General features: G+C 42.0%; 6 protein-coding genes and 2 long non-coding RNA genes across 17 annotated transcripts; 3 read left to right on the top strand and 5 right to left on the bottom strand.

Annotated features, from left to right (window-relative positions):
• Nucleotides 1-60,479: 60,479 nt before the first annotated feature.
• On the bottom strand, nucleotides 60,480-62,059 carry LOC308178458. The gene is made up of 3 exons (XR_013939777.1): nucleotides 61,649-62,059; nucleotides 60,952-61,034; nucleotides 60,480-60,730 (listed from the first exon to the last, which is right to left on the bottom strand). It is a non-coding gene; the product is annotated as an uncharacterized lncRNA (long non-coding RNA).
• A 52,323-nt stretch (nucleotides 62,060-114,382) lies between these two features.
• LOC308178434 (galanin receptor 2b-like) lies at nucleotides 114,383-129,747 on the top strand. Of its 2 annotated transcripts, none has more exons than XM_080557094.1 (3): nucleotides 114,383-114,390; nucleotides 117,252-117,651; nucleotides 119,293-129,747. In XM_080557094.1, the coding sequence occupies exons 2-3, from the start codon at nucleotides 117,278-117,280 to the stop codon at nucleotides 120,029-120,031; spliced, it is 1,113 nt and encodes a 370-aa protein (XP_080413220.1). In that variant the 5' UTR covers nucleotides 114,383-114,390; nucleotides 117,252-117,277; the 3' UTR covers nucleotides 120,032-129,747. The 2 variants fall into 2 exon arrangements, with proteins under 2 accessions (XP_080413220.1, XP_080413219.1); XM_080557093.1 differs by lacking the exon at nucleotides 114,383-114,390 and adding an exon at nucleotides 114,425-114,588.
• On the bottom strand, nucleotides 129,467-144,596 carry ROGDI (rogdi atypical leucine zipper). Its single transcript, XM_080557107.1, has 11 exons — nucleotides 144,490-144,596; nucleotides 142,209-142,280; nucleotides 141,005-141,087; nucleotides 139,646-139,700; nucleotides 138,692-138,772; nucleotides 136,217-136,312; nucleotides 133,000-133,098; nucleotides 132,408-132,521; nucleotides 131,606-131,655; nucleotides 130,939-131,065; nucleotides 129,467-130,397 (listed from the first exon to the last, which is right to left on the bottom strand). The coding sequence occupies exons 1-11, from the start codon at nucleotides 144,529-144,531 to the stop codon at nucleotides 130,356-130,358; spliced, it is 861 nt and encodes a 286-aa protein (XP_080413233.1). The 5' UTR covers nucleotides 144,532-144,596; the 3' UTR covers nucleotides 129,467-130,355.
• Nucleotides 144,597-145,421: 825 nt separating this feature from the next.
• GLYR1 (glyoxylate reductase 1 homolog) lies at nucleotides 145,422-173,698 on the bottom strand. 9 transcript variants are annotated; one of them, XM_080557036.1, is made up of 17 exons: nucleotides 173,577-173,694; nucleotides 172,832-172,961; nucleotides 171,381-171,417; nucleotides 169,933-170,012; nucleotides 161,746-161,884; nucleotides 160,910-161,152; nucleotides 157,926-158,012; nucleotides 156,412-156,468; nucleotides 155,292-155,342; nucleotides 155,129-155,202; nucleotides 153,231-153,330; nucleotides 152,008-152,118; nucleotides 151,605-151,706; nucleotides 150,373-150,535; nucleotides 149,716-149,895; nucleotides 149,130-149,254; nucleotides 145,422-148,762 (listed from the first exon to the last, which is right to left on the bottom strand). In XM_080557036.1, exons 5-17 carry the CDS (start codon nucleotides 161,830-161,832, stop codon nucleotides 148,688-148,690), a joined length of 1,455 nt encoding a protein of 484 aa, XP_080413162.1. In that variant the 5' UTR covers nucleotides 161,833-161,884; nucleotides 169,933-170,012; nucleotides 171,381-171,417; nucleotides 172,832-172,961; nucleotides 173,577-173,694; the 3' UTR covers nucleotides 145,422-148,687. The 9 variants fall into 9 exon arrangements, with proteins under 9 accessions (XP_080413162.1, XP_080413158.1, XP_080413159.1 ...); XM_080557032.1 differs by lacking the exon at nucleotides 172,832-172,961 and having other exon boundaries at nucleotides 173,577-173,698; XM_080557033.1 differs by lacking the exon at nucleotides 172,832-172,961 and having other exon boundaries at nucleotides 151,605-151,703; nucleotides 173,577-173,698.
• A 1,600-nt stretch (nucleotides 173,699-175,298) lies between these two features.
• On the top strand, nucleotides 175,299-177,462 carry MRPS34 (mitochondrial ribosomal protein S34). The gene is made up of 3 exons (XM_080557119.1): nucleotides 175,299-175,704; nucleotides 175,830-175,872; nucleotides 176,738-177,462. Exons 1-3 carry the CDS (start codon nucleotides 175,387-175,389, stop codon nucleotides 177,013-177,015), a joined length of 639 nt encoding a protein of 212 aa, XP_080413245.1. The 5' UTR covers nucleotides 175,299-175,386; the 3' UTR covers nucleotides 177,016-177,462.
• Nucleotides 177,463-180,094: 2,632 nt separating this feature from the next.
• Nucleotides 180,095-251,244, bottom strand: MAPK8IP3 (mitogen-activated protein kinase 8 interacting protein 3). Its single transcript, XM_080557129.1, has 32 exons — nucleotides 250,785-251,244; nucleotides 237,715-237,835; nucleotides 236,753-236,823; nucleotides 235,887-235,978; nucleotides 226,332-226,476; nucleotides 221,353-221,599; nucleotides 218,437-218,539; nucleotides 215,644-215,762; nucleotides 210,992-211,003; nucleotides 209,441-209,458; nucleotides 207,046-207,103; nucleotides 205,938-206,090; nucleotides 204,270-204,351; nucleotides 202,365-202,495; nucleotides 201,512-201,568; nucleotides 200,887-201,057; nucleotides 199,027-199,153; nucleotides 198,069-198,164; nucleotides 196,300-196,461; nucleotides 195,177-195,342; nucleotides 194,524-194,709; nucleotides 193,701-193,887; nucleotides 192,734-192,856; nucleotides 192,414-192,494; nucleotides 191,808-191,875; nucleotides 190,192-190,340; nucleotides 189,160-189,331; nucleotides 188,912-189,025; nucleotides 187,476-187,514; nucleotides 183,971-184,150; nucleotides 183,553-183,696; nucleotides 180,095-182,990 (listed from the first exon to the last, which is right to left on the bottom strand). The coding sequence occupies exons 1-32, from the start codon at nucleotides 251,100-251,102 to the stop codon at nucleotides 182,869-182,871; spliced, it is 4,014 nt and encodes a 1,337-aa protein (XP_080413255.1). The 5' UTR covers nucleotides 251,103-251,244; the 3' UTR covers nucleotides 180,095-182,868.
• Nucleotides 251,245-256,053: 4,809 nt separating this feature from the next.
• On the bottom strand, nucleotides 256,054-260,277 carry LOC308178461. Its single transcript, XR_013939781.1, has 3 exons — nucleotides 259,990-260,277; nucleotides 258,879-258,929; nucleotides 256,054-256,175 (listed from the first exon to the last, which is right to left on the bottom strand). It is a non-coding gene; the product is annotated as an uncharacterized lncRNA (long non-coding RNA).
• Nucleotides 260,278-260,285: 8 nt separating this feature from the next.
• Nucleotides 260,286-271,088, top strand: LOC308178136 (uncharacterized protein; the record flags this gene model as incomplete). Its single annotated transcript, XM_080556236.1, has 9 exons — nucleotides 260,286-260,612; nucleotides 262,215-262,324; nucleotides 262,420-262,475; nucleotides 263,001-263,099; nucleotides 263,574-263,726; nucleotides 265,309-265,421; nucleotides 267,350-267,456; nucleotides 267,935-269,669; nucleotides 270,972-271,088. Coding segments are annotated over 7 exons (930 nt in total), but the record flags the coding sequence as incomplete, so codon positions are not given.
• Nucleotides 271,089-288,358: the final 17,270 nt, after the last annotated feature.

The following is a 288,358-nucleotide window of genomic DNA, read 5'->3' as shown; positions in this document are numbered from 1 at the left end:
CCTTTCCCCTCAGTTTTCTACAGCCATACCATTTTTTTATATTATCAGACCTTGCAAGTGAAGCAGGGTAAGACAAGACAGTATTCATGTTAGACTTTCCCATTCTCCAGAGAATCCCAGTTTGCCATGGAAAAATGGTGTCTATATTCGGTGTTAGGATAATGGACCTCCATACCTAGCAGGCCTTTCTGGGAAATGATATTGAACAAAAGTTCCAAACCCTGTTAGGAGTACCACACATTTTTTGGTGATTTAATCAACCTGCCAGCATTTCAGAAGCGGATCTCTTTTCTTTTCAGAGTGAGCTAAACCTTGTGCACATCTTCATTTACAGACCTGTTTCTACCACTGATAAAGATGACAATGTTCACGTGGCAGCCAGCATGTTACCACTGTTAAGCCTTCTTCAGAGGTCTGTCTACTATTTCCCAATTCTAGTTTACTTATCCTTATAAAAGATAACTCCCTTCCAACTAATTCAACATCAGGTTAATGTCTGCTTACTTGAGCTTTTTCTTTTCATTTTTACTAATCACAGTAATAGCAGAAACAACAGCATATGATGTCTCATGTTGGTAAACCCCCCAAGCCAGTCATTCAGCCATGAAAACAGTATTGCCATCATTTATAGTTTTACTTTATTATTGAATTTCTCCTGAAGGCTAGACTCCTTCTATAATTTTTATGAAGAGTTTCCAAAACTCATTTTTGTGGGTTCCTTCCAAATTTGAGCCCTAGAAGTTCAACTAGCAGAAAGCAAGCTCAGAGAACACAAACCCCACTATTTTTAAAGTCTCCTATTCTTCATCTGTTTGCGCTATATTACAGACCCTGTGTTATCAACTTTAAATGCAGTTTCTAGCTGTGCATTTGTGCTATGTGGAAGCATTTCTGACCCTCCCTTTGGTCCTTCTCATTGTGATTTCATTAAAAGGAGGTTTCTTTATTGACATCTACTGCCATATTGACTGGATGCTTTTTTAAGTCATATTATATTCACATACTTTTGAGCTGAAATTTGGAACAATATAAATCAAAAGAAATTTATGAGGTTAGGGAAGAAATAGTATGTTTTACACAAAAAGATCTACTTTTTCTTTTTAAAAAGTTCACAAACGCATTTTTTCTGATTACTGTACGACTGGAGATAAATTCTCCTAAGATACTCTCCTAAGATAATTCTCTAAGTTTCTGATGTAAGCTAAAGGGACTACATATTTAAAGTTTGCTGAAGAATTTTTAATTTCATCCATATTTTAAACCTTTTTTTTTTTGCTACTTTGGTCCAAAACAAGAATTTGTATTTCTGGAGTTTTTGTCCCTTACTCATTACAAGAAGCCCCTCTCTCACTTTCTGCTTCTTTTCACTGAGCTGCATTCTGAGTGAATATTTTATGCTTTAGTTTCTGGAAGAAGCCAATGCTCATAGTATGGAGAGAAAAAATTCACATCAGAACCAGACAGGGTTTCCACATGGAATACAACGCTTTTCATTTGCACTGGCCATCTCTGTAGACAGCACTCACTGCTTCTCATTCTTCAGTACTATTGTATTCATAAAAAAAATACTACGCACATGATTCCACTGAACTGCTTTTCAAAACGTTATGGAAATCATTTGCACGCTGCTTTTAAAATACCCTCTATACATCATCAAAACAGGTATCACTTTCACCTTCTTTAATTACCTACAGTTTAAATCAGGTTTATGAATATTTTTGGCAGAAGAGACTTAAATTCTTAAATTCTGACCTGCAGCTAAGTAAAGATTGTGGTTTTTTTCTGAAACATCTTCAAAATCAAAGACAAAACTAAATATACAACTCAAGGTAATTCACACGATCTAAAACTCTCCAGTAAGTATGTTTGTGAAAGCTTCTGTAGCAACTGCAAATCTTTTTAGCTCTAGTTTTAAATAAAATGTATATTAGATTCATATGATCTGCTAAGTGTGCTTTAAACTAAGTGGAAAACCATCCAGAGAAAATAACCAAAAACTTTTAAACAGATTCTTAACCTTTAATATAATCCATACCCCATAAATAAATGACATCTGTCTTTCTTTTATCAAACAACCCCCACCAGAACTTACAAAACTTCTTAGAGTTTATGTTGCTGAAATAGTTTAAAAGAGTCTCAGTTATGGTAAAAGTTACTTTTGTGGCCAATCATTAATATTAACTCAGGAAGGCAGTAAGGTTCTACAAACTTAATTATCGTAATACTGAGAGCATATCATTAGAAAACATTACAAAATCACATTCTTCTATAGCAGGAGAAATAACTTTTCGTTCTTATACCTTATGCTATCAGCAAAAAGGACAACAGAAAAAAAAAGTGTAATAATTTACCACAGGCCTCTGGGAGAATCTTTAAAAGCATATATGCTCTTTGTGTGTTTTAATCTAGGACTCACATGTATTAAGGTAAAAAAACTCTCAAACTATACAAATTAAACCACTTCTTAATTAGAAATTCAATCACTTCCTAATCTTACAATCTATTAACTACTGACATCTCCTGATATATTGGTATTGGTTACTTTTTCATTTTTAAACAGTAGAAGTATTTCATATTTTGTGTCTCGAAGTATTTATTTATTTTTATTATTATTTCTGGAAGTTACAACAAACTGAAATGCAAAGCGTGAACTGTTCATTGCTCTGGCCTAGCTCTTGCTTTTTGTACTTCTTCGTCACAGGAGGATAAAGGATAACTTTTCTACCAAGACTAAACTGACTACAGCGTTCACTGTTCTGCTTAATTTCATAATTCTTCTTTCCATATAATTCAGCTGTCTGTGCTGCTTCCCATCAGAAATACCACAGTATTAAAAAACATAATTTTGCTGAAAAATTTTAGGTTCAACTTTCCAGTGGGTATGTTGGATACTGGATATAGCCATGTCCATGAAAGGAAGCCAAAAAATTATGCTCAATAACAACTTGATTCAGAGTATTTAATTTTGAGTAATGAAAGCATACGGTAGCGTAGCTAAACTAGAACACTAAATTATTATATACCTTTACAGGAAAGCAGATGTATATAGTAACTGATGCCATTTGATTCTTTTCAAGAATATATATTTTTCATTTACTTGCTGTCAAACCACAGCCATAGGGTCTTTGGGGGTAACTTCAGATTGTTCTATCTGCAACCTCTATTATTCCTACTAGTATTAGTAAACAAGATTCATAAAATTTTAATTACTTTCCTTGGAACAGAGAAGGAAACCACTGCAAGAAAGATAATTTCAATGTATTATTTATATACAACAAAAAGAATTTGCAATATATCACTTCTTCCTGATTCCAGACCTCTGTAGAAATGACTTTCCAGCTCCTGCAATGCATTCATCCCTCAGAGGATGATTCTTGGCCTAGAAATTGTTTGACTTAAGTATTGTAGCATTACCTGGAGACTAAGTGATTTCCATAAATGGTCTGCTGTTCATTGAAAACATGATATAACTGAGCTCAGGCTTTCTAAACCACTGGAGAAAGCTCATCTCATTTCTCAGACATCTGAGAAAGAAGGGATGTGAGAATTACAGGTTGATTTTGGCAAGTTACTTCAGAGTGAGCTCCAAACGCTATTGGAATGTGGATTGATTGTAATTCATTTTCTTATACAAAGAAAGAGTGATATAATTCCTAGACACATACTAGTAAGTCATTGCTAATTACATACAATAAATCAGTGATGAAGCCTTGCTAATATATTAATAGAAGGAGACACATTGCAAATACTGGGCTGATGTGCTCCTGACAAGAGATGTATTACTTCTGTGTGTAACATGTAATAACATAAGCTTAATTTTCAAAGTGACTTTTGCTTTTGATGACAATTGACAATTATAAAGAGTGAGATTTGTTTGCAGGTAATTCAAAAACAAAAGGAGGTCAAATTGTTAAACTAACAGCAGCAACTGCAAATGGTGTTTTCAAAGAAGAAACACAAATGTGCACACACGGAGGCTGTATTTGTAGAAACTGTCACAAAGATCATTTTCCCCTTTTAATCTCATCACAATATTAGAATACTATTACTAAAATGTGAATGGACTTTAAATCTAAGTAAATAGCTGGAAAACCTGAGAAGAAATTATTCTCCCTTTTGTATATCTTAGCACCTTAAACAAACCTTGAGTTGTCTGTTAGGCAATTCCATGTGGACTTTAGTCTTTTCTGTCACTGTTTTACCATTAATGTCTTGTTGTAAAGTACTAGAGACTTCAGAGACTTAGACCAATATAAAAATCTCTGCAGTATGAAGTAATTTTATGTCACTACTCTGGTTATTTCAGAATTGGCTGCAAATAAGAGGCTGAGGGTGATTTAATGTGTCCTCGACCCATCACGGCCATGGTTAAACAAAATAAACACATCAGCCTTTAGCAGTTATTTATAACTGGAAGAAAAAGCAATAAACAGCCATGATAAACACAGTTCTAAAAACATTCTGAAGGGAAATAACTAAAAGTATCTGAAAATGTCTTTCTTTACATGTTGCATTATTCCATTTCTCAGTAAAATAAAATCCCAATGAATATCCACAGGAGGAGTTATTAGAACTAAAATCACTTCTTCCAAATAAGGTCCCAAGATACCACTGCTGAAATGGAAATTTCAGAATTCATATCTGATTACACACGAACAACTGGTAGTTCTGCATTTTAAAATTAGATTAACAGGCCTTCAGTGCTCACAGAAAAGCATCACTTCTTTAAGATGGAAAAATATAAACTCATTTGTGATAATTTGGCTCCTGCAGTGGTAACTGCATCAGTGACCCAATATATAGCACTGATACCATTTCTTTTTAAATCCTCCCAAAGGAATGATGTTACATATCTTGCTGACTAAACCCAACTCCTTCAGCAGACTACAGGTCTTTACCCCTGTACTAAGGACTTTCTCTATATTCAAGAACAAGGACTTGCTCTCAATGAGACGTGTAACTCTGGCATGCAGATATTCAAGAAGGTTGGCTTTGTTTTTGCATCAATAAGCCATTTGTTCACAATGAGGCCAAACTTAAAACACCTGTTTATACAGCTGCAAGGATACATTAATTTAGAAGTCATCCTAACACAGGACTTGGTGGCAGTTTGATAAACTGGATTGATATCAATGTCTTTCACATTCTTTTCATTGATCTGTCTTTGCAGTAAGAGGAAGAAAAGACTGGTATAAATGAAAATGGTGTATGTGTACCTTCAACCACCATGTTAGAAATTGTTTGAAAAGTGATGAAATCTCACAACAGGCTAGGAGATATAACTCCAATTATGTTTTCTTTAATACAGAACTGGAAATTTCAAAGTAGAAGTTTGTGATTTCCCTTCTTCTCTTGCATGTCATGCAAGAGAAGTAACTTAGAGATCAGAACAACTTTATTCTTCTTCGTATAGCCCTTGCATACTGTGACTAGGGTAGGGATTCTGGGAGAACCCTGCTTTGTGGAAAGAGTAGACAAAATTCTCTTTCGAGTGGTATTATTGCATGTTTAGAATGGCCAAGACTTACAATAAGAAAGTCACAACAAGCTAAAAAATCTGATTATTCCCAGGTATGAAAAACAAGACACTGGAAACAAGTACAGCTTTTCCTGTGTTAGCTTTATGATTGCTATACTCAATATGGAAAGTCAACATGGAGGTCTTACTTTTGTTTTAATGATGCAGATTGTAAGTACTGGAAACCATGCCAATGGCAACACAACATATGTTTAAAGCTTAACTTACATCTCTCTTGTTATCTGCACTGTGCAGCCTCAAATCATAAATATATACTTAATTTAAAAAATTTACACAATAAACATATTCCTTCTGTAATACTAGCTTTGCTGTTTCCTCTCTGTTTCCCTCTCTTAACTATATAATACTTTCTGGGGCAGAAGATGCCTGTTATTTTCATCAGTGAGAGATAAGAGATGTCAGCATAGAATTGAGCTTGAGCTATTCTTAATCATAGTCCTCATATCACTTTAAAAAAGCAACTGGGGATTTCTTTCAGTAAAGCTATCGACTGGGATTGAAACAGAAATACAGTTTAGGCACATAAGCTTAACTGACTTTCAAAAAGAGATGAGCATTTAGGCTTTTCTGATAGTACCACCCTTAGTAGCTCAGGTTTATGTATACAATGTGTAGCTTTCTTAAGGAAAAAAATAACATAAAATTAGCAATGTATAAAAATCACTATCTTATTCCTGTCTCTTATGAGACAGTTTAAAAATATGTTGATACATTATTCTTGTAAAATTATGTTAAATTTAATAATTCTCACAACTTGAATTCTATATGCTGTTATTTTTGTACCATTTCTTTTTTTTTTCACAGTATCACACTGAAATGCTGAACAAACAAAATTGCAATTACATTTCATACGAACTCTTAATGTGAGTTATGTACTAACCTTTATAACTTTTTCTCTTTTTTTTTTAGCTCATACTTTTTTATTTGATCTTTCTTCTCAGAGCGCCATTGTATCTGTTCTTCCTTTCTTATAATTCAAGTCATACAAGGTCATAAAAATGACTCCCATTTTGAATGAGACACTGAGAACAGGCAACACAGTACAATTGATCCCTGAAAAGAAGGGGGATTCCATCTAGCCTAGCATAGACTGAGCTTCGTGCTTCCCATTAGGGTTACTATGGGTTGTATAGCTCAGTCCTGGTGTATACCAACCAATGCTTGCTTCCTTAGCTAATACGCTCCCATCTTTTAGTTTTCATAGAGGAAAAATTATTTTCAGAGAAAAAAAATGATCATGATTTAGAAGCAAAATTCAGAGTTGGTCCATATTTATTCGATAGCTTCAATAGTGTTAAAGCAGCACATTTCCACTTCATCTGTGGAAGTACTCAAGCTAGTCATAGTTCTATGAGAGAAGCCATTAAAAATCCGTCAGAGAAGTGCTGGTAATGGCAGAAACATTTTTCAGAAGCTGTCAATCGCCCCAAATATCCATCAGTGCTACCAGGCACAACAAGGGATTCCTCATTTAGAATGTGTCAATTCTTATTATTAATGTCACGATGAAAACACCTGCTAAGTGTATGTTTCTGGCAAAGTGAGACTCAGTCACAGAAATGAGGGGGTGAATACCACTCAGATTAGTGAGCAAAGAAGAGCTGAAGATATTTTTTCCCCTTACCTAAGGACAAACACTCTGTTCTCAAGCAGGATCTGGTAAAGGTAAATTTAAGAAATGCACTGAGGTATAATTGATAAAAGGTAATGTGAATCTAATTTATTAGATGAAGATAATCATAGCTGCTTGTAAAATTATGTGTTTGGAGAGATTAGACTCTTGGTCATTTATCTGGTTTGCAAGCTCCAGGCATAACGTGTATCGGAAGCATTATACAGTCTGTGTTATGCTGCGGATGTTGGCTGTTGTCAAAAGTACGACTGCAGCTCCTAAAGACATACCAAATCTTGATTTAAGCTAGTTAGTCTGGCTACTGATACCAGGAGCACCCCCATAACCATCACAGACACACACACCTTTCAAGAAAGGTCTTTCTACCTAAACTCAATCTCAGGACGTTGTGCTTGGCTGCTACTGCCAGACTCATAGAGCTCTGCATGCTGTGCTCTGCTTTTAATAACACAAAGAGAACAAATTTATTGTACGTCTCACTGCAATGTATATACTTGTATATGTACAGTTACTGACAAAATGAAGATGGTGACTGCTGTCATCCATATATATATATATATAATCACTATACCCATGGGATTATGTGAGCCACCAAGATTATATCATTTGTAAAAGATCTTACTGGGTTTCAATGGCAGGACTTGGAAGAGAATTTCAGAGTTCTGCTTTGAATTAAGACAAACCCAACTCAGTAAGAGAGGTTACCATTAAAGAAAACATTCAGTGAGTTCTCTCCTTATTTCTACATCCATGGCACAAGTTAAGAAATATTTTGGGACAGAGGAAAATACTGGAAACAACAGTTAATTCAGCTGGCTATGTGACGGCTGACAGGAAAGTTGCTCACTGCAAATTTGCAAGTCCTTTACAAAAAAATTGTTGTAACTTCTTAGCTGGTACCAGGCAGCACTGCATTCTGAGGCTGATACCACAGGGCACTTAAATACCAATTTAACATTAGGCTCATGGCTTTAAGTACATGGCATTAACTTTAATGAGCACTCTTGTATATAATCACATACCTGGATTCACTGATAGAGCAGGCATGAAGAAATAATGGGCCATAGCTTCAGTTTGTGTAAATGATGTGACCTAATTGAAATTAATAGAGTTATGCCAATTTCTACTAGCCCATAACCAGGTCCCAAGGGTTCAAAATCTAGCGAAGTGTAAGTCAACTTACAATGCAGCTATTACTGCAGAGTTGTCTTTCTCAGACAAACTACCAAAATCCTCTCTGCCTTTCAACCAAGCAAGAGTTAATGATCTTTTGGAAAAACTGATAAGGATAACCACAGTGCCTCAGCCAACCCTGATTCTCTCAGTACAAGATATTATGAAGGCCATGTGTGAGTTATTACCAAGAGCACTTTGGCTGTCACATTTCTCTGCAGAGCTCCTGCAGAGATTGCAAAGTATATATCTTACTGTTTTACTTGGTGCTTCATAAGCTTTTGTATATGCCACTTCAGATTGAAAACAGAAAAATCTGCTTTTAAATAGACTTAATTTAGATTATATTTAAATTTCATTTTCTCTTCTTCTTAGCAAATACAACAGTCTGTCCACTGGGATCAATGTCTCCCCTCCATCCTTCTTGCACAGTGGCCTGTAGTTCTGGAAGAAAAGTAGGATTTCGAAGTTTTGCAGATTTAAGTTAGGTGATTTCCGCTGCTCAGCAGTGTGGAGATACTTTATCCATAACATCAACATTGAATAAAATGTCTGAAGTCAAACAGTGCAACTCTACCATCATAAACTACTTACTTGACTTCAAAATATCTATTATATATTGAGTAAATGAGATATATATGTTGCTATAGCAAGGGTTCAGAAGCTTAGAGTTTTAGTGACAGAAGTTGCTCTTGGAAATCAGAATTACTCTTGGCAATCATCCATGGTTCTCACAGAAACAGAGAAAAGTAGATCACATCCCATTAAAAGGGAGGGGTTACAATAATTGATCAATCACTGTTTTATGCCTTCCCATTCCTTTTAATTCTCAGTCTCTTGTAAATCTAACAAAAAAACCAAAGGGCCATCACAGTGCTTCCTGTAATACCACCCTTTAGATTTTTAAAAAAATAATCAACAATAATGAAGAGCAAAACATTTTTCTACTTCCACGTCCTGTGTATTAGAACCAAACTGAGAAAATACAGACAAAACAAACAAAACAAAACAAAAGCAGAAAAATAGTTAAGTTCTTAATGCAGGATATGGACATGAAAGGAACGCTGCATTCATTCGCTTACTCTAAGGCAGTAACCTATGCAGATTTTAGTTTTAATTCCTCTCCTCTGTACTACTTTTTTATATTACTTCTTCAGGCAAGGGATACAATAGGACAAAAAAAGAGGCACATTTGTTTCCTTTTTTTAGCAAAAAACGGGTGAATTTTCATTAAAATTCACATTTACTAAAAAATATTTTTTTTTTTTCCAGAAAGGTTTTAGGGATAAACAACATGAACTAAAATATCTGGATAGCTCTACGTATTTTCACTTTAAGGCTTTTCCATCTCACTTTGGTACTTAGTGTTAGCCTCCATTTCTGGAATCCGTCTAGCATTAGATCATCCCCCTTCAGGGTAAGGATTGTCTTTTTATGTTCTCTGCACCTCGCCTACCACCATTTAGATGCTTGACGAACTATCAACAATAATACTGAAATATTATTATTTCCTATTTTTTTTATCCAAAATCTTTTCATAGTATTACCAAAATAACATAGATGTTGAACACAGCATGTTATAGTAACAACATTTTTTTGCCTGCATGATTTGCACTCTGCTTTTGCTGTTTCTTGATTGTTCATAAATCTCTGCTATTCTTGACCATCATATCAGTATTTCTTGCCTAGTTAGCCTCTGAACCCCATTCCCATAAGACAAAATTAAGAAACACACACCCACTACACTAACCACCACCGCATCCAATCCACATATGGGTTTTATTGTATGAATCACTACTCTAATGATAGTTAAGCATATTACTGCCTAGAAAATTAACTCACGCTGTGAACAAAATAAAATAAATTTGTTTTGCTACAAGGTTGTTTTCCAGCTGTTTTAATGCAGACAATCTCTTCCTGAAATGCAAATTGGAAAAGAAAGAAAGAGAGAAAGAGAGAAAGACAGACTTTGAAAATCTGCATAATTTGAAAGTGTTTAATGTAAATTGGATAGATCAGCCTAATTTTATTTCAGTACTTTTTAATTGCATTTATAATTAATAAAATACATTAATGTGCTACAGAGAGGGTCAGGAGTTCTGGTAAAAGAATCTAATTTAAATGCTCTACTGCATTTATGTCACACATATGTTTTGTAACCTTGAGGCCTTCCTTTAGCAGCAGTTTTTTATACATCTGTTATTTATAAATTTTGTCTTAAAAACAATAGGCATGTTTGTCTGGGAGTAGCACGTGTAATGTAAGTATTCCAATATCTCACCCTACATGCCCAACATGCTGATTATGATGGTTTGGTTCATTTCATAGCATACTTTTTGATGACAAACAAATAAACAACAACACGTTAATTCTCTTTATAATGAGGACTCTTAGATGCCCATGTGCTGCCCAATCTTTTCCTCTTAGCTGTCCTGAATCAAGCTGTGCAACATAACATTGGCAGACAGAGAAAGAACTGAAGTTACTAGCAGCCAGAAATGTGAGTAAACGTGATGTCAGGTATTTATCCTACCACTGGAATCTGCTAGATATTTGTATTTTAAAAGGTAAAAATAAACTTAAAGAGAAGCTTACAGCAATAATCAGCAAGCAATAATTAGTGGTGCTAATTTTTCTACTTAGAACTCATATTGTGATTTTATTACATTTAAATTACACATGCTCACATGTTTAAATGCTTTCTTTTCATCACCCTCTTAGGTGGTAAAACATCATTAACATTCTTCTTGGACTGGAATGATTGCTCAGTAGGATTAGAGATCGCTGCCTCACTGAGTTTTATACATACTTCTGCCATAGACCTGAGCAAAGCCTTAGGGAAAGAAGCAAACAACAACAAAAAAACACACTTTATTGTGTGTCCTTCCAGCTTTTCTCTCTGTACTAGTAACATAACTTAAAAATTTTGGAATAATCACTGGAATTATAAATTCCTGAAATATCAGCTCTGTCTGCTGCAGAAGAAAAGATATCTCAGCCTTCAATAGGAAGGAAAAACATGAGAGAATGATCATTCCTCCTCAGGATAATACACTGAAGCTTTCAAAGATTTGTTGCTTCTCTCCAGCTGTAAAGCCTGGGCAGTGTCTGTGATCACTGTTTACTAGCCTGAACATCATAGAAAGAAAACAAGCTCTGAGGTATATAGAATAGGTAGGCTAAAACTTATGCAAAAATGAATGACATCCATTCCTTTCTTTTATAACTTCTCCCACCAGTTACAAAGCAGCCACCAACTCCTGTGGAAATATCCATAATACCTGGAAATAGAACAACTCAGTTCAGTCATTCACTGTCTGCTTATACCTACTGGAACTGAAGGGAGCGAAGTCTTTTCTGAAATAAAAGAATGTCAAAACCACTTGGGCTGTAGGCTCGCTTAGCCTGGTAGGACTGAGCTATTAAAACCTTTGCCTGCCTATGGGACAGAGTTGGCTCAGATAACAAGCTAGATGGACACAAACTTTGAAGAACTGGCAGCCACAAATACAGAACATGAATTGGCAACAATGAATGAATGTGTGAACCGAATATAGTATTAGAACAGTGTTTGCAGAGCAGCAAGACAGAAAAATAAGAAACTTTGGAAGCTGTGGACAAGGGAGAGAAGTGATATTGACTCACTTAAGTTTTGCTTTGCCACTCTAATGTAAATAAATATTGGCAGGTAAATACTACTGTGTTTTGAATGGCTGGCAATACTGTCAACCGTATCACTTTTGGTGTCCAGCATCTACCAGGGGACCAAGCTCATTTAGGTTCCACAAAGAAATGAAGGGATATGAAAGCCAGGTGGCCCAGACTCAAAATAGTTCAGCTTCATGGCTTGCAATTGCAGAGATGTGGAGAGCCCAGAACTAGTGTGGAGGAGGGAACACTCCCGGGAGATCCTGGTAATTCCTGAGAGATTTCTGGTAGCAAAGCTTGCTACCCTAAACTGCGAAAAACGTCTACTTCATTAACCTCACCCCAGGACCAGTCTTCCTTTCCCTTTAGAACCATGGCCGTAGATACAAAGAGTTGCCACCATCACTGTATGATGCATGATCCACCTTTAAAAAAATTTCCCCTATTCCACCTAAAACTTTAAAAATCAAAATATAAGGCATATTATTCTGTCATATAGCCATAATGGTGCTAAAATCCATTAACAACATCCTGAAATTTTGCGAGGATGTATCTTCATGAGAATCTAACTCAGAAAGTCTGATATATTTAGGAAAAAATACAATTAGCTCCTCTAATCTGAGTGATTGCTTTCCAGATATGCTATGTAAGAGTAAATAAAATTCACTCTAATAGCAAAAGTACAGACTCTTGCAGAACAGAGATGGAAACAAAAATCCTGGATTTGGCAAACAAAAAACCCCATACCTTTACTTCACAGTCCATAAAATTCATGGAGAGATTAATATGAAAAATAAAATATGGCAAATAGATAATATGTCTTTTTCTTCCTAATGATTCAGACTTGTACTATTAGCACTATTGTCTCAGTTTGAATCTAGGTGTCAATTACTCATTACACATGCAGGCTCTAGGTCAATGTAATGAATATATGCTGGTGTAAATGCTTATTATATCTTAGCCTAATTCTAGTAAAATTTAAATGGTCTATTATTTTTTTTAATAAATTTAGATATGGTTCCTGACCACAGTCTGTCTTTGATTAGCTAACAAAAGAGTATGAAAATCCTGCCAAACTGATGATTCAGAGTATTTCAGGCAAATCATCATTGGCATAATAAATATTAAAAAAAAAAAAAAAACTATTAATTTCTCTTTAGTACAGGCTTTTAAAATGGTGCAATCCCCGTGTTTAGACTACACAGACCTTCTCAGTCCTTTTTCATCTGGAATTGTTAAAACTAAATCTTAACTATTGGTAGAAAGTCTCAAATGAGAATGTGCATTCTGGAGTAGGACCCCAATGCAGTAGTTCACCTGGGCATATGGATAAGATAATTTCAGTAAGTTTTTTTCATCTTTTGATCTCGTGAGATTTAATAAGGACATTTAAAGAACAATTCTTCTGTCTCTTTTAGATATCTACCTCAAGGATAACTACACTCATGGAAAAGTCTTTTGTTGACTGACTATGGAAAAAGTGTACGTAGTAAGCTCAGATGTAGACGTATGGAGGTGTAGGTATCCACACAGATGAATCTTTGTCAACTTACATAGCACAGGAGCACAGGACAGAAGAGATGACTGCATCCATGCAAAGCGATTGCAAATATAGGTTGTTGTATACCAAACTCCAGGGTTTTGCGCTATTTCCAAGTGGTAATACAGAAATTATCACAATAATAATAAAAATGTAGAAATGAGCAATGGGGTTTATCCCATCAACAAACTTCTCCATACATTTGTAGCAAGAACTTCCCAAAACTGTTAGGTAGTTAATCCTCACCCAAAAACCTGCTTTTCACAGCAAGGAAAGCCCTTGCACTAGCCAATTACACACATTCAGTCTGTTCTATCTCCCTACAGGTTCAAAACCTCCAGAAGCGATCTGATGACACGCTCACACACAGCGCAGAGCATGTTTTGCACACACTGATGACACATGCCCTTTCTCCCTTCCCAGTCCCATGAGCAGGTATTAAAGAATGGACTAGTGGACTTAGCGAATACTTCCACGTATACAGTTGACCAAAAATAGCAAGATGTTTCCCTCCAAGGAAAAAAGTTCTATGAACAACTTCAACCTTAATCTAACTGAAAACCCCACAAACAAAATAATTATTATTCATTTCTACCTCCAACCAGAAACAACATGAATTTCTGCTTTATGCTGGAAGCTAGTCTGACTATTACTGTGTTATACTGCAACACTGAAAAAATCCCATAATTACCAATACAAATTATTCAAATTTTATCTGTACTATTCATTGTGAAAAATCCGTAGTAAGACAGAAATGATGATCTAACCACAGATCTAAACAACTCAAGGAAGTGGATATTTACAGAGAGAGAATATTCAGCTTTTCTCAGCACAGTAGTATGAAAGGTCACAGGAATATAAATGTTTCTCAGCTTTAATTATCTCTGAACTGTTTTTTTTCCCTTTTTTTTCCTTTTTTTTTCTTTTTTTCTTTTTTCTTTTCTTACATTTTAATTACCGTTGGCAACCCTAAGTCTCCTGCTGGTAGATTTAATAAAAACTGAAAACTGAAAAATGATATAATCTATGCCACTGGATAGCATTATTGCATCCCAGAGCAAAAAACAATAAACCAGTACATTTTTTTTTAAATATACAAATGATATTGCAGCTCTCTTTACAGTAAATAGTTCAGGACATTTGAACCAGATCTCAGTACCTTCCCAATCATTTATGAATACACCATCATACCACATCAGTCTTCTCTTATTTCCATCAGTTGTTCCCATTCTATGTGAATATTTCTACCCGTCAGAAGTCATGAAGACTCTTGTCTGGTATGAGCTGCAAAACAGCACTGTGAAGCATCAAGCTGCACTGGTCAGAGAAAGCCCCAGATGTAACAACATTATAGATTCCTGAGTGCCATCTACTGGAACTTTACCTGTTAACTAAACCTCACAGAAAATTGTAAGTTCCATATCAAAATTTCTTATACAGGTGTATTTATTTTCATTCCACTTTGGGATGAATTTCTTCCTCATTGATACTTATTGCATAATATTAAGTTCAGGGGAATTTTAACATATACTTTTTTTTTCATTCCAGTGTATTCACTTGAAATGTTGTGATGTTATCTGTTCAGTCATATTTTTCTATGTCAAAATGAACTAAAACGTTTCACTTAGTTCAAGAGTGACATGTGTCTGGCTGAACTCATGTGGTGCCTTATGGAAATGATGCATATGCACGTTCTCTTATATAAGCAATGGTTCTTCATAGGAACCATGTATACCGTGTCATTACAACATTTTCAGGACATAGTTTGACGGGGATTTTTTTGAAAAGCACCGTCCCAGAAAGGAGCCTGAAGGTTGAATGGAGGTATGAACAGTAGAAATTACAACTCAGTGGATGAATATTAAGGTAAACAGCATCAGGGAATTGGTAGGGAGGATCTCAGGCATTTCTGAAGGGCAAAGAAGCTCAAAGCAACTGGCAGGTCTTTAAGGATAAAACACTCCAAGTACAAGAACAGTTCATTCTATAGTCAGGAAAAGGAATAGATGTATCAAGACACTGACTTGGCTAATCAGGGAAGTCATGACTGATCTCTAACAAAATAGGATGCATGTGGGGAGTAAAAAAAAGTGAGGCCAAGCTACAAGGGAAAAAGACAGAAACATTGTTTAAGTATGCACGGAAGGTGGTAAGAAATTCAAAATGAGGACCAGTCATCACAGATTTACAACAAGAAGTCATACCTGACCATATTGACTGCCTTCTGGGTTGAGTTAACTAAGAAGTTGGACTAGGGGCTTCCTAAAGTTCCTTCCAGTCTGAGTGATTCTGTGACACTATGACTTTTAATTTTCAGAAAGGCAAAATATAAGCAAATAAAAAGAATAATCCCCCTAACCGTATCCAGTGTTTTTAGACATTAAAATAAAAAAAATCAAAGCCCACCAATAAATAAATAAATTCTGACTAGCAATAGCAAGAGAATGCAGTGGAGAATCTCTCGACAAGCATTTCTCAGGATTGCACCAAGCTATTCCTTTGCCCACCGCAATGTCTTATTTGCTGAAAGTCTGTATTGTGTAAAGTGATCCAAGACCAGCAGTCTTTTACACAATTTCTTAAATAAATTGGCAGATTAACAGATAGATGATAAAGGAAAAAATAGTAAAACCCTTCAAGAGAGAAATCACAGTTTAGTTCAAAGATATTCAGTGGTTCCTACTTCATTCAAGCATACCATCGAATGAGTGCCTTTCTCAATGAAATTGTATTTCTTATTCAAATAGAATTTAATAAATTTGATGTCTTCTTAATCCTGAGAAATATCTGGCATCTTTCTCCTCTTTTTTTTTTTTTTTCCATACAGAGTACATCTAGTAACTGGGCAAAAAACATCTGACACTTGAATTTCAGTACCTGTACTTTTATGCTGGCTCCCTGAATACCAACAGTAAACAGCTGCTAGTTCATGAACAATGTCAATTAAAAATTTTGGTGAATAAATAAAACACACAGGTTTTAAATTTAATTGCACTACATCTTAATCAAGAATCGATTAAATCAATAGATTGATAAGGATAAATTGTAAAGAAAACAATTTGTGTTGCATGTTGGAAATCATAAAAAAAAAAGCGTGAAAGACAACCACTGAAATGCTTGTAAGACATACCATAGAAATTCAATTTTGTTCAAAATATATGGGAATAAAAATCTAATAATACTTGCTTCGTTTTTTATTTTTTGAATATATTGTAATTAGAAGACTCTAAGTGAGAAAGCCTCAGAAGAAAAACCCTAAAGTACTGACAGGAAAAAATCAAAATGATAGCTATGAATACCAACCACTATGGCTACTTTTAAGTTTTTCCTTAGAAATATCTTTCTCACATCTAGATTACTGATAGAGCAACTATTTGGAACATTTAGTCTTTGGTTGTCTCTGGAATGTTTCAACTTAACAATATTCTACATTGCCTAAACATTGAAGCTTGAAAACTCCTACTTTGGTTATGATCCTGTTCTCTGAAAATAACATATTTTTGCTGTTCACAACATTAGATTTGCTGTTCATCAGCAAATCTAAACAAATTTACAGCATGTGAGGATCTGCACAAACTTGTATCTGAACTTTCATTTCTTGAAAACGAAAGGACTCCTCTAAAACTGTGATTTTTGTTTATATATGTCTTTAAAAGACTGAGTTTTGGTGGTGGTGTTTTTTTTTTTTATGCTAGCAGTTAGGAATTAAGATTTAACACAGAGCTTCTATCAAAAATGCTTTTCAAAACATTATTTTAAGAACAAGCAGTTTCTTTAACCTAGTCTTGTAATACAAGCATTTTCTAAATCAAAGTTTCTCCAGAGTAAAGTCTAGTAATCTGGAAATAATTCAGTCTTAGTTATTCATTATTAGTAGCTACCTACTTTCTCAGAGGCCTTTTAGGTTTGCTTTTGATTATTTTCCCCATCTAGTTGGGTGTCAGGTTACTTATAAGCATAATTAATTCATGCTTTGGACTCTCAGGATTATGAAGTATTTTAGGATGGCAGTGCTAAGACAAAATGCTTTAATTCACCACCTGTCATGTATTTAATTAGAGATTTTGAAGAATCTTTCCTACTTATGTGAACCTTCATACTCTGTGTTCAGGAAAAAAAAAAAAAGGAAAGAAAAGAAAAGAGAAAAAAAAGATTCCTTTGTAAAAAGACTCTAGGACTCTGATAAACTGTTTCCTAGCACGACAGACTTTAATTAATGTTAGACCTGGAGTTGTACAACTCGTCATCTGCCAGCACTGACATTTTCAGAGAAGCTGGACTGTGGGTGCAGGCGCAAAAAATGAAGCTTCTATTACGCAGAGAGACAGAAGGAGCATGGCCAGTGTTGCTTTAAAAAGCACACAAGCTTCAGGAATTTCCACTCTCTTGTGAAATAAAAGGCAGCTAGACGTGTTTTGTGTCATTCAGATGTTCACAAAGGTTAAACCAACAAAATTCTTCCACCCAAAAAATCTAAACCAACCTTCAAGACCTCAAGATTTATATTTTATATATTCTATATAAAGTAAGAACATTCTAAAAGTATTAAAACTGGAATATTTTTAAATGGATCTAAGAGTTACATGCAATCTTTATGAGCATCATATTAGCTATTTGTACTGGCTCTGGCTGGGATGGAGTTGACTTTCCCTGCAGCAGCCCACACAGTGCGGTGCTCTGCACTTGTACCTAGAGCAGCACTGGTATCACACCAGTGTTGTGTCTGCTGCTGAGCAATGCTGGCACCGCATCACGACTCCCTCCAAGCCCCCAAGAGCCAGCAGCCTGGGGGTGGGCAAGTGATGGGGAGGGGACATCACCAGGGCAGCTGACCTAAACCGACCAAAGGGATATTCCATGCAAGATGATGTCACACTCAGCAATAAGAGGTGGAAAAAGGAAGAAGAGGAGAGGGATGGGCTCTCGTGAAAATGTCTGTCCTCCCAAACAATGGTTATGTGCGTTGAGGCGCTTCTTGAAGGACATGGTCAAGCATCGCTTGTTAGTGGGAAGTAGAGAGTAATTTCTTTCCTCTGTACTTCCACACGGCATTTGCCTTTTTTATTTTTTTTTTCTCTTTCCCTTTTTCCTTTAGTTAAATTATTTAATTAATAATAATTTTCCCTTAATGATTATTTTTCCTTTGATTAAATTATCCTTATCTCAACCCATGAGTTGTTTTTTTCCTTCAATTCTTCCCCTCCTCTTCTGAGGAGGGAGAGTGAGAGAGCAGTTGTGGTGGAGTTCAGCTGCCTAGTGAGGTAAAACCACCATATATTGTATATAGAACAAAAAGTGTAGAAGAAGAGGTCATAAAATTGTGATTCTTATTTATGCTATCCTGACCTATGCTTTAAATTACTTTTGCATTAAAAATTCTCTTGTTATAATGATAGTATGTAATGCATAGGCTACACTGTAGTATTTTCAATATCAATGCCTACACTAATAAATGAAATACCCCTCTGACTCTGCATTGTGGTTAGAACTGTGTTTTAAATTTTAGATTTTTTTAGATGGATTCATATAGCATCTAAAGTATATAATAAACCCTTGCAATAGAAACACATCCTGCTATAATTTTATCTTGAATCTTATTTCTTTTTCTCAGCATGCTTATTAATGAACTGATTTAAAGATTTGCCTTTCTAAAAAGCTTCCCTTTTATTTAGGTTTGGCAAGCCTGACTATCCCATGAAAAATATAAGCAAAGTTCTTGATAACCATTTCAGTTAGGTGGCCTAATGACAAATCGGAAACACTGATGGAAGGAAAACTGTTACAGAGTGCAGAAAGACTATAGCAATAATTTTAGAGATAAATTTAAATGTACTCATTTTATTTTTCCTTTTTTTAAATAGCTCTACCAACATAAGGTCGTTCTTGATGGACTGTATGTATCATATCTAAGGCTAGGAATTATTTAGTTTTAATTACTAGTTAATTAGTATTATCCACCTCTGTTCCCATTAAAGTCAATGTATGATTCAACATTTAAATGGAAAAAAAATCAAACCTGGAGTATTTCCTTCTTAAGGGACTGTGAGGAAAAAGACTAACAAAAAGGTGCAAGAATTGTTCCTTAACATGTCCCTCTGCAGTAAAAGTATAATGACTGTGGAGCTCCAAGTGCAAATAGGTACTATTTTTCTGGTTGCTGCCTAAAATAAGATGTCTTATGGGAGTGGGTAAAAGGAGCTAAAAGAAGATCTTAACCTTATGATCCTTATAAAACAATCTCCCTGGAAAAATTACTCACCCAATTACCAAGTGTTTGTAAATAAAATCAGTAGCAAACTAGAGGCTGTGTAGAAATTGGAAGTTTTCATTTTGGGAATCCTGTTGCTGCAGACATGAACACGGTTCTTAGGCGCTTCTTTTTCTCATGCTCTCCCCACTCCTCAAAGGGCTCTGCACCATGGAAGAGCTGAAGAAGATGGCAGCCTGGCAGTTATCCACATGGCAGCCAAGCAGACAAACCACAGTACTTTCTGGCAACTTGGTGCCCTAAGCTGCTTGTTGTGTAGGTATTGGGCGACTAATCATTAACACTAAATTAGTAATCCCTGGAGCCAGCCAGCAGGGAATCCCATGAAGTCTAACTCTTAGAAGGTGGTGGCTTGCTGGTCTTTGCAGACGCACCAGCTAGGGAGGAGAATATATGCTTAGCTAGGGACACAAGCAGCCTGGAGCCCATCATGTGGGATGCAGGACTGAAATACCTCAAGGACCCCAAAATCTTCTTTATTTCAATTGGCTAATTCAGGAGGAGGTTGGGACTGGAGAGAGCAAGAGAAATAGTAAAGAAGCAAACTATTTCTCTGTCTGGTTTCTCTCAAATGTTTTAGTGAAATCACCTTCTCAGCTCGTGTCAGATTAATAGCACTACTAATCATCACCGAACCTCATATCTGATGGCCTCTAAGACATAGAGCAGAATGCTTAAAGAGTGACTTTAAAAAGCAACACACTTTCCTAAAAGTCGCTCAGAATAGTTTTGCCTGTACAACACACTACATGCTATAATGTAACCTGCTGTTTACCACACACCAGAGGTGTGAAAGGGCCAGGGCACCACAACTAAAAGAGCAGTGGCACAGAAAATGGCTTCCTGAAGCAGCAACCTGAGCATGGGGGTGCAGGTTGTTGGAATCCCTTTATTACACACTTGCGTGATTGCTGGAACAAGATTTTGATTGGGGCCAAACCAAACTATTTTCACACCAGGGACAGAGGTGATGGCCAAGAAGAGCCTTTGGCATAAAAGGGATGTTAAGCTCTACTGAAGAAAGCATCTTACCATTGCTGTTGACTACTGAGAGAGAAATTTCTGTATTTGGCTGTATTTCAGGAGAACGGTTTTATCAAGACCAGATTCTGGTTACGTACACTGACTTGGAATCATTTGCCGTATTTAGGAGGATGCAGAAAGATTTTCAGAAATCTGCTTTTGTTTTACAAAAAAAAAAAAAAAAAAGACTATTTGTTATGTTCTAGAATTAATAGAGGAAAACCAAAAGCCACACAACAAGATTATTGGCTGGCTTGGGACTTTCTGAGAAAGGTATATCCTCCTCTTCCAGAAAAACTTTTTGTGTCTTATTCTGTTCTTGGCACTGTATCTGAAAATGTTATTTCTAAAGAAAATGCAGATTTGTTCTATGTCTATTGAAGAAGCCTGGAATTTTGGATCATGTTCAAAACAATAAAAGAGCTGGAAGCTGAAATGGTTCTTCAGCCCATGATATATACCTGTAAAGGAAATCTTACCTAATGTGTAAAACATTTTCACTTGCAATTCAAAATGTTTTCTGCTGACTGAAAATAACAAAGAACTACATACACATATAATGGCATATCCAGACTATATTTCAGAGACACAGAAAAATATAATGATGTCACTGAATGTCACAGATTGCTCCATCTCAAATATTAACACATGAATTCATTTGCTTTATGAAAACTTAAATTGCCCTTTTGTTCCCATGGATACAGGAGATGACTAAATCAATGGCAAAGTGTAGCCCAACTACCCCCAGGTCCTGAATTTCCAGTTTCAGTGAGAGAACCAACTGCAGGACGAGGTTTCAGAGGCAATATTACAGACAGAAAAAATGTTATTGAATAATACTCCACAGAGTTTGCAACAGTTTTCTACCACTAATGGAGTCTGATTATTACTGCTACAGTTTCTCTGCAGTAATACCACACACAATAATCTTCACATCACAATAGGATCGCGTTTCATCATATATTCAAATATTGTCCTGAACTACTTGTTCTTGAAATATAATTCACTTCACTTTCCCTTCATCATCTCTCCCTGCTCTTGTCCATGTATGTAAACCAGCAGCGGTGGAACAAGATACTTTATTATACTTTAAAATGAACAAATGTGTAATTTGTTTTCATGATGCAGTTGGTAATTTGCATCACAAAAGTACTTGATCTGTCAAAAAATTTTCAAAAAATCTAGCACTAAAAATTCTCTTTGTCATTATATCTGAAGACTAATATCGCTGACAATGCCTTTGAAAGAAATTGTGGCCTCCTGTTAGTTCTCACATAGTAGACAGGTATATTAGAAACAATGAATAAATTAAATTTTAACTATCTCTTTCCATGGGATATTTGAAATGCATGATTTTGGTAGAATTATGCCTATTAAATGAAAAATAATATGACATTTTGCAATTGTTTTATTATCTGTATGAGCTATAGGCACCTATCAAAGTAGAAAGTCCTGCAGTGGAATTTATCTCCATAGGACAAACAAAACACAGTTAAGCATTTTCTTGACTTAAGATCATGATCTTGTGAGAAGCTGAAGGTCAGAACTGCTACTGAAATATTTTTCTGACAGTACATTCCAGCAAAAAAACACATAACAAGCCTGCAAGCATCCCCCATTTCTTTATAAGTAGATAGATATACAAGAAGATGTAAGATCAAGATGATCCCTACTAGATCTAGAATAGTCATTATATTATATATATATATTTGTTTCTTTTTTAAAGGTAAAATTTTCTACAGCATGGCTGTGCTTGAACAAGGATGCTACTGGGGAATACCATAGTTTTCTTGAAAAGCATATGCTTTGTTTTGGTGAATAAACATAGGTGAAAACTGCCTCTTTGTAACTCTTTCGTATTTTATCGAAGAATGCTTTTAATTGATTAATATTTTTCTCTGAAGTACAGTAAACAAACTCAGGTAGAGGAAAACTTTTCGCTTTGCTTTTGCATTCCCAAAATGATAATATTCCATGAGAATACCTGTCTGTACCCGATGTGTTTACAGGTGACTGGATGTTCCAGAAGAAAAAGGAAAATCTTTACTCTGTGAATAATTAGTTTATGTATAAATCATATTCAGAAATATTTATGATGAAAGTTCCATTCAAAATAAAACAGACAAATGTCTTCAACCTAATGAAACTGCACAGTAAATTATTTCCAAGAACATTCCAATGTCAAGGTAACTCTCTTAATTATCCATTATCATAGAAATGTAGACATAGTGTTAATTAAAATGAAGGGGCAAAACCATTTACATTTTTTATTAAGATCCATTGGCCTCTTGAACAGCTATTAGCCTTGCTGCCAGGGTTAGGTGGAGGACAAAATTTACCCTGGTAGGTAGAGCATTGCAAGCTGATTTAAACAGCTTAGGAACTGCAATGTCATAATGAGAGGCAATTGAAAAACTATCTGCAAGCCATTTGTATTGACAGCACACGGGAAGCTTTTATACAACGACCATTATTTCTGCAGTGTACTTTGCAGCTGCAGTGCACAGACACCTCAAACAATGAAAAGAATTATCCATGCTTGCAGTTGAGAATACAAATATACCTGTGCAGTGTCGGCAATTGTGACAGTCTACAAACAAAATCTTCCAACAATATACATATCTCAGAACTTTGTCAGATTAATTAGAGTGCTTGCACATGCAGATGTTTGTTTTAGGAGTGGATTATCATATGGTGTAAGAAATTTTACCTTCAGGGGTGCAGAGTGTAGATGAAGGAGAATGAAAGGTCTTTATGCCTTAGAATGTGCCTTATATGTTCTGGTTAGAGTCATCCACTTGGAGAAAATTAGTTGTAGAAATAAAATGGCAATTTCAGGAAACTTTTATATTCCCTTGTGTCTGTACATTTAATTACAATTCCAAAGGAGATGTTTTCTACATGTGCCTAATACCGCTATTATAAATCAGCAAGCGGTCTATTGCAAATTAGCTGCAGATTCATAGAACATAAAATGCTGCTCTTCCCACAATAATAGCCCTACACCAACATGGCAAGCAATCACTAAAACGACAAAACAGTGCTACCACTTTGACCCTGCTGTCATTATGCTGAAGTTTATTATTTTAAAATATATTTTTATCTAAACAAGTTGCTGAAGTTAGACATTTCGGAAAACATATGTTTGGGACACAGATGCCTGTACAATTCTGTTTTATAGTCCTTTCCTTTCTTTATGCCATTCAAACATTTGTATAAAGCTCAAAAAAAAAAAAAAGGCTTCTTATGTTTTACTTTTCTTATTCTTTTTAAGTAAAACATTTACTTAAGTGTTTTGAATGATTGGATAAATAGCATTAAGCCTCTTGCAAAACTGATCTACTGCAAAGAATGAAATTAAGCAATTTTGCTTTGTTCCACATTTAGCTCCATACCATTTTATCCTTGATTCATCTTTATTAGGCCAGAATTAAATTCAAATTGCCATATTTATTTTAAAATTATTTATTTATTTAAAAATATTTATTGCCATATTTATTTTTCTGATTTCTATTTTTCAAGGTATATATTGTACATTGAAATAAAAGGAAACAATGGTGGTCATGTGGTTAACAGGAAGCATCAGGAACCATTGTCAGTGCTCACCCCTACATACTGAGTTAGCTTATTTTAATTTAAAAGTTCAAAGTTATGTAGGTTCCATTATGATCTTTACTTTAAAACTTAATGTCTGAAATATATGCATGAATAAGTGCTATAAGTGCTATGATACAATATTATATATATAATATAATATATAATTATTATAAAATATTATTTTACAGTAAGTATTGTATTATACCTAAAAGTGTACAGATTCAAAATTTTATTCATAAAGCACATTTTCACTCTATCATATTTAGATAGATTAGATAAAATGCACATTATGCACATAAAATGTACATATGCATATTAATACCATTCTTAACATCACTGCAGATTTTCATGGGTACAGTGTTTCATGAAATTTAAATTATACATTACCTACTTCCATTCTTTGAATGGTGAATTATAATTGCTTTAATAATGTAGAATGACTTAACTTTGAATTTAAGGTAATAACTGGCTTGCATATTACCTAACATATATAACACTTTAAAAGTAATTGGGGACATATTAATTAACCAAACCTTTTCTGACCAAAAAAAAAAAATCACAGACACAATCACTCACTACAAAAAGTTTCACTAAAGAGTGCTAATGTTTCTAAATTGTTTTTAATTTGCCATTTCTCTGCAATTTCCCCAACAAACCAGCCACACTCCAAGAAATTCAGTGTATCATTGTTACTTTCTAAATGCCTAAACCTTTTAATATTTAAATCAGAATTACTCTTGACTATTATCTTTAAAAGTGTGTTTGTTTAAATCAATGAAACTAGCTTTCTGCTTACTCCAGAGTAAGCTTATGTTTTGTTTTGTTTTCCAGTTTCACAGTTAACAAATTGCTTGGATATAAATTGGAATCCTGCTATAGTAGGAAAAACAAACAAAGAAAACAACAAGAAAACATTTTGTAGCACAGCACTAACTGCACTGTTAAAAAAAAACACTCATGAAATAGAGTTCTCTAAGGATTTGGGTGCTACTGTGCTGCTAAGTATAATTCAAAAATGGCCAGCAATTACAGAACTATACAAAGTACTAAGAATTCTCAAATTTTTAAAATGCAAGCACACACACATAGTTTTAGTGTGTGAACCACCTTGGAAAGCGCAGGAAACCACATCCATGAAACTGGAAAAGGAAGCCAGAATAGCAAAAAAGAATTGATGCTGTGTGGGTTCTTTTCAGCTCTCCCAATCTGTTCACAACCTTCTTTACGCTAACAGTGGGACTGGGTTTTGGAGGGAGATGTCATCTCTTCCGTCCAATAATCCTTTGAGGTCTGAGGATGTAAAGTAACAGGTACCTTCTAAAGTTCTGGGGTTGCTTTCCCGTGGTTGGAATGACCTCCACAGCACCTCAGGGACTTCCTCATGGCCACATCACAAGGCACCTGGGTTGTGCGTCTCGGTAGCTGCAAGGCAGCCTCGCTATCTGTCCAGAAAGCTCGGGGTCTGGGGAATCATGCTGAAACACAAGTTTTCCCCTACCCTGCATGAGAGATTTGTGTGACATTTTATCTCTAATAATCAACTTAATCACATCTGAAGAATTCTTAAAATACTCTGTGTTTAGGTCCTCATTTTGTAGAGTTCCTGTTTCTATGGTTACCCGTACAGTCCACATTTCAGAACTGCCACGGTAAGACAATAATAAAAATGAGCCAACTTAACATAATACGAGTCACTGCACATCTAACAAGTTTTCCTCCTTTCACCCCTCCCCCCTCCACTTTATAAAGCTCTCTCAGATCTCTTGCTCTACACAGCCTCTCAAGGAAGGCAAATGCCTTTTTTACTGAAAACACCCAATTATTGGACAAATTTCTTGCCTCCCCCCGAGTAACTTTACAACTCCTGTATATATCTAACAATAAGGTGCAAAGGTTACCATAGCAACATCCCTCTAGTTATAAATAACACTACTTTGCTTCTGATTCCTTTCAACAAATAAAACAAACAAAAAAAATGAGCACTCTCTGGATTAATGGCATAATTTATTTAGAAGCCTTCAAAGATCATTATTTATATTCAAAATCACTAGCTAGTTTTCATTCAGCATATTCTCCGAATAATCAGGACTACATCGAATAAACAAAATATGCTAGTTGCACTAGTACTGTCATCTCATTTGTCAGAAGGCCACAACTGACAGTGCTGAATTTATGCAAAATCACATTACATGCCTCAAGGTCATCAGCAGGCTTGACTGGCTCTGAGAAACCCAGCCTGGGCCTAATACCCAGATGCCCAGGAGCTACCATTAAACTCAGGCCCTTGGCCTTGCCTCTTGCCTTGCAGGTACAACCGCAAGAAGTTGCAAAGTACCTTGGTATTCTTCTGGTTTCAACAAAAATGATCCTTAGCTAGGATTGAATTCTCTGAAGGGAAGTTCTGATTTAAACTCAACTGCATAATTTGTTTCTGTTGCACAGACTCAGACTGATTAAAAAATTAGTAATAATAATAGCCAAAAAAAAATGGTCATTGATTGTTCTGTATAGAGCCGAGCTTGCAAGGAGAATCAAACCTCTTCAGCAGGCTCACTGGTGTCTGGCCACATCATGAAAGGAGTCTCTGGTGTGAGCATGCTTGCAATGACATTTTCAGGTGGATCAGGCGAGAATTCTTACATGCTGCAGGGTCTGTGGCCTGATGTGAACACCCCAGCAAATGCATGATACGTTTCTGACCTTGCAATACTTACAAAACATCCAACAATCCTAATTATCCACAAAAGACTGCCCTATGTCACCACCCCTGCATCCTGCAGGGTCAGTTTCTAGTGACTGCTTACAGCCTGGAGGTATGCTCGGTCGTGTCTGCAGCAGAACTGCCTAGGAAGGCCTTCTAGGAAGAATCTTGGACTGCCTGATTTGCCACCCAGGGGTCTGAACAACACACTGAAGGATGCGAATTGGTGCATGCACAGCTGGCAATGCCTAGGGGAATCCAAAACTGTCCTAAAATTCCCAACATGACAGCTGCAGCAGCAGTTAGTCATTTGCTTTACTGTGAAGGCCCCAGGCAGTTCAGTCAATCAAGACAGCACAACTTCCAAAACTGCTAGTGACCAGGTGGGGAGGTCCTGGACTACACAAAGAAGTGAGGACTTAAGTGCTCTGAGTGTGCACACAGTGATAGTCCTGATACCCAGCTACCCTGTAATTGTCCCTGTGGGACCAACCTGAATTTTGACATTGCATTTCACACAGTATAAATAGCGCGCCTCTTGACACGCTTCCTAATACAGCAAAATTTAAATAGAACTGACAGAGTGGAGAAAAAACATACCATTACGGTAGTGTTTAACTGAAGTTTAGTTTAGAAGAAATTTACTGAAGAAGGATCTCAAAGTAGTATTAAGTGGAGATTTTATCAGAAATCAGTGAAAAGCAGTAAGGAATTATCCATGGAAGAATCATCAATTATTATGCAATCAAGATTATTCTCAATGTACTAGTGGTACAAAAGAGATGAGATGGCCACTGTTCACATTCTAGTCTTGCAGTAATTCTGATTATTATGTTTTTTGTTTGTTTTGTTTTGTTTGCATTTGTCTTGTCAGGTTCAACCACTCTTAACCCTGTGACAAGAGATGAGTTTTACCCTAAGGCAAACTCAAGGCTCATTGAAAAGATGTTACTCTTTTTCCAAGAGAGAGTACATTAACAGACATACATCAGATTCACTGTGGTCAAACAACTACTGCACTTTCCAAATATACTTTTCCACACAAATAAGCGAAGAGTAATTAGCTAATTTCATACACAACTTTTCAGAAGACCAGTTACAAAGGTCTGTTTGCATAGCTTTCTGCAACAAATCCTCTCTGTCTGTATGTGCAGAAATAGACTGAAAAATCACACTAGGACATTGCAGACAGCCGTGTTAAAATCACTGAGGATTCAGCAATGAGTGATTAATGATCTTGTGATTAATGATCACAGACTGAATGTGATCACATAGTGAATGTAACACATTGGACTTAAATGCCCAGCACTACATTGGAATGCAGGAGTGGCAAAGGGTCACATCAAGTCTCCTGCTCATAATAATGCAAAAGACAGCAGGAAAGTTCTGGAAGGCATACAAAACACCCTTCCCACATATTGATGCTTAACATAGGACAAAATTTCTTCTCTGAAAGCTTACAACGCCCTGAAAGTTTGCCTGTAAAATGAAAATGACAATTGCAATACAGTCCAGGAAGAAAGCAAGTTGTAAAGTTGAATGAGAGACAGTTCAAACTGAAACTCATGGGAAAACAGCTCACCCTCAGCTCACCCAGATGGGAGCAGTTACAGGGATAACCTGGCTATACCGAGAAAACACTGACATAAAATGGCTGCCAAACACTGACAGGAGAAAATGTCTGTTGGCCTGGAACTTACCTAGCAGACATTTTCACCTGTTGGTGTTTAGGAACTTGGCCTGGGAACTAGGGGTGGCCTTGAGGGGTGCAGGTGGCACCCTGAGAACTGGAGACGTCCTGAAGGTATCATCAATGAGGGCAAAACAAGAAATGAGAAACAACTTACCATCTCAGAAAGCAGGAAAGAATTTGGGAAAATAAAACTGTGTTTAAGAAAATAACAGAAAATTAAAAAATCATCATCTATTGACTGTCACAGGAGAAAGACAGAAATTAACGGCATCTCTTGGTTACTTGATATGGTGGTGTCCTATGCCCTCTTATGTGTCTATAAGATAAAAATGTTCTGATTTCTACACAAAAACGGAGCCTTTTGTTGTCCAAGAAACTTCCCATACTGCATGTACTTCTCTTTCTATCGTTCTAAACAGGCTGAGGTGCCACTGGAGCATGGGGTTTACTCCTAACTGTCGGATTGTTTCTGCAGTGCTCCCCACCCTGTGATGCAGACCAGATTCAACATGAGACTGTTACTCTGGGCCCTTTCTGGGCCCACTTCTGAGAGGTTCAGTCTCTTCTGAGATCGGTTTTCTTAATTAGAACCTTTGAGGTCAGTAGGACCTTGACACCCCCCCCCCAACTCCCCCAACCACCTTCTGGGACTGGCTGGCTGGACAGCAGAGCTCAGAGGGTTGTGCTTAGTGGTGCAGAATCAAGTTGGAGGCCTGTAGCTAGCAGTGTCCCCCAGGGGTCAGTACTGGGTCCAGTGTTGTTCAACTTACTCATCACTAACCTGGAGGATGGAATGGAATGCACCCTCAGCAAGTTTGCTGATGCAAAGCTGGGAAGCATGGCTGATACCCCAGGGGGCTGTGCTGCCATTCAGAAGGACCTCGACAGGCTGGAGGGTTGGGCCAAGAGGAACCTCATGACGTTCAACAAGGGCAAGTGCAGGGTCCTGCACCTAGGGAGGAATAACCCCAAGCACCAGTACAGGCTAGGGGGTGTCCTGCTGGAGTGCAGCTCTGCAGAGAGGGAGCTGGGAGTCCTGGGGGGCAGCAGGCTGACCGGGAGGCAGCAATGTGCTCCTGTGGCCAAGAAGGCCAACGGGATCCTGGGGGGCATTCGGAAGAGTCAAGGTCAAGTCAATTCGGAAGAGTTTGGGAGAGGTCAAGGAAGGTGATCCTCCCCTTCTGCTCAGCCCTGGTGAGGACAGGCTGAGAGAACTGGGCCTCTTTAGCCTGGAAAAGAGAAGACTGAGGAGAGACCTCATCAATGTGTATAAATATCTGAGGGGAGGGTGTCAAGGGGATGGAGCCAGTCTCTTCAGTTGTGCCCAGCAACAGTTCAACAGGCAACAGGCACAGACTGAAGCCCGGGAGGTTCCAGCTCAATATGAGGGGGCACTTCTTTACTGGGAAGGTGACAGAGCACTGGGACAGGCTGCCCAGAGAGGTTGTGCAGTCTCCTCTGGAGATATTCAAAACCCACGTGGATTCCATCCTGCGCAAGGTGCTCTAGGGGATCCTGTTTGGTATAGGGGGATTGGACTAGATGATTTTCAGAGGACCCTTCCAACCTCGGCCATTCTGTGATTCTGTGATTTGGTACAGGTTATTTTATGAATATATATACATATACATAATCTGTCAAAGTATAGGCATGATAACTATAACCTATCATAACTATACTCACTGCTATAGTATCGATGTTTGTAATCTAAAATAAGTATATTCACTGCCATAGTATTATCGGTAAGTTTGTTGAACCTACAATACCATTGTTGCTATAACACTGATTTTACTACCTCTGTTTGCTGCTGCTATTAATTAGTGCTGTACTCTTAATAATGCAATAATACCTTGTTATCTGGCTATATTGAAGACGCATATATATTCAAGAAGAAAACTCTTGAAGGGAAGTATATTGGTTTGCTTGCAGTGAAAGAAAAGTCTGATCAAAATCACCACAAATAAAAATACCAATGAACAGTTTCAGTCCTTCCTAAGACACTCCGATGTCTGGAATTCCAAGTTGATGCTCTTTTACAGAAGACAAAAGAAAAGTGCTGAGTTTTGGAGTATTAAAGCAACTCTCCTTTTTTTTTTAATTGCAAAAACACTAATAACCAGAGGCTTTTCTCAGTTTTTACACTCTTAGCTGGGAACTAGTTAAACATATGTCCTAAAGCTGAGACAAACAGAAGTAGCTCGTGGAAAAAACAAGCTACAAAAAAATAGCATTTTTGGATTATTAAAGAAATGAAATAATCACATTAGCTTTCATGTCTAATTCCAAAACTCCTCCTACTTATGCTCATGGAGAAGATAAATAAGCAGATAGCTGCTGGAAGAGTCTAAGATAACTTCAGTATTGCTGCAGATCAGACACTAACACTTTGTTATATAAGGAACTTCAGATAGATTTCTAGCTAATGGCTATTTTCTACTTTGTACACAAGAACTCTGGACTTACTTTTGACATACACGAAGTTCTTATCTTGTGCTATTATGATGGAAATACATCTAAAAATGCATTGAAAGTTTTACTGCGAAGTATGCAAGTGTTGTATACTATGAACAGTGTAAAATGCATGTGGTCATTTTTCATGCAAGTCTTTTAGACAATTGTAAAATACACAGTAAAAGTCCAAAAACCTGCTTCATTATGCTTGTTAAAATACTCTGATATATGAAATGACCTCTGTTAATTCAGTTATTACTGAAAAACAGGACTACTCAGAGAATTATTTCATGTGCATCCTCTGTAGTATGAATTTCGGTGCATCTGTACAGTTCTATTCCTGAATATTCTAAATCATGTTTTATTATTTTCAGCATTATCTTGTTTCAGTTATAATTATGGAAACTTCCACAAAACATTGTGCCTAAATATTTTTCTGCAGTTCAGAATTTTCCACTAATTGTGTGCTAAAAGTATAGCAAAGCATAAAATGTTTATGCTATTAAATTGGGATGTTCTTCAACAGCACATAACAGTTCTCTTTTAGACTATGAATAGTAGAAATTATCCGTTTATTGGGCAAAAATATAATTCCTAGTGCAAATGCTGACAGCAAATATGTTTATGTTCATTATGTAGAACAGCTAAAAACAGTTATGATCATTTTCATATTAGCTGTGAAAATAAACAGTTTGGTATTAATGAAATCTGAAAACAGAATTGTGTAATTGCAATTAGTATGCAAAAAGCAATTTCCATTTGTTTACGTAAACATGATTCCCGACCCTCCTTTTCAGCTAATCCTTAAATCCAACTTTAAATGATAAAAAAAATAAAAAAATAAAATTAAAAATAAAAATAAATTGCAACTCCTATGAGTGTGTGCTGTAGGAATCTTCATTTAAATTCTGTCTAAGCTTCAATAACTGTTCCCAAAGCACCACTGCATTTTCCATGAAGACCTCTTCAGTTAAAACAATTCCACTTCTAGAAGCATTCAGTCAGAAGAAAGAACAACAATCTACTTAAGTCTCTACCCAGCATAAAGCAACCTTAGCAAAACCTATCCCGGTCACTTCTGAGGACTATGTTTCACTGACAGCTGCAGGTTTTTTTTCCCTTTTCCTGAGCAATAACCATAGCATAAGGCCAGGCAGCCATGGCAGGGTGTTGCTGCAAGGACACGGAACTGCTTGGCACTTAGTCATACGGAATGCCACCGCAAAGGGCAAGAACTCATCCATCCCCAACTTTGTGAGGAAAGATGAGATCACAGAATAACATAACAATAACACATTGAGGGAAGGAGGGAAGATAACCCACTGCCAAAATGCCAGGGAGCTGATCACAAAAAAAGTCAGAGGAACAATTTGCCTATGGCGCCTCTCCCTAATAGATAATGAAGGGGAATTTTCGTTTGATTAAATTTACCATGTCTGTTCGTGCCAAAGACAAAGAAAGGTTTGTTCTCAGTTTATATAGCATGTTTCCCTAAAAGACAGAGATTGGATCTGGTGAAAACTGTGAACGTGTGAATGCTGTGAATACTCCTTTTCTCAGTAAACAACGGAATGTGCCTGGGAGAAAGCGCTAGAAGCTGCAGGGCTTGGCAAAATAGTCATAGCAAGGGGCTGGTGGTTCAAGGAGAGAGAGACACACAATATATTATGTGAGCAGATAATCAGGCCTCGGGACGATGTAAGATAATAAAAACCAAAAAACAACATTATGAGCTAGGAGATGCTGCCGTTTGCTGATACAAAGTTAGTTCTCACTAGAAGCAAGGACAGCATGCAGACAGGAATTGCTTATGAAGTTTCCTATCTCAGTTCTGTTTTACCTAGTCTTTTGGATTCTTTCCTGTTGAAAAGCTTGAATAATCAAGTATAACTTGGCTTTTCTGACTGTGAAAGCCATTTGCTCTTCTTTGAGTAGCTCACTGGAAGAAACAGATCTAGGCAGATATGTTTCCATATTTGTTAAGTGGGGATTCCCATCGCAGTCGCAGACATTGAACCCCAGATGTAGGTGTAAAGCTCAGAAGCAACAGGGATCATTACTGGCAGTGCTTATCACAAGCAAGGTTGTGGGAAAGGCAAATTAAAAGCAATCAAAGAACACACTGCAAACGATACTTGCTTCTCTCCCTTTCATTCAAGTCAAATCTACTGTTTCTCCAACTTTGATATGTTTCCAAAGCCTTTTAGACCCAGAAGCACCAGTCTATTTTCTGCCAAATCAGCCTCATTATTGCAGAAATGGTTTAAGTCTTTATGCAATAATAATCACTCAAACTTTATTGTTCAAACTTATTGTTCAAACCATTAAGAAGAGGAATAAATGTACATAAAAGAGGCATGATGACCATTCACAAGACATGGATTTTTCTCTCTTGAATGAAGTGAACAGTTTATAATTCAAGCAAGGTGAAGACTAATAAATTTTAAAGGCCTCTCCTTATGAGTGCGATAAATCTTACATACCATAAATAGCGATTAGATATTCCATATGCATTGTGGAGAAAAATAATATTTTCATTTTAATATTGTGAATTATGTTCAAACTGATTTGAAGTCATGTGATATAAAATACGTAAGACATGATGAGAAAGAATTTCTAAACCAGATACACATCATGGTTACAGTAGAAAGCAACAGAGGCTGTTGACAAACCTACACCTACTTCTAATGAAGAAAGAAACGTTTCACTGCTGTACTGGTAGCCTGCCAATAGCAGCGGTGAATGAGTTCCTTGATTCGAGTTTTGTCACTTTTTACCTTCTCATTGTCTCCCTCATCCCCCTGGAGGTGAGTGAGCAAGCAGCTGGGTGATTTTTGGGTACCTACTGGGGTTAACCCACAACAGTCCTTTTTTTGTCCCCTTGTACTCTGCTCTGATGAGGCCGCGCCTCAAGTACTGTGTTCAGTTCTGTGCCCCTCACTACAAGAAGAACATTGAGGCCCTGGAACGTGTCCAGAGAAGGGCAACAAAACTGGTGAAGGGCCTGGAACACAAGTCCTGTGAGGGAACTGGGGGTGTTTAGTCTGGAAAAAAGGAGGCTCAGGGGAGACCTTATTGCTCTCTACAGTTACCTAAAAGGAAGGTGTGGGCAGCTGGAGGTCAGCCTCTTCGTGCAGGTAACTAGTGATAGGACTGGAGGGAATGGCCTCAAGTTGTGCCAGGGGAGGTTTAGGTTGGAAATGAGGAGACATTTCTTCTCAGAAAGAGCAGTCAGGCATTGGAACAGGTTGCCCAGGGAGGTGGTGGAGTCACTGTCCCTGCGGGTGTTCAAGGAAAGGTTGGACGTGGTGCTTAGGGACATGGTTTAGCGGGTGACATTGGTAGTAGGGTGATGGTTGGACCAGATGATCTTGAAGGTCTTTTCCAACCTTAATGATTCTATGATTCTATATTTACAATCGGATAACTTACACCTTTTTTCCTAACGTAAATCCCTCTTGTTTTGACTTCCTGTCAGCAGCATTTGCGATTTTTTTTTATTTTTTTATTTTTTTTCTGTTTGACTGTAAAACTTCCATTAGCAAAGTTTTGTTCCTGATTTAGGTACTCTCCATTTGTGATTCCATAACCTCCTCCTGGTTAACCTCATCAGATTTTGCTCCCAGAATCTCTCACTACAATTGAAACTGAAGGGTAATTTAAGTTGGCTGAAAGTAATTACATGAGTTAGTCAGAACCTAGTGCTAACAAGCCACTTTGTACAGAAAGTCCTGTGACATCATTAATGACCACAAGCCCTCCAGGTCTCTCAATTTTTACTTTAAAGAGAGCTTTGAGTAGAGCAGCATCTCTGTGAACTATGCTGAAAAACAGGTGATGAAAATACTCTCTAATTTTGTGATTAAAATCATCTTTCTTTGAATCCTTCTTTACTGTTAATTTTTCCAGGAGCACTTGGCTGATCTTACTTTCTCTTTAGCTTGTGAAGCTTCTAGTTGTGTACCTGGGTGCATGTTAAAAAATACAGTTGAACTAAATGATGACAAACTCAATACTATATTCCTAACATTGAAAGTAATATGAAATTAATATTGCATTTATAGCTTTGCACTATGCTTTATCACAGCACTGCAATCAGATCGGCTCCTTGCACTAACTGAGGTATGAAATAAAGATGTTAAAATCTGTTTTTGACTGTATTAGTGAACATTTTACTTTTTCAATCTTTTGCTTTGTTTCAGTTTTGCAGCTCTTTCATCTTCCTCTTACTGACTATGAGATGTGTGTACAGCTATATAACCCACACTAATTACTTAACGCTGCATAGGAAATATAGTAATTCATTCAGCTTTTGTTAGATGTTACTAGTGGGGTGCTTGAAAATATGCAGATATGATCTACTGACTCTTTCACACTCCTTACGCATTCTGTGTTAAATGAATTGTATGTGTTGCCTATATATATAAATGTATTTTGCATTTGGTTATGTCTGCCATTTAAGTAGTAATAGACCGCAGGTAAGAGTATCTCCGGAATTTCCCATCAGCTATCATAACAGTTCATGACTGCCAGCAATTCCTTGATAAATCTCTTGATCAACAGCTGTAATCCCTGTGGGATTATTATTCTCCTCAGCTACAGTCATGCTTAGTCACTCCCCATTTTGACCCCATTAAGTCTGTGTTAATGCTGGATTCTATAGGTAGATGTAAACATAAGCTTAGAAGTCCTGGTGAAGTGAAACTGCCACAAGTGTGTGCCATGGAGAAGAACGAGCTGCAAATTTCTGTTATCTGTCTCTCTCATTCACTCCCCATCCCACCCTCCACAAGAAAAAGTTTGTTTAAAATCGAAACCTCAAATGCAGAACAGCACAGGCCAGAAGGAAACACTTTGAAGGTGAACTGAATAGCAGCCAGTAGTGGCAGATGTTTCATAAAGTTTTAGACATCTTAAACTATAGTCCTTCCCCTTGCTGAAAAACCTTGAGTGACAGTTTTGATGGTATTCACACCTACCTTCTTTTGAAGGGGCTGGGATTTCCAAGAAGGCACCTCGTATGTATTTTCTTTGCAATTTGTCCCACGCTGCTACTCTGCTGCTCCCTTTCATGTCAAAATGAGTTACCTATGTGTGATGCAAAGTAAAAGTTAATGGTAATTTTGATCATTATCACACATACTTTAAAATCTCAAAATGTATTTTCATTTTTGAATTTATCTAAAAAGCATTTAAAAAATAACTTTCTTTTCAGTTGTACATTGCATTCACCTCTATGCTGATGCCTCCTCTGCAGTCTATTTTTCCAGTGAATAAAGAAACTAATATGAGATTCTTGCCTGACCGTCTTGTGCTAGAGGAGAGTAAGCACTTTTGCTTCAGTTGTGATTTTCTGTTGTTTTATTTTAGAGCTAAAGTGGGCTTTAGTATCCTCAGAACTAATGGTGAAAGGTTTGGGGGGGAAGTACAAAGCTGAAGTCTTTACTAAGCATTCTGTGTGAGAAACACCTTCAAGAAGATATGTAATATATGTAATGTGCTTTTTGACTTTGCAAAACATGTAATAGACTACTACCCTATGGATGAGATCCTGTTCTGATTCTGGTCGGAGAGGAATGTAACTTGGCTTGTGTTTACTGCCTGTGATGAAGCAGTGCAGAAGACAGAAACTTAAGGTTCCCAATTTAGAAGGGAGAGATAATCTATCACAATAAATTAGGTTACGTGGGTGTATTCCCCATTTAGAGGGTCTGTGGGGGACTTTTCCTGAATGCCTGTTTCTGTGCAACTTGATCAAAATTCAAAGAAAATCTAGATCAAATCCTTAATTTCCAAGAACTAGTTTAGGTAAGTTATAATAAATAATAGATGCACTGGCTTTAAAAATTTCTGTGCACTTATAGCAAGAGATATTTTGTCACTGTACTGTGATAGATTTTCTGGGTGAAAACTGCAGGATATGTTCTATTTTACAAACCAGTTACTTAAGACAATGTCTATTCAATAGGTGACAGCTGCCATTTAAAATTAACTGGCAAAATAAAGACTAAATAATCTTTAAATAAACATTCAGAAGGATTCAGAATTGTCTCCTTTTTTTAACTTGTCTAGTTAAATCATATACTCTCACTCCACAAAATATAATATTAAGACACTTAAAAATGTAGAATAAAAGCCATCAGCTGTAACCCTTTCTCTGTAATCTGTGCTGTAAGCTTCCTCCTACCACAGGCTGTTTAGCAGCCAGCATATCATGAATCCATAGCTCAGGATAGGGCCAACCCTGCACAGCTGTCTAACTTCTACTCAGACTGCTGAGAAAGAGCTGTGAGAAAGTCTGTAAAGAGATCAGAAAGGTAAAAATTACTGGCAGAGATGGGACTGTTGAGACAGAATCAAGGATTCAAGGGAGAAAACATCAGCATACAAAGGAAGACTCGAATGGGGTAAAAATAAAAAAAAAAAAAAAAAAATGAAGACCAGTCAGTTGAGTTAGAATAGTCAGGAAGAGCTGACCAGATAATCAGGTTGAACCATCAGTGCCATCAGTATCAATTGACCTTGTGGAAGGCAACTTGGCAGCACTGGCTGCTTGTCGCAGAGGGCTGTGTGGGGAGGCCGGCATTTCCTCTCCTGACTGATGGGACAGCCTGTTGGGGCAGCAAAGACCCTTCAGGTGCCTTAGGAAGAATTACGATGCTAATTCTTATTCTAATAGCTCGTTATATACTGTCTAGATTTTGTGTGTCTGCCAGTAAATAATTGCTTTTTTATTACTATTTTATATTGTGTTTCACTTTGAGCCTGTTTGAAGCAGCCTGAACAAATGAAGCCCAGAAGTGAGGAGCAACAGAATGTTTCATCCAAGTTACCTAATTTATTGAAAGCAGAGGAAAGACATTTTTTTCTTTGCCTACATCTTAAATTTTAAAGAAGTTTCTAGTCCAAGTTTCACTTTCAGTGTAAAATACGCCCTTGTGGAAGCTGTTACAAATGTCAACCCTTTAAGGAGCATGAATTTATGGTAGCATTGAATTTTAATGGCACTATAAATGTCTATAGTAATGGTGATATATCTATAGCAATAAATTGCTAGGGAGAAATATAAAAATAAATGTAAGATAAAATATTGTGTATAAAATATGTTTTTACATACTCTTTAATGATTAAAAATCATAGAAAAGTAGAGGTTATAAATCACTGAAAACTGCTGTTATATTTTACATGCTGTTTTCCTCATATAACATACAGATATGATTCCTTGGTCAGAAATTGCATTAACTTTAATGAGGACAATCCAGGTGATTTTTTTTTGTTGACTTGAAAAAAACTAATTGACATTAAGGACACCATGGAAATACTGATATGAATGACCCTCATCACTGAAACTATGCCTGCTGTGAAAGAAACATTTATAAATGGTTAGTATCCCATCCCCCAGCCAGTTCCCCGTTATTCACTGTATCTCATCTCATTTTGGCTGAAAAGACATGTTCACAGGGTAAAGGTATTTTCAGAACATGGTAAAAGGAAAACTTAAAAAACAAGGAATTCATAGAAATACAGAAGAATATACAGCATTTTCTCTGTGTACATCAAAAGTAGTGCTTGATATAATGAATGATCAGTCTACGCTTCCGTTAATTCATTGTCTTAAAAACCTTTATGTCCTTCATTTATTTTCTTAAAATGGAGGCAGCTGAAAATTATGAGATGGTTCCTTGACAGTTACTGATGTTGACATCAATAAAACATACCAGTCCACGACTATTAATGGAAAAATAAGAAACAAATAGAACTTGTTCAGAGATGAATATTAGTTAGGCAAAGCAAACAACAAGAATCCCAATAAACACGTTAGGCTGGGACACGGGGGTGGACAGTATAAGACTGTCCTAAGAATTCAAAGAAGCCCCTGAGATACGGAAACTGACCTGGAAGATTAAACAATGACGCTGTAATTTATGTGCATGCAGAATTTTGATGACTGGATGAAACTGAGTCCATGTATTACATTCCTCTCAGACAAGTGGAGATGAAGTAGGAAGAAGCTATAGATATTGGGGTATCAGAATAGTTCCAACAGGGCAAACTGTAAACCATCATGTTTATACACAGTCAGCGTGTATACACAAGACAGTGGCTGATATAAGCAGCAAAGACAAAAAGATTATGCATACATCTGATGGAACAAAAGATGCTATAAGGGACTTTCTGAAAACCTACTTGCAAGCTGTTGGTCTAATGTTGGTCTGATCCTCTGCTTCTGGGTATCCCAGCTGTAGCTCCAACCATGCAGCTGTGAATGCATATCTGCATGTGGTCTGTCTGCAGGAATAGGTAAAGTATCGTGTGAGCTGATATCTGCTATTAATAATTAGAGCTTAAAGCCATTAACAGTCTAATCAATAAAAGGTGTCTAAAAACCTCAGATATGACTTGGGTCTCCTCCTGACTCAATCCACTGTCAGGAAAAAAGGAAGTTGCAACAACACAGCACGGCAAGGTGTCTGCCTAGTCTCAGTGAGTGGGCACAGGGCCCTGAAAAATATTTTCAGAACTGCCAGCTCACTTTCATGGAGCAAATCATTATTCAAAAGTGTTGAGAACTGATTTAATTTCATTCTTAAAGAAATAAGGACAGCAGAATTTAAGCAATGCTAAGTGGGTGGGGATTTTTTGTTTGTTTTGTTGTTCTTTTTTGTTTGTTTGTTGTTTAAATCCAGCTTTCTTGATTCTCCCTCTACAAAAAGGGCTCATTGAGACACAGACTTTCAAACAGATTATTAGACGGACAGTCTCACCTAGGAGATCCTGGCTGACCTAAGATGCATAAAGGTACCAATTACACATGCCTGAAGAAAGTAAAAATGAGGTTCAAAGAAAAAGTGTAGCAATGAGCAGGCTTAAGCTTTCTAACAAATCAAGATTTTCTAATTGTCCAGTAAAAGCAAGTTGGGGGCTTATTGAAAAATGTCTGCAACATCGAGTACAAATTACTGTTATTTACACTGCATATTCTTAATTCCTACATTGACATTTGGTATCACATTCTTTCTGAAACCTGATTACATTAGAAAGCATACAGTACATGTAAAACTACATACTCATTTTCCACATCAACCATAATCCCTTTGCCTCTTCTGCCTCTTATTTCTTTTCCATTCTCTGCTAGAAAAGGAACGCAATTGTATCACTTCAAAACTCATGCAACAAAGGCGTGTATTTGGTAAACTTTTTGCACTGTGCATTCCATTGTCTTGCACATTATCACTGATGCTCAGGCATACAATGAATATCTACATTACACACAGTCTCTGGGGAAGAGGTGAAGTGAAAAATAAGCAAGAAAGGTCACCACTTGCCTGCTTTGCTTTTTGCTACTCAGCTTTCAGCAGACTGGTGTGGCTTCCCTGCTTCCATGAGACACCTTTAAACTCATCATGGGATGTATTCATTATGTAAGAATAGAGCTTACAGAGTCATTTATTTACAATATGGTGCAAAACACCTCTTTTTTTTTTTTTTCCTCACCTTATTTATTTCTAGCTTTGACCATTACTTAAATGTTTTATTTAGTTTCCACTGCATGGGGTCTCTTGTCTTTAAAAAATGTGAACAATGAAAGACGTATTTTCCTAACAGATACTGAAGTTTTAACACTTACACCCCAGTAAGAAGCAATTTTAACTGTTTGCTACAATTTAAAAAAAAAAATCAAATATTTCTGTCCATCCTGCTCTTTATTGTACTTTACTTTTACATGATAAGGATACAACTTATTAATAACTTAGACTTCATTTTATCAGTATTAGATCAATACATATTCTTATTAAAGAGAAACAAATATCTGGGCATATAGAATATTCCATTAACACACTGCAGATAAGATATATAAATTCCGCTGCTAAAATTGCATCATTTCCATGCTGAGACATGAACTTTCTAACAAAGTTATCACACAAGTGTTTCAAATGTAATAGCTTCTCCTTAAAGTTGATTCTTCCTTCATACATAAGAATCCCACACCAAGACTGCAAGCACTTTCAAAAGTCTCTCTCTGTGCTTGAAGAAAGCTCATGCAAATATAAAATAGTGTTACACTACTGTCATGCTCTTCCTGTTCTTTCCACAAGAAGCAGATGAAAGAGGGAACATGATGATAATATGGAATTATTATTTTTTTTGAGTTCTCTTCCTGACTGTGCTAGGTCTGGACTCTCAGAAGTTTTTAGCCAACCTAATCCCTTGCATTTAGTGTCAACCACACTTTCATTGGATTTCCTTTTCTTTGACATATTGGTATTTCCAAACATACGTACTTCACATAGAGACAAAAAGGGGTTAGCCAAGGAAGATGAAATGATCCAAGGGAGGAAAGTAGAAATGATCTATATGAATGAAATGGACAAGGCATAAGCTGCTATCTTTACATGCTCAAAACAAGTTTAGTATAACATGAAAAACTGAAATTAAAAAAAAAAAACTTTCTACCAGATGCAGTCACTTGGGAGTGCTGAAAATCTTTCTATCCATGATAGCAAAATGAACAAACAAGAACAACAAACAGATAAAAAAAAAAAAGAAAAAAGGAGAGAAATGGAGAGAAGTGAAAATCTATCCAAAGTACTATTAATTTTTGCCATAAATAACAACAGATGGAACCTGTGGCTTCACCCAAAATAAATGAGATCACAGGCAAAAGAATATCAACGCTATTGTCAAATGAGTAAGCACGGAGTTTTCCTGAAATTCTAAGTCCTGAAACTGATGCCATCTATGCCTGTGTGTGTCACATGGAAGCAGTCAGTTTAGGCATTTACAGTGATGTACGTGAACCACGATGTAAAACATGTCAATGTAAAACAATGTGCTAAAGTTTCTGACAGACTTTATAGATAAATGGGATAGTCAAATAGTGGGACATGGCCTCTATTAAGTAACTAACTTTATTCTCCTTAGAAAACTACTCTCAGAAAAAGGGAAAAAGGATTTTAGACATGTTTTATGGTTAAGATCTCAATTGCTTAGACCATCATCACAGAGTATTTGGAGCTATACATTCTAGACAGAGAATGTATAGGGGACATTTTTGATTTTTTGGTTTATCTGTTGTTACATGTCATTATGATTTTACTGTTGGCTGTGTTGTTATGGCTGAACACAGACTTACAGCCACGTACAGAGACTGATTGAAGAGGTATCCATAAAAAAGAGTTCACCTACAAGAATCCACAAGGTTTTCATTTTGGGAAACACTTCCAGATAAAAGTTTCCCTTTCACTCTGAATAATGAAAGGAAATGTCTTTCTCATCACTTATGCTACAGACTGAAAATTGATTATCCATAAAGTGACCCATCTGATGGCAGCTATTATAATGTCTCTGGTACTCACATAGCAGAAGATTTCTACAGATGCTTTCCCTAAGATCTGCGTTTATAGAACACCATCTGGTGCTTCGCACAGATCAAGTTTTGCTATTACCAACATTCCACAAGCCCTTGTTTCTCTAAATATAGAAATGTTAGAATTACCCACAGTTATTCATCTATTACACTGAGCTAAATAGTGCTCCCACTGATTTGTGATTTTTTGTTATTGTTTTCTTAAAATGTATTCACAGTATAAATTTCACCATTTCAAGAGACTGTTTGATGATAGCTATACATAGATACTTTTGGACTGCTGCTTTCAGCAGTCTCCGAAATAGAAATTCCTAAGTGGCAGTTTGAGAATCAAATTTTTGGAAGAGCACATGACCAAAGCACATGACCGTAATGAATACTATTTGCAGTTTTGTCACAAACTAGAATGCCCTCTTGGTCAGAAGAAGTCACAGAGACACCAAAACATCAAACTGGAGATGATTTGCCGTGCTCCTTTCTGCACTGTAAACATAGATGAAGCATCTTGGGCCCAGTGCTCTCAGTTCTGCACTTTTCCTCAGAAAATAATTAAAGAGCAAAGATACACAAAACCTAAACCTCTCATTAATATCCCTCAGACATTCTGTGCCACGTAGTGCAGCAGTCAGAAGCACTGTATTATCAAAGCTGATGCAGGCTGGAGAAGATAACACACTCTGCTGATACAAGCCATGGGATTTCTGTCAGCCTGGGGATAGGTAGTGTAGTCAGGGTATTTAGTTGCAGCTAATCCAGATACAGAAGAAATGAATGAAGAGAGAAACTTGGAGAAACTGTAAGACAAGCTGTAAGAGGTACAACTAAAGTAAAAATAGCACAGAAGAAAATGAACAAGTGCTCCACTTTCTAAAGAGAAACCACTATTACCATCACTCCGAGTCCTGACAGTCACCACACGTACTCGAGCACTGACACGCCACATGCTAACTCCCTGAGGAGGCGACAGGAGTGGAAGTACAATTTAGCACTGAAATGCAAATGCCCAAGGGAAAACCCAGACACATTCATGTGGGGATAATCTACAAAATGGAAAATCTGGAAAGGACAGAGGGCTGCAGCTATCAAAATGCAATCCGGAGGCTTGTAAAAGAGAGCAAGGGCAACAAAATACCTCCTCACCCTTAAGCAGCACTGGCACAGAGGCTGCAACACTGCTAGGCCAGAGGGCATGGCTTTCAGTCGCAAAGACCCCTCTCCACTTTTATGAGAGGATTAAGGGTAAAGGGTAAAAGCTTCAGACTCAGTTTATGGCTTTGTTTTGGATGCTGTTGGAGATGCATGCCACAAATACACTTGTCAGCCTCAGTGTACTGACATGAAATACGGGTTACCACTTTACAGTGAGTCAGATAACCTTTTTATTATGCCCAAGATACTCTAAATGATTTTCTTTACCACCATGAGACTTTTTGCAATGTTCTTCCTGGTTGAAAGCAGCTAAGATCAAAGAGCTTCCAACAGGCAGGTTTCTCAAGTTGTTCTTTTCTCCTTTGTGTCATGATCAAAACCCGGGAGTTGGCTAACTATATACCTATGAGGAAAGTCAATGCTTAATAATAGTGTTATTATCACAGTGTACAAACCACCCGGGATTATTTGTGATGGCAGTTCAGTGAATTTTAGTCTGATTAGTGATTCAATTACAGCGAAGAAATGTTTTTTGAAATTACTCATAGCTGAATACTATTATTCCCATTTTATTCTTTAAAAGTATTCTAAGTGAATTTAGTCTGATGTACTAAAGAATACATTACTGCCACAGTACAATGATCTGCTTTAGATTTTTTTCAACATTGATTTTAAAAAGTCAATTTATGTATTCTCTTTAGGCTGGTAAAGACTTCTCTTCAGCTCTAAAATAACAATCTGCAGCTACATGGTAAATAAGATTCAAATCTTATCTGGCATTTTAGCGCTAGGACTAACATAGCATGAATGTTACCACCAGGATGTGACTGGGGGTGGAATGATGGACGCAGGCCATGTGCCCATGAAGCTCAGGGAATGACGCAGGGTGCGACTGACTGCAGCCGTTGCAAAAAATCTTTGCCTCTACACAAAGGTGGCAAGAGGGTGGCCTTTGTTTTACGCAAGCGTGTATGTCAGTTGAGTGAGTCAGCAGAGTAAATTAACTGGTGGTGTAAATGTTTTGACCTGAGTTCATTACGAGTGTGAATGTCTTCCAGAGTTAACCAGACCCGCATGCAAGAGCAAATACATGCCTCAGCCCAACACAGACTATAAAAACTGAACAACTAGCAACAGAATTTTGAAGAGAGCAACAGGATTGAACAGGCTTAACCATCTGTTCCTCCCTGGCAATCTGGCTTGTCCGTGATCGTGATGGTGAGCAAACAGAACAGGAATGGGAATCACATTCACTTTTCTAAATCAAAAAGCTGCATAGTATAAAATATCTTCCAAAAAGTAAATCTGGTATTAAACATGACACCCTCCACACGGAATATCTAAAAGAACCCGCTCTGAATGCATAGGATGCTGTCCCAGGGTACCACAATTTCCTTGTTAACCTTTACCTGCAAGAACAACCTGAGTAGTCACTCAAGAAGAAACAGCTAAGGGACTAACAGCTTCAAAATCACACAAGTAAGGAAAGGTTATATTGTACCAGCCTCTGGCCAACCTAGATACAAGACTCACAAGGGCCTACCATGGCATTTTGCCTGAACAACAAACTAATTTCAGCTATGTTTTGAGATGGTTAAAGGCCTTATTACAGTGGAAAAGGAGATTAATTACAGCTCCGTGACTTCTAATAAGCACTCAGTTCTAGCAGTATTAGCTCTCCCACTCCCTCAGTATTCCTCAGAAGTTACCATAAAGCCCTATATCTATTTTGGGGGGTTTCCACCTTGAAAAAAAAAAAAAAAAAAAGAATAATTTAAGAAAGTTCTCACTTCGGATTAGTGAAAATCATGGTAGTTTAATCTATAACTACAAGCATTACTGAGTAAATTGAATCACGGTCTTCTCAGTCCTGCTCTGTGTGTGTATGTGTGTGTGTGTGTAAAGACAATTTGAAAAGAAAACCTTTAATACAGGGTATATGAAAAAAGTAAAAAACAGAGTCATAGTACTTATATTAATGAAAAAAAGGTTACACGTGGGTTCCTTTTTTATTTTAATAAACATCCTGCAGTAGGTCCTTATATTTCAGCTGAAATTGCAGCCCACCTGTGTCTGGCACTGCATGTTTTATGGGATCCAGATAGACATGAATGAGAATAGATTTTCAGATTCCTAAACAAGTTATCTGCTTTCTGGACAATGGCATTTGCTGGAGTTTCTAGTACCATCACCTAACAATTGTTACTGCACGAAAGTTAAGAATCACGCAAGCCACAAAAGAGGAAGCAGTAAATAGAAATATACAATCAAAATCAAAACACCTGAATGAGGGAATGTGCTAATATGTTTTAAAGGAAGACAAGGAAGTAGAAATATCCAGTGATTAAAAAGAACAGTGTGAGAGGTATGATTGGAAAAAACACACTGGTATTACTTAAAACATTTACAGCTGCCTGGAGGAATCAAAAAGTTAGAGATGACCCCAGTGGGACATAGATAATGAAATATTTTTTTTTAATTTTTTGAAATCTGGAGACGCTTGTGGCAGGTCTGCAACACTGCACTCCTACTCATTGAACTATATATACTATATAGTAAAACTGATAAAATAAATAAATAAATAAATAAAGGAAATTAAAATGCAATTAAAAAACTAAGATCTACAGGTTTTAGTTATCATTTCACACCAATTTACCAGTATACTAAAATGCCTGTAATTATTATATGCATGCATCTCAAATTTCCCCACTGCAATACATACAGCAGGGTGTTACACAGCCCAGTCTTAATTTAACTTGAAGAGTCTGCAAACCTACTCAGGTGTTTATATACCATATGTCCAGGAGTGATGTGAATGAGGGGACACAGAGCCCCTCTCCTAAACATCCATTTCCAAAAGAACAATCCATCCAACCCCGTGTCCCACCTCTGACGGTTTCTGGTAACTAGTTCCAAAGTCAAACGCTTCAGTAGGCTTTTACTGGTTAAGCCTAATTAAAGTAAATGTTTCCTTTTTCCCGTTATCAGGGATTAGTTAATAACTTGATTCTTAAGAGTTATTAAAATTTTTGAAGGTCTCGGTCATTCACATGTTGACATTAAAATCTGGTAATTCTGGCAGCTGTATGAAGCCGGACAAACAGCACTCCCTCAAGCAAAGCCTACAAGGAAGAGCTGTCAGTCCTTTGCTGACGTTATCAACCTCAAGAGCTGACCTAGCACCTGCTGGTACATTTATCACAACATCCTTTCCACTTTTCTGGTGATTCCCTGAGTTACCCAGTGTCTGTGCAAAGCCTGTTGTCATAATGAACTGCAAGACTGATGCATTCCTTTCTGTAAGAACAAGGAGATAATTTATAAGCTACTGACTCATTTCAGTTATCTAAAAATTCCTTCTAGCAGTGTGATTGAATTATATATTCTAAAACCTCGAATCTCAGAGTAAATTCAGCTTTGTTTGGAATACGTTCCCTTCAAAATGATTTCCCAGATGAGACAACAGCAGATCCAAAATGTCTTTTTAAAGCACCTTTTCACTTTTACAAAAACAAGACACCAAGAAACCCACTAAACGAACAAAAGAAACAATTAGTGGATTCTACCAAAATGTATTTGCTGAGTATCCAGTCCTGAATAGTATTTGCACTGCTTGTGGGTGGTTTTGTTTTTGTTTTTTAAATATTGTTACAAATGCTTCAGCAGGAATAAAGACTATGATTATCAAAATACAAAACCAAAAACTTAAGTGTATGTCAGCTGGAAAACACTGAAGTTTGTAATACAATTTAGATTAGAATCTTCATTTAATCGTGTTTAATCATGTGACTGTTTATCTGAAAATTAGTGGGATATTGCTAGTATGATTAATTATCATAAAATCCATCAGCCCTGGAATGTTTCATTTTAAAGTGTGAGCATTTAAAGTTTTTCATTTCCTGCCACAAATAATAGCTTGGTATTCAATAGTGAACTATGTATGACCCTGAACAGCTTCAAAGTCAAGCTACAGATGGTGCCCCTTGACTTGCTTACACAAGAGACAAAGTCTGAGGTTGGCTTGCATAAATTAGCAGCACATTTAGGATCCCTCCCAGCCAGGCTCCAATTTGTTTCCTGCAAATGTACCTGAATGATTTAAGTTACTGTAAAATGGTATCCTTAAATACCAAGACACCAGTTTGCAGGCTTGTCTTTACAGACAGCGGTGTACTTTTCTCAGTTTACAGAGTGCTACCGAAAAATAATCTATCCGAAATTAGGCACCTTCACCCAGATTCCTAAACTGAAACTGAGTGAGCCACACTTTCTATTCTTTAAATTTACAGGTTTGTTTTTATAATCTATTATTTAAAAAAAAAAAAAAAAAAGTAACTTTTAAAATTTTCCTTAAAATAAAATACTAGAATTTAAATTTTATGTATGCATCTTTCTCATTCTTGGCAGACTAGGCTGTCCCTACACACCTCTCTTCACTCACAGAATCTCTTCACAAAATAAATGGTTGCTCTTTAAATAACAGTGATGATGAGAATAAAATAGCATTTTTTAGCCAGTCCTCAGCAGTCAGAGCTGGCTTTGATCCTTTGCACATTTAACTATCTTTGATTTTTTTGTCTCTAACTGACAGATTCTAAATTTAAGCACGGCAACAAAACAGAATAGTTAAGATTTCCATCTAACAAAGCAATGGATTCTTCTGATTTTTCTGGTAATACTCTTCTTTATTCAGACAGAAAGTAAAATTCATATCCATACAGCTTCTCTCAATGCTAGTCCTGTCCCTACTGACACCTGAGCCTTTGAAAAGGCCTCCTTGGGTACTGCCCAGACAAAAAAATGATCACAGCCAAGTCCTCCGGACAGCCTGCACTTTCCATCAGTAGACCCTAACATCACCTTACCTAATGTAACTCCTGGGTACAAAGGTTTGGTTGTATCCAATAGGTGACAATGGAACAAAATAATCCATCATGGATATTGATCAGTTCTATTCTTACTCCAGCTATTGCACTTTCCTTTCCAGAGATGGATTTCCAGAGAAACGTGATATCAAAAATTCAGAGGAACACTTCGATCTGACATAAAGGAGATGATAGACAGGAATGAAAACACAAATGGAAGGATAAAGTAGAAGGAAAAAAGAAAATAAAAAGTAGGAAGACAAGATACCAAAGCCCATCAGTCTTCCTACAAACAGCCTCATCTTGAGTAATAATTATGACTAAGACTTTTGCAAGGTCATATCTTTGCCTAACATACTACCAAGAAAGCATTAAGGAACAGTCAATTTCCAATAATCCTGCACTTTCCTTGATTGTTTCATCTTATTTACCCACTTTGAAAGATAATATCCAGATGAGACTAAAGCACAGATGTGTCCTAACAGCCATGAGAAAACGGGAACATGGAAAGTGTGTGTCCGAAAGAAAACAAAATGTGTCATTGTAGCAGCCCTCTGATATAACAGGATTTCTAGATTCCAGATAGAAAACCAATACACCAAAACCACAAACTCTACTAGGATTTAAGAAATGGGAATAAGACTTAAATGGAATTTGCATACTTAAACCTCGAGATGCAGACTTTTAACTTAAAAGTCCTACCTAAAGAGAAAACCAGCCAACTAAACAAGCACACAAACAACAACAACAAAAATCAACTAATCAATTAATGAACAAAGGAAAAAAAACGTTATTATCTATTTTTTTCTACGATTCTCCATGCCTGGAGAACAGTTCTGCTTTGTTTTTTGCTTCTTAGTGCTAAAAAGATTGTGGTCTATCCCAAACCTAACTTATCGTGATCCGCAATCTGTGTTTCCTATGTTGTTATCTGCTTTCTCAAAAGAATGTTCACAGGGATTTTCCAGCTTGCCATGGCCTAATCCTGGCAACTGTGATACCTGTTCTCAGTTTGAGCATCTCAACTAGACCACGCCACCTTATTATGCCAGGCCATTAAGTTGTCTGGAACCCAATCAAGACATAAGGTGCTATAAAAGACAGAGTCAAAAGAGATTTTCAGTCTTCCCTGGAAGCTGAAGGCATTCCTGGTGCTTCCACAGTCTCTCTTACAGCCCGTCATCCATGCATGCAGTCCTTCTCAGTAAGAACATAAATACCGAGCCTCATTATTCACATTATCAGAACTGTTACTAAACTACAGAATAAAATTGATAATCCCCGGTTTTGATGCCTAGTTCCAGAAGACATGATCCCCACAGCTTTGGAAAGAGGAATGTGCCTCCTGTTAACTAGATACTAAAATCAGTTCAGCAAAAAAGGGCTGTGATTCACAGCCAGGTAAAATGCCAGGACCTATCTCTCACATTGCAGTGCTAACTTTTCTAAATAGGAACTGAATGCCCTGTACTTCATAAAACGATGGTTTGAGTCTCTCCTTTAGGCAGCAGATGCATAAAAACACCTTCACTGGCTAATTTATTTTGCTCAAGCTTAGCCTCTTTGAGGCTTTTAGTCTACATGACCTTGCCCCGGTCACACACTACTTTTGCTCACAGCAAGAACTAAAGGCTGACACCATAGAAACCCAAATCTCAGGCTGAAACCATGGCAACGGGAGCATCTTCCTTCAGGCATACGCGAGGTATGGAACACAATTTCAAAATATTCAAATTGAAATAAATCGCTCTCAAGCATTTCAATTTTCTAACACTGATTCCTTCAAATTATTACAACCTAGATTCTCAAGATGGCCTCTGGTTCATGTGAGAACTTCTCAGGGTAAACTCCTAAAAATAGGTGACCAGTTACCTTGATGCATCAAAGAAGAATGGGTAGTTCGAGAACTGTCTCCAAATTCCTTTGAAACAGCAGTACACAAGGGTTTCCTTCAGTCCAGCTGTTCTTAAAAGCCTTTTCTGTGAGTTTCTCCCCTAATGCAGAAAGAATACAGAAAGTACTACCAGTCACACAGCCTAACCAAAATGAAGAAAACATCAGAAGAAAAAGCCTTTTTCCACTGACCAGCTCCTTTCAGTTTCTTTAATCTTCAGGTTATTTTGTAGCAATAACAAGTGCAAAATTATCGGACAGAAATGTGATGTTTTTCCTTTAAGTGACCAGTAATGCAGGAAAAAAAAAAAAAAGAAAATGTAGCCTTACTCTTCAAGCTTTTCTACAGGCTGTATGGCAATTCGAATACACAGACCATTTATATGAATTTAAGTGGTTCGTTAAATATTACGGAAGAAACTTTTTTAATCAGTAGTTTCTTTATATAGAATGCAATAAGAGTTTTCCGTAACTTAATGCCAGATTGATTTAAAAGGTTTTTAATTGCCTGAGTTGCACTGAATATTACAGAACAGCTTGCCAGTAGGAAATGTCTTTTCCTAATGATAGCTGGTATACACTTTTAAGTAAGAGAGTTTCTTAAAAATCTCTAATGTAACTGTCAATATTTTATTATTCACATAGATGTCCATTTTTTTTTGTGAATCATTAATTTATTAACATCAAACTTCTGAGAAGTAGCAACACGTTAATTACGCATTGCATAGCATTGCTCTTAATCAGTCACGGCCTTTCATCTGATGAATGTCCTTGACTTCTTATATTGTTAGAAAGGGGAAACAGAAGCACAACACTTAATTTTATGCCATTCATTTAAAAAGTACTTCTCCATTCTTTCTCTTAACTGTTTGGTACTAAATAAGGAATTAAGGTATCTCTAGTTCAGCTGCCCTCGTCCTTATGGGTGACTTCAGCTCCCCAGATACCAGCTGGGAATACCACGCAGCCAGCACAAACAGGTCCAGGGAATTCCTCAGGCACATTGAAGTGAACTTCTTGGTACAGGTACTAAGGGAGCTGACTAAGAAAGGTGCCCTCCTAGACCAGAGAGCGTCTCATGGGTGATCGGTGGCTGCCTTGGCCATGGTGACCATGAAGCAGTTGAGTTTAAAATCTATGGTGATGGGAGAAAAGCTGCCAGCAAATCTTCAGCAAATCTTCAACCGTGGATATGGGGAGATAAGATATATATACATGCTCTAAAAACATTAATAAAATATACCTAGACTGTGACCTAGAGCTTCAGCAGTACATATCCAAACGACAGGTCAAGCTGCAGAAAAGCTCTTATGCAGAGGAACTCATTGTTATGGATATCACAAAGGATTCTTCTCAGTTGAAATATGATTTTCAAAAATGTTTCTTCTGAGCTTTACACGATTATCCCTACTCCAAAGAACTCCTGCAATTTGACCACATTTAACAGACCTGCCAGCACTACTCTAGTCAACAACAGGAAATTACTGGAACTGCTTTATTCACCTTGCACCACACACTCCTGTCTACACTGCAGTCTGACTCCATCGACAGCGTGTCCTGGGAAGCTCGTAACATTAGCCAGCATTCATGATGCCTTCTGCTGGGATCAAGATGCTGAAACAGTATACAAATACATTGTGACCTATATATACAGACCTATTAGTGGATAAAAACCTTCCCTCCCTCCAGTTTTGGAATGACATTGTTATATGCATTTGAGCTCTTTTAAGATCAAATTCACCTGCTGGTGAACACGAAACAAACCTGATGAATCTCTGGCAAATAAGGTGTTTCAAGTAAAAATGAAAAGAAGTTGCAATTCTGACAGATAAGCTCTTTTGCTCAAGCTTTGAAGCTGCTATTATGGTTGGAAAAGCAGTTATACAAACAGCTCAGAAATTCACCTTGCTCTACTGCCCATCCAATATCTTATTTCTCTGATGGTTTCGCATTTCAATGTAATCATATTCCCAGTAAAAATGGAACAGTGCAGGAATGGAAGACTTGACACAAGTTATTCAGTTCAAAATATATGAAACAGTATTAAACCTGGCCATATGGTTTTTCAGGAGGGGGAAGGGAATGTCTACTTGACTAAATTTAAAATATATTTCATGTGAAATTTTGATTTTATAGAACATATCCTTGCTGATCCCTTTGCTACTTCCTTCTGTAGTAAACATGAACTGGTGGAAACATAAGGCTTATTTGAAATCCTAAAAAGTAATTAAAGCTGAGACAGCCCAGAAAAAAAGTTCAGAAGTAAAAGTGGTTCACTAGTGGTTCCTCTGTGCCTAAGGGAAGTTTTAATGAAAAGTCACAAGAGAATAATCCGCAAGAAACAAAAATGAGATGGCTGCTGTTCATTTGCCTAGGTCTCAAACAGATAAACAGTAAATATTCAACAACACAAATTGCTGTGATTTTGTTCATTTTAACACTTACTGGAAAATCTGTTCCCTTGCCTTCTTCCTCCTGAGTGTTCCTTGGCAATACAACAGCATTGTTTGCCCAAATATGGGGCTGATCTTTGTTTGTTTTCTATAGCATACACCGAGCATTGAGTCCAGTATTACATATTTTCACCAGACTGTCTGTTCCTTTGGAGCAAGGAAGGATTCCAAAGTTCACAGACCACAAGAATCTGTGGAAGAGCTCTGAAGTAATGCAGGTAAGGAAATCCCTTTTCCTAAGGCAGGCGAGGATTCCCACTTTTTGCTCTCTCCACATTCTACAATTGTCTTCATGAGCCAACTGAAAGGGACCCCCTACGTGGGATGACCAAGTTTTCTTGTCTGTTGGATAAAATGGACAGGCTTACACTGTCCGTGCTCCTGATCTAAGCCCTAAGCTTGCAGTGATAATACAGAATACAGGTTTAACAGTGAACATCCCTCTGCCCACCACAGATGTCAGTCTCAAGTGCAGAAATAAGTGTTATCTCTTCTGCTCTTAGCCTGCTAGAGCCCTGCTAGATGTTAGATCAAGGAACCTGGGATATAGCTTTCATTTTAAGAACATGTGGATACAGAATTACCAAAGCTACATTAATTTGCTGACCAGATGAGTGACTGACATGTATTTCATTTCTTTCATGCCAAGGGCAGATTTCATCATAGGTGAAGAGTGACCAGTTACATTTGTTCCAAAGTCATCTTACCCCAAAGTCATCCCAACCACACTGCCATCACAGAGAAAAATCGAGTAAAACCACCCCTTTTTCTTTTCAGATCAGTTTTTAGTGCCTTTTCTGCATTCATGACAAAGAAAATCATGCCTATTTTGGGTTTTCTTCTCATCATACAAGTAAAAAAAATTATACTCCCATTTATCTACATCCACAGTCATTTTGAATTTTAACAGGAGGGCAACTACACTTATAATTAAGACATTTCCAGACAAAATGAGCAGAAAATCAGTTCCTCCTACAGTGAATGTTGAATTGTGCTATTATCCTACACTCAGCAGGTGCCAATTTTCTACAAAATCATGAAGTGTCATAATTATAAGCAGAATTACTTGTTAAAGTTTAAGAATCAGACAAATAGCAAATGGGAATGTTGATTATCCAACAAATGTAGGGAAAAAAAGTAAAAATATCTGTGTCTGATGAAACTAGTATATTATTTATGTTCTAAGGGGCAAGATGTATTTCTTTAAAATGTAGTGGTTGCTTTAGAATTTCTAAAGACTATTATTTCAAGTGTTTCTTGAGTTACCTATTTAAGCGCTTTTCCCCTGAAATGTTTACAGATACTGTCATTAAATCTTGTGGCATTGAAAAACAAAGAGATGCTACATCCACTTACGCTGCGTGATAGCTATGATTTGAAAAACCTGAGAGAAAAGTGAAGAGGCAGTGTCCAAACTTTTCTATTTATCTTGTAAGGTTTTTTTCTTACCACAGTACAATAAGACATCTTTCATTTGGAAGCCCTGATTCCAAAACTACCTGTATGGGTGAAACTGGTATACTCAGCTGAAAATATTGAAAATAAGGTGAGTATGACTGAGCTAAAGCCTTGCTCCTGCTTCTTTCGCGTTGTAAACATTGTCTGTCTCATGATTCTCCCACTATATTTAGCATTGTATGTGCAGTCCCAGGCTCCACAATATAAAATTTATTTACCATGAGTGTGTCAGACACTGGAACGGGCTTCCTAGTGAGGCATTTGATGCCCCAATCCTGTTGGTGCTCAAGAGGCATTTGGATAATGCCCTCAGTAACGTACTTTAACTCTTGGTTAGCCCTGAAGTGGTCAGGCAGTTGGACTCAATCTTTGTAGGCCCCTTCCAACTGAACAGTTCTATCCTGTCCTGTCCTGTCCTGTCCTATCCTATCCTACCCTATCCTATCCTACCCTATCCTATCCTACCCTATTCTATCCTACCCTATTCTATTCTATTCTATTCTATTCTATTCTATTCTATTCTATTCTATTCTATTCTATTCTATTCTATTCTATTCTATTCTATTCTATTCTATTCTATTCTATTCTATTCTATTCTATTCTATTCTATTCTATTCTATTCTATTCTATTCTATTCTAAACTACAAGCTTCCTGAGACATGAGGGAGTAAATGTGAAGATAATCAGAAATGGAAATATTTTTTTCTTTCCTAATGACGTTAGTAATCGTTTTATTACTATTCATTCAACACCCAAAAGAAACAAATAAATACAAATTAGAAGTGGTATCGTCTGAGTCACCACTCCATGGACACAGAAAAATGCCACAGGCCTACAGCAGTTGAAGCTTGCAAGAATGCTCTACTGCCTAACTCATTACAATGCCCTACTCTGCACCTTTACCTTCCACAGCCAGGTCCAGTGGAGCTCCATTTTACCATTTGTTTTGGTTGTTCTCACTATTCCTACCAGAAAGAAAAAAAAGTTCCCCATATATTTCCAGTCTCAGCTGACTTCTGTCCAGACCATACTGTGTTACATACTCACAGACAGTGAAGACAGGCAAGATCCTAGTTTCTACTTGATTTTTTTGTTATCCGCAAATTCCATTGCATTTAGTCCTACTAAGTTTCATTTCTTTTGTACTGTTTATAGGTGATATTAATGTAGTCTATGTCCCTTCTTCTGAAAAAAAAATGCATTTCCCTAGCATTAACTAAAAAAAAAATCAGGTCCTAGAAAACAACACTCTTGCAAAAATCACACTGCATATAACACTCTAATCCACTACTCTGCTTTGTGAAGCCAATGATCATTAGGCACTGACAACCTTTACACTGCTTAGCCCTGGTAATTATTTATCACCATCAGTTTAATGCAGGACGTAGCATGTTGTCACAGACCAAAATCTTACCCATGAAATGAAGATTTTGACAGAATGACATTTTGGACATTTTTTCTTCTACAGAGAAAATCTGTATAAAGACCGCAAGTGTTGGAAGTTGCAAAAGAAGAAAAAAATGCAAATCATCTACAGGATTTTAACCACCCTCTGTCAAAGTAAACATAAAGATAGTTACAGAAATAAGTTTTAAGCCATATCGAAGCCTAATGCTATTTACACGCACAAAAAAATGTCATAGTGGAGCAGATCAGCAGTTCACTCACCCACTTCTGCTGCAGACTGTCAGATGCTCTCAGAGAACTCTGCAAGAACAGCTTTTTGGATGGATACCCCCCTGTGTGCTTAATTACGGACTATCATGCCCACTGAGGAAGTCTTATTTCTAAACTCTAAAAGAAAGAAACTGTTTAATCCTCTAGCATGTTGCAAAAGAACTCAAAAGGACAAACATCATCATGAGCTGGAAAAACTTAGGTTAAAAGTCTTTTTGAAATAACATTTTAGCTCATTTCGTAGTCAAGCTCAGCAAAAATATCTGCAAGATTCAAGTGGAGCAAGAGACTCTGTAATCAGAATATTTGTCAACATTTTAAATGGCTGACCATGCATTTAACATATGAAACCTCTAAAATCTACATTTCCCGGTATGAGTGTACCTGTAAACAAGCCTTTGAGACAGTTCCCCTTTTAACCACAAATAAATACCTAAACGTTGGATAAGCGACCACATCACAAAGCTGAACTGCTTGGGTATAAAAAAATAAAAACTGGAAACACAGCAGATAAAAAAAGTTTCTGGCAATTACAGCCCATGGCAGGGGGGGTTGAACGAGATGTCCTTTAAGGTCCCTTTCAACCCAAACCATTCTACAATTCTATAACTATTAAACAACTAAGACTGTTGTAACTATTAAACATCGACAAAGCTGCAGGTGAATTACAACCAAGAAATCTGTAGAAGAGTGGTATGTGGAAAAGGAAAGCCCTTGGCAGGGTTTCTGGTAACTTACTAAGTATGGAAGGGAGTATAAGAGAACTGGAGTAGCAGTTAATGTAATTGTACAGAGGACAGAAAATTATTAAACCAAATTTAGAAATGCATGGTTCAAAAGACCATGATAACAGGCTGAATACATAGGAAAATGAGTTGATGATAGAAAACTTGAAATTTTTGAATGTTACCTTCCTTGAAAACATAATACCCACCTGTAGTTTGTGCCTGGAGGAGAAGGAAGCTAGGTTTTATGATCCGCTGCTCTGGGGAAAAACCACATACGTTGATGAAGTTATAGACTCCTCTTGCCCTATAAAGATATTACTGTATGTTTCTATCCTTTATGTGGCAAGACAACAAGATTTCCTGCTGAAGTACCACAGAAAACAGACTGCTGATTTTAATGGCTTGAGGCACACCCTCTGACTGTGAAATGAGGAATTCAATAACTGCCAGTAAAAGGTTTCAGTCAAAAACATTTTAGGAGAGATTTTGGATTACTGGATTTGTAACTTAACACATGCAATTATACCCTTCATGTTAATGAAATCCTTATGCCATTCAACTTTGATTCATTTCATAACCATCATGTATCAGAGTGGACAATCAGAAGAAAAGGCATAACCTCCAGCAGATGCCATTAACATCCAAGAGATGGCAGATGTTAACTTTTGCTTTCGTGTGCATATGTGATCTGCTGTTGCACTGCTTCTGTCCTTACCTTCACTAGCAAAGCTTACAGTGATCGCTTTGGCCGAGCTGTTACCTAATGACTTTCAAGTAAAACGAAAAACATATTTTGATGTAAATTGTAATGCCAAAGTCAAATATATACCAGCTAAGTGAAATTAACCTTCAAGTGATACTTGAATAATGGTAAACCAGAAGGGTATGTGAGAGATTAGATATGTTGCAGCTTAATGATGTTACAATAATTCACCTCATTAATTTCCTAAGAAACAATAACCACAACAGTTAAATACGGTAATTAAAAAACACTATTTCAAACCTAATTTTAATTTTATGTGACTTTGCAATATTACCCAGTGCAAATATATAAAAGAAAAACAAAAGATAGAGCAAATATCAAGTTCTCTGAAGAAGCCATAAAAAACATCCTCATCCCTTTAACACATGACAGTAGAGAAACAAGGTGAGCACTACTTCGATTTATTTCTGTCTCAGTCTGTGCCACAATGACCCCACTTCTTCTGCAAATAACAACAGCAGGTAGCAGTTCACAGCTTCTGCTAGGTCACAAGTACTCTGGGGACAATTTTGGTTCTCTCCACTGCCGATATGCATGGTTAAAATAACACCCCCCTGGGAGGACCATCAGTTTGGACAACACTGTAGCTTAAGCATGGCAAAATGACATGCAATTGTTCTTTTACCCTTATGTTGGACTACACAAACCTTTTAAAATTACATGCAAACGTACATCTATATCTGTGTGTGCATTTGCCAAAGACCTAAAATTCCAGGAGGCTTCTTCTGCTACTCATAGTGTTAGAATTGCTGTTGTAGGCAGCAGAAGATATTCAATTCGGAAGATCCCACCATACATGTGGAGAACATTTCTCCATGCCGGCAATGCTGCTGCCTTGGTCAGACATAGTAAATACAAATTTATGTAGAACAAGAATTTGATATAAATTGAGCACCTCAAAATGGCAAGTAAGCCCAACACCTTCAGCACTAAAGCTCAGATGGTGTCAATATCAGAGGTGAGTTCGGCATTAAATCCCAGGAAAGCAGCTCTCTGCTGCATTGATACACGCTGAAGCATCAGTTTCAGGGGGCTCTCTATCTGTTTGTGAGCTAAAGAGAATTAGCCTTTTTATTTAACAAACTCATAGTCTACATTGATAACACCTGCAGGTATTCTCCACATGGATTAAGGCAGGTAACAGTTAACAGCTATAAAGAAAAACCTCATGTTAAAAAAATTCTATATAGATTATATCCTTCATTCAATTACGGTGCCAAATCTAGAGTAAAAGGTTTGTTTTGATTACTTTGATTCTAGATTTTTTATTTATTATGTGTGAGGTTTATTCCACAACATTGTGCAACTACACTCTGATTACTTAGCTGTGTTTTTTTGGTTGGTTGGTTGGTTGGTTTGGTTGATTTTGTAGGGTTTTTTTTCTTTATGGCTCTCAAAGGAAAAAATGAAATATCTTTTTTTAAATGGTAATAAATGAGAAGTTTGTGTTCTCATAGAACAAAACAACAGAATTGAGAAAGCTATGTTCAAATATATAAATATTGCAGCAAGAATAAAACTCATTCATTTGTAACATTTTTCCATTAAAACAAAATAATAAGTACTGAAGTTCAAATGATATATGACTATCTCCTTGAAGAAGATATTCTTTACATCCGATAAACCATAAATATTACAAAAGGTACCTCAGGCAGAACACGCACATTTGAGTGATCTTGGAAATATACAGTCTATATGAGGATGAGTTATGAAGGTGAACAAATTTAATATATCTGGTTGCCTGGTGGACACCCACAATTTGCAATTTAATCATCCACAAGTCATGGCGTGTTCATAATTGTATTAGACTTTGAAATAAGGCAATACTGGTTATGCTGAGACAAAACAAAACAGCCCACCTTTTCATGTTTATGGTAATTCATCAAGGAAATGGTAGTTATGCACAAGGTGAATTAAAGCATTAGAGCTGCACTGCACGAAGAGAAAATATATTGCAGACAGGTTTTTGAATCTACAACATACAGCAGCGTTTGTATCATTATTGTCCCTTCAGATTTACACAAGGAAAATAACACCTGTACTTCCATTCTATGTGACTAGCAAGGTTTTTTTTTTTTTTCTGTAAGATATTCTTAAGAATAACAACACTTCCAGAGTCAAAAAAAATGAACCTCTACTTAAAAAACAGAGGCACAGGCATTAACCCTGTAATCCCAGACCCTCGCAAAATAAGACTCATCAGAATTGTTGATATACATTAAATATTTTTTTAGAAACACTGAACTAGGTAGGCAAGTTTATTTTCATATTTTCATGGCTCAGACACTCAACTGGAATAAAGCACAAGGATTTTCTTTCAGTAAACATTTAGTTACTTAGAGAAAAGAAACCGATGTCTCCTGGAAATATTGAGGGAGATCATACTACAATAATCCAGGCTAGTGCGCATTTTTTGGAAGTAACAGACCCAGGTCCAAATCTCTGCTTTGAATGAAGAAGACATGTAGACATGATCGGTCATCCTATTTCACATTAAGTAAAACAGTACTAGCAACAGGGACTGAAGGAGACCTTCCCTTCACACTACGGCTGATCACTCTGTGAACAGGATGCTCTGCTGTGAGTTGGGAGACATACGACCCCTCAGGTACAAGAAAGTATTGAAACTCTTGCACATCTCCAGATTTGACCAGAGAGCAGAATACCTTTCGAGCTTTTTGTTTTGTCAAGAAAATCTAGGAAGAAAATCTTATTTTGGGCTGATTTGAGCAAATTCTTTTTCAGTTTTTCAGTGTTACCACAGATTCAAAAGGAAAAAGAAAGCAAACAAACAAAACAAAAACCAGAGCAATACATGAACTCATATAACTCATGTCCATGTACGTTCACGGGGGAGGAAAAAGGGAAGAGAGAAACTGGAAAAGGAGCAAAGGAAGAACCTGCAGGACTGCAAGACATTGGCCTCATCATAAAAAAATTCAAGCAAGGCACTGCGGTCTGGTTTTATTAGTAGAGGAAAGCTCTCTGACCTTCTCAGCTCGCAGTGCCCCCTTCCTGGTGCAGAACCAGGTCCTCACCAGCCCTGAAACCCCTGGGTGACAAAGGCTGGATGGTGCTGAACAACAGGCTGGGTTGCTCTCAGCAAGACACTGGAGGGAAAGAAAAGAGAGATCTCAGTTGATCGAATTCTCTCAGCAGAGGGGGACAGGTTGACACTGGGTCTGAATTTCTGGTTTCTTTTGCAAGAGAGACAGGGGGTTCATACACATAAATGAATCTGAGCAAGGGATATCTAGTAACTACCACTCTTAATGGTGTTTAGAAATATTTTCAAGTATGGATCAGTATGCACTGATCAAAGAAGACAAACCTGTAGCTGTGCAGCTCCTGAAGAGCAAGCAAATCTCCTTTACTTGGAAGCTAGTCAATGTATGGACTACAGTATTTCAGATGCTGCAATAGAAAGAAAAAAAAAAAGACGTGGTTAACACTGCTATTAGCCCTGAAGTCTTCTTGCTCTGAGTATTATCACTGAAAGCTTTAGAAACACCGCTGTATCATAAAGTCGTCTCATTCCTTCCCAAAAGACAATCACATAGCAAGATCTCTAATAATAAAAGAAAAGATTAATTGGAGAGCTGTCTTCAGAGACCAAATGTTCCAGACCTGACAGTTTTATAATGTTAGTAATTAGGGCAACATTATGAGTTATGTTATCAGAGCAAGCACCATGATCAGCAGTTGTTTATATTTCAGGGTCTATTCACGAATACAGTATACAGAAAGTAGAGCACTAAAGACAGAAGAAACAGATGTTGCCAGAATAGAGCTGAGTTCTCAGCTGATTGTCATTCTCTCCGTAACAATGCCTTCAATGAATGCATCTTCATTAAAATAAATTTAATCTTCAGTAAAAGCAAGTAAACTGTTGCCTGTCAATGCAACCCGTAGAAGTAGCAAATAATGCACTTCTGCAGATGGCACATCAAGTCAACTTCTTTTGTAAAGTGAAGATTAAAGGTGAGCATAGCAGTTCAGGGGAAAAAAGTACAACCATTTGCACTAACCTCTGCTCATTTCTTCAGTTGCATATGACCTATATTTCTGCTAATGTTCTTAAGTGCTCGTGATCACTGTTGGGGGAATACTTGTGGCTCCTCCTCTAGGCACATGGCTGGCTACCAATAGCTGGAAAGAAACAAGGGCCTAAATAACCAAAACTGAGGCATCATTTGCCCCCAAACTGGTAATGCTAAAGTCAATGACCATTTGCCAGATAAAACAATAAGCAGGGAATTATTAAGAGGAAAAAAGGAGTCTGCTTGAAAAAAGGTATACAAGAGACATGGAGATCTGCAACAAAGAGAAGAAAGACGAGGGTGCCACATTAGCAGTCAGAGATGAGTTTGATATTTGCCAGCAGCCACTCCAACAGCATCACAACCTTTGCCTGGCCAGAGGATGGGGTGTTGTACCCCATAACAAAGACTTCATGCAAAACAGGGCAAGTCTGTGAAATGGACTAGGAACTTTTGGGGATTAGTTATAGAACAGTACAGCATAGAACAGTAATTTGTAGGTACTTCTCCACATTTTGCGAGTGTCAGGTATTGTGGTTTATAGTATTCTATATAGTACCAAGCAGGTATTACTGCTTGGGTTTGAGTGCACAGTTCAGTGACTGCCTGTTAATTACATGTCATTAATAAATCAATAAATTGTTTTGATCATGATTGATTTAAAGAATTTGAACTGGTTTTTCTCTGACAGTTTTTCATTAGATCTCAGTGTCACTTACTTAGCTTTCTTTTTTCTTATGTCTGCACTTGTTTGAGACCTTAAGTGGTACCATATGCTCAGAAAGTAATTTCAGCTGAATTTAAACCTGATTTGAAATCAATTCTGCTTTTAGCTTTGTCAAATGAAAACTTGATAAACATCTAAAGGATGACAGATAATAACACATGGGATGTTTATCAGAAACAAAATTATAAATGGTAACACAGTTTGTCTCCCAACTCAAAAGCAGTGTCTTATGTCTGATCGCACATCAGACACAAAATCCTGCAAGCACATGCAGTGCTTTCCTACAGCAAGAGTAAGCACACGATCACAGATGAAAAGTAACAGTAAAAGTAAAGTTAACGAATGCAGTGTGTCCAACCTTCATGCCCCTGCAGCGAGGGGCAGTGGTACTTCCATAGAGGCACTAAGAAATTACCATTCCCTCTGTAGCTGCTTAGTGCATATGGTGGGAAAGGCAAGAAGCTGAACTTTCCTTTAACTTTGTCATTGCTCTCTCTCTAAAATCTCGTTATGTATCTGCTTTTACTCCTGATGTCCTATTGGCTTGATGGATTTTTATCTATTTACACTTCCGATAAAATGTAAGAATCAAGAATCTAGAATGCAAGATTAGTATTTTAAAGAGAACATCCCCAAGCCTCTTGAAAATTATGTTTTATATCTGATTCTCTTATTTCCATGACATAAAACAATGGTGAGAAATTACATTCAGAATGCTTCAACAGTAACACAGTAGTCTCATACAGAAGAGTGCAAAACATTTTTACTACATTCTCACTTCCTGTGGGTGAAGAAACAGTTCCTAATATCACAGACAGTATCAAATATGTAGTTTTCTATTCAGAATATCAGCTTTGGCCTCATTATTTCTCATATCTCAAAATATAACTGAAGAGTTATACGGGTAAAACCAAAAACCACAAAAAGAATCCCTTATGGGAAAAACACAACTACCTGAAAAGTAGCTAGTTTAAGTTGTTTTGGCAATTAACGCTCCAAAATGAAAACAGTATTGAACTTAGAAGTGAACTTTACACTTGATGAAAACTCCAGAGACAACTAAAACAACGCAAGTTTCGGTTATTAAAAGTTGTTCATTCTTGTAGAATATTCTAGTCAAAATGATGATATAAACTCCTTGGGAAAATACATCTTTAATGAAGAAATTCTATGAAAACTACATTTTAAATCATCCTTCTGATATATGAATCTTTCTTTATGATCTTACGAACATCCTCAGGAAGACACCGGGGAAATAAAAGGATATGATTTGTGTTGCAGGAGTGAAATGGGAGCCAGCAGCTTCATGCTGAGCAGACAGGAGATACAGAAATAGTTTGTAAACACATGCATCGACAGTTTGGGTAAAGAGACAACGTTCAGCTTAAAGACAAGACTGGAATAGTTATTTCAGACAAAAATCTGGATTAATTAAAACTTTTACTGACAACTTATATGGAAAAAAGCCATGACTACATTTTGAACTTCTGTTGTTCCCTGGGCTGTCCCACAGACATGAGTACAATGGTATGAGTTCATGTGAACATGCACACCACGAATTGCATGTGTTGGTGGTACATACAGTGCTAAACAGGTCGGAAAGCACTGCACCAGCTTGCGCTGGGATACTTTGTGTCAGGCAGCACACAGCTTCCAAATGGCAGCAAACAACAAGCTTTCCCTTAACAGCATGGGGAAAAGGAGCAGCGCTGGCACTGCACAATCTTACCTTACTCACATCAGTGCAGCTGGGACTACTGCTCATGCGGGTCCCTGCCCACAACTGCTGCTCACTCTGAACCACATGGAGCTAGAGGCTAATATCCACGTGTCTACAACATGATCAGCTTCCTGTTAGCCCACTGTATGAGCTTGGAACACAGAATATCTTGAACTGGATGAAAAGGTATGGGTTTGGGTAGGGCAGACTTCATCTCAGCTTTCCGCCTGATGAGAACATCTAAAGTCTATAACAACTTACATGTTCTTGTGGTAACTTCTAAGAAATGTTAACGGTCTGGTCTATGTCTACTGTAAGAGACTGATCTTTGACTAAAGCCACTGAGGAGGATACCCAAGTAGATAAATTTTTTCTTCTTTTTTAATATTATCGATGTAAATTTTCTTTGCAAAATAGTGTAAAGTGACTTTGGTTCCTGAGCACCAGATCCTAAAAAGCTGATTCAATCCTTGCAATACAGATGGAAAAATATAAAGGTAATATGCATCATACCAACAAGCCAAGAAATACAGCCATTTTTCGTAACTGAACTAAATGTTTAAAATAATTTAAACAAAGAAAAGTAAATAAAGTAGCAATGATTTATCTCAAAGGAATATTGCTGTAACCGCAGGTTAATTACAAGCACCAGCATTTATTAGCATGCAGAGGAGCTAGATCTGGTTTACTTCCAAAGCAACTCAAAGTATAATAAGACAAGGAAATGGTACACATGATAATAAATCATACACACAATTCTCTGTTTGTTTCAGTAAACATCTTTACTCTGGAGGCACTGCATGCAGAGCTTCTTCCTGACAATAAAAGAACTCTGTGTAACTTACAGTTCCAGGGATGCATTGTGCCCCCAGAACTCATTCAGCTGAAAAAGTAGAAAGAATTTCAGTTTACAGAAGTTTTCTCAAAATGATTACAGAACATGTCATATAACAATCTCCAAAACAAACTGCTATTTTCCTTTTATGTTCCCCTTGACATTTTTAGTCCTTTAGCTGTTTCTAAGTTTCGATTTTCACAAGAGTGGCAATGTTTTCTCTGATAAATAACAGAAGTTTTAAAAAAATCGCAGGCATCTGTGAACATATTAAAGGCCAATGTCATTAATTACTTTGTGCTTATATGTATAGAAGAAAAATGAAATAACGGAAGAAAACAATTTGAGGTGTTTTAAACATATTGCTTCTTATGTAAGAGATAACTAACAAACTCATTTTTACCTCTGTGCTGGCTCTGGCTGGGATGGAGTTGACTTTCCCTGCAGCAGCCCACACAGTGCGGTGCTCTGCACTTGTAGCTAGAGCAGCACTGGTATCACACCAGTGTTGTGTCTGCTGCTGAGCAATGCTGGCACCGCATCACGACTCCCTCCAAGCCCCCAAGAGCCAGCAGGCTGGGGGTGGGCAAGTGATGGGGAGGGGACATCACCAGGGCAGATGACCTAAACCGACCAAAGGGATGTTCCATGCCATGTGGGGTCACACTCAGCAATAAAAAGTGGAAAAGGAGAAGGAGGGGGGGGGGGCTCTCATCATGGAAGCGTCGGTCCTACTGAACAACCGTTACACGTATTGAGGCCCTGCCTCCCAGGACGTCGCCGAACATGGCTCATTGATGGGAAGCAGAAAGTAATTGCTTTTTTTTTTTTCTCTCTCTGTGCTTCTGCACGGCCTTTGCTTTTTTTTTCTTTTCCTTTTTTTTCCCCCTCTCCCTTTTCCCTTTAATTATATCATCCTTATCTCAAACCTTGAGCTGTTTTTGTCATGTTTTCTCATGCTTCCTATTTGAGGAGGGGGAGTGAGAGAGAGGCCGTGGTGGAACTCAGCTGCCTTGTATTCTCAAGGCTTCCTCGACCCCATGGATGGGGTTTCCGTGGCGAGGTTTAGGTAGCGGGCTGGGGGGATGCAGAGGCAGGCTCTGTCAGAAGAGACCGGGGGCTGCCTCTTCTCACGGCAAGCCCCCATCAGCTGCCTGGGCCTCCTACTGCAGACCCCTGAGCCCGAGGCCTCAGCTGTCGTGTGATGGGCTGGTGCAACAGCCCCGAGGCAGCCGGGCTCTCTCCGCTCCTCTCCCTGAGGGCGGCGTGCAGCAGAGATGCCCCCTGCGCAGTCTCCAGGACTGCATGGGGGTGCAGTGAGGGACGGGGAAGGAGGACTCAAACACCACTTCAAAGTTCACTGTTCTTTATTGGCGGCCGGGAGACGAACGCAGGCCGGCTGCGCTACGCCGTCTCCACTTCTTCCACCTGCGGGACACCCATCTTGGCGGCTCCGGCGTCTGCCTGCTGTCGGGGTGCTGAGCCATGGGCAAGGAGCTGGGCCCAGCCTGAGGCTCCGTGTCATGCCAGGGCCTCCAGGAACGGCGTGAGCGGTGATTCCTTGCACGCTTCCCAGGCCTGGCATCGTAGTGAGGCCTTGCCAGCCTTTCTGGAGGTGGCCCCACCTGCCTTACCTGGATCTCACCTTCTGGAGAGTCCACGCCCATGGTCAGGACATCATCCTCTGTGGGTGGCACCTGCACAGGCTGCACCCGCTGTTTCAGCCAGTCCCTGTTTGTGGCCTGGCTGTTGTCCTTCGAGGATGGCACGTTGCCTGTCCTCCCCCGTTTTTTCTCAGGGTCCCTGTGTGTGGGTTGGACATGGTCTTGCCTGTCAGGTACCACTGTGATGGTCCTCACCCATTTTTTTGATGGATCCCATTTTGTGGGCTGGACGTTGTCTTGCGCTAGTGGCACTGTGATGGTCATCACTGTTTTTCTTTTAGGGTCCCCATTTACGACCTGGATGTTTTGCTCTGATGGTGGCACCTTGCTGGTGTGCACCCATTTTTGTGGTTGGCTGCTGTTCCTGGGCTGGCCATGTTCTCCTGCAGGTGGCACGGTGGTCTGCAGCCTTTCATTTGGCCGGCTGCCGTGCCTTGGCTGTCTCAGGGACTGGGGGTTGTCTTCCGCAGGCGTCCCCTTGACAGCTCGCACCCATTGAGTTGGTGGGCCCCCGTGCCTTCTGTGGAAGTTGTCTTCCAGAGCCGGTACCCTGCTGGTCTGCCCCCATTCTTTGGGTGGGTACCTGCTCGCGGGCCACGTGTTCTCTTGCGCAGGAGGCACCTTGATGTTCCGCAGCCACTTGTTGGGTCGGCCTCCATGCCTTGGATGGAAGTTGTTCCTCTTGGGGCGCACCTGATGGTTTCGCGCCCATTTATTCAGTGTGCTCCCCTCCACCGCTGGGTGTTCATCCATCCTTGGACGTTTAGCGGGGGGTTGCCACTGGAGGTCCTCCCTGTCTTGGCTGCACTTTCTCTTCCTCCCCAGCTGCATGCCTTCCTCCATTCTGGGACGTTTAGCAGGGGGTTGCCATCGGAGGTCCTTCCTTTCTACGCTGTGTCGCCTCTTGTTTGCGTGACGCACAACTCCTCTCATCCTTCAGGCTGAGCAGGACAGCACCCAAAGGCTGGCGAGCCCTGCCTGAAGATTCCCGGCACCTGGGCTGCTCCAACTCTCCTCGGCGCTCCAGGAGCGAGTGGTGGCCAGCCGCAGGGCTGCCCTTTTTATGGGGCCGGGGAAATGGGCACCAAGGGCAACGGTGACATCAGGAGGCCGCTGTGGTGGCAGCCCAGGCACCATCACAGTGGCCTTCTGTGCTGGCTCTGGCTGGGATGGAGTTAACTTTCCCTGCAGCAGCCCACACAGTGCGGTGCTCTGCACTTGTAGCTAGAGCAGCACTGGTATCACACCAGTGTTGTGTCTGCTGCTGAGCAATGCTGGCACCGCATCACGACTCCCTCCAAGCCCCCAAGAGCCAGCAGCCTGGGGGTGGGCAAGTGATGGGGAGGGGACATCACCAGGGCAGATGACCTAAACTGACCAAAGGGATGTTCCATGCCATGTGGGATCACACTCAGCAATAAAAAGTGGAAAAGGAGAAGGAGGGGATGGAGGCTCTCATGAAAACTTCTGTCCTCCCAAACAAGCGTCTCTCACATTGCATTGAGGCCCTGCTTCGTAGGATGTGGCCGAACATCATTCATTGATGGGAAGTAGGCAGTAACTACAAGGTTAAAATATAAATGATTATCCTCAAACATGCAAATCACTCACACAAATATATTGCAATGCCAGAAGTATAACAATGTGTAGAAATTGAATTGTCTTTGCATAAAGATTATGGCACGTGTGTCAACAGAATGAGCACATTAATACCTTGAATATTTCCCTTTGTGTTTTCTAGTCACAGAAAGCTATTTTGCCTTTCCTCACTTTTGTGGAGGTTATTTACCCTTTCCTGTAATCGTAAAACTTCTCAGTATGTGCAGTGAATTCCTCTCTTACGATTATTTTTAACTAGTTTTTCATGTCCTGTTGAATCTAACTGCCTAATAGCTTCAACTGCACTTTTTGAACTTCCTTTCCTTATAAATACTGACACTTTTTATTAATAGGATTTCCTATTTGATATGCCCTGAGTTGCAATGCCAGAAGGATTACTTCAATTGTTGAAATTTATTTCTAAGTCTTTGTGGATTTGATCACGTAACTGAAGAGGCTTTACTCAGGATTCAAAAAGGACATGCCACACAGAAAGTTTAGAAAAACAGCAGTTGCAGGGCAGGTTGATTATGCTTTAGGTTTTTGGACTATAGGTCTAAGTGCCATGGTTTCTAATATCACAGTTTCATATATTTCTATTTAATTAGATATTCTAAGGGTCAAGGTCAAGCCATTCCTAGGTCTCTAAATCTCAAAGTAAGAATGCGGATGAATGACGAAACAGTTTATCAGATTTATCATGTTGCTGGCACCTATGCCACCAGGTAATCAGATCCTCTGTCGTGAATATTTTTGATTTTGGAGGAGGACTTTGCTCCTTTTGCAATAGGCACAGGAGGGGAAAAAAAAAATGAGCATCAGGAGTGGAGGTCCCTCAAATACAAGAAGGAAAAGCATGAGGAACATATGATGCATGAAGAATAAATGATGCAGACATTCAGTAGCTGACAGGAAAAAAATTCAGACAGCCGACACCATCAGAAAGTCCAAGGGAACTGAGTGTTCAAGTCTTTTAGAAAAGTTCATTTATAAGCCAATACATACTAATGTCTCTCTAAGAACGTACTTGTGTGTTGTCAGCAGGTAGTCAAAAAGCTGCCAAAAAGTCTCACCACATCGAAAGTTTATTTAAGGACAGGCCTTGTGTTTCAGGCAAGCTCACATCACTTGAACTCCCTGCACTGTCACGTCAGCTGCAGCTTTTGTGTAGAAAATAAGATTTTACGCTAAACAGCTTTTCATGTAAAAAGCTAATTTGTGTAGATACTTTTCAACAAAACTTTATCAGACCTAAGATGTGAATCTGATGTCTTCAACATCAGATCTGCTTATGCTCTTTAAATTTGGTGCTTAAATACACGCATCTTATCTTGCACAAGATTCACAAAGTTCATTTCCAGTCTTAAAGGTCCCAATGTGGCCTGTATTGAACATAGCATGCAGAACATTTTATGTTCCGTTTAATCTGTGTTCACTAAAACTGTGTCTCACACTTTATTACTGTGAGAAGAATCCTTGTAAATCACATCACATCAGGACTTATATATAACCAATACAAAAGTAAATGAATCTTCAACGTATATGAATATCTTAATTAGATAAACTAATGCTAATCAATGGAATGAAATCAACTGTGATGAATAACAAGTTGATTCTTAACCATGCCGATTCTAAAAGATATACCAAAATCCTCTCAAAAATCTGCTCGTAAATGCAAGATGTCAAAAGGCATTGATACCACAATCAACATGGGATTCACACACAGGATGCTGCACATATTGAATATGTGATTAGTTCTTCTTTGACTGCAGCTACTAGTTCTCCCATTTTCTCCCCAGTATTTTCTATATTCAGATGATCACCAAAGTTTGCTATTTGTTTTAGTAAGAGCAATGAATAAATTATGTCAGCTCACATAAATCTATGAGGAATTATTTTCTCCCTGGATATGCACACATATCAAAAGCTCAACCTCATCCCTCACCTTCCCACAAAGTATCAGCATCTTCACTAAAACACTGTCACTGAGCTATCCAGGGTAACCCTGGTTACTCAGGTGAATAAGACATGACTGTTTTTAATAAAAGACATTAACTTTTTTAGACCAATTTCCCTATCTAAAACTGTTTATTGATAATTCCATCTTTATTTCCAATAATTATGTTTCTACTATAAGTTATATTCCTATTAGCTGGGAGAAAGAATTCACATCCTCCGCTGTTGTCTCCCCTTCAAATTGTAACTAGGATCTACACAACCAGCAATACTGCACAATGTTACATTACACTGTAGTTATGCAACAGTCTTTCCCTCTGTGAAGTTCTCTTACGATCAACTAGCATGTCTACATTATTGTCTGCAGACAACACACTTCTTAAATTATTTATTTCTTGAGTTATAACTGGGATTATACACACACAAACATGTAGGACACTCTGGGGCACCAAGTCATTTGCTACCTTTTAAATCACTGTAATATATTCATCTGTTTTCATTATATATACAATATTTATAGACATATTTGCAAGCTTCGGTTTTAAAATCATATATTTTGTAAGAAATGGAAACCCAGTGATTAATATACAATAAACCATTAATTACTTTTAAAGGCTATTAAATCTGCAGGGTGTTTCTTCAAGGATGGCTGCCCATACCTGACAATTTCAAATTTCTCTGAATATGCCTATCCATTAAGTGAAAAAAATGTCAAACCAGCTATCTCTCACTTAATGCATCATTCTGTAAGACAAGTTTTCCCTATCCCATGTGATGTCTCTTGATAAAGGTAGTAATATTTACAAACAGCAATCAGACACCCATTTTTTCAAAAGGAGTTTATGAGCCTACTTGGCAAAACTGAAGTTTAATTTCACATTTATTTATTTTTTTTGCAGTTACGATAACCAGTTGTGGTATTTCTTAAAACCAATAATGGATCAATCATTCTTCTACTTTATGATAATTCAACATATTAAGCCCAGAAGGAAACGATCTCAATGAATAATATGTCAAAATAATGCAATGCACTTTAGCTTATATTCTGCTGATGGATTTTAAACCAGTCTTTAGGAAATGGTAATGTTCTTTTGAAGATGAATCTACTCATAACTGACACACTATGACAAACAATTTATTTTCAAAGTAGCAATTTATGAGAACCAGGTGAAACATGATAAAAAACTTAATGAAAGTTTGAAAACATTACAGGACTGAAGGCAGTGCATCAATATCTGAATCCCCAATCAAGAAAGTACCATCCTCAATGTTTTTTTTAGAGCTCTGCCTCTCAGAGCTATAATGTTAAGTTATCCAGGTCATGAAGCTCCAATCTTCCCAGTCTGTTTTCCCCTCGGTGTGAGATTATGAAATCCATTTATCTTAACCCAATAGAACGCTCTTATCTGCAGATACAACACATGCTGCTATCAAAGAAGCAAACAGCATTGGAAAGCCTTCTGATATATTTATTAACTGCTTAGTGTTATTTTATTAGAGTAATATAAACTCATATGTAATATATTATTAATTATTAATTAATTATATTAATTATATTATTAATTATATTATCAATATAATAATATAAACTCATGCACAAACTCCTTGAAGCAATGGGACGGAAATCTGAGAAGACTTGCTACTGCAAGTGGTGCTATTGCAACGCCCCTATCTCAAACTGACAGTGAACTTTTCATTAATATTACACTCTTAAGTAAAAGTAGGTATGCTGCTTCCTGCCTCTCAAGCTTCATTTAGTTGCACAACAAGAACAAATAAAGTTCAACTGGTAACAAGTAGGTAGAATAAACAGAGAACAAGGAACATGCATAAGCACCATGATATGAAGCAAATGATGACATTTTATTGAGTAATCTAAGCAACTTTTTCCAAAGTAATTACCAAGCAGAATGAAATAGCTGAATTCAATGAACACATGTATACCTATACACAATACATCTACCCTACTGAGAACTACTGCTAGCTTCCAAGAATCAAATTTTTAAAACCCAGAGGACCAAAATTGTTCAGACATGTGGCTGTCAGTTATGTTTTTGTGAAAAATGCAGTCTTTCCCAGAATCTAGTATCAGTTTCATGTCATTTTTTACTCTCAATTTTTATTGTCACTTTTTCAATTTAGCAGCTAACACAAACAAACCCCCCTGAATTTCATATTCTGGTTCCATTTAATTAATGGCAGACTAAAACTGAGTTACTTTAGACTTTATTTTTGAGGATCTTTATATATAGTCTTAATATTTATTTGCACAGCTTTAGCCTAAAATGCCTTTGTCCTACCACCTGTGGACCCCAATCACTGTTTACTAACATTCCAAAGGAAAAGACAAAAGATAGAAGATATAAAGACCAGACCTGAGAAAGAAACAAATGCTAACAACAGTATTTGCAGTCTCTGTTGTCAATATTTTGAGAGGCTATCTCAGCATAGGAGAGGAATGCTGAAAAAATAATCCGATGGCTTTGCAGATGTAAACTGTCAGAATTTCAGTACTGACTTACTGAATGAGAGGTGATGGGCAAGACCATGCCCACCTATCAGTATTAAAAGTCATTGATGCAGATTGCTGGACAAGAGTCCAGAACAGGATAGATGGGAAGTTCAAGGAGAAGGGTTACTTTTTTTCCCCGTCACTTTGTCGCTTCTTCACCTCTCTCTCAAGGTTCTTTGGATGAGAAATAAAAGACAGAGGTAGAGAAAAAAGACAGGAAAAGAGTAAGCCTGAGGATGAGAAGAAATTACAAAGGCAAATCCATTGGACTAGATGACTTTTAAGGGTCCTTTCCAACCCAAATCATTCTATGACTCTACAAACTTTCTGCAGATTAACACCAGTAGATCTATATTCCTACATTTTTCTATGTTGCCACAGTTATCTGCTTTCTGTGAAGCTATTTGAACTGGATTCTTTTTTAAAAAAAAAAACTCTCAACCAGGAAAATACATATTCTGTTGCATCCTATAATTCCATTCTTCACAGTAGCTTCACAGTATCAATGTAAAAGGGCAGATGATTCAAATGCCCTGGACAATGTCAGGGATAACACATTATCAAAAGGATCTATAATCAAAATGAACTACTCTGTTATATTTTAGAGCTATGTGGACAGTGATGAGCACTTACCAGTTGAAATGGCTCAGCAATGTTTTTTTTAATTCTTGGACCCGTAATAGAAGCCAATAATGCACATGCAATGGTAAGGTTTTTAATGCATGCAAATTTGCAAAGCACAATGCATTTAATAATCCCTCATCTAAGTAAGCTGTAAAGAAGCCAGCAGGAGAAATAATTAATTTACATTAATAGCTGTCAGTGTGGTTTACTGCGGTGCCTGAGTCAAAAAAAAAAAAAAATTAACCTGAAGAGCTAGAAGTAATAGTTCACTCTGCAACAACTATTTGCATTTTGATTCTCTAAAAAACCTATAAGTGCATAATTAGATGTTAAACACCTGGTTCATTTAATAGAGAGTAAGGTTTGCCAACAGCAAACTATAGCAACACAGCAATTTGCCAAAAATTAACAAAACCAGCTTTTCATAGGCATTCAGTTTACAACTGGGGAATCATTTCAGAGAAAGTCCTCATTTATCCATCAGTTGCCATCATGGAAGATATTCCCATATAGAGCCTTTCGAAGTAAAAATAGTGATGGAAAAATTGTATCACAGTAATCAACATTAAACTGAATATAGTATTGCTAAGTGGCGTTAGCCTCATGAACTTCATACTGTTCTAAAATCACTTCGAAAAATACAATAATATGAAGAAATCTTGCATGAAAACATGGTTAAGATCTACAACAGCTATTACCTTTGAGTTTCAACTCTTCAATCTCTAAGTTTTATTTTATTCACATTTAGTTTCACCCCAACATTTTTTCTGCTTTGTCTAGTTAAGCCATTGGAGATCTTTCTGTACACTGAAGCTGTTCTAATATAGCCATTTATATGTCAGCTTCTAGCTCTGTTATGAAGAGAGTGACTGAGAAGGAGCGGCGGCGAAGAAGTGCTACAGACTGACCACAACCCCCATTCCCCCATTCCCCTGCGCTGCTGGGGGGAGGAGGTGGAAGAGGGCGGATGAGGGGGGCAGGTGTTTTTGGTTGCTTTCCTTTGTTTCTCACTTCTCTAGCTTGTTAGTAATAATTTTTTTACCTCCCTCCTCTGAGTCTGTTTTGTCTGTCACGATACTTGTTGAGCGATCTCCCCGTCCTTATCTCAACCCTTGAGCCCCCTGCATCATATTTTCTTCCCCTTTCCCTTTGAGGAGGCGGAGTGAGAGAGCGGCTGAGGTGGAGCTCGGCCGCCCACTCGAGTAAAACCACCACAATTACATGACTTGCTTGGAATCTTCCTTGCAACCTACCTTCCCCAAAACGTTGATGTTCAAAACCCCCAAGCTTTGGTCAATCAAGCAATCAGTTGCAAGCATTTCTAAAGTATAACTTTACCTTTGGCCAGTACATAATTGAACATCAGTTCGTATTCATGGTTAAATAATCACGAGCAGCAACACTCCTAAACACAAGTGTATATCTTGTCTAGTAAGCAATTGAGCAATGTTGTATTTGTGAGAAATAAAATTGTGTTTCTGCAGTGGAAAATTCCACTAACCTTACATATTAAAAAGTGATTGTGCAGGCGTAACAGTGAGGAGTATGTTAAGCAGATAAGGGGAAGGTCCCACTGTCCCAAAATAAGGAGGATCGCTAAGAAAAACAAGACAAGAAGTGCAAAATTAGTAAAAACAAAAAATCATGGACCCTCTAGTCACAAGAGAAGAAGGGAAAAAAAAAAAAGGAAAAAGAGAAATTAACGGTTGGTCAAATAAAATTGTACATACATGGTACAGTAATAAGCATTGAGTAGTTTGTGAACCTGCAGTACTCAGCCAACGAGGAAACAGGAGGAATCAAGTGTCAGGTAATACGCAATATAAGGTTATGATAGACTTCTGCTGTGTGTTCCTGCTTGCAGGATGCCCGCCACTGCAATAGCAAATAAAAATGCTACTTCACTGAGATCCTTGCCTGAGCCTGTTATTGGCTACAGAGTGTTTCTCACATATTGAAATACCAAATAGTGAAATCAAAAGAAAGCTTAAATATATTTTCTAGAGAAGTGATAAACTGTTCTTATAATCTTAAAAGAAGTTTGGCATGTCTGAAATGGGATCTTTATATGACACTTCACAGATGTACCATTCAGGTGACCTTTTTAAATAAAGTGACTATATTCTCTCTAGTGTTTCAATTGAAATTGTAATTATTGAAAAATACATTTTTGATAATTTGGTATTGGATTTAAACCATCATCAAAACAAGACAGCATTTAATAAAACTATTTTTCCCCAAAGATATATTGGTTTTTTTCAATGGAAATATTTTTCACCAGTATTATTTGTCTGAAATGCTCTTTCAAATCAACATTTCAAAGTTAAATTAAAATAATCACTCATAATTTAAAAGAGATTAAAAAACATTCTGCAAGAAATCTGCATTTGTAACCAGGACATATATTTTCTTCTGACAAGTGATAATTGCAATAAAGCAGAATGCATCCATAGATAAAAGTTGCACAGAAGCCATCTTAAATAATTTTGTTTATCACATTGCCTAATTTTGAGCCATGTTAGTGGGGATTTACCTTAGAAATTCTCAACATTTTAATATTAATAGAATAACATGAATCAAGATACGACTCAGTGTAACTATATGCTGCATTTAGTACAGATAACACAGTTTTAAGCACCATGAGAACACGTTTCCTAATTTTCATTCTCCATATGGTAGGGTTTGTTTTGCTTTTCCACCATCCAATGCTATATAGAATGCTATATAGAAGTCATTGTAGGAGACACTATTTTCAGAATGCGAATATTTGGTATCATCTGCTGAACAACCTTGGTAGTCAGTGAGATAAATGGGTACATTTAGTAGTTTCTTTTCTAAGGAAAACAATATGCTTACAAACTTGGTTGTGTTATGCTTACAACGATGTTGTGAAGCGTCCACACTAGAAGAAAAAGTAATGGTTTGTAAACGTTTCCTGGCTTGTCTTTCACTTCCTTCATCTCATGTAGAGAACAATGAGGTGAGGAAACTGGTATCAGGAATCCTAACAGTCTTTCCAAATTGGGATGAATGTAACTGTATGGGATGATATGGAGTTGTAGCACGCCTTTTTGCTTACATAGTAAGAATCATCTGAACAGCTGCAATCAGATATATACACGCATGCACACCCAAAGAAATATAGAGATTTTTTTTAACATAGGGATTTAATTTATTATACTCCCCTTCTCTTGCAACCAGAGTGCTAGTATGCTTTTCCTGTTCCTGAAGTTTTGACCAGGAGAAAGGATGTTCAAGGGACAATGAACCAAGCTAATTAATGACCTCGGGGAAAGACAAACTAAATCATTCTGGGCAGAGGAGTTTCCATTCAGTCATGTTTTCTCATCTATTCTTATAACGTGGGGCTTCTTTTTCACTCCCCATGTGTTTTGGGGGGTTTTGATTTCATTAAGAGTCTGTCACCCCTCCATCTTCCAGACACCTACCACTGCACACGACCTTTTGCAGAAAGGAAGGAGAGCAATTCTCATACATCACCATGCTGCATCTCACAGTGCAGAAAGATCTCATTAGCTGTTCCACACCAGTTTATAAACTCTGATTATTCAAACAATGATGTGAGTGGAGCTCCACAAATATGAGAGATCATGTTACAGAGCGTATACTCATTGTTTCATTTTATTGTAGTATTCATCTAATTCGCTTTTGTTTTGTTGTGCTGCTTTTTTTTTCTTTTACTTTCCCAAACTAGTGCTTCGTGTGCTTTATCTTATATGATACTACCATATCACTTCGAGTCGAATATCACATATATGCTAAGCTACAGAATCTACAGATTCTTTCAAAAAACAAAGGCCTAAGAAATATGAGAAAAGTGATCAATTTTTTTGTACTGAAACTTATGCTTTTTTTTTTCTTTTTCCCCTGAAAGAAACATACCACATTCAAGTAACTAGTAATTTTAAGGATTACTATTGCATTCATACAATACTTACGTGGATTAATTGATAAACATTTATTTTAGGCCTTCCAATATGGAGCAATATATCATATATCAAAACTGCAGTTTGTAGTAAACTACAGATTTTGATACAGGATCTACAAGAACACATTTCCTTCTAACTTTTTATTGCCAAAAGTTAGTGGCTGGTAATGTTTATAAGCATCCAGATGGTTCAGGGTAAAAATTTCTTCCACATTTGAGTGGCTAAGACTTTCTTTTTACAATATTAAAAAAAAAAAAAAAAGATCTGAAGCACTATCCTTGTGTCGGTGTCAGTGGAGCCATTTTTAGCAAAGATAAACCAGAGAATGAAAGCAACAGCATGAAGTTTCTTTACAAATCTCTCCCATTACTCTCACTCATAATACGTACATCTTTTTTATTGTTTGAAGTTACTTTTACTCAGGGATCTTGTTGCTCCTTTTTCTTCTGGATTAGAAGCATCTTTTACAGTTATACTATAAGACCACAATCAGTTCATCTCAGGCAGTCACAGAAACTAATTTAAGTTCCTTACTTCTCCCCATGTTTTTGCAGGCATTGACCAATTCTTTTGGCACTTACCTGCATAGATTTCAGCATGATCACATTTTTCTTAAAATGGATGTGCCATTATAGCAAGTCTCTCTAAAGCAAGATACATATACAGTTTTTCTGAATTGAAATTTACTTTTCTTGCAGATTGATAGATTATAGTATATGACTACAAATGCTTTATAAGTATTCATTGAGGTATACAATGCAAAATTGACTTAAGAGAATTTGATTCAAAAACCTTGAGAGAACACAAAAAAAAAATCAAGATTTAAAAAATTCATATTGCAACACATCCAAAGTATAGAACAGAACCATATGCCAGAACATACTGGCATTTTACAGTGAAATAACTGTTTATAAGGAGACACTGTACAAACCAAAAAAAAAAAAAAATGCATTTTCATAGTCCATGGCAGTCAAGAGACTGTAATTATTCTGTAGTACTCAGCTCAACATTAAATATTAAATGCAGACATGAGAACATGAACTAAATTTGTAGCAAGAGACTAAGCAAAAAGTATTCCAGATATTTCCTAATTATCTGTTTTTTCTTTACCATAAAAACTACTAAAATTGTAACTAATTCTATAAGTATTACTAGCATATTTACATGCTAGCATATTTGCAGCACCGTATTTCCTCTCATTACCTCTAAAGGAACTTTTTTTCTTAGTCAAGATTAAGAAAGTTAAGATTATATAAATAACATCAGCAAAATCATACATTTTACTGTGCGAGAGCTGGAGGCACAGTATTCTCAGAGGGAGGTCACAGATCACTGAGTTTGTTCCCTGCCTCACTGGTTACAGCTTGGAATATTCACCTGAAGGCTTAATCTAAACTACAAAAACAATTATTGTCAAAGACTAATCCTTAATCCTTGAGGTTTATTCACATCACAGAACATTGTTGCTCCCCAAGGTTTCTTCACCAGGAGACAAACTGCAGAGAGAAAGGTTCGCAGATGGTTTGGGAAGAAATGGTGGAAGTCTTCCTGCTTTCTTGTATTCAGTTGGGGAATAAAGTAACATTTGCAGATGAGCTCAAAGCATGCATCTATACCAATTAACCAGCATTAGGGGAAATGGAGATTATACCGTTGGGATAGACTAGCAAATTGGGAAGCAGCTGACAGAACAAAAATGGCTTTGTTAATTTACATTAAAAACTATAATCCCATGTATACCAAGTACTACAACTTTAAAGAGAATTTAACAAAAAGTCAGTGTAGATAAGTTATAAAACTTTCAGGTGAATTTTATACATCACATTGGAAACCAAACTCTGAAACCTGGTTTGACTTCCAAAGCAGGCAAGTACAATCTAGATGAAAATGACACAACCTCAAATCCTCTGACCCCCCACATTTGCAAGTAAATTGCACCAAATGCATTTTAGTAACTTTGAAATGCCTGGAAAAAAATGCTGCTCCTCCTTATAGTGACTCTTAGCAGTTCAAACAATAAGTCAACTCATCTCCAAGAGCTGTCTATTTCAATTTATATCTCTGTAGGAGTGCCATCAAATTTCTGGCAAAATTCTACTGCAAGTTCAACCATGGTAGAGTGCCATTAGTCAGACAGCTGCCAGGGACACCTCAGGAGCTGTCCCAGAGCTCACTAAAGGCAGTCACTGATTCAAAGGCCTTGGATGTAACTCACAAAGAAACTAATGTGCATACAGTATTAAGTTAGGCAATCTGAAGGAAAGGTTAGAGAAAGATAAATTCCTCTCTAATGATGAATAAAATAAATCAGGGCTAAAAAATGTATCAGAAGAAGCAACTTCAGTAGACTCTTTCTGTCATTATCTTAACTGAAGTAAATTGCAAAGGCAATTATTTTCATATATGTATTCCTAATCCTATTTACAGGATATTATTTCCTGGTTTTGTGCTTTTCTAAAATATGTTAGACTTTTAGTCTTAAATTTGAATTTGTATTTTCATTATGATTTGGCAAATAGTTTATTACTTTGCCATAAAACTATATTTCTTCTCCAAAATAAGTAGTAAAAATATTACTAAGAATCATCATGATGTTCTGCTTCTAGGAAAAATACTCTTTTTCAACATTGTGAATAAAACAGCAGTTTCATGAGAGATTTTGGAACAAATTTCATTACCAGTTTATATCAACCAAAAACTTTGGCCTCCTTTGGCTATAGCACATTAGCTCACAACTTTGGTTTCACTTGGGAATTCTTTTTGAGAAAAATAATGGGTCCTTCCTCAGAAAACCACGATAGAATCAACTAAGCTTAAAAACTGAAATAGAAGATATATCCTTCCGTCTTTTGAAGTGTTCTCAAAACCTTTCCTGTCACATTGATGATCCACTTAAACTTTTTCATCTTAATCTGATTATTTTGTTCACACTGCTTCAGAAATTACCCTGGAAAAGATGTCGCAGTCAAATGCCAAGAGCTCATCTTCATAACATCAGTGCTATGTGATCGCTTCCTTACATCGTATTTCCACAAGTAAAGAACTGTATAACCTACTGTAAAATCCACTTAATTCATTATTACCAAAGGGAATTTTACTGTCAGAAAGATCTACATACATTTTTATCAGTTGAGTTTACTAAAAAGCAGTTGGAAAGAAAAAAGTTCCATACTCCATTATCACAGCAGATGTAATTAATCATAAATCTCATGGCAGATGGAACTGTTGTACAGCCTTGGAAATCTCTGCAATACTTCCTAAACTGCTGCATTTGCTGCTTTGGGATACTGTAAAGCAAACAAAAATTCCTTGACATTCAAGTACGATTTTCATGTTTATACATCTACTCTGCCCTCGATGTTTCCTGTTTTCTTATTCTTTGGCTTAAAGGATAGGTTCAACTAGAATTAAGACAGCTGTGTTTTGAGCATTGCTAATTGTCTTCAGTTTAAAGTACTTAGACTTGATCCACTATTGTATTACGAATCCACCATGAATACTGTAATAGCTGATTGGCACCATTCCTCTTGTTACAATTCTAATTCAAATATTTTCAACCTGTATTTCTCTTTGTATGCACCTGCACATCCCAAAAGAGCATTTACTTCTAGTTTAAATGCTGTGATGCCTAGTCTTATTCCTGTTGGTCTTGCAAACCGAATTGCTGATGTTTGGATAGGGGAACAAGGATGGAATAAATAATGCCCTGGATGTAATCCCATTTTGAAAAGAGCTGTATCTTTCATAAATTTTATGTTGCACTGTTATGATTCTAAAATTAAAAAAAAAAAAAAAAAAAAACCTTGTGCTGTCAAATATGCTCATATAAACTGTCTTTTTTTTTTTTTTTTTTTCCCTTTTCACTCCATCTCATTCACAAGTCTCATAAGTCTCATCCACCGTCAGGTGCAGATCACGATACTTTTAAAAATACATAAAACTGCGTCACTATTACAAAATTCGCATTGATCAAACCAAAAGATATTTTTCATCATTTTTCAGGACTTGTCTGGCAGTTTTGATTTTGCGAAGTTCTTAGGCAGTGGAAAGAGACTGCACGAGCCTAGAAGAGATGCAAGTGTAATGAGAACTTCAGAGTCCCAACTTGTCTAATAAGTCCTCCAGCATTTATCACACCCACCAGGAAACACTATATACCATTCCTCATTGGACACCTTACCAGTAAGGGATTTCTAGCTATGTATCGCATCGAAATTCAGGCTGTTTGCTTGAATGAAGTGAATGGACTGATGATTTAGTGTAGAGTACCAGCTTTCATTTTTTTTTTTTATATTGTCTGCAACACCTCTGAAGGTGATTCTTATTTCAAAAGCATGATAGTATCAATGCAGAGTTTAATTATTATTTCCTCCCCCTCCAATGATTTTACTTTAAAGAGTATTCAGGGCATTTCTATCCACATACAATTTGTTTTTATTTGATTCAAAGATAAAATTAAATTAAAATTAAAAAAACACCAAAATGTAAAACCAACCAGGACCTCAAAACCTGCCAGTTTCATTTTCAATCTATCAGTAAGGCATTCATTAATTAAAGTATTTCATACATGATTCTGTGCAATTACCAGAATTGCCATTCCTCATAGCAACATTCCTTCTGAATCACGACAAACTAAGACTATGAAAAGGTTAAAATTGTATATTTTTTTATTCTTTAATACTAAAATCAACATTTCAGCAAAGTGGCATGGCAATTTTTCCCATAATCTTCAGAAAAGTAAGTGCTCATGAACTTATTTCAAGGCTTTATCCATGTATTAGAAGAGTGAGAATTGCAGAAAAGTCTGTTCGTCTATTGGTATATTAAGACTGACAGACATGGCAATTATACCCAATGCTTAAGTCTGTCAATTTCCTGCCAATGATAGATGTCAGCACTTTCAACTTTTCGTTAGTGAATTTATAAAGCTCTAAAAAAGATCTCGAAGTTCTAAGTTCTATCCTTTTTTTTTTCTCTCCCTGCCAATAAGAAAATTTTCCAAGTTAATTGAGTGAGGCTTTGTAACTTCTATATTAAAACATTTTTTAAAGCAGAGTACTTAATCCCTTGACATTTGTGCTGGGTCTGGCTGCGATGGAGTTAACTTTCCCTGCAGCAGCCCACACAGTGCGGTGCTCTGCACTTGTAGCTAGAGCAGCACTGGTATCACACCAGTGTTGTGTCTGCTGCTGAGCACTGCTGGCACAGCATCAGGACTCCCTCCAAGCCCCCAAGAGCCAGCAGGCTGGGGGTGGGCAAGTGATGGGGAGGGGACATCACCAGGGCAGATGACCTAAACCAACCAAAGGGATGTTCCATGCCATGTGGGGTCACACTCAGCAATAAAAAGTGGAAAAGGGGAAGAGGGTTGAATTTCAGTGTGTCAGAACGACAGTATTTTGTTGCATCTGGTTGGTAAGCCAGTACCTGCATTCATTTAACAAGTTGTTCATGCAAATTGAGATTTGGGAGACTGCAGTATTCCTTGCTCCTCCTCCTCCTGCGATCCTTTGTTTTTCTTAAGAGGAAGTTTTGAAGAGATTCAAGGAGAAATCTAAAAATTGTGCCTTTTTTTTTCCTTTTTTTTTTTTTTTTGAGTGAACAGGTCTGTGGGAGGTTAAAACTGATAGGATAAAACAAAAATTCAGCTCTCCATTTCCCATATGACCTGCAAATCCTTATCTGAAACTTTTTAGCTTTGCTAAGCTATTTAATTCACTACGCTGCTGCAATATTTACAACTTCTATCATGTGCACTGTTGTAGGTGTCCCAGTCCATGTCACATAGCCATGGAGTTTCAAGAAAGTGGAATTTTTACTGTTCATATCTAAAGTGCTAGAACTATACTTCTACATGAGAAGTTCAAAGGGCAGTGAAGCTCTATAAACACAGTAAGAATCTTTGTTCTTTCTATTTCACTCACATGGAAACCGAGAAAAGAATACTCTCTTATAATAGAATCATTCTCTAGATTATTTTCCAAATGTTCTCAGAATTCAATTCTAGATTCTAGTATAACCATACAATTTCTACTCCCAACAACTCTTAAATAAAATGTTTACCAACTGGAGTGCCGACATTATTTCTAGATATTTTACAGTTACCTAATTTGAAGTTAATTACATCCTCAGTCAGGACAACTCTGTTTGATACCACTAATTCAGCTCAATTATCCAAATGGAATATAATTGTTTTTTAGTTCATTACTCAAATGCAAACATAGCTCAAGCTGGTTGGTTTCCTTTCGCACGAGAAACCCTTACTGGTTTTGATTTGCATAACTTTGTGAAGACTTTCTTCATTATAAGTACTGACAACAAATTTTAAATGTACTTTCTATTAATAAAATGTCTTTTCTTTCTTTAAAAAAAAAAAAATCCAGGCTCAAAGCCCAATCTTGCAAATGGCTGAGTACTTTCTGCAAAACTTCCTAACCCTGTCAGACTATCATCTTTCCTCCCTAGTGGTTTTCAACCTTTTCAATTTGTTGCACTATAATACATTAGATGGAAGCCAACCCCAATGTCTAGCTCTGTTGATGACCTGGGTAAATCCCATTAAATTAATTTTGCTTTATTATGCTAAAATCATCATTTGTGAAATGAGGGTTATGAAACAGATCCTGTGGTGAATAGCACTGAAGAGGAGGTAGGTGCTACTATTGATGAATTAGCTGTGGCAACAGATCCTTGAGAACAACATTTAAAAAAATCCAAAACTTTCTCTAGAAACAGTATCCCATTCACTGAGATTTGCATTAGCACTTTGATAACAAGCCCAAACTGTGCAGTTCTTTAGCGGGAGCAAAGAACAGCTTGTCTCCACAGTCTATTTTAATTACCACCAAACTGCACTGGAAACTTGGCAATTTTGAATTTCAAAACACCCATGACTGACATCCCTAATTAATACTATTGTTTTTCTCCTCTGGCTGAATTTCCTGAGTGCCAGCATGCATAGCATACACAATAAACAGACATTAAAGAAAATAACATCAATGTTAATCTCTAGCACAAATATATCAAATGCCTCAGTGAAGTGTACAGAAAAGGAGAGCATTCCTATAAATAATGGATCATTGTAGGCTGATGATCTTTACCATCTTATTAGTGTAGGAGGGTAATCTTTCCCCTCCTGTGTCCTTGCCTTTGAATTTTGGTGCTGCACTGGCTAAAAGCGTATTACCAGCTCTTCTTGTCATTTGGCTTTGAAGTTTGAAAGTGAATGAACCTTCCAAAAGAGGGAAGCAAAAAGGGTCCAATGATGATATAATGCAAAATGCTCTGCTGTGTGTTAGTCCCTGACTAGTTCTGACACCAGATTTTTCTTTTCATTTCTGTAGTTTTCATGTAGACCTAAGGCCAGGAAAATTCACGACGTTATGTATTTTGTTCATGTTAGTTCACTCTGGGCACATCTCTGATGTGCAGTAAAGCTCAGATCTCCAGGGAATTACAAACTAACTCCAGAAGAAGAATTAGCATATTTGAAAGCATCATCCACACCCAGCTGACAACTGTCCACATTTCATTTATGAACAGATTCTAACTACAGTGAACTGGAAAGAACTTTTACGTATTTAAATATAGACTTAGAGACTTCTTATTTTAAATGCTGGATGATGGAAGGGCGTATGGAAATCTTACTGTGTCTTCTGTTTCTAACTCTGTAGACTGCTTTCAGATTTCTCACTCCCATGAGAACCAGCAAAAACAGAAAATAAATAGCATGTTGGAAACTGTATTCAGAAATGGGTGCAACTGCAACTGTTGGAGTCTGTTCTGCATCACTGTTCAGCAAAACTAAAGGATGTATGACTGATTGCAAAATCTGTTCTTTTGGAGATTGGGCAGGAAATGTTTTTTACTAGCCCATGAAAATGTTAAAAATATCAGAATCTCAGTAAAATGTCAAAATTTTCAATTCACTTAATTTAATAGTTTTGACATACTTTCGAATTAAATTTCACTTTTTCTTTCTTTCAAATATCCCTCTAAGTTTAACTGAAATTTCAAAATAGGATAATTAAATCGAGCTGGAGGAAAAAGTGACATTTGAAAATAATTTGCAAATATAGTGGATGCTTCCACAACTTCAAACTTTACTTTAAAATGTTCTGAGTTAAGCTTGAACAAGCTCTCTATTGTCAATGTTCATTAACAATGTTCTCTACTGTCAATACGTTCTGCAACTTATTTTTGGTTAACACGACTTTACAAAATTTCAAAATGCATATTTTTGCTTCACTTTCAAATCACGAGAAAGCAAAATTGTCATATATACTTTATCCTAGTAATTGATTTAGCCATAACCTTGCTAATATCAAGCAGAGTGTCCATCTACAGGGTTTGCTTTGAACACTTTTATCACAAGGTCATTCAGTCAGTAATTCATTCTTTGAACACAATATTCAAAGTCCAAAAGCCTGTGCATGTCATATGTCTTTTTTTCATCTCTAATGTCATCTTCAAAGTCTGCGAAGAGCTTGGAAGAGGCTACAGTCCCCTGGTAGCCTTGTGTTTCATGTTGTGTGGTTTAGAAGAAATGCTTTTATCAAGAAAAGTGTCACAAAAATTTCTTTATGAACCCCTTTAAGTTCTGTGCTTTGGTATCAGTACATTCCTAGAATCATTGGCACTGCCTGAATATTTCTCTTAAAACTTTGACAGGCTTAAACATATGGAAATTCTAATGATCTTTGTCTTATCCTTTTCACCTCATGACACTTTCTACCCTTTTATTTCTCTCTTGATAATGCCACTTCCACAGCCCCTTTTTAAGCAAATTCCTCTGAAAAACTCAGTGCAGTTGACAGCAGCCTCTCTTTTCATATTTCTTTGGAAGTGCTTTGGGAGATGTACTTCTAGTAGGCAGCGACAGATTGTCCCTTATGCCATCTTTGGTGATAGATCACAAGAAGAATGACAGATGTGACACTATGGACAAGAACGAATATTTTCATAGGGTTCTGGAGAAAATATTTGTAATTCAAAAGCATTCTTGTTTGATTAGACAGAAACCCAGACTCTGCACCCCACAATTTGTTGACTAAATGTCTTCAAGACATAGAAATTCTAAAATCAAAAATGTGAACTTAAAGCATAATATTAGCAACAACAACAACAAATAACAATAATAACAATAATAAACCACCACTGTATTAGCATTTGTTCTATCTGCCCCTTCTACTCTTCTCCAGTCTTCCCTCACAGATTTCTTTTTTCCTTGCCTCTAATGGCTCTTCCATCCTACTTATAAGCTAAAAATGTACCGTCTACACTTTTTACGGATGCTAACATTTAAAATGCTACTACAAACTAAATGCAGAGAGAATGTACTCCTACCGCACAACGGCATCCCAGATATGCAGGGAAGTTACAGTTCTTGTGGTATATATGTATTGAACCCGATATACTTGTTAAAACTGTTCTCCATTGCTCGTTATCCAAACCATTATCTGTTCCATTTGCCAGTGCTACAGGTGCAGCAGAATGTATGATCAACTTGGTATCTCTTCTGCTGTATATTGTAAGGCTGTATCATCATCTCTCTAGATATACCCTGTTCATTTCAGCCTCATTCACCCTCACTGGCACTGTTTAAAACAACTTGTGACAACTGGCAGATGCATGCCTTACCAGTTCAGCTTCAAGTAGTTATTGTGAGCATATTTTCTCGATTGTGTATGTAAAAAAAAATAATAATAATAATGAACCATAGTAAATAATTGTTGTTTCTGAATACAGCTGATTCCACACCCTCATGGTAAGAAAAAAAAAAAAACATCAAAATACTAGGAAACTGATTTAATGAGGAAAAAAAAATCTAAAAACCTAAACAATACCTACAAATGTGTGTAAGTACGAATTACTGCACCCTTCAGGATAAATGTGCCTCTTAGACACGGGAGCCATTACTTCATTTTTATTTTAGATCCAACGTTACATGAGTGTCAGTTATGATAATACAGGCTGATGGTCAGGTCTGAGCTGTCATCGCTTTCAACACTGTTTGCCTCAGAAGGTTGCACTGTGTGGTGTGACAGTTAAACACTGTCTGCTCTCGTAATAATGACACTTGGGGGAAGGAATGGGCTTTTAGGAATTATCCATTTAATATATCCCTTTGAAAGTAACTGTTTCTACAAAACCTAGAGAGAAGCAATTGTGTTGATAGGGATCATTTCTTCTGTGTTCAACACTATTGAAATCTGTGCTGTCATAGGAATTACAGTTCTTCATGGCTAACCACAAGAGGAGTAATAGCACAGGTCTCTCTGTTCATGACAAGGGACTGTTAGACCCAAAGCATTCGATGGCTTGACTACCTTGAGAGGCAGAAAAAATGCCTTCAGAATTCAGCACCACAAACAGAGATCAATCAGCTATGGCCCCTAAATTCCCCTCGGAAAAAGTAAAACCATGGGAACCCCCTAATTAAGATGCATCTCTTAATTGGATAAGTTCATATGAAATCAGAAGAATCGCAACCATTAGGATGTACAGATCACAACCTCTGCCATCTGTTTGTGAGTGGCTCATTTCAACATGTCCCATTCCACAAAGACTACACAGAGACTTCACTCAGCTAACCGCCAGAGCTGACGCTTTGCTGTTATCTAGCACTTCAAAAAAAGCACCATATTTAATTTTCACCTACAGACATTAAAACGAGCTTTTAAAATGGGATTTGTGGTACTCAGTCCTGGAAAGTAGGACAGTTATATTAAGATACATAAATGCACATCCATTGCCTCGCCGGAGCCAGATTTGAAAATTTTACCATTTGCTTTTCTCAATGTCTTTCACAGAATATCTTAAAAATATATCATAATACAGTAGAAATGCTTTAAAGGTAAAGACCAAAATTTCTCCTCTTGCTCATGCATTGCCCAGTAAATAATCACAAGTTATTGTTAATCTATTCAGTTTGTTAATGGGATCATGCCAAATTCAAGAAAACATTGCAAACAATTATAACTCACAATTCATCACCACACCCATCCTCATCTTTTCTCAGCCTTTTTTATTCCTTTTCTTTTTCCTCACTGACTGCCAGCTGCTGGTACAGATGTCATTTCCTGCCAGATGTTTTCATAAAAAACTCAATTATTATCTATCCACAGATGAGACAGCCATGCTATGGAGTTGTACAGACTTCTAAAGTCTGCACAAATCCAGACTTTGGAAGTATAAGAAAATTAATGAGATTGTATTGCTCCTCAGACATTGGTTTACTCAATGATTATTCCTTGCAGGTGAAGGTTTCATCTGTGTGATTCTTTCTAAATGAAAGAATAAGCCAAAGATCTAGTTGTTTTTTTTTTAAAAAAAAAAGGCGTAAAAACATATTAAAGAGGAACTCAGAGCTCAAACTCACAAAAAAGAAAAATATGCTAGGAGCGTGGGGGTTGCAGTCAGTCCGTAATTGTTCCTTTCTGCTGCTTCTCCCTCCTCGCACTTCTCTCTGCTCTGGCCTCGGTTCTTCCCATGGGCTGCTCAGGATTAACCTCTTTCAGCATGGGCTTCTCTCCTGCCAGCTGTTCCTGCCAGCAGAACCTGCACTAGCATGGAGGCTGCAGGTTCCTTCAGGGAATATCCACCTGCTACACTGTGGGATCCTCCATGGGCTGCAGCACGGATATTGGCTCCCATGGGGTCTCTCCAGAGGCTGCAGAGAAATACCTGTTCCACCCTCATCTCTCCAGGGGCTGCAGGGGAATCTCTGCTCCCCTGTCCGCAGCATCTCCTCCCCTCCTCCTTCTGATTGCAACTTGCAGGGCTGTTCCTCACACCTTTTTGTTTCCCCGCTCCTCGCACTGTGTGCACTCTCTTAAATCTTATTTTCCTGAGGTGCCCGCTGAAGGGCCCAGCTGTGCACCGTGGTGGGGTGGCACAGCTCGATCCTGCTGTGTGCTGCGTGGGGCACCCCAGGGCCTCCACTCAGTGGCCCCCCCTTGGGCACCCCTACCAGAACCTTACCAGGGTACCCACTGCAGAGTCCATTCACCCTCTCAGGCTTTTTCTTCGGATTGTATGACAGATGGCGTGGATGTGGGAAGCATCAGAGCATCCGGATGGACAGAAAGGCCAAAGATTTCAGTGCAGGCAACCAACAGCATGCTCAAGAGAGTCAGCAGAACTGCTTAAGTACCAGACCTAGCTCTGCCTTAATAATAAGTCACGATAAAGATATAAAACATTCCAGGAATAAAAGCTTTTGTGTTAAGATTTTAGGAAAATTAATATAAATGGAATTAAACAAGAGATGATGTGAATACAAACATCTATGATATTGCACAATAATATATCGTGCTTAGGTTTTGATCTTGCTCCATTTTAAGCTGCCATCACTCCTTTAACCTCTCCATTAGTGTAAAGTACAGCTGCACAAGATACTGCCTGACCAGCAAGCCTTGCATCATTACGATAACAGCTATAATAAAGGAATGAAGTTTAAAGCATTACCTTTTTCAGCATCTGAAAATACAGAGATTAAGCCTGATTTTCTTCAAAGCATTCTACCCTTCTAATGAGGTCTAATGAATTCAGCACTGAAGGCTTACCTACAGGTGCCTGTGCATTAAGAGTACAGGCAGTGCACAGACACAAACAGCACCTGCAGCCCTCTTCCTCATGAATGCTAAAAAAGGTTTCCAAACTTCTCTCTTCAGCAACAGCTGCCTTGCTAAACAAACAAATCCACACATACAAGTATTGCCTAAAATTCCTAAAGGAAATTGCCCAGGAACAGGTCGCAGCCCCAGCACCCAGATGTCTATGTGTATCACAAGCATTGATGCACTCTCACAACACACACATTGCTTCCCAATTCTTGGTCTCAGCTTGGACTGCTTGATGCAGGTTGGCAGGATTGGTTTTATCCTTTGACCTGAGTCCGCGAGAAAAACAGGAGAATCCTCAGCAGCTCCCATCTGCTATTTACGGAGAAACACCACGCTCTTCCCAGATCCCAACAATGAGCTCACGGCCTGAGAGGTCTCATAACGTCCTCAACAGCACAAAGGAAGCCTGAGAAAGATTCAGAAACCATATTGCCTCTCAGGCCAGGCCTTAATCCAGAGACCACACTACTTTTTCCAAGTGAATATATATGAGCTACTTTTTATGCAGCATAAGACACTAGTTTTCATGCCCGTGCTAGCTCTTTGAGCCAACAGATGTTCCTTGATATGACTCAGATTCAGCTCACAGAATGGAGTGGGTTCAGAGGAGATAAATATGCTCGGAGTGAAATCCCCTCAATACAGGGGAAGAGATAAGAACAGAAACTGCCAAGGTGGTTTCACAGGCATACAGTGGCAGCTAGATGCTCAGAACATAGCTTCTGCGAGTGAGCCGGTGCCTGTTGGTGCTCACACCTATTTTGCCCAAGTCCAAGGCATTTCCTTTTCTGCCCAGATGATCCTCAGCATGCAAGGACTCTTGTTCTCCTGTGTCTTCCTGTTTTAAGGCAGTTTCTCAGCATTCATTTCTTCCTCTTAGCAAACAAGCCATCTAGTGAGAATTCACAGAGAAACAGCTTTAAGAAATGGTGCTGACACTGATTATTTTGTTACCCGTGACAGCAACTGAAGGGAGATTTTTCTTAATATATCTCGAGGAACCTCCAGAAAAAAAAAAGAAAGGAAAAAAAAAAAGCAACCGAACAAGAAAATACACACAAATACAGCACATCTCACTTACTCTATTTAGGAGAATTCTTCTCCTGCCCTATTTCTGGGCATAAGATCCCTAAAGCTACAACCTTCTCAAAAGAAAGCAACTAAAGACACTCTTAACCACATACACAAAGCAAGTAAAAAGGTCTTTTTCACTACTTAACTTACCTGAGAATCTCCCCATTTCCAACTCACTACCTTTCGTATTCTGTTTGCCTCCATAAGAGCTATCTGCTCTCCTGCTTCGAGCTCATGATGCAAAGAGAACTCCTGGCAGAAAGCTGTTCCCCAGGCTCCTGGGCCTTTCAAGCTGCTCTTTGAGATTTATGCTTATCCCTGAGGATTCTAGCTATTTACCTACCCTGTGACCACATGAGCATTGTACTCAGATCTCCAGCTGTGCCTCAAACTAAAAGTTTCTAATTCTATTCTTTAGAGCACCCAACACATCTCCTGCCCACCCACGTCTTACCTCTTGTCTTGATCTGCACAGAGGTAAAGGCAGATTTATCTAAGGTGTTCGGAGCCAAGGAGATGAGATTTAACAGACAGAATCCCAGTTTGCTGATTTTGTGTGTTATCACTAAACATCATTGTCTGGTTTTGCATGTTGAAAGAGGAAACATCTACGTGACAAACTACATGATCCTGAGACTATGAGCTAATAAGCTGTATTAGGTTTAATAAGCTACAATACATAAAATATGTTTTCTGATTTAATAAATATGCTGCAAATAACAGATAACACTCGTGAGTCCTTTCATTAAATTTTGAATGTTTTCATCATAGATGACACCCACACACAAAAAATAAGACATGAAATATAACAAATTTTCCTACTGAGAAACACATCTATAGGATCCAAATCACAGCCACTCCTAACTGGCCTGTGGGAACACCGCGAGCAGCATTAGCATTACGGTCACTGTTCACTGCTGGGGCACACTCCACTTGCAGCTTCAGTTTTGGAAGGTACGATGGCTGAGTATGATTAATCAGAGTCTATTTGTTGCAGAAGCTAATGGAAGAAACAGTGCTAAGCATTTTTCAAAAATGAATAATAACCTAGGTACCTGGCACCTGCAGGTGAAGTGAAGCATTACAAACAAATGAGGAATAATAGAGCTTACTGGGCATATAATGTTATTGTTTTATTCTAAAAGTGCAGAATAAGCAAACTAGAAGTAATCAACCTGAACACTTTCACCAAGTAAATAACCTTTAAACTTTCTGATGTCCTATAAAATAACATGATTGATTAGCATCTGCATGAGTCTATCAAGGGGAATGGGACATACATGTCGTGAAACGATATTAGAATTTTACTCCTACCTTCTCTCCATAAAAGGGTAGAGTCTACTGTTCAAATAGTAAAACACTGAGTTAATTATTTTAATGGCCCAGATCTTACTATTGTGTTTCCTGGGCTTATAACGTGCTCATAGAATTATTACTCAGGTCTTCAGAATTTCCAAATTAATGTCTGGAGACTGCCAGCAATTTTAAAAAGAAATTCCAAATAATTGTTTCCCTATGTTGCACTTTTTTTTTTTAATATGCATTGGTAGAGATCCATCTCACTAACAGACTCAGGATCATAAAGTTTCCCTGCTTGGAACTTTAAATGAAGAAATGAAGAATTAAAAAAAGAAATCTTAAAGGAAACAAGGGCTGATGCATATACAGGTAGTAGCTTTACATCGGGACAATACACGGTTTAGACAGGTTAGCAGTCACTGCTTTTGCTGGGTAAAACATTGCACATTTGGTGACAGCTCATTTCTATGGGGTTAGAAATTTTATTTTGCCAATTGTAAAAATCCTACCCTAGAAATCAAAACCGAACCTGGCTTCATCATTGCCAATTTATCAGTTTTAGCAGACAACTACTGCTGGTTTCATAATTTCCAATCAGTTTTTTCTTCTCCCATAGCTTCTCGCTAAAGAAGATTACTTCTATCTATTCTGTCTATCCATAAACCTCCTGAGCTCAAAATCTTCCTCCTGATATGTCCTAATATATGGAAGGTCTTCAAGGAGTCTGCAGTGGAAATACTCTTGATTAACACCAGAGAAAGAACAGGAAATTTATTGGCCACTAATTCTAGTTACTATATAGTAAGTCCCATTTAAAAGAAGAATTCATTCACAGTATACATGTATGAACATCTAAAAAAAGGATCACACGGTATTTATATTTCTGAACTATAGGGAGAGTATTGAGACTTGAGAGACTATTTGCTGATTTTTTAGAATGCTGAGAAGTTCAGAAAGTTGAGAAAAATAAAACTTTTGGGTGACACCTACTGCCAAATCCTTTTGCTTTTATAAATCACACATCAGAAAAAGAAACAAAACACACTTTTTTTTTTTGCTATGAGAAAGTTGGGGAACAGAAATTTTAATATACTTAGAGCAATCCCTATTAAATCTGAGGAATGCAAGGTGAATAAACTGAGAACGTGTTAGATGTTTGTGATGTGAAACCGGCTAATATAAAATTCTTAGCTGTCTTATTTCTCCTGAAATTATATTTCTATGAGCTTTTTAGAAAACAATACAGTACCATTCTGCTCCGAAAGAAGTTAGATATTTATCAGGCAGGCTGACATTTGGGGTTGAATTTGCATTCAGAATACTTTAAATGTTCAAACTGAAAGGAGTGAAAGCTTTTGTTTTGAAAAACAAAAATATCACACTGGAAAAAGAGAAAAAGAGACAGTGAAAACAACTGAATGATTGATTGAGAGATAAACACTGCACATTATTGTTTATTCAAGCAGCTAGGAGCGCTAAATAAGGTTTTCCTAATATCATTACTATGGTGATTAACATCCTTTTTCACACTTAAAAATCATTCCTGAAATTCAAGAATGAATTGATTTCTTCCCACTATAATTAATTACTCCACATCTAATTGCAGGAAGCTACTTATTTTTCCAACTCTGCACTTGCAGAATAGTGGCTTAATTCTACCCCCTTTCATCTCCTGTTCTACACAGGATTAGTAAACACTGGTGGTGTCAGGACGATAAGGTGTCTGCTCCTAGCCTTTTCTCTTTATAAAGAAAGCAACGTCTACCATCCTGTATCTCTACCTCAGGAGAAGGAAAGTGGCTGGGTTTGAGTTTTAAAGAAGGAACTCAAGAAACATCATGATAAAAAATATTCAGTATGGTTTAAAAAGCACAGCCAGTGTTCTGGTGTTTGCAATAAAAATGCTGTCTTGAGAGTTTGTGTGGTTATAAGATACCAGGGGTCACCTGGGCTGCAGTTCATCAAATAAGTGTTTGAGAGAAAATCCCTACAAAAAGCAAAAGAGTAAAAATTGCTGAGGAGATATCAAGAATACCGTATTTTGTTTTCAGAAATTTTTTGGTTTTTGTTAAGCTTCTTCTTGACAGAGAGGACAGAGAAATGGTGCTAATGTTTCCTGTTCACCAGCTATGAGCATTTCTTGGTGTGAGTTTGCAAATAACATAATAGTGATTTCTGCCGTTGCATAAACACGTTTTTCTTTTATTTTTGATAGATTTCACTTTAGCATCAGCAACGCTGGAACATTCTGTGGCACCACTTACATACCATATATCTAAACAACAGTGATAATCTACATGTAGTGCAATGAAAAAATGTGTGAAGTAGTTCTTTGCTCCCACATTTGCAACGAGAAAATTTTGGCAATAGTTTTTCAGCATTGAAGCAGTTTGGAAGAGTTCTGTATTTCCTATGGAAACCTGGCATGTAACGAAGTCTATAATAATATAATTTGGATTTTTTTTCTTGATGTAGTAGGTACTCATTTAACACAAATTCATCAAAAAGAATTAAACGCAGAATACCATCATCGTATCAAATCAAATCAACGTTTTCAATCTCTGCCTAAGGATGACTTCTCTTCAGTAGCTCTCAGTACCTTTATTCTTTTACCGAAAAAAAAATAGTATATTAAGCCTTTATTAATACATTGCTGAAACATATTATATGTCACCAGTACAACCTTTGAAAAATACAGAACTGGCTTTGAGACTCTTACCAACATCCAATTCCCAATGCACAAAATAAGCTAAGAAACGAGTTTCCTACACATACGTGCCCATATACTCCTGTTCTATGGCTGTATTCACGAATGATGGGTCAGAATGACTCTTAGCAAGTTTGCAGACAATTTTAAACATGAGAGAGCGATCAACATGCAGGACTGTCTCTCAAGGGGACCTAGCTGAGATGGGAGATATGAGCTGACAGGGACAACTTCAGGGTCAGCAAAGGCAATAGCAGCTCCTGCACCTGAGAGGGAAGAAAACCATGCAAGAGTGGGCTGAGCACAGAAAGAAAGCAGATTTGCAAAAAAGGGCATAGGTGTCTTTGTGTGCAACAAGCTGGTGAGGAGCTAAAAAAGACCGCCAATGAGCATTCTAAGGTGTGTTAGCAGGACTGTTGTCTGCAGAACAAGGGAAGCAACCCTTCTCCTACCTTCAGCACATGTGAAACCATACCTGTGTCCAGTTTGAGGCTTCACACTACAGGAAAGACACCCACATCGAAGAACAAGAACAGCAGAGGCCATGAAGATGGCTACAATGACAAGACAAGAGACAACAGATACCCTGGAATACAGGAAATTCCAACCACATATAAGGAAAATGAATTTCATCAGAAAGATGGTCAAACACTAGAAAAGAGTATCTAGGATACCCGTCCTTGGAGCTGTTCCAAACTCAACTGGACACAAGCCTCAGCGACCTGATCTACTTGCACAGCACGGGGGGTGGGATGGGAGATTTGGGATGTTCCTTCCGGCTTACATGACTGCATGAATGCATGAAATGTTTCACCTATGGAACTTAACAAGTAAAAAGAAGAATGAATAATCAAGTATAAAGAAAATCCTTAAAATGAACATGTGTACCCTGATAGTTTGATTTTTTTTAGTGTCTTATTGCAGTCAAGAATCAAAACCCAATTGTGACAGACTCCAAAACCAAGCCATTTCAGCACCCTGGGGTGTTTTAAAAGTGAAGTTACAAAGGTACTGATAAAGTGACTGATAAAACACGCAGAGGAAAAACACAGATTCACAACAAAATGGCTCTGAACAGAGAATCAAGCAGCAGTAACATCACAGAAGTAACAATATAATATCAGTAACATATCCTACACCTCATAATTAATTTCTTGTGTTAGCCAAAAATTCAATAATCATTTCAATATGTTAAAATATCTTCCACAAATAAAGTCTTTGTGGAAGAAAAACATGTTTTCAGAAAGACTTGGGTGATGACTGGAGAGAAAAAGCTAAACGTGCACTGGCTGAAGAACTCATAATAAGAAAGGTGTAAATGGCTGTAAATTAAAGGCGTAACTGTCCTCACTGAAAACTGTTTCATTTGTGCAGACTGGGATTGTCTTTCCTCAGCAGGTATTAAAAAACAAACATCTGTAATTATAAATGCTCTTACTCACACGAATTCTTTCTTCTACTATGGAGCTGCATATTTTAATATTGCAGTGGATTAGAAATCATAGCTTTCTAAAAGGCAAAAAGAGTGTCCTAAGAACTATTTCCTCTTCTAAAATGCTAATTAACTTTAGATAAACAGCATTCCTGTGTCACATGTCAATTTATTCTAAAGGGAAAAAAAAGAAATGAAAGAAAACAAACTATGCACATACTTAGACTACAATAATACAAAATTGCACCTTTTGAAAAGCTTTGATTGTTTCCTTACCATGACCTTTTGCCTCTTTGAATTGCTAATTCAGTTAATGTGTTCATTTTGCTCTGAAATTTGCATTATGAAAATTACCAGCCTCACAAGGTCCTCTATGTAGGACACAGTTTGCATATTTTGTTACAAAGGTTGCGTTTTACGCTGGAAAACAGCAGGATGTCTTGAAAAGGTAGAAATGTAAGAAGTTACATTAGAGTCAATGGTATAACATAGTCCTTGTTAACACTTTTTAAAAGACAACATGAAGATATGCATTTATTTTTATTCAATTTGTTTATTAATGGAGAATCTAAAATAATTCTGTGATCATTGCTTAGTCTTTAAGACTAGCTAAGGACCAGCCAATTTGACTTGCAGAGACGGCTCTTTAACAGCCATTTATGGTATTTGGTAACTTGGCACTGGGTAACTCTTGCATTGGGTAACTAAACGCAACTGGTAATAGGGTTTTACTGCATCAGAGTTTGAACAAAACGTTCACAAAGATTTTATTGTTTCCTCTGATGGGCCTTACTGGGTAACAGGGCTGGGGAAATGGCTCCGTGCTGCCGTGTGTCCAGAGAGAACCCCTTCGGGCAGCTGCAAACAGCAGGCAGAGACGAAACACTTAGGACCTAGCAGTTCACCAGTGGTTTATGGACCATCGTTCTAGAAGTCCTGAAGTGATTTATGTGCAAGCAGCTCTCAGGACAATCGGGATGTCACGTGTCCAAATAAACTACAAAGATTCTACAACACGTACTTTATGAAGCAAGTAAGTCATAACTTCTTTAAAGCCCTTAACAGTTCCAGTAACACAATAGCTTTTGAAAAGGAAATCTTAATACCAATAACTAATGGCTTGTACATTTCAGCGTGAAATATTTTCGAAGTACAGAAATTCTGAGAGCAATTGTTTGCACTGTTGGTGGGAGTGTCGAAGATAATGCATATGAATGAAGAATTACATGGCACTGGAAGAGTACACTGACCTGAGTTACCTCAACTTCACAGATACGTTTATAAAAGAGCAACTTTAGAAAAAATAACCTGCAATTCTTGCCATGAAATGGTACTTTATGAAAGCAAAAAATGTAAGACTGGTCCAACTAGACTACTTTATATTTAACCGCCAAATCTAAAGTCTAAATTCATCTGCTTGTCCACTTCCAGCCCCTGCAGGTGCAAGCAAGACTCCTGCTGGGGACCCATTCACACACACATCTCCAGTCTCAGAAGTGCATGATGATGAATTTTTGCATCAAGGTTTTCATTTCAGTATCACATGTGATACTATTCCATGGTATTCCTCATGCCCCCTTTTAAAATGAATCAACCTTAATCTTTGGATTCAATGTTACTGTTTACTTCAGATAGAAAGCCAGAAAACACCACAAAACTAAAATGCCCCAAACTGCTCACATACTATGGTTCTAAAATTCCAATCACTCTTTAGCATTCTGCTTTAACACTGGTTCAGCTATCATTACTCCATTTCATTGTTTTCAGGCTTTCCTAGCATTACCAGTGCATTCGTGTTCCAGAGTAATATCAATGAGCCAACGCACATCAGAAGTAGCAAACAGCACGGACTCAAATTCCAAAGTTTTTATATAAGCAGGTTAGAGCTAAGCAACGAACCCTGCACAAGTCATCAAGAAACTAAATCTTTTTAATACATGATAGCTTGGACTTTAGCAAACAGAGGTCCTTTAACTATGCTGAGAGCATCTAAAGCAGTTCTCTTAAAAAGAAGCTAGAAAGGCATCCTTAGAAATTCAGCGCCTACAGAAATTCTGTGATTTAAGTGCTACATTAGCATGTTTTGAATGTTTATGCCATCTGTCGTTCACTGAAGGTTCAGAGCGCAATCTCTGAAAGCTAAAATATCTTGCCAAGCTGAAAACCCACCTTTAACTTTAAAATTGCACTCAACCAATGAACCAATAGCTAAGATTACTTACAGTATATGGTTCTAACTGAACTTCAATACAATGTTTATTTTTATTAACATTTACTATTTATCCCAGTATTCTGTAGGAATTCATTTAATGATTAAACAGACATTATGACTGTTAGAACAGATTTTTAATGAAGTAGGTCTAACAGAAGCTATCAGAAGCTCCTTAATTGAGAGGCAAATGTTTGACACTTTTCCCCTAAGTATTTCTCTTCTATGCTAGTACATTTTATCTCAAAACATCCATCTTACTGATTCAGACCTAAAACACTGCTCACTTTGTGGGCTGGATTCGATGTAAGCCTGTCTTACCAAGACACATTCCTTTGTTGAGTGGCTATTTCAGTCTCATTTCACTGGTGTAAAACACCTTTCTTTTTTTTTTTTCTTTTTTTTTTCTTTCTTTTCTTTTTTTTTTCAGTCCTGTGTTAATAACTTTTGTTCCACTGGTTGATTTTTAAATTTTTCATTTTGGTTTTAGATCTATTGCCTAGTCGTAGGCAATGAATTTTTCAGCAATGTTAGATTTGTGGTTTAATTTAACAAAAAATGTTGGTATTTTAAGCTTTCTCAGAGATAATGAAATAGAACTACACCATTATTTGCTACTATTAGCATATTAATGGATCAGACACTGTTCTCTTTTTAAGTCCTAGTTCCTTGCTTTCATTCCAGTAACACATTTTATTGCTGCACACATGAAGTGTTTTATTCATTGACACTGGGTAACAAACACACACTCTGGCACATCCATTTTGGGCCTCACAGGTTTACTTTCTTCTTTACCTCTACTTTTGCACATTTTTACCGTATTTCAGATGCAGGAGGCCGTGATAACAGTATAATAGAAATACTTAATCAAACTCAGTTTACTTCAACAATATTTGGCATCAGTAACGGCTATAATTCACTACAAGCATTAAGCTGGCAAGCTTACTCATATGAGATCTTTGGTAGCTTTTAAATTGAAAATCGTGTGGCATAAAACATATTTAGATAAATACTGTAATTCTGAATTATGGGGTCACAAGTTTTTGTATATGTGCATGTATACAAATATAAATTATCAGCGGATTGTTCCACTGCTATATATAAGTTGTAAATAAAACAGTAGCAACATAGAAACCTTGTATATTCCCAAATTAAGCATGAGCCTACACTGAATGAGCTTCTATTAATTTTCACCAGGAACAGTGTTTCTATGCAAAGCAATTCTGAAAAAGTAAATAATAATATTGTATCACTATGGAGCATTAGAAAATATCACCCGATATATCAGATTTTTTCCCTTATATGCTACCAACAATGTGTAGATTTGGGAGTCACTACTGTAGTATGTTTCCGAAATAAAACTTAATGACACCACTATTAAATAAATGACTAAAGTTGAGGGTGGAGACCAGGTATATTATTATAATCCATTGTTTTGCAACAAATATTTCTAGGAAAATATATACCTATACACCTTAAAAGGAGGTGTTTGAAATTTTCAACCTGATATTAAAGCATTCAACTTTCAAGGTCACCTTATTTCTAATTGGATGCGTTGGCTCAACTGGGATCACCACACGGCTGACATGAGCAGGTCCAGGAGGCTCCTAACGCACCTCGATGATAACTTCTTGGTGCAGGTGCTACGGGAGCCTACTAGGAAAGGCGCCCTCCTAGATCTGTTGCTGGAGAACAGAGAGGGTCTTGTGGGGGATGTGGTAATCGGTGGACATCTTGGTTATAGTGACCATGAAGCAGTTGAGTTTAAAATTTTTGGTGACAGGAGGAAAACTGCCACCAAAACTTCAGCCCTGGATATGGGGAGAACAGACTTCAGGCTGCTCAGGGAACTAGTTAGCAAGGTCCCCTGGGAAACTGCTTTTTTTCTTTCCAAATTATCAGTACAGCCGATTAAACACTTCCAGACAGCAGTCAAGCAGATAGTTAAAACTTTTTTCTTTTAGGGTAGTGCAGAAACAATGAGGTTGGTGCCATTATCGACAGATTTTTTTTCCTCCAAAGCAAGTATTGGTATCCAATTTTAAAAACATGGATTTTTTAAAACTCCTTGCAAAATAGAGCAATGCAGAATTAAATTTTAAAGTAAGGACTTTCCCTCTCAATCCAGAAGCCTAAAATTATCAAGCTGAACATTTTACATACTTCCAGTTTTACACTACTGTCATTCTAAACAAGGATTGAGCCTTAAAGCACAAAGTTCGTGACTCAAAACACTAGAGGCACCACATTCCTACTGGAAATCACAATACAACTGTGGATTCTGTATCACTCAAGGAGATGTTATTTCCCAGAATAAAACTGAATCTTTCTCATTATGCAATTTCAGTATAGACTGATACATTCTTTGTTTCAAGAGCATGCCAATACAGGGAATGGGACAGGGTATCTAGGTCCGAAAGGAACAGATCTGAAACATGCACTGTGAGCACTGCTTCCAGTGCAACCCTGGGCACTGAAGCAAAAACAACATCAAACTCAGCAAGTATGTTGGAGCTTCCTCATTTCTCATCTATACTATGAAGCTTAAGACAAAAAGATCAGTAACAAGTCTCATGATGATCTTTTAATTTTGGATCACTATCTCACCAGAAATTCCACGTTCAGCAAGTTTTCCTGAACAGAGTTACAGAACTATCTATCCAACTTGACATTTTTATTTCTTTCAGAAGTAATTTAAACCACTGCCCATAATACAAGAAGTAGTGGATAGCACCCATGAAAACTAATTTCTCCCTTTACTAATGAGAGGCTGGACATCCACATTTTCCTTTGTGCATATCAAGTGCTTGCAAATGATATATGATATTCAATCTTCATATGATATATATGACAATCTTTAATCAAACTGTACTGATAAAGTTTTTCTAGCAAGGGTTGCAGCAAGAAATACATATTCTCTTAAATTATGCAGGAAATACGATCACTAACACAATCAAGAATGTCTTGCACATGTAGGTTCCTTTGCTTTGTCTTCATGACACTGATCATGGAACAGTTGTTAGGAAAAGAATAATAACAAATACTAAAAATTCATCATGATATTGCAAAAATCTATTTGGCAAACAAATTTTCAGTATCACTCAGACTTCTCCCACCCACCTCAAAAGGGCTAGAGAAGAGCTAGGTATAGGGAACAGCACAGAATGAAGGAACATATTTGTTTTCTAAACAACCTAAAAACAGATGATGGAGCGGGACTATGACAGACGAGTCAGGGAGAGAACATGGATAAGCAGCAGTTGCTCGTTACTTCTTCCTTTCAAATTAAATTAAAACCATCAGAAGGAATCTCTGACTGCACCAACTGAATAATCCATATGTAAAATTAAAGATATTGCAGCTGCCAAAAAGATGGGCATTTTCAAAAATTGATTATACAGAAGCATAAGAAAAAAGTTTATTATGAGCTATTAAGATAAAATAGATATATTTGCTTATTAAGGAAGTCTTTATGTCATAGGATGGTGGAATTTAGGAACATGTTAAATGTTATTGTGCATCTGTTTTTTCTCTGTAATACCCATTATTTGCCATTATTAGAATAAAATATAATACAGGAATTTTCCTGGGTGCAGTAAGACAGCACTGTTCCAATACAGACTGGATTATGTCCAGGGAAAACAGATGTCAATTACCAGCAAAGCATACATACCATTCGTCATCTATACTACTTAAATACTACATATGTAATTTCAATTTATGTCAAGTTGGTGCTTTTACAGTAAGAAATAAAGGTCTTATCAAACAATAAAAAAGACATTTTATGTACCTAGTATTTCTAAGCAGAAAGAGTGAAATTATCTCCCAATAAAGAACTGGGAAAAAAAAAACAAATGCTGACAAGTTTAATTATTAAAAAAAAAACTAATTTCAAAATAGCTTATTTCGTTATTACCGATACCTTCTGCCAGGTAAGAGTAGAAATGCAGAAAATAACCTTTACCAAATTCACTGAGAAACACCTTTTATGCATAGCAAATAGACTAGCTGATTTGGAAAAGGCAGCAGTGGCAGATTTATAACACGGTATTTGCCTTGCAAAGCAAAACCAGAGGTAAATATATCGGACTACCGCTGCCTGCAAATGTCCCTCATTTAATACAGCAGAAGCTGAATCTAATGCAAAAAAATGTCCAGAAAAACAACTCTTAATGAGCAACACCGTGACAGTTGAATTTCTACTCAGAGGTGAAATCTTTGAATCCTCAATATGAGAAGAAAATGTTTCTCTAGATTGTGAACTACTATTTCCTAAAAAACGTCACTAGATGGCACCTTGTCATCACGCTTTAAACTCAGAGCTCCTCATGACTGTCATTCCCTTATGACAGAAAACACTAAACAGAAAACGTTCTGGAGGCATTTCAATTTTCTGTAATTACTAAAACACTGTTTTTACCACTATGCAATGCATACTGTCCTACCGCAAGTCCCCTAAAAACTGTAGAAAATTCTGTATTCATAGGTTGCTTGTCAATACACATTGCAATGCACATTTAAAAGTGGTATCAAAACTATGACTGAGTTGATAGGAGTCTTTTTTATTATTGTTTTTTTACTCATAACTTAGGACTCTGAGCATACTGAAAAATTCCCTCCTGTAAGTTTTCCAAATTCCAGCATGTAGAACTACCCCAAATTGAATAATACTAGTAAGAGTAAAGGTATTTGGTTTTCTCCCTTGCTTTTTCTGCAGCTCCCATGGGGCGGCTTCGTTCATCTTCCAAGTAGAAGACGAGGCCTGAAATCAAGCTTCATTGCAAGCCTATAACTATGCGCAAACGCTATAACCATGACTGTTCAAAAACATGCAATGATCTCCTATCAAACTTTAGCTGACATTTCATCAGCTCTCTACATTTTCATGCCTGCTAGCATTTGAATTTCTAGCTAGTAATTAGCTTTCTTATTTTTACTTTATTTAGACTGACATTTAACTACATGACTAAAGCACAGAGGAAATTCTGATAGTGAAAGGAAGGTTGTTAAGAGAACAATGCGTAGCTTAATATCTCTACTGCCAGCCAAAACCACCACCAACATTTATCTTAATACAATGAAAAATTAAAATGTCAACCTCTGTCAACTTATCACTGAGATCTGCTTTTCTAAGAATAAAACAGCTATAACTTGCTGCTATAGGCAAAGCTGAACAGTGATAACAAAAATCATCATTCAGCAAGGTATGCACCTAAATTAATAACAATGCACCAGAAAGAAGAGAAAACATGTATCAAAACACAAAGCTGGGAGGAGCGGCTGATACCCCAGGGGGCTGTGCTGCCATTCAGAAAGACCTCGACAGGCTGGAGGGTTGGGCCGAGAGGAACCTCATGAAGTTCAACAAGGGCAAGTGCAGGGTCCTGCACCTAGGGAGGAATAACCCCAAGCACCAGTACAGGCTAGGGGGTGTCCTGCTGGGGTGCAGCTCTGCAGAGAGGGAGCTGGGAGTCCTGGTGGGCAGCAGGCTGACCGGGAGGCAGCAATGTGCTCCTGTGGCCAACAAGGCCAACGGGATCCTGGGGGGCATTCGGAAGAGTCAAGGTCAAGTCAATTCGGAAGAGTTTGGGAGAGGTCAAGGAAGGTGATCCTCCCCTTCTGCTCAGCCCTGGTGAGGACAGGCTGAGAGAACTGGGCCTCTTTAGCCTGGAAAAGAGAAGACTGAGGAGAGACCTCATCAGTGTGTATAAATATCTGAGGGGAGGGTGTTGAGGGGATGGAGCCGGTCTCTTCAGTTGTGCCCAGCAACAGGAGGAGAGGCAACGGGCACAAACTGAAGCACGGGAGGTTCCAGCCCAATATGAGGGGGCACTTCTTTACTGGGAACGTGACAGAGCACTGGGACAGGCTGCCCAGAGAGGTTGTGCAGTCTCCTTCTCTGGACATATTTAAAACCCATGTGGATGCCAGCCTGCACAACGTGCTCTAGGTGATCCTGCTCGGCAGGGTGATCGGAATGGATGATCTTCAGAGGTCCCTTCCCACCTCAGCCATTCTGTGATTCTGTGACTATATTTTGTTTATCATTAAACGGACGGTGGGGATGACAAACTCCCAACCGACCCTGAACGTGTGCGGGATTTGCTACTCCACCTGGATCCCTACAAGTCCATGGGTCCGGATGGGATTCATCCCCGGGTGCTGAAAGAGCTGGCGGACGTCATCGCGGAACCTCTCTCAATTATTTTTCAACGATCCTGGGAATTTGGAGAGGTCCCGGTAGACTGGAAGCTGGCAAATGTTGTGCCGATTTACAAGAAGGGTCAGAAAGAAGACCCTAGCAATTACAGGCCTGTCAGTCTCACGTCAGTGCCTGGTAAAATCATGGAGAAGATGGTTCTCGAACTTATTGAGGCTCACCTGGGGGACAAAGCAGTCATTGGTCCCAGCCAGCATAGGTTTGTGAAGGGTAGGTCCTGCCTAACTAACCTGATTTCCTTTTATGATAAGATCACCCGTATGATGGACCAAGGGAAACCAGCTGATGTGATTTTTTTGGACTTCAGCAAGGCTTTTGACACGGTTTCCCATAGGATCCTACTGGACAAAATGTCCACCATACAGCTAAATAAAAACATCATACGATGGGTGAGCAATTGGCTAACGGGCAGGGCCCAAAGGGTTATGGTAAATGGGGCTGCGTCAGGCTGGCGGGCGGTCACCAGTGGGGTCCCTCAAGGCTCCATTTTAGGGCCGGTACTTTTCAATATTTTTATAAACGATCTGGATGTAGGAATAGAAGGTATTTTGAGCAAGTTTGCTGATGACACCAAACTTGGAGGAGTTGTGGACTCGAATGAGGGTGGAAAGGCCTTGCAGAGGGATCTGGATAGGTTGGAGAGCTGGGCGATCATCAACCGCATGAAGTTCAATAAGAGCAAGTGCCGGGTCCTGCACCTGGGACGGGGAAACCCTGGCTGCACGTACAGACTGGGCGATGAGACGCTAGAGAGCAGCCTAGAAGAGAGGGATCTGGGGGTCGTGGTAGACAGCAAGTTGAATATGAGCCAGCAGTGTGCCCTGGCAGCCAGGAGGGCCAACCGTGTCCTGGGGTGCATCAAGCACGGCATCGCTAGTAGGTCAAGGGAGGTGATTGTCCCGCTCTACTCTGCGCTGGTGCGGCCTCACCTCAAGTACTGTGTGCAGTTCTGGGCACCACAGTACAAAAAGGACATGAAACTGTTGGAGAGTGTACAGAGGAGGGCGACGAAGATGGTGAAAGGCCTGGAGGGGAAGACGTACGAGGAACGGCTGAGGTCACTGGGCCTGTTCAGCCTGGAGAAGAGGAGGCTGAGGGGAGACCTCATCACAGTCTACAACTTCCTCGTAAGGGGGTGTCGAGAGGCGGGAGACCTTTTCTCCATTAACACCAGTGACAGGACCCGCGGGAACGGGGTTAAGCTGAGGCAGGGGAAATTTAGGCTCGACATCAGGAGGGGGTTCTTCACAGAGAGGGTGGTTGCACACTGGAACAGGCTCCCCAGGGAAGTGGTCACTGCACCGAGCCTGTCTGAATTTAAGAAGAGATTGGACTGTGCACTTAGTCACATGGTCTGAACTTTTGGGTAGACCTGTGCGGTATCAAGAGTTGGACTTGATGATCCTTAAGGGTCCCTTCCAACTCAGGATATTCTATGATTCTATGATTCTATGATTAAATTCCATTTATAGTTTACTTGAGGTTTTTCCTCTATTCAACCTGCAATAGTAACACTATCACAACAACTAAATGATATCAGAATATTTTCAAGGATACTATTTCCTGTTAACAAGGCCTGTACCTCCAGCCATTGGGCCACCTCATCTAATGAGATTTAAAAATAAAGTGGTGTGTGATAGCCATAAGCAGTAAACACAGTAAACAAATGAAGATGTACTGAAAAGAAGTCAAGGTTCTCTACCTGCTTCTAACCGCTTCTATCTATTGCGCATTAACACAGCAATAACTTTTGTGTGCCAGGGTACCCCAAAGATGTAAAATATGATAAAATCTTCCCACTTTAGTCATCTCAGGTAAAATTTTGATCTTATTCTGAACACAATTCACATTTAGTGAAACTAAAAAAATACCCTTAGAAGAAAATGATAGAGCTGTAAAGAAATAAATGTGTATTTTGCAGCAGTTAATTAGGTTGAGAATTTAAAAAAAAAAAAAGTCAAGATTTTCATCAGATTTTTTTTTAAGTTAGATTAGTTCTACAATATCACGGGATAAACGCGCAATGTACTTGCCGAGGCGATCGGCGCCGGGGCGGCCGCGTGCTGCAGCGGAGCGGGGGACCCGAGGCGGGCAGGGCTCTTTTCCGGCATCGAGGCCACCCCGAGCAGCCGAGGGAGCCGCCAGGGCCCGGCAGCCCTCGCGAGGGAAGCTGACGAGGCGCGGCCGGAGCCAGCAGCGCCCCCTCCTCGGCCGTACGAAGGCTGCCCCTGGGGGGCGCGGCGCCTCAGCGAGGGCGTGAGGCGGCAGCTCGCGCGGCGCTGTGAGCGGGCGGGGCGCCCTCACCGCGCTTTTCCAACAGTCTTTCCCAACGGTGGTTGTAACCTGCTCGTGAAGAGCCCGGCCATGGTACCCACCAGGCAGAAAACTGGGGATGCCAAGAGATGCCTCCACATCTCTTGTGGCCTCTCCGGCCACAATCACCGATGTGGCTACTCAGACGGAGGGCTCCGGGAAACGCGGCCATCCAGGTCTTGGGCTACAGGGTGTGCCCGAGTCTTCTGACAGCAGCAGCGAGGGGTATGCCTGTGGGAGGTGTGCCCAGGTTGAAGAGCTGCTCAGCCTGGTGGCAGAGCTTTGGGAGGAGAGGAGTAGGCTGAGGAGCATCAGGGAGTCAGAGAGGGAAATTGGTGGAGGTGTACTCTACCCTCTCTGAGACAGACTCATGAGCCTGCCACAACACAAGTGTCTCCTGCTACACAGAAAGACAAAAGTTCCCCCATCCCGCCAGGCAGTAGGAGGGGACCTAGGCCAAGGGGGGGAATGGAGGCAGGTTCCTGCTCGAGGTGGTAGGCGAGCCCTGTCCCTGCCCACCTCACCTTCCCATCTACTCTTATATAACAGGTATGAGGCTCTAGAACATGACAACCAAAACAACAATGTAGATGAAAGCCCATCCCAGCTGGAAGGGGTGCCTAAGGCAAGGCAACCTACCCCCCGCATCAGGAAAGGAGCCCTCTTAGGAAAGGAGCCCTCCTAGATCTGTTGCTGGAGAACAAAGAGGGTCTTGTGGGGGATGTGGTAATTGACAGCCATCTTGATTATAGTGACCATGAAGCAGTTGAGTTTAAAATTTTTGGTGACAGAAGGAAAACTGCCACCAAAACTTCAGCCCTGGATATGGGGAGAGCAGACTTCAGGCTGCTCAGGGAACTAGTTAGCAAGGTCTCCTGGGAAATTGCTTTTGAAGGTGTTAATGTCCATCAGTGCTGGTCAGTCTTTAAGCACTAACTCCTAAAAGCACAGGATCAGGCAATTCCAAAATATCAGAAGTCAAGCAGGTGGGGCAGAAAGCCAACCTGGCTGACCAGGGATCTTCTGCTGGAGCTTGGGCAGAAAAAGAAAGTGTATGGCTGCTGGAAGCAGGGTCAGGCAACGTGGAAGGAATACAGGGACACTGTTTGCATTTGTTCATGTTTGTTTGTTTGCTATTTTATTCCCCGTACCTTTTCTCATCTCTTCATTAAAAACAATATATGATATTTGTTATTGATGTATAGGCATGAATTTTAAGAAATGGAGACTGAGGATAAAGCAAAGCCATTTTAGTAAAAGGCAAACCTTTAAATAAGCAGGAAAGAGATTTTATAATAGCCTAGCCTAGGGGAAGGTTACAAAACCAAATAAATAGTACAGCACTTAGACAGGGCTCATACGAAAAGGGACAAAAAGAGCAGAATCCTATCCCATGTATCCCTCTAGAATCCAGTTAGCAGTCTGATGACCTCCTAAAGCTTCCCAACAGTCATTTGTTCAGTTATGTTTACTTAGCTTCACAGTCATAACTGATTGCTTGATGACATTTAAGAACAAAAGTCACAATCATTCAGCTTAATGAAAATATCTTGAATTATTTAACTAGCTATTAAGCAGCTATACCTGTCAAGAGAGATGAAATTGGACAGATCTGATTCACCACTGAGTTACCACTTTAGTTTTATACCATTGTAGCTCCAGCCATTTCAATGAAGTCTCAATTATATAACACAGAAGTGAATTTAGTCTATGATTTTCAGCTGCATTAGATTCTCATATAGGATCTGTCATTGGGAGCAGGAAAAGCAGTCAGTAATTATAAAAAGAAGTCTGGAAATAAGTCTTTCAACCTCTGGAAGTGGGGCATTATTCAATAATTCGTTCACAGATCCATTTGAATTTTCATCTGTCAACTCTCCTTTTATTACCAGATTGTTCTGTAAGTAATGAGCTGGCAACACATTTGAAAAATCTTTGTATTCCTTCTCATCCATCACAACAAATAATTTTCCAAGGAAAAAGACAAACAGTGTAATTTCAAGAGAAATGAGCTCAACACTTAACTCATTGTTTTTTATGCCATGGTTGTGCAGCATCAGAAGTATCATCAAAAATATGAAAACCCTTTCTCTTCCCATCACTACCCTTATCATCAGGTCAAAATGTGCTGCAGTACTTGCCTTTATAACTCTACCCCAACCCAAAAAGTAGCACAGAAGCAGTAATTATAGGTCTGTAAGTTACAGTGGCTCAAGTAAGACAACTGAAGTTGTGTTTTTAAGGTAGTACTTTGAAGTTTGAGGACACTTTCTTAGAGGCAACAACAACCAAAGGATACAAAGTTAAAAAAAAAAAAAAATGAACTTCCAAGTTTGGCCAACAAATTCTGTAAAGCCCCCCTGCACACACACCTTTTCTCTTCCCTGTCCCTCTTTTTTTAAAGGGGAGAGGGAGCTTTTCTCTAAGAGAAAGACTGTCACTTTTCGGTGGCTACTAAACCTTTCGTAAGCAGTTCTAGCAGGAGGAAGTATCAGATCGGAGAGGCTTACTGCAAGAGGATATTGTTGCGATATATTGGAGTTAGCAGTTCTGTCCGGAGACGCTTGAAGGCCTCCGGGGCCGGCGCTGGGTCGGCCGAGGTGCCTGTCGCAGTGCTGCGCGTTGGTCACCGGGCGGCAGCAGAGGCAGCGGCAGCGCTGCGGCCGTGCGCGGCTCCGCTCGGGCGGCGGGGGAACAACGTGGCCGCCCTGCGGCGGGGGCTGCCCGCCCCGCTGTGCCGCGGGGTTCAGGGCGCTCTGCGGGGGCACCGCGCTCCCCACTCCCCCAGCGTGCCATCGCAGGGCCCAGAGCACCGCGCTGCACCATAGCTTCCCCCCCAAATGCCCACCAGGGGCTTTCCCTGCCCCAGGCACCAGGCTCGCAGTCCGCCCAGCCGCACCGGCTGTCCCGGCAGCCACCACCCCCGCAGGACGCCCCGTCCTGCTCACCTTCTGCCTTGCTTTGGCCACAGTCCCGGCACCAGGCCGACAGACCTGCCCCAGCTATACGGAACCTGCTCCCCTGGACACGGCGACGGCCACTGACACAGTGCAAAGGGACTGCAAGCACAGGCAGGAGTGCAAGCAAGAGAGCAACTCGTACGTCAGCTCCCAGGTGGGAAGTTGCTGCAGGGCTCGGTGCCCGCACACTCCATGTTGGCCTGGGGCACCTCAGTGGTCAGGCATCCATTAGTCTGTCCCGTGGGGAATGGTCACCTCCCTTAGCCATGGCCTGCAGGTCAGAGCTAGAGAAACTAAAACTGAGGAAAGGGCAGAAGGGGACAAGCAGAGAGAGAAAATGGACCACCACTAGGGCGGTGAGACAGGGAACAAGAGAGGAATTGTTAGAGAGCAGGACAGGGAGCAGAGAACAGCACTGGGGGGGGGGGGGGTGGAAATGATGGGCAAGGCAGAGAAAAGAAATCAAGAGAGTTAAAATACTGAAGAAGAAAGGACAGGAAAGACAGAAGAAAGGATACTGAAAGAAAGGACAGCCCAGGTGGATAGAGCAAGACAGGATGAGACAGGGAATCAGACAGGGAGAGAAAGACTGCAAAAATAGGTAGGGGAAACATAGCAGATGGATAGCTAGAAGAAAAATAGGGACAGGGAGCAAAGCAGAGGGATATCGTGAGAAACAACAGAACAGGGGCAGCAGGGCAAAGTTCAACAAAGGAAAAGTGTTAGGCTTAAAGGCAAAGAGAGACAAGGAAAGAGACAAGAAGCATGACCAGGGGATGGAGAAGGGCAAAACAGCGATAGGCAGAAAGACAGAGAAAGAGAAAAGAGCAAAATGACAGAGGGACAGAGAAAGATTGGCATGGAGGGAGGGCAGGGAACACAACAGATGGATTGAAAGAAGAAGGGGTGAAGAAAAGGAAGTGTGATAAGGGAGTGGAGTGGGACACAAAAATAGAGAAAAGCAGAGGTAGATGAAGTGGGGAAAAATGCTAGAAGGAGAAAGAAAGGGACGTAGGGGAGGGAAGAAAGCTTGAGAAATAAATTAGTGATGGGCAGCAGAAGTGAGCGATGGGGAATTGAAAAGCACTTGGGAATGGGACAGAGTGGGAGAGTAACAGAGGACAGGACACTGGGATAGAGAGAGAAAGGGAGGGGCACAGAGCAGGAGAGAGATGGAGGGAAAGCTGTAGTGTGGAGCGGGACTGAGACCAGGAAAGAGAAAAAACAGAAGGGCAGTGACACAGACAAATGGAAGAAGGGTGAGCCACCTGCACAGGGGGGAGAGAACAGGAAGTGGTGGGGCAGGCTGTCCCACTGACAGAAAGATGAAGGCAGAAAGGACAGGGAGTGGAAGGAGGGCAGAGAAGCAGCAACAGGGAAAAAGGACAGGGTGCAGGACAGGGGAGAATAAAAAGTCCTAGGATAGCTAGCAAGGTAGGGGAAGGGAAGGTGGGAGTGGATGGTCAGGGATAGGAAGCAGGGCCCAGCTGTAAGAAAATATACTGGTGGGGAGCAGGACAGAGAAAGAGTGAGAGAATGAGATGAATGGGAAGTAGGGCAGTGGGATGCAGAAAGAAAAAAAAAAGTGACAGTGAGCAGGATAGATGAATTGACAGAAAACAGAAGTACAGGAAGATTTCTTTCTTTCTTTTTACACGGAAAGCCAGGAACAAAGGAGCAGGACAGACTGGCCAAGAATAAAGGCAGAGAAAGAACAGACAGAGAGGCAGAGTAAAAAGGGAATGGGGGAAGGGCAGAGGGATGGAGAACAGAACAGAAGGAGAGGGAGAAAGAGTAGATGAAGATGGGTGGGAGAGAAGAACATACAAAGAGAGAGGAAGACAAGGAGGAGGACACAGGCATTGTGTAGGGGCAAGGTGCAGGGAAGGGTTGCAGATCAGGACAAAAAGGGAAGGAAAAGGATAAAACAGTGATGAGTTGCGGGTTGGAGACAGAGGAAGAGCAAAAAGGAACAGGTGTCAGGATAGCGGCACAGAGGGGAAAAAACGACAGACAGCTGGATGAGGAGATACAGTGAGAAATGAAGGAAAGGGCAGTGGAACAGAGAGAAAGACAAATTAGAGAGCAGAAGTATGACATGGGAACAGGCAGAGAAGGACGCTGAAGAGAGCAGAGATAGATGAAGAAGCATCAGGGGCAGAGGGGGAAAGAAAGAAATACACAAGGAAATGTGAGAGGGACAGAGAGGGGAAAAGAAGGACAGGGAGCAGAACACCAGGATTGTCAGAGAACAGCAGGGACAGGGAGCAGCACGGATATGAAGATATATTGTTAGGGACAGAGGGACAATGCAAATTTAAGAAAATAGAAGAAGCAGGGCAGAGAAGCAGAGAGAGGAAAGGAAGCCCATGAGGCAGAGTAGAATCACAGAATCATCTGGGTTGGAAGAGACCTCCAAGATCACCTAGACCAACCTCTGACCTAACACTAACAAGTCCTCCACTAAACCATATCACTAAGGGCTACATCTAAATGTCTCTTAAAGACCTCCAGGGATGGTGACTCAACCACCTCCCTGGGCAGCCCATTCCAATGCCTAACAACCCTTTCAGTAAAGAAGTTCTTCCTAATATCCAACCTAAACCTCCCCTGGCACAACTTTAGCCCATTCCCCCTCGTCCTGTCACCAGGCACGTAGGAGAACAGACCAACCCCAACCTCACTACAGCCTCCTTTGAGGTACCTGTAGAGAGCGATAAGGTCTCCCCTGAGCCTCCTCTTCTCCAGGCTAAACAACCCCAGCTCCCTCAGCTGCTCCTCGTAAGACTTGTTCTCCAGACCCCTCACCAGCTTGGTCGCCCTTCTCTGGACTCTCTCGAGCACCTCCACGTCTTTCTTGTAGCGAGGGGCCCAAAACTGAACACAGTACTCGAGGTGCGGCCTCACCAGAGCCGAGTACAGGGGGACAATCACCTCCCTAGCCCTGCTGGCCACACTGCTTCTTATGCAAGCCAGGATGCTGTTGGCCTTCTTGGCCACCTGGGCACACTGCTGGCTCATATTCAGCTGACTATCAACCAATACTCCCAGGTCCTTCTCTGCCAGGCAGCTTTCCAGCCACTCATCTCCCAGCCTGTAGTGCTGCTTGGGGTTGTTACGCCCCAGATGCAGGACCCGGCACTTGGCCTTGTTGAACTTCATGCAGTTGACCTCAGCCCATCGGTCCAGCCTATCCAGATCCTCCTGCAGAGCCTTCCTACCCTCGAGCAGATCGACACACGCACCTAGCTTGGTGTCATCTGCAAGCTTACTGAGGGTGCACTCGATCCCCTCATCCAGATCATCAATAAAGATATTAAAGAGGACCGGCCCCAGTACTGAGCCCTGGGGGACTCCACTAGTGACCGGCCTCCAACTGGATTTGGCTCCATTCACCACAACTCTTTGGGCCCAGCTATCCAGCCAGTTTTTAACCCAATGAAATGTTGGGGTTTAAGCGAAGCAAAGAGACAAGGATTGGGAACCCCCAGATACCCCCAAATCCCCATAACCACCCCATACCTGTCTCCAGAGATCCTGCCAGTGTGCCCTGGGTGCAGGACACAGTGGGACTGACACATGGGAGTTTCACCATGTGTGCACAAAGCATGGACTCACACAGGAGAAGAGCGCCAGGGAGGTGGCTATGGATGGGTACAGGTGTGTAAGGGCTGGGTGTGCTCAGGTTATGCTCAGTGTCAGCAGAGTGGCTTGTGCTTGCTGTCGGGTTTTGTAGGCACGTGCTGTGGGAATAAAAATGTTGCTTTTGCAGAGTTACATTGTTTAAAGGTAAGGAATGGGGTATTGGGAATGGGGTATAAGGAATTGGGGTATAAGGAATGAGATATGCTTGCAGTGATAAGAAAACTTAGCAGGCGACCTTGTAAAATGCAGACAACCAGGCTCCTTAAAACAATTAGGTGAAAATCACGGTGTTAAGTCAAGTCAGATAAGTGAGGAAACATTACCACTTCAAACAGTAAAAAAGTCAAAAGAAATTTGAAATTTAACAGGCCGGCAACTGAAGGCCATGCACTGTCTGTGAAGCATCAGATAGATTGTGAACCTGGATTACCCACTCAGTGGGGAAACAGGGGAGGGTCCTGTCATCAAAAAGTATATAAACTGTGTTTTGGGACCAGTAGGCGCGCTCCTGCTTGTGGATCGCGAATAAATTACTGCTTCACTGAGATCCTCGCCTGAGCCTAAGTTATCGGCTGCGGAGTGTTTCTCACAGTGCTGTGGGGCGTGCACAAGGGCGGAGCAAACCCTCCGCGTTCTTTTCCCGAGGGACACACGCGCGGTGCGTGCGTTCACACGTGTGCGCGGGCGGGCGTGCCCGGGAGCGGGGGCACTCGGCCCCGTGTGCGTGTGCCCGGGGGTGCTGGAGCAGGGGCGGAGCGAGCGGCGGGGCGGCGGCGGTGCCGGGCCGTGCCCGAGCAGCACCGGCGGCAGCAGCCGCACCGGGCGGCGGGGCGGAGCGGAGCGGCGGGCAGGGCAGGTAGGACCCCGCCGGCGGGGACCGGGCGCTGCCCCCCCCCCCCCCCCCCCCGCAGCTGCCACCGGGGCAGGCCCCCGGGCAAAGCGGGCGGGAGCGGGGCAGGGAGCGGGGCAGGGCGCTGGGGCGGGCGGTGCGGGCACCTGGCCGCTGCCTTCTGCAGGCAGGGCAGCGAAAGGAGAGGCTCCCGGGGACAGGCAGCCCCAGCCGTGGCCGTGCCTGCCGCGGGAGGCGGGGAGGACCGAGGCTGCCCGAGCCGGGCTGGGCAGAGGAAGGGTGCCGGGGTGCTGGAGGGCTGCTGTGCTCCCGGGCTGAGCCCCTGAGGTCGCCAAGCAAAGGGGCTCTGCCTTGTCCCCAAGCGGAGCAGATGAGGCACCTTCTCGTAGAGCTGCTGCACAAATGGGGAAATAGAGGCACTCTGTGCTGGGGATGGCAATGCCAACCACGGACCGAGCCCAGAAACGCTGGCTCCTGAGCCCACTGGAAGAGGAAGCTCTAACTGCCTGCTCCTCCTCTCCTCCCTTCGCTGCTCTCTGTCCAGACCATCAGGGGCCTGTACCTCCCTCTTCCCATAGCTCCTGTATCTGTGCCCTTGCCCTGCCTACCCCTGCCCTTCTTGGCCTTTTCCCTGGATGTAAGAGCTGCCTGTGCTGGTTCCCAGGCAGCCCTGGTTTGACCTGCTGCCTGCCCCCACCTGTGTTGGTGTTTTTTGTCTGTGTTGTTTGTTACCCCCAACAGTCAGGCACTGAGAACCATTCTCCCTACAGATCCTTTACTGAACCCTTTTTGGAAAAGCCAGGTCTCTTTGGTTCCATTCCCAACTTTGCCACTGATTCAGTTCTCATCCCTTGCAATTTTACCTCCCCTGACACACCACCTTTGCCCCTCCTAACCCTGAACAGCAGATATGGAAGAGGAAATTCATTGCCCATGGTCTCCTTTTTTCTCCTTGTTCAGCACCTGTCCCTCTCTCAGTCACTGCTAGTCAAGGCTGTTCAGAACCAACCGAGGAGCATCGCCATAAACCCATTCACAAAATGCTAGGGAGTGAGATGTTTGCAAAATGCTTCCAAGGGACAACAGAGCGGTGGGAGTTACTGACAGCCTCCTGAGCAGGGAGGGAACTGGGAGCTGGGACTGCACACAGGTCCCACTCTACGAGAGATGCTCTGAATGACTCCTTGAGAGTCACTCAAAATCTTGGAGCCACGGCAATATCACAGTTGGTATATATCACTTCTGAGATCAGAAAGCGTACCACTGCTTTTACTCTGTGCCTGTTCCTGTCACTCTCCTGTCTCTGGAGGCAGGACTGTGCACAGAGGTGGGAATCAGAAATAACAGAAATATTCATTTTTCTGCTACATTAGTGACAGTCCTGATCCAACCAGCCACCTCTTTACACTCACCACATCTCAATTCCCATCTGTAAAGGGGAATTGAAGCACTGCTTGGCCTTCATGTAGACAGGCCATGAGCAACCAAGAAAAACCTCAAAGCTGTGGCAAGGCTACATAGTCAGGCACTGACTGATACCAGGAACGCCTGCGGCAGGGGACCCATGCTCACAGGCCCCTTGCAGTGCTTCTGCTTCAGGCACTCGCCCTGCCGGTGCTCCCAGGGAGCCCTTGCCCCATCCCCTACCTGAAGACGAAGGCACCAGCTAGAGCTCCATTTCTTGCAGAGATGCTGCAGTCTCCATAGTCATGGTGAGCCAGTGTTGGGCCACGCTCTTTTAACCACAGCACATCCATACAAACACTGAAGAGGAGAAGGAACCCAAATCATCTTTTTTTCAAGGGGATCTGTGCCTATGGGTACATTTGATAATCCACCTGCTCCAGAAGTTAAATACATGCATGCAGATTTCTGTGCATGTGACAGAGAAACTCATGTTTCCCCACACAAACTCACCTGCTTTCAGTCCAAATGTTTATTTTTGGGGCAAGAGAATGATACAGGAAGCCCAAATCCTGAGGAGAGCTGCCCTAAGAAACAGAGAGAGATCTGGGTCACTGAGTCCGGATCACAGGTGGTCCCATCAGAGCTGTCCTCCCCAGAAAATCCTCACTTGGGCACAACACAGAACTGTGTAGGAGCTGTCACTGCCAAAAGCTTTTCCAGCCTGTCTAGCGTGCGATGTTTATTGTAGAACAGGTACCAAAAAGGCTGGGAACGGGGGTAATATCAAACCGCACATCAGTACAGGAGGAGCAGCCACCTCAGCTCCTCCAGCTGGTTGGTTCAGGGCTGAAGCCCCACTGCTGAGAAGAAACATCACACCCCTGCCTGCCATCAGCTGGGAAGGGAAAATCCTGGCTCCATTCTCCCAGAGAGGAGGAGGCTGTTCCACCCATGGGGATGATATTCTCTCCTCTCTCCCAAGCCTCACCTTCAGCATCATCAGTCCAAGGTGGCATCTAAATCCGGGGTATGGGTTCACTGCAGGGTCAGAAGGGGGGAGCAGGGTGCTCCTTCCTGCCAGCCTAGCCCTACCTGCCCTGCATGCCGGCTGTGTCCAGAGGAGCTTGCTGAAAAGCATGCGGGTGGCAGAACTGAGAACAATGCTGTCTGTCTCCAGCCAGCCAACAGGCCAATCAGCCAATCATAGCGTTTTTATTCCAGTGTTTTTGCAGTCTCTCACACCTTTCCCTGTGTCGCCACAGGCTCCAGCACCTCACCACGGCACAGAATGATGGAGTATGAGGACTTCACCAGCTTGGCTGGGTACTGGAACCCCTCTGACAGTTACCAGTTCAGTCCTGCTACTGTCATTGTCCCTGTGGTTTTCTCCCTCATCTTCCTCCTGGGCACAGTGGGCAATAGCCTGGTGCTGGCAGTGCTGCTGCGCAATAGGCAAATGGGCCACAACACTACCAACCTCTTCATCCTCAACCTCAGCCTGGCTGACTTCTTCTTCATTGTCTTCTGCGTGCCTTTCCAGGCCACCATCTACTGCCTTGAAGGCTGGGTCTTCGGCTCCTTCATCTGCAAGGCTGTCCACTTTTTCATCTACCTCACCATGTATGCCAGCAGCTTCACACTGGCTGCCGTCTCTGTGGACAGGTAACGGTCTGACGATGCCCTCAGGCTGGGGAAGGAGGGTAGTTTGAGAAGCTGGGTGGAGTGAGGGCATGGGAAGGTCATGGCCCATCACCAACAGGCAAATCATTCAAACGCCAGTGGTGCTGGTCCATGCCAAAGGCAGTTTGGGGACCAGTTTAGCTCCCTTCCCCTACCAACCCCCAAGCAGCACTTCCAGCTCTCCTCGGTGCAAAGCCGGTGCTGCTCCTGCCTGCATTTTCCATAGGGAAGACCCGCCTTGTAGTTAGGGCACCTGAGACCCAGGCTGAGCTCCACACTGTGCCAGGGACTCCTGCTCACCCAGCTCCATGTTACAGATGGCATTCCAAGGGCAGTAGCTATCCCCAAGCCACCGCTGCAGAAAAGCATCACGTGAGGGCAGCGAGGGCAGCAAAGTAACCAAAGAGCACTAAAGGAGAAGCCACATAAATATACAAGAGCGATCCCAGTCCTGTAACAAATCTCTCGTTCCCCTAGAGCTGCCGGCCCAGCACAAAAGCTGTTATCTGGCAGTTCCTGCTCCCTCACCTGTCCCGAGCCCTCCTGGGCCTCACAGCAGCCTGTGCAGAAAGGCACCCACACCGTGAGCCAAGTTTCTTCTTGGGAGATCATCCAGGCCCTGCTCACTGCCATCTGAATTGTTCCTGAGGGCTCTGCCTTGTTCCCCCTCAGTGTAGGATTGCTGTGCTGAGCTCCGCTTTTGGCTGAGCCTACACTAACGGTGCAGGAGGAGGAAGAGCTCCATGCTGGGGTAAGCTCCCAGCCTTGCCTGCCATAGAGAAAACATGTCCTGGCCTATCTTGCTCTTTGCCCTTATCTCTAAGGGTACTAAAACAAGTTGTCTGTGCTCACAACTTTTCTCCATCCCTTATGCACAAGCACCGAGCCATTTTCTCTCTTTTCTGACATCTCCTTGCAGCTAATGCTGGACTGCCAAGACAAATGTGGGAAAAGGGATTCCCCTTTGCTGCCCGTTCCCCCTCCTGCCTGACGCACGCAGCAGAGCAGTTCTGCCAGCTTTGCTCTTTAGTGTTGTCTGGGGTGGGGAAGCAGAGCTGGCTGTCACGCTGCCTCTGGACACCATTTGCTGGAAGAGGGACAAGCACCCAAAGGCAAGGGCCCACCTGCCCCCCCGGTAGCCAGACTGAGGCAAACACAGACCTGGTTACAGCGAGCAAACCTCTTCCCCGCCAGCCTGATGTGAAAACTGGAGCAGGCTGAAAATAGGCCCTGAGCGGGCAGAAGCCTGCACTGCGTCCATCACCCAGTGAAGCTTGCCCAGGTCTCAAAACCTCAGTTCAGACCTTTTTCCTGCTGCATAGTTTCTGCCAAGCAGCAGATGTCGGTGCGGTTGTGACAGCCCCGTTTCTCTGTTCCTAGCGCAGGGCCATAACCCACCCTCCCTGCACAGAGGTGTCAGCCAGCCTGGGCATCCCTGCTGTAAAGATAAAAGCTGTTTCACCCAGGACTGTATCTCAGAGAGGGCATGAGATACTACGTAGGGCCACTCACTACTCAGGGATCTTCAGGGGAATGAAGGAAACCTTCTCGTTCCCTTTGTTTTTGTGGCCAGCTACAGCTCGGCTGAACCCTCAGCTCCGGTTGCCTTGCTCTCCTCCCCAGGTACCTGGCCATCTGCTACCCGCTGCGCTCCCGGGAGCTGCGGACCCCCTGCAATGCCGTGGCTGCCATGTCCGTGATCTGGGGCCTCTCTGTGGTCTTTGCAGGCCCCTACCTAAGCTACTATGACCTGATCGAGTGGGAGGCCAGCTACATCTGCATGCCTGGCTGGGAGGAGTGGAGACGCAAGGTCATGGACACCAGCACGTTTGCCTTTGGCTATGTCATCCCAGTGCTGGTCATCAGCCTCTCCTACACCAGGACCATCAAGTACCTGTGGACAGCAGTGGAACCCTTGGAGGACATGTCAGAGTCCAAGAAGGCCAAACGGAAAGTAACCAAGATGATCATCATTGTAACCATCCTTTTCTGCCTGTGCTGGCTGCCCTACCACGTAGTAATCCTCCGATACCTCTATGGAGACTTCCCCTTCAACCAGGCCACCTATGCCTTCCGCCTGCTTTCCCACTGCATGGCCTATGCCAACTCCTGCCTCAACCCCATCGTCTACGCCTTGGTCTCCAAGCACTTCCGTAAGGGCTTCAAAAAAGTCTTCAGCTGCCTCCTGAGGAAAAAGCACCACAACAAGGTGCACGTGCTGCACGCTGCTCACGCTGTGCCTCACTTCGAGGCAGTATCGACGGAAGTGTCCCAGATGCATGGGGACAATAACCGCTGTGAGCTGAACCCAGGCTCCCCAGCAGCCCCCTCCCGTCCCCCCAAGCACTTTCACATTTGTTAGTGGCCAAGCTCTGCACCATCTGGCCCCCTAGCTGTGTCGCCAGCCTCAGGCCACCCTCTCCCACCTGATGAATGAGGATGCTGGGAAGGGCAAGCCAGAAACCCCGATGTATCCTGCTTCTGGCTTTGCCATTCCTTTTCTTTCTGTGTGTCAACTGTTCTCCTAAGCAACGTACTACATGCAAGGGAAGGAATGGACCCAGATTTGCTCCAGATCCTCAGCCCACCTGAAGTTCAAGGACTAAATCTCCAGCTCCTCTGTTGGCTCTCATCCTTCCAAGTTGTCTACTCAGTGCTCCCACTACTCTGGACACATCGGCTTGTTGTCACACAGTCTCTTCTGCCTCCCACAGGCCCATCTGGCCAGAGTGGTCCCCATGGAGTGACCGGGGAGACAAGCAGTGTGAGCAGGGCCAGGTGAGCAAAGGTAGTAGGGAAAGCAACTGCCATAGCCCGTGGATGGTTGCAATGATGGCTTTTGCACTGGATGTTCTGCTCTCCCAGTGACCAGGACCTTCCCTGGGGCACGGGGTGGGCCACAGGCTCTCTGTGTGGGGGGGATGTTGCTGCTGTACATACTAGGGAGACATCTTTCTAACCCAAAGCAAATAAATGCACTTTCTTAATCCAGGCTATAGCAGGACCTGTGATGGTCACCTGGGGTGGGGATGGGCTACCCATACCTTAGTGGGGCCTTTCTCCTAACTGGTGTAAGTCAGTGTACCACGAACATCATCACTGAGCAATGTCTGCAGCCCCAAACCCTGCCTGGCATAGACTCATAGACCAGCTTGGGTTGGAAGGGACCTTAAAGACCATCCAGTTCCAACCCCCTGCCATGGCCAGGGATGCCACCCACTAGATCAGGTTGCCCAGGACCACTTCCAACCTGGTTTTGAACTCCTCCACGGATGGGGCATCCACAGCTTCTCTGGGCAGCCTGTGCCAGTGCCAGCCTCACCATCCTCTGAGTGAAGAATTTTCTCCTAACATCTAATCTAAATCTCCCCTCTTTCAGTTTAAAACCATCTCCCCTTGTCCTGTCGTAATCTGCCTGAGCAAAAAGTTGCTCTCCATCTTTTTAATAAGCTCCCTTTAAGTCTTGAAAAGTTGCAATAGGGTCTCCCCGGACCTTTCTCTTCTCCAGGCTGAACAGCCCCAGCTCTCCCAGCCTTTCTCCAGCCCCCTGGAGACAAGCTACCTACAACACAGGCACACAGTCCATTCAGGAGGAGTAGCTGGGAGAGACAGGGCCAGACACAAGCACAAGCACAGCACAGCTCAGCCCAGGTCTGACTGCCCAGATAAATACAGCCCCTGGCACGAGGCAGAGGTGGGGAGAGGCCTCAGATGGAATTGCCCAGGATAGTCATAGCCTGTTCACACCCAGCACCCCGCAGCTGGTCCTGAGAGCCCCCTCCAGGCCTCAGGAACGAGGACATGTTCCAACACCCAGCTCAGGTGTGTCGAGCTCTCTCGGGGTAGCACAGGGTCTGGCCAGCCTATTTTCTACAGGCATCAGGAAACTGATGGAAAAATGGAAATAAGATTCATTAATTACCATGTCACACTACGGGAGAACAGAGGTTTTACAGATGTCTTTCTTCTTACATAAAATATCCAGTTCTATTGAAAAAAATCAAGTGACTTTGATGAGAACTATTTTCTATAACCCACTTTGATTGGCACTGTCTACCAGACCATCCCTGAATGCTTGATTAACATACGAGAACAATACAAAACCAGAATAATGCACACTAAGTGGGTTAAAACCCCATTAAGATGACTGTGCCACAAATCACTGCTAGAAAGGGAGAATCAGTGCTGAGTGATTATTGCTAGTGACGTGGGATCCTTCATCAGAGCCAGCTCACTGGGCAGGCTGGGAGAAGGCAGGCATTTGGCATTTCAGTCCAGCTGGATACTGCCTGCTTGTGCCAGGAAAAAGCGAGAAGCCTGATTTGTAGGCTAGGATCTCAGACCTGGCCGAAAACAGGACTTGTACATGCTCAGAATGGAGTCAAGGTGTGCGTTTCTTTTACGAGACAAGGTGACAGTCATTAAGAATTGGCAGCAAGACCTCCACCCTGCCAATGGAAGTGGCTCATGTCAAAGGCTTTCTCAAATGAAAGCTCAAGGACAGCCCCAGAGATGGAGCCTGCAAAAGCTTGTGTAGTCCTAGTTTTGCAGGGGAGCAGGGCCCACTGTCTGAGCACCCAGGTTCTCTGGAGTGAGATGAGGTCTAGAAATACCGTCTGGTGGGCAGCTAACCTGAGCAGAAAGTCATTGAGTAGCTCCTTGGCCCCTTTCACGTATTGGTAAGAGTGTTTGCATTGTCTTCCCATCTCCTTCACATGTGGCCTGACTCCCTATGCAGGATTTGACCCCCCAAATCTCTGTCACTATTGGGGGCTGACCGTACTGATAACCTGAGCAACATTGCCCATACCACTATAAAGTATACAGAACCCAGGGATCTAATTAAAAAAAAGATAAATTGCTCTCACATCTCTTTTGCACTTCTTAACACTCGACAATCACAGCTGCTGAAAGCACTCCATACTCTCCTGGGGATGCCCAGCAAGAGGGAGTCCCAGTCCCAACATGTTATGGGGAAGAGGGAAAGTCTGGGACAGTGAGAAAAGTTGGACCAGCAGCAGGAATGCAAGAAGGAGAGAGCAGAATGAGGAGATCCAGCAAGATGCCGAGTGGTTTTGGAGCTAAAGTGGCAAGCATCTCCTATGCTGGCTCCAGCATTTTGGAGTCGGCTTCCTCTTGGACCACAAGTCATTTTTGCCCCCGGGGGTATGTAAGACACAACACCTCCACTTTTACCAGCTGCTTAACCAAGTTCTTGCTCATATCTGTTTGTACCTACCTAGGCCGTCAGCAAATAAATGCATTCTTCTGTCTCTTGCCCATTTAAGCTTTCAACCTCCACAACTAACTTTCTGTCTGTAATCCATTCCGTCCTCTGACAAGCCACATGGACAAATTTATCTGTCTCCTCTACTGCCACTGCCCCTATCCCAGCTTTCACAATCAGCAGCCCAACAATGAAAAGTCCCTAGGGCCCAACCTGCACCCTCCCCTGTATCCCGAAGCTCATTACAGAGCCCTGCCACAACGCCTCCCCCCCACTGCCTATGCTACAAGAAGCAGGTAGGGATGGTCTTCTGGAAATGAAGAACAAACCAAGGTTTTGGAACAAACCAAGGAGGTTCTGAAGGGCAAAGGAGTCCAGGAAGGCTGGGCACTCTTCAAGAAGGAAATCTTAATGGCTCAGGAGCAGTCTGTCCCCACGTGCCCAAAGACAAGCCGACGCGGAACTAGACCAGCCTGGCTGAGCATAGAGATGTGGCTCGAGCTTAGGAGAAAAAGGAGGGTTTATAATCTTTGGAAAAGAGGGTGGGCTACTCAAGAGGACTATAAGGATGTTGCGAGGCTGTGCAGGGACAAAATTAGAAAGGCCAAAGCTCATCTGGAGCTCAATCTGGCTACCGCTGTTAAAGATAACAAAAAACGTTTTTACAAATACATCAACGCAAAAAGGAGGACTAAGGAGAATCTCCATCCTTTACTGGATGCGGGGGGAAACTTAGTTACAAAAGATGAGGAAAAGGCTGAGGTGCTCAATGCCTTCTTTGCCTCAGTCTTTAGCGGCAAGACCGGTTGTTCTCTGGATACCCAGTACCCTGAGCTGGTGGAAGGGGATCGGGAGCAGGATGTGGCCCTCGCTATCCATGAGGAAATGGTTGGTGACCTGCTACAGCACTTGGATGTATGCAAGTCGATGGGGCCGGATGGGATCCACCCGAGGGTACTGAGAGAACTGGCGGAGGAGCTGGCCAAGCCGCTTTCCATCATTTATCGGCGGTCCGGGCTATCAGGGGAGGTCCCAGTCGACTGGCGACTAGCAAACTGATGCTCATTGACAAGAAGGGCTGGAGGGTAGACCCGGGGAACTACAGGCCTGTTAGTTTGACCTCAGTGCCAGGGAAGCTCATGGAGCAGATTATCTTGAGTGTCATCACGTGGCACTTGCAGGGCAACCAGGCGATCAGGCCCAGTCAGCATGGGTTTATGAAAGGCAGGTCCTGCTTGACGAACCTGATCTCCTTCTATGACCAAGTGATGCGCTTGGTGGATGAGGGAAAGGCTGTGGATGTGATCTACCTTGACTTCAGTAAGGCTTTTGACACCGTTTCCCACAGCATTCTCCTCGAGAAACTGGCTGCTCTTGGCTTGGACTGGCGTACGCTTCGTTGGGTTAAAAACTGGCTGGATAGCCGGGCCCAAAGAGTTGTGGTGAATGGAGCCAAATCCAGTTGGAGGCCGGTCACTAGTGGAGTCCCCCAGGGCTCAGTACTGGGGCCAGTCCTCTTTAATATCTTTATCGATGACCTGGATGAGGGGATCGAGTGCACCCTCAGTAAGTTTGCAGATGACACCAAGTTAGGTGCGTGTGTCGATCTGCTCGAGGGAAGGAAGGCTCTGCAGGAGGATCTGGATAGGCTGGAGCGATGGGCTGAGGTCAACTGCATGAGGTTCAACAAGGCCAAGTGCCGGGCCCTGCACTTGGGGCGCAACAACCCCAAGCAGAGATACAGGCTGGGAGATGAGTGGCTGGAAAGCTGCCTGGCAGAGAAGGACCTGGGAGTACTGGTTGATAGTCGGCTGAATATGAGCCAGCAGTGTGCTCAGGTGGCCAAGAAGGCCAACAGCATCCTGGCTTGTATAAGAAGCAGTGTGGCCAGCAGGGCTAGGGAAGTGATTGTCCCCCTGTACTCGGCTCTGGTGAGGCCGCACCCCGAGTACTGTGTTCAGTTTTGGGCCCCTCACTACAAGAAGGACATGGACGTGCTCGAGCGAGTCCAGAGAAGGGCAACGAAGCTGGTGAGGGGTCTGGAGAACAAGTCTTACGAGGAGCAGCTGAGGGAGCTGGGGTTGTTTAGCCTGGAGAAGAGGAGGCTCGGGGGAGACCTCATCTCTCTCTATAGGTACCTTAAAGGAGGCTGTAGCGAGGTGGGGGTTGGTCTATTCTCCCACGTGCCTGGTGACAGGACAAGGGGGAATGGGCTAAAGTTGTGCCAGGGGAGGTTTAGGTTGGATGTTAGGAAGAACTTCTTTACTGAAAGGGTTGTTAGGCATTGGAGTGGGCTGCCCGGGGAGGTGGTTCAGTCGCCATCCCTGGAGGTCCTTAAAAGATGTTTAGATGTAGCCCTTAGTGATATGGTTTAGTGGAGGACTTGTTCGTGTTAGGGCAGAGGTTGGACTAGATGATCTTGGAGGTCTCTTCCAACCTGGACGATTCTGTGATTCTGTGATTCTGTTTCTGTCCCCCACGCCCCAGCCCAGGAAAGAGAGAGGCTATGAAAACAGGGGACACTAGGAGGTACAGCAGTTCTGCTAGAGCAGACACCCTGAAGACTGGGCATTGGCTCTGCCAATGCAAGTCAGCTTCAGAAGCAGGAGTCTCGCCATGACCCAGCATCAGCCTCTGCATCACCTCCTCTCCTGAACAACATCAAGGAGATGGGACCAGACAGGCATGAAACATCACTTGTCTGTGACTCCACGGAGCAAAAACCTGACTGCCAGATCAGCTTGCCAGCTGTCATTTCAGATAACACAAGTGCTGTCAAGCCTGGGGCACACATCAGCAAAATCCCTGTCTCAGCATTTAGAGAACAGGGCTTTTCACGGGGAGGCACGAAGCCTGTCCCAGGTGACACTGCAGACAGTGGCCAGGCAGCATGGCTTTGTGACGTGCGGGCAGAGCTGCTGGGTGCCTCTCCCCTTCAGCACCAGACCCGTGCACACTGCTGGGAAGCATCATGCTGCTCGTATTTCCACAACGCTGTGCGCAGAACTGTTCTAAACACAGCTTCTGAACCGAGGCTCGGCCTGTGGCCCCACACCGCCTTCCTGAGTACAAGTGCACCATGCATCGCCAGCTCTCTGGGCCATGCCTCTGAAGAATCAAGCCAAAACTGTTTTCAACACCATTAACTAAGGCCGTGACAGTTACCACCAGCTAAACATCTAGCCCTTATAAAGTGGAGTCAAATCTTGATCTAAATTCACACAACTGCAAGACCACTCATCTTGGTCAGCGTGGCTGCAACCTGCATCTTTGCCTCATGCTAATTGTCCGGCCCTGCCCTTGCACCACCAGGATGGTTTGTTCTAGCAAATTAATTTTGTGATTTTTTTTTGGATGCAAAAACGAAAAGCACCTCTCAATATTAGATTTTCTGTATGAGCAGCATTCATAGAATGGCTTGGGTTGGAAGAGACCTGGAAGATCACCTAGTTCCAACCCCCCCCACCATGGGCAGGGATGCCACCCACTAGACCAGGTTGCCCAAAGTCCCATCCAACCTGGCCTTGAATGCTGCCAGGGATGTGGCATCCACAGCTTCTCTGGGCCAACTGTACCTCACCACCCTCATAGCAAGGAATTTCTTCCTAGTATCTGATCTCAATCTCCCCTTTTAGTTTAAAACCATTACCCCTTGTCCCATTGCTACACTTCCTGATGAAGAATCCCTCCCTGTCTTTCCTACAGGCCCCCTTTAGGTACTTCAAGGCTGCTCTAAGTTCTCCCTGGAGCCTTCTCTTCTCCAGGCTGAACATCCCAGCTCTCTCAGCCCATCTTCATAGGAGAGGTGCTCCAGCCCTCCTATGATCAACTCCGTGGCTCTCCTACAAACATGCTCCAACAGGTCCATGTCCTTCTTGTGCTGGGAGCCCCAGCCCTGGATGCAGCACTCCATGTGGGACCTCACAAGGGCAGAGCAGGGGGGAAAATCACCTCCTTCTACCTGTTGGCCATTCCTCTGTTGATGCAGCTCAGGACACAGTTGACCTTCCCTGCACTGGTACAGCGTTGGAATGGCAGAGCATTCCCTCAGGACTACAGCACATCTCAGTAATATGTTCAAGGTTCTGCTAAGGAATTGATTTTTTTATGGCCTCGGTGAACTCAAGCACCGTGGTCTGAATTTCAAAACTAGTTTTGCACCTCTCAATACTAAACAACATGGAGCAGAAGTAAAAGCAGAAAACATTGTCAAGAAAGGAGAAAATAAATTAAAGCAACCCCTGTGGGTGCTGCTCTCTGACCCTGCAAGAGAATGGACATGGGGGTATAGGAGCCCACCAGCTGGATCGGGGCCTCCAGCCTAGCCCCTTACTTTATGCTACCGATAATCCAAACACGTACTAGAAAAAGTGCCTCCATGGAACCTGCGTCAAAAACAGTTTCAAAGGCAGACAGCCAAGGCCTGGAGAAGATATTTGCCAGGTACTTCAAACCCCCTACAATAGGGACCACAAAAATGGAAATCAGGTCAGCACCGTGGCAGGGGGGCATCACCACTGCACAGTGGGATGCGAACCTCACATTGTACATTGGGTGGAGGCAAGCAGGGAAAGCTGTAGAGAGGTGCCCTGGCCTCCACGAGCCTTCAGGATGGCTGGTCTGCTCCGATCGACCAAGGTGCCTCCAGCCAGACCCTGGCAACACCAGCCCACAGGGATTTCCCCGTGGGCTTTGTGAACCACTGGTACTGCCTGGCTGCTCCCCAGCAGCCTCCCCTGCCTGCTCCCAGCCAGGCAGTAGGACCAGGAGGTCTGGAGCCACTGAAAAAGGGCAGGAAAGCCCAGTGGGCTGATCTCTGAGCACAGACAAGCTCTGCAAACCCTGCTCCAGCAGAATGGGGCTGTGGCAGAAGAGTGAGTTAGCAGCAGGGTTTGCTGGGGATGGAATTTCTTCCTGACAAAGTAGGAAGAAGCAGCAGCACAAGTCTATGCAGGCAAATGCAGAGCTCTCCCCACACCCCCACCCCAGACCCAGACTCCTTTATTTCCTCTTACGATACAGTTAATTGCAATCCAGTCTCGTGTTGCTGGACACGAGTCCAATCCCTGCCACTCTGGGCTTTAGGGTTAGGTTGATGAAGCGTGGCCTCAACTGCTCTCACAGCACAGCTGCTGTGCATCAGAGCTGGAATCAGGACAGCCATTCCTCTTTGCCCACTCCTGCCCTTCAGATCTAAAGGAGACCATTTTCATCAGAAGAAAACAACGCGATGGGTTTCACATTACGTCCCTGGCAGCAGGAAGCTAAGCAGGAAAGGATGTGGCAACATTGATTGGACTTCATACACCAGGATGAATTAAAAGAGGGGCCTCCACCCACGTACAGGGAGGGTTAAAGAGAAGCTCAGACAGCTCCAGAGAGGTGATAAACTATAAAAATACTCTAATGCAAGAACCTGTTAATGGTGAGCAGTTCCCCACATGTATAAATCATTTTCTAAGCAAAAATAGTCTGGAACAGAGCAAGGACTGGTAACTGCATACCCAGGGTCATCACCACAGTTAGTTACAAGGATAATGGACTGGAGTCAGTAATGCACTTGCTATTGAATTAGCTGATCCAGGCCTCTCTACTTTACACCTTTAATTACTAACATACACATTCATTGGTCATAGCCTGATACTCATTTACAGGAACTGTGTCTGCAACCTGCAGCATTAACACATCAGACAAGCACAGTACCAGGTGTCAAGTCCTCAGACAAGGGAGGCAGCAGCAGTAACAAGGAAGCACCAACCCACTCAGATTCCCATGAACCTCAAAAAAGGAACAGAAAGGGAAGTCATAGACAAAGTAGGCCACACATGCCCGGAGCAAATATCTATAAAGGAAAAACAAAAAAGTGACATACCTATTACTAGTCTCCATCCTTGGAGCTATTCAAAAGACATCTGGACCTGGCTCTGGGCAAGTGGCTCTGCTTGAGCAGGAGTGTTGGACCAGATTACTTCCAGAGGTCCCTTCCGACCACAGCCATTCTGTGATCTCTCTCTCTCTCCCTTCTGAGCAGGGCGCTCTGGATAGCGCTTGGAAAGCAACAGGATCCTGCATGCTGTCAGGACAGCCCCCAATGGCCCTGATTTCTTGTAGAGACCACCATGAGCCTGCAGTCTTCTCCTCAGTACAAACGTAGGCTCCTGGGTAAGGTCCTCCAGCAATGAAGGCCATCAGAAACACAGGCCAGATAGGTCAAACTGGATCCAGGCAGGAGACAGACAATGCTTCCTCATCACTTGACAATCAGCTCCATGTGCCGATCCAGCCCAGCCACAGTAGCTACAGCCTCTCCCAGACATGACCATCAAGAGATTTTTGGAGAAGTGCTTCAGGTAGTACTCAGGTGTCAGACAGCGCTGGCCTAAGAGCTACAGGCTGAAGTTACACAAACCAACCCTGGCCTTTGAAGGGCTGCACAGCTCCACCCTGAGAGACCGCTACTGTCCTCCCTTCTCCAAGCAATAAAACAGCAAGCAAAACTAAAGCATTCACTTGTAAAATAGCACAGAATTTTTGGCAATCTTCATTCTCAGCACTGACACCCCACAGAAGTATGGCAGGAATGAGGTTCTTTATTTCACAATTATCAATAGCAAGAGGGATGATTTACATATTGTAGCATTCATAGGTAGGCAGCAAATCATTGTAACTTGGTACTCACTTGGAGTTTAATGACAGAATGTGAGACTGTTCAACTGTGCTGAAGGTACGAGGGCAGCTCCAAAGGCTGGCAATGAAAATTATACACTACATCAGGAAAAAAACAAAACCAAAAAAACAAAACCAAAAAACAAGTGGCTCAACTAAGGCTTAGGAAAAATAAATAACACAAATGATCACATTGATGCCAGGGGAAAAAAAATAGTTCAGATAGTAGCACATAAGAATTTCCTCAAAGGGGAAACAATAACGTGGGCATGGCCAGAACACATTGGAGAGAAGAGCTCTGAGCTAGTCATAACGGCAACTGGATGAGGCCACAGCAACATACTTTACTACATGGAGCAACATGCCCAGCACTTTTTTGTGGTATGTTATATTAGTCTAACTTCATCCCTTCCCAACCAGCTCACAGTCCAGCAGTTAGTTACAGCACTGTGTGCAATACACTTATTGAGAGTGTTCCACAGCTCCCTGTCCCTTGTAAGGTATTGGTGTAAGTCAGAGGCTTGCAAAGTGTAAACCACAAAGAACACATGAGAAAGAAGATAGGTGGCAGCTCCCACCATCCACACAGCATTGCTTGGTGCCCTGATCATGTACTGGTCCCAGACAAAACCACTAGATGTGTATTTCCAGATGCATCGACCCTACCCTACAAAGGGCCACAGGGAAACAAACCACACAGCACTTCTCACGTTGACCTGGACTCAACAGGCACATGGAAAACAAACAGGGAGATGCTCGAAGTGCTTTAAGTATTTGAACAATCCACAGAGAATTAATATGGCTTGTAGTTCCAGTAACTGGAGAAAACAGAGATCTGGAAAACAAGAAGATAATCAGTTAAGTTCCTTGATCCCCTCAGCCATAGAAGAAAGAACATGTAACGAGTGTGTAAAGATTAAGCTTTACAGCATTATCCAGCACTGCACTGCAAAAGGGCAGACTTGCTGTTGTCACTGAAGATGCTCAGAGCACATTGATACTTGCTCAAGGTGGCAGCCAGGTCAGCTGCAGAGCTGGAATTGAACTTTGTTCTCTGGAATCTAGTTCGCCGAACCTCTCCATGCCTCCTCTTCAGTACCCTGGCATTTCCTAACATCCAGCTCATGGCTGAGAACACAAAAGCTTCTACCTGCTCCTTTCAGCCTTGTTCAGCAAACATCTGCCATGCTGCATTTATTCCAGATGACTGCCTGCTGGGCACTGCCAGCCAGCTCCAAGGCTCCGGAGCACTGACTCATTGCTTGTTTACAGTTCATGTACCAGTCACACAAATTAACATCACATCAGATTTTTAAACCTGAGATCCTCTCAAAATCCAGATTTAAAAAACAAAGACCCTTCTCTAAGGATGTTACCTTGTCCTTCAGTTGCTGGCAAAGCTGCAGTGAAACTGTGAAGAAGACGAGGGCATCGTTTAACCATGGGACAACACATTCCACTTTATGGACATGGCTGACTTCATACCGCTGGTTGCCAAACTCACTGGAGAGGAAAAAAAGCAGTTTCACACAAAACAGCACAAAATATAGAACTCATGTGTCCTCCATTCTCACACAAGGGATCGGAACAACTTCTACGTTTAAAAACAGCATCTGGCAAAGTTACAGAATGCAAACTCTCAGTTTATCTCTGACTGGATTCAGAGTTAAAAAAAAAAAAAAATGTAACAAGCTTCAAGTAGAAACATTGCCACTTTCCAGAGAGGCATAACACAGGAAATGCAGATGGCAATACCAACAGCCTGATGTTCATTTTGGCTGACAGCTCTAATCTCTTGCAAAACTCAAGGCACTCTATAAGCGACTGGAATCCTGAAAAGCCACCCCTCCGTGGTGGGATGGCTTGCATAACCGGAGTGCTGCAATGGATGGCTACAAATTCTTCAAAAGGGATAGGCCATGAAGAAGTGGCAGGGTAGCCTTTTATGTCAGGGAGTGTGTGGATTGTCTTGAGATCTCATTTGGATCTCATCCTCAGCATCCTCCTATCCCTTTTACACAGCCTTGTAGTAATTGTACTTACAACATGGCTCCAGGGTTGTGTAGAATGGATCCTCCAGCAGGCTTGAAGTTCTACAGGAGAAGAAAAGGGTCATTAGGATTTTAAGTTAGTGAATTAATCATTTAGAAGACCTTTACTATTTGCACTCACAGTAGCCTGACAAGAAACACCTGATACATATGCCTGAATACTCCATTCATATTGAATACAAGCCAGTTGATCCCATCTTGCTCCTTCAGAAAAAGCACATTCTACACAGTAGCTGAGTGCAATTTAGATCCAGATTTTAGAACAAGAAAAGTAAGTTCCCACTGACCAGAAGAAAAATAGGAAATTGATTTTAGGAAAAATATCCATATGGAAGGACTGCATCTCATAAACCTTAAGGGTTTAATTCTGTTTTTAGGGGACATCAAGTTGACTCAAATGCAACATGCAAAGCAGAAAAGTAACCATCAAAACTCCATTCATAAAACCCCCGATGCTACTTCGATGTAAGCTGGATTACTACAATTACACCCTTCCAAAAGCATGTAAAGTTATCAAACTACATTGTAAGATAAAACATTACTTGGCAAAAAAAAGTTTCTGACTTTCTTCAGAGTACTGCTATTTTCTTTTTGGCTAAGTGGCCATGACCTGAACTACATTTAGAGCCAGTGCTCTGACTGGAGCAGATCTAAACACAGACACTTAGTGTCAGTCACAGTCACTTTTGCATTATCTTATGCTTATAACGGTGCACCAAACAACAGTGTGATCTCCTCATAGTGACAAGTAAGAAGGGGTAAATAAACAAGGCTGAAGAGATAGCAAGCATCACCTTAGTTGTGCTGGGCTGCAGCACATGGAGTTGGTAGATGGTCAGGCACAGCTTATTGAGGTTAATGTAGAAATTCACAAGGATGTCTGGAGGCAGAGCAGGAGCGAACATTCTCTGGTGAGAAAATAAGTTGTTTCTTTAACAGTGAACTGACCATTATTTCTAATGCTAGGCAATCACTAGCTTTTTATAAGCTATACTGCAATTATCCCATAGTGAGAGACACATTAAGAAAGAAACAGATTGAAAAGCACACATGCAATGGTTGTTCCTCTTGCTGCACTTCATCAGACTGTGTTGGTATGAGTGCTGGTGACAAAATAAGATGAAGCAGTATTCATACAGGGAAATCATCCCTGTACAACCTTCCTGGGAAGGGAACAGAACTTCTCTGAGAACCAGCGTCCTCACGCCCAAGTCATCTGCTCTCCCACAGGAAGATACAGGAACAGTCAAAAACATTGAGCTCAGGGCTTGCGCTTACTTCACCTCTCTCTCTGCTTCAGGAGGGGTTTCAGAAATCCACTTTCATCAAGATGCAGCACAACATCCTGACACAGAGTGTATGAATCCTAGACTACCACGCACTTACTGTGAGACCACTGGAGGCAATTTCTGGTAGAGTCAGAGTGGCTGGAGTGGTAAGACGATTCCGTGCTCTTGAGAGCTGTAACATCACAGCATCCATAAGCTGTAAGATAACGTACAGTACACTGCTGAGTGACGACCCCTGGATAGCTCTTGATAGCAAGGCTGTAGGATTTTGCAACAACCACTACCCCTTCCACTCAGGATCTGGGGACTTGGGAAGGGACTTGCTAGTACCACAAGGACTAGCAGACAAAAAAACATCAACAAGACACAGACAGGACCCTGGAAAAGGAGGTGTCAACCTGTTGCCATGAGTTATAAGAGACCATGACAATCATTTCTGCAAAAATACCAACCAGCAACAAATATGAAGCTTTGGCAGCAGATGAAATCAGAGAGCAAGACTCACACAGTGAAACAGCACCAGCTATGCCTGCCAGAAGTTGCAGAAGAAGATGGCAAGTGCTAGTAGTAACTCCCAACTGAGAGGCACTGAGACACTCATCTGCCAGCCTGTTACGCAGTCAAGGGAAGTCTGCTACTTGCCAGGAGCTAAGGTCCGGGATGCTGCAGAGATTGCCAAAATTGGTAGAAGGCACACACAACCTCCTACTTCTTTTCCACATGGGTACCAACCATATGGTACAGCACAGCCTGAGCAAGATCAAGCAAGACTTCAGGGTCCTGGGGTCACACGTGAAAGGGACAGAGGACCAGATGGTCTCCTCTATCTTGCCAGTCAGAGACAGGGGCATGGGCAGAAGTCAACGCATCATGCAGGTTAACATCCAGCTACATGCTCATGAGCAACAGAGAGGAAAAGCACACCTCTCAGAGTAGCGAGGAACACCCCAACCCAACCCTCCAAAAAGGTTCGACAGTTTAAGACCCAAACGAAATGCTTCTACACAAACACACATGGTATGAATAACAAACAGGAAGAACTGACAGCCACTGCCCAGCTGGAAAACTACAACCTGACTGCTATCACAGAAACTTGGTGGGATGAACCACATGACTGGAGCTTTCCAATTGATGGCTATAAACTGTTCAGAAGAGACAGACAAGAAAGGAAAGGGGAAGAATTGTCCTGCATGCAAGAAAAAAAGGATCGATTGCACAGAGCCATCTTTAAAGAACAACAAAACACAGGTCTTCTGGGTGAAAACTAGAGACAAAGGGAACTGTGGCTGACATCTATTACAGCCCACACAATCAACGAGAGGATGTTGATGAAAAGTTCTTTCTTCAGCTCCAGGAAGCAGCACACTTGCAAGGCCTTAATCCTGCTAGGTAACTTCAACCACACAGCCACCTGCTGGAAAAGCAGCAAAACAAACTGCAAGCCAGCCAGGAAAACTACTGGCATGCACTGAGGATAACTTCCTAATACAGGTGATAGAGAGCCCAACTAGAGGACAGGCGTTGTTGGACCTCTTGCACTCAGGTCCAGTTAATTTCAAACATGAATACAGGCTTGGCAACGAGTAGACTGAGAGCAGCCCTCTGGAGAAGAACTTGGGACTATAGGTGGATGAAAAACTGAGTATGAGCTGGCAATGCACACTTGCAACCCAGAAAGCCAATTGTATTCTTGACTGCATCAAAAGAAGTAGAGCTAGCAGGACAAGGGAGGTGAATCCCTCTATTCCACTCTCATTCACCTGGAATACCACATCCAGATCTGCGGCTCCCAGCACAAGAAGGACATGGACCTGTTGGAGAAGGTCCATAGGAGGGCCACAAAGATGACCAGAGGGCTGGAGCACCTCTTCTATGAAGATGGGCTGAGAGAGCTGGGATGTTCAGCCTGGAGAAAAGAAGGCTCCAGGGAGAACTTAGAGCAGCCTTGAAGTACCTAAAGGGGGCCTGTAGGAAAGATAGGGAGGGATTCTTCATCAGGAAGTGTAGTGATAGGATGGGGGGTAATGGTTTTATGCAAAAGAGGAGAGATTTAGATCAGATATTAGGAAGAAATTCCTCACTATGAGTGTGGTGAGGCACTGGAACAATTGGCCCAGAGAAGCTGTGAATGCCACATCCCTGGCAGTGTTCAAGGCCAGGCTGGATGGGGCTTTGGGCAACCTGATCTAGTGGGAGGTGTCCCTGCCTAGGGCAGAGGGGTTGGAACCAGATGGTCCTTAAGGTCTCTTCCAACCCAAAGGATCCTGTGATTCTACAATTCTATGACAAACATAGTTTAGCTGTTACCAGGAACTGGAGAGAGAACATCTACTCATTACAAGAAAAAGCAGAGAAGATGAGATGAATTACTGATGCCACAAAAGCATTGACAAACTTATCGTAAGCGCTTCCAAATAGCAGGTATTCAAGGAAAACAACCTATGTCCTAGTTCTCCCCACTACCACATCATAGATACAACTACTGAATGCCCCCCTGCCCCATCCATAACCACATATGAACTAGGGCACTAAAGAACCAGCTCATCGTTGGTCCAATCCTGCCAGAGACACCACAGTTCAAATGCTCTATTCAGGAAGACTTCCTTTTCCAGATGTGGGAATCAACATATGTCTGTTATAAAGCTCATGACTGCTAAGATAAAGGCATTAGAAATGATGTCTAATTACCCCCCCTCCTTTCACCCAAAATTAAAAAGGAGATTGGTAGTAAAAATTTGGCAGCCCTTGTGCATACAGAGATTTAAAAGATGTGGCTTTTTCATGTTTGATATCGTGGCAGGTTCTGAGTAAATCCCAACTCTGGTCCAGAGAGCATGACCAAGCAGAGGGCTGGGCTTTATGCCACACAACAGCTGGCCTGTATCAGACAGCATCAACAAGTCATTTTCAAATCATCAGTAAATTGTAAGTACTAAATGTCATTTTTTCATGGCTGATGACTGCTTCATTTCTTCTCTCAAGAGCACTGACTGACAGGGAAGAGCATGATCTACATAACTGCACCATCCAGGAAAGATTAAGGGAGGTTCTCTCAAAACACCACTGCAGTACAACAGGGCACTCACTGCTCAGTTTACCATTACTGTGATTTGCAACGCTGTTACTGATGCTAGATTGGTAATAGATTCATGTCAAATGTGAAGTCGCATGGATACTCCTTGACACACGTATATACAGGTACAACTGAGGAATCCGTTTCCAGTCAAGACAGTAATGTGCATTAAGTGTCAAAAACCAAATGAAGGAAAGAAACATGTATGTTCCAACTCAACTAGAGAGTGCTTTCTCCTCACCTTGAGGACCTCTGAGCCTGTTTTGAAGTGGTAGCTTACATCTCTCTTCATAAGCAGGTAAATTGCTTGGTTAACGTGGTTTCTAGCATCCTGTATCTGCAAAGGTACAAATGCAGCACCGTTATAGAAGCACTGTCTCTAACACATGCAAGAAAGCAGAGGTTACCCTACCTCATTGGCCCTAAGAAAATGGTGACTTCTCAGACATTAAGGACATTTTTCTATGAGTACCAGACATTTGCTGACACAAATCTACCAGTGCTGTCCAGATCCATTACCAGGTTCTTCACCCAAGGACTGGGGATTCTAAACGGTCTGAAAGCTACAAAACGAATTGTCAGCAAAAATACTGCTGCTGCCCCAAAGGAACAGTGACATCAGGCATTCTCATCCTGTGAGAACTCCAATCATGACTATTCAGGTAGGAATTCTCACTGCTGATGGCATATGGTGGTCAGGTCTAGCAACACATATGATGATTTATTCCTTAGAGATAAAAACAAATGACAAATCATATCAATAGAAGAAATGAGCAGCAAACATTGATCTCTCCCACAGACTCTATGGCATCAGGCCAGAGTCCTGTACTTGTTGGGGTTGAGTGTTATCACCATCCTCAAGAAGCTGCCACTGCATTTCTTGTGTGGAACATGACCAGACTCAGGACACAGCTAGCCAAGTTCCTCTTAAGCAAAACTGCTTGCAGCCAAGAGACAACTACGAAAGCAAGCTTGATAGGTGCATCCCAGTGCTTTCATGCAAAGGCAAACCAGACGAGAAGGAAAACCCTGAGAGAAATTGACTTGTATTCAGTTCCAGGAAGCAACAAAAGAAAGGAAAAAAAACAACGAGGTAAGATATAGGGAGAAATAGATGAAAAGGCAAGTCTGTATGAAAGGTGGCTGCTGGGAGATGGTTAACACAGCTTAGGATATTTGTAGTTCAATTCATCTACACTGCTCCTCAGCAACACCAGATCTGAGCTCAAATTTGCAGTGGCCTCCCTTGCACAGATCTAGTCACTGGTTCCTTCTCACCATGGGCTCACGGATCACAGAAGAGTCCTGCTGAACTGGAAGTTACAGGAAGGAAAGATGATAAAATCCACTGACAGCTTGCACAGATTCTGCAGGTACTGGGGCTATGACATCTCTAAACACTATCACCTCCAGCCCGTACATCTTTCAGATGCTTTTGGGAAAACTATGCGGTTCCTGGCAGTGCTGGCAAACTTGCTCGTTCTGCTATTATAAGGACATGCTATTTCCCCTTGAATTTGCTATCTTTTCTAATCAAGTTACTAAGAACGTCTGTGCCTGCACCTGTGTTCCTCAAAAGTGTGCCTATACTACAGTTTCTTACTTACGACTTTAACCTATTTTGCACAAAGAAAAAGAACAATCCAACTGGCACCATGCACTATGGAAAGATGCAATGAAGGATTCGAGGTGGTCCTTTTCAATTCAGACAGGACAAAGATCTCCACATAATCACAGTAAATGCTTCTACACAGAGTCCTTTAGGTACTCACATTCCACATCTGAACAACATTGCAACCATTTTTCCAAGTAAATAAAGGTGTTTTGCATAAAAGCTGGCAGAAGCCCATCAACTGAGCAGTGGGACACAACAGCCAAAAAACTGTGTGGGCTGTGCAGTCTTAGCACAAAAGTTCCCTTGCCTTGTTGTAAGGCACAAACTCCCTTCATCTACACTTTGACTGTTTGCAACTCAAAGACAAGGCACACCTCAATTTGGCATTAAGAACTCAAGCACACAATTTTCTAGATTTCTACAAAGTTACCCAGTAGAGTTTTCATTCCACTGCCAAAACAGCCATTGCAAACTGCACTCAAGGACCAAATGCACTGATCACCTAGAAAAATCCAGGCTACTGCAGAGGAAAATACATAGAATACACCTTTCTTCAACTCACTCAGCTATGACAAAGTAACTGTGGGAAACTGTCTTCAAGATCATCCACTAGATCAGGTCCTGGAAACAGATCTCTCTCAGCAAAACGAGGGGAAGAGATTCAGTATTCAACATCCCTTTGACTCCTTAAGGAAGAAATTCAGCTATGCCACAAGAGCACAATGCAGTGAGATCTGTTCTCATCATAAAGAAATGCTTCTGTAAGACAATGAAAGCAAGCTACTGAACCAGCTCCAAGCCTCTGAAGTTGCTCTTTGTCCTGCTAGCCTGGAGTTTACAACTAGTCACGTACTGCACACACACCTTAGGCACTCCTTTTAAAGGATCATGACTGCGATGTCGACAGCCTTCAGCTTGCTGGTCTTTCAGAAACAAGCAGAACCCACTTCTCTCTCCTAACACCATAACTCAATTTAAATGCACATTTCCTCCCTTAGCTTTTACCACCGGAACTAGGTAACGCAGGACGGATATAGCCTTCACTGAAAGCGAGGAGGGCACACATTCTGCAAAGGGGTAGACATCTGAAGTTAACAGTACCTGCTGCAGTTTCCACTGCTTGTCTTCCCGAAACGCAAAGTGCAGAAGCTGATTACTTCTGGGCATTTTCAGATTAACGTCCTTGAAGAAAGAAACAAAACATGAGAGCAAGCAATCCCCACATGCCAAACACAGAGACTGCCAGTCCCATCCCGTTCTGCCTCCCACACCACCTTGACAAGCTGCCGAAAGAAGTTCTGGCACAACCAGAACCTCAGCCCTCTTCAAAGAGGATGTTAATACAAAGGATAAGCTGAAAGGCATTTGGTGTATCAAGAGGCAGGCAGGCCGTACCATCTCAACTCAGAAGGTCCCCAATGAAGTTTGAAATTACAACAATACAGGCAATAAAGGTGAGGAATCCCCAGAAAAGTCAATTTCACCACTCATCATAGGAATTTTAGTATCAGTTGGTATTATTACCAACACATACCCCTGACAATTACACTTCTTTCTTGTGGACAAACTAGTAAAATTTTTGCAAAACATGCAAGTCCAAAGGTTTACATAGTTATGACTACAGACTGCCTCATCTAGCAGCTCTTCCTCCCTGACTGAAGACAATACCACAGCAGAGCAGCACATGCAGGCAAAGTCAGATGTCAGCTCTGCAATGAAGTTTTTAACAGAATTCAACCATTGGAATCCTAAATCTAGGCAGCATGGCAGTGGCTCAGAGGCTGCTATCATACAAATAACTCAAATTAAAGGCATCTCATATCCATTGCCTAGTTCAACTGGCACCAAAGCTGTGGTAAAACTGCCTTGGCACTGCAGTGGTACGTCAATACCATTAAGGAAGAGGGCTCAAGATGCTGGATCTTGACAAATTTCAACAGTTGCTGAAACATTAAGGATTTAAGGCCTGTTAAGAAAGACAAAGAATACTTGTTGATCACTTGTAAAACGTAAGGATGACTTATGGTACAAAGCAGGAAGCATGGAAGTACTCACAGCTTGACACAGGGCATCTCCCTGCAGTGTCAACACACCTTTTACCTGGTCTGTGCTGAAATGAGAAGAAAGATCTGGGCAACGCAGGTCACGAGAAGCAATAGACACCTACAGAAACTGCCAGCAGCACTCTGTCCCTCCCCATCACATGCAGCCAGTCAAGGTCCCCTCCCTCCAGGGGTCAGCTGGAGCATGCAGGTGTACTCTACACACACTTCCAGATCCCCAGTCCACCACACCCTACCCGCCCTGCCTAAAACATTACGTTCTGTTCTGAAACAGGCTTATTTCATGTATTAAATATTAAGAATTTGGTCGCTGTTACAAACAGCTCTAAAAGGCACAATCACAAGATACTAGATGGATTACTGACACTGAAGTACTAGATGGATCACATGGGAGTTGAAAGCTACAAAAAAAAAATAAATCCAGAAGTCCTGTAACATGGCTCATATCACAGCAAACAGTGGTGGAAGACTGAAGCACCTGGGCTGCCAAGAACTCAGTTTAGCCATACCTGACATTTCAATATATTAGACTCTTCAGATAAGCACTTTAAGATCTACCTTGGAACAACAGTGAATAAAAACTGGACTCGGTTTTAATGCTTTAAGATTTGAAAAATACAACTTTCAAAAGCAATACAGTAACAGTGCACCCTTCTTAAGCGCTCACCATGCTGTTGCTAAGAACTAAGGTGTGCTACTTTGCGGCAAGCTTGAAAGCTCCATCAGGGCACAGATATTCAGACAGAGGACTATGCTGAAGATGAAAAAATGGACAGCTATTTCAGAAGGACTGCATTTCTATAGCAGCTTATGCACAGATCTCACTTTGTTCTGTGCCAAAGAGATTTATGATTCCTGTCTTAGGGGGATAAAGGCAAACATCAAGATTTGTCCAACGTCAGAGTCAGAAACTGAGTCAAGTGCAGAACTCAGGTCTTGTAACTCCAATTCCCAAAGCCCAGAATCCAACAAACACACCTTGGCAAGAACTGCTGACAGCAGTGCAATGGTGCAACACATCAGCATGTGGTCAGGAATAAATGGCTGTATTACAGAGTTCAGCAGGAAACTGCAAACGTCTGGCTATGGCAGCCCCTGGAACACAGCTACGGACTTTTAGGGAACCTGTCACAAGAGTTTGTTTTCCCTTAAGGCAAGCTCTCACGCCGAAGGAAGCCCCTTCGCTCTGGCAGCACCACAGGGCCCTTTACTGAAGACGCTCGGTAACAGCGTCCCTCACCAGCAGCGGGAAATGCCGGGACGGACGCTGGCACGGCGCAGGCAAGGCACGCAGTGCCCACAGCCGGCGGCCTGGCAGAGCAGCTGTGACCCAGCAGCGACAGCCACTTACCCCGCCGTGCTCAGCACGAAGCTTTCCTGCTTGGCCGCACCTTCTGCGCCGCCGGCGGGCAGGGCGAACCTGTGCGAGGCCTCCTGCTCGGGAGAGAGCGGAGCGGTCAGTGCTGGAGCTCCCGCCAGGCCTGGCCCAACCGCAGCCCGGGAAGAAAGGCGAGCCAGGAGCAGAGGGGAGATGCCGGTGGGGGTCTGGCACAGCGCAGCCACTTCTGTGACTCCAGCACCCTGCCCAGCACGGACAGGAGCACAGAGACCTCAGCCAGTGCGGATGTGCCCGGGGGCTGCCCACGACCTCTCTCACACCAGCCCCTGAAGATCAGCCCTCCTGACTGGTTATACTGGCTGCTGACTATCTTTTAATCGCATTTCACCTTTAGAACTAAGAAATTCTTCAAAACAGGTACTTTCTATACAGATAATGCAGGTTATCATCACCTGCTATGAAGCCATATGCTGAGTCAGAACTACTGCACTCTTTCCTCATTTGGCAACCTCCCCTCACCTCCACATTTTTGCCCCTGCTCTTACATCACACACCACCCCCACCAGAAGGGTGTTAACGGGCTGGGCCTGTTGAACACCAATCAAGCAGAAGAGCGGTACTCTTGTGAGCATTCCCTCCTTTAAGCAGATCACCTTCTGGCTGCCCACACACAGCTGAGCACAGCCCATACTCAGGCTGGCTGGAAGTGCCCCAGGCTGAGCTCAGCTGCGCACTTCGCTCCTCTGGAAGGGGCAGGAACGTGCAGAGAAGGTGGCGTACTGAGGGAAGGACGGGTTCAGGTGAGGAAGGCATGTGCTGCAAGTTGCTGCACAGGTAGAAGCTTGATAGTTAAGATTAACATACTCCTTTCCACCCTCACATAACAAATTTCTATGAAGATCCAGATTCTCTGTTCCAGGAACTATTCATGTTTAAGGCAAACACTTGTCACACGTGCCTGGCTGCCTCCACATGGCTTTCCTAAGCAGCTCTCTCAGCAAAGAGTCAAAGACAGAGCAATCTGGGAGAAAACAGCTTCACTGTGAATCCTCAAAACCAGAGGACAGGCAAACACTGGACATGCCTGATGGCCCTTTTTGTGTACTCTCAACTTAGAATTTTTTTTCCTGTGAGATAAATCTACCACCACTCCTCACATTGATGAGCAAACAAACAAACCCACAGCACAAAAACAGATTAAGCAGATTACCCTTACCTTCAAAATATCCTGCAGCTGTTTCAGAACAGCATGGACCTCTTCTTGTAAAAGCCATTTAAACTCTTCCTCCTACATTGCGTAAAGATAGCAGTGGAATCATTAGAAATATTCGCCAAGTACTGGAAATAAATCTCAGACATATGAAATTATTTAAGTTGTAAGTATACTGTTATGTGTGATGTTTACATCACATGCTAGTAGAAGAAAGATGTGTCAGTTGTATTCAGAGGCCTTATTCCCTGCTTTTCCACCCCAGCCAAGTGAATTGTCCTCCTTTTTGTTTTGACTTTAACAAAACAGTGTTTGTACAAGTCACTGCATCAATAATCACAGCATTAGGAGATAACAGACAGCACAGTATGTGGGTTTCAGATGGAAGTTCAGATTCCGCTGCTTCACACCCTGAGGCTTTTTAAGCTGCTGTGTTGGGCTGACACCACATCTCCTGCTCCTTCTCAACAGGATGCAGGGAGAAAACAAGATGAAAAGCTTGTGGGTTGAGACAAAGACATGGAGATCTCTTATCAGTTACCATCAGAGACAACTAAGGTACAACTTGGGTAAAGTTAACTTATTGCCAAGTAGATGTTGAGAAACAAAGACAAAAACTAAAACACCCCCACCCTAATCCCACCTTGAACAACATTTTACCAAGCAACAGCAGCCTAAAAACAAAACAAGCTAAATTAAAAACTGTCCAGGGGAGAGGAAGACTGAAGATTCCCAATCATTTGGGCAAAATTCAGTAACAAACAAGTTTGTATCTGTTGATTTAACACCTCAGGCATCAGTCAGCTGTCTGCCACAAAAAAGCCTGTATAAAACAGATCCCCAGAACACAGCTAAGCATTTCTGCTAAAGCCCAAGAGCCCACTCAGAAAATCATTGGAAAAAGTGGGGAAAGAAGCAAGCAAGGGATAGAGAAGAAATTCATGCTTGCTACCTTGTAAGACATGGGAAATTTTTCACGTGGAAAGTACTGGAAGGGAATGAAGTGAGCACATTGCCCCCAGAAAAAGTCAGAAAGCTGTGATCAACCCAGAATTTTAAGCCAAGTTATCCAAGCCCCAGGCCTAAGGTTTCTCTGCTAGATAGTTCCTGTTTACCATAAGAAACATGAAATGACTACTGATGGATTTACTTGTATCTACTTATGCAACAGTTGTATGAACAAGGATGAGAACAAGGACCACTCTGAACATACACGTTCACCCAGAAGAACTAGGTACACACAGCAACACTAGATAGGGTTCTGGCTGTCCTACCAGCGCGAGCGCAGCACCACTGCCCTTCCTTCCCCTGGTAGTCCTGGTTTGGGTTTCTGGGCATTGCACTGACATAGCAGATCCCTTGCCCTTCCATTCTCCGTAACGCTCTCCTTCAGGTTCCCGAAGGAAGGGAAGTAACTTGGGTAAAGCACAGGCATTGACTGTCTCTACCACCCCGCTGCCACCACGCGGATGTTTTAGGTCACATTATTCCACTTCAAATTGTTACCGGCATCTTCCATTCCCCCTAGTGAGAGGGGAAGAACCCCCAAGGTACACGTTTCTGATTTGAGGTCATTCACTACATCTACGCGTTTGTATTCTTGAGGAATGCCAGACACCCTACAAATCGCATTAATTTTAGACAGATCTTATTTTCTGCGCTTTTGTTTTGGACCCCGTGACTTCCCACCTGCCCTGGATAAATCTCAAACTCTCACCCTCCGCAGGGAGCCTTCGCTGCTTCTTGCAGCTCCCACCCGCGGGTACACGGGCAGCGCCAGCCTGTCCGCGCCTCCTGCACCTTTTGTCACGCGAACGGGGCCGCCCTGCCGCGCCTACCAGCTCCTAGGCCTCGTCTCCCCCCGCCGTGCTGACCAAGGTCAGGCCAACACGCACGGTTATTTACCCATAAGCACGGCGGCCTCCGGCGCCGAGTCTCAGACCCACAGCCACCGCCGCCCCCCTCGCCTCCCGGGGACCCCTCGGCCCGGCCGGCCCCGCCACAGCGCCTCAGAGGGGCGGCGGGAGGGGAGCGAGGCCTCCGGGCGGGCCCGGGCCTCGGGGAGGCGCGGCGGCAGCGGGCTCGCACCCACCCGGCCGCGGCCCCGCGGCTCACGGAGCAGCCGCACGCAGCGCCCCGGCCCGGGCGCAGGCAGGGCCTGGCCCCGAGCCGCAGGGGGGCCCCCGCCGGGCCGCCGACGCCCGGCTGCTGCCGGTCACGAGCGGCCGCGTCAGCGCCGAGCCCCGGCCGGACGCGGCGCGGAGCCCCCGGCGCTGCGCGCACTCACCAGCACGGCGCGCTCCGCTGCGCTCGCCATGGCCACCGCCATCGCGCCGCCGGCCCGCCCCGCCCCGCCCCCTGGTGGCTGCAGGCGCCGCGCTCAGCCCGGCCCCCGCCCCGCAGCACCGCCCCCGGTGCCGGGCCGAGCCGCGGGGCCGGCCCGGGGAGCGCCGGGCGGGGCGGGGCGGGGCGGGGCGCGGCGGGGCGCGGGGCTCCCCCAGCGCTCACCTCACGCTGCCCCACGGCCCTCGGCCCCGGCAGAGCGGGCCGGCCGCGCTCGCCTGGCATTCAGGGTCGGAGAAAGGGACTTGAGTAAACAACACAGCTCCAGAGAGCTCCCAAAGAACAACAAAAAAAACAAAAAAACCCTTAATTTTAGCAGTAATTGAAGCACACCGTTAGTCAGCAGCAAACAGTACGAGCCCAAGTTACCTTGCGCCATGGCCTGGATCATCACAAAGCAACATTCCTGCACCTGCAAAAGCCTCGGCTCAGGGATCTTGTCTTCAGCAGCCTGGAAAGGCCGACTTGCTGCTGAGGCGCTGAGGTAGTGCTCCAAAAGCCCCGGATGCTAGAAGGAAGAATGCTCCTGACAGAGCAAGCCAAGATCCTTCCACTTAGACGCCAGAAGTCCCAGTTATAATCACTAGAAAGCCCATGAACCAACACACCTCAGCTTTTCGTTAAAACAGAGCCTTCACCCTCCTCCTCAGGCAGATGTACGCAGCCCTCCGTGCAAGCAGAACCAGAATTTAGCCCTATTCGTCCATTTTAGTGCCTCTCTGAGGAGACCACAGCGACCAAAACGCTCCCAGGTACACTGCTGTTCTACAGCAGCTCCGGATTTTGGGTTGTTTGAGGAGCGCATGTGTTGTTTTTTTTTTTTTTATGCTAGAATACCAGTTTGAAAGGTTCAGAAACTGCCACAAGAACACTGTGTTACCAAGAAAGGTTTTATTCTTTTTGCCAGTAGCTTTGTTAATTGCACAAAAAAATCTTTTTGTTTTGCCATTTAAACATTTTCACACATCCTATTCTGAATGACAAATGTTAATTAAAAACAAGGCAAAAATTAAAAATTCACAACCTTAATTAACTATAGGTTCTATCATTGAGGAAAAGAAACGGCTTTTCTTACAAGCTTTTCACAAGTGTCACATTTTCTCTTTAAAAAGGAGGGAGTCAGAAAAGCAAATGGCTAAAACAGAAATATTCATAAAAATGAACTTTACAGAATTGTCAACAATATTAAGACAACATTGACTAACCAGTTTTATTAGAGCATCTCTCAATCCACACCTTTCCCCCCCTCTGCCCCTTCCCTCCCCCAAATATCAGGCCTAGGAACAGAGTAAGATCCATGTTCAGAGGCTACAGATATAAATAGAAGAATCCAAGTGAGACTATCACAAGTCAACCTCAGACAGCATCTGAAACAGTCCAGTTTCCACCATTTCCACCCTTCCTCCTTCACTTCACATCCACTTCAGCTCTGTCTCTGGCCTTCCTGTGACCACAGAGCTGGCTGGGCAGCACTGCACCCTCCACCCACGTACCTATCCAGGCAGAAAGCTGCAGTCAGGTTTTTCCAGGAAAAGTTACAGTGTTCAACCAGTCTGCACCTGCAACTCCCACAGAAAGAGTGATAATTTTGAGAAATGCAATATTTCTGGAAAACAAGACCTGCAGCACTGAGATGCCTAGGGACCCTTTTGTAAGTATGGTTCTTTGAATTCACTATGAAATATATGTCATGAGACTTGAGAGCTCCTTTTGCATTCCCACAGCTTCCAGAGGCACCGCAAAGTAAAAAGAGGGAGATCCTTGATTACACTGGCTCAGACCCATTCACCTTCAATCTAGTCCAAGAGACTTTGCTGCACTGACCTGGAACCGTTCCACTCTCAGTAGAATCTGGGACAGTACTTCCCCTCTTCCTTCCAAAACACATCTTACAAAACCTCTGGTCTTATCTCCTGTCCCCAAAACACAACTTCTCCCAGATGCCCTCAATATGTAATTCATAATGTGATTTCTTAACTGCAGCATGTTTAATCAAGGACTTCTGGTGCTAATTGCTAAGTTTTTCTGGATGAGGGAAAGCAAAAGCAGGCTAATGGCTGGTTATCCTGGGTAGTTATATGTGCCTTTAATATGAGTATCTACATGTGGGATGACAGTTGTATTGACAAAGAAATACGTATGTGTAACTAATACTGCTCACATATACTGCTGACAAATGGGCAAAGTGATGTCTAACAGATCTATTACTAGGAGATGTTTGCCACAGGACATAAAGCATAACACAATATTAGCCCACAAATAACAGTGATAGCAGGAGGTGAAATATTCACTAAAATAACATTTACAACATTAGGAGTTAGATGTCATGTTTCATAATGAGCATCTGATGCTTTCTCTGTTTCTTAATAAGGTGCCCCTGAACCATATACACGTTGCACAAAGCAGGACTGGTAAGAAATCCTAAGCCACAGGAAAATTTCCTTAAACAGCCATTAAGTTCCTAGAAAAATAAGATGGTGGGAGGGGCAGACCTCAGGATTTAAAAGAACATGATCTAATTTGAATGTGCTTTCTTTCCTTACAGAATCCCAACCCAAGGGAGGAGATTGTGCCACTGAGAAGCCATTTTGGCCAATGTTTCTTACTGGCATTTTACTAACTCTCAAATCTAAAATGCAAAAGTCCTCCTAAAAGGCTAATACTGAGAATAAAAAAAAAAAAAAACCACCATGCCCTGTGTATTTTCAGATACAGGCATCCTTTGGACTCTGGGCTGCTCTGCTACCAACACTGAGATCATCTCTGCTTTTTAGCTTTGGCCTCTGCAGTTCAAGTCCCGCTTTTTTAAAGTAAAGCTCAGCCTCCCCATTTTATTTACCAGTCTTCCTTGAAGTTATCTGGCCACAAGCAGAGTCACAAGTACAGGGAAAATTCTCATGCTGTGCTAATGTTGTACTCAGAGTAGTAACACTAAGAACATGTATGGAAAATCTGACATGTATAAAGATCACTAATCAGTACACAAAATATCCCTGTGAGGTAGGTAATTATCACCCACCCTGAAAGATGGGCAATCAGGCTTATAGATAAAATGACCATGTGAAGGCCAGAGAGAGAGCATGAAAAGGAACTCAAGATCCTCCATCTCTTGGCTCTATGATCATTCCTCTCACCCCTTTCAGACTCTCCTTGTGACACTGCTACAATCCAAGATGCCTTTGTAATTACTGACTACTAGGGTATAAAAAAGTAAAGCAAATAGTGAAGCAACATAAACTAAGGCCAGAAGCAACTCCAAGGTTTGTTCCTTCACCAAATAAAATACCTCTGGCCTAGTTTTAAGCTAAATATTTCTCTTGCAGCTTTCCGTGAAAATCTGTGTTAAGCTCCCATGCTGTTTGTGGGATAGGCAGTTGTGATTAGCCTTTTAGGAGGCCACATTTACACTGGTGTTCTCATTTTCAGTAAAGTTTGTGTTCCCTAAGCTAGAGAGTTATCTGTGCAGGGGAAGACATGGATGCAATCTGTTCTTCTCAACAGTATGAAGAATTCCTCCATCAGGGTACTGGGGAGGTGGAAGTTTAAAAAGAAACAGAATCTAGACAGTGTTGCATGCAACCCCATTACCTTCTGGAACTGCCATTCTCCTCCACAGGAGGTGCTTTGTTCTCAAACAGTGGGTGATAAACAGAAATGCTCCTCACCTTACTTGGGACCAAGGACTTTACAGATACTCACAGGTAGATGGGATGTATGTCACCTGTCCCCTTGATGCAAAAAGTCCAGCACACACGTTATTTCACAGCAAAGGAGAAAAGGGATCATTAGAAACAGCATCTTGGACAAGCGTACAAAGAGGAAAATAAAATCAGCCAAGCAGCAGATTTCTGGCAGAGTTGCCTCAGAGCTTCTGAACAAGCCGCCACTGTTCTGTTCCACGACTGTCAGTGCATGGCATGGATTTTCTAATTAGACTGCAACAATCCGAGCCCCCTCCTCCCCCCCCCCCCCCTTCTGCCACCAGGGGAAGGCTGACCGCAGCAGCTGCCTCCGTGGCAGATCTCAAAGTCTGTGTATAAAAGGAAATGGAGAGACAGAGATGGACTGGTCCAGAGTTAAAACCCAGTATCATAATAATATTAATCAATAATCATAGTATTTAACAGTAAGAATGGTGCAGCCTAGTGGATGTAGGCCCTGTACACTGCAGACATGTCGTTGTCTGATTGGTCCAATGCTTTTGCTCGTTTATAGACCTAGAGAAGAGAAATTAGAAAAGGATCAGTGTCTGCTTTAGTAAGAAACCTTTCCCTAGAAGAAAAATTACTTGCTGACCACTACAAACCAGAAGACTGCATGTAACTTCAAATAATTACAGCAGCGCAGGTCAGAACAAACCAGATTTTGTTTAGGCCATCTGTTTTTACTGATGTGATACTGTAAGGGCTTCTACCACTGAATCAAATTCAATTCCATTATTCCATCCTACTCCAAATATATTTCACTTGCTGTTCCCTCGTCCTAGAGGCCACCACATTCTTAGATTTTTGTCCCTGTTGACAAATGGCTCCAACTCTACCTATTGAAGAAACACTGAGTAACACACATCTGAACAACTCTCACCTCATTGGCAGCAGCTGCCATAGGAGTTGGGTGGTTGACAGAATCGCCCAGTGCAATAGCTAATCTAAGATCCTTCTGTATGTATTTCAGGTAAAAATCAGGTTTAAAGTTTCCTTGCAAGATATCTGTTGAGAGGAATGCATGCAAAATATAAGCACGACAGAAGTAAATCAAGCCTAACGCGAAACTTTCCTTTCCCACGCTGATGACCAAGAACACTGCTTTTAGATGTTCTGTTTCTCTGCTCTCTATCTTCATTAAGCAAATTATGTCACTATCACCCACTGACAAAGTTAGTTAAGATTCCTAAGCAGTTGCTCTCCATGTCACTTATTACCCTGCCCCAATGAAATCCTCACTGTCAAGTCAAGTCCTAAGCAGGCTGTAAACAATGCAGAGCTTGTTCTCAGAATCCCTGGCTATAAAGGATAAGGAACAGAACTCAGGTCTTCGTTCCTAGAATGCTTAAAATACCTAGAATCCCAGGCTGATGAAGATGGGATGGTTTTCTCCCTTCTGCCATTAACTGAAATGCTAGTAGGTTGTGGGAAATGTTCTATAATAAAACAATGTAAGAGAACTTTACTTTGGCACTTCTGGTCCAGGAAGATGCTGGCAAGTTGTCCCTGATTGAGGATATCCAGAAGGGTCTGTTGGGACTGACCAGTCACTTGAGCCAAAGTCAGTCCTTCTGCTATCGTAGCCATGAAGCTGCCTTGGACCATGTTCACAATCAGCATCATCTTGGCAGCATTGCCTACTTCACCTGGGAGTGAGACACACCATTGGGCATTCCTCCACAAGAGATGCAGCAGCCTTTCTCCCCAACCCCATGCAGTATAAACACTGCTAGACTCTTCATTTTGATCCCAAACACACAACAGCTTCCTCTTCCCCTTAAAGACTTTGGAAAACTTAGCCATTTCCCAAGCACTCAAAGGAAGGGGGGGAAAATCATAAATGTATGACTTAAAAATAAAAAGCAACAAAGTCTCCAAAATGAACCAGTATTCCAAACAAAAAAAAAAAGGAAAAGAAAAAGAAAAATTGGGCTGGGGGCTCTGGAATTGGCCAAATTCCAGAAGAACAGGCCAGTTTCCCATACTGCCCATGGAGACAGGAAACAACCAAACCCTCTCACCAATGGCGTACAAAGATAACATATATGCCTCTCAGACTCCTTGCTGTAAATCCCAGTCCTTGCACTAAGAAACCATGATCAGGCCCTTGGTGGTTCAGTTACCTAGAAAAAAAGAGGTCTTCCCCATTGCTTGGAAACAGCTACTGCAGTCCTCATATAAACCCCTGTCACCAGCTGCCAGGATCACAAGCATCCCATCATTTGATAGCTGCTGATTTCCCGAGACCGGTGCTTCCAAAAAGCGACCACCCCGGGACACTATCACCTGGAAAAAGAATATCTCTGGTTAGCAGTGCATAGACAGTACGCAAGGATCCTGAGTATACAGAACAGCAAACAAGAACATTGTTTAGGGTTTTCCTGTCCTTAAGGAGAGGGTTTTAAAGCACAAATAGCTTAGACACGAACAGGACAGGGAAGCACTGTAATGCACCTAACACAGTGCACTGCACCCTGCAAAGGGTGCCTAAGCACAAAAGTTGCCCTCATACTCAGCAACACTTCCTGCACCCATCATTACTGTGCATATTTTCAGCAGCTGAGCTTGCATGCTTTTACCATGTCAACCTCTAATGGCCAAGAAACAGTGCTAAAGGCACTGTATGAGGCATAGGAATCTCCGGTTATTACTTCATATTTTCCCCCTCTTCCCCAAAGAAGAAAGGCCTCTGACAGATTGCTTCGTATTCTTCACACTCTTGTGTTACACACTACTGCATCACCAATGACTCTGCTTAAAACTTCACAATTATCTTCCCTTCCCACAATAATTCACACTGATTTAAGGGCTGAGGATAACGATCAAGATGTCAAAGAACAAATCAAAGATGCCATGCCAGAAGTAAAACTCTTCTACATAAACCCTCTCTCAGAACATTTCTAGAGTGAAACATGAATGCATTATTTTCCCCACAACCAGAACACTTACAATAAGCAGATTATGCATTTTGAGTAAGTTATAAGCACACTTATACAACCAGCCAGTATTTCCTTCTCCAGTTTGCTACAGAATACTAAATCTCTACCAAATCTATACCAGACAGGGATCCTAGGGGAACAAAATTCAGTTGGTAGTTTGCATTGGTGCCACCTGACAGCCTTGCCATATATACAGGCATTGCTGCTATCACCAGGGTACATCTCATCCAACTTGTTCACAGGTCAAGATGTGACAATTTATTCTGTCTCACTTGCTTGGGACTTGAGTCTCCCCTAACAGTCGTCCCAAAATCTTCAGAAACATCTGTATAATCGACAGTTTACAGCCTGGAACAACAAGAACTGCCACACTGCTGCTGAGTCACAAGTGTTAGAAGTTCAGTTGATAGGATTACCTGGGCCAACTCTGTGACTGTATCTGCATCCACGGTAGACATATCCACGTAACACTTCCCTGGTCGAATTCCCTGCAACACTCCACTCGGACCAAGTACCAGCTGTGAGGAACAGAAGAGCGGTAAAGCAATAGGGTGTCTGCAAAGAAACTCCAATCCTAAAAGCCCAAGCTAGTCTGGCATCGCAATGGTAGTCCACTAGAGGGATATCAATATCTAACCCCCATGGATTATTTGGGGGTGGAAGAAGCATGTTTTTGTTGGTAGACTTATTTTTATGTAGCTGCCCTACCCAGCATCTACGAATACCCAGGCTACTGTTGTCAGTAGGAGTCAGAACTAGCATTCAGTGACTGTATGTTCCAGTCTAGCTGGTGGAGGAAAAACAAGAGCTAATCCTTACATCCTTTGCTGCTTTTGGATCTGATACACAGGCAAAGGTGATGTCACAGGTGGAGACAACTTCAGCAGGGGTTCTTCCCAGTCGTGCCCCCTCCTGGATGAACAAATCACACTGCAAAAGTCACAAATCCAAACGTAAGAAAAAATAAGTACAGAGCAAATGAGGTCTCTAGCATTTTGCTGAAAAAAACTCTACTGCTGGACCCAACCAAAAAAGAGTCAGGCATATTAACTATTTACAACTGGGTCATTTGGGCTGTGTTTTGTTAGTTCATCTCCCAACACACAAGGGACTCTGCAGCTTTTCTGAAACCCCAAGTGAAAAACTTCAAAAGAAAGGCACAAGAAAAGAGAAGTCTTCGGTGAAATCATAAGAGGTTGAGTACTGCGGGTTTTAGGAGAGATAAGAGCAAAAGAATTGGTAAGTGGACATCGCAAAAGGTGTTGCTGGACTGTAAACAGGAATATGCACAGCCGAGACTGATATGGGTTTTAGTGGGCTGCTGTTTCAAAATCTTAGCTCCTTCCCACTACATCCCCTTATACCGACCACGTTTTGTTGTTAGAAAAATCTTTTAGTCCCTTTCAACAAAGTAGCCAGAGCACCCTTACCACCTTTGATATTTTACAATATAATCTGTGTACCAACAGATCTCTCTCCCAGCTACCCACATTTTCACCTCCGCTACACAGAACAAGTGGCTAGAATGTGCGTAGCCATTCAGCTCCATTTCCACTTTGAAGTCAACCCTTCCCATCCTCATCTTATATTGTGACACAGAATGGCTGCAATAGAACCTTTTGCCACTGCAACACGAACAGCACAACGGATGTGTAGATGAAGCTGCAGTCAAGCAGAGCATCTCACCACACCACTCCTAGGATCAACTCCCCAGCACCTGGTCTTTTGGTCAATCTCTGAAACATAAGGACTCAGCTATTTAGATCAGCAATATTCCCAGAACTTTGTAGTCCTCAACAAGGATACAAGCGGCCCCATAATTTAATACAAAATAGCAACGTGGTGGGTGACTGTTCACAGCTTCTAGTCCAGAGAGGCCATCCACAAGCACTTAGGAAGGAATAACAGAGTAAGGTGCCAAGCATGTACCCGTGTTTCCTTGGCATCCTCTCCCAAGCACCAGTGACTGGTGACCACAGCCAGTAACTACATGTTTAAAAGAGGTAAGTACTAATGCCTACCTAAAGTACATGCCTACCTACCTTCTCAGCAGTCCGGTTCCACACAGTAACAGTGTGACCCATCTTCAGTAAATTGGAGACAATGCCGCTTCCCATCAGACCAAGTCCCAGAAATCCTATCCTGAGGGGAAGACAAACATTAATGAAGAAAAGGGATTATGTAACAGAAAACAGTTGTTGTGAGCCTCTTGTGGTCTTGGAAGTGATGAAGAGCAAACCCTGGAGCATCACCATAAAAAAATATCACACTGCAGCCACAGGCAGAACAACAGGATTTTTAAGCCTCACGTTTCAAATGGGCAAATACTGTGCTTTAACAGCGAGCTGGTATTTGTTTTGCTTACTAAGCAACCCTGACAATTTCCGGCAGAAAGTCTTAAGCCCGCTTCAGAAGAGTAGGAAAATAGTAAAAGATTAGGAGGCTGGGTTCTTTGGTTTTTAGTTATTACATTTCGTTGCTTGTGCTTTCTGTAGCTAGCTATTGCTACGCTGAAGAGAGAGGATGTGTGAATTAGCAGGTGCTTCTCTAATTTGTTTTTTTTTTGAACAAGTTCATGCGTACAATGGCTGGCTTATACTACTGAATGATACATTACTATTTTTATTTCAGTAAAATCCAGCAAGAACTACTGCGCTATGCACCACACAAAGACATACCAGAGATCTAGTCCCTGCTCCACAGCTGCGATTTGATGGACAAAGAAAGGAACTAATAGCCCACTACAGGTCAACATGAGTGAGACAATCCCTGACATCAGCTGCCTTTCCTCCCCTAAGCTGGCAAAAGTTCTGCTCCCCCCACTTCAAGAAAAAGACAATGCACTAAGTTCTATCCCTGCAATTACCCCGCAATTTGAATTGTTTTGCAGTCATTGCTGCAAGGATCCTTTTATACATCATGCAGCTAGCTTCACACCAAAACCACAATTCTAGCAGGAAATTCTGAAGCGTTCAGTTACATGGCTGATGTAACTTCAAAATGAAGTCAGCCTCGCAGCTCCCAACACTTAGTTCTTCACAGTTAGCCACACTACAGTCGCACTGTGGCTTTCGCAAGCCTCCCGTGCTCTCCCATCTAGTCATGCTATTTTCTGTTAGAGCAAACTAATTTAGACAGGGCAGAGCAAGACACTACAGGCTCCTTAAACAGATCGACCAAGGTCCACCTGTTTTCAAGGCTCTGGAACAGTCATCTTCTTTCTTTCCCAACCCACATCTGAGCCACACTTTCCTGAGAGACTGTTTTACCTGAACAGCTTCATTATTATTTTGGTTCCCTGTGAGTACAGTTGAGAAATGATATCCCATTAAGAACGACCCCAACGGCAAGGAGCAAGCTGTGGCCTGAACTCAATTTGAACAGAGCGGAAGTTACAGAATGACACAGGAAGCTCAAGTGAAGCTGCTCTCACTCTAGAAAGGAGAAGGGGGGGGCGTTAGAAGAAACCAGAAGTCTCATATGCTACGTAGCAAAGCTCCTGGGCTGGGAGAACACACCTCCCTCTTCCGCTTGCCTTCTATATACGCAGGATAGCAATTAAACAACCCCAGTCAACTGCCACACACTACCAGAAAAACTAGCTTTTATCCTTCTGCATCATACAGCACTCAGAAATACTGCTTCTTCATGTTCTGCAATATACCCTAAAGAAATAGGGCAACTGCACGAAAGCACTGAACTGCAAATATACCCAGGCCAGACCTTGTTTAGAATTTTTCTACAGTACAGCTCCTGTTTTCTTTCTAGCTGCCTCCCTCCCACCTCCCCCCAAATTAGAGTTTCACGCAAGGACAGAAGAGATCTCTAGTTACAGAGAAACGTTAGGTTTATTGATTCTCACAAGCTGGATATGGCTGCATGTATAAAGTGGGAAGGAGAAAAAGGAAGGGAAATGGCTGAAGTGCGTTGGAGATCTTACTTTTTGTCTGTGGGCGTGATACTGCCATTGACTGCTGTGCTGTCTGCTGCCTGGATGGAGGTGGATCCCGTTTCCTGAAAACAATAAAAAGCACACAGCTCTGGAGGAACTGTAAATCCTTATGACAATAAGGAAAATCCATCAAAGCCAAGAGCTGCCTCACCTCTTCACAAACCTTCAGCTTCTTTGTGATGGCTTGATAGCACACAGCTGGCTGTATGAAGAAGACAAAGCATTCAGAGGAATGACAGGGCTGATTTGCTCTGCTGAGTAAACAGACTATATCCTTGCTACAAAGAAAACAGGCAGCTCACCCACACACCATCTGCAACACAGGAAAACTCTCAGGCTTCCCTCAATGGGTGAAAACAAAAACAAAAACCTACTGTAACATACCAAGTTATTCCCTTCCTACCCTACTCCAACAATTCAGACTGTTTTCTGATGCAGGGACTACAAACTCCTCTCCGCAGTTCATACAACAGGCTCCCCTAGAGGCAAGGATTCAGGGCATCCCTACTCTCACATTTGAGCCAAAGAAAATAGAACTCCAGAGCCTGACACAGAGCACCTCGCCTCATACCTGTGCTCATTATGTCAATGCAGCTGTGGAAGCCTTTTCATTAAGCTAAGAAGGCACACGGCTTACAACAAATCGCATGCTGAAGGCTGCCCCTGCCTTGGCTGCTTATTTTCAGCTACTCTTAATCTGTCTCTGCCCAGATCCTCAGCCAGATATAAATGTTTTTTCCATTTCATTTTATCTTCTCTTTTCCTCCACATTTTCACTGGCTGAAGATAAAATCCTGCAAGACTTCTGACTCTTATGAGATAAATTGACTGTTTTACATGGAGCTTTTCTGGTCACAGGAAATTCTCCTCCCATATTAAGCTAATTAACAAGTTCATCCAAATGAAGAAATTGGAAGGACAACTGTCAAAGAATCAAAAAACAGTGTTTTAAAACAGAAGAACAGCTTTACCTAGCCCTCACGTTCAATCTGCAGAATTTAATAGAACAAGTCTGCCAAATCCTGGTGCTAGGAAATCTTTAATGACTTAAACTATTTGTTGTCCTCACTGCTAAATCATTCTAAACCTAAATGTTAGGAAGTAATCGAACTACAAGACTGCACGTGAGAATCTCATTTCTACTAGGCCCCAAAGAACAGAATTTCAGAGCTGGTTACGTCTACTCCTTGTACTTAGCCCTTCATCCCAGCAAAGGGCAGGATGCCAAGCTAGACAGATTAGCAGAATGATCCTGTCTGCCAAATCCTCACCTTCTCTGTCTGGCTCAGCAGGAAGTGATGAAAGTGCGGATCACTGTCCTTCACAGGCTACAAAGAAAAAAAAAACATACTCAGAAACCTCCCAGAGAGTCACTGAGCAACCACAGCACTATTACCTTGTTCTCCCAAGCTGCATGACAATAACAACTTAAGGTGTAAAATATTCAATATGTAGCAGCTGTATCAAGCAGCCTGTTTCGATTAAGCAGTTTACACTGTTTCATTCTCAAAAGCAAAGCCTCCCCCATCACAGCTTGACTCCAATCCCTCGGGTCCTACCACTGGTCACCAGAGAGAAGAGATCGGTGCCTGCCCCTCCACTCCCCCTCATGAGGAAGCTGTAGGCCACGATGAGGTCTCCCCTCAGCCTCCTCTTTTCCAGGCTGAACAGGCCCAGTGACCTCAGCCGCTCCTCATACGTCTTCCCCTCTAGGCCCTTCACCATCTTTGTAGCCCTCCTCTGGACACTCTCCAACAGTTTTACATCCTTTTTGTACTGTGGTGCCCACAACTGCACACAGTGTTCAAGGTGAGGCTGCACCAGTGCAGAGCAGAGCGGGACAATCCCTTCCCTCGACTGACTAGCGATGCCGTGCTTGATGCACCCCAGGATACGGTTGGCCCTCCTGGCTGCCAGGACACTGCTGGCTCATATTCAGCTTGCTGTCAACCACAACCCCCAGATCCCTCTCTGCAGGGCTGCTCTCCAGTGTCTCGTCACCCAGTCTGTACGAATAGCCAGGGTTGCCCTGTCCCAGGTGCAGGACCCGGCACTTGCTTTTGTTAAACTTCACGTGGTTGGTGATTACCCAGCTCTCCAATCTGTCCAGATCTCTCTGCAAGGCCTTTCCATGCTTGACAGAAGCAACAGCTCCTCCCAAAAACAATTATTTTCCAGCTTCCAAGAAATTTCTTAAAACAGTATTCTGGGAGTTGGCTGGACATTAATCCTAGCAGTCATATGGTAGGCAAACCCATATTAACAGCAACAAGAACTGGAGCCCATGTATTTTACCTGCCCAGTGAGCATCCTAAGCACTATTGTAGAATCATGCTCTTCTTACTCTGCCTTATCATTTAATTATTTGTGTACAAAATGGAAGGTTTCCAAAAGCTATTTAAGAGTGAAATTGAAGTAAACTACCCTATACCCACAGTATCCATACAGGGAGAGACTATCCACGTCTTCTCTTCCAGTTTTGGGAAGCCAGTCACAGAAATATTTTTGAAACCAGAAGTACAAAAAACATGTGCAGTAGGTGAGGCGTGAATTTGCAGATGATTCCACAATGACTGAAATATCACTTTTCAACATACTTACTAGTTGCCCAGGAGACTGTCAAGCTTTGTTACAATACAGAATGACATAAAGAAAGCATCTTTTTGGTCCTACAGGAGGAAGGGAAAATCTCTATTCCACAGCCGAGATAAAAGGCTCTAGATCATCTTCTACAAGCTCAGTTCCTAGATCGATTATGCTGTAAAGAAAACCTAGAGCTTCTCACCTCACTGACGCTTGGTGGCCATTTAAATCCAGCCACTGTTCCAGTCATCACTCTCTTCACTGTACTTGACTCTGGAATTGTGAGGTCCTGAGAAGATATGAGGAAGATCAGAAAGAGTTTACAACCTGGCTCAGTAGCTGATAACAGCATGTTGATCATAAGATCATGTTGATCATAAGATCATACACAGTTTTGAAAAGCACTACACACGCTCTTCCACGAAGAGGTAATATTGAAAGCACACAGCATTATCAATGCAGGTGACGTTAAGAAAACAACAACATGAACTGCCAAGAAGGGAATTCAACCAGTTACATATGAAGAATGGATTGTCCAGAAGCCGCAACAGTAATCATTGCACTTGTGTAATCATGCAGTGAGCTGAGAAACAAACACACTTGATCCAGCATTTCCCTCTGGTGGATGCAAAAAGCTAAAAAATGGGTAAAGAACATCACCACAGTCAAGCAGAGCTTTGAACTGTTCTAATCTTCTACTGCCATCAAAACCAAAGAAAGTGGCCTACCTGTTAGCAGAAGCTTCTAAGTGTGTATCTGATACAGTCACATCTGCTCAAGTTTGCAGAATGCATGAGACAGGAACTGGTATGTGGACTGCTCCCATTCATTAACATACCCCAATTTGTCATGTCATGATGATATTAATGCATCATTATTGTACTGTAAGTTTTAATATACGCATCCTTATTTCCAAAGATAACGGTTAAAACATGCGTCTTCATGCTATATGAAGAGACTGTGCAAGACTTCTATGTACTGGGTGTTATCTTCCTGAAATGAGGGTTCAGAAATGAAACACCCTTCAGGAAAATGCACGGTGTATCTTGGTGTCCACACAGAACCACGAGAGAAGAGCACTTTGCAAAACAGGTAAGAGCAAGACAGCTGTAGGTAACTCATATTGATACAACTGTTTCAGCTGATAGCAGGGACAATTTAGACTTCAGCCTCCAATCTCGAAGCGCCATTTCAGTCTAAGGAACACCTTGCCCACTAAAATTCTCTCTTTAGAGACCACACTGCTGCTTCAACTGGCAAAGCATGGGTGGAGACTACTCTGATAACATATGGTTGTGCTGGTCCTTTGAAAATATCCATATACACTTGAAAATGAGAGTATGCGAATGATCACGTATGCCTAAAGAACATTTCTAGATAGAGCACACCTCAGCAACAATTGGATCCTTGAATTTTCTGCACGCTAAGTGCTTGGAAAACTAGAATTTGGACTGTGAACAAAAAACCCAGATCCCAACATTGCAGTAATTCAGAACAATAACAAACATTTTCTCCTTTTAGGACTAATATTTTGGGGAAGTTATGAGAACAAGGCAAGCAGAATACAAGACTTTAAAGTTATTTCACAGGCTGAAAAATAGTGTTATGACATAATAATTTTATAGTGATTTCTCTAATTGTCAGTACATTACTTTTCTGAACTTGTAAAAGTTACTTCCTAGAGAAACTCACTCACTTTCATGGTCTGTGGCCAAACATTTATCACCTAGCTGGCCACCACTTTGTGACAAGCTGTTTAAACCCACCACACTTGTAATTCCTCAGTAAAAATTCTGGTGCCACAATTAAGTCACTCAGCACTCTCTCCGATACCCCAAAGCAGCTAATACAGTAAAAACTAAGCATGTAGCATGTCAGCACTATTGGAATTCTCACAGCCATCAGTTTTGATCAATTTTGGAATGAGCTTAGCTCAAAGACAAAAGCATTTTGCATCAGAAAAATAGGGCTTATTGTAATTTGAACATATAATGTGCCTATAGCAACACTTCGGAAGGAGAAAGTAAGTTCTAATAAAGTGTATTCCTGCATGAGTCACTCTAATTATTAGTAAGAATTCACAAGTATGCATTCATTCCTCCCCTCTTCCAACTCCCCCCAAAAGGAGAAACTGATGGTCTCTTCTGCATGGTCTGATTTAACAGAAGTTGGCTCAAGAAAAAAAAAGCCAGTATTTCTTTCATCAGCTTCATTTTACTACCAAGGCATCAAGACAGAGTTTGCTGTTCAACCTGTTATGGCCAATCCAGTAATAATTTTGGAGATCAAAGACTACCATCTTGAGTTGCATCCTGAGGTATACTGAAAGCAAAGATTGTGAAGCACAGGAAAACATGATCCCTTTGAAGTACTGGTGAGAAAGCAGGCTAATGCAGGGTGTTATCAGCTGAAGTCTCCCAACAGTCTTCATCTGAAGTCTCCGATGGAACATATGCATTGTAAAAATCCACTGCAATACTTATCCTTTTGGAAAAGGAAGATCTGGACCTCAGCACGGAGTTCCACAATAAATAAAAAGGCTGGAACTCTAGATGACTGCTGGCTCCTGTTGCTGTCACGACATCCAGATGTAAAAGGGAAGTAACAAGGATAAAATAACGCTCTTATGCTGGACTTTTGTAATGGAGGAAGGAAACAGATCCTATAGTACAGAAGTTGAAACAAATAAAAAGAATTCTTCTGGTGTATTCTCTCCATGCTACAAGAATTTCTTCTTTAAGCCTTTGCCCTTAAGAACACCTTCATCCTCAGCACTTACTAAGGGTGTGTTAAGTGACTATAAATCACTTGATCACACAAAGCAGACGAAATGGGACAAGTCAGGAATCAGATGAAGACCCACATCTCCTCACTAATCCTTCCCACATAAACTGAATTTGAGGGATGGCAAGATGGAAGGTGGAATCTCAGGAGACAGCTCTCAAAGCCCTCTCCAAGATTTGAACAGAGCCATTTAATAACTGCAATAAATTCACAGAAAGAATCAACAATATGCTCGCCAAAGGTATCTGACAACCAATCAGTCTAGAAGAAGCAACATGGAACAGCTTAAACCACCTGATACTGAATTGACTCGTCCTGCTGGCCTGTTATTTAAGGTGCCAGTCATTCCTAGAATCCACCTGCAAAGTCCACAGGGCACTGGCGGACATGCACAACACAAACCTTCTCATCCTTGGGTGGACGCCCCCGCTTTCGGGGGCTCTGATCCTGGGCTCTTTTCAAAGGTGACTTTGATCCTCTCTCTGACGATACAGAAGAAACCCTCTTTTTTCCTTCCCCTGTGCCCTTCTTCAACTTCCCTTCAGACAAGCTGGCTTTGCGTTTCTCTTCACCAGCAGATTGCTTGCCTCTTTCTTCACTGGAATTACGTCGATTCTTCTCTTCACTGGAGTTATGGGAAGATGCCTGAGAGATTACAGAATAGAAGATGGTAAGGAAAGAAGAGAAGAGCTTGAATGACTTTTATGTAAAACCAAGGATGTGAAGAACCCTGTGCTGATTATTATCAGGCAAACCAACAGCACAGTAACACGAAAACTAGGTATTTGTTAGCCCCTTGAAGTCAGTGAGTGAAGTTGCCGGTCAGTTCACCTGCAAAAACACATCAGTTTAAGTAACTGAGTAATAGAACAGGCCATGAAGATTCGCTGGGAGTGCGTGCACATATATGCACTTCTACTATACTTAAGACGAGATCAGTAGATATTAAATTCTAGGCCAAGACTTAAGACTGATTTATAAATTCATCATAAGCAGATCAATTAGCCTCTTCAGTTTCTCCATCAGTATTAGAATACTTTTTCCCCCTCCTCCTCAAACAAGACTGAGTGGGGAAGAAGAGAGGATGGGGGGAAAAAAAGACACAGGAATGAAAACCATGCCCCCCTCCCCCCCAAACTTGACAGAAGCAATGAACTCCTTTCAGATAAAAGATACATTTCACCATCGTTCATACCAAGTCTTGTTTTGATGCACACAGTAAAGAACCATCCACTCACCTGATCCTTGCCTTTGGTTTTTCTAAGGAACTCCTCTACAGCATCCACGGCTTGCTGGAAGCGCTTACCCTTGTTAATCTTTATCATTTCCTCTTTGTGAAGGTGATACGGCTTCAGCTGCTCCACTTTGATCCAAGCACTAGAAATCAGAAAAAATAAGTTATTCTCCAAACAGCAAATTCCTCAACCACTATACTTCTAGAAATAGAGATACACTTTCTTCCCCAGAGCAATTGATGATAGCAACCCAAATTCACTCGTTTTCTACAGCTTGAAGGACTGTAATGTCTGCATTCACTGAGAATTTACTTCTGGCACTTTTACTTGGTTTCTCTCTCAGGTTTCTCATCCTCTTGTGCTAGCACTGCTCCCCTCTAAGCGCTATTCATATACTCTATCAGCAGACCAGCTTTTGGATATGATCATAGGCACTTGTTCAGTACAAAGGCAGTCTAGTGGCTGTTCTTATATCACCAGTAGAAACACCCGCAATCACATGCCTCCGTATTAGGTAGCCCCCAACACGAATCTGTTCATAAGGCTGTTAAAAGTGGAGGCCACATAACAATTCAAAGTAATCAATCCCTTGCTCAAACACATTGTGTACAAGCGTCTGCAAAAACTGGAGAAAGAACAAAATTAGATACCTCACAAATGAAGGAAGTGCAAACACCACAGCTCATTGCCAGGTGTATTTCGAACGTACCTTGACATTCTGCACGATAACAGCGTTTTCACTTTTGAGGAAAAAGAACAGTTTTCTTCATTGTTACTGTTTGACTTAAGGTAAACTGGTACAGTAGCAGAGTATTCACTTGACTGCAGTTGAAGAGGAAACTCAAAAGACTTCACCATTTCCACTGCTGCTGAATAGGACCTCTTGACATTTATCAAATGGGTAAGTGTTCAACTACAGGATGACAACTTCACTTCCCTTCTGATTGGCAAGCTCTTCTACAACTCATTCACTGCAGCTTAAGGGAATACCTTTGCTTTCATTATTCCTTGTGGCTTTCACAGGGATTAGACTACTTTCCTCTCTCCTCAGACTCAAGCCTAGACTTATTAGCCACACTGTTAAAAAGCTACTTCCACCCTACTGAAAAGATACCTAAGTTTTAGAAAATCTTTTTGAGCCAGGATGTTTTTTTTTTTTTAGCATATAGCAGCCCAGCACAGAGTATGAGCCAGCTGAATTGATTTTCTCTGGTCCCCAAACATCCCTGTGTTAGAAACACTGAATAGCCTTGATTATACATTTTAAACATTCTCCAGTACTGTCTAGCTCCTGTAAGCAGGTGAAATGGTTTAACAGATGCCTCTTTAGAAATCATGCATGTCATGCAATTAAGCTTAACATAAAGGTGAAAAAAATGATAAAAACTACTAATTAAAGATTATTAAAAAAATAATAAGTCAATTGCTTTGCTGGATCCTGCTTGCCCTCTCTTCATGAGTAAAGCCAGCAAACCCTTTAAAACTTCACAGAGAGCTTCACTGGCATTAACCACTTTTTGTAGTTAGAAAACAGCTTCCTGAATGTAGACAAACTTTTTTGTATCCCGTATAGGGAGAGATAAGGTCTCCTGCTAAAACTGACTGCAGAAGCACCAGCATCCTTTCCATACTGCCAGTCGTAGCCTGGAAGCAGAACCCAGTACTCTCCTGCACACGAAGCTGAGTCTTTTTGCTTAGTTTATATCATCTTCAGAACAACTGACTTAACATACCAGAACAAGTCAAATCATTACTTTCAGCCTAGAGCCTGCAGTTTAGCAGCTGTTCAAAGAACCCCTCCACAGCTGCCCAGACATTAGTAAAACATCCAAACATTCACTTCGATGCAAAGCCTTTCTGTGGGACACTCAGGGACAAAGCATGACTAGGTACTACGAAGCATCAGCTTTAAGTCTTTCCATTGTGCATACAAAGGAAACAAACTTTGGGGGTACATTACAATAAAGCACATTAAGCACCGTTCCCAGATTTAAATTTAAAGTAAGAACAGTTTTTTCTTCCATGGTGTTCTCTTAGGTTTCTTTCAGCCTGCACATACTATCCCTCTTTGCTATACATGCTCATTAGTTTACTTTCCCACTACTTCTCCTTTCGGATAGAGAAAGTCTGAAGTACAAAGCTTTCCTCTTCCAGGCACTGAAGGTAAATTTTGGCACTCGTGCTCACATGGGACAAAGAGCTAGAGATCTCAGAGACAAACTAACAAGTGAAAAACAGTCTTAAGTGCTGCCTCAGGGTGAAATAACTGAGAAGGGTCTTTTCCTTTCCAGTTTACCCTTTGTGTGTCACCTACTTGGATAACCTTCTGTAAGATACGGACATGGCTTTTGACACTGGATGTCCAGAAAGCATTTGTGTGTTTCAGACACCTGAAAACTAATGAATAAATGTGTTTACTGGGAAGCTGTTTATATACCAGATCTCTATTAAGCAATAACCTCACGGCCAATACTAAGATAGGAGGTCTCTAGGTGTGCTGGCTCTGGCTGGGATGGAGTTCGCTTTCCCTGCAGCAGCCCATACAGCACTGGGCTCTGCACTTGTAGCTAGAGCAGCACTGCTATCACACCAGCAGTGTGTCCATTACTGAGCAGTGCTGACAAAGCATCAGGACTCTACAGACCCTGCCAAAACCAGTAGGCCAGGGGTGGGCAAGGAGTGGGAACAGGATATCATCAGGGCAGCTGACCTGAACAGACCAAAGGGATATTCCATACTATATGGTGTCACATTCAGCACTAAGAGGTGGGGAAGGGGAAGGAGAGGAGGGGCTCTCAGTATGAAGATGTTTGTCCTCCCAAACAACTGATACAAGTATTGAGGCCCTGCTTCCCAGGACATGGTCGAACATTATTCTCTACTTCCCATCAACAAGCAATTTTTTTTCCTCTCTCTGTGCTTCCGCATAGCCTTTGCTTGTTTTTCCCTCTTCCTTTTTCCTTTAAGGAAATTATCTCAACCTGTGTGCTTTTTTTTTTTTTTTTCTTCCACCCTGCTCTGCCATGGGACCCATGGGCTGCAGGGGGACAGCCTGTTCTACCTCCTGCACTGCCCTGGCTGTCTGCAGGGCTGGTGGTCATTCTTCTCTCCTCCAACTCTTGTTGCACAGCAGTTCCATGCCCCCCTCCAGCCCCTTTCTTAAATCTGCTCTCCCAGAGGTGCAACCAGCATCACTCGCTGGCTCAGCTCTGGCCAGCAGCAGGTCTCTTTTGGAGCTGACTGAATTTGGCTCTCGTCTACTTCTGGGCTCTGCTCACAAAGACCACCCCTGCAGGCCCCATGCAAACAAGCCCTTGCCAGGTAAACCCAGTGCACTAGGATGCAACGTACAAGGAACTATTTTTCTCCTCACTTGGCAATGCATTAACGCCCCCAGAAAAGGAATTAGTGACATTACATTACTGAAGCTATCATATTTAAAAGGAGATTGCATTTATATTGCCACACAGAGTCATCCAATATCTATAAAGAATGGATTAAATAGAAAGTGAAAAGACGTTAAAAAGATCATAGAATATCCAAGTTGGAAGGGACCCACAAGGATCATCAAGTCCAACACCTGGGTCCCCAAAGGACCACCCCCCAAAAAAAGTCAGATCATGTGTCTGAGAGCATTAATACATTTTTATGTATGAGATACATTTTAGTAATGGGCTTCTCTGCTAATTTCTTCATACCCTTCCTCATCTCCTTCAATATGCCATTCTTACAAAGCCCCTGCTCATTGTAAAAATCCGCATTCTATTCACAAACAATCAAAACTTTAAAAGCTCGTGAAGCAGAGGCAAGTATGAATGTGACCTAGAGCTGCATGGAAAACAGTGCCATAGAAGAGAGACAACCAGAGACAGCATTTTCAAATCTGTGACAGGAGTTTAGGACAGGTAAGATGACCTTAAAATGCACTATTTTCTAGCCACTCTTCCAGTCTAAAGATACCAGTTCCTAATGATACCTTGAAAAACCCTAGAAAGATTGGAGAAAGGGGAGTAGCAGAAACTTCACAAATACTTTTTGCAAGCCTTACAAGTTAGGTCTGCAGAATGGTGGCACTGTATCTCCAAGGTTCTTTTACTTAGTAAAGCCTGGGAACGTTCAAGTTTACAGAGCACCAGTTTAAAGGCCCACACTAAATGTTAACACAATCAGTCTGAAGTCGAAAACAGCTTAGCTATTTGCAAGATCTGTGCTGGTGAGCACACAACCAAGAAATGAAATGCAGAAATAAGGACAGGGGTTCCTGACATCAAAAGGCTAAGCCCCAATTTTCATCAGTATGACAACTCAAACAGCAGAACTCTCTAATTTGGTATTTAAAGCTTTTTATGGCAAACAGCACAAAAATGATCACAACAAGTTAAACCAAACATCCATGCAACTGAAAGGAAGGGATATTTTGCAGAAGAACAAGCAGAAGTTCAATGTTGATAGAAGTTGTAAGTGGTAAATTTTTCAAATTTATGCAATTGTAGTGTATTTTACTACAGTAGAGGAAATGTGTAATTTATGCAATAACAGAAACTTTACAGAATACTTAAACTTTCAGAAATATCAGCAAGAAAAGAACAAGTTTTGACTATAGTAATTTTCATCTATGGCACTCTGCCTACAGAGATGTCTAACAACATCCCAGCTGGCTCTGGCATACAGCAGCTCAACTACAGCCGAGCTCTGCATGGGATACGCCCATCTGAAAAACAGCAGCAATGTAAGCTAACCTTGCGTCAGCTCAGCCTACAGCCTCTGAGTCTATGAGGATTCCCAAAAAGTATCACATTCAACACCTGGCAAGCTTCAACCACGTGTTTTCTGACGTCGGGATCTCATATAATATTTTACAAAGACTACTTCCGTAAACTTCTCTCTCCCTGAAAACCAGGGAGGACAGTGGCAGAAGAAGAGGGTACGTGCTGGCATCACAACAGTATATGAGAAATGGGAAGACACCAAATGCTGTGCCAAGATTGTCAGGCCTAATGCAAATACATTGCAGATCATTAGTTATCTTAGATTACAAGCTTCTTTCATTTTTCCTTACACACTTGCCATTTTTCCTTAGTATATCAAGTCAGGAAGTGACCCCCTGACCCCACAGCATTTACTAAGACTATTTAGTTTTCTACTGATGCTTCAAAAAGGTGCTGTGTGTTAAGAATGAGCTGCTCCAGCTTCCTATTAAGACTGATGCACATGACTTGCAAGACCACGACTATGACAGTATAGCTACAGCGTATGTACATGCACACACATCCACAGCCCTGATGACTGCAGAACTCTCCCTGATACTTCCATGAAGAAAAGTGTGCTGAAGAGTGACAGCTTCATAATAAAAAGCATTGATTTTCATTTTTTTTCCAGTTTTGAAAATGTCATAATGAATTTCCTAACAGGCCATGAAACGTCAGAACATTCTGAACTGGAAGGAGTACTCCAAGCATTTCTGTAAGACTGGTAGGCTATGGGCCTACCAGCCTAGTAACTGCTAACTGCCATAAATAAATACACACAGCAATTCTTACAGCTGCTGCCCTTGATTACTAGAATGATGTACAAATATTTCCTAAGACGTGCCTGTAGCTTGTCATAGGAAATGGAAAATAAAAGGCAATCTGAAAAGCTATTTAAGAAGCACAGCTGAAAACAAAGGCAAGAGGTCAATCTTCCATCGCTATTTAGAAAGACTAAAAGAAAGTTGTAGTTTATAATCCATCAACTGTATGCCGTTACATGCTTGTCAGTTCTATGGGCAGGAAACATCAACTCTTCTTGATTTTGGATGAAGAATCATTTTGATGTGACTTACTCTGAGGACAAATACTCAGAAAAAAAGTCCTGGGCAGACTAGGAATTCTCACTACTAGAGAAGAATTTAGAGAACAAGTCAGTAAGAGGCATTACATGAGCACGTGCATCACGATTAAGGAAATCGCTTAGAACAGGACATGGATGTTATATCACCACTACGAACATCAAGGTGCCTCTCACTATGCTAGAGCACAGGCGTACACCACAGTTTAAATTAATCAGCAAATTCCTCTTCCACATTAAAACAACAAAATGACTGCAAACCCATTCTTACCTTTAAGCAGCTTTCTCCTTAACCTTTGGTATGAGAAACTGGAGCCACAAATGTCAGAAGGAAATAGCTTTTCACTAGCATTTTGGAATTCCTCAGAAGAAAATAGTCTATCCATATTCTGAGATTGCCTAACCACTGACAAACTGGCTGGCAACCACCCTGAGAAGTGTCCAAGAAGGACTCTACCCATTAACTAGCACTTGCCTTTGCCTTACACAAACTGCCCAATAACCAAAAGGTCTGTGTCCAAATATTAAATCTTGACAGAATAAAGCAGTAACAGAAGAGCTGTAAAATTGGATCAATGGTAATGTCACCTTGCAACCTTGAAAGGTATGGAAAAAGCAAAGCACAAGAAAACAGGAGCAACGTGCACTAGAATACCAGTATGAGCCAGTGTGTATTTATCATACCGTGAACTACAGTCAGCGATAGGAGTTCTGCATGCTCCCACTTGTAATTCTGTTCATTAGATAGAGATTCTCTTAATTTGTTATTTCCACTGTTTATATATGTCTTACAAAAAGTTATTTGTAAAATGCATTAGTTTACTTACAAAAAATAAAACAATTTCCCCTTGATGCTCATACGTTAAGTGAAATCAGTTAAAATTTTCATGACTTGGTTCTTTGACTACACTCAAAGACAAGCATTTCTCACAGTTCTAACACCACCATAACTCAGGAGAGAACAGGCACACAAGATTCTCTCTCCTGTCTATCAATATTACTTTATAAGAGCAGCAAAGAGGACAGTATTTATTTCTATTTAATTTTCAGATAAGGTATGCAAGTCAAAACGAGCAAGCTTCTGAACTGTGATCATCTAGCAGGAAATGATTAAATTTCACAAGCAGCAGGGAGAGCGGGAAGAATGCAGGCAGGTGTGTGTGCAAGCACTACCTTCCTGTGTCACGTGGTCGGATTTTCCCTAGAAAGAATACAGAATCATGTAGTAGATCCTAATTATTTTGTAGATCTGAACTCTACACTTGCAATAATGTCGCTAACCTCAGCTACAGTACCATAAACATACAACCACTTCTTCCAAACTTGTCTTAATACAAAACACCTCTGTATTTGATCCAAAAACATGAAATTGAAGAAACAAGAGCAAATGATTAGGATAGAAAGAGACAGATCTCAGCTTTTAGAGCCTGATTAGTTCGAATATCCATTGGCTAACAAGAAGAAAAAATCCTTTGCCCTCAAATCAACATTCACCTACTGTATATTACTAGAGATCCTACAAACCTTCCTATTAGTGTGCAGCATTCATTTCTACCCCATCAAGTTTAGATATCAGTTCTTAATGGATTTTTTTTTTAATAAGCAAGAATATCGTTGAAAACAGTTCTCTTAAGCAACATCCATTTCTTGGTTCTTGTTACTCCTGTCCCTACCAGAAGTAACATGTTTGCTAATCTCCTGCAGGTTTCTCACTTATTGCATGACTGAACACCAAATAGCAGCAAAGAAAAACAGGAAAACCGGCAACATAATTTTTGGCTTCAAGAAATAAGTTTCATTTTTCTCTCCAGATTGTAAACATCTAAGTCCAAGACAACTATGATCTTGTATGTCTATTTGGAACCAGTAACTTCTGCTTTGCAAAAAGAGTCTACTAGTTTTTGTTGCCCTATGCTACAAAGTCTCCCAAAGGTGCAGCGAGAACGTTTTCAGTCTTCAGGCATGAAACTATGTTCTTATTATGAGTGGCAAGCATAAAGCCATGTTATTCTTCCAGCACAAAAATAAATGAATGCTCTTCACTGTACCTGTCTCGAACAGTTACATGCTAAAACCTAACCCAGGACCATCACACCTACTCCCTTACAAATGGCAAGCTACCAAGAAGTTTCCTTCACAGCAGCAACTAAAATCCTGGTGTAACTGAGTACAGAAGTCTTCCAAGTCTTCATACACCCACTTGCATGTCTATAGCATGCAATAATAGATGGATTTTTATTGCATATAAACTAAAAACTTCTACAAATTCACACTTTGCCGTGTTAGCAAAAGTTTCTTCCATGAAAAAAAGCACGTTATATGGAACAGCACTTTCACCAGATGAAAACAAGCAGTACGTACTGATCTTCTGTTCCAAAAAACTTCACAAAGAAGCACTTTTTTCCACGAGGTTTCTTCAGATCTTTAGGCGGATTAACGATCTAAAGGTAATTAAAAGCGAAAGTTAAAAAGCACATAAAGAAAGGTTATACTCTGTGACTTTATTATCCAGCATTAGAACTCTTGTAGATTTTTATTTTTAAACCTAACAAGGAAGAGGACTTAAAACTATTACATGTCTTTTAATTAAAGATGTAACCCGTATATTTCTTTAGATACGCTTATGCAGCAGCAGATTGAAAAAATACCCAAACTCCACTGATACATCACTATGTTCTTAGTGAGGTTCCCTGTCCCCAGTAAGACAGGGATCTTTTTAAAACTTATAAAGCCAAATGGCATTCATAAACATTTGTTCCACTTAGTTAAGTCTAAAATTCATATCCAAAACATTGTCTTTGCTCCCAAAATAGCTTACTTATGAAGTTTAAAGTATTAGAGAAGAGAAAATCAGTCCTTCTCTTACACAGATGACACCTGAAAGACTGCAGGCGAGCCTGGTTTTAACCTGATTCAACAACCAGAGTGAAACCAAGTATTTATGGCTGTCAGCCACATTAACAACACTTTTCCCCCCTGTGGCATGCTTTTATCTCAGCATTTCCAGTCCTCATACCTACACGGAAAATAAAAACAAAGTTCACAGAATCACAGCATATCCTGAGCTGGAAGGGACCCACAAGGATCATTGAGTTCAACTCCTGGGGCCCCAAAGGACCACCCAAAAAAAAAAAAAAAAATCAGACCGTGCACCTGAGAGCACTGTCCAAACACTTCTTGCTCTCCGGCAGGCTCGGTGCCATGACCGCTGCTGCCCTGGGAAGCCTGTTCCAGCGCCCAACCACCCTCTTGGTGAAGAACCTTTTCCTGATATCCAGCCTGAACTGCTCCTGACTTTTTCATGGAAACTGATGGCATGTAGAATTTAATTTCCTAAAATCTTTTTGGCCTTTCATCAGCAAAAAACAACTGAACCAGAAGTTCAACACCCAGCATTCCTCGAAAAACATATCTCTAAAAAATATCTTGAGAAGGCAGACTCTTTATTTCTATTATTTAAACCAGTGGATTTAACTAAGTCACCAGAGGAGGAAAGAAACCTGAGTTGCAGAAAGCGATAGTGATTAAATAGCTAAATCTGAGGAACACAATCAGTTTTAGAGCTGGATGAATGGCTTTTCATCCCATCTGAGCTAACAGCTGTTAGTGACAGGCTGAACTTCCAGTTTAATTAAAACCCTGAAACTGGTTCACAGCTTAGACTCAAGGGTTTGGTACATTTAAAAAAAAAAAAAGGAAAAAAGAAAAACAATACTAATCTTTAACTGGAAAGCTTTCAGGTAAAGCTTTCCCTGTACAGAAGGAAAAAAAAAAAAAACACCAAGTAAATAAGGAAAAACCTAACTCACCTTTCCTGGCCATGGTGGATACCGGCCCAGCTTCCCCCTAGGGACAAATTAAAGCATTAGGCACTAGAGATGGGGGGGGGGGGGGGGGAAACAACAAACCAGAATAAACCACACACGCCACCACCAACTATTCCATTTCTATCTCATCTCATTACATCTTATTATCATATTAAGAGAATTACAATTTACAGACAAAACCTACCGTGATGGTCAAGGCACAAGCACTTGACACATACGCATCATTATTGGTAGATACCTGAGATACCTGTTCCTAGACTAAGTCCCTATAAAGTCTCCACGAACTTGCTGCACTATCAGAATTTAAGTCAAAAGAACAACAGCAGAGCTACTGCCTGGAAGAAGGAATGACATAGCCTTTATTCTTCTTGTAAGACTGGATATTCCATGCAAGAAACTTAAGTGCTGATTCAGGCAATCAAACCAAAGATCAGGTCGGTAACTTATTTCCATCAGGACAAAACAGTCCAGTAAGATAAGCGTATCACCTGCAGATTTCCAGCTCAGACAGCTGAGACTGTTAGAAGTTCTGATAGAAAAGCTCTAATGGCAGGACAGTGATGTCAGGACACCCACAATAGGTGTTCCACTATCACTTTCTTCAGATGCTCGCCACTGCACGTGGTGGTGTGCTGAAGATATAAAAGAGCCAAAAGAAATGCAGAAAAGTTTATTTCCTATACTTGCAAATGTGTCCAACTACACAAAACTATTTTTTCCACAGAGGAGAAAAGACATTAGCCTTAGCCCACAGCACGCCAGCTTTATTATCATCTTACCCTTGCCACTTACGGAGGCTGCAGTACTCTCACAAAAGCTGATCAGTCATTGTCTTGACAGAGAGCAGCAGAGAATCTGCAAAGCCTGCCAGCTCCTGAACAAAAAATTCTCAACAAGAGGCATTCCAGCCCCTCCCGAGATGGTAATTCCACGGAGAAGATTCAGTAGTGATGGTCAGGCAGGAAAACTGCCAAGAGCTTTAACCACGACCATGTCTCATATCTGATGCTTGCATCCTTGGGCTGAACAGTATGTTCATCAAAGCCTTTCATATGGTACTGTTTTACTGTTAGAGTTCTTCCACAACCACTCGAGGGACAGTAGCTGTCTAGGCTGTCACGTACAAAACTAAAGCAGGATAATCTGCATTCCAACTCCAAGAGCACTGCACGGCCAAAATGCTTATTTGAAAGAAATTTTACTGAAAGGAACCTTTACTTACTTCGCTATACATATTAGACAACTTCACAGCACTGTCAATTTTTCGGATGAGAAACTGCAGTTGTCACAGCCTGGAGCGCACACTTCTTTTTATCTGAGATATAAATGCACACACCTGTGTGTTGGGGATTAGCTATTTCTTGCAAGTCCTAGCGAGAAGCCCTAGCCTGTCAAGTGAAGCAGAGCCTATGCACTTAAAAATCAGTGCTTACAGGCCTTGATGGAATCCCCTCAGTTCTCCTGATCAGGAAATACAAAACCACAGCTCTCCAACTATTTGAAGGTAACACTGGAGTGACAAAGGGAAGTAGCTTCTGTGAGCTTCAAAGGAAACATCCTAACCTGCAAAAACAAAAAAAAAGGGTGCTTTCCCACATTACTGTGTTGCTTTATTGAAGCACTCCCAAGGAGCAGTATCTTCACTCTCACTGACCGCCTTACTCGCTTATTCATTTTCCTTCTCGCCTCCCTTGAGAGGAGCCCGTATTTCCAAGCGAGCCCCGCACCGACCGCCCTCAGCCCCGCTCCCCACACCCCCCTCCATCTTACCCACGCTCTCCCACCCGCCGCCTCCCGCTGCCTTCCCGTGGCAGCCCCCCGAGGAGCCGAGCCTGCCTCCCCTCGGCCCGCTCCGGCCGCGGCCGGCGGCCCCCGCTCGCCCGCCGCCGCCCCCGGCCCCTCCTGGCGCCGCCCCCGGGGAGCACGGCCCGGGCCGCCCCGCCGAGCCCCTCCTTGCCCGCGGCCGCCGGGTGACGACGCTCGGCCCGGCCCGGCCTCAGCGCCGGCCGCGGCCCCGCCGCCGCCCCGCTGCCACGGGCGGAGCCCCAGCCCCGCTCCCTCGGGCGCCTCACGGGGCGCCTCACGGGGCGCCTTCCCCGCCGCGCCGGGCCGGGCCGGGCCGCGCCGAGCCGTGCCGGGCCGCGTCCCCCCGCCCGCCCGGCGCCCGCCGCCACTCACCACACCAGGTCTCCGAGCCTCAGGCTCACGGCCGCCATCTTACCGACACAGCCACCAGCCGCACCGCGCGGGGGCTGCCGGGACACGACGGCACCCGCCGGGGGGCGGGCGGGGCGGGGCGGGGCGGGGAGGGGCCGGGCCGCTCCTCCGAGGCGGGGCTGCGGCTGCGGCGGCGACCGGGCGCGGGGCGGGGCGGGGCGGGGCGGGGCGGGGCGGGGCGGGGGCCGCGGGCACACCCCGGGCACCCCCACAGCGGCTCCGCCGGCCTCGGGGGGCGCCGTGCCGACCGGGCTGAGCCTGGGCCTGAGCCCCTGCTGGTGCCCCCGTGGGAGCAAAGGGAGGTCTCCGTGCTCCGGAGGCCTCGCACAGGTTCGCCCTGCCCGCCGGCGGCGCAGAAGGTGCGGCCAAGCAGGAAAGCTTCGTGCTGAGCACGGCGGGGTAAGTGGCTGTCGCTGCTGGGTCACAGCTGCTCTGCCAGGCCGCCGGCTGTGGGCGCTGCGTGCCTTGCCTGCGCCGTGCCAGCGTCCGTCCCGGCATTTCCCGCTGCTGGTGAGGGACGCTGTTACCGAGCGTCTTCAGTAAAGGGCCCTGTGGTGCTGCCAGAGCGAAGGGGCTTCCTTCGGCGTGAGAGCTTGCCTTAAGGGAAAACAATCAAGCGTGTCACTGCTACCCGAGAAAACTTGCTGTCAGGATGTGCAGACCAAAGTGTGCCTGGATGCCAGAAGATACTCATGCACTGCGCTTGTATCCCTGGTGAACTGCATGGCCGACTGGCCAATGCATATTTTAAGAATATTAACATCATTTGAAATGGAGTTTTATTTTGTAACCTCCACACACATCCCATTCCTGTGCACATCTCTCATCTGCTTGCTGACAAAAACTGCTGTCTGTATGTCTGAATGCCTTCAATAAAGGACTCTACAGAATTATCAGGATGGATGCATTTCCTTCAATATAAGATACGGTTTTAAAAAAAAAGAAAACAAAACCAAAAAGAAACACCTCTGTCAGGTTTAATTTGCCAGTCTGTAGCCACAATCCATGGGCTAATGTGGCTGGAGCTAAGCAGTGTTCTGCTTCCCCCGATGCAGACGGTGGTTCCTGGCCCCGTTACAATCGCTGCTGTCGGAGCAGTTGTTGCTGTGGGGGACTTGGTCTGGTCTCGGGGAATCCGGTTACAACTTGGCTTCATCTTGCTAAAACCTAATTCAGTGATTACCCAAACCCATTCTGACAAACACGACGGGCTGATTGGAAGGGACTCTGGTACATTAACATGTGAGGGCACTGCCAGGCTGCCTTTGAAAGCCCGGGTGTTTCAGCCCTGACTACTGCCCACGACGAACAGCGAGCGAGAACTTGCAGGGCCCTTGGGCGGGTTTGACTTCCCCGTTCCCGGGCGTTGCACCCAGCACTGCCGTGCCCGTGCCCCATCCCTGCCGGGGGGGTTTGCCCGACAGGACCCGTGCTGAGCGCCCCCAGCCTGCTGCTGGGCCGCGGGTGCCCGAGGCCCGGACTCACTCCGGGCAGGGCGGCAGCCGGGAGGCCCGGGGCTCTGTGGAGAAGGCGAGCTCCGGGAGGGGGGGGGGGGGCCGGCCGCCCTCTCTGGGCACTTCGCCTGCCGCACAGGCCCGGGGCGGCCGCTCGGCGGCGGCGGGGCCCAGCCGGGCGCCTCCCGGAGCCCCGCCCGCCGAGGGCGCAGCCCGAGCGTTCCGCCGCGGCGGCTTCCGGGGCGGCAGGAAGCGGCGGGCCGGGCCGGGCCGGGCCGGGGCTGCGGGGGGGGGCTCGGCTCGGGGCGGCCGGCGCCATGGCTCGCAAGAAGCTGCACCGGCCCATCGCCGCCATGGCCAAGAAGATCCGCGAGTACCGGGCGCTGAAGGAGCGGCCGCGGGACTCGCAGCGCTTCGCCCTGGACTACGAGAGCATGCGGCGGCCCCTGACGCAGAAGCGCCTGCCGGCGCTGGCCTGGCGGGACGCGCGCAGCGAGAGCCGCCTGCTGGCGCTGCTCTGCCGCCTGCCGCGGTTCGGCGTGGGCCGCACGGTCACCCGCAAGTCCTGGCTCTGGGCGCACGACGAGCCCTGCTACTGGGTCATCGCCAAGGTCCGGGCGGACTACACGGCCGAGGTAACGGCGCCGGCCCGGCCGCGGGCGGGGGGCTCCGAGCGGCAGCCGCCAGGCCCGGCCCGCCGTCCCCAGGGCCCTGCCCCGCTCCCGGGGCCGCTCTGAGCGCCCTCTCGCTTTCTTTGCAGAACATGGACCACGGCAGAGCCTGGGGGTACCTGACCTTCAGAGGTAAGAGCACCTCCTTTTTCTGCAGGGTTTGGGGAAAGCGTCTGTAAGCAGCACCAGAGAACGAGGTGTGTGGGGGTGGGGGAGCTGCAGGAGAACCGCTAAGTTTGTTGTTTTTTTTTAATTTTCTCAAATTTATTAGCGAGAAAAAAGCTGTCATTTTTTTAGTTTCAAATGTCGGGGTCTAGCCCTCACGTTGCCATTCTAAGGAATATTATGGGAAAGCCAGTACACCTTGGCCATGGGGAAAGATACTGCACTAACAAAGCCCTACAGGAGGTGCCAGACTGCTTTCAGACCTCAACAGTGAGACACGGAATGAACACATGAGGGCATTCCAGGTAAAATCATCAGTGAAATGGGAGTGTTGGCAAGTAAACCTACATTACCAGGATTTTAAAATAATACATAGAGTTGTGTGAGTGAATTTCCCTATTTTTAAAGCTGCTTTAGAAATGTAACTTACTGGAGTTTCTGAAACACTTCTCATCCAAAGCTTTTGAACTTGTTGGTTATTTTTAACATTAAACTTCCCAGGGAACCTTCATCAGTGTAGAGATAAATTGCTCTCATTCTTACCCATGGTAAATAAAACAGAGAGACAAAGTGATTTTTATATTACAAGTCATGACTTCTGGTCAGCACAGAACAACTTGCCTGATACCTTTTGTCTGTTCCTGTTCTGATTTCCAAGGACAGAAGTGGGATCCCATAGTATAGGCTGAACATACTGTGATCTTTCGAAAAGTTTCCTTTACTCTTGCCTCTTGTAGCATCTGTGATACAGGAAAGTTGACGCTTGCTGTGTTTCCTGGAAGCAGTCTGTTGTTGAGAGCACTGACCACTGGCATTCATCATCTTTTCTCAGGCAAAACCGAAAAAGTAATGAAAGAGATCGACAAAGTCATGTACCATGACTGGCGTATGGTGCCCAAGCATGAGGAGGAGACCTTCAAGAAATGCACCCCAGTGCCAGAGGAGACCGTTCGGTACCTTCCATACCCGCCTCTGCTCCGAGCCATGATCCTTGCTCAGTGGCAGAAAGAGGGAAGAGCAATCACAGAGGAGCCACTGATCGATCTGAAGAAGGCCGTGGCCTCTCACGTTCAGGTAGCAAAGAAAAAAACTACAGGGACATCAGTGTAAAGTCTTGTTCTATCACCTGAGCTTCCCCCGTGCTTTTGCTGTGTGTGAACAGCACATCACCTTAACGAGGACCCACTTGCCCACTGTGGTATGGTGGATTCAGGTTTCTTATTTTTCTCCACAGGACTGTATAGTAACCTCATCTAAAAGGAAAGGTGCAGAAACACTCAGATTTTTTTTTTTTGCATAACTTTGGTCGCAGCAGAGGAGCCTTCTTAGTTCCCTGTATATTCTCTGAATTTGTAGTGCCTGTCACCCAGCTACAATTCTTTGGAGTACAGTTTCCTTACAGCCTGAAAAAGGATTTTTTTTTTAAAGAACATTGTTCAGGTAGTTTAAGTACCTTCCTAAATCACAGAAAAATAACTAAGAATATCACATTGTTTCCCAGAGCTGTGTGTAAATGTATCTCTGAGATTAAATAAACAATTTCTTATTTCCACAGTACATTTCTAAGAAAACTTGATGTATTTCTTTCCAGTGCCTGGAGGTCGTCATGATTAGTTGAGATGCAAATGCAGAACCTTTAGTTTACCAAATACAGGCGGGGCATCAGACTCCTTTTACCCAGTGCAGAGTATCTGAGCTGCTCACATATGATTGCAATGAACAACGTGGGAGGAACACAACTTGACTTTGGATACTGAGCTTTATTCCCAGAGCTGACTGTCCTGAGATGGGAGAATCAGTTCTGGAAGTACAAGGGCTCCAGCATTAGCTGCTACTATTTGAAGCCAATAACAAACTATCACGTATTCCAGTTGTGGTAAAAGTTGCAAAAATGCGACTCCTCAGTGCAGCGCTTAGGATTTCACTTTTTCTCACACTGGTTGTGGCTTCTGCTGCAGTGTCAAGAGCTGTTAGGGTGCTGGGGAGTGGTTCTCGTCTGGGTGTGGTGAAGGTATCACAGAAGTTGTTCAGGTTAGTAACCTAGCTTCCTGCAGTAGTAGCTATTCGGCACTTTTGTCTGCTGCAGTAAATACTTGAGAGTTGCTGTTCTATTTGCAGCAGCATCCTAAAGTCACCAAGGAATTTACTGAAAGCAAGCAAAAACTGGACTCTGTGCCCTTTCCAGTGTGTATGGAAGGCTGGGATGGCACAGAGTAATGTGCCCACAGCTGCCAGAAGGGGGTTGTCGACAGCCAGAAGCAAATGGGTCAACATCAGCCACCTGCACTTGTATGGGGTTCCTCACCAAAGCCTCCTGAAAGTTTAAGCTGCCATGGGATGAGAGTTTTCTCATGGGTTAAAAGCTGGTCCTATGGCAAGGCACAAAAGCTGGGAAGAACTGAGCTCTCGTTCCTCTACTGTGAAAGCCCATGGCAGGAGCTGTGAAGGGTACACACTAGTGCTGGTTCCCTGGCTTTAGAAGCAAGGGGAGCATCCAGTGGCGGAAAATCCAGTGTTGATAAATGCACAAATACTGTTACAGGCTGTGACACCTCCAGCTGCAGCTTGCTGTGGATGGAAAACAGCTTTGTTTTCTGTAGCCTCCTTAACCATGAATGCATTTGGATACAGCAAATGCAGCACAGCTCACCTATGGAGGAGGCTCCCCTCGGGCACTACTGCTCAAGGCAGAGCTGGCTCCTGAGGTTAAAGGCCTCCAGCACGACTCCTGCTGGGGCTCCTCTGCCTTTGGGAGGGCAGACCTTTCAGCTGGGATCATTGCAGGGGGTCCTCAGGTTCTCTGCGATTAACAGGTGTGTTCGGTGCTTTTGCCCCAGGGTCCCTCTGCCTGCTGCCCCTGCAGCTTTTCATGCCACTGACAGCTTCCAAAAGTTATGCTCAGCCTTGACAGCACTCCAGGACGGGGACAACAGCGTGGAGACACGTCATGGAGTAAAACCAAGGGAACAAGCGTATGCTTAAAAACAGGCTCTCCCTCTCTTGCTCTCTCTAGAGAACAGCTGCTGCTCCATGGGGGAAGAAAGAATAAACTCAAAACATTTCCAGCTCCAGACTGGGCCGGAGCCACGGCAGGGCAGAGCAGGGAAATCCTGGGACGTGCAGTATAGGGGACAGAGGAGCTGCCTCACCTACCTGCTTAAAGCACGCAGCACCTTGACAGCCCCTGTCAGCCAGGGCTCCTGCCCTCAGGGCCTTTTCCAAGAGCTTGTTTACTGCTTCCAAGATGCTACAGATTCACTTGGGTCCTGTAAAGCTTTGGACTCTTCCACTGGTCTTCATAGGGATTGCAGGTGGGAGGCCTCAATAGGCCACCATGGGCAGAGCAGTTAGTTACAAGGCAAGTGACTGATGTTACAAGGCAGAGCCAAACGCTCTGTTCTCAAGCTACTGCACCAAACTATTCATATGTCACTGATACTAGAGTGTACTACTGTTTACAATTTTACATGCATGCCCTAAGGATGCATAGGCAGTTAATGAGGAAGCAGACATAATTCATCATCTAATTGTTTGGGAAGCCAGCAGCAAGGATCCTACTTAATGCAGTTCACCCTGCAAACTGACAAGTGGTAATTGGCAGAGTCAGTATTCATAATCCTACTCACAATAATTTTCATGACTTTTCTGTCACTTCTTATCTTTTACTGCTACGTATATCCTTTGAATGAATTCAACTCTAAAAAATAAATACAAACTTGTATAAATGCTGCTGGGACTAAGAGGAGCAGACAAGTGTGATAAACTTACTTTCTGAAGTGTTGAATGTCACCGATTCCTACTGCACTTTGTGAACTACCACCCTGTACTGACAGGACACTGGTAACTTGAGCGCTGAAAGCTGAGACTTGCCATGTTAACCCTAGTATCTCATCTGAAGGGGACTCCACAAGGGCTGCTGTAGATAGCCAGCAGCTGAACAGTCCTTTTCTACCTTTTATTTCTGACACTGGAGAAGCTATACATTGCACTTGCCTCAAGGGCATGCGGCTTGCAGGATCAGCACCTCCTGGAAAGTACAGTGAGTAATAAACATCTAATTTCTTGGTAATAAATTGCTAAATGGGGGAGCATTTGAGCTGCCATTCCCACCACTTAAATATCATGATGTTATTAAAGGCTGAGTAGAAATCCCAGTGCCTTTACAGGAACAAGACATACGGGCACTTGCTGATGTTAACACATTTATTACATACAGAACAGATATGGTTTGTTGTTTGATAGCATAGGGGAAAAAGCATGGGAACGTATTCATACAGCGGTCTCTTTACAGAATGCCATCTTCTGACCAAACAGCGGAGTTTACAGGCCTTAAGACACTTCTTAAAATCCTTTTGTAACATACAAGATACTTTACATACATCACAGTGGAGATATGACAGGGAAGTGTGGTGAAGCCAGTCAGTTCTCACCTTGCTGCCCAGCAGCCACCAAATACCGACAGAAGCTGACAGTAGAAGATGGTTCTACTTAGCTGTAGCTACCCCTCTTACACATGTGCTTCTCTTGGAGGAAGACATGCATCCAACTGGAAAGGAACCTGTTGCTGGAGACTCAAGACCAGTTTCCTTATGTTGCCAGGGATCAGTGGGTGACAGAAGACCAAGTCACTTTTACTGCTAAAACCAAATACAGAACAAACAGTAAGAGGTAAGAACACTGCAATTCTCTATTTTCATGTTGGAGGTTCAACAGAGCTAACGAATTGGACTTACTATGCCTTGTTTTTACCCTAAATTAGGCCAAATTATGAAATTTTCTGGGCCCTAATTAACTGTTAGATGTCTGTGGAATCTGCTATCTAAACGTCTATCTTCTTGTTAACTTAAATGCATTCTGTGCTGTGACCCAAAGAACTTGTCCTAGCAGAAAACATTTGGGGAAAGTGAACAAGAAGTCTGGCATGGTCAGCAGTACCCCAGTGAGATGTTCCTGGTGAAACGTTCCCATCCTGCATGTGGGTGGCTGTTCCAAGAATCCCTTAGCCAAAGGCAAGCCAGAGATTCCAGTGCGTTGATGGCTGGAGGACGTTGTCCAGCTGGTTTCCTACCTCTGTGAGGAGTGGTGCAGGTCCATGCATCACCAGCAGTGCTCACAGGCAGTGCAGGCACCGCTGTGGCTCTGTACTTTGGTAGTTGAGGTCTCTGTTCTCTGGATGTGTCCTCTTGGTTCCTTGCGGAGAGGAATTGTGTGCCCCTGCCTTTTCTGAACTATGGATTCAAAAAGCATTTCAGTGCTGCTGAATCAGGACAAACATTACATGTTAGAGCTTCCCCAGTGAATACTGTGTCCCTGCAGCACACAAATAGCTGTAGACCACAAGCCTTGGGAGCAGCCCAGGTCATGGCAACAAGCGCAGGACACAGCTGGGACACATTCCCCAGAGATGGAAGTGAACATCCCTGTGAGACCGAGAGTGCTGCACAGCTCAGGAAAAACAAGACGATCACCAGGATCTTCTCAATTCATCGCTAACAACGTGCCCTTGTGGAGACAGGTCAGAAAGAAGGACAAACCATTGCCTCCACATCTGGAGCTGCCACGCTCTGAATACGGATCTTAAAACTGCTCTCCCTGACCCCAATTTTTGCTGCTTCTCCTATAAGCAGGACACACACTTACAATCCCACAGCACAGCTTACACAAGGAGGGCAGTCAAAATTTCTCTCAGGGGTTGTCATTCTTTTCAGGAGTAAGAAATGTACAGCTTTTCAAGCTACTTAATAACAAAGTCAGTCAGTGCTTGTGATGTTAGGTAAAAGATGCTGGGAGATCTGGCCTCAATTCCCTTTTCTGTGTGACCTCAGGTGACAGAGCCTGTACACCTTGACTGCATCTACACACTTCCTTAACCTGACAGCCACCGTGTGAAAACAGCCACCCCCTTCCAGCAGGGGGTCAGCAGTTCCTAGGATGGGACACATCCTTATGAGTCAAGGTAATCTCACCACGTTAATGCAGAATCCACAGTACACCTACATTATCTGCCTCACCTGTAGTTTAAAAGCCAACAAATGCTATGTAGAGACAAATTTATCCTAAACCTTTCAGGCTCATAAAAAGAATGAGCTCAAGAGTTCTTTTTTGCCTGGCATTTCTGGAAAAGGGAGTTAAAAGTATTGCTGCCTTTTCTGCTCTCAAATAAGGTTCCAGTACCTCTTTGTTACCATAGCTTCCAAAGGCCCCACAGCCTCCACAGTCAAACACCTGCCGCCCATCGGAGGCTACCACACAATTCTCTATGGATACATACAGTCACCCAGCACACTACTGCTAAGACAACAGCAGCAGAAGAGGAGGGAGACTTTCCATCTGCTTGTATGGAGGATGTGTTCCCCACAGTAATGGCACTGCCACCTTCTCCAGCCAACCAGCAGAAGTGCTCCTTTCTATTGAAGGCTCCTTGGACCTGGCAGCTGTCAGTCTGGGGGATATTATTCTGTGCTTAAGTGTACTCTGTGCATAGTGGATAAGGTGAAAAGTCCACTGGTGAACTAGAAAGGATTTTTTCTAGTGTTGTAGGAGTTGTGATTTACCACCACTGCTTTGGTGGGGGACACCAGGGTGACATACTACTTCTCATGCAGGTGGGAGCAAGGCAACCTGCTGGACAACCACAGCCACCACCAGTCCATCTCCCCAGCCCCAGGCAAAGTCTTTGCACAGCTCTGGCTCCAAGCTTCACTTTATCAATGCGCTGCCATTTCTCTCCTTGTAGACACCAGCTCCAGAGCAGAATAACAACCCAACCACGCAGAAAGCGCACAGGCCCAAGATGAAAGCTGCAAGTTCAGAGGTTAGAAGGGGGTGACAGTCCGAGGCAGGAGCCGCTGCAGTTGTCTGGGGTCGGTTTCCAGCAGTAGGTATAATGCAGACGTTCTGTATGTACATCTTGGCATTCAGGTGGGAGGAGGGACACTTACGTTGGTAGGAAAGGAGAAATTCTCACTCAGGGATATATGATACCTGCCACACAATAATGTGGCTCCTTTCTGCCTTAGAAAGTACTGGCTTCACCTGGGTGGCATCTCCTGCATTCTCTTCTGTCTCATCATCTTCTCCATCCCCTGAAGAGAGAAAGCAGAGTAAGAAAGGCAGGACAGAAAATCCCAAGTTGTGCTACCTTGGAATTCTTCAGAAGAGGTGATTATCACTGCTACAGTCTCTGCAGTCTGATGACAGACAGCATGAGCGCAGACCTTCCTGTATGCCTACAGGACATTTATAACAACATGGTGTTTTTCTGAAGCAGGCCTGTATTAATGGAACAAACTATCTCTGACGGTAGGGTAAACTGCCCTTCTGTTTGGGGAAGCCAATGTCTATGACACAGCGCCCCAGACCAGCATAGGTGACCACAGTGAGACAGCAATGTTTGGAGCCAGTGGCACATATGGTTTTATTTTTTTGTTCATGCTGACTGCATGGCACTACTGGCTCAGGCAGGGGCAGTGTCTGGCAGCCTTGTGCTGTGCAAGGAAAATGCTTGCTATCTGCTCCCACAGCAGGAGGTAGGAGGAAAACAGCCTTGCTTTCCAGATGTCTCTCCCCACAGCAGTGATCCTTCTCTCTGTGATCGTAGCCCCGCACCCCTTCCCATTCCAGATGCCTCCCACTGCAGGCACTCACCGATCCGGAAATCGATGTACCCTTCTCCTCCACTCAGCACTAGGACGTTCTTCAGCTTCTGCCCCTCGGTCTCTGTGGCTGCTGTGCTGGGGTTCTCTGAAGGGCTGTCCAACACACTCCCATTCAAGGTTGCGAGGACGTTGCCTGGGTCAGGACAGAGATGCCGTCAGTGCCTCTGCTCAACCCTCATGTACTTAACACACAGAAACAATTGGATAGGACAATTCCTTCTGCTGGTGAACTTCGGAAGACATTGCAGTTTAAGCTACCAACGTCTGAGCCACAGTGACATCTGCGTGGCACTGTTTGTGCTAAGAAATAGCAGGGATAAGCTTTTGCTGCAGATCAGCTCAAGCTCCTGCCACAGAATGGACAGCAGTACAAGGCCCTCATGAGGAAGGGCTGTGCTCATCCTTACCAGGCACAGAGACAAAGAACTTGACAGCATCACGGTGACCGTGGAAACAGAGTTGTGCCTGAGCCATGGAGCAGTAGGGAATAAAACTGCTGGCAGATTTGTCGCTGTTGTCATCGCCATACACGTGGATGACCCCACCAGAGCGGCTGCCCTCTCCAGAAGTGGGTGAGGTCTTGTTGGCTGGGGACAGGGAGAAGGAACATTGTTAATGATAGTTTTGGTCCCATTTACAGAAGGGGCTCAATGAAAGAGAAAACTCATGAGCCATGAAGGAAAACCTTTAAAAGTTCGAGTCTCTTTAAAGGTCTTATAGAATAGTTCAGGTGGAAGGGACTTTCAAAGATCATCAAGTCCAACTGCCTGACCACTTCAGGGCTAACCAAAAGTTAAACCATATTAATGAGGGCATTATCTCAATGCCTCTTGAGTACTGACAGCCATGGAACCTCATTAGGAAGCCTGTTCCAGTGTTTCACCACCCTTACAGTAAAGAAATTTTTCCTAATGTCCAATGTGAACCTCCCCTGGCACCGCTTTGTACTGTTCCTGCATGTCCTATCCTCAGTTACAGGGAACAGAGGCCAGCACCTCACTTTGCACTTCCCCTCGTCAGGAAGTTGCAGAGAGCAAGGAGGTCACCTCCTGGCCTCCTTTTCTCCAGGCTAGACAACTCAGGTGTCCTCAGCCTCTCCTAATAGGGGAGGCAGGCCTTCCAGCCCTTTTACCAGCTTTGTTCTCCTCCTCTGGACACTCTCTAGGACCTTAACACCCTTTTTATATCATGGAGCCCACCCAGAACTGCACACGATACTCCAGGTGGGGTTACACCAACACTAAATATAGCATGAAAATCTTTTGACCAGCTGGCTATGCTGTGTTTCATGCACAATGTGCTTTGCTCTCTTGGCTGCCAGGGCATGCTGCTGGCTCACGTGGAGCCTGCTGTCACCAGCACCCCCAGATCCCTTTCTGCTGGGCTGCTCTGCAGCCCTTCGTCTCCCAGTCTGTTCCTGTGTCTGGCATTACTCTGTCCCAGCTGCAGGACCCAGCATTTTCCTTTGTGAACTTCATGCTGTTGCTGAATGTCCAATATTCCCACCTGTCCAGATCCTTCTGCAAGGCCCCTCATGCCCCAGGGAGTCAACAGCGCCTCCCAGTTTCATATCATCAGCAAACTTGCTGAGGAAGCACTCCAGACCTGCATCCAGATCATCGATAAAAATATTGCATAGAACTGGCCCTAGAACTGAGCCTAGAATTATGTGAGGGCTGTGATGGAGGAGAACAAACACGACTATGCAGTCCCTCTCTGTTAGGCTGGTAAATCCACTCATCATAACAAACTACATTTTTCTAGTATTTGGCTACTAATGAGGTACACACCCCTGGAGGCTGTGGACAAGAGCGACGGGCATGCTAGGGAAGGCCTCTGGGGTGTTCCAGTGAAGGTCTCTTCTCTAGCAGCAATCCTGTCCAGCCTTCAGAAATCATTTCCTGTCCTAGGATCAGCCTTTGGCTTTGGTACTTGGCTGTGTAAGTGAAGATTTCCACTGTACCCATGACACATTAAGGCCTCTTAATGTACACCTGGAGAATTATTGCTATTCCGGGAATTGGTGAAGTTTTTCTGTTTATCATAAAATCACAGAATGGTTTAGGTTGGAAGGGACCTTAAAGATCATCTAGTTCCAACCCCTCTGCCCTAGGCAGGGACACCTCCCGCCAGACCAGGTTGCCCAAAGCCCCATCCAGCCTGGCCTTGAACAGGGATGGGGCATCCGCAACTTCTCTGGGAAACCTGTTCCAGTGTCTCACCACCCTGTGAGTACAGAATTTCTTCCTTTTATCTAATCTAAACCTACCCTCTTTTAGTTTAAAGCCATTACCCATTGTCCTATCATTACAATCCCTGACAATCCCCAGCTTTCCTGTAGCCCCCTTTAGGCACTGGAAGGCCACTATAAGGTCTCCCTGGAGCCTTCTCCTCTCCAGGCTGAACAACCCTAACTCCCACAGCCTGTCTTCATAGGAGAGGTGCTCCAGCCCTCTGATCATCTTTGTGGCCCTCCTCTGGACTCATTCTAGTACTTTCATGGTTTCCAAGTCAAGTCCTTGCTCATGCCAAGCTCTGAACACACAGACTGCTGAAAGCAGCCTCGGTGTCTGGCTGAAGGCCTCTCAGCCCAGTCAATGTCACAGCAGTAGAGTACGAGCCTTCCTTAGTCCTTGAGTTAGCCTTGAAGCAGATTAGCTACTCAAGCAATGAACATCAGAAAGATAGATGTTCACCACCCACAGCTTCCAAGGATTTCAAAGTCAGCTCAGAGGCCTGCATCTTTCAGGTCGGAGCTCTCAGGATGCGAATGTTTCCACTCACCAAGGAACAGAGAACAGTGCTCAGAGGTCAGGACAGGAGATGCTTTCCTTCTGCATGTACCCATATTAGTAAACCACAAATAGTATTAAAATCACACGGCTTTTACTTTCTCTCTATTTCCAGAGAGAACTGAATTGCTTAGTTAATTATCTGTAGTTCTCTGTGTTGGCTTGGGCTGGATTTCAGCTGTTAAGTAGCTCAGGAACAAAGGAGATTTTTACCTAGCAGGTTCATGAAAGGATGCTGAGATAAGTAAAAATATTTGGACAGAAGAATGAGAATCAATGTGTGCAGGGACAAGAATATCCCTAAGATGAAAGCTCTCTGCACACCTCTGTGCTTTGGTTTACTGTAAGCATCTACAACTGGCTCAGCTCCTCTGACTGACAGACAGGGCTGGTACTGGCATTTCAGGCTTCAAGCTCAATATCTGGCTTCTCACAGTGACCAATACCAGATGCTTTAAAAGGAAGAGAGACATGCTGATAATGTTTCTGGACAGTCACAGGAACATCCTACAATGGGAAAAAAATCCTCTTTTCTGACTGTGGAAAGGCTGAAGTAAGTATAAATCTGAATGGTGAACTCAGACCCTTCCTTAACTGGCACAAAACCAAACAATCTTCAGTATTTATCCAAGTCTCTCTTGTTAAAAGTCTTGGTTGATTATCTGCAGCTGTCAGGTGCCACAGCACTTACTACCACTGGCCTGGAACTGATTGAGAGAAGCATCCTTGGAAAATGAAGGATGACCATGGAAGACCTTGGAAGAACATTCTACTCCTGCTTCTTGGAACTGACTGACTAAATCTTTACAATCTCCATCTCAGACCTGGCCTACCAGAACAAGGGAACTGATTCTGATGAAGAGTAAAGTACCTTTGACACACAGAAAAAGGAGGAATGGCTGATGAGATGGATAAAAACGGTTTTGGCTATGGGAAATGATGACATTTACATTACTGTCTCTGTTCACTTTTCTCAGATGACTAGCTTAAAATGAAAGAGTGATGAGGAAAAATGGGTGGAGAGAACTAAATGTCAGGATGGAAGGGTAGAAAAGTATGACTGCTAAGGTGAGCAGGTGCAAAAGGAGTGCAAGCTGAAGGAAGGAGGCAGTGGACTTACCCCGGAGCCCAAGAAGTTGGCCTCGGTGGAGGACTACAGCTAGGTACAGGGAGGGAGTGGGAACACACAGAGGCACGGGAAGAGATAGGTAGGATGGGAGAGAAGAAAAAGGTGGTTACTGGGAGAAAATTCAGGGAGCAACAGAAATGCATAAACTCGGAGAAACCATAACAAGAGCTACAGGTTTGATCAGCTTATACCAACACTGTTCTTGCTCATTTTACTCTTATCGTACGAGGATAAATATAGTATCTGAGACAGAAGAGGGTCCGTGGTCACAAAGATCCATTGCTAAAGTTCCTAGGGAAAGTTTACAGCTTACCACATTTTTACAGAAACACCAAAAAATAATGCAACTGGTTTACAGCAGGGAACAAGTTTAATTCAGAATTATGACAACAGTACCAAGAAAGAATGGGATCTAAAATAGGGATTCAGAAGTGAGACAGAGTTTACAATGTACAGAGGATTCTGTCACTGGCTTCCTGGTGTCAGCCCCAGGGTCTTCAGCAGCCCTAGAGGAAACAACTTCATCTCTGACTTCCAGGAAAATTACAACAGATTTGCTCCTCTTACACGAGAGCTATTTGCTTCTCAGCTTTCCTGCCACCAGTGGTGAGAAAATGTACATTTCACTGCTGTCCATTGAAAGCAACTGCAGTCAACCTCAAATCCTACTCCCCCATTATATTTTGGAACAAATGTTCCACCAAGGAAATTAGATGCTGACTGGGAGGTACAGAACAGAATTACTGAGAGCTTCAATTCAACTTCCAGCTCTAGATATGTGCCTGTTAACTACTACTGCTAGGTCTCTTCACCAGGTTTAATTTGTGTTAGGATACTGATTTCTACTTGACTGATAAAAACTGAACCCTACTATGAGTAAACGAAGCTTTTCTGAGGTCAGCTTCTGAAAAATACTGTCATGGAGATACTTTGATGTCTACAGCAAATAAAAATTTCCAGGGAGATCTTCCTGGTGACTCGAGCCTCCTTTTGGAGACTTGCTACAATTTCCAAGGCTTTGTTTCTCCTTTTTTCCAGTAGCTACAAAATCAGCTCACATCAGTCTGCTCTGTCAAAAGAGAAGACCGTAGAGATGGTAGAGACATCATTGGTGCCCCAAGAAAAATATAGCTTCAACTGAACTGAAAGGAACAGTAACAAATCTCCATTTGGTTTTAAATAGGCTAAAAACATTTAACTGCACACTTAGTTCCATAATTAAGGAACAGTTAAACCAAGGGCAAGGTAACTCGTACTCAGGGCTCTTCTCTCTGAACACGGCTATGATCAACGGTGTGTAGGTTCAGAGTAAAAACATCCAGAAAATATTAGCCTGCCAGGGCCATCTGCCACACTGCACAAATAACATGCAAAAGCACTGTTCTTTTCAGGGCAACACGGAACAATCTCTGATAAAGATCACTTACTCTCAGTCAGTGGAATGGAGATGACAACACCATTCCCTGTCCCCACCCAGAGACGGTTGCCAGCAATGAGCAGAGCTGTAATCCGTACAAAGGAGAAGCCCAGTTTTCCAGTACCTAGGTAAGTGTGCATAAGAATTGTAGAGTTAGTTAAGACTGTAGGACTTTGGGCAAGGTCTTCTAATGAATTTTCATTTCTCCCTGATCTCAGTAAGCAACAGACTATTTACTGACAGTCCCTACTGCCTCACCTAGCATTTTGCTGACATAAGGCTCGATGTCAACATCCTGCAGATGTTGATGGCTGTGAGCATGGTAAAGCCTCAGGGTGGAGTCCAGGCGGATGGAAACCCATACTCCATCTCCAATCCATGCCAGCTGTCGCACCTGGCTCTCGCGCCGAGGGTGGGCATCAAAGGACTTCTGAAATGCAAAATAGGTGGACCGGTGTGAGTTCACAAAAGATCTGCAGTTATCTGCACATATATTCTATTTTCCTCGACTGAGATTGCATGTTTGGGTTTCAAAGGCCTTGGAAGAAAATGTATTAATGCCAGAAGTTAACTACAGTATACAGAAAATCCCTTGTTTGAAATGAGGAGTCGCATGGCACAGAGTTGCAGCTCCTCAGAGAATATGTTCTTTGCAGAGCACTTTGGGAGCAGGAACATTTAGAAACCAACCACTTTCAATGTGATTGGTAGAGAAGGTAAAGACACAGCTCAAGAATTCTGAAGATCAGCAAACTGCCTTGGCTCACTGATGTGAAATTCAGTTTCAGCACTTCTTCTCTCTTTGAGCAGAATCATTCCAAGCACTGTTAAGCAGGTTTGTACTAACACCACTGTACTGAATAAATGTTTCTACCAAAATGCTCTGAATGTCTTTTTTTTTTTTAAGGCAAGTGGGACCACTGGGACTTGCTAACTATATCCATCGTTTGTGCCTCATCGCCTACAGATGGAGAAGTCTTAGACCATACATGAAGGAGAGCTGTAAAGCACAGACATACATTTGTACAGTACGTGATCCCATAGCATTAGTAAAGACAAAGAAAGTCCTCAGTTCAGACTTATCTAAAGATTTAAGCTCTGCAAAGGGAGGAAGGAATGAATACCTCTCTGGCAGATTGTGTCGTAAGATGACCCAGACTGACAGTTTGACAATTTTCATCCTACAGTCAGCAATGGACAATAAAAACGTTCTGCATTTCCATAGCAGAAAGCAGCTAGAAGAATAAATACAACACAAGTATGTGCATACATACACATTTGCTCTCATACCTCAATCTGCATTGTCTTAGGTTGAATAACATGGATTTTGTTCTTGTAGCCACACCAGACTCTGTCATACACAACAGCCATACAGCGGATAGAATGGTGAGTATGACCAAGGTCCATGAGGTGGTAATTACTGAGATCCCACTGACCATCTAAGGTGAAAAAACAAGGGTGAAAAACAACGCAGCTCCTTCATGACATGTCAGTATTTAACAGAATCCTCTTGCCTTTCTATTTATATCTAGATAAACAGGCCTAGCTGACACTGAAAAGCTGACCTGGCTTATGTCTGTGAACTTCCCATCAGCCCATAAAACCACTTCAGGCACAGCCTCATTGTTACCAAGCACATGCCAATAACACACAGTTTAGTAGGCTCTCCAACTCAGGCTAATTTAAACATCCTTTGACTGTAATGAAGTAAACACCCTTCCATAACAAGTACAACAAAAACAGCAGGAGAAGAAGAAAGACAAGTTAACAAGACTATGTGGAAACCTAAAAGGAAAAGGAGCATACAGTCTTTATGGTGAGGCTCTCTCATATCACAGACATCATTATTTCCCCAAAGTATCAGATCCAGGCTGAGGAATCAGATCTTCCTTCTCTTGGTCTAATTTGCTACCTAATCAGGCAGATACTTTGTCTTTTGCAGACAGATTGCCTCTAGGTGATGAAGCATTATCATATTTCTGATGGGAACATTTTGTATGTGCCAATGGTCAGGACTGAACTCAGGAGACAGGCTGAATTGAAAATTAGATTGCACAAAACCAGAAAATCTGTGCATTTCACCCTTGTTGATAAACTGCTACTCAATGAACAACTGAGTAATAAATTCCTAATATACAAATATTATTCACAATTAGCAAAATCCCATGAGCCTCAGGCTATGAATACAGCTTAAGAACTGCTGAGGTTATAGGGAAAACAAAATCTCCAACAGTGAAGAGGACAAGAAACAGAATTCAAAAAAGTATCTTGAAATGACATGATTAAGGCATGTCAGGTTACTCAGACATCTTTCTCTTTTTTCACGAGAAAAGTGAAATGCCAAGTGCAATGTGAAGGCTCTATTTGTTTGGGATTTCTAGACTTCCAAAAAAATCCAGCTCTGTCTTCTGCATATGCAGAGACCAATTCCACTATTTATAGAGAGATCCATCTCACCTGGAAAGCAGCAGGCCTGTTTGTACTGCACAGGTGATCTGCTCAGGTACCGCTCATCTGAGCTGTTTGGAGCTCTCTGTGTGCGCACTGTACAGTTGATTTGTGAACGCCCAGTAACACTGATTATGGCCCAAATGCATTAATCTTATCAAACATGCCTCAAACAACTGTATGGCATATGCATTCTTAGACATGTTACATTCACTCCACATATGCTTACACAGCACATACACACACTTTTTTTCTCCCCCAGAAAACCTCAGGAAATTATGCTAAAGTACGCCTTGGGTGTTTCACGATAAGGGTTACATGTGTAAAATAGCTATGCATTTTAACCACGTGTTTGTACTCTAGCAAGCCAGCACCCTTCCTTCTTGACTAAGTAGAGCATTTAATTCATTGCTGCACTCTTGGCCAGCTTATTTTTCTTTTATTATATTGATCTTTACCTTCTCCTCGGTGGAATATGGCTAGTGTTCCATCTGCCAGAGCAACAAGGACCCTTCCCTTCACATGCCTGAAATCACAGGAAAGTAAGTACTTTTACAAAGTCTGTGGAAGTAAAGAACAATTCATTTTTAACTTCCACGCAAACCTTCTTTATATTCTGTCTACAATTCCCATTCAGTTTAGCATTTGCAGGAACATCCTGTAAAGGCAGAGGATCATTCTTAATTATGTGTAATAGGATTATCCAACAATTTCCTGTTTAGTTTAACTTCTCTTTCACACTTTAAACTCCAACAATTTCAACAAATTCCACCCAATTTACACCCTTTTGAAATTTTGCTTTTCTCTTTCCCACTTTTTTCTTCCCAATACTGCACTTGTCCTGTAGCACCTCATTCATGGTATTGGGTCAGATCTGTAATTGAACGGGGTAGTGGCTCAGTACAAGGCTTTCTAATAACAAAATCCTCAGGAAACTTTCCTCACAAATCGATGCACTTAGAAGTGTAAGGAAAAAGATGACTGACAAAGAACTATCACCCCACCAAAGACATCACTCAGTCACCAAACCTCCTCCTTCAGCATCCCTTGGAGTGCACACTTACACTAGACTCAGTACGGAGTCTTTCAGCTTTATTGAGTGCAGACACTTCTTCCAGTTAGACACCGCAGAGTGCACATACAGCCTGTAAGAAAGGACAAATCAGGGAGGATTAGCAGCAAGGCCCCACATCTTCAGCCTGATAAAAGTAGGACACGAATGTGCGACGTGAGGTGAAATCACAGTGTCCATGATGAGCTGAGGGCTCAGAACTAGTAATGAATCCCTACTGCAGAAATGAAAAGCAAACTAGATGTATGAGGATGAGTGGAGGCCAGAGGACAACTGAGGTGACAGAAATCTGCCAGCCTAAGGGGAACCTACCAGCCATTCTGTGCTCCCAGCCACATGGTGGGGGCAGCACTGGTGCAAGTCCCAGCAGCATCCCCATTTGATTCCTGATCTGGCAGTACCGTGCTCGACTCTGTCTTCAGCTGACCATTCTCCCTTAAGAGACAAAAGAACATTGTTAGAATTGTTTATGAACAGCAATGCACAGAATGCCCATCTGCGCTCACAGGCTGGCACTGCACAGGCAGATAAGGGCATCTGTATATACACATCACATCCATCTCTTCAGAGTTTTTCAATTGCTTGACTCCTGAACATGCAAAACTTTTTTCTCCCCCAAAGCAAATAGCCAGTGCTTTACAGCCATAGAAGTTAACTTAGTGTTTAGCAGTAATTTTCTCTGTTCAATGATTTCTCTGTTCATTTCTAACTTCAACAGAAACAACTGAGAATGACTTTCAGGAACAACTGGAACAAGGAATGACTTAGGAACGACTTTCATCCCAGATTTCCACCTTGCTCCTCAGCCCATCACATCAGACACATTTATCTTAAGAATTTTTGGGCAATGACTTTTTTCATCATCTTTACAGCACATAATTATTATTTATGCTTTCTTCATTATCTTTACAGCACATTAGAGTTACTACTGGAATAAACACATGATCATTTTCACATGTGGATCAATAAGGTCCTTCGGTAAGAACATTAAGTGCACGTGTGTTTTGGAAGATCCGTCTCAACAGCATTTCTAAATTCACACTGAGAGATCAAATATTTGCTCTTTAACAGCTGATATATAATCTGCTGCTGGCTAAACCATGTTTATTTTCATTTCGTTTCTTCCTCTCCTTATCATCTCACCTGTAATACTATTTGGACACAAAACTAAAAAAAAAGTTTGACACTTTATCAGAAGACCAGGCTTGTTCTCATAAACAGCTTACAAAAAGAGAGCTGGTAAAGAACTGTACTGACACATTGGCCCCGGACAGCCTACCCATTCTGCCTAAGAGGTGCCTGCACAGGGACTGGATCCGTAAACACGTGCTCTGTGAGGGGCCCAGGCCGGGCTTGAATAGGGTCTGCTTCACTTGTACCATTCTCTGGTACCTCTGTAGCTTCTGTTGCCTCCTCTGTGGACTGGGACTGGTTGATCTTCCCATTGCAGACAGCAGCCACTTCACCTAAGAGACAAAGAACAGCGGGAGATGTACAAAGGGCTGAGGACTGAGCTGTAAGCTAGCTAAAATCAAGTTCCTTTTTTTTAATTTTTTTAATTTATCCTTCCTTGCCAGATACAATCAACCCCTGAGCTTGCATCACAGATAGCAGTTTATCCAGAGTGTTTGCTGCTCTGATGGGGAAACAGAGGTAGTTTTCAAGTAAAGCACCATCTGTGACTAGCAAAACATCAGAAGTTCTCCAAGGCTATCACTGCAGTATGGAATCAGCAAGAGCATTATTATGTTTTCCATACAGGCTTAATTGACTTAACATGAAGCCATGGTTGAGAGGAGAAGGCCACAGCTGAGAAAAGAACAGAAACAAATTTAACAGGGCAAACGTATAACCTGTCCAAAATACTCTGCTCTATTAGCCCCACAGCCAGGTTGCAGGATGGGGATCACTTGGAGAGAAAACGAGGGCTCTGAAGATAAAAGTACCAAAGGGACTTTGGTCTTCATGTACTGCATTAAGAAACTTCTTGAGATCTCTGAAGTAGTTAAGTCAGGGACAGAAGGATGCAGCTATAACACTAGAAGGTCATATGGAACTAGCTATAATTGGACTGCCAGTAAGTTTTATATCCCAGAACTCACTCTGTCCCTTGTCCAGCACAGGTGTGTCACCACGCGAGGAACAGTTGCTTCGTGGCACATTGCAGCGGGTTGCACAGCCCACCAGAGTGATTCCTGCCAAGACACCATCTGTTCCAGATGACTCTTCAGGATTTACATCTCCCTCCAGAAAGATCTCGCCTGGAGGATAATCACTCTCACTGGCCGCTGAAGGGCAAAGAACAGATTCTCCCATGAATCTAGCAGCCACTGCTAATTTAAATGTAGCAGTACTCCTGAGATCACCATGTGGAGGGAAGACACTGATCCTCGAGGTTCAATAGCCCCATGGAGGCACCACAACAGCAGTCAACACTGTGGCGAATCCCCTCATCCCTAATGTCAACATCCAGGACAGCTACAGAGCCCTCCCAAACCTGGGCAAGGCTCACTCTTGCTCCCAAGAGACATCCTTTACATGCCAAAGGAACCACTTAATAAATGCTCAGGAGTGAAGGATCTCCACAGAAGTGTCCTACAAGAAGGCAAGATCTTGAGTTACAGTTTTGAGGGAAAATTACAGAATGCAGCAGCATCCAAGGGTTCGTTCTGAAGTGATGATGCTACATTTGTCACTCCTTAAGTGGAGAGGGTGACCTTGTGCAGCTCACAGACAGTGTGTGGACCGTACTTACCAGGGATGCTGGAGATGCAGAGCACATGAGCGTTGCAGACAGTGAACTGGTCCACTACTGTGCCAGGCTGATTGGCATCAATGATTACAACTTTACTTGTTGACAGTGTACTGGTGAGAATCCAGACACGACTGGATGTGGCATCCATTTCATGGAATTCCTTTGCCTTCAGGAGAGCAAACACACGGGCAGAATCAGTGCTCCTCTCAGATCAGACTGAGCATATTATTACTTGGCAACATTTGTGTATGCAAAGACCACAATACCAGCTCCAAAGATCCAACTCTATCCCTAGCTGGTGCAGATAAACAATATGAGCAACATAAATTGCCTTCACATTGCTGCACTTGTATCTGGAACAGTGGCCAAAAGCCTGTCTGGCTCCCTAGGGCCAGGGAAATTTGGCCATTAATTTGTCTGAGATATCTGACTAATATCACTGAACACTCACTTTGGACAGAATACCATGAAGCTGGGATGCACTCAAACTATCAGCTTAAGCATGCTGATCCCAGAAAGACTATATGTCAGCGGTGTGAGACAGCTGTGAACAACTCCACAAACCAGGAAGGATAAAATGCTGTATTATCTGTATACGTATCTGTATTCTTAAGAATGGCTTGGTTCTTAAAAACAAACAAACAAACACCACAACACTAAAAAACAGAGCCAGAATACATCTCAAGAGCTTCATCTTCTGAACCAAATGAACTTACAGACTTTATTATGTCTATACTCTTCTTAAAGCTTTTTGATGATGATGGTTTTTTTTGTTTAAGTTTACAGTGATGAGGACTCCATAGTCTTCCTAGCAAACTTGTCAGTCCTTAACTGTCCTCATTATTAGCAATTTTTCAAAAATTCCAAACGTTTCAAAAGCTGAAGTTGGAAAGTTCTATCCTGGACAATTTATCCCAAATTACACAGGGTTCCTGACAGAACCATACAACGAACCTTCCCCCACAAGAAAATGTCTCAGAAATACTGCAACAGTAGCGCATGTAGAAATCACTTCTCTATATATGTAGTAAGTGTAATACAAAGGTACTGAGAAGAGAGGACATGTAAGAGATGGAATGAGAAAGAACACTGGAGAAAAGACAAGTCAATTCTCTTTACTGACCTTTTTCTTTTCAGGAGAGGTGTGGTTACTTTTATTGTTCTCGCACTCCACTTCCCGATCACAAGTGAGGGGATCACGTCCAGGATCCAGTTTCTGCCCATTCCCAGACTCCTGCTCCAAAGGTCTCCATCCCATGAGATTGACTCCAGCTGCACACCACAGCTAAACAACAGAAACAGAAATCTGAAGCAGACTGTGTAAACATACCAAACAACTAAAACATTAAGGTAGGAACAATAGATCTTGTTGATTTCTACTAGAGGACATAGTCACGCTTGATGTAGGTAAGAAAAGGGATCTCTGCAATCTAGCAAAAATCACCAAGTTTTTAACAGATGTGTCAAACATTTAAAGGAAATAAAAATAATAAATCAGGTATATAACTGAAAGCAGTCTTCTGAAATGTCCTCAGTTTTTCTGAGCATGGCATTCGTAAGTGATTGTAGCAAAGCAAGATGGAAGCTACTACTAGTCTGGGGTACAATAAGAAGCGTTATACTCAACCAAAACTGACAGTGACTGCACACCCAGTGCACTTCTGATCCTCAGTTCTCCTCCCACACTTGTACTCTTCTGTCTCCTCACATATCCTTAGCCCAAAATCAGTGCTTGTCTGATCTTAGAGACCTATTCAAGGAACTAGGCCTGCAAAAATTGTCCTAAAATCATCATAAAAAATATACTGAACAGAATATTATCTAAAGATCACATCAAACTTCTAAAAACAATTAAGAGCATTAAAATTTTTCTTACAACTTAAATATCACAATGAAGTCTAAAATCAGCACTAAATTTTGGTGAAGTTAATGGTAGACTGCTTATTTAGAAACAACTAGTTACAGCAGATAAATGTGCTACCTGCAGAGAGAGGATCACTTATTCTCAACTGCAATTCTACTGAAAACATTCTAGTATTGATTATGGTGGTTTTACCCTGCTAGGAAGCTAAACTCCACCACAACCACTCTCTCACTCCCCCTCCTCAAAGGAAAAGGGGGAGAAAATATCATGGAAAGGGCTCAGAGGTTGAGATAAGGACGGGGAGATCACTCGCCAATTATTGTCACAGGCAGAAGAGACTCAATGGAGGGAGATGAATATAATTCATTGTCTATCACTAACAAACTAGAACAGTGAGAAACTAAAAGCAAACTAAAACCACTTTCCCCCCATCCATGCTTGGCTTTGGCCAGCAGCGGGTCCCTTTTGGAGCTCGCTGAAGCTGGCTCTTACATAACACGGGGCAGCTTCTGGGCTCTGCTCCCTGCAGCCCCCCTGCTCCCAAACACTTGCCATGTAAACCCAGTGTATTGATAGACACAGCTTCACAAAAATCTTCTCTAGCTAGTTTTAGCCTTTTCACTGTTAACTTTATTCCCGGTCAAGAGTGGAACCAAAAGGAAGGATGATGAAATGTGTGATCCCCCACTGTGCTGTAGAACACATCTGCCCCAGAGCCTTATACCCTAAGGAGTCTCAACAAAAGCTTTAAATAATATAAGATGTTGCTAATATTATGTATGTCTCAAAAAAAAGCAAAACCTGTATGACAGACATGGGAGCTGGCATCCAGCATCAGCTGAGAATTATGTACGAGTGGTACTTTTCCCTACATACACTAGAAACCACCATTCCAAAAGAGGAAGCAGAAGGTGGGATTTGGAATGAACAAAAAATGCGGACTGTTGTAAAAAATGCGTATTTAGCAACCAAGTTCTGTTTATTCCATGTCCACTTCTGGACTGCAATCGTGTGCAGAGGCAACATACCTTCATGGTTGGATCCTTCTCTACTAGTGGGCGACAATATACAGGCACAGGGACATTTTTCATGCGATTATCTTCCTGACCACCATTGGGGCTCAGCTGTGGGGAAGAGGAAATGGAAAAGACAGTACCAAGGCATAACCACTAGGCTACGGCAACCGCAGTGTAACCAATATGGCAAAAACAAACTTCTTAGCCTCATGGGTGGGTGCCAATAGCAGTTGATGCTTCATCTGACATCTTGCATGAAAAAGTCCCTACAGGGATGGGAACTTGAGAGACTGTTTCTCTCACCATGATATGGTGCACGAGGTATGGTCAGCTGAGGCTATCTGCTGCACTGGCGACAGACACAGGGTTGTTAAAGGACACTCCCTGTGCAGAAGTGTGCAGAAGCCAGACCACTGGCATTCTCTTCCACCATGTTCTGAAACTCCTCCACTTTCAAGCCACACTACAAGACTCCTCCTTTTTAGATGATCTTTGACCAGAGTTAAAGGAGCCGCAGGCCAACAAATAAGGCTGGTGACATTTTGTGTTACTGCTGGGGAGAATGGGGTGCAAACTGCACTACGTTTGTTTTTTTATACTAAACAACTAGTAGAGTTCTCATGGTATAAATTAAATATCTGATGTTGAATTCCAATTATAATAATGAAGGAAGTAAAAACAAGGACTGGGCTCTGGACAAAGGCTGATTACTTTTGTTTTAGACTAGGTTCTTTCAGCACCTTTACAAAGAAGAATGCTCCCCTGCTGGCTGCAGTGGAAATACAGAAAAGATTAATTTATTCAGTGCCTGCAATTATATCATACGGAAAAGACATGCACTTAATACCCCTAACTGGAGGTATTTAACAACTATGGCTAAAGTTACCAGTGGGAGAGTTAGGTCTTCACTGGTATAACTGAGAAAGACAGTGTCTACTTCCCCATAGCCTCTCTGGGGCATGGTATCTACCTGTTTGTACTTGGCAGGGAGACTCCAGCCACAGGCCTGCAGTCGCCCATCATCATTCCGCACGTGCTCCCGGACCTGTCGGTACTGCTCCCGCTTCTGTTCACGACGTGCTGAGGATGTGCAGTCACTGAGGAGAGAAGCAACAGCGTTACTTTTCAGTCTGTGGTTAAAAACACAGGCAGAAGGGACTTTGTCATCATGGGGAGAGTAAACTCAGACAAAAGAGTTTAAGAATACAAAGCAGCAAAAATCCATCTTTGCACAAGGAGAAAAGGAGATGCAGGAAATGAAAGAAAAACTCTGTTATGAAGCAGACATAACGCAATCCTAATCTCTAATTCCCTATTACCTGAATGATGTGGCAGGCCAAATCATGATCATCTCTACTTCAATCTTCCAAGAGCCCTTCAGAAACAGAACCAACCTTCCATGTGACCATCTATGAGATAGCAACTTTTGCTTAGCTGCTACAGTTTCCTTATCTAAGGTCTCCATGAGGTAGGCATTTTGAGTTCTTCTTTATTATAGTCAACTATTTATTTTTCTGTCCATTTTAAAGCTTTCACTGCTGACAGGGAAAATATGCACTAATTACTGTTGAAACCGCAGCTTTCAACACAATGAAGCCAGCTGTGGCACAAGCAAGATGAAAAATTGATCTGTGAGCTCTTAGAATACAATTTAATATAAAAAAATGCTGATTGAATATCAGTTCTCTCTCTCAATATGTTTTTAAAGAATCACTCCAAGGTATGAACAACATCAGAAAAAATCCAAGCCAAAACAAAGACGCCTCCACACACATGGAATGACACACGTACTTAAAACAAAACCCCCCTAAACCATATACTTAAAAAATTATATTTAAATTATTATACCTAAAAAAAATTTTTAAAATATACTTAAACCAAACCCTTAAAACAAAACACTCTCCAGCACATGCTTTTTCCCCTGGGGAGAGGATGAGAAAACAAACAGCTTCTGACAGCTGTTGGACACACCATTTCATGCAGTTTTGAAATGCCTGAGACACCACACGCAATGGTTACCCTATGGTAACTAGATAAGAACAGAAGAAAGGCAGTGGGTAACTATAAAATATAAATTTAACCTTCCTTTTTTTTTTTTCTAAAGAAAATCTGCGTACTCATGATTTATTGACTTTCCAGCAAACATCTGACATTGCAGAAGTTACACTACTTTACCATCATATTCTCCAAAGTGCTTCCACAAAAACATAGCACCTACAGACTGTACAGCCTCACAGCTGTAGAACACAGACACTCTGAAGTCAAATAAAGCACAGAATAGTTTTCCGCCTCGTATCAGAGACATAAAGGACAGGGAGAAAACTCTGCAGTAGCAATATTTAGAGGCTCTTTTTTAGCATACTTAAAATTAAAATCAAATATTGTATCACAAATGTGATATTGAGAGAACTTTTGTCTTCACCTGAAGTCTCTGTCAACAGGGTTGGGCAAGACACTCTCCAACCCACTGTCCCAGCACTACCAAACTACCACAAAAGTCCTACTTCATTCTTTCACACAGCCTGCAAACATCAGGACAGAACTAGGCTTGAGGCCAACCTCAAGGCCAACAGTGGTCCCTGCTGAGATGAACCTAGAAAGGCCTAGGAAGCCATGGTAGCCATACTTCGGGAGAGTCAAGTTGCTGCCAGTTTGCTAAGCTTATACATGCAGTACAGTAACCGATGAGTGAAAGATCAGGGTGTTAAACACATGAAACATTTTAACAGCACGGAAACTATTTTTCAGTGGAAAACAGCTTATTTTAAGAAAAGGTGCTATCTGGAAGAGCTATGGGGGAACCTGGCTTGGGGCACAGCATGTGACTCACTCTTCAGGGAAGAACTCCAGGGTGCGGCTGCCAGAGGAGATCTGGCACATGGTGTGACTGCGACGCTGGCTGAACCCTGCTGTCGTTGGAGACTTGTAGTGGATGTTCACAGATGGGTAGGTCCTCTTTGCTGGTGGGGGACTTGAAGAGGAACTGAATAGACGGCTGAAGCTAGGGACAGGAAAAGGCCAACAAATATTAGAAAAGGAGCCTGGGGACACAACATAGCAGAGATTCACAACAGGGAAAGCACTATGCGTGCTAACAAGGTAGGTGTTTTAAGGTACTTTAAGCCCTTCATGAAAACTGCACTTTTAGCTTCCAAAACCAAAGTCCTTCTGAAAACACCCCTTTATTTAAACTGATTCTGAGCGTACTTAAGTTTCCATCCCAGGGCACTCATAAGCCCTTCCAGCTTGTAAAACAAAATGATAGGGATGTTCAGATCTGATTTTAATTTCACTAAGGACAAAGGAATCCCTTGAAGGCAAAAGGGTTCAGCTAAGAATAATTCTAGTTGACCTCTCATTAACATCAGAGAAGGAATCTGTTAAGATGCTGTATGAAGTAGAAATGACAACACTTGCCCTTTTCTTAATCTTACACAGACCACCAAAGAACTTACAACTGCCAGATGGTAGACTTCTTCTTTTCCTGGACGGATGGGTGCTCACGGGAAGCTCTAAGGATAAATACAACAGAATCAAGTTAATTTCAGCATCTTTTGCCCAAATTTCTGCCAACCAGCAGGCCATTTCCATTAAGGAAACCATGCCAAAACTCAGAATTCATTCTAGAAACTTTCTAACAGTGTGTAAAACACGGAGGAATTGACATGCAGTCATTTTTATGAAAGCACACCCAGCTACTTTATATTTCAATATTGATATTAAGTGCAAATAAGTGTGTTCAATTCAATGATTTATCATAGAATAATAGAACATTTTGAGTTGGAAGGAACCTTAAAGATCATCTCGTTCCAACCTCCCTCCCATGCCATCCACTAGATCAGGTTGCCTATGCCTCGTCCAACCTGGTCTTGAACACCTCCAGAGATGGGACATCCACGACTTCTCTGGGCAACTTCCTTTATTAACTCCCTTCAACAGTATCACTGCCACAGTATTAGTCTGGTAATTACAAACCCCAGCATCACATTCATTTTAAGCCACTGCCAAATGAATTAATTAATTAGAAGTAACCCTGTTCCCTATAGCTTCTAGCTTAATTAGCACACAGGAAACTAGCAAGACAAACAACTGTCCAGTATCTCCAAATAACAGTGGCAACTCTTCTTTTGCAGCCCACATTCAGGAATACGAGAGAAAGAATCAGGTATTAGGACAGAAGAATTTACCGTCTGGAAAACTTTCAGAACTTCTCCCGTATCTTGGTAAGAGCTTCAAGGCTAAAAGCTCAAAGTCCAACATGGCCAGGTTTTGTCCTAAATGGGAATGTTCACCAATATCCAGCCTCACCTGATCATCTCTGTCCACCTGACAGCCTCCTGGAGCTCCATCAATCTCTCTTTGTATTGATTGCGCTCCATCAGAACCCTTGCCATTTCTACACGGGTGAAGCGACGTCGCTGAGCTATGGGAATGTTGTCCTGCAGAGGGGAGGAGCACTGCTTCAGCCAACAAAAGATGGAAGGGGATTGATGTTAGTATAGGGCAAGTCAGGAGATAGAAAGAAATACTTGTTAGTGCTCTTCCTTGTTTGCTTGATTACCCCCTGCCTTTCCCATTTCAGGTGCTAATTCTAGACAAGTGATCTCCAAACCATGGCCCACGGACCTCTGGGTGTTCTGAAAACCCATCAAAAGTAGAATTAGAATCATCACCAAACTGAAAGCCCTACCCAAGGACTATTGTCATTAAGGTGTTTTGGTAATCTGCAAGGGATTTTGAGAACTGACAGTGGTCCCTTGGTCCATAAAGTTTGGAAAACAAGGATTTAGTGAAAAAGATTCAGTAGCAAATTCAGTTACAAGCAGCAGGGAACACCAGGTTATGTCCTCTTTCCCTTCACGAGGACTAGGAAGAAGGCACTTTGTTAGTACACACTGATAAAGGCACAGGGCACAAGAAATTAAAGAAAGGCCTTTTGCATTTTGGTGACACAATTTAGCCTTCCAGTGAAGGCACATGTCACGCTGGGTTAGAAGGCAACAGCAAAGAGATTCTAAATGCCTCTTCTGAGGAGTGGAAAATGAGAATAAGACAACTAGACTGGGTAAAATATCTGCCCCAAGAGAAATTCTAACGATGTTGGGAACTCTTTACTACAAGTGGCACTGGGTTGTGTCTAAACTGTGGCAACTCCCAATCACAGCTTGGTTGATGCGGTACTGCAGAGAGCTGGACTAACACAAACTAATCAAGTCCCTCCTCAGCCTCCCTGGACTTGGAATAAACCTGTACGGCCAGTCAAATCAAGAATTATATACATGAAGAGGAATTTTACACACATCATCTCATTAAAAAATAAAAAATAAACAAACCTCCTGTCAGCTCGTATCAAATAGAATCTACTTCTCTTCAGCATTTCACAAGAACAACTTGAAAACTTTACTACCTACCTAAATTATCAACAGACTAATTTCATCCCAGTTAAGTCAGGAGTGTTAGGCTAAAATTAAACTTTGTTCAATACCTCTTGGAGAGGAAGAACATGGTAATATTGAAAAGAGGTGTATCTAATTTCCTGTCCTAGCAAAGGAGACAATTACAGGTGATCTCTCTCTTACCCTCTGGTTTGCTTCTTTCTTGGCTACAGTGGAGTTTGCTGAAAAGCCTGTATCTTAGCCAAAACACTCTAAAGAACTGTCATGAGCCTTCTCTGCCTGTACTCTGAAATAGGCAGTACTGGCTTATATATACAAAATAATGTGGAAAAACAATGCTGCAAGACTGGAGATTACAGAACTGTTAAAAGAAGACGGTTACTGCTGCAAAGCTGCCTATAAAACCCAAGTTTCACTGCACAAAGTCCTCATAGTTTACAGCTTCCCTGCCAACATGAGATAAGGTCTTCTCAAGAAGGCTGACTATCACAAGACCCTGTAAGAAAATACTAGGCTGTCATTCAAAAGTGATGAAAACCAGGTAAAATGGGAAGGTGTTGAGCAGGGCGCTGCTCAAAAACTGTTCTGCTGAAAGCACACTGTGCACTTTATTGTCACTGTGTCAGCTGTTCATCTTTGCCAAACTACAGTTTGCAAGTCATATGCAAAGGTAATCTCATGGCAACAACCTGCAGTTCACCAGCTTTGCCCTCATTGTTAACAAGACTGATCAGTCTGCATCTCAGGTATCACATATGAATACAGAAGAAGTACATAAACCCCCTTTCCCCACAGGCATTTTAGTAATGTAATATACCAATTCTGTACAGAGATAGCTGCTTACATCCTCCACCTCCTCTTTGGGTTCTCGTCGTGCAACAATCGCTTCAGATTTCACTCTAGGAAACAGGAAGAAATGCATCAAACCAGCAAGTAATACTGTGACTACAACTGGTGGGCTCTCTGTGAGGTGTTTTGGGGAAAGAATCATCTATTCACGATGAGAAATCATTTGGAGGGAGAACTGGATGCATCACAAGGCACCCATTATGAGATGCTTCTCTGATACGATTCCTCCCTCTTGCAGCTTGTTACTCTGAACAGCTCCATTGACATCAGCCCCCTTCTTTGGAACACTTGATTTAAGCACCAGGCCCCAAAACACTGACCACCAGAACAGAACTGTCAATAGCTATTTCCAAGCCATAATCTATATTCAAATGTTTGATGAGATCTTAATCATGTAAAACTGAGCCATCATCAACAGCTAATGCTAGCTTAAGCTTGTCTAGGCTGCTTCTCTTTTCAGTGCATTGAAAAAGCCTCTAATATGAAGATCAGTTTGTCATAATGGTAAAGAAGAGAACACCAAATACATATTAATAAACTATTTACAGTATTTATCTGAATGTTTTTAATTTCTTTAAGCCCCATACTGAGGTTCAGTCCCATCTGAATTACAAGAACTTCTATTAGCAAGAAAGACAGTACAGAAATGCCATCTCTCTCTCCTAAAAAAAGCACACCAGACAGTTAAAAGTCCATGTCCATACTGCATAATATATTACATACATTATGAGAGATTCAAAAAGGCATTTTCAAAAAATCAGATCTACTTCCACTGCTAGTGAGATTGCCTTCACTTCAGACATTTTGAAGAGACCAGTCTGTGTTACTCTTAGCGACTTTGTGCTCAAATTACAAAATAACAGAGGTAACCTTCCAGATTCCACATGCAAACTAAGCATTGCCCGCCGAATCTGAGATACCACAGCGCTGATAGTACAGCTAGTTAAAATGTAATTATGTATCTTCGAGCCCCATGGGGCATGCATAGTCTTATGGATATGAAATCTTCACAGGCTTTGCTAGGCATTCAGGCTGAGGTTTCTCTAGTTCGAGTGGAAAATTAGAAATGGGATATCTCCAAATGCTACCTGCATAGGGCTCTAAAATCTCTTCTCCCTCTTCTTACTCTTAACTTGAACACTGAAACAATTCAATACTGACATTTAATCATTGTTTGTGGGAATCTGCATGAGCTCTTTCATTAAATTAATGGGCATTCATCCCTCTCAGTCTTGCCCACTGCCAGCATCAAACTTTTAACAGTTTTCTTCAAAACAACTGTTCCAGAAATTCCTTTAAAAAAAAAAAAATTTGCAAATTGAAATTATGAACGCTTTAGTCTGGGGAGCCTACATTTGCAATCCCTGCAATGGAATCCTAATGTTGGGGAGAAAATTCTGCAGGTTTTCTAAGGTTCAATAATCTATTTCAAACCAATAAAAACCAATCTAAAAACATCAGAAATAGCTCAGCCACATACCATAAACCTTGAAATGCTCTGTAAGGTACCTTTGAATTCCAATACTAATGTCCACGAGGGAAATACAGTAAAACTAAAAGAGCAGGTAGATTTACCTCTACCTGAGGATAGAGCTCAGGTTCTCCTAGCTCCCGGGGGCAGCAGTGAATCACTCACCTTTTCAGCTCTTCTTCCAACTCTTTGACTCTGGTTTCCATTTTGGCTTTGGCCTGCTTTGTTGCCTCAAGTTCTCCCTTCAGCACCTCTTGCTCTCCAGACAGCTGGTCCACCTTGGCAATCAAATCATTCTTCACAACGTTCAAAGCATTTCTTAAAGGTGTGAAAGGGACAATAAGCAAAAATGCCCAAAAACAGCAGCCGTCCATAAGAGAGACTTGAAACTAAACTCACAGGCACTACAAGGAGAGTTGAAATGAGCACATTGAAATAACTCAGTCAGTCTATAAGTCATGAAAAAGCACATTTTGGCAACAAAGAGGTGCAGAAGAAAACAGAAGTCACCATAGCTGGTCATGATGAGGTTTGTCTAGTCCTGCATTCTGACCGACAGACCAACATCAGGTGCAGGAGGTTCAAGTCTATTTTAATAGGATTAAGGTTCCAAAAACACCTTTCAGAACTTATATTATCTGTAGTTGTTGATAACTGTGGATGAAGGTGACACACATAAGCATTTCTAATCAGTTCTGAAATATCTCAAAATCTTTAAAATAAGCAGCTTCCCGCCATAATTATTCAACTATCACCCTTAGGATTACTTTGTCTTCCTCTCCCCTGTTGCTTAGCTTCTTTACTATCTAGTTTGCCAACCTTTCACACAGGATAAGCCAATTACATTGTCTAGCTCTTCTTTATCAACTATTACATCTCTGAAAACTCTTCTCAACAGTAAGAAAATTTTCTTTCGAAATACCAAACCTTGCAAACAACTTAAAAATTGCAATATCCTCACAGAGGCCCAGACCCATCTAGACTCCCACTGAAGTTAACGAAACGCTTGCCACTGATTTCACAGGTAGAATCAGACCCTACAGGCACATGTCCAGAGACATCACCCAAGTGCCTGCAAGAAAGGAAACAGCTAGGAAAGTCACTCAGAAGAGGAATTTCTCTTCTACAATTCAAGACACAACAAGTATTCAAGAGAGCCTGCTAGATAAACAAGCAAGCCCCAGTGAGGCTGGAGTTCTCGCGAAGACCTACTTCAGGATGATAGCTCATTTATAACCAGGCAGGCAGTTCAGAGCATGCAACAGTTCCTTACTTGGTCTCCAGTAGCTGCGAGTTTTCCAACAGCAAATTCCCCACTTCTTTGCCCATTCCTGGAAAAAATAAATAAATACAATGGTCAGGCAGTTTTCATCTGCTCTCCTAGAAATATGAAGCTTGTATGGCACTGACTGACTCAGACTTGAGGAACAGCATTTGTTTTTGTTAGGCTTCCCTACACTCCTGTGTCCTGCTATGGAGAGTAGAGTGCCTCTTGCTGGAAGACCATGCAGCACAAAGACACCCACGTGTCCTTCAGCTAACAGCAAAAATGCACACCTAGCTTCTTACCTCAACTTTAACAGAATCCCTAGAGAGGGAGAGAGCAGAGACCTTCACTAGTACTAGTTAGGGGAAATTAAGTCAATAACTCCTGGTACAACCATGAGCTATTACAAACATTTTGATGTTCACTCATACAGGAAAAAGCTAGAAGCTCATGGGTTCTTCAGAGCACAGCAGAACACTGTCCAAACTGCTGGCCAGATCTGCACAGCAGTGCTCTTCTTTGTCTTAGTTAAGTCAAACATCCTGCTTCCCAGAACAGATTTGGGATCATGGATGTGGCCAGTCTGATACACATGAAAGGCTTCCCATTATCAATCTTCCACCACTACACTTTTAAAAGGACTTTAGATTGTCCACTGCTCCACTATTTATCAGTTCTCCCATAGGTGTTTACAATGTGGAGTCTCAGGCCCATCACTTAAAGACCAAATTCAAGAAAGCACCTAGATCAGATGCACTGCACTTACACTTGGGCACGAATGTACAATAGCTGCAATGCGCACGTTAGGTTCAAAGGACCTTGAAAAGTCTGCAGCTAAGAGCAAAGATTGAATTCAGTATTTTGTAAAACCAAACGGAAGAGTTTAGGGACCAAAACCATAACCGGACTGTTTACTGCTGCCGGGGACTTGCTGAATCCCAGGATCGGCTTCTATTTTACAATGGGAAACAGAGGCTACCTGAGCATATAAGACACAGAGACCTCTTCCTTTCAAGGGACAGTGCTGAGGGTTACAGCTTATTTCTCAACACAAGTCCTAGAGGATTAAGAGGTATCGCAACAATCAGTGTTTGTGCTGAAGTGCTCCTTGTTCAGCCCTCTGAACTACCTCTTCCTTTCCAGTAAAGACATCAGCATTTTTCACAACTGTTATTTGCTCATTAGCATTTACAGTAAAAGAAAAACAACATAAACTTTAAGTAAATGGAAGTTAGAGAAACATGGCAGCATACAAGAAGTGAGAACACATCACAACACCCCAAACAAACAGATCCTCTTCCCACAGTTAGATGGGATGAATTTATGATGGCAAAAGCAAATTCCCAGCAGGAATGAGTAAAAAGCAGCATTTTTTTATTTTTTTATTTTTTTTAAATCAGTGGACAGATAATTAATCACTTTGATGTTTCAGGCAACGTGTTCTTTGGATAGTGTGTCAAGCAATATTGCAAACGAAATGTGACACAGTAACTGCATTGTGAACTGAAGTGCATTTTTGGTTTGGTTCAGTGAGTAAGGTACAGCCTTTTGTTTCAAGACATTTATGTTGTTCAGAAAATCCAGAGGTCACAGGATATAGACAACATTTAAGAAATGTTTCTCTTGTTCCTTTTTAGTAAATGATCAAACAAATATTTAGCCAGTAAGACATTAAAATGGCACAAGGATGTAATGGGTGCTGAGGAACATAAGAGGAAATTGTTCCTCCTCGTGTTTGGTGGGTTTTTTGGACTAACTGTTTTCCTTCTCTTCATAAGTTAGTTATCACTCCTTGCATCTGTCATGGGGAGAGAAAGGAATTCTGGTGAAGAGGGTGAGCTATTATCAGAGAACTGAAGTCATACAGTGCCCCAGCCATCAGTGCCTTCACAACTACCTAATTTGTGTGATACAGTCACAGCCTGATGCTTTAAACAGGGAGAGGTGTGAAGGGCTTGTCTTGCAATAAAGAAATGGGTGAAGCCATCCCACAGCCACAGAGTGGATACTGTGAGATAACTTCATGCAGGCTGTAATGAGAAAGCCTTACTCATGCGGAAAAAAAACACCACTGTGGAGTGACAAAATGAGAAGTCTTTACTCCTTTGTGATGTGGAAAAAAGGGGAGAGCCATTCCACATTCTGCAATTCTTAGAGTCAGGCAAATAGTGTGAAGCATCAAAGTGGGTAATCAACCACATCAAGAAAAAGAAGAGAAACCTCAAATCACCACTGTGGACCAGCTGCGTCCTGCTTCTTGGAGAGGTGATACCATCATCACAAAAAAATAAAGCAAGGTAATGCAAGACATATGGAGAGATGTTGGGTGAATGGAAGAAATTTAGAAATAAAAATACAGTTTAAAAAAAAAAGAAAAAAAGAAAAAAGGCCTTCGCCTTACCAAAGAAATCATCCCGTACTATGAGAGCCATCCCATACGAGAAAGGGAACAGAAAGATATGGGGACAAAGGGAGGAAAGGAAGAGAAAAAAGCAGCCATTAAATACGAATCTGTAAACAGCAAACAGAGCAGCTCATCAGCATGTGTAAACGTGTGGTGCCAGTATAAGTGATGCTGAATGTAAACTAGTCTACACCTTGTTCTTCTGCAGCCTACCCTAAGCAGTTTTACACCTGAGATTTTAGGACAAGCTCAAGATGAGCTCATCTTTTTCTTCCATCTTCGTCATTTCCCCCGGACTAAACATCTTCATGTTTCCCATCCCACGACAGAGGTAATTCAACAGACATTACAAATAGGGTGAAGGAAGGATAGGGGCAGGAGGAAAAAGAAAAAGGAGGGGGGATATCAAAGCTCTTACATGGCCTTTTTGACAGGCCCAAACCCACTTCGTTACTGAGATAAATTCTAACTCAACTTCAGTGTGAGGCTTTCTGAGGAAAAAAAAAAAAAGAAAAAGTGGCTTACAGTAATAGAGCAAAAACAATTTGTACTAAAAGAAAGAATAATGCCATCCTTCCTTTTGTAACCTTACAGACCCAACATCAAGAGGTGTTGTGCAGAGGAATGTGACAGCTCAACACTGCACAGTATTTTGTGTTGTGTGTTCATAAGTCACCTGCCTTTATTATAGGGAAACTTCATTCAATTTGTACTGAAATCAAGAGAGATCCCCCTGACTTCATCTGAAATTGTATCAGGGCCCAATTGCATTTTATGGAAAGGTGAAAATTCTGCAAGTCTAGGGCCTGCTGACCTCCTGAGGACAAGAGCATGGCCCTAATGTAGCAAACCTTCTTTACAAAAATAAAAGACAGAGATATCACTTCAAACTCCTACCAGAAAGACAAAGCCTCAAAAAAAAAAAAAAAGACAGAGGCTCTGTCACTCTCTTATCCCTCAAGAAAGTCTTTGTTTTCATTACAGCTGTGTCAGAAGAGGGCCACTGTGCGTACATTATGAGAGATTCAAAAAGGCATTTTCAAAAAATCAGATCTACTTCCACTGCTGGTGAGATTACTGCTAGTGAGCGGCCTTCATGCAAGCAGAGGGACTCCTCACAGCCTTGTTTGCTTGAAGAAAAGCAGAAACAAACTTAATTCTGTACCCACTTGAGCTCTGCTCAGAGCACAGCACTCGTGCTGCAAAAAGGCACTTTACACCCTGAAAAAAGGGAAGGTACAGCAGAGTTTTCTGAAGACCTTGAGAGACAGGCCAGTGTAACATAGTGGAGCAAACCTGCAGAAAGCCACACCAAAAAAAAAAGCATATCAAAATGCAGCAGGCATGTGAGCACAAAGCAGGGGTGTCCTACTGTCCAGGGACCCGTCAGTGCAAGGAACCAAGCAAGGCAAAGGTGGGAAAAAGTCTGCAAAGCCAACCGTGATTGGACAAGAGCAGGGGAGTATCACACGTGTATACCATGTCATTCAGTCTCAACAAGGAAAAAAAGAAACAAGAAAGGAAACTGAGTGGAGGAGAGATACACACCTGAGAACTCCCCTATGGGCCATGTCCAGCGAAGCACAGAGAGACAAGGGAAAAAAGGAAGTGAAAAAATGATCAATCACTGACTGAAACCAACAAAAGAAAAATTTTGTTTAAAAAAAAAATTGACAATGATTCAGCCATTTCAATGTCAAAAGGCATGAAATAGTAAGGACAGGACCTGCCATGTCTGTAGATGGCATGACTCTACATACAGGACAAAAAAACTACGGGAAGATAACCCAAGGTACAACTACAACCACATGCCTTAGCCACCCCCAGTTTTCTAGGCACGAATCTCAGGCAATCACATCTTGGACTGGGTAAACCTTTATTTTCTTTCTAATGTAGTAGTAAAGGCAGAACAGCTATTTTCCACTGCCTTCTCCTTTTCCCTCCCCTTGCAATGCATCTCTTTTTAGCAACCAGATTTGCTGAAATTAAACGTGCACTTCAGTGATGCATCAGTATGCAAAAGACAATCAGTTGCATTTCAGAACACCTTTTTTTCCCCCCAGTGTAGTGCAAGGACTTGGTTTGATAATCTCAACTTTTGTTTAAAAAAACATATTAGTGGTAAATTTACGTATATATATAACTGAATTTCCATCTTCACCTCAAAATCCCTGTTATTTGAAGTGAGGTTTTAATCTCCAAAGCACAGTTGGAGTCCTAAAACTGAAAGGACTTCACACAGTCCACAACTGAACCACTAGTCCTCCTCCACATCCAGAGTCTCTCGGGATAGTGAAGAGCAAGGGAACGGTAGATGAGAAAAGAGTGAGCCCATCCAGGATTGGTAGGAAAGGACAAGCAACTAACAAGTGGGCAGGGAGGCAAACAGCCAACTAGGTGGTGGCAGCATTCCTAAGGCTGCAGTGAGAAAGAAGGGAATTAGGTCAAGAATTACCACTGCTAAATAATTGTTCTTGTTCCACGTATTTCTCCAGAATATACCCTATACAAACTAATGTGTGTACAATGGTGTTAGAACATGGGGAAAAAAGAAGGTTTTATATTCCAAAAGTGCAATGAGGAGTGCTGCTTTTGTACGAAGAGACGTTGGTAGCTTAGAAGATATTCAGAAGAGTGAGATTTTCCACTGAAGAAACAGACCTGTCTGCCAGCTATTGTTCAAAGGTAATTTTTCCAAGATCATTCTACTCTGAGGTCCTCTTTAATGAGATTTCTCTTTCTTTAAGAAACGGAGTCCAAAAGCAAAGAATATTCTTGAAGGCTGATTTCCAAGCTTTGAGAGAGACTAGAGGAAGAATGAAACTTTCACTTTTGGTAAACTTCACTTATACTTAATTCTCTAAATAAGACCCAGAAAGAAAGAAATCTTTTGGATTGTGGATCTTGTTTCTTATATCATGTCCATATAGCACAATTTCGTCTGTGGCTCTTCAGGCAAAAAGTTACAGAAAAGGGAACGATTTACCTAACAAGAATGGCAAATTTTTGTATAACGTTGACAAATTTGTCAGTACTGAGACCTAGACCTTTTCCTCCAACTTTATGAGACATTCTTAGTGCTTTCTACTGTGAAAAGACAAAAAAAAGTGTTTAAATCTCATTTCTAAGTCAGAGAAATACGGCCTCTCAGATCTCTCTGCTTTCCTTCCTATATACAATCCTGGCAGCATGTCTGATGTCTGTTCATTTCAAAGAACACTTTCATGTGGGCAAAGCTGGTAGCCAGAACTCAAATAAAGGAGTAATTAGATTGCCATTTCTGTCAGAAAACTCACTCAGCGAACTGATTTCATCATATATCACCTCCCAGGTCTGGAAAGGAACTGGATGAAGCCTTCCTATTCTGCTAGCATGCCATGCTATCAGCTGCAAGAGTTTTGCTGCTCTGCAGAAAAAACTACTCCTAATAACAACAGCATTAGCCAGGAAACAAACCTTTATTTTTGTGCTTAATGAAGAGAGAACAAGAAATTTCTATTTCCTAAGCAAAAGAAATGTGAATATTAAACAATCTTTTTTTTTTCCCCCTCATGTATTTGGTAAGGTGAAAAAGGACAAACTTTAGAATCACAGATATATTTGGGTTGGAAGGGTCCTTAAAGATCATCTAGTTCCAACCACTGTGCCATGGGCAGGGACACCATCCACTAGACCAGGTTGCTGCAAGCCATATCCAACCTGGTCTTGAGCACTTCCAGGGATGGGGCATCCACAACTCCTCTGGGCAGCCTGTTCTAGTGCCTGACCACACTGAGTAAGGAATTCCTTTCTATGGAATAACGTTATTCTTAAATTTAAAAATTAGATCTGTACGTATTGATGGTTCAGATTTCAGGTGGAAACAAATCTGATCTTTGCAAGCCATACTTACATAGGCAGTGTTCAAAGTTTCTGTACGCTTTTTATTATACAAGTGTTAACTGCCAAATAAATGATGACCCAAGATCCAGAATCAGTCACTGATCTTTAGGCAGTCTTATCACTGGAAAAGATGAAGCACTTTTGACTAACTGGAACTGTAGTGATATAACTAGCATGGTCTCCTACTGAGCAACTAAAAACTTTGGCCCTTTGAAAACAACAGCCTGTATTTCTCACTGATCACTGGGTTCAGGATGTAATCCAACTGGGGAGTGGATTACCAGACGACAAATTTCCAGAGGTAGGAAGCAGGTTGTCCCAAGCAGTTCATACAGTTAGTCATTTTCCTGAATAATATCTCTTAGAAGCTGACACTCCCTGAAGCCACAGCCATTTCAGGGAGAGGTAGAAAGCAGCAGGTGGCACAGAAGATATATGTGATTTAGTGGAAGATAGCCATGTAATAGACTATACACTCTTCTAGATAAGGAAGCACCTGAGGACCATGATAAAGTATATGGGAAATGGCTAGATTCTAAGCATTTTTAACGCTTTGACCCTGCTATGAAGAGAGTTCTCAGTAACGCGTGGGGGCTATTAATCAAAATTCATCCCACAGTAGGCAGATGGAAGTTTTAACAGTCACATGTCATTGCTACTGTCATCTTCACTCTGAGCAGGAGTTCTAGCCCTTCTGCAATGACTGCTAACATCCAGGTTACTCTCAAACCTAGAACTCTTGCTTTTCCTTCTAAATTCTAATTTTTAAATTGCCTGCACATGTTGGCTCCAATCACAGGCAGCAAAAAACAGTGCTTTCATCTTGACTCTTCAGTAGATTTTTTTCTTCTGCCAATTTTGAGTTGAGGGGTCAAACAATAAATGTCTTGAGACTTCAGGCAATGGTCATCACTCCATGCACAAGAGCTATCTTGCATGCTGCAGAGCTTCCACCATGCTTCTAAAAAAAATAAAAATCTCTCTATATCAGATGGCTAGTGCAAGAGTTCTGATGAGAGCCTGGATCTCATTTTTAAATTCCAGTCCCACATTTGCCTATAACAGTACCACTTTCAGAGATTTTGTCATAGATAAAGCAAGAAGTGCTATGCTAACCTAACTTTTCAGTCTTCAGTCCACTTCTTCATAGTTAAGTCTACAGTGAATAGGCTAAAATCGATCCTCTCTGCAGAAACATACCCTTTCAGAGGGTCACGATACAAGATTCATTCAAAGGTGATACAAATATCCCCCTAATTTAAGTCTTACGAAGATGTGCTGCTGGAATTCTGTGACATAATTCAACTGATTCTGTTCTAGATATATATCCAAAAGTTCTTTGATAAAAATTGTTTTTCCAGAACCGAAGTTGTAAGATTATCCAAACACTCTAGTCAGTAACTACCAGGAAGATAACGTTCACTTTCAGATCAGGTCTCTTGCTATTCAATGCATAAATGACATACTGTAGGAGTCCTCATGTCTCTTAAGTCTCCTTAAGTCAAACAGCAAAACTGAAGGTGAGCTAAACTGTTATAAACTTTGTCAGGTGCTTGCGTTGTCTGGATATTCAAAGACCATTCATATCTTCCTGATTCAGAAAAATATTCTGAAGGAATTAAGAACGTGCTTAAATTTTGTTATGAATTAAGGTCTACACACTCAGCATCCAACGCCAGAAAGTACGACAAGGGCTCAGACTGCTACCTGAGACAGAGCTGTTTCTCTGACTGCCTCAAAGTCCTAGTCGGGAATACAGAATATAACCAGACTTCAGATATTAAAACCTCCTTCAAAACTAGCCTAAAAGATGAATTAAGATTTCTCTTAGATTGACTATAAAAGGGCAAAAACTGCAATACAAACCATATTTTCATATTAAAATAAAGAAAATTGTTCCTTTAAATTTCAAAAGCTTAACAAAAGGAGTTACTTTCTTACATATTTCAAACAAAACCTTTACTCCAAATGAAGTTGCTAGTGTGCAAAATAATTGAAGTGAAAATTTGGGGGAGGAAGTGGAAGGAGCAAATTCTCTCTCCAAACTGTTCATGTGGGAGAATCCTACGGAGAAAAAACTTACATGCCTAAAGACAGACTAAATAAAAGTTACTTAGAAATTAATTTAAATTGTTGGATAAGCGTTACTGTACTACAGGTACATATTTCAGTCACGGTATGTCCCAAATTCCATGCCATTCCATGCCAAGGACAAACATCCAAGTTCCAGAAAAAAAAAGAGAATTTAAATGCTTCTAGAAGCTTAACAGAATTGCCGTTGTATCAGAGAAAACAGAACGGTTCTAACAAGCTTTTACCTAGCAGATCTGCTCCTTCATCAACATCCCCGATAACCTCGGACCCTGCTGTGGAAAGTTCATGATACAGAGAGTCCGTGTTGATGCCGAATGCTTTGTTCACAATCCCCTGTGTTGGGCTGTTGTTGGAAGAAGAAAAAGCAAGGACACTTGTTACTTGGCAACATTTGAGCTACCACATAACTCTCTGAAATACTGAGCATTACAGAACATTGAAGTCAAAACTCAGAGTACATTCTGCCTGTTCACCATAGGCTGACACAGGGAAATTAGTAAGTAAAGAAAAAAACATATTTTATTTCCTGTATCAAGTGCAAGTACCTATCATGCACAACCTCAAAGCTTGCCTGGTTGATTCCTTTTTACATCATAAGAGTTGATGACAACTCAATATCTCACAGAAACCTTTCAATTCACAGCAGCTCTCAATTCTGACTTTTAACACTGTGCAATGACTCCCACACTCCTATCAACTTCAAAGCAACCTGCAAAGCAGGTAAGAAAAGCAGATCAGATAAGGACTCAGATGCTGAAAACAGCAATGGTCTTCTTTTTTCTTTGCCAACTAGTAAGTGAAATCAGCCTGAAGGTTAGTTTCTTCTTTGGGTTCTAAGTGCACAAATGCTTCTTCCTATGTCAGCAAAATGTATTTCATTAAAGGTAAATCAAAGTTAATGTTATCTAATCACATCATATGGGAACATATTTCCACATCTTAGTGTCTTCTCTACCACAAATCTTCTCATATTCTTTGACAATCTCATGGCTTAAACAGAATACAACTGTTGCAGAAAGACACAGTAAGGAGGAGTGAGGCATCCTCTAGGATTGTCAGTGCTTACTGCAAAAAGTGGGATTAAAGTGGGTATAGACACTTCTAAGTGCCCTGCCTTGTACAAGGGGAATCAGCCAATATGAATGAAGGCTGTGCAATTTTTCCAGCAGTCTAACACAAAGGTCAGTACCAGTGGATATTATCTCAAGTCATGTGGCTTTGTTCTTAGCTAAATCAAGTCTCTGTGATCAAACATGGAGATTACAAAAGTGTTGTGTTAGCTGTCTCTGATATTTGAGAGGTAAAAAGGGTTGCAGATAAAAGGAAAAAAAACAGAATTTTTAATTACAGAGCTACGCAGGAATCTGAGAACACTGAGGAATTACACAGTTGATGCAGTCTAACAGACAGTACAAGCGAAAAGAAGCAAACAGCATTCAAGGTCTGACTTGAAGACATAATTCAGCTTCAGCACTCCACTTGCTGAAGCAATACATCTCTCAAAAGGATTCTGTTTTTAAAGCAGCAAGCACACTGTTCAGCAGCTCCAGAGTTATCTTGCGTCTCCTGTGGTTTTCTGCCTCTCTATGCGGAACAAAGATCAATCTGCATGAAGAGCTTCCAGTGCAGCAACACTCTCCACTCCTTTCTTTTCTTCATGTTCAAACCAATTATCAGTCTGATCACATCAGTCACTTTTACTTTCCTCACACAGAGCTGTTTTGGCTACCTAGATTCCTCCTGCTGCTGACCCTAAAAATTGTCCATGTACCCTACACATTCTAAGGGGAATTTAACTGTGTGTCACAGGTGAGAAAGGCATCTGTTATTGCTGCTCACATGCACTTTTAGAGGACTAGAAGAGGGTGCTCAACAAGTGCAATCCAGTCCAGATTTGGTCCATGAGAAAATTTTGCCTTAACTTTGTCAGGGTATTATTTTCTGCATACCTACAAGAGTTGGGGGGTTATTTTTGCTGGTGTCCTGCTAAATTACCCACTGGACCAGAGTAAAATTAATGAACTCCATAAAATTAATCTCTAGACCTTCATAAAAATGAATCAAGGAACCTAGACTAGTAATTCTAGGTTAATGACGTCTCACAGAAACATGGTGCCAAAATTAACAGCCTTTAGGGAGCCTCCCACTGAGCACAAAAACGGTGGTAGACAGGAAGGATATCAGCATAGTAGTTTGGTAGAAGTTCACTAATTCAGAGGACTCTGTCAAGGTCCTGAGTGCACTGATGGTCCAAAATTGCTCTGACTAGCCTCACCTTAGACCTAAACACAGCTACCTTCTGTCCACTAGTCCAAGGGCTCCCTTTAAGCTCAGGCCTGTGCCTACTGTCCTTATCTAACCTATGCCGCAGGTGTACTTGTCTTCAGTCCTGTGTCCTGCTGCTCCTGGGTATCCCCTGCACCTAATTCATCCCCTTCCTTTGTAGGGGACTGCTTATGAAGCCCGTTACCAGTGCCCTGCTCCAATCCTGCAGGATTGCACCACAGCCACTGCCCTGCTGGGGTCACTCTTGCTTGTCCTCCCTCACAGATCAGACCTGCAACTCTTCCAACACTTGAAAAAAAAAAAAAAAAAAAAAAAAAACAGAAAAACTGAAAAAGTCCTGAGATTTTAAAACTGAATTCAGATCTGATCTCATTAGATGAATGCATCTTTTTCCTCACCTTGAAAACTTAAGCCTGTGTCCCCTTTGCCTGTTTAAATGTTTTGTTGCTACGTTTCTCTGTGCTCCCTGATCCTGCAAGGCAAACTAACCTGTCTCAAACAAACCTCATTCAGTTTGCTCAGATTGCACAGATCCTTCCACAGATTACCACCTGATATTTGCCTTCCCTAGACAACTCAAAGATAATCAAGACCCCACACATTTGCACTAGGCAGAATATATGGATTTTCCTCAAATAGCTGTATCTTGAACTCTGTGAACCACGACATCCATTCTTCGCTCACCACAAAACCAAGCTAAAGAGCGAACAGCAAAAAGTCACAATCAGTACCTGTTACCAGTGCGTTCCAGGCGGGGATCTTGACACATATCCAGTTCTGGTGTAGAATCTATGATGTCCTGAACATCGGACCACTCGTCACTGCTTCCCATACCTAAGAAAGACAATACATATGGTCTACAGTATCAGTGCTTCCTGAAGGCACTTTTGCAGCTTTGAATACCATGGCTTCAAAACTTCTTGGTTCCATATACAAAGTGTTAAAATAGGAACAGAACGTGGCTGATCACCTAGAGACAGAAATGCACCAGGACTGGGAAGGTGCCTTCATGATTCAGGGCAGAAAGACCATTAGCATACCCTGTGCCACATTAGCTTGCCACCAGTATCATTGGCCTGGATATGCATTAAAATGTAATAACCAGAAGTACTTTATCCATTAAAATAACTTGCAAATAATCTTTTTATCTGTCAGTAAAAATTCTCCAATGACTATGCAGCTTTAGCCAAAATTGAAGAAGAGAGTAACTTTTTTGTATAGCTTCACAGAGATTACTCTAGTTATGAATTGGCACTGGCTTATTTTAATAGATATAATTTGTCAAGACAAATTCTCAAGTCTACAACTAGTTTAGATACCCATTACAGTGAATTTTCACTCAGAAAACACATTGTCCAACATATGAAATCGTCCGTTTTCTGTATAATCTACAGCTTAAAGCCAATATTTGAAGAAAATAAGAAAATAAAAATAAAAATAAAAATAAGTAATCCTGTTGTCAAGTTACTCATAGTAGAAACCAAAATGTTCAAAAACTCAGGCTTGCACCTATCCTAAAAAAAGCAATATAAATACAATATCTGTTTACACATGAAATTCCTGAAGGATTAAAGACCTCATATGTAAACTATATTAGTCCCGTAACTGTTAGATGTGAATTCTTTAACCTTTCCAAACTTCCTCAGCAGCCAAATATACCAAGCCCAGGACAACTTGAGTGTTGATTTTACTGTTTTAGGCTGGCATTGTGGACTTGCTGGCAACAAATGTCATGTTGAAGCCAAAGCCCGATGTGTATTTGTTGACAAACTAGGCATCCACACACAAATGGTTCCCCACCTCACAGAAACAGACGATTCATTCTCTTTATTTTATAACCTGGGAAGCTTTTCTGCAAATCCCTTTTTTTGTAGGTTCTGCTCTTAGACTTCTGCATCACTGACAGACATTTTAATTACAGATTAATAAAATACCTAGTTAAAATTCAAGTATCTAAGTTTATCTTATCTGCATGGAGATATACTTCTGCATCACACGTGAAAAATAGCTGAAAGACTGAATATGCGTAGCACATAAGAAACATACACCTATCTGCCTTGAGCAGATTCCACATTATGATAATTTCAGCAAGAAAATTTAAACTTTTGTATACACATCCACTTTAGAGTTGCATGCATATAAAGGGACCTGACTTGGACCCAAAAAAGCTATTGATAGTAAATGACCATATAAGCACCAACTGCAAAATTACGGATAATTATTTATAGTGAACTTGAACTACTGCCCTCTCAACTCTGAGAAATACTGTAGGACAAACTTTTCTCTGAAGAAAATTCAAACTCATCACTGGAAGAAATTTCTCTTCTTGCGTTTCTTGTTCTAGCTTATTCTTGTTAGGTACAATTCCTGGTTTCAGCCACCAAAGACATCCATACTCAATTTCTCTGTTACTAATGCTCATACTGACTTGCATTGGTCAGGATGCACAGGAAATAACAAGGAGGTTCTCCAGGAGAATACTATGGGAGGTTTAGGCTGGATATTAGGAAAAAAATTCTTCACTGAAAGGGTTATGAAGTATTGGAAGAGGCTACCAAGGGATGTAGTTGATTCACCATTCTTGGAGATCTTCAAAAAACATGCAGAGGTAGTGACATTGCTTAATGGTGGACTTGTTAGTACTAAGTTAAAGGTTGGCCCAGATGATCTTGGGAGGTCTTTTCCAGCCTAAATGATTCTATGATGCTAATATCAAAACCTACGTTCTTTCATATGCTCCTGCACAGACTTTCCTGTTCATTTTACAGTCCCTTTGTATTTAAGCTCATGACCTGCAAAAAACAGACCACTACTCATTTCTGAAGGTTGCTGCAAGTCTAAATACAATACAACCTGGGAGGTGCTCAGACACTACATTGGTACAGCTATATTGAACGGCACTGAAAGTGGCTTTTAGCATGTTATTACATCATTTTCTTTCTTTAAACAGTCTGGTGCTAAAGGCTTAGGTAATGGCTTTCTTCACAAGGAATAATTAATTCAGTTTATTGAGGCACTCCAGGAAGTGGAAAGAAAACAACTGAAACTTTCAAAGATTTCTTACATGAAAAACAGACTAAAAGAAAACAGCTTATTTAGCTTAGAAAAATGGCTAGATAGGGATATAATTGCTATTCTGAAATACATAAAACTGTAGGGTAAACACATGGAAGGGAAAATAATTAGTTAACCCAACTGATAATTTTGGCATATGAACAACTGGCTGTAAAATACTTGTGAATATATCCAGAGAGAAAACTAAACGCAAGTTTTCAACTAGCATACTGATGAGTTCCAGAAATGGCGTTCCAAAAGCTCAGACTGAGATGGGACTTACCTGTTCCTGAAAGGGGTTCTATGACATGGATTAAAGCACCTGCAGGGAACTGAACTCAGTAACCCATTGTCATCCTGTGTATTTGTGAAACTATTTTTATTACTGACTTTTCAAAACTTGCGACTCAGAAAATAACTCACATCCGATTAGCAGTCTCTCTACATATCTTTCTAAGTAAGCTTGTCTCAAATTCTATACCTACAAAGCTGATTACCCTTCAGTCTCCCAGCCTCTTCTTGTAACAGAGGGACACAAGCACTGTGAAGGCAATTACTCTAATGACAAAATAAGCAAGCTCCAGCTTCCATACCTATGCTGACATTCCTCATCTCCTGTGTAACCTGGACTTCCATGTTCCGACTGTTCCGCTTTTCTCGTGTCCTCTTGTTGCCCTTGGTTGTGCCATTGTATTCGCTGATGGGTTGGACGCTCTCATTCAGGGGCGTGACAGCAGCAGAGGGCACAGATGATGTAGGAGTGTTGGACTTGGTTCCTGTGGTGCTCGGTGTGGCAGCTGCCGAGGACTGCCCAGATTCAGACATTTCATCTTGGGGGCACTATAGAAATTCCAGGGCAGGGAAAGAATAAAAAGGGAAAAGCACAGGTAGATATTTCAATTAATCTCATATTCGTTCGAATATGGCTGCCTTAAAGCATTATGGAAAATGAGTCTTGCTCACTATACCAACTAAACGTCCAGCATTCTCTGGTGACACATGGCACTGCAACCAAAATGAAGCAGTGAGTTCTCATGCTGAACTCAGGAAGCAAATCCTACCTGTGAAAGGACTGATATCCTTCTTCTTTTACCATTTAAGACTGGTCTTCACAAGTCTCATCAGTATGTGACCTCTTCATCATGCACCTCAAGGAAGATTGCTTTATCATAACTGAAAAAGCACCTGCAACTGCCACTGGCTATTGTGGAAGCTGAAGGCCTTTGGCACTTGCAGTAAGCCAGGCCAGCGTTTCCCAAGACTGGAAGACAACATGGACATTGCTTGGGAAAGATCTGAAGTGACCTCTTAGATGATCTGGAAGTTGTCATTACAGTAAGCCACTGACACAACCAGGATGAGAATCTCTAGTGTTGAGACAACGCCAACGTATTTTTGATGCTAGACTGCAGAAGCAAAGTGGATACCAAGCTGGGATAGTCTGACTTTATTAGTGGTGGAAGACCTATGTCCCCACACCACATTATGCGGAAGCTAGCCAAGCATGCCTTCAGCTTGACAACACAATAGAAACAGATGTGGTCTCCCCAGTTACAAATGACAAGACAGGATCCAGGAATTCAAAAATCAAAAGCTGACAAATTAACATAGGAGATGGATTTCCAGTGTGAAATGTGCACAAATGGGTCTCATCTTTACAAACATTACAGCCCCATTTCTCGTACAACACCTCTTGAAAAACATGGGAGACTTAAGGCTCTGTGAGGATTTTATACTGTGCCCCTTGTTTGTCAATTAAAGCAGCACTGCTTCAAAGTCAGCCAATTAATGTCTTAACCAATGCAGTGATCATTCCCAGAACCCAATGAGATCTCCACATTCTTCACGGTAGCCTGCTCTAATTACTGCCTGCAGGGAGATGACAAAATTAATTTTGAAAGTTATATGTGATAATGAATTGCAATTGAGTGCAGTGACATTCAGTATCTGCACACCCAGACTCAGCTATAATCTGTATGGCTTGTCTCTCCCCTCCTGTGCAACTACGAGAAAGATTCTGGCTCTGCTCAGAAGCTGCTTCAAGGCCTCCCAAACCTTGGAGCTGTGATGCTTCACTCATTTGTAAGTCTTGTTCTACTTTCTAATAGTAACTGAACAACATGACAAAAAAAAAAATCAAATTCAAAATGGGATGAGAGAGGTCTGAAATAAATTAACCCTTTGCAGCCTTTTTTTTTTTTTTTTTAATCTGGAATCTTATTAACATCTTCCTTTACAGACTGGCCTCTGTATGCTTATCTTAAAATAGCCTGCTATACATTGTACTGTAGAGGATTTACATTGCATTTGCACACTTGTATCAGAAATTAAGGGTTTTTAAAAAATATGCTACCATTGAATACTATCCATGTTTTGTTTGGTTTCTGTACTGTCAGTCTGAATAGCCCCCGTATTCCCACATGGACGTTCAAATCGTCTCCCTGCACATTTGCTGGTTTTACTATCAAAACTGAGATTGAGACACTTTACTTAGGCTGCTACAGGTGGAAACCACACTTCCCACATGTACTTCATATTCTTGTTTTGTGAGCTACTTTTCTAATATGTAAAGAAAATAATAGCAAACTTGATTTTTAAGAAAAAATATGATCCAGTAAGGCTTACAATACTTCAACTGCAATTTGCCTGTTGTGCTTTTTACTTTACAAAGGGACAACGAGTACCACATGTAAACTGTAATCATAAAACCTCTTCCCCCCCCTAAACAAAACTTCTTTTGGATGAATGGATTCAGAGATCTCCTTGTACGCACTGTAAGTCTGTAAGCATAACCTAAGTCCTTGAGGATCTTAGCACTGTAGAAGAGACATCGAGATGGGTCAGCATGTCATTCCTTGATTTTCGGAACTAGATGTCATTCAGAAATCCTACACCATTATTGTCTATACTGTATACAGTGCTACTTGTATTGGATATATATCCTGTAACTTCTTGTTTATTGACATAATCTTTCCCTCACCCAGAATACCCAAGTGAGTAATTACCCTGGCCTTTCATTTATTCTTGGTTATACATCTGAATTTTATATTTATCTAAAGTATGTTCTTTATCAGCCTGCCAGCCTGCCCTGGAAAAATTCATCTCAAATGTAAACACTACAAAGACACTCCTCTTCACAGTCCAGAAGGTCTATTAAACTTCACTGGTATCTTCCTTCTATTGTCCTGATTGCTCCGTTAACTCTAAATATTCCACTAACTATACAGGTCTCCTCTACAGCCTAGGAGGCATTCTCCATAACCCATAGCTCACACAAAGAATACTCTCCACAACCACCACTTACCTACAGCCATACCTGTCAACCTCCTAAACATCAAATGTGTAGTAGTGACCTCCAAAATGCATTGCAAAGGCCCAACATTCATAGCAGTCATATGTCACCATGAGTAGCCACAATTGTATGGTTATAACACTGAAAGCATAGTACATAAAAACAAAAACGTTAAGGACTTTCAACTCCAAATTATTATATAAAATAAAAGTACAACTGAATCTAAAAGTAAAGTAATAAAAACAGCAGCTTAAACAAAATAGTAATAAAAAGTAGAAAAGGACACTTAAAACATAAGTACAGTATGGCCCCATGAAATAGAAAACCTAGTCAGAAGAGTCAGGATATACATATTGGGAAGGTGAGTTACGTGTGTGCAGTCAAAGCCAACAAAATATCAGAGCAGCTGAAGAAGAGGCAAGGAGTATATGAGCACTACTGCTGAGATTTCAGTCATGTAGAATAGTTGAGAAATAGCACTTCAGTCACAGTAAGTAGCTTGCACAAGAAAAATACTCCATTCCAAATTGCAAATCTAGCAAGTCAGTTAACCACTCCCTTTAATTATTCACAGGTTTGTTCCATACTCTTAGGAAATCCACCATAACACATTAACCATCCAAGTCTTCCATAGCCCAAGCTCTCTATCTGCAAACTATCAGCTGTCCTCCTTAAGACCTTCTGATTTTTTTCTAACAAGCACCAAAACAAATCCCAGCACTACCCATCAGACACATGTAGTATCTGACTTGAGTAGCAAAGTACTACCTCCGCACAACGTTTTCTTGTAACCAGAAATTGACTTTTTGTCTGACACCACCAAGAATAAATTACTAAATGATCAGATCAGTAACCCTCCATTACCTGAACTTGGAAATCAAAGCTTACAATTTATTTGCATTCCTGTTGTATTCTCCTGCAATGGAGATGCTGAGTTATCAATGAGATCCACTCAACCCTCACTAAAAAGCTTTCAGAAGCTCTGCAACGGCATGGCTTAAAGAATTGTGCCTTCAGAAGTCTGGAAGGTGGATCTAACCCCAGCTTCCTACCAACTCTCCTCTAAAAACTTATGCCTGCCACACATGCCTGATCAATAGAGAGCTCAAGAGCATGTTCACACCATAGTGTACAGCACTGACTGGAGACCCCAAGGAATAGACTCCTTCCAGAACTAAAAGTATGGTCTCTGTACATTTTGGTTGCTGTGTGCATCCCTGCAGCAGTGCTGTGTTGGCACAGCACTAGTCTGTCTGCAGTAACACATTCATACCATATCTTCATTTCCTCTTCCTTGATTATGCTATTGCTCCATGGCAATGCTATTAATTACAGGTAAAGTCTTCAGAAATGACTGCAGGACCTGACAAGCATTCCGCAAACTGCTATATTTCCCAAGTATCTGTGCAAATTGCTATATTTCCCAAGTCTCTGTGCCTTTAACACTACAGCAAGGGTTAGGTTTCAAGTCCCCATCCTATCCAAAGATCTTGATTTTGGATTTCCAACTTCTGCAACTGCAGAGGCTTGACACAGTGCTAAGCTCTGTGCTGTTCTGTGCCTGGCTACTTTCCATAGCCTGTGGAAAAAAAAAGAAAAAAAAAAAAGGAAGTTGCTGCTTTGTGTTCTATGGAACTGAATTTGTCAGAATTTCTTGAGCTATGCATCAAGGAGGCCACTTGGATGTAGACAATGTAAGTCTAGAGCAACGGACTAGATGTGTGAGAAACTGAAGAGCTTTAAGCACAGTGCAGGACCTGGGCATACGGAGAGATTTAGTATCCCTTTTTACCAAACATACGAAGACCAGAACAGTGATAAGTCAAAAAGAACAAACAATGAAGAGCAAGTGCAACCCAGTCCCTGGCCCCAGCTGAGGTACAAAAGCACTGTTCTTATTGAGGGGGAGAGAAGGGTCAGGTTCCATCATTTCCTCTCCCAAATAAGACAAAAAAGGTGAAGGATTTATCTTCCCTAAATTACTGACTGCCTCCCCACACATTCCTTTCAACTTCGGGCCAGCCAAGTAAAGGAGATTAATACTGATGCAAGGAGTAAGAAGAAGCATGAGGAGCTGTATTAAATCCCTCCCATACTGTATGCCAGATCTGTGAAAGGATATTCTTCCACCTACAGTACAGCTACCACCGGAGTAAATGCACAGCAGGAAGAGGCTGCAAAGGGTTACGGACACAGATTTATCTCCACCTTAATGAAAACATGGGATGCTATTGACAGTGGAAGAGTGGGAAACCCTTGCTCCGTGATGGTCTATAAAACCTTGTAGCTGGAGTTGGACTGCAGCTGGCCGAGGTCACTCAGGTGCCAGTGGTCCAGTGTTGGGACGATCTTGGCCCCTATCTGCCCACGTACCATGCCATCCGCGAGGGGGAAGACATTCAGAGAGTTAGGACGTTCCTTCCTGCTAAACAGAGAAACAGAGACAAAGGGAAAGCCAATCTGTTAGCTGTTTACAAGGGTCTTACACAAAAGAAACAGCACACCAGCTTATGTGAAATATTCGTCATTAGAAACTGAGTTGCACTCTCCACTTAGCAGCTGTGTGGATTCCCAACCCCACACCTCCAAAGGGTTGTCTGTTCAGACCCAGGGTGTCTATTGGTAGAGCCATGCATCTGCCTGGAGAGAGTCTAAGAAGGCAGAGGTGTTCAAGTGACCAAAACAGACAAAAACAACTTCACTACCAGTATAAAATATTGTGGGGAAATGAAAAATGCAGAGAACTGAGCTGATTTAAGCCAGTGTATCCTCTGAGAAATGGAGGTGCTGTGGGCTACAGCAGACAACTCCCACAAAAAAAAAAAAAAAAGGAAGATCCCAAAGATTCTAGAGATGTCATCACTGAAACAGGAAAGAGGCTTTAGTGAGTCACCTACACGCCACTTTGTACATTCCACCCCAAATCTGATTTGCACCAACAGCAGAAATTAGTGGTTTTTGGATCACTTTCAATATTAAGCAAGAAAAGTAATACTTGTACTCTCCAATCCCCTCTCCATATCCAATTATAGCTCACTGAAAATTCAGAATTTAAAAGAAGTTATAAATGAATGCATCATTCATATGGCCAGATGTCTGTAACTGCATTCTCTTCAGCCCTCTCCTTTATTGCAAATGCAGGTGATTAGCTAGCTTGGATTTGATTCTGAATATACAAGCTGGTACACATTTTGAGACCAAGTTCTACTGGGAGAAAACGTAGAGCAAGCAGTAGAGGTAGAAAAGGCTGAAGCAGCATGCTGAAACCAGCATCCACTTTCGTGCCAGAGGAGCAGGACTGCAGGGACAGACCACAGCTCCACTTAGTGCATCTCCCCAGCAGCCTCTGCTAGCTGGACTCCAGTGGCCTTTGAGATGAACCGAGCTGATCCTGTGTGACATTAACCCACAAAGAGTTTAAGTAATGGTATGTCACCTACTCCTGGATAGGACTATTCACACTTCACTGCAGGTTTCTGCTTTCTGGTGCAGAGAGTGATGAAATCTGCCATTCTATACACCAGCTTTAATAACAACAGACCTTCATGTACCTTTCTTTAATGATACTCAGCACTGGTTTAAATTGCTATGCAAAAAATGTTTGGCTGTGCATAAGGTGGTCAGCTCGAACTGCCCAACAGACCAATGTTAAGACTTGGAAATCAAAGAAAGAAGGTGTCTAATCAGCATTAACATTCCAGAAACAGGGCATCAGTGAGCATCTCCTCAAAAGACACAGACGTGCTCCCCTTCTCCATCAGGCTCCAAGCCAACCCTGTGCAGTGGTGTTCCTGGACACAGAAATAATTTTTGCTAAGACTCAGCTAAGCTACCCCCACAACCACTTCATCACAGAGTGGGACCGGATGACTTCCAGAGCTCCCTTCTAACCCGGCCTGGTCTGTGATTGTGATCTGTGACTGTGGACAAAAGAACTGCAGCAGCACCTAAGGCCGCCCCAGGGCTTACTCAAACACACTGACACAGGGGCTGGGGCACAAGCCCAGTCATTTATGAAGAAAGAAAGTGAAATGTCTAACTGAATAGACATTTGTGGAGAAAGCAAATAGCCCAGCCTCTCCATTCTCAGCAACACAGCGTGCTGCTCCCTTGCGCCAGTGCAGCTCCTGCTGAGGAGTAACTGCTTGCTGTGGCCCATCTTGGAAGGGCAGAGAAGGAAGAAAGGTGTTTTCAGTGTGGTCCAGAAAGGATATTTGGGATGCACTTTTCCTAAGAATCTCCATTTTCTCCTGAAAATCCTAAAGATTCATATATGGAAGTTTCATAGATAAACCCTCTTACAAAAGCAGCACACGTATGTGAATTTTAAAGGAACACAGATCACAGACACTATCTGATTGTATTTACTTTTGCTTATAGAGAACACACACTACTGCAGTTTGCCCAAATACTGATTTATCACCTCCATCCTGCCATTTACACCTGCTCCTAATAAGTCAGGATGCCAGATCTGTGACAAATCCCATTTACCTCTGACCGACTTCCTGCATTTACCTCTCCTTATCCTACCTCTGACACTCTGAGACTCTGAACAGTTTCAAACAGCTGTTTTAAATTTCTAAATAACATGCTAGGGAAATTTTTCCCCTAAAATGAAATATTTACTTTGGCACTGTACCCACGAAAAGTACAGTCAACTATGCACAAGAGATTGTTAAATGACTCAAAATTAAAAATTAGAGCTTTATGCCACAAAGACAAAATTCTTAGTTTCACAGTTACAGACGTAACTTCTGAAGGGTCCCAAAGGTTCTACCCTTTGTCAGTTAGAAAAAAATATATTTCAGGCCATTTTTTGAGCGGCTTTAACTATTAGTTTATCTTCCTTCTTTCTTCAGGCTAGAAGGGTGGTCCTAAGGGATTCATTCTTCACAGCTGTATGTTGCTGGAAAAAAGTTCCTAACATTCTAAAACATTATTTAAAATAATTTATTTCTGCAAAACAAGTGGCACAGTTAGACTACCTAACAATATGCTATAAACGCTTTTGTGATTAGAGTGGTATGTCCTAATGTGGCAACACTGCCACTTGTAAGAAATACCAGCCATCCCAAACACATGCTGACACAGATATTGAATTATACTTCCTCTTCAGGTAAGCTCTACTAGATTTCTTTTGCGAGCCCACAGCTTGTTTCTAGATTCTTATGAAAACACATTTAACATGCTAGGAAATGTAGCACCCCACTGAATGTACGCTGATCATATGAACTTTATTATCCATGCTAAACAAAGAACAGAGGTGCAAAGTCCCAGCAGCAGCAGAAGCTGTAGGATCTTCAGGAAGGTATTTTAATGTAGACTGTTAGGAAAACTGCATTCAAAATTTCCTTTCTGAATTTCTTTGGAAACACTTTCCAGCCTCTTCTGCATCTCCCAGAGAAGAGCAAAAACTGCTAACTTAAGCTTTGCAGTACTGGGGCTGACTTTATCAGTCTTCAAAGAAGTTTAGAGTATCCTCAAGGTTGGTATAAATTCTGAGTGCTCACTACAGCCCTTTGTAGTTACCTTCACACACCTAAGCCTTTCTGGTACAGGGGGACTCAACACTTGGTTAGTTCCACTTCATGTTACAAGGTAAACAGCAAACACCTCTATAGAGGTTTGCAGTAGCCAAAACCTGGGTCAGAATGCTCTTTCAGTAACATCCTACAGCTTATAAAACTTAACAAAACTAAGTTTGTCAACATTTAAAAATGAGAACTGCCCTCTTCGTAGGCTAAGGGGGTGCAGAACTCACTGCCTAGCCCAAAGTCAGATGTGCTTTCTGAGAGTTACTAATGACACACATTTTCTGCCCTGCTTAGAAAATATGCGTATTTTGTACTCTTTCAATAAAATAAGGGAGAAAAGAAAGCTTTTTTAAAATTCTGGGAAGTGAAGTGTAAATATCCAAACACACAGGGCTGATCCTGTTTTGGGACAAGCTTCTTCCTGATGTGGCAGCTTGTTGCCCTCCCTTTGCATCAGTTAAGGGAAGTGGCACACGTGAGCAAGTCCAATGCAAATGTCAGTAAACAGAGAGGGCAAACAGGCCAGAACAGTACATTTCCAGCATCACACCATTGCCACTCAACAGCAACCTCCAAAACCATGATTAACAAAATTAAGGTGCAACAACAGGATTTACCTTTTCCTCCATGACTGGCGATGACTGCAGTGACAAACATAACAGCCAAAACAGAGCAGCAACCACACAAAAAGCAAGACACAAAGAAAGAAAGAAAGAAAAACAACTATTAGAGAACAAAGGTCATGCAAACATGCAGCCCTACAAGAGACAGTGTAAAGAGACAGTGTATGCATGCGCCCTAAATCGCACTATGTGAAGGTGTGCAACATACTCTTTACCCCTCTCAGATGGCAGTAAATACCCCAAAAGTTCTCACACAAACTTCTCTCACGTGACAGACAAACACACTTTGGGTATGTATGGTCTTATGCAAATACGTACCTTCAGAGCCTACCATACAAAACACACCCAAGCACGTTCATGGATGAAAATAGGAAATGATACCTGTATCTTCCCCAAAACATCAGTGCACCGACAAACACAAATGGTGGTGTTCGTCCACACATAGCTGCGTGGTGACACAAAAACACACATCTTTAAATGCTTGTGCCCAACAGGTAAACGCAGCACATGCTTGAACAGTGCAAAGCTTGAAATGAAGGAAAAAGTCCCACTTCCCACTGGTTGTTCCTACAAACTCAGATAAAGGCCTGTCAGGGACTTTCACAGAAATAGTGTTTCTTTTTTTTTTTTTTTCCTCTTCCAAGAGACTAGCAATATGCCACACTTCAAAGCATTCATCCAATACAAAGAAGCAATTCCTGAAAATTCTTGAAAATGAAAATTTTGCCCTTCAGCCCTCAGAATGGTGGCCCTGCACGTATAACCAACAGCGCTGTTCGCTATCCGTCTCTTTCACTGAATGATGACATAAAGTCACAATTAATTTTAGCTTATTTGAAAATTTGGGAAGGGAAATCTCATTAAAACCAATTTCTACTGTGTACTCCAATCCAAACTTGGCAGGTGCATACACATAGCGCCTGTTAAAGGAGGGAGGCCCTGAGCATGCTTTTGCCTACAGCACCTTTAGATTTTATCATCTAAGTAATTGCACAGATATAGTCTTATTTACAGCAGGATAAGTGGGAAGGGAAACAAGCCTAACATACTCATACCATTACAGTTGTGACCAGGATCGGACTGGGGCAAATGAAAAGGAAAAAAGTAGTCTGATGAGGATGTTTTTATGAACATCCGCTCTCACACTCAGAAGAACACCTATAAACTACTAGTTCTTTTTATACCATGTCTCCTCTTTCTAGAAGAGAAAGAGAAGAGACCCATCATACTCTTTTACCTAGAGAGGGTACCGTTTATCTTTTGATATTTTTCCTCTATAGATTTTTATATTTTGGACAGTTCATTTGGATATTGGGTAAGCATAATCTGCAATCAGGCAATGGCTAGGATGCCAGACACCAAACAGTCTTCTGTAATTGCTTTTATTCTTCTAAGCCATTCTCTGTTGGGACACTGATTTATTGTTTTGAAGAAAACATAGCACTGAGAACTTACTATTCAGACCACTTAACAACTACCACAACCTTTATTTACTCCTCTCTAGAAGGAATACTGTAAGATCCTATTTTCTGAAAGGACTATTTGATCCTCAGCAGAAGAAGGGTAATTAACTGTGGCTTTCCTTCCTTTACGTACATACTGTAAAAAGGCTTTGGTAGCCTTACAAATGAGATGATAAATACCTTATCAACCAAATAAATGTAGGATCTCTTTTTGAGATACCAATATATTCCCGCTGCAAGTTATTCTTGCAGCCAAGGCTACAAAAGTATCTTTAATTATTACCGAATGTAATGAAGTAACACTACTCACTGTTGTTTGTTTTTGTTTCCCCTGGGGGAGCTTGAGTCATGCAGCAGTTGTTTCTGATTTAAGTACAACTGTCACTTTAGAAAAACAGATCCAGAGAGAAGGCATGTGCAGCTGACCAAATCTGAAGTTTTGAAATGCTTGGGATTTCCATGACTATGGAAAGAGCTCATCCAGACCAGAATGCTCCTGGTCCAATTCCTTATAGATCTGACTGAGAACTGCACTGTAAATCAGAGAGCACATGTAGGAGAAAAACTAGATGAGGCAGTCTGCCTTTCAAGTTGAGGTGAAAGCTGTTTAAAACCGTGATCTTGCTCCCCCTGAGATGTTGCTGAGTCTTCTCTGTCTAGTGGATGGCAGGGGAGCTGTGCTTCTCTGCACAACAAAAGAAACGGGAGCATATGTGGACACTTTACTTCCAGCTACACTGTGCCATGTCTGCTCAGCAGCTCACAGCCCACCCAGTCCCCACCTGAGACATGGAAACAGTAGCAAGATACAAATGCAGACATCAGCACAGCTGTTCTTCCTGTAAAATGTCCATGAATTTCAGATGGGAGAACTCAGCTGGACTGACAATGTGAGAAACAATCAGCAGCCAGTAACACAGGCTCAAGCGAGGATCTCAGTGAAGAAGCATTTTTAATTGCAATGGCAGGCGTCCTGCAAGGAGGAGCGTGCTGCAGAAATACTACCAATACAGAACCAGAGGACAAGTCTCCCAGCCCAGCAGGATGTCCCACCTTCCATTCATACCCACCACTCTGGCAGAAAACGGAGTGCTAGCTGGGGAAGGAATATCAAGGCTGCAGTGAACCTGGCAGGAGTCTCAAGCTATTTACCAAACATTCTAAAAATTCATGTTTTTTACTACTCCATTTTTGCATCCTTCAAACCTCTTTCGTGGGGGGAGGGAGGGGGTTGTCTCTTTTTCTCTCCCTTTTTCATTCTTACAATACACAATCAAAATTTTGGCAGTTTGAATTCAGCCTTCCCCAGAGCCGTCCAATCCAGCAGAAGGAAGGCACAACTTCTAGGGTACTTGTATTTCTTAAGCCAAGGCCTGAAATTTCCTTTCTTCTTCTTTACCTCAAACCCAACTGACATTTATTCTTACTATCTTTCTTCATTAGTGATTTTCCTCTTTCTTCACATCCAAATTCTCCTTACTGCTCCTCTTTCACATTTCATTATGTCTAAACAGATGATACCGTTCCCCCTTCAAAAATGTTCATGACTTTCTGTTCATCAGTTTTCCTAGTATTGTCATATCCATGTCTTCTCCCAGGTTGTCCTGTGTGTATAGTCTGACATGCCGTACCTTTTCTTAGCCTAATGCTTTCCAAAGATTTGGTTTTTGAGTGAAGTACAGCAGTATTAACCAAATGAAGTATGCAGGTATTAAGAAAGACCAGTCAGACATATTTTGTAAGACACAAGAGAGGACACACCTAGCAGGCAGTCTTTTTTGAGTACTCCTATGCAGCTGGTACTGCGTCTGTATATTTTTTAGACCAAAGGCTCTCACAGCTTGTGGCTAGTATATCTATGAAACCTTTTAATATTCCTCAGGGCCAGAAGAAATTAAAGAGTTTAAAAAGAACAGGTAAGAACAACAAAAATATTTGTTTGAAAGATTAAGTCTTCTCAGGCCTGTCCTGCTCCCTCTGGATGGCACCCTTCCTTCCGGTGTGTCCGACCCCACCACACAGCTTGGTGTCATCGGCAAACTTGCCAAGGGTGTACTCAATTTCACTCTCCACGTCACCGACAAAGACGTTCAACAGCGCCGGTCCCAGTACTGACCCCTGAGGAACACCACTCGTCACTGGTCTCCACCTGGACACTGAAGCCCTTGACCGCAACTCTCTGGGTGCGACCACCCAGCCAACTCCTTACCCACCGAGCGGTCCGTCCGTCACATCCATCTCTCTCCAATTTTCAGACAAGGATATCATGCAGGACGGTGTCAAGTGCTTTGCACAAGTCCAGGCAGATGACGCCAGCTGCTCTTCTCCTAGCCAACAATGCTCTAATCCCATCGCAGTAGGCTACCAGATCTGCCAAGGCACTGTTTGCCCTTAGTGAAGCCATGCTGACTGCCACCAGTCACCTCCTTATTTGCCATGGGCCTCCACACAGTTTCCAGGACGATCTGCTCCATGATCTTGCCAGGCACACAGGTGACACTGACTGGCCTGTAGTTCCCCAGCTCTTCCTTTCTTCCCTTTTAAATAGGGGCGTTAGGTTTCCCCTCTTCCACTCAGTGGGAACTTCACCAGACTGACACAACTTCTCAAATATGATTGATAATGGCTTAGCAACTTCATCTGCCTGTTCCCTCAGGACCCTCAGATGCATCTCATCAGGTCCCATGGACCTGTCCACCTTAACGTTCCTTAAATGGTCTCCATCCTGATCTTCTCCCACAGTGGGCAGTCCTTCATTCTCCAAGGCCCTGCCTTTCCCTTTTGGGGCCCAGGTTATGTGGCTGGAGCTCTTGCTGGCCAAAAAGTCTAAGACTTAGGCCAAAAAGTCATTGGGTACCTCAACCTCCTCCGTATTCCAGGTAACCAGGTCTCCCGTTTCCTTCTGGAGAAGGCCCACAGTTTCTCTAGTCTTCCTTTTATCGCCAGTGTACCTATAGAAGCCTTTCCTGTTGCCCTTGATGTCCCTGGCCAAATTTTATCCTAACAATGCTTTGGCTTTCCGAACCTGATCCTGGGCTGCTCGGACGATGTCACTGTATCTCGCCCAGGCTACCTGTCCTTGCTTCCACTTCCTGTAGGCCTTCTTTTTCTGCTTGTGTTTGGCCAGGACCTCCTTGTTCATCCATGCAGGCCTCCAGGTGTTTGTGCCTGAGTTCCTCTTTGTTGGCATGCATTGCTCCTGAGCTTGGAGGTGATCCTTGAATATCAAACAGCTTTCTTGGTTGATATTTTGGTATATTACCATATTTGACATTTTTGGTTTCTTTTCTCTTACCTCCAGGGCTTTGTCCCATGGTACTCTATCAAGCAGATCCCTGAAGAGGCCAAAGTGTGTTTTCCCAAAGGCCAGGTTAGCGAGCTCGCTAGTTTAAAGCTCATTAACAGAAATAATCGTTTGACAGACATAAAAATCGCCACAGAAAACATATTTTTTATATCTCAGTGGCTTAATAGGTTGTGCTCGTTCTGAGTAGATTTATATGATGTTTTATTTGATTATTACTTCTCTAACCAGTACTTATGGAACACCACTTTTTTTTCTTTTCTTTCTCACCCCAAGGGCAGTATTACTGATATATAAAATGCATCTGTAATGAAATCAATGCTATTGCAACTTCTGTGCTTTAAATTTGGCCTAAGACTACAAAATACTAGGGCTTTTGTGTACTGAACTGTACTACTGTACTACTACTGTCATTCTTTAAACAAAGGCTGGTTCTATGAAAACGGGGGAAAAGCACTTTCTTTCTCATAAGTAGGTCTATCGGGTGACTGACCTGCAGAAATTTTCCCCTGAAGAAACTGAGGAAGAACTTATACAATGGCTAATGGATTTAATTGCTACAGTTTTGCTGGCTATCACGCACACAGGCATTCACACAAACGAGTACTCTCTGCCACCTCCATTCAGTTTACGGATAAACCTTTTACATGCTACCTGAGAATACAAACATATTTTTCCACCCATGGCAGTGTGATAAGGTCTGAACTTTGTAATTGAACACAAAAAACTCCTCTTTGTCAAGCCTTAGAAAACTTACCTACAACTCACCCACAACCATTACAAAAAACTTCAGCTACAATCTATGCCCAGATGGAAAGATCCTTCTTCTGGTTTGTTTCTCTGTCAAATATGTGCACTCAGTTTACAAGTTCCTGGATGGCATACGTTATATGGAGAGGTTATGGCCCTACCTTCTCCCAGGTACACTGCCCTCAGTTTGATTATTTCCGCCAACCTGCTGCATCTTGGATCGTTCAATGTGTTCCACATAAGTCTGGATCATCTGTGAGGAGGAAAAAAAATCCATGAGCCAAACACAAGATAAGAAAAGACTCAATTTCTGCTTTTGTTTGATTTTCTCATCCGTTTCTAATTTCCCTTTTTCTTAAAGAACAAAACAAAACAGGTGAAATAAGATGACGCTCCTCAACTTTGCTCTTCTTCTAAGCTGATGACGTAATTGAATGGAATAAATTGACAGAAAATCCATCAGAAAATTACGTCAGAAATGACTTAGGATTAACCAAGAACCATGAAAAAACATATTCAAAAATAATGTAAAAGGTATCCTGGAGGCTGGTTAGTAGCGGGGGCAGATGAGGCAGGGGGGCTCTCTTCACAGAATCAAAAACTGTTGAGTTTGCAAGTGACCTATACAGGTTATCTTGCCCAACCCCCCTACTCAGGCAGGACCATCCAAAGCAGGTTGCCCAGGACCAGATGCCCAGATGGTTTTTGAATATCTCCAAGTATGGAGACTCCACAACCTCCCTGCACAAACTATGCCAGCACTTCATCACATGCACAGTAAAGAAGTGCTTCCTGAGGTTCAGACAGAGCCTCCTATGTTCCCTTTTGTGCCCTTTGCCTCTTATCCTGTCACTGGGCATCACTGAAAAGATCCTAGCTCCATCATCTTTTCATCCTCCCTTCAGGTATACCTGATGTTCTTCTCAAGATTCAGAAGCTCTAGTTCAGTATGGTAAAGATTAATTTTTTGACATGATTTTACGGGCAGGCTAAGAGTTTGCTCATAAATAATTAGATGATGGCCTACCTCTGTGTGACGCTGATGTAAAGCATTATACTCTTTCTTCATTTCTGATTCACGCTCTTCCAGTCGTGAAACTATCAAGAAAAGATTCCAACCATTAGCTAACATACAGATCAGTCTCCCCAGAGCAACTAGAAAAGTCTCAAAGCTTATACTACAAAACAGGCATACTTTGTTAGAAATGAACTCCTATCTACTGAATGAAACAAACGGAAACAGAATAATGCAAATTAGAGTATCTGGTTTTCATTACAAACTTACTTCACGGGTACTAGCATGTTCCCAAAACAGGCAGACTGGGCGGTGCAATAGAAGTGCAGAAACAGAGCACTAGCCAGGTACCCTATAAATGTGGTGGTTTATCAACAAATTAAATTACCCTCTGGGGTGGGTGCCTCCCAGCTGTTTGAGAACAAGAAGTATTAGACAAAACACGATGGGAACTTCGACCAACAAAATGCAGCTGCAACTGTTAAGAAAGCACGTGCATAAACAAACAAACAAACAAACAAACAAACGTGATCATTATATGAGGAAAAAAAAAAAAAGGAGGTGCTGTTCAAGCACAAGAAGAAACTGGAAACCAGGTACAAAAAGCTTTACCGATGGCCCAAATCTTGCAGATCATAGAATCATAGAATAACTCGAGTTGGAAGGGACCCGTACGGATCATCAAGTCCAACTCCTGGCACCGCACAGGTCTACCCAAACATGGAGAGACTTAAGCATATTCCATGCAAGAGAAGCACTGAACCCTCTGCTAAATTAGTGTAGCTATATCCCATCCTTTAGATGACTCAGAATTTTATACCTAAGAAAGGGATAGCCAGAGATTTCAGCTTTTGCATAAATTACATTAAAACAAACAAACAAACAAACAAAAATGCGAAATATTTGCACAATAGCTGTTACATGGTCGTGTAAGGCAAACTGTATAATCATGTCTGGTGCACAACTTTGCTTACTCTGATCTGCATAGTTTTTGGTCTTCAGCTCCAACTGTCGAGTCTGAAATTCAAGGTGTTCCACTTGGATTTGTAGTTCTTTCTTCTCCTGCTCCAGTGCATCTTCAAACTCTATAAACTTCTGTATAGGGAAAAAAAGAAGGAGGCAAGGATGAGAAATAAACATAAAATATATTTGCTCTTTATGGCTTTATCCCCTTCTCTCTTCCCCCATTAAAAAAAAGCATAAATTTTAAAAGAGGAGATAAGAATTTCTATGTACTTGAAGTAGTACAATAGCATTTAATCAAGCTGAAGAAAGTATCTTACAAGAGAAAGTAAAAGATGCATTCTGTGTATAATTAATATATAAACTATGGTCCAACATAAACCAGTAAACCAGTGCAATTCTGTCATCTTCAGTAACATTTTTCTTTCTCATGCCAGGCTGAATTTTGATGCCTGTTTATTTTATGTCAGAGAAGACAAATTCTATGTCTATGGTCATATATTAATAACTACATATGTCAGAAACCTTCTTCAGAGTGATTCGTCTATTTTCGCAGTTTTAGAAAGCTTTGACTGTAATTCATGCTGTGTGTAAGTTTTGCAGGAAATCTGCAAGTCTTGTGGAAAACCTATCCACAGCTGTCAGACTTCATAGTCCCCTTTGCAATCCGCTCCCCGGAGCCTCAACCAGAGGTTAGAAAAAGTAAATAAATAATATATAGAGAAGAAAACTAACAGTTAAAATTGTAAAAACTAAAGTAATGTTGACCGAGGTGACTCTGTAACTCTTGAGTCACTGAGAAATTCTGAAAAGTCTTACTTTTGACAATTTCATAAGTTGTGTTACAGCCTGAATCAGTGCAGAAAGGAAGAAGTAGATGTTGGGAAGCAAAGCTTCCCAGCCTGATGAGAACTTGCAGGAAGAAAATCCCAGGGAGCCTTCCCCCAACCAGACATCACTAACCCCAGAACTTCTGACATCTCTTCCCCAACTCCTCCTCTTCCGTGCTGGCCTTGTTGGGGAACCAGGCACAGGTAAGGAGCTCAGAGTAACCTCAGCGCCCAGTGATCGTGAAATACCAGCAATGAACTAGAGAATGGCTCTGATATGTGGGAGCTGACCAAACATGACCAGCAAGTGGAGGAAAAGATTCTTGCAGCAGAATTCGATGAATTTATATTTAGAAAGAAAAGGCTTGGCTTGCCCTCTTGGCAAAGAAGGCAGGGAAGGGATCATCTCTGATAACTCTCATTAGCAACAACGAAGTGTCAACAGCACACACAGCAACATAGGTTACTTACTGCAAAGCAGTAAGAGCTGAAGGAAAGATTTTTACACACATACTAACCTTGTTATGAAATCACAACAAAATAGTATGTAATATCAGGCTCAGATTGCTGTAAAATGTTACTGTCGACCAGGGACTCTAGTTATTCTCTATATCAGATGCTACCAATGTAGAGCAGAGAAAAAAACGCTAGAAAAGTAAAACACACAAAATATTCAATTTAGCTCCACTATAGTGGACTGATACTATATGGGACTCCAGATTAGAGCTGTAGTCGCAGCTGCTTTCATGAAACATTTAAACTAAACAGGGCCCCTGGAAAGCAAATGTCACCTTCAAATCTCTAAGTATATTTAAGCAAGCCTAGTTTTCATGCTCTGTGTGGGCACATGAATTATTCTGTAAAGCCAACTAACACGCGCACTGCTGCAATAACTTACCATCCTTATTACTAGACTAGGAAACCCAATTAGTTAGCATTACCCACTACAAGCACGTGGAAAGATCCATACAGCTCAGATGTTTGTTTTGTTACCCACGCACACCCTCTCCACAGCAAACCACATGTAAAACACAGGACTACCACGCTTACGAGGAAGGTCACTGAAGTATCTCACCAGCTTTAGAAGAAATCCTTTCCTGACCTCAAGGATCCAAAACTTCTTTCATCTCTACCGTGCCTCATTACATTATTCCTAAACAGCAACATCCATGGAAGGTAAAACCATGGCACCAGTTCTCCTCTCAAAGATTACATGTGCACATAATCATACCATGCCATGGGGTGTCTTTTTTCTTACTTCATGTCTTCCATTTAGGAAAAACGCAGAGACCACTGAAGCAGCCCCACAGCCCCTTATTTAGAGCTGCATAGGAAGAGAGCAAACAAAAAATAAAGGGGAGATATCTCTAATCTACATTTAAGATGTTTTCTTGAAAAGAGCAGGCCTTGGGAGAGATAACTCAGGATTATGAAGGGCAAACCTGGGAGTACTGGTTGATAGTCGGCTGAATATGAGCCAGCAGTGTGCTCAGGTGGCCAAGAAGGCCAACAGCATCCTGGCCTGTATAAGCAGAGTGGCCAGCAGGGCTAGGGAAGTGATTGTCCCCCTGTACTCGGCTCTGGTGAGGCCGCACCTCGAGTACTGTGTTCAGTTTTGGGCCCCTCGCTACAAGAAGGACATGGAGGTGCTCGAGAGAGTCCAGAGAAGGGCAACAAAGCTGGTGAGGGGTCTGGAGAACAAGTCTTACGAGGAGCGGCTGAGGGAGCTGGGGTTGTTTAGCCTGGAGAAGAGGAGGCTCAGGGGCGACCTTATCGCTCTCTATGGGTACCTTAAAGGAGGCTGTAGCGAGGTGGAGGTTGGTCTGTTCTCCCACGTGCCTGGTGACAGGACGAGGGGGAATGGGCTAAAGTTGCACCAGGGGAGGTTTAGGTTGGATGTTAGGAAGAACTTCTTTACTGAAAGGGTTGTTAGGCATTGGAATGGGCTGCCCAGGGAGGTGGTTGAGTCGCCATCCCTGGAGGTCTTTAAAAGACGTTTAGATGTAGCCCTTAGTGATATGGTTTAGTGGAGGTCTTGTTAGTGTTAGGGCAGAGGTTGGACTAGGTGATCTTGGAGGTCTCTTCCAACCTAGACAATTCTGTGATTCTGTGAAACAGCTCTGAAGCATGCTCTGCTGCCAGCCCTACAGCTCCTATTTTTGGTCTGCTTGCAAAACGCCCCTTAGATTGGGTTCTAACATACTCATCACAACACACATACATTGACCTGCTGAAATCTCTGTTTAAAACAACGAATACTAGGAAGGTAAGATTGCTTTCACCCTCCTCTGTACCCTGCACAGGGCAAGTACTGCCCTCTACAAACGGTGACTCTGTACGGCGCAGAGCAGCCCCATGGACTATCAGAAGAGCCCACAGCCCGTCGCTTTGAAGACTGCAGCAGAAGAGGACGTGGCAAATATAATTTTAAAGAGTAAAACCTCACTGGATTCCAGGAGAGACACAATCTGGTTGAAAATCATTTTTTAATAAGATTCCCAAGGAAATTAATGCAATTAAATATAGGGAAATATTCTTTCTCTGGGGTTTGTTAAAACCCAGCACACAAAACAATACACCCATTGACTATTCTTGGGATAAGCCATGTGCACATTTTTCCGTTCCTTTTACTGGAATTAGCAGCCATACCAGAGACATCATGATGCTGGTGAATTGGATCCTCTCTCTTCAGGTGACTGAGAGGCCCCATCATTCATTATTCCTGCTGACTTTTAAAACCCTTCAGTACCTTCATCTGAAAAATGAGTCAGTTTTTATTCCTACAACCTGTATTTATAGAAACATACAAAAACATTTTGGTCATGTCTTATTTTTCCTGCACTCACTGTTCTGCAGAGCTTTTAATCCTTAAAGGCGCTTTTAACTTTCTTTTCCATTCTGCCCAGATGTATTACAACACATTTTATTTTCCCCATGGCTTTTTTGATGCAGTATTTTCTAGAAATACCAGAAATGTCAATACCTTTTTTTCCTCTCTATATTCTTAAAAGAGTTACTGGATATCTCAGAGGCTATGCATTGACTTTTTCATTAAATTTTAAGACTGTACAAGGTTTTAGATTTTTAAGTAAAAGCATTTTCTCTTTGAAATGTCAATTCAACATTGAAACCACTTAGTCATTAACAAATATCCAGCAATCTGCTTTGGGAATTTTGAGAAGGGCAGATTTTTTCTTGAAACTCTTTCCAGAATAACTGTATCATTTCACACTGAGAGAAAAAAAAAAAAATAACCAAGACAGTTACACTGAGCACAGACCTAAAGAAGAAGTTTAACTGAGCTTGGAGGACTGGTCTAAGCTATACCAAAAAATCTACTTTCCTCCATCTCCTCTCAGGAATTTGCTGGAACTGCTCCATGCTAAAGCTCTGTTGACAAACTTTTAATTACGACCAATTTCTAAATCCACATCACATCTCACTTCCTCAGCTTTCACTCTTGCTCAGCTCTTTTGGCTCGAGACACCCACCTTTTCCTAACTCTCCATCCAGGACTATGCCACCCTGGCCAGGCAGGAATCATGTTTTTAGTGGCAATACAAAATAACTGACTTTAAGGAAAGTAATCATGTATCTCTGGGTAGTAAACTAGGAAGCAAAAGAAGGTACAAGACCAATTTTATTGCCACTACGCAGGGCATCTTTAAAAGGATTCCTGGATTTGTTACTGCTGTTTGGGCTTAGTTCAGAGAAACTGAAAGATTAAGTCTTCTCAGGCCTGTCCTGCTCCCTCTGGATGGCACCCTTCCTTCCGGCGTGTCCGACCCCACCACACAGCTTGGTGTCATTGGCAAACTTGCCAAGGGTGTACTCAATTTCACTCTCCACGTCACCGACAAAGACGTTCAACAGCGCCGGTCCCAGTACTGACCCCTGAGGAACACCACTCGTCACTGGTCTCCACCTGGACACTGAAGCCCTTGACCGCAACTCTCTGGGTGCGACCACCCAGCCAACTCCTTACCCACCGAGCGGTCCGTCCGTCACATCCATCTCTCTCCAATTTTCAGACAAGGATATCATGCAGGACGGTGTCAAGTGCTTTGCACAAGTCCAGGCAGATGACGCCAGCTGCTCTTCTCCTAGCCAACAATGCTCTAATCCCATCGCAGTAGGCTACCAGATCTGCCAAGGCACTGTTTGCCCTTAGTGAAGCCATGCTGACTGCCACCAGTCACCTCCTTATTTGCCATGGGCCTCCACACAGTTTCCAGGACGATCTGCTCCATGATCTTGCCAGGCACACAGGTGACACTGACTGGCCTGTAGTTCCCCAGCTCTTCCTTTCTTCCCTTTTAAATAGGGGCGTTAGGTTTCCCCTCTTCCACTCAGTGGGAACTTCACCAGACTGACACAACTTCTCAAATATGATTGATAATGGCTTAGCAACTTCATCTGCCTGTTCCCTCAGGACCCTCAGATGCATCTCATCAGGTCCCATGGACCCGTCCACCTTAACGTTCCTTAGATGGTCTTAGATTTGGTCCAACCATCACCCTACTACCAATGTCACCCACTAGACCATGTCCCTAAGCACCAGGTCCAACACTTCCTTGAACACCCCCCCAGGGATGGTGACTCCACCACCTTCCTGGGCAACCCATTCCAATGCCTGACTGCTCTTTCTGAGGAGGAATGTCTCCTCATTTCCAACCTGAACCTCCCCTGGCACAACTTGAGGCCATTCCCTCTCACCTTATCACTAGTTACCTGTGAGAAGAGGCCAACCCCCAGCTCCCCACACCTTCAAGTACCTGTAGAGAGCAATGAGGTCTCCCCTGAGCCTCCTCATCTCCAGACCAAACACCCCCAGTTCCCTCAGCCGCTCCTCACAGGACTTGTGTTCCAGGCCCTTCACCAGCTTCCTAGCCCTTCTCTGGACATGCTCCAGGGCCTCGATGTCCTTCTTGTAGTGAGGGGCCCAAAACTGCACACAGTACTCGAGGTGCGGCCTCACCAGAGCAGAGCACGGGGGGACAATCACCTTCCTGGTCCTGCTGGCTGCACTATTCCTGATACAAGCCAGGATGCCATTGGCCTTCTTGGCCACCTGGGCACGCTGCCGGCTCATGTTCAGGCAAGCATCAATCATCACCCCCGGATCCTTTTTACTCTGCAGAGCTTTCCAGTCACTCTCCCCCTAAGCTGCATAGGGTTGTTGTGGCCAAAGTGCAGGACGCAGCACTTAGCCATGTTGAACCTCATCCCATTGGCCTCTGCCCATCAACCCATCCTGTGCAGGTCCCTCTGCAGGGCCTTTCTACCCTCTGGCAGATTGACACTTCCCACCAACTTGGTGCTGTCTGCAAACTTACTATGAAGCTGACTTACTGGCTGGAGTGGCTGAAATTCCTTTGTCCTGTTCTTCAGGTGCTCTCCTGCTTACCCTTGAGACTTTTCCAGGCGTTGGGCATCTATCACTGACATCAGCATCAAACTGGGAGGAGCGTGATGTATTGGGGTTCCCCTCTCCCAGCAACCCTGGTTTAAAGCCCTCAAATTGATCTTTAAAACAAGTAACAGCTCATATTGCTTGCTCAGAATAATTTTACTTGAAAAGTAATTTTAATAACATGCTGCTATTTATGAACATTAATAAATGTCATAACCTTAAGTGACAGAAAGAGGATGAAGGATCTATGTTTATATGGAGGATCTATGTTTGGATATAGTATGTTTTTTCCCCTCAAACATTACTGAGAATCAAGTAAGCTTCCCGCAGGGCAAAGACTAACAGGCATTGCATTTTGAAAGCCTGATTCCTAAAAAAAAAAATTGATTCAGAAATACATACCTCATGGTCAGGTGCTATTGCTTGTCACTGTTCTGACAATCTTCTTAGGATTAATCAAACTTGTAAACTGAAGAGTCTCCAAATGCATTTCATCTAATCAGTGTAGAATTCACATAACGCATTAGAAAGTATTAGAATAACTGTTTTTTAATAAGTACTGTTCCAGCAACCGTTTGTCAGCTATGAACACCTCTAATATGCTAAATATATATATAGTTTTTGCATAGAAGAAACATTCTGTACGAAAACATGTTATGGGGGAAAGACCAAAAAAGGTGAGGGAAGGGCATGCTACTTCTGTGTTTACAGAAGTAATACTTCGGAGTTAGGCAGAGGAAAAATACATCTTATATTTTAGCTTTTAATCAGCATTTGATCCACTTGATATTTACATAGCTCATCCAGTATAAAACAATCACCCACAAACTTAAGAACAGACCCTCCTGTGTACCCCCAACAAAACCCCTCCAAGAGATTATAAAATAAATAATCTCATTTGTAGTTACTATTTGACTATATTTGCTTGAATGTCTCTGCTGGCAAACTCTTATTCTTAAATCCTCTGGTACCTGTACGTCAGACTTAAGCTTGGCTCGTCACCAGAATGACATCTCTCTCCTTCATCACAAAACCAGAGCCAAGTGGTCTGCCACCGAGAAGGATCCCCCAGCAGATGAGGTCCCAGGACCAGCACATTGTGTATTTATCAAGATGCTGCACTGCTGTCAGCCTGGCTTTAGTTCACTCTGTCATCCCAGATCCACAATCTGTCAAGTGTCTGCTGCTATTTCTGATCAAGTGACACCCAAACAGGGAAGTAAATAAGGGCAGACTGCCGCCCGTAATGTTAAAATCACACTGCAGGAGATGGAAAAGTGGTCATTGCTTCCTTTCCTGCTCCTGCCCTTCCTCAGCCTGACACGGTGGAAGACCTGCCTGCAGAAGTTTAAGAGCAATCTAAAAGTACAGCAAATAGTTCTTCAGCGCAAGGAGGTAATTCTCAACCCTCATGTCTGACTAGAGCAGAGATACCATTTATTTGTTTCCCAGTGAACATCCCTAATTCATCTTATAAATACTTCATCCCTTCCCTGTACCATTATCATCTGCATTAACGTTAATCACAGTCCTGCAGCTAGTGACAGGTAACACAAAATCACATCTTTGGCTTACAATCCTACTTGGTTTTATTGCCACAATTTTCTGTAAGGAAAGTATGTTCAGAATCAAAAGACTTCCAACTTGCACACAGCGGACGTGCTGACGGAGGGCCGAATCAGAGACGAGGTTATCACTATTGCTCCGGATGGCTGGTAAGAAGAGTTTACCACGTAAGAAAGAAAGGAGAAAAATGAGAACTTACAACCAATGCTTGCCTACTTAGGTATGAATCTGGAACACCGTTCTCCAGAAACAATTTTTGTTGTTGCTTATTTTAAATATATGGAGTTAATTTTATCATCTTCAGTGTTCTGTTTTAATCACAATTTTCAACACTGTATTAAATTCTGAATCATGTTCAGCTCCTAACCCTGACAAGACACAAATATGAGAAACGATTCTTAATACCCCAATGATTTAAGGTTTGCCTCACCCAGAAGAGGTGATCACTTGACAGATGCTCACACTTGCATTGCCTTTTACTTTTGAACAGTTAAATGGATATCTTTTGGAATCATATAACAAGAGGGGAGGTAAGTGTCGTAACTGTGAAATCTAGTATTACCCAGCTCAGTAGAAAACCATCATTACAATCTTACAGTATTTTTCAAGATAACAAAGAAACTAGTTTCTTTGGGATCAACATCTTTTGTAAATCAACACAACAATAGAGGTGGATTTGAGCTAAATTGGAAGAACGCTATAGATACGTACAGATACAGAACGTTGCAGATTCTGCTGCTCATTCTGTTACCAAAATCTGACACTGCCCACAGGCATCGGGAACGGAAGAGCAAGAGTTTGAAAAATATAAAGACAGATCTTGAACATGGCTGGTTGTGAAGTTAGTCTGCATTTCACGCTTGCCAGTTGCTTTCAACTACATTTAGTGAAAAGCATCCAAGTGATAAGCAAAGCCTTTCTTTCTCTGACATCTGTTATTCCTGAATGCTTTTCCCCTTTTGACACTATGAGGTCACCATCAGGCTGCAGGATCTCCCATTAACCAGCTATCCGTGAGTTCCGATTTCAGGGTATGGAACTGGGAAGTGCCTTCCCAGATTGCCATCGTTCCAGAAACAGAAAACACAAGGCAGAAAGGGAGAAAGCATTCACAGTGGAGAACAACAGAAGTTTGAGCTGAGCACAGAGCCTCACTTTCATCACCTTACCTCACCACCTTGTTAATTAGCCACAGAGGGAGGGATCACATTTAAAGCATCCCTTCAAAGGGGCTGAGGGCAGTTCTCAGAAGTTTTCCAGTTGCTTAAGATGCAGACACAAGCTAGTCACCTTGCAATACTGCCACCCAGTTGAAGAGCTCTTTAAATACCTCACATCCCGCAGAAACCTGTGGAAACCACAGCACACAGCTCTCCAAGGATCACTTTTCGCCAAAGCAATGATTTTCTAACAAAACACCAAAGGCATCTCCAACTATTTCATAAATACAAAATACTGGTAAGCAAAATGGTTTTATTGTAAAACAACAGTGCAAACAGCAAACCATCAGTAGGAACTGATGGCCACGGCAACATGCTGTCGGAATACAGGGAGGTTGCTTTTCTTCGGAAGTGGGATAGTGACACTCACGTATCTTCTCCAAGTTCCACAGCAACGATGCCATCACAGCAACGATGCCATCAAAGCACTTTCACAGTCTCAGTCAGGTCTGACTGGACACTGACAGCAAGAGAAGCCTTTGCCAGCTGCAGCATGGCAGGCTGCTGTAACAAGCACACCACTGCCCGTCTCCTCATTCCTGGAGCTGAACAGAGGCCCAGGGACTGACTCAGGCAGCGCCAATGCATCACGCCTAGAAACAGACCTGCTACCACAGGGGGAAAAGTTATTTACAGATCATAGCCACATTTACCGAGACCAAGGTTTCTTTAACCATTTTCCAATGCTCCCAGGCACTGGAGTGCCCCCATGCAGAGCACTGACTACAAAAGCCATTTATTAGGGGGTCAGACCTACTAAGCAGCACCAGGGACTTCTTTTTACACCACACACATGTGCATGGCAAATGAACATTCATTTAAAAAAATTCTAACAAGGATTAACTCATGCTGCAAATCGTCAATTGGCTTTGCTACTAACTCACTTTTTGTTCACCTGGACAGCCACTACCTTTCCCTTGCAGTACGTAAAATCACACTGGAAGCGGTTTTCATGCAATGAGATGTCTGCAGACCAGTGCCACACCTGACAGCGATCCTCATCACTCTTCTGCACTCCAGGAAGCAATGCTAATGTACAATGACCAGCCCTGCACTTCACATCTTACAGGCTGTGAAAGCTTTTACATGCATTAACACTTGCCCAGTCATTTAAGAGTTACACTCCACACGACTGATGATCTCTGCAGAAGCCTGTACTTAGGGCACACAGAAAAGAAGTTTACATAAAACAGAATGTCTCATTAACGATGGACTCATTAAAACTTGTTTTCCTTGTGTTTTTTTTGCTGGTGTCCCCTAGACCCTTCCTCGTCCCTGTTGGAACTCAGCCCCCTCCTGAGCAGACACCAGGCAAGAGACAACATTTGCCAAGACTGGATGGGAGCCCTGTAAGGGTGGAGAGGAGCCAAACCCGCGTGTGCCCAGTCCCACATGCTAAACGCTCTGCGGGGCTTAGCGGCAGCCCAGCTCTGCCGGCCTCTTCTGCAGGTGGGGCCTTCAAAGGCCTTTTGGAGAAAGGCCAAGTGATTTTCACAAGAAAAAGATACCGAGCCTTTTTGTTTTCCCCAAATATTGCTGAAAGTGGTTAGCGCCTTCCTGAGTTACTGGGGTAACTGCCTAATACCACTCACATAAACTTCATCGTAAAAAAAAAATCACAGACTTACAAAATGGTTTGGGTTGGAAGGGACCTTAAAGATCACCCAGCTCCAACCCCCTGCCATGGGCAGGGGCACCTCCCGCCAGACCAGGTCCCAAAGCCCCATCCAACCCGTCCCTGAACAATGCCATGGATGGGGCAACCACAACATCTCCAGGCAACCTGTCCCAGTGCCTCTCCACTCTCTGAGTGAAGAATTACTTCCTCATATCTAATCTAAACCTACCCTCTTTTAGTTTAAAGCCAGTACCCCTTGTCCTATTGCTACGATCCCTGACAAAGCGTCCCTCCGCAGCTCTCCTGTAGCCCCCTTTAGGCACTGAAATGTGCAGGGATAATGTAGAAGGAGAACACTCACTTGTTCTCCTAAGAAGTACATTATCTGTTCATTATTGTTTTTTTTTTTTGGTAAAAAGACTCTACAGGCACTTTTTTGCCGACTTCAGTTCAACTGTGCATAAGGATGACAGAATACTTTTTAAATCTCAGCAAATGGTATTCTGCTCTGGTTCCTGAGCATCCTTGCAGGGACTGTAACTGTTGTCACTACATTTTCTTCCAGGGACTTGGTCCACATGAAGAAAACGCATCCTGTATCCATTAAGTTGAGAGCAGAAATCTATCCAAGTCCAAAGATGCAAGATCATCCCAAATGGGCTGTTCCATTTCCCATACGAAGTCCCATCCCCCCCCCCCCCCAAATAAATATTGCACTTTCAAATATTTTTGTTTCTCAGAGGCTGCAAAATACCGGCTCTGTGGAATATTTAATAAGTCAAGTCCCAAGTACTCAGTCACTTTTAAATCCTTACATGCTTTCATAAGAACTTTAAAGATTGTTTATTGATTTTATTAATTAAAATATCAGTCCATTAATACATAATTAAAATAAGGAGTAAAACTTTACTTGTCTGGTTCTAGCTTTTGGCATTGGTAACGGACCATGAGTGTCCCCCTCATCTTTATGTTAGCAAGATTCTTGCAAGTCATTATTAAGCAACAAAAACACTTCTATGGCGTTTTACACAGTTCTGGAGTTCAAAAGCTATTTCATTAATTACCTCTCAGCAAATCAGAATATGATTCATAGTGATGACTACTGAAGCTGAAATCTTTTGCTCGTAGTTTAAAAAAGGGCAAAAGATGACTTTGTAACTAGTTTTTTAGAGAAGTGTAAATGATATGGCAGGTGACGGACTTTTTCTACCACCAGTGCTTTAACCCATCTCACAGACTATTACTATTACTTCAGCAGGCTAAATAGCACACCTAGGGCTGGCAGACCTCACTTATGGCCAACAAGATGCTCTTGATTTCAGCAGAGACAGGCACACGTGTAGCGAGGGGAGACAGTGCAAGCCATCTCCCCTCTCTCTTTTGTCTACGGCTGAGTCTTTGCAGACCAAGGATTTGTTGCCTTCCATCAGAGGGGGTCGCTCTCCCCACCATCCACTTTGCAACCCCCTTGCCTGGCTGAGCACGGTGCTCACGGAAGGTAAACCTGTGCTCCAGGGAACTGCATCCTCTAACTCGGAAAACTATTTTTTTCCAAGGTATGGCTTTGGTTAAAAAAAAAAAGTTTCAAAAATCTGATCTTTAAATATAATTTTTGCTCCAAATAGCTTACTGCTGGCATTGAAAGGGATGTTTGTCTGCACTAGACCACTAAAGTGGCCACCATTTTCACATCAGCTTAACCATGGGTCAAGAAATTAACAAGAACAATTTTTTTTTAAACCACAAACTAGCACTAGAAATTTCAAGTCACCTAGCTGCTGTTGGTACTCTAGAGTGAATTCTTCACATTCACGGAACTGCAGCTATTTTTGATTCATTTTCCTTCCCCCTTTCGAGCGGGCGGCTCGGCAGCACCAGTCCCTGCCTCCTTGGCTCCAGGCGCACGGTGATGCAGGAGAAAAAGAGCCCGGCTGTGCGCGCAGCCGACGCCAGCCCGGCGGCGGAGCCATGGCCATTTTCTCGCCGACGCTCCCCGAGCGAGGCAAGGGGGCACCCCGCGGGCGGGCGGGCGGAGCTGCCCGGCACCACCGGGGCACAGCGGGCCGCGTTCGCCCTGGCCGGCCCCCGCCGGCCCTTCTAGAAGGCACCGCAGGCTGCTCCGTTCCGCTCCCCCTCACGGCCCCGGCCTCCCCCCTCCGTGGATGCGCGGCCCCGCCCGGCTCGAGCGGCGCTCCCCCGCCGGCCGCCGCCTCACGGGAGGTCCGCCGGGGCCCCTCAGCCCGCCGGCCGTGACGGGCCCGGCCCCTCGAGCTCCGCCCCCCGCGGCGGAGGCCCCAAATGGGCGCTGGATGCCCGGCGGCGGGGCCGAGGGGGGGCCGGGGAGGCCGAGGCGGCGGCGCGGGGCGGGGCCGGGCCGGGCCGGGCCCGTTAGGCCGAGCCCGGCGGCGGGGGGGGCCGGCGGGGCCGCGCTCACCTCCTCGGCCTGCTTGCGCAGCGCCTTCTCCCGCTCGTACTGCGTGAGGAGCTGCTCGTTGTCCTCCCGCAGCAGCTCCAGCTCCACCTCGTGCTCCTGGTTGTCGGTCAGCACCGAGTCCAGGTTCTCCAGCACCGTCACCACCAGCGGCATCAGCTCCTTCACCACCTCCTCATCGTAGCAGTGGATGAGCCGCTCGAACTCGCGGTAGATGCTGTTGGCCAGGCCCGAGACCCGCTCCGACATCACCGAGCCCGAGCAGTAGTCGTCGCCCGGGTACCCCCCGACGCCGCCATCGTCCAGCTGGATCTCCAGCATCCTGCCGGCCTGCGAGCGCCGCGCCGCGCCCTGCCCTGCCCCGCTCCGCTCCGCTCCGCCGCTGCCGAGGCCGCCGCCGGGCTCCGCTCCTCCGCCGCTGCCGGCCGCCAATGGGCGCGAGGCCCCTCCCCGCCGCGTCACGGGGCGCGGAGGCCGCCCGGCACCGCGCGGCACGGCGCAGCCGCGGGGCGGGAGGGGGCGCGTGGCGGTGACCCCGAGCGAGGCGACCTCCGCTTGCTGAGGGGCCGGCGTGAGCCGCGGGGGCCGCCACGGCCTCGGGCGAAACGCAGCGGCCTCGGGTGTGCTGCGGGGTCAGCCCCGAGCCGTGCACCCAGCCCTGTCCTGGTCCCGTCGGTTTTCCCTCACTGGCACCCAAACCACGTCTTCTTCTCCTGATCTGGGCCCCAGGGCTGAATGATTTCAGGGCGAGCAGTTGTCCTAGGCCTGGACATGTTAACAAGCCAAAGACTGGAAAGGCTTCTAAATAAATGCTGTGGAGGCCACAAACTACTCGATTCTTCCTGATTTACACTTCAGGCTCTCCATCATCTAGCACAGATGTAAGCTGTGTTACCTGATCTGTCTGCTGTTCAGTGTGAGGTATGATTAAGGAGGAATCCTGGAGGAAGGGAGCATCTTCCAGACCAAAGAGTGTTAGAATCTAATTGTGCAACCCAATTATTAATGCACAACTTCCAAACGCAAGTTTCTTCCTTGTGTCCATGAAAATCAGGGCACTCCTTTACCTCCATACATGGTAGTTGTTTTAATTTAGGTACTCAGTTATATTTCCCCAGGTGAGGTAGCTGTAGCTTCTACAGTGAAAGGAGACAAGGACCTATTCAGACAGGAATACTGTCTTGTGGCACCATCAGAGATTGTGCTCTCATGTCCCTGGGGGGCTCGCTGCCCATTCAAGGGTCTCAAATTACTCCCCACCAACAGAAGAAACTTCCTACAGGCAATTTACAAATTAGGGCTACAAAGGTGATTAGGGGACTGGAGCACCTGTTGTATGAGGACAGGCTGAGACAACTGGGCCTTTTTAGCCTGGAAAAGAAAAATGAGAGGAGACCTCAGCAGTGTATATAAATATCTGAGGGGAGGGTGTCAAGAGGATGGAACGAGGCTTTTTTAAGTTGTCCCCAGCGACAGAATCACAGATCATCTAGGTTTGAAGAGACCTCCAAGATCACCTAGTCCAACCTCTGACCTAACACTAACAAGTCCTCCACTAAACCATATCACTAAGCTCTACATCTAAACGTCTCTTAAAGACCTCCAGGGATGGTGACTCAACCACTTCCCTGGGCAGCCCATTCCAATGCCTAACAACCCTTTTGGTAAAGAAGTTTTTCCTAATATCCAACCTAAACCTCCCCTGGACCCAACTTTAGCCCATTCCCCCTCGTCCTGTCACCAGGCACGTGGGAGAACAGACCAACCAACTCCCACCTCGCTACAGCCTCCTTTAAGGTATCTGTAGAGTGCTATAAGGTCGCCCCTGAGCCTCCTCTTCTCCAGGCTGAACAAGCCCAGCTCCCTCAGCCGCTCCTCGTAAGACTTGTTCTCCAGACCCCTCACCAGCTTCGTTGCCCTTCTCTGGACTCTCTCGAGCACCTCCATGTCTTTCTTGTAGCGAGGGGCCCAAAACTGAACACAGTACTCGAGGTGCGGCCTCACCAGAGCCGAGTAGAGGGGGACAATCACTTCCCTAGCCCTGCTGGCCACACTGCTTCTTATACAAGCCAGGATGCTGTTGGCCTTCTTGGCCACCTGGGCACACTGCTGGCTCATATTCAGCCGACTATCAACCAATACTTCCAGGTCCTTCTCTGCCAGGCAGCTTTCCAGCCACTCATCTCCCAGCCTGTAGTGCTGCTTGGGGTTGTTACGCCCCAGATGCAGGACCCGGCACTTGGCCTTGTTGAACCTCATACAGTTGACCTCAGCCCATCGGTCCAACCTATCCAGATCCTCCTGCAGAGCCTTCCTACCCTCGAGCAGATCGACACACGCACCTAACTTGGTGTCATCTGCAAACTTACTGAGGGTGCACTCGATCCCCTCATCCAGATCATCGATAAAGATATTAAAGAGGACCGGCCCCAGCACTGAGCCCTGGGGGACGCCACTAGTGACCAGCCTCCAACTGGATTTGACTCCATTCACCACGCCTCTTTGGGCCCAGCCATCCAGCCAGTTTTTAACCCAACGAAGTGTACACCAGTCCAAGCCACGAGCAGCCAGTTTCTTGAGGAGAATGTTATGGGAAATGGTGTCAAAAGCCTTACTGAAATCAAGGTAGACCACATCCACAGCCTTTCCCTCATCCACTAAGTGCGTCACTTGGTCATAGAAGGAGATCAGGTTCGTCAAGCAGGACCTGCCTTTCATAAACCCATGCTGACTGGGCCTGATCGCCTGGTTGCCCTGCAAGTGCCACGTGATGACACTCAAGATAATCTTGAATCTTGAATCTTGAATAAGAATGAGAGGCAATGGGCACAAACTGAAGCAAAGGAGGTTCCATTTGAATATGAGAGGGCACTTCTTTACTGTGAGGTTGACAGAGCACTGGAACAGGCTGCCCAGAGAGGTTGTGGAGTCTCCTTCTCCTGGATTGCTTATGCCCTGCCATGCTGTCCCTCCAACAGATATCTGGGTGGCTGAAGTCCCCCATGAAGGACCAGGGCTTGTGAGTGCAAGGCTGCTTCTATCTGTCTATATAGGTTCGCATTCGCTTGATCTTCTTTATCATGTAGCCCATAGCATACTCCCAATATCATATGTCCAAACTAAACCTCTGCTGGTGTAACTTCAGGCCATTTCCTTGCATCCTATCAGTTGTCACCTAACAGAAGAGATCAACACCCTTCTCACTGCAGCCTCCTTTCAGGTATTTGTAGAGTGTGATGGCATCTCCCCTCAGGCTCCTCTTCTTCATACTAAATAGCCCCGGTTCCCTTGGTTGCTCCTCATAACACTTGCTTTGTAGTTTACTACCTAAAACTAGTTTTCTAGATCTACTTTAACACTTTATAGGATCAGAATTCCATCTTTTTCTCTGTATTTTATTGTTTCATTTTTTCTTTATTGATATCCTAGCAAGATTTTCCAGGACAATTACATTCATGGTAGATATTAACACCAAAAATACATGCAAAGACTAAGTTCAGAGTATTTTTTGACTAATTAGCATGTGGAATTTATTAATTAGAATTATAGAATCACAAAATATCCTGAGTTGGAGGGGACCCACAAGGATCATTGAGTGATCATCATCCTGGCTCTGCACAGGACCACCCAAAAAGCAAACTGTATTTGAGAGTGCTGTCCAAACGCTTCTTAGACTCCAGCAGGCTTGGTGCTGTGACCACTGCCCTGAGGAGCCTGTGCCAGTGCCCAGCCACCCTCTCGGTGCAGAACCTTTCCCTAACACAAAGCCTGACCCTGTCCCAGCTCCATGCCATTTCCTCGGGTCCTTTTGCTGTCCCCACAGAGCAGAGCTCAGTGCCTGCCACTCTACTCCCCTCATGAGGGAGCTGCAGGCCGCCATGAGGCCTTCCCTTGGCCTGCTCTGCTCTGGGCCAAACAAACCAAGAGACCTCAGCCTCTCCTCATATACCTTGCCATCTAGACCCTTCACCACATTTGTTATGCTCCTTTGGACAGTCTTTAACAGTTTTATGTCCTTCTTATACTGTGGTGCCCAAACCTGCACACAGTGCTTGAGGTGAGGCTGCACCAGCGCAGATCAGAGTGGGACAATCACTTCCCTTGACCAATTTCTTTTTCTTGCATGTTAAATTGATGAGCAGATCTTGAACAGAAGTCAAAAAAAGATTTCCTGAATGAGGCCAAGATGTTCTGGCCTGTTCATCTCATTCTAAAAATTAACTTTGGTCTCTTTGCTCCCTGGACTATGAAGTATAGAGCAGAGACAAACAAATAAACAAAGCAACAAAACAAACAACAAAACAACAACAACAACATCAACAAAATGCACACACACACAAAAACCAAGAAAGTTACATTATAAGAAAAATTTGGGAAGTGTAGCCATACAGTGTTCCTTTGGACACTTACTATTTTACCCCTCCATACAAAAGCCAAATGCAAGGAAGGGTATCTCAGGGTAAATTAAGACGTGTCACCTAGCGTCCTGGTTTCAGCAGAGATATTTTTCCTCCTCGTAGCTGGTATGGTGCTCTGTTTTGTATTTATGATGAGAAGAATGCTGATGACACACCAATGTTTTAGTTGTTGCAGAGCAGTGCTTGCACAGAGGCAAGGACTTCTCAGTTTCTCACACCGCCCTGCCAGCGAGGAGGCTGGGGGTACACAAGGAGCTGGGAGGGAACAGAACCAGACCCCAATTCACAAAAGGGGTATTCCATACCATATGGTGTTATGCTTGACAGTAAAACTTGGGGGTAGTTGGCTTGGGTGAGCTACTGCTGCTTGGGGTCTGGCTGAGTATTTGTTGTCTGGTGGTGAGTGATTGTGTTGTGTGTTGCTTGTTTTGTATATTCTTTTATTATTATTATTATTTTCCCTTCCTTTTCAGTCCTATTCAACTATCTTTATCTCAACCCATGAGTTTTACTTTATTTCCCCCCAGTTCTCTCCCTCATCCCGCTGACCCGCTGCAGGGGGGGAGCAAGTGAATGGCCATGGGATACTTAGCTGCATGCTGTGTTAAAGCACAACACCTAGAAGAGCAGAAGTGTAATAAAATGCACAGAAGTTCCTGATGTTTTCAGAAACACTGCTGTTTAATGTTCTATTGTAGCCCTTCTGGACCTGATATCCTTCCATGCTAGTGAGAGACAGAGAAACATGGAGCCACATGAGAGTAAGCAAATATACAGAAGTATGGGTTTTCCTGCCACTGTGAAGCCGCCTCCTCCTCCACCTGCTTAATGTGTGCACTGAGGATTTTCCTCTCTTGCAGCCATGTCAGGCTCTGAGGTGAACAGCACAGATCATCTGATGATGGAGCCTCTGGCAGCATCGGAAAGGCATTTCAGAGCTCAGCAGCAGAACAATCTCACTGGGGATCCAGAGTGCCTGAGAGAAGACACTTGCTGGTCAGTAAGAAAAATATGAAGTCATGATAAGGTTATAGCAAAATATGTTAAATGATTAAATATCAATGCTCCAATTTCCTCTGTTTCCAGAAAAAATATGCAATCCATTACATAATTAATTATAACACATATTACACTGAGACTGTTAAATCAAAATCACTTAACAACCTAAAAATGTTGTACTTAGTATAGTTATACTTTTACCCAACTATTTATGACTGAAGATACAACAAACAAGCAAACAAAAATAGTGGATCTTTTCTTTACAGAAAGATACGACAAAATATGTCACAAAGCCAATTTCAGTGTTTTCTCTCACATAAATCAGTCAGTTGGAAATAAAATGCAAATATTGACACATGCTTTAATGAGTTATGCATTAAACTTAAAGGACTGTCCACAAGACTTAAAGAGTCCTTGAGACTGAGGCCTTGGTAATATAAAATCCAGATAAACAAGGGAAAAGATATATCAGAAGAGACTGCCTGTTTTAAGAAATAAAACTGAAGCTATAAAATCAGGAAAAGTGGCACAAGGACTTCAAGGGCATGGGAAGGACTTGATACTACTTTTGACAAGCTTTTTGTAAAACCAATTTAGAATTATCTATGTAGGTTTTTATGGCAGTTCTGTAACCAGGACTTCTGAGAGCTTCAGGAAATAACAAAAGCTGTGCAGTTTTGGAATAAATTTACAGTGAAGGCAAAATATTATGATCATACCTTTATAGATGTACAGTTGCAGGAACCAGACAATAGTTACAAAAAAAAAAAAAAAGTAAAAGGAATTACAGAAGAGATAGATACCTATTGGACAGAAGAAATAACCATAGATTTCAGGTTCAGTATTCCCAAATGATTTCTGAATCATAGATTTCTAATCATTCATGTCTAGATCCTTACTTACGGATTCAGCAGGAAAGTATTTCACTAGGTCATACTCAGAAAGTTACCTTTAACTGACAAGACACTTGAAGTATGTTTGTGCCTGTCCCTTTCCTCCCAAAGACAAACATCTTGCAACATAATGTTTCTTATTAGCTCCTAGGAAACCACCTTGAATCTAAGTAATTTCTCAGTTGGTGAAGTATACCAACAGCGTTTCCAATTTCTTTGCACAGCAACGGTTTTGCCACTTTCTATACTAACCCGATTGATAAAGCCACTTATCTCAAGCAGCTCAGCTAAGAAGTACAATTTTTGACACTGTATATACCACAGAGCCTTCTAGAAATGATATAAGCTGAGACAAACACTCATGCCTCTATCACAAACCTCTCACAAATATTTGACCACAACATTGCTAGTTCTACACGCTAATTCTTCCTAAGGTCTCATGAATTAAGCACACTTCCAGTCTTTGCTCCAGATCATTCACAAGCTGGTGCTGAAAGGGTCGGGGGTGGTGGTGTAAAATTAGAAAGCTGAATTAATTGTAACACATCCAATTCACATAGTCTGTTAGGCAAGGTTTGATCGGAAGGTGGGAAATATATATATATATATAAAGTATATGGAAAACAAACAAACAACCCACAACCAAAATCAAATTTTGTTCCAGCATATTATTAATTTTCACAAGCAATATGGTTGCAACACAGGTTCCTGAACTGTGATACTAATATCTCTAGTGGCACAAGAAATGATACAAGGTCTGGTACAGGACAGGAAACTGATGCTGCTCCTGGCAATATTAGTACACCCCTACTGTTGTTAGTAATGTTCATAGCCCAATGAGAAATCTGAGAATCTGTGGGCTATAGTATACTACACATATATATTATTTGCAAGTCTGGAACCTTTGATCCATTCTTTGAATTTAAAATGTAGATCTGTAGCAACATATTGACAGCTGAAAAGCTCTTTCATATACCATTTATAATGATACTTACCAGCAAGTGTCCTTCATGGAAATATAAAACAGAAGCAAAATGAGTGGCAGCATTATTAGAAAAAAGTGTATTCAAGAGCATTTCATTGCTTTTGTAAGGAAGCAGCTGGAATCAAAACCTAGTTAGTTTCCTGAAAACCTGCAAACCATTAGGAAAGTCTAGTTTTCAAACCAATCACACACATGATTGTTTATTTTATATATGTATATACATGTATTTTCACGCACATGCATGTGTGTTATTGTTATCTGGACGCTTTTATTTTCACTAAGTGCTTCTATACAAAACTTTTTTAATTGACCAAAAGTTTCAATCACAAGCTAGTTCTTAGTGTAGTCACTTTGGCTGGGATGCATTTAATTTTTTTCTCAGCCCATATGGTGCAGTATTTTAAACTGGTGATGGAAACAGCATTAGCTCACTAGTTTTTTAGCTGATGCTGAGCTGTGCTTGCATGACACCATGGCCTTCTCTGTTTCTTTTGCAAGTAGAGAGGCAACACAGGTGGGGCTGCTGACCCAAACTGACCAAAGGGATTTTCCACACCATATAGTGTCATAGAGCTGGAGGGGAGTTTTTCTGAAGGTATCCGTTTCTCAGGGGCTGGATGGGCATTGCTCTGTTGATGTTGAGACTGCTTTTGCATCACTTGTTTTGTCCCCCCCCCCCTCCCCCCCCTTAATTTATAAACTGTCTGCATCTCAACCTGTGAGGGGTTTTTCCCCTTTCTTCTGCCACTCTGGTTCTCTCTCATCCCACTGGGAGGGAGGGAACAACGGGCTGGGAGCTTACCTGTCAGCCAGGGCCAGCACAACACAGGCAGGTAATGGGATAGGATGCATTCTGTGCAAGTAAGATAATCACAGAATCACGGAATTATTAAGGTTGGAAAAGACCTCCAAGATCATCTGGTCCAACCGTCCCGCTCCCACCAATGTCACCCACTAAACCATGTCCCTAAGCACCACATCCAGCCTTTCCTGAAACACCCCCAGGGATGGTGACGCCACCACTTCCCTGGGCAACCTTTTCCAATGCCTGACTGCTCTTTCTGGGAAGAAATTGTTGCTTCAGCATTTTCCTGCAGGCCAAGGAAGTGAGAAACTATAGTTTAGGATAAAATTAAAAATTTCTACGTAGCAGCATAAGTGATGTCTAAAATGACAGCATTTAAAAAATGGAGTATATGTTGCAATCTGACTTCCATCACAAGTCATATGCTCTTAAAATTATTGAACTGTTGTCAGTACACACTGCTGTTGAAAAGCTTTTCTTTAATGTTGCATTTGCTACCTGAAAAAAATTTGTCTCTTTGAATACATAAATACAAAAGCATAAAGAACATTTTGCTACATGTATCCAATTGTACAACTTATTATTTTTTTTAGGGCTGCTCCTTTCTCATGCCGTGTATGGTTCATGGTTAAGCCAGTGACACAGGAGTAGGAAGAAAATTTTAGATTACGAGATCCTGCTGCCTGCTATGAAGGAGAAGCAAGCCACATAACCCTCCTCGTATCTTCATCAAGCTGTATTTTAAAATCAAGAAACTCACTGGCCCTCACTGTTGTCTTGTGAAGCTTGCCATATTCAATTCCTCTTCATGCATTGTTTGGGCATAAATAAAATATTCTTCAGACAACTGAGTAAGAAAGACAAATATACTTACCTTTTTATTTTTTTTTTTCCCCTATGTCTTTTCACTACCAGGGCCCTGCTTTTCTGATAACTATGAAACTTTAATTTATTTGTGTGTGATTTCCTTCTATCTGCTCTTGTGCAGTATTGTCTATTGGCTTAAGTAACCGATCTTTCTCAAGTTCTTCCATGAGCGACTTCTATTAATACAGCCTAAAATGTACACTTTCTTTTTTTTTTTAAGAGCATCATATTTTAGATTTACCTGCAATTTCTGATGCCAGTTATAAGCCGGTTTATTCTGTGCTGTTGCCTACAAGGCTGTCATTAATCTTGTATTTATGCATTGGAGTTCTTCCTTTTACGGGTATGAGTTTTAATTGGGTTTACCGTATTTCCTCTTTTCAGTTCAGGATAATTCTGCCGGCCGGCAGCGGCGCTCGCTCCTTGCCAGCCCCTGAGGCTGAAGGCCCTGCCCAGGGGAAGCCTGCGGGGAGCGGGAGCGGGGAAGCGGGCGGGTGGTGCCTGGGTCCCGTCCCCGTCCCCGTCCCCGTCCCCGTCCCCGTCCCCGTCCCCGTCCCCGTCCCCGTCCCCGTCCCCGTCCCCGTCCCCGTCCCCGTCCCCGTCCCCGCTGCGTCCCGGAGCCGAGCAGCGGCCGTGGGGCCGGGCGGCGGCGGTCTGGGAGCGGCGGCGAGGCGCCTCGTCTCTGGGCTCAGCGTGCTACAGGTTCGTGGTGCTTTTCTTAACTGCCTCCTGACCTTCGTTCGGCTCCTGCTTCTGCTTCGACATCCCCAGCGTCCTGCGGGAGCGGTTCCAGGGGGTAGGAGCGTGCCGGCTCCGGGGTCCTTCGCGCAGTGCTGCCCGCGTTGCTGTCTCAAAGAAGGTCGGGTAAGAAAAGTAAAACCGGGGCATCAGAGGCTTTGGTCACAAGTAGTGCTTCAAAAGCTTCTCAAATGGTGCAAATGTGGAAGTCGTGCTCTGAGGTCTTATGCGCCAGGTGCTCAGTCTGATGGACGGAACCACATGGACCTACTTGTTGCTGTAAAAAAAGATGGACAAAGCCAGGACAGGCCATAAGGTATCTGAGAGGTCTTGCTGCTGGCGGGAGATCTGGAAGTCTGAAACCTATTGCTGCAGTGATTGTCAGCTTTCTGTCCAAAGGACCGTTTGCTACACTAACGAAGTTCAGTGTTTGAGAGGTGTTCACAACACTTTGCAATTAGAAGATAGCTAGAATTGATCCTTATTACCTACACTGGACTGAAAGACTAGAGATGTTAGAGATAAAAGTCTGGAAAAGGCTTTCTGGGTCTTCAAATCCAAACTGCAGGTTCCACATCACAGGTTTAGCAGCTAGCTGAAAGTAGGAGCTGTCCAGTGAGATCACAGGAACTCTGTAAGGACTCGGCAATGTAAGATCTAGCAGTATGTGCAAAGACTAGGGAATTTTGGTGGTCAGGGTTTAAACTGATAACCCAGTTAATTTCTTTTTCAGTCCATCCAAGCATTCCAGAGTCCAGAATTCTAACATGAATTCCTGAATACCTGATAGAAATTCTTACCCGACTCGTTTACCTGTCATTACCATAGTCTGTTTCATATCTTTTGAGAGAGATGTGTGCCATCTGCTGGTAGATTAGTGTGCGTAAATTTAGAGTCATTGTCCAGTTCGTTTTCTTCCATACCAAGGATAGGATTATATACAGCCTGCATGTAACTTTTTTTTTTTAAATGTAATTAATCTGTCATAACTCAGACAGTGAATTCCAGAGTAAATTGGGTGCAGTTTTTCATTGCTTTATGAGAAAAGGGCATGAACAATAAACAAATAAATAAATAAGGTCAGTACTTGTTCCTTGTTCCATATCAACTTCTGTACATCTATGGGAGAACAGTCACTTGTTTGTGCCTTCTGGTGTGGAAGACCTAGCATCCATTTAATAATACAGGTAGATTTTTAGTAGTTGGAAGACCTAGTGTTGTGTTTTTTTCCCTGATCATGCTTTTGTTTGTGAGATGTTGCTCTCCAGTAGTAGAAGCAATGTTATTAAATCATGTTATGACTACCAGTTTCCTACTGTTCAGCAAAAACTTTATAGCTGTGAATTAAAATGGACTATTGTTAAGTTTCATATTTACACACTGCTTAAGACTTTATAGTATTTTTTGAAGAGCCAGATCAAGCTAAACTGTAGCCAAGAAACAAATGAATCAAATAAATCTCGTGCTGCAGTCTCCGGCAGTATAGAAGTGCAGAGCCCTGCCATGACTGCCAAAGTAAAGGAAAAGGAAGACATGCCAAGGGCCAGTCATTTCTCATTCAGCAAGGGCTGGCTTTCTCGGAGACTTGAGTCCTCTAATTCCTGGTCATGGAACTGGGAACTGAGTGGGAGAAATAAAAATCTGGTAGGCAAGAAAGGACTTCATTTTTAAAGGAATGCTTGGGTCCGTGTCTACTGCCAAACAGAGATTCTCTGACTTGTTTTGCAGAACTTGACATGCTCCAATGGAACCCATCACAATAGCACGCTGGACTGTGTTGAAGGATTGGGAATGACACCTGCACAATACAATTTGCCGTATGCAATCTACACTTGGATGTAAGTCACTTTTCTCTTCCTTTGAGGGTTGCGGCAGTTTGCTAGTTGCTTCCTAGCAGCAAAACACAAACGTTCCTGTTCTTGTTTTCTCCTAGAAATGCAGTAGTGGTTATTTTGGCTGGATTCCTAATTGATAAACTAGGAAATCGCTGTAAGTCCTGAGGATTAATTATTTGTGCACTGAAGTGGTATTTCAGACTGTCCTTTCTGTGCAAAAGGATGATCCATTTTGGTAAGATCATAGAGGTATGGGAGAGGGGTCACAGCTTTGTGTGGTGAGTGCATGACTGTTAATTGAGCGGCTCCATGAATGCAACTGAGACCTTTTAATCTTTTGACCACTGACTTACCTCAATTTACAGAGCAGTACAGTAAACATGCTTTTCTCTGGCATGCATATAACAGGGAATTATCTGTTTCTGATGGGACAAACTGATAAAGTAGTGTTTTGTTCTGACATTTGTTCTGGTATGTGCCATTAACCAAGGCCCAGCAGTACCAGCAAATGCAGTTGTGCTCTGTCTGTGTCACAAAAGTTAGCATCTTACAGGTGATGAGTAGATAGAGACATAAAGAAGGAAATGGCATGCCTGTTGAGGTTTGTGGAATTTTTTTACCTGTTTCTTCCTAACTGGTGTCTTTGTTTTCTCTCTTCTGACTATGCTGGGATCATCAGTCTTTGCCCTGGGCTCACATTTCAAGGGGTCACCATATCTCCTATCAATGATGCTAACAGGAAGACTGCTCTTTGACTCTGGGAATGGGTCACTTACTAGTAAGAAACTCACATTCTTAATTAAGCCTCACCAGAAGGTCATGATACATTTTTATTCTGCCTCCTAAACCCTAGTCCTATCAGTCATCTTCACCTGCTCTGCACCAGAAACCTATGCTGGTAACAGAAGAATACTGTTCCTTGAAGGATTACATGGATTTTGTATGTGCTGAAATGTTTGAAAGGTTCCCTTCTAACAAGTTTGTCCTTCTCCCAGGGGTGGGGACTGCCCTGTGACTGCTATGCCTTTGGGGTTATTTTTGCTTGCCTTATTTGAGCGATAAGTTCAACTCTCATGTCCCAGCATGATTTAGTACACTTTAAAATTGACAGCAAAGTTGACAAGTACTACTTCCATTTCGAATGCTTAGAGATCTCCTGCTCCAGCTAAAGCACTCTAGCTTGAGAGGCTGTGTTCACTGCTTCTGGGCAGTGCTCTTGGTCTGTTCAAGAAAATAATTTTTTCTTCTCCAGGTTGTTCAGAATCTTATCACAGCCTTCTGGCTCAAGGGGAAGGAACTGGCACTGGCATTTGGACTATGTCTTTCTCCTGTCTTGGAAGTGTCCTCAACTTCTTCACCCAGCAGTTTGAGTCACTGTTTGGAATGCAGTGGACACTCTGGGGAGGTGAGTTTCTTTGGGGCTTTGACTTTTTGTCTTCCAGACCTGAGGCTAGACTGTTTTGTCTAGTTATGAAAAGTACCTGAAAGAGATGGTGAAGTTAGCAGTAAGGGGAACATTGTTTTCCAGTTTTCTGTACTGTTTTCTGTCATTAGTATGAGTATGTGATGGAATTGTATTTTCTTCATTGATGCCTGGAAATCCCCTCCAAATCTGTAGTGTTAGCTTAACGGTTTTGTCTGCAGCTTTCCCCAGATATTTTAACATCTACAATCACAGGTATTCAGTACTTAATGTACGTTTTCTCCCACTGAGTGAACGGAAACTTAAGAGTGAAAGGAAACTTAAGAGTGAAACAAAATAAAAGGATCTAATGTGTTTGTTCTGCATTTTGGCTAGGAGAATACTGCTGGTTCTGTAGCAGTCTGTGTATTGGTCTCGGTGAAAGATGTCTTGCACATGGACTGAACTAAAATGCAGGTTTGAATTACTGTGCGAAGCAGAATCTGCCTTACATGTTTCTTCGTGAATCTCTTCTAGGGCCCATATCTTTAGAAAATTTCAGTTCCTGTCCCCTCTTCTCTGCAGTGAGATGAGATCTGTCTGTAGGGGAAAGGATGATCTATTTCACACTTCAGTTAAGCAGTGTGACCTAGGTACTCTGATGTGCTGGAATGGTGGTTATGAAGACCTGCCTCAGGATGTCCTTTTTGGACTCAGGGTTTATAGGAAATTGTAATTTCCCAAACAACAAAGCAATATGGGCCATCCTTGATGAAAAAGGGGATGCATATGTGAGATAAATCTCTTGAAGAAACTGAACCCCCTGTTGCTCTCTTCTGCTGATGCCAGCTCTCAGAGAGAAATTGACAGGCATGGCTTGTTGCATCCCATACTGACACCATTAGTTTTGTGCTCAGGCAGCATTTGCAAGCACAGCACAGCAACTTCAGTAGCTCCTACAGGGATAAACACATCAGACAGAGTGTGTATGCATCACAGATATTGCTTTGACTCTTTGGAAAACAAAACAAACATAGATCTTTCTGATAGAAAGATGTCTGCAGCAGATGCCCATTGCTAAATTTGCTTCTGGCATTTCCAGCATAACCTGACTCACTTCTCTGGAGCTGAGCATGCTATCAGGTCGAATTGCTGTGTTAACTGCAGTTGGTCAAAGAAGTGAAGACATACAAACTGGCTTCCAGTACCTCTCCCTTCTCATGGGGCCATTGAAGTTTCCGAGTGTCTGGATTGTTTTAAGCTTGGGCTCATTATGCACAGACCTGTTGCAGTTTAGGCCACATTATGACCATAGTCCAACAAAGTGTCTGTCTTTAGAGATGGGTAGGGCCTTAGTGTTACAGGCCTCAGGCAATTCTGGAGCAGGGAAACTTAGGGGACAAAGACCTTGAGAACTGTCTGAGAGGGTGATAAAAGGTAATGGTCTTACTATGAGACTGCAGTATTAATGTTGAGAGAAGCCAGGAATACAAGTCACAGAGAATTCTGCGTATTACATGCAGCTGATTCTGTCATTCAGCTCTCTACACTGAGGAATTTCTAACATCTACTGTGTCTTTTCCAGGTACTCTGCTCTATGTACTTGGTTTTGTTTCAGCACTCACAGTCAGCGTGCTAGATAAAGTGGGTACGAAACAACTTGGTTTGGATGGGGTTATCCAGCAAGAATCCAAAGTGGTAGGTTGTGCACAGACAGCTTGTTCATTTCCATCTTTCAAAGGCTGGCCTGCGTGACCACTGCTTTTGCAGTGCAGGGAAGCCTGCAGTGGTAAGAGCTGCTCCTGACCAGAAGAGGGCATCATTAAATCTTGCATAGTACTTCACGTATGCCTGGGGATATGGCATATGCAAGCCACCAGGCAAACGTAATTTTTCAGTTTAGAGCATATGTATTTATCCTGGGTAAGGATCAGGGGAAAGGCCAACAAGGCAGACACCCTGGTGGGGGTCTGCTATAGACTGCCAAACCAGGATGAAGAGACAGATGAGGCATTCTACAAGCAGCTGGCGGAAGTTGCACAATTGCCAGCGCTTGTTCTCATGGGGGACTTCAACTTCCCAGACATATGCTGGAAATACAATACTGCCCTGAGGAAGCAGTCGAGGAGGTTCCTGGAGTGTGTGGAAGATAGCTTCCTGACTCAGCTTTTAGTGAACCTACTGGGAGGGTGCCCTGCTAGACCTGCTGTACGTGAACAGAGAAGGACTGGTGGGAGATGTGGTGGCTGGGAGCTGTCTTGGGCAGAGTGATCATGATGATGATACACATCTGTATCACGATATATATCACGACTAAGATATATCTCTATTCTTGGTGAAGTCATGAGGGGGGTCAGTAAAACTGCTACCTTGGACTTCCAGAGGGCAGAGTTTGAACTTTTTAGGACACTTCGTAGGGAGCATCCCTTGGGTGTCAGTCCTAAAGGGCAGAGGGGTCCAGAAAGAATGGATGCTCCTCAAGAAGGAAGTCTTCAAGGCACAGGAGCAGGGTGTCCCCATGTGCCATAAGATGAACTGGGAGGGAAGAAAACTGGTATGGCTGAATAGGGAGGGAATTTTTGCCGAGTCTCTGGGAGAAAAAGAGAGTTTATGTCCAGTGAAAGAAGGGTCAGGCAACTTGGGGAGAGAACAAGAAAGTTGCTAGCATATGCAGGGAAAAAAGTCAAAAAGGCTAAAGCCCACCATGAGGTCAGCCTGGCCACTGTGGTAAAAGATAACAAAATAATGTTTTTACAAATATATTAATGGTAAGAAGAAGGTCAAGGAGAATCTCCATCCTTAATGGATACGGGTGGAGTCACTGTCCCTGGCGGTGTTTAAGGAAAGGCTGAATGTGGCACTTAGGGACATGGTTTAGTGGGCAGTGTTGGTAGGAGGGGGACAGTTGGACTAGATGATCTTGGAGGTCTTTTCTAACCTTAATGATTCTATGATTCTATTTGTAGCCTTCCAAAGAGCTGAGTTAGCACTCTGAATGGCATTATTTTCCTGAGCTAGTTACTTCTTGACTGTAGGTGGCTCAGAGGACTTGTGGATAAAACTAGACAGTAGCCTCTCTCTGGAACTGCTTTCTGGCTCACATGATCTGGGATAGAAAATAGCTAATTTGGTCAATACTGAACCATCTTCTGCCAGCCTTTATCTTCCATTCCTTATTGTATTCTTCTGTCTAGCAATAAGCTTTACAAATAGGTTGCAATTTTTATGGCACTTAGAATTAGACAGCTTCCTTCTCATTATGGTATTCTTACTGATTTTTGTACGTCAGTGTTGTGACACCTTTTTAAACTTTTTTTGCTGTGTTTCACCTAAGGTTTTGCAGTTTTGTTTTTCTTTTTAACTGAATAGGGTTTAAGGAGGTATTCTTTGCAGGCATAGCACATGCCAAATTTCTATTAAACGTGTGTGAGCTGTCTTTCAATTCCCTTTTACCTGCTCTACTCATTTAGAAAAGGAGCAGCAGGTAATTCATGCAGCAAATTCATGCAGCAAGTAATTCATGAAATCAGACAGAAACTGCCAAATATTTTACGGTTAGGCATGTTGTCTGTTCATTGGTCCCGTGACAGACACCTAATAGTCAGCTCTCAAACCTGTTCTTTCAGATCACTTGTCTTCACAGCCAAAAGAATACAAGCTTTTACTTCAGGAAAAACAATGTGTATGCATTGTGCTGAAGTAGAAATACAATGAAGATGAACTTTTCTGCAAAGTAAGCTCTGGGGGATTTGCATTGTTTGCGGACCAATATGACTTGTCTTCTCTGTTTTTACTTCACATGCATTAGGCAGTCTTAAAATAACCCAAACCCCATTCTAGTGGCCTTAAAGAAGGCCTTAAAGAAAAACAGTTTACCATTTGCTTTTTATTTTGTAAGGACCAAATACGTGTCAGAAATAAAATATTCTTCCCTGCTTCCCCTTCAGTTAGCATTTTCTCTCCCTTACTCCTGTGCTTATATTTACTCACAATCACTATCACAAGTTGCATCACTGGCCACCGCTGCTTGCTCAGCTGCTCCCTGCAGACTCATATGCTCAAGCTGTCCCAGCCTCTGCCTTTCCTGAAAGCTGCACCTACATTTCCAGTGGGTGCCCTAGTAGACTCAGAACTGCATTAGGTATCAGGCCAATTTGCTATGAACTTGCCACAAGAAGTTGAGAAGCCAGCTTGATTTCCATTCTTTACAGGGATCCACACGTGAGCTTGTGCCAAGTTTTGCGTTACGCATACTGGAGTGTCAGGCCAAGAACTGAGAGGCAAAGATCATTAACATTTGAAGACAAGCTGCAGCATCCCAGCTGAAATTTCCTCTGTGAGGTACAGAGTATAAAGGAGAAATTTACCTACAAGAATAATACAGGGCACAAAACAATCAATAAACACTGAACGGTGCTTAGTATACAACCTACAGCATGTCACTATGGACACTAATATACTACATCTCCCTACTTTACAGCATTAGATTAGGAAACTTTTTAGACTATAAAATATAAAAGCGGCTGCTCAAGAAACATTACTATGGCCTTTAGACAGATTTCCAATTTTCAGCTGGAAGAGGGATCAAATTGACTCATATTTTACTAGGGCTGACAGATGTGATGATCAAAAGATGACTGCTAGTTAACCAGTTAGACTACTAAGATGGCTTTTGACTAATATAACATTTATATAATGTTGTGCTAACTGTAGCTATTTAAATACCTTTGTTTTATCACACATTTGATGATAATATTCATAGTGATGAATAATGATGATAATGATCATGCAATTCATAATGATGACATACTGATAGTTAATTATAGGGAAAAAAAAAAAGGAAGCTGTGTTCTCTCCAAATTAACACATAGCAAAATCTTTATCATGAAAAAGAGACTACAAAACAATCCTATCGCACATGAGAGGGCTGGATTGTTTTTATGACCTGCCTTCACAGATTGCAGCTGCCTGGGGGAAAACCACAAACACTGAATGAGCGTGTAGACAACATCACTTGAACATTTGATAGCTGCAGCTGTTGAGAACTGAAATGAAAAGGTTGGTGGTTTTCATGGACAGCTTATGGTAGAACGTTTCTTACTCCCTCACTATTTGGCCATTCAGGAAAGGACATTTATAATGATGGGAATGTTTACAAAAACAGCAAAGAACTCCTGAAGATATTTAAAATATATTTTTTGAAGTTTTAGCCCATTCCCTTGACTTACCCTTCCATAAGAAGGGGTAAGTCAACCCATTTCCCCATACCTTTGATATTGTCATTATTTTTCACATCAAGAATTAATCTGTTTCAGTTTCTTCAAATATCCTGCATTGAAAAGTGAGGCCAACACAGTCAGAAAATGTTGAGAGTGCTCTGAACCACTGCCATCTTTGATTTTCAAATCAGGTCAGCTGTTGTTGAGTGCTGATGATTTGTGGCAGTTGTCAGCTCCATGGTTAATGCCTCTTTAATTTTATGGCTTAAAAGAGAATTGTTACAAATCTAGGCAAAAAGCTTTCCATTAGAAGATCAGAAAATATGTTACAGATAGATCACCTCACACGACAGTTCTGTGATCTACAAAGTGGCTAAATGGTGAGCTCAGACAACCAGGCACAGAGGGAGGAAGAACCCTGCAGCAGCATGCAGGTATTTGGGATTTATACCACAAATTCAGAATAGGAGAAATTTTAGAGAATTGTGACAATGAACGGTTTAACAGAAAAGTGATTAAGTAATAAGCTAATTCTGTGATTACTGAGAGACAATAATTACTTCAAGTGGCATCTCTTACATGAAATGTCTTGATCTTTCCATCATCAGACTCCAGAGGCATCTTTGTGTTGTAAATGAGGGATAAAAGAAGCCATTTGGCTCTTAATTTGAGATGAAAAGAGATTTGCTGGTGATGTAAATCCCACTTGCTTCATCTCTCTTGTCAGGTTGGTAAACAGCAATATCATATATTAAAATGTGATATTACATAATAATAATAAACTAGGGAAGGAGTGTTCATAATGCTTACCCGGGTGATGGCCTTTCAGAAAACCTCATTTCAGTTCTGTTATCTACCACGCACAGCCACGTATTGCTCTCCTAGTCCATAAGGACGTAGATTTTTCTGTGAGCCGAGCATTCATTCAAATATGTCACTGGATAATGAAATGATGACCATTATTTAACAGATAACCATCTCAATAAGGTGACTGCCCAGAAGGTGACATTTAAAGTATATTTTGGAAAAAACAAAAACAAAAACAAAAATCACCTTGAGATCTTCTCACAAACTGGAGTGCTATCTTCAGGATAAGCTCCATTCTCCTCTCTTCCTAGGCTGTCTATTCTATGTAGATCCCAAACTGCACAGAGGTCATGTCTATGTTTCAACTTTACATCCTGCAAAGAGCTCTGTTCATTATCAGTGGATTCTTTGTCATAGCTAAGATTAAACTGGTAAAAATAACTTTACATCCCTAGAGCTGAGGTTACTATTTCTTTTGGAAAAAGACTGGCTCTAGTTGTATGACTAGACTGGGCAGCTAGATTCTTCCAAATCACTCTTGTAAATTTAACAACCTTCCCAGCCAGAAAAAAACAAACAAACAACAACAACAACAACAACAACAACAACAACAAAACTGTCAACAACTGGAATGTTTGCTAGAACTATTAAGTGAAAGAAAACGGAGATTTCGGAAAAGAATATGATGGAGAAATCAGTTCAAACCTCTGGTGTCGTAGCATCTAGACAATTCTCTGTTCTCCTATAACCAGAAGTTTGTAGTAGAAGCTGTGTTTATTGTCCATGTAACAAGATGCTATTTCCTGTATTTATGATCAATGTGATATATGGCTTAGAATATTTGTGCTTGTTTCATTTTGGGTATCAATCCCATGAACATTTTCACTCCCAAACCAGGAGAGACAAATGCATTCTCCCAACTACATTTGTTAATGTACGGTTACTTGTTCGAATCTACAAGACACGAGTAACGACACATTCCTTGTCTGCATCTGTGCCCTCATTCTCTCTTTAAAATCTCTGGATATAAAATATTGTGTACACATTACCATGAGTCCTCTGAAAACTAACAATGGCAAGTCATGTCTGGCCAAAAATGGATGTTTCCACAGGCTAGCAAGCCTGCCACTCTTGAAAATGTGCCAGGTTTAAATATTTGATGATCAGACATGGCATTTATCCTCCCAATCAATTCTTTTTTTTTTTTTTTTTTTTTTTTTAGATACAAGTCTGAGGAGTCTCAGAAAGTACAGTCAGGCAGTGCTGGAGACCTGCAGATGCTTCTTACACCAAACAGCAATTAGCTACACTTGCTAGGAAATGAATAAGGCAGAACTTTCTGACCTGTTCCATTAGAGGCACGCTGAAGCCATAAATGGGGTAGACTGCGTTGAAATAAATTGGCTTTTATAAAGCGTTTTCTTTATGCCCTTCATCTTGGTGGCTTTTTTTTTCCCTACAACTAAATGAAATGGAAATTTTTACAAAGTTGAAATAGGCAAAACTCTTTCTTGGAAGGTAGTGGGCAGGTGTAAGTTCCACAAGTAAAGAAGAACATCTAAGAGATGTTTGCTTACAGATCTGGCATGTGCAAACCACACAGTGGATGCATGCAAAAGTAGGCACAGGTTTTGGGTTTGGCCTTGGAATAAGTTACAATACAACCACATAGAGTATGCATGGGCTGATGTACTATAAAAAAAAGTGACAGTCAGAAAAGCGTCTTAAGTCACCTTTCGAAGTTATGATACTTTCATCCAAACATCCCTCCTCCTCTGATCAGGATTCCTAGCCCTTCCTCTCTCCTTTCTTCCTTCCCTCTCTCCCTCCCTTCAAGAGCCAAATCTCTCTCTCTTTTGAGAGAGCTGGTGCTTTTCCCCTTAGTTAATAGCTGAAGGGGCAGGACACTCGAGTTGAATATGAGAGCTTTCAGCTGAGGTGGTTCCCAGGGAAGATGAGACTATTCTTCAGCGTTTCTCTCTTGGCTATGCTTGTTAGCTCAAATAGACTCTACAAGTCATCTGAAGAGTTTCTTGAGTACAGGACTCCTCTCATCCAGAAGATTCCCCTCATCAATAGATGATACTGTAATTCACAACTGGATTAACAAAAAAATACATTATTTTTAGCAAATGGGAATGCATCGACAAAGAGCTTCGGGACTGAAGAACACAGATATCCACAAGGGATGTAGATGCCAGATGTAGGCTCAAATCCATTCAGACAGAAGAATAGATCAAATCCCACTTCTCCTATATCTTTGGTGAAGTGTCGAGTTTTATGACAGCTTCCATTGCAGAGAATAGTTCCCAAGATATTATTTTGCTCTCACTGAAGCCAACAATAAAATTTCTATTGTATCCTACTGGGATCCCAGCAAGGCTCATAATGCATTCAACAGCTAAAGAAAAAAACCTGTGAGGATAGGAAAGTTAATAGATAAGAGAAATGCAAGGGTGGAGACCACTGTTATGGGCCCCACGGATGTAAGTTTAACTGTGACAGTTCATTAGCACAGCTTTCCTTTGGGTCCAGAGTTTCATACTCCACATTTGACACTTAGATCATGATGCAAATACTCATGTCTAAACAATAGAAGGGATTTATTATGTGATGACTCAAAGGGCATCAAAAATTGGTTTGAAAGAGAGTCAGTGAGAATTCTGGATTGCAGAAGTAGAGGAGGGATCTATACAAGGATAAAAACCTCTCCTTACACAGCAACAGGATTGATCTGGCTTATACAACCCAGTAAATAGTGGTGCTGCTGTTTTTGTAACTGCAGCTCGCCCTTATGAAAGAAGATTGTTTATACTTTTCCACAATCTTTGCAGGCTGTTTTTATGGCACTTCATATTTCTTAACTGCAGAATGGAACAGAGACTGGGAAAAATGTAACTGTGTTTTGTTTCAAAATGCTGTACAATAAAGACTATTGTAGTGTCCTTTGGGTTAAGTCCAGGACAGTGGTGACGATGTCAGATCTATTTTCTTGCAAGGAGATGAATGGGATGAGTTGATAAAGGTGAATGCACTTAAATATGGTTGCACAGTCATCAGACTGTTTTTATAGGTCAGACGCTTGATAAAAAGGCAGATATTAGTTTATTGGAGTTGAAAATGCATGGTGACATTAGTAGTCACGTTCTTCTGTAACTGCATACTTGTCCTTTTAAACTGGTGCTGCGTTCACCTTGGAGGAAATCCTTCCAATCATTGTAGAAAGAAAGGTTCCAGTATAATAACCCATTTAAACTTACACATCAATATATTGTTAAATGCATCAGAATAGAGCACTGCACAGATACTGCACTGAGTAGGTGCAGGAATGTGCACTTTCTGTATTTTTTTATCAGCAGAAAAATTCCTATAAGGTTCAGTAATATGTAAGCAGTCCTTGATACAAAGAATTCAATATACTTTCTGCAAATCTGTACAAGGTAAGACTCCAAACTCAGACTAAAAGCTTGGGAAATAACAAAACTGAGTGAAAAGCTTTCATCTAATTTTGAATCTTCTTCAGAAGATCAAATGTGAAGAAGAAGCTCAGAAATACTGGGGGGAGGGGACGGGATGACACAAGTCCAAATCTGCACAAATTTGAAAGAAAAAAAGGGAGTAAATGTTGTATTAAATAAAAGAGAAAATGAGATGCAAAATTTTCAGCCTGTCCCAAGTCCATTACGTGAATATGTGTTGAGACTGCCCTGTAGTCATTACTGGGGGAAGGATCTAGAACAATGGTGAGGGTGCTATAGCTCTTCCAGGAAACTAATCTGTTTCTTGAACTAGTGCCTACTAAAGTCAGTACTTACCAAGTTTCACTGTGTTAGTGTGACCTTGTTTCTGCAAAAGCTATTACAGTACTGATGTGACACTACAATACTTTGCAGCAGACTGGGCTGGTTACAGTTATTCTCAGCTCAGGTTAGCCAGAAAGGCTCTTGTGATGATGACCGTGTACTCAGCATCATCAAGAGGAAATGCTTTCTAACCGGTTTGTTTCAAACAGACAAACCAAACCTCACTTCCAATCTTTTTCCATCTATTTCACTACTTCCTGCCTATATCTATTCTGGGAGAGAACTGTTTAAGAAAAATGCGTCTTTAAAAGTTCAGGTTTTACTTACGCAGGCAGCTTGAGCTCTCAGTATCTCACGGCCTCTGTCCTGGCTTCTCCCTCCTCCTGTCTGCATGGTGGGAGAAAGGGCAGGAGCAAAATGAGGATTATAAAAGGAGCGTTCACATCATCAGCTTCTTCTACATATTTCCTTTCCTCTTCTTAACGAAGAGCTGTTTTTCATAGCACGTAGAAATGGTTCGTGAACGCCCTCTCTGTGGTGACAGTCTGGGATCCTTTGACAGTGGGAACCAGGAGGCAGGAGCAGGCATCATGGTATTTTTTTCTTTCTTTAAACTGGCAGTTCCAGATGTCTGATTTCAATAGCTACATGAGGTGCGTTTGCTCATAGCTCTGCGTTAAAAAATAATAACAAAAATAGTGAATTGCACAGAGCTCAACAATTTCCTGTTGCTTGCAGAAAATTTGGAGGCATTAAGGCAACATTAAAAAATAGAGGAACTGCTGTTTGTATGATAAGTGTAACGATAGAAGGATTTTGTGTTTGTATCACACTAGAGTATGGAACGCAGTAAAAAAGACAAGAACGGGCATATACAAAATATCTTTGCACAGGGATAGCTGCTCAAAATGATTCCTTTTTTTGCTTATGATGAGCTTCAGAGAGATGGATATTGTGTTGCAGAAATGTCACATCCTTGTTGTTTTCTTAGGGGATATGCATTTTTTTCAATGCCAACATCATGGCAGCTGACAGGAAAAAGGCCAAGATAAGGATGCTTTCATCAAGGAATTTTCTATACTTGCTCTCCTTTCACCAGTCATATTACCTCAGAAAAAATATATTCAGTGGGAAAGTATAAGAAATTCCCAGATAGCTTGTTTGAATTAAATTATATTTTTAAAAGGAAATTTCTTTAATACTTCCTACTAGTTCATCAAAACAGTGTCCATCTCATCCATTTCTCACTCTTACAGCCACATAGCTGTCTTAGTGATTTTAACTCCTTTCCATCAATCTGTAAATATCTTTTGAGAATCTGGAAAAGATTGCACAGTAAGTCTATAGATAGCCACTCCTCTACGATAATATTCAAGAACAATAACACACACGCATGCATATTTTATGGGATGATGTATTAATGACAGAGACAGCTTTGAGAGGTGTCTTACATTCTTAAGCCTCTTGAAAAGAGGGAAAATACATATGAAGTAGAAACATTTACTAGCTCTGATTTTTTCAGAATGACGCTGTATTCAGTCAGTTACAGAATAAGACGATCTCAGAATTATTTCTGTTTCAGTTTAAGTAAATGGGAGTGTTCTTACCAGCAGAATCAATGTCATATAATAAGCACTAAAGAAAGAAGAGGGCTCCTGTTCTTCTCTAGGCTTTCAGTATGTATCAGAGATGTGTCTGGGTGATCAGAGCAATGCAGTACTCCTCTTGGTTCTTTTTTTTTTTTTTTAATTTTCTCCTATAAAGAAGAGAAGCCTTGTGTTTTTCCATTAACCCTCCACGTGTAGCCTCAAATTCTGGACTGACAGACTAGAATTTGCTTTAAGAGAATGCACTTGTTAATCATATAAGTCTTTGCATGTGTTGCAATTCTTAGACCGGACTCATAAGTGTTTCGGTGGCCTTGGGTCTGTATACATGAGAGAAATAAAATCTTAAGGCAGACACAGAAGGAAGCACTCACTAAAGTCATTACAGTGAGCAATGGGGTGATTCCACACTCTGACGTTAAATCTGCTCCTATTCCACCAATGATACCCTTCAACAGCCTCTGGCAATCCCATCTCAGTAATAGGTTCAGACAGCTAAGCTTAATTATTATTAATAGGTTGTGAATGTCTTAAATTCTGCATCATGGCATACATGTTTTATGCCAGATAAAATGCTCCATTTGGTGCAATCTGTATTTTTCAATTCATTTTTTGTTTGAGCTGATTCAAAATGAAATTATTTTCAATTTTTCACTGTGGCCATGCAGTCAAAAAAAACAGTCCTTCAGACTTACCACTCTGTTGCCAGGTACCAAATTGCTCAGTCATGACCTACAGACTCAGTTACTCTTTTGAAGAAATTGGCTAGAGTCTCAGATCTCGCTTGTTTGAAGCTATTCACGATCTATACATATTGAAAAGAAAAAAAAAAGATATTATTTATATTTTCAAGTTCAGAATTATTTTTGCAGGTGTTTTTGTAGCAAAGGAAAATGTGCTGACAAAAACGATTTGCAAAAGAAGCTATTTAAACTTGACAGCGTGTAGCCACCCCAGCAACACCTGTTCTTTAAAACTGGGAATCAGCAGACACATTGCATGGTCCTGAGTTGTAGCATTAACTCTCCTAATTTTCCTTAATTTGGTAAAGCTGGTCAATCTATGTCTTAGCTTTTCATACCATTGTGTGGAAGAAGTCATAAAGAAGAATCTTTCAGCTCAAATAGCAGAAGGGTTTGCATCAGCCAGCTCTCTGATTTGATTTGATTTACTCCACGTTATCTGAGGAACTCCCTCTCCTCACATCCCATGCCACAAACTGATGCAGTTCTTCCATCTTCTCAAACTGCACGCATTTCTCTACTTGTTAAGTACTGTATTGTTTCTTGAGCAGATTTATGGCAGCCAGTTGTTTGGCACAGGCAGTGAAAGAATTGGTACGTTCTCTGTGGAGCAGGAGAGCCAGACAGAGCACAGGAGTGATGTGCCTTTGATAAGGCGGCTTCACAGCTTTAATGTTTCCTCTCTCTCCTTTTCTCTTCTTAATTAACTCCAAGCCTACTCTTTCCATGGAACCTGAAAAATGCTCTTGCACTGGAGCAACCTCAGTATTGCTTTTGGGCTCAGTTTACCTTTATGACCAATCTCCCACTATCTTCTGAAGAGCAGGATGAAACTCCAGTGTTTAACTGCTGTCTGAGCTTTGCTTTGCAGTGATGAAGCCAGCAGAGGTGTTGTGAGGTCTAATTACTTGCCAGTTGTCAAGGGTTCAAGAATTTGGTAGAGAGAAGGTTTTACATACCTGATTTTAAAGCCAACATGGCTTCACAGAGGCCTGCCTGAGGTCTTTCTGGAAGCATTGTCAGGCATTACATTCTCCCTCCATTAAGGCATCTTGCTGAATACTACAAATCAGATTGGTTTTCCTCCCAAACAACCTTCAAAATCTTTGCAATTCCTTTCCCTCACTCACTGATGCAGCCCTCCTGTCGTTTGTTTCAGAGGGAAGCCAGGAAGTCACATAGGACCAACCTGGCAAATTCATTTAGCATTGCTGCAGAGGTCAGCCAGGAGTGACAGGAGCCTCTCAAGTGCTTAAGATTCTGTAAGAGAAGACAAACCTTTCCTCAGCTGAACACAGTAAAGAAGATATATATTTGATTAATGACCAATAAACACACTGGGTTTACAAAACTCAGATATCCACAAGGAAAGCTGAACCTACATTTTCTAGTTTAAAGAAAGTTTGGTATTTTAAAACGAGTCTGTTGAGCAGGGGAAGGAAACTTGTGTTTAACAGCATTGACACATGAAGGCAGTCACCAGAACAGGGATATGTGCCTTTATAGTGACTGAAGAAAAATACTCTCCACAGGTATGAGTGTCGTCGTATAAATATGAACACGTATTCTAGGAAGAGCAGCTAAGTTAATACTGTTCAGCCTTAAATGGTCCTATTATTTTGCTAGATAAATACAGCTAAAACCTATGTAGTGTATAAATTATGTGGTACTTCACCTATTTTTAGACCGGTACTCTGGGTCTTTGCATAACTGCATGCCAGGAGATATTCCAGCACAAAATAAGCCACCAGCAGCTCATCTCTTCTGAGATACCTGATAGTAAGTGTGCAGAATGACCACGGGTGAACTGGTGCCAGCTTACAGCCTGTGTTAGCAACACGGATGGAAAATCCCATGTCAAAGAGTTGGCTGCACTGATACAAGTCAGAAAGAATAATCAGTAAGCTTACATTATTTGATACAAACAGTCCTTCAAAGTGGAATGTCCTCCCTGGTAGTTCAGGTGTAATTCTGTGGTTATCTTGAGACAAATGACAGGTTAATGCAGAGCACTGCAAGATTGGCCCATGAAGGAACTTCCACACTAATAACGAGAGCAGAAGGACCTGTCACTTGTGTGAAGTTACCCTCTCAGAAGCTAGATAGGATCTTGGTGGCATTTCAAATGCAGCTTATGTTGGAGCAGATGGAAAGTAGCAGTGGGGGGATGGGGAGGAAAAGGACCTAAACTGGATGGTAAAGAGTGCTTTAACTCAAGTCACATCTTAATTTGCAAATGCTTTTCAAATGCTGAGCCCTTCAGCCATAACAAGCTCTTGTGGAACACAGGGATGTTTTATTTTCTCCATTATACAAGGGAAAAGTGGAAATGTGGTGAGCTTACACAAACTCAAGGCAGGTAACATGGAAAGAAAATATTTCATGTTGTGCCTATGGAACTCAGATCTATTAGTGGGAGCTACAAGCACCAGTCTGTCATGTGTATCTCAGAAGATTTGATTCCCCATGGATTATACAAATGAATTACACAATGAAGTCTAGAAGAATTCATAATGTTGAAGGAAAGTCCCTTTGCTGAGTGGCATGGTAGAAACATGCTCTGTGCCAGCCCTGCTTTGTATCTCTCTTGAAGTCAGTGTCAGGGTTATTTACAGCTGAGTTGTGGAAAGCTGGAACAGCAAGTGGAAGATGCTGAAAAAAACAAGAAGTTTGCTGAGATCCCAAGCCTGTGACAATTTTCCAGAGGCTGGGACTGGTCTGAGACACAACCACAGCCATTGATGGAGCCATTACAATCGCTGTGTTCCTTACTGAAGCACAAACATGTTATAGGGCTCCACGTGCATGAGTTCAGCTTTAGTACTCTACCATTCCCTGTCACTGGAAGCAAAGTGCTCTCTACAAATGTCAGGTCAGAAGAGTTAAGGAAAGTAATTAATTAATTAAGGAAACATATTCTAATACATAAAGGAACAGATGATCTCATGTAATCATCCAGACACAGGTATTTTAAAGGTCTGGCTTCTCATGTTGCTCTATATATCAGTGTTTTTCAGTGCCTGGTCTGCAGGCCTTCAGGATATTAGGGGCTATTTCTTAAGTTTACACAGAAAAGTAAGATATTGCCAGCTGTGAAAATGCACTGCCCTGAAGCCAACAGCTCAGTGGTCTTCCACTCACAAAAACTGTAAAGCTGCAAGGCCGAGATGTTTTCATTTCTGCCAATTCTGCACCCTATGTTCAGGCCTTCTATGGTCAACATCCCGGTAACAGTTGAACATTTACTCTGCTGCTATTGCACACCATGTTCCTGCCTTCTAAAAGATTTAAAAGCTCACTAGTAGAGCATGAATTTTAAGAAACACGCCTATCTTTTGGCTCTGTTCTTGACTGAGAAACTGCTTGTATTAGTTTCCCTCATGGGCTCCACTTAAGTAAACACAATTAAGGCTAAATGCATTCTCTACTGTATAATCATCAGCAGAAATTGCCTTTTGCTTTTAGTTTTGTCTTTGGGTGTATTTTGTTCTAGACACAAGCCATCTCTTGCTAATTAAATGCTGCACCTCAAAACCTGTTTTTGAGTGGACAGGATTAGATGCTGCACGCTCAAAATGACAGCACAATGTCATTACCCAAAAAAATATGCCAAAAGATTTAAAATCCTGTTCCAAACTTAAGCCAGAAAGGCTGTACTGCTAGCTGGCACACCCAGCTGGCTCAGAAGGAACACAGGATGGTGGCACAGGGTTCCCAGCAACACAGAAAACAATCTTAGCATTTTCAGTTTTCTTCTTCATTGGACTTGTTTTGATAGTCATGGTGTAAGACTTTGTCAGGAGTACATGTAGAAGGCCTAAATCAACATTCCCTGGCTTTATCCTGAAAGTGACTTTTGCTCTCAGATGATGCTAACAGGACAGAGTGCTGATAAACCACCCTTCCAGATTAACTTGGAAGGGCAGTTTGTGTGTGTGTTTGAGGATGTGTTGTTTAGTTTTGCTACATCTTCTGCACAAGGTGTGTTGCAGGGAGGGACACACGCTATGAACACAGCTCCTTCCAACAGATCTTGCTACAGCCTCTCCTTACGAGAGAATGAGAGGGAGGATCTAAATCCAAACTCCTCAGCTCCAGATCCCTTGTGTGCATGCTTTCTCACAGAATTACTGAAATACCAAGAAACACCGTCCTAAGCCCTAAAAAGGGAGATCTTACAGTGGGTTGTTTAGATGCACAGGGCCACTGCTCATTTTCTCTTTCCCTCTTTTTGCCCTCCATGCTCTGCTTTACCCTGACAAAGCCCCATGCTGCGCCCCAATGCAAGAACACTGCTTGTTAAGAGCAAAACAGCATACTGACGAGATCAAGCAGAACGTGGCTTATCACCCCATGCAAAAGTGTTGATGAAGTAACATCTGGGTCTTTCTCTGTTGTCATTCATGTAATTTGGGTTTTGTCAGTTCTGCTGATGAATACTGTTACAACAATCCAGAGACAGGTTGTGATGGCAGATGGGAAAGTCTCACTCAGCTGACAGAGAGAGAAAAAAAAATTAAAAAGTAATAATTGTGAGCTTCTCAATGCACTCGCCTATCTGACTGCTGTGGGAAACTATTAGCCATTTTACTGTAAGCCATTGAGAACAGCACTCAAACAACAGCAGGGCAAGAGAAATACTTCTATTTGCAGAAAAAGCTATGTATTTCACAGCAATGCCACTAACAGTTCTCCTTATCATTCACTTGAACCTTTCCTAAGAAATAAAATGAATTGGATGTCAGGGACAAATGGGTCTGGCAAAAAAAAAAAAAAAAGGTATTTCTTGCCTAATGTCTTTGTTGTTGCCTAAATCCTAATAGACAGAGGCACCAGGAAACAGCTGTGTTATAATACGTTGCTGTGACCACTATTTTTGCACAAGCCAATGTGAGAGCAATGCAAAGCATTTCCAAAGGTACCTAACCTCACTTACTTTTGCTTAATTATTATTTATTGAGAAGAAGCACTCCCTCCAATCTAGGCTGCTTGAAAGAATCATACTGTGTTCGAGTTAACCTGCTCTCTGATCAGTCACTTGCATGAATTCCCTCTCTTCCAGAAGTGAGACCGTTTGGTTAAGAACACCAATATTTCTTTTGATCCTTCAGTCTGAAATATCTGACAAACAGAGAACCTCAGGTACAGCAACAAAGTTCTTGTAAAAACAGTGCACAGTGAGAGACCAGAAAGATCTGGGAATGAAGGAGGCTGGTTGTCTTCTGGCAGTAATGATGGACTTGGTGCCGCAGTGTCACAGTAACAGCGCTGTGACCAAGTGCTCCTGCTTTCAGTCCTTGAAGGAAGGACTCCTCAGGTCAGAAGCATGTTGCCTTTGAAGAAAGGCAAACAAAGGACAGACCTCTTTTACCAAGAACAGATTTTGCCACTTCCCTCTGCTCACAATCCTAATTTGCACACAGATAAAGAAGCAGGCAGTACAGGTATTTTGGATTAACTTTCCTCACAGAAAATACTGCTCTCTGGAATGATCTCTAAGTTAAAAAATATTGATGATTTAGCACCTAGTTCCCAGGTGAAGTAGGAGGCAGGTATGTACATACTGGGGACATAACATAAGTATTTCCTTTCTGCCAGACCAGGGATCACAAGAGGACTGAAGGCAGATGTTGGGAGTGGGACTGGGCTGCTTGGTGGTGACTCAAAGCCACTGAATCTGTCTCAGGACTCTGCTTCATCTCATATCACTCCTAATCGAGTAACAGTTTCAGCCTCCAGCACAGCACAACCTGCTCCAGCTGACTCATGTCAAAGTTTCACCCTAAAGCAGTTCCCCGTATCTTCTTTTTTTCATACTAACATGACTCCAAACCACTTAAAAATAAAAATTACATTACAGAGTTTCAGAGATTTCAAAACTAAGCTAAACTAAGTAACTGAAATACTCCATTCATCTCCAGCATACCCCTGTGCTGCCACAACGATGGCTCCATCTCTCTAATGCTGCCACCTAACAACGCTCACGCAAACCAATTAGTTTTGGTTCTACTTTGTTGGCAATATTTCCATCTGATGGGGCTGACATTTGAACAACCTTTTAGAGAAAATAACTTTTTTTTTTTGGTCTTCTCTTTCTGTTTCTATACATGCATACAAATGCACACGTTCACACAACCAGCCAGAACGATCCCCAGTCTCTGTACTTATTGGCCTAAGTAGTCTGGTGGATTTTTAAGGATGCCTGATTTCTGGTCTTTGGGTGGTGGTTTTCAACTATTTCGCTGTCACCAGACACAGGAATGTTTAATGGATCTCTCAGTAAACCAGAACAGTTTACCATGCACGTGAGTAACATGCTAGCTACCAACCACGATGCACTATGCACAGGTAAGTCCTTGTGTTTTCATAGCAAAGGAAAGTGGATCAGTCTGGTTTTCACTTGGCCACAGTGATCACATCTAGCATCCTCTCCGGGCTACGTGCCTACTTTTTCACATCACAGTGCCTGCAGAACGAGGACTGCATTAGAAAGGGTAGAATTTCAGCAGTTAAACAGGATCGAAACCTGAAATAGCAGAAAATTGCTTTAAACTACTTCACTGAGAACAAATGACTTGTAAATGCAGAAGGGACATACACCAACATGAGGATGTTTTCACAGCCTGACAGGAGAACATTAAGCAAGTTCTACAGTACAGTAAGTACCTTAACAACCATCCTACTTACAGCTGATTTTGGGATAATTCCCTCTCTGATCTCCTGTACTACTCCTGCACACATTTAACTCTGCGAGTCATCCTTGGCACAGTTCTAGGCACAGACTAACAAATATTTGAACATTGCTGGACAGTGCTTTAGGGGAATTGTTTCAGGCAGAAGACCCTTCCTTTACAGTGAGCTATCACCTCTTTTGTTTCCATCAAGAAAAGCACTGAATATAAAGTAGATGGGATCATTTTAATTAGTAAGGACTTGACACCTCAGCTGGTGCTCAGGAATAGGGTCATTCAGCTGTGAGTGGGCTCTGGGATCAAATCCAAAAATAATTTGAAAGGTACCTAAATTATAACAAACTAGATTATGAAGGACTGTAAGTTCTGGCCTCAACTTTAGCTAGAGAAAAAATCAAACAAAGAAACAAAAAAAGATCTCATCCCTACACAGATCTTTGAATGGTCTATTTTGAACTCAGTAATGGAAAGGATTCATAGCTTTCAAATGGTAGTCTTCACATAGCATACAGCAGGAAGAGATACTGGACTAAAGACTATTTGTAATTGACCACTAAAAGACACTGCTGTTTCTCCTCATATTTTTGATGAAATTGACAGTAAAACATCTAAGTAGATAGCTTTTTTTTTTAATCTTTTTTTTGTGTGTGTGTGTGTGTGTGTAATTATAATTCTGGTAAATTATTCCATAAAATCACTAAGGAGATATCTCAGGATAGCAAATGTGAATAAATTTAAACCCAAAGCTTCTGACAGCGAGAAAGAGACACGTGTGTGTGTATTTGTCCTGTCACTCGTTGAATCAGAGAGCTCTGGACCAACGCAGACTGCAGGTGGCAGCATCCAGTAACTCAGCTGCAGGGTAAGCTGGGCCCAGACTGAAGTCAACACAGGGTTTTCCTGGGTTTGACTCTGTTCTGTACCACTAGTGCTTAGTATCTGTACAGTGTCAGTTGATTTTCCATTCTGATACAATATTGAGTCCAATAATTAATGTATCATTAATCTGTATTTTAGTCTTTAGACTGTGTTCCTCACTCAGTCAAATCTCCCAAATGGGAGGAACAAGCAAAAATTCTTCCATTTTTCTCCAATTAGTATTTTTCCTACTCAGTTTAGGACTGTCGGGCTTTACTGTTGTCACTCCCTTGTCTTGCTCAGAAGAAACTTTCTGCTTCCATTTTTCTTAACTCAAAATCTCCTTGCCATAATAGTCACCCCTGCTACAGCCACTGGGTGTCCTTGCTGCAAGCACATTCCCAGGCAGTGTAGTACTCCACTCTGGGACTAATGTTAATTATTGGCCCAGTTAATTAGGAGACTCACTATTACCCCTGGCAGCATCCCCCATCAGTGTGGGCATGGGGCCCTGCAGCACCCACCTGGCTCCTCCTGGCTTCACGGACCCGAAGCCCCTCTTCTTGAGAAGCAGCAGGCTGTGAGACACTGCCGTATTTCTGCCTTTGAAGTCCTTTTTTCCTGTTGTACCTGATATGTTTGCATTGACCTTTTTTGTATGGCAGGATCCCATGCAGGGGCCACAAACACCTGTAGAAAGATTCCTCATTGAACTCAGAACTAGTCTGCAGCCTTGACTCAGCACAGTCTTTGCAAAAGAACGGGTATTTTGGGCCTATTTAAAGCCTACTCAATCTCCTTTCCATATTGCCCACTTTTCTAATTAAAACAAAGAGCTCTAGGAACAAGTTAGATGTTTACTCCTCTGACTGTGCCAAAGTTAGTAATTAGACAACAATTCAGTCATCCAACCACATACTCCTCCTTACATCAGAAACATCTCTGGCCTCCAACCTGGCTCTAGCGATGAGCTACTTCCAGCATCTCAGTCTTCACCACTGAAGTTAATCAGTTGGCTGTAGATCTTTATAAATAAATTTCCAAAATGCCCCTGAGGGCTAAAGGTCCACTCCTGCTCCTTCTGAGATCAGTATGCTGGTCTCTAAGGCAGTTTTCTCATGTGAATCACAGAAAGAAATTCTTTAGATTCCCATTGTCTTCCTGAAAAGAAAGAAAGCCAATGAATTCGAGCAGAAAATTTTACAACTCTTGGACATGCCAAGCACATCCCAATTGTATAATCACCAGTGTCAGCACTGCAGTCATGCCAGCAAAATGAGCTTTGTCTTCTCTGCATGAAATTTCTCGATTCTTTATCTTTTCCATTTTGGGAGTCTATTCCTTTGTGGTTCCGCCTCTTGCAGTCATTAAGCTGTAATAATAACCAGGAGATGCAATTTAATTCTTATAGGAGGATTTCTCTGCTGCAGTGTTTCATGCTGTGGTCCATTATGCCAAGGCATGAAGAGCTCAGTAGTAATCTTGCAGCTCCCAGCTGACTTCTTGGAATCTTGTCTGCCTTGACCAGGCCAACCTGTGTGGTGCCAGGTTGGAAGCACAAATATTACTGTTGGTAGCAGGGATGTATTAACATGAAAGTAGCTTTTGTTGTGAATATAAGGACTTCTCAGATAGCAGAACAGAGTCTCCCCTTGAAAACCATTAACAGCCAAGCTGGTCAAAAAGAACAAACATTAACAACATACTTTAAATAACTTCTCCATCAATTTTGAAACGTCATCATTGACTTTTTCCATATCCTGTTTCAGAAATATGATTTTCAAATACCATGTTAAGCATCAAAATTAAAAAGAAAATAATAAATCATTTTTCATAAAGATATTCCATGCAAACAAAGGAAAATCTTCAATAATTTTCAATGATTCAATGATTGACTTTAAATTAAACTGTTAAGCTTTGTATACCTCACATCATCAATGAGTAAGACTGTGTGAATGCTCCAATGATGTTTTCTGACATCTGGCTCAGAGCTCTTAGAACTGTTATATTAGAAGAAAAACAGAAAGGAAAATCGCTGCTAACACAATTAGGTAATGGTCCCCACTGTGGCTAGGCACACAATCCAGCTACAGCAGGCTGAGGTTTCAGATCAGCTTTAGGTACAAAGCATACATGGATTTTTCAGATTCCTGAATCACATGTGGCTGGTTCTGTTTTATACATCTTATTTTAATAGGCATATTACTAGAAAAAGCCCATGTACAATTTTTCATATTGCAGATCATTTTTTCATCTGGAAACCATCGCATATAAGTGGTTTCTGCTTTGTGTTAAGCTATGTGTCACTCAAACATTTACTTTGCATATTACAGCAACATCTGTAGATCTTATCTGAAAAGAGTGATGTTTCTTACCTGACTCACTGTTATCCTTCTTGTGTAATCAGTGTTCTAAGAAATATGCTGTATTCAGATAGCAAACAGGACAGGTAAGTTCCCAGTCAATAGGATGTATGCTCATCAATAGTGAATTGGCATTTCAATCGGGAAAGGAATGTTTTTCTATCTACACTATGATTTTAGAAGACAATAGCAGCAATATTCACAGGTACTGAGATTTCTTGAATTACAAAACAGTCAGCTCTAGATACAATTGATTGCATATAAATATTTCCTGACATATACAGGACAGGAATTGTGTGCACGAGGTCTCTCTTTTTATAACTGCAAAGACGGTTCAGATTTTTTGCCAAGCTAACAGACAGTTGTTTTATTGGGAAAGGGCCTTCATTCATTATCAATTTTCCAATATCAGAGAAACTATATTAAAATATGCATTGTCTATAAGAAGATCTAAATTCACCCTTGTTTTTGTCATGTTTTAAGAGACATTTAAGTCCACTGGGCTAGACCCTGAACACCAACCAGCAAGAGACACTTGTGCTTCAAAGAACACACGAGCTATTAAAAGGGAATAAATGGAGGAATACATCTCTCAGTTTTATCCACCTACAAGATAGGAGCACAGTGTAAGCTAGCTGGTTGAGTGCTCGATATCCAGACGTGCTCTGGCTCCACTGGCAGTTTTGGAGAAACCCCTGGGTGAGGTTTTACAGCCTGCATCACATACAATGATCCTTCTGATCTTAACTGCATGCTCACAACATCTACAGTCAGACCTAGTGTAATCAACCACACACAGAAAAAAAAGAAAAGTCTTGATTCCAGTTGTCCCATCACATGAAAGACTGTAAGCAAAAACAGAGGGGAAAAAACTAAAGAACTCGACATAGCAACAATCTTTTGTGATGGTAGAGAAAGCAATCAGCTCTGATGGACTCATTTATAATGATTATTACATCCTTGTTTGTTTCTGATAGCATACGTGATATTCAGGGGAATAATATAATTATTCAGGGAACCGATACAATCTTGCTCTTTGCTAAGCATTACACAGTTCCTCTTAGAACAAACAGCATAATTAAGATTGCAAAAGAAAGCCGGCGATATGCAGGTAAACAAAGGTTTAAAATCACCCACTTCCCCCACAGACTGAAGAATCGTGGTGCGGTTGGTGGGTAACCACAGCAGGGAGGAAGGTGGGTATGTCAGGAAAAAAGAGGTACCTTTGCATCCTCCCATCCCACCTATAACAAAGGCTGGAGATGTGAGAACATGTGGATGCCAAATAGCACCTGGAAGAGGCAAAACAGACCTCTCTCTCAAGTGAGTGCCTGCCTCCTGTACGACTGGAAACAGCCCCAGGAGCTTAAATAGCTTCTACTTCTTTCATAAGCATCAACTTGGCAGTATATTAAGCATTAAAGCTGTCCTAAATATTTAAGCACTTAAGCTGCCCTGCACCGCAGTAAGAATTTCCTGCGCACGAGCACCTTTGCATGCGCTCAGGGTTCCACCACTTTTTATTCCCCCTCTACTCTTCGGGAGTTAAAAAAGAAAAGAGGGTAGAGGAGAAGGGGTAAAAAAGACACCTCTCCCCAAGAAGCAAGCCCCTTCTCCCACCAGTTCATTTCCTGTTTAATGTCAGCATCTCTGATGCAACGTTGCAGTCACTGAAAAGCAAGGAGTGAAAGATTTCAGGGCTACTGATTACCAGCTTCATGACAAAAAGAACATACATAATCACTAAGCTAACATTTTTATATGCAAATTACCAGAGGGGAACTGTAGCTGAGTCTAAACTCCGTGCCCTCCAGAACACCCAATATGTTCAGAGAAATAATATTTCATAAGAAATAGATAGGCTCACAATACCCTGCCACATAGAAATTGGAATTTGATAAACAAACACAGCCATCCTCAAACCTAGCCTTAGCCTACCTTATCAAGTGTTTCCATAAATGAAAGAAAACCCAGCCTGTGCTGGGTATGTCCCTGGCTCCCCATGGACCTGGGCAGGAGTAGGAACGGGAAGGAGGCAATCATGCACGGGCAGCCCCTGCAACATGCATGTTGGTAGCCATTCCCCTTCCCCCATCTCACATGCTATGGACACTTACTTTTAAAACCAAGAGAAACAAATGCACATTTTTGTATCCCTGGCTTTTATCCCATGCACACTCACAAACATATTGCTGAGGTTCAGATTGCAGGGGACCATCTCAGAAGTATCATTTCACAGATATTTAGCTATCATAAACAGAAATAAATAACAGAAACAAAAAGAGACTATTCTTGTTACTGTTTTGTCACCTCCCTCATTTCTTTCTGCAGTACAGAGCTTTTTTGCTAGATCCTAAAACACCTCTTTAAGGAACGTATGTTGCAGTATGAACATGCAGCAACTGTATGAACATCCAGCCTCTGCCTATACTGACAAGTTCTTGTATGGAACCCCTAAAAAGTCAGGTGCACATTACACGTTTCTCTAATGCTAGCAGGACGTTCACCAGTACATATCTGAATATGCTGAGATGTATTCTAAC

Source organism: Anser brachyrhynchus (genome assembly GCF_964034855.1).
Source record: "Anser brachyrhynchus genome assembly, chromosome: 15".
NCBI lineage: Eukaryota > Metazoa > Chordata > Aves > Anseriformes > Anatidae > Anser > Anser brachyrhynchus.
Note: the sequence above shows the minus strand (reverse complement) of the source record. Positions and strands in the feature narration are given on the sequence as shown.

Excerpts from the sequence above, each read along its gene's own strand:
- ROGDI (XM_080557107.1), bottom strand. The coding sequence starts at position 144,531 with ATGGCGGTGGCCATGGCGAGCGCAGCGGAGCGCGCCGTGCTG. Across the intron at positions 131,656-132,407 it reads TGCAGCCCAGCACAACTAAG|AACTTCAAGCCTGCTGGAGG; the intron begins GTGATGCTTGCT and ends CTTCTCCTGTAG. Across the intron at positions 130,398-130,938 it reads GCCAGCAACTGAAGGACAAG|ATCTCTGTTTTCTCCAGTTA; the intron begins GTAACATCCTTA and ends CTTGTTTTCCAG.
- LOC308178434 (XM_080557094.1), top strand. The coding sequence starts at position 117,278 with ATGATGGAGTATGAGGACTTCACCAGCTTGGCTGGGTACTGGAACCCC. Across the intron at positions 117,652-119,292 it reads GCTGCCGTCTCTGTGGACAG|GTACCTGGCCATCTGCTACC; the intron begins GTAACGGTCTGA and ends TCTCCTCCCCAG.
- GLYR1 (XM_080557032.1), bottom strand. The coding sequence starts at position 173,614 with ATGGCGGCCGTGAGCCTGAGGCTCGGAGACCTGGTGTG. Across the intron at positions 161,153-161,745 it reads AAACCAAAGGCAAGGATCAG|GCATCTTCCCATAACTCCAG; the intron begins GTGAGTGGATGG and ends GTAATCTCTCAG. Across the intron at positions 152,119-153,230 it reads GGAACCGGACTGCTGAGAAG|TGTGATTTGTTCATCCAGGA; the intron begins GTAGGTAGGCAT and ends TGACTTTTGCAG.
- MRPS34 (XM_080557119.1), top strand. The coding sequence starts at position 175,387 with ATGGCTCGCAAGAAGCTGCACCGGCCCATCGCCGCCATGGCCAAGAAG. Across the intron at positions 175,705-175,829 it reads GGGCGGACTACACGGCCGAG|AACATGGACCACGGCAGAGC; the intron begins GTAACGGCGCCG and ends CTTTCTTTGCAG. Across the intron at positions 175,873-176,737 it reads GGGGTACCTGACCTTCAGAG|GCAAAACCGAAAAAGTAATG; the intron begins GTAAGAGCACCT and ends ATCTTTTCTCAG.
- MAPK8IP3 (XM_080557129.1), bottom strand. The coding sequence starts at position 251,102 with ATGCTGGAGATCCAGCTGGACGATGGCGGCGTCGGGGGGTACCCGGGC. Across the intron at positions 237,836-250,784 it reads TGCGCAAGCAGGCCGAGGAG|AAGTTTATAGAGTTTGAAGA; the intron begins GTGAGCGCGGCC and ends TTCCCTATACAG. Across the intron at positions 193,888-194,523 it reads TGTGCTGGACAAGGGACAGA|GTGAAGTGGCTGCTGTCTGC; the intron begins GTGAGTTCTGGG and ends TTTGTCTCTTAG.